Genomic DNA, 248,033 nt, shown 5'->3' with positions numbered 1-248,033 from the left:
AACATATCTCAAAGTTAGATTCTCATGAAAAGGTGATTTTTTTCTCGCTCACTTCGCTCTCATTTTCAGCCTGGAGCATCCCTTTAAGTGCCATTAACATTTCATTGTGGGACACGCTGTACTATTATATGACATCTCAAATTTTATTTTCTTTAACTTTTTTATAATTTCATATGTTTTTTTGTTGTTGTTGGGATAGACTAGCCTTCGAAATCACCCATTTAGCTGAGCTAGGGCTGTAATTTCCAGCATTGTATCAAACATAATTTTGGTAAAGGCCTCATATGTTCGAAATTTTCAAGAAATTTAATTAATGTACAATTGCTAAATTAGTATCACTTTAAAATGATAGTTTTCCACTCATTCACGTTACTTACTCGTGAATCACGAAATTGAGCTGTAGCAAATAGCACCGGCCCCGCCCCCGGGGCCCCGCCCCTTCATGAACGGGCTGTATCCCCCCCCCCTTCCCCCGGGGGGCCACTTACATTGACGAGTGGATACCATGCGCGACCAAAAAAACACGTAAAAAGGATGTCTTTTTCAAGATAGGGCACGTTACGTACGTAACGTGATAAGGGTGTCAAAAACACAAAAATATTGAAAAAAGGGTATCTATATATTTCGCTCGGAAAAATATACGTGTTTAGGGTATGCGGGGATGATAAAACAAAATCAAAATGTTTTATAAAGGATGTCCTTTTTGCCCCAACACTACGTGTTTAGAGTCCGATTTGCGCGAGGTGTGGAAGGTGGGGCCGTACTAAACCAAAATAATGGTGTCTAAAGTTAAAACCGACGACCGACGGACGCGTGACATAACAATAAAATATCTCTGTACTTGTTAAGGGGTTCATTTCAGGGAATACTTGCTAAGAGTATCGTTTTGTTTCCATTACTTGTTAAGGGGTGCATTTTGAGAATATGGAAAATACATCGCTGTACTTGTTTAGGGGCTCAGTTCTGGGAATAATTGCCAATAGTATTTGTTTCCAATACTTGTTAAGGGTAAGGTTTCACACGCCAATACTTGTTAAGGGGTGCATTTTCAGAATATGGAAAATACGTGTTTAGGGTGCTTTTCAAGACCCCGTGGTCGCGCATGGTATCCACTCGTCAATGGAAGTGCCCCCCCCCCCCACCCCCTCCGGTTGTTTGACCATACATGCAACTATGCCACTGTGGCAAAATGTATTATATATTACGTAATTCTACGTAATGCTCCGCTACCCCGATCTCTATTGACGCCGCGCTGTAACATACATATTTTCTAACGGGTTGATTGAATCGCATATACTGTGCAGGCAGGCTATATCCCCTATCCCCGGATTATCGCGAATAATACACGAAAATGGTAAGTTCAATTCTATTTTTTTTTTATACATGTAACTGTCAAATATTACACATATATGTCACCTGTGAAATAAATCGCCAGGTCACTTTTCATTGCCGTACACATTATATAGGCCTATACATTTTCCTATTACATCCACGTTCGCGTCTTCGCGTAGTGATCGCCATAATATGAACTCGGCCCGGTCCGGTATAGACACTCCCATGCATGCGTTTACACAAAGCAAGTATGAAGAGCAAAGAGGATAATTGTTTGACGCGATGCCATCATAATGGAGACACATCATGTACACATGCATGGAAAAATGAAACATTTATGATTTCATGTAAAACTAAGAAAATGGAAAGTGCCTTCTAGATCTTCTTTTAGAGAGAGAGAGAGAGGGGGGGGGGGCTGCTTCGAGGCGCACCAAACTAAGATAAACGCCTGAACGCCTCAATTGTAATCATAATGATTTTTTATCGTTTATGTTGGATGTTAGTAAGACTGCATGTGAATCCTTTGGGACTCCCCCGGCGACAGCCACATTTGAAAAATAATATTGCATTTTTTAGCTTCAGCGAGGAGGTTTAATTCGTATATATACGAGAAATTAAGCTACATATTTCAAATATTAAATAATGCAAGCGCGAAGCGCGAGCTTAATTTTTTTTTACATTCCGACCTAAAAATTAATTTTTTAATCATTAACGGTATGGCTATTATACCAATTTTTTCCGCTCGCATCAATACTTGTTTGGTTTTATACCTTATAAAACCAAACAATTATTTATGCGATCGGAAAAAATTGAGATTTCAGACCTAAAACTGGGACACTATTCACGTTTTGTAAATCATGAAAAAGGATGGAAATTTAGTATCTTCCTTAATTCATTAATAATGCGAACGCAAAGCGCGAGCAGAATTTTTTTTATATTCTGATCTGAAACTGGATAATTAGCACGTTTTGAATAAAGATCAAGCTGCGTATCTCAATAAACATGTTTGCGTGTGTTTTAGATTTAGACAGAATCTGGGCACTCTGAATACTTTACATTTTTTTATCATGATAATCAATCATGCGAGCGGAAAATACTTGATATTCCGTTATGAAAAGGGTGAATTCCCGAGTCCCGAGCGAGCGAAGCGCGCGAGAAAAGAATCAACTTTTCATGAGAATCTAACTTTGAGATTGATTTTGACAAGGCATTCAGAAAATAACATCATATCTTGCATCTTCTTTTCTCTATTTTTCTTGGCCAGTGCTATGCGGATTGGGTCTGGGGCAGTGGCGGCACCAGGATTTTTAACCTAGGGAGAGGCAAAAGAATATATATATATATTTTTTTTTTTGGGGGGGGGAGGCAACACCAACGTTTTGCCAATTTCACAAATTCGAGCGAGAAGCGTGAGCTAATTTTTTTCAATGTAGGCACTACTGACTTGACAAGGGACCTGTTAAGGGATAGCTGTTTGCATTATAGCGCGAGCTGAAAATTTTGTATTTATGAAAATATGAATACGCAGGATGTGTATCTCGCTTAAAACGAATAATGAAAACTCTAATCGCGAGAAGCATATTGATTTGAATACTGGATTTGTATTCCCTATATGAACAGATAATTTACTTATCTCAGTCAACAGTAAAAAGAAGTTTTGAATTTTATATAATGACCTGAAAGATTTATGTTGACATATATTGTTGGGAGATAACAATGAATGGATGAGAATTTTTTTCAAAATTTAAAGAACGAAAAGCTGTTTTGGAGCACTTTGCAGATTTATTAGGATACTTATGACATCAACTACACATCTTTCTTTTTTTCTTCAAAATTTCGGGGGGAGCAAGTGGGGGCAAATGCCCCGTGCCTCCATCTTGATGACGTCACTGGTCAGGGGGCGGAGCCCAAGGAACCTCGTGATATTTTTAAACATTGCAGATGGCCACTTTATCATCAAACGGCGGGTACATCACTAGCGTACCTACGGGGGGGGGGGGCAGGGGGGGCACTCTAACAACCCATACAAAAGACATATACCTGCCCCCTAAAACCTAATTTTTTTTATTGAAGACCTTTTTTATTTATTTTTTTTTTTTTTTTGCTTGTCAAATTTTTTGGCGGCCCATTTTGCCCCCCCCCCCCTGTGGAAAATCCTAGGTACGCCACTGGGGTACATACACAGCACATAACTTCAAAGCAGTTGCGGATAATAAACGAAATATTTGGAGGCAGCACAACATAGTAAATGTGGTAAAATTTGTAAAAAGTCGCCAGCGAGCGAAGCTGAAATTAAATTCTAATTATGTAATAATAGCTTTGAAAATTTGGCGAATGTAAACATTGAGAGGCTTTGTACGGTAAATCTAGCAGGCGTAAAGCTTTACTTTTAGGTTATGATCGACATGTGGGGATATAGCCCTTGGCTACGGATTTTTTTGTCCTGATTGCAACTATTATTGCATAAAATTTAGCATGCTTATAATAGACGCCATCCACCTTTCTTCCCGTTCTTTATATTCCTTTTCTTCATATTTTGATTGTTTTAATGTAGCTTTTGGCTCTACCTTCATTTCCCGTTTCTTTAAGCCTCTTTCTCCCATTTTCCCCGCCATTCTTGCCTGTGCCATTGAGTAATATCTTTTGATTTTATATCCCTCTCTTGCCAATCATGCTTATGTATTATAATTTCAGGATATTTTGTACTTTCTCAAATGTTCTTTCGTTCCTTTTCCCGCTTTCCTTCCATTTTCTCTATTTATGTTCTTTCTTCCTGTCCCTTTCTTTTCACCTTTTTCCCTTTCCCTGCCCGTTTTCCCTTTATTTCCCCTTTTTCTTTCTATTTTTCCTTTCCCTTTCTCTCTTTCTCCCTTTTCCCGTTTTTTTTATTTCCCGGTGACATCCGCCGGGGGGGGGGGGGGGGGGAGCTTGCCCCCAATGCCCCCCCCCCGCCCGTTAAGCCACTGCACTCCCTACGCCATGCGGTCATACGGCTCTCGCTGTCCAGTGGCCAAGGTCCACTGTACTTGTTCAGACTTTGTTCCACAGTGCAATGTGTCTGGTCTGAATGATACGACAACTGGATTGGTTTTACCAGGTCAGTCACTCAGCATGCACGCTTATATTCTGGTTGAAATAATGATGACAAATCCATATGAATATGGTATTCCTTTTGAATCTTATATTTTCACATTGCACAATGTTACTGATATTTATTACATGATCTTTACCCAAGAACTATATAGCAATAGCGCCTCTACAGTACAGAAGTAAGGGATAAAACTAATTACAGCTTTTAATTTAATGGTACGATCTGTGTAAAATTGCAATATGATGCCAAGATATAATGTATACGGAACAGCGGTCTTGTATATTTTGCAAATTCATTTTTCTGGGGTTGTGATATAAATTTGAAAAGAAAGAAAGAAAAAACAACAAAAAATATCGAATGGAGGTCATATTGATTACGAACAATTTGAAAGGAAAAAAATGTTTCTGTATACAAAATGAATGTATTTTTGTTACATTTTTTCAATTTTTACACATCTTCCAGAATTCCTGGCGGTGCTGCCTATGGAGAATAATACACGCAACACCCCCAATTAAATTTTTTGGGGTGCTTCAACACCCCCGCTTCCCGGAGGGCCATGCGAACATGCTGCATATGGGTGGGGGGGGGGGCGGCTTGGGCCAATTTTACGGCCAAGAAAAAAAAATGAGAAAAGAAAAGGGAAAAGGGTGAAATAATTATTTTCTGAATATTTTGTCAAACTCTATCTCCGAGATTAGATTTCTGTATTAAAAGATTAAATTTTTGCCAGCTTGCATATTCCTATTTATTTATTTATTTATTTAATTAATTAATTAATTAATTAATTAAATAATTAAATAATTAATTATTTATTTATTTATTTATTTATTTATTTATTTATTTATTTATTTATTTATTTATTTATTTATTTATTTATTTATTTATTTATTTATTTATTTATTTATTTATTTATTTATTTATTTATTTATTTATTTATTTATTAATATTTATTTATTTATTTATTTATTATTATTTTTTTTTTGGGGGGGGGGGACGATTATGCCACAAGGGGTGGGATGCGATCGGTGGATGTAACTACTAACAGCTAGATCTAGACTCGGAACTATAGGCCTACTATAGAGACTTCGTCACAAATATGACACTAGCTATAACTGTTGCAAGTACTCACGTTTGTGTTTGTACTTTGTACACCTTCCACACAGTCCGACATCAAACTCATCAGTATGTCATGATATAGGCCTATATCTTATATAATTAGTGTACAATACAATATACTGGATTATATATACGACAAATATATATAAAATTATCCCGAGTGCAGGTTTATTTCACCGAACTCGTTGATTCACAAAACTGCATGCAGACTGTCGCGAATAATTTACACGGAAATGGTAAGTTCTGTATTCTTCTTGTACATTTTCGAATAGGGCCGACATGTTATTGTCAAGGTGGTTTTATTCTTCCAATACTGTGTATGTATTGACCCTGAACTCGCCAGGTCACTTTTCATTGGCGTACTATATACATTTTCCTATTACAGCCATGACCGACGGTCGCGTCGTGTTCTCGGCTGCCGACACTCCCAAAGAAAACTACCACTTCCCTGCGTAGACCGTGTACACAAGCGAGCGAGAAGAGCAAAGAGGATACGAATTGACGATGCCTTTTAGATCTTCTTCCAGAGAGAGGATCCTCGGGGCGCCAAACGAAGATAAACACCTCACTTATAATAACTGAAACTTAATATTTCTTTACCTGTTTTCATAATTCAATTTTTTAATCGTTTATGTTAGATGTTAGTAAGAGTTTGAATTTGAATCCTTTGAGACTGCCCCGACGACAGCCGCATTTGCAAAATAAAATGCACAACTTACAATTATATATTATGTTTACTTTGCATTATTTAGCTTCAGCGAAGAGGTTTATACGTTAATGAGAAATGAATAATTTTCTGACAGATGCAATATCTTAAATATTTATTGTTCGTGTATCCCTGGCCCGAAGAAGACGAGTTTGGGTCGAAATGATAATTATGTTGCCTATGCATCTTCGCGCTAGAGATGTTTCTTCTGCATATCAGAACCAAATATTCTGTACCGACCGATATTCCCTATAATTATAAATAGAACTAAGCTATAAATTGGTATAATTCGAAACCAACTTTTACGTATCCCATTTGTTGTCCTGATGATCTGATCATCATTTTTAAGAAATTCGGTCGAAAATCGGACTCTGCCCCCCACAAAAAAATGAGGGGCCGGGGCTTAAAAATGCTGAAAATAAACAAAAAAATATTTTGAAAGTCTATCTCGCATCGTAATTATGATACAGTTCTATATCAAATTTGCAGTTGTTGATATTACCTCATTCTATTCTTGTTTTATACATCAACCATTAATATAATAGATCTTACTGGAATTATATACCATTTCATTTGTTTAGTTTTCTTCTAAATCTTTGTATGTTTTATGGAAATAAATAATTACATATTTACAACTTTCTGATATTTTGCTCGTATAGTTCGATCCGCAAACTATACGAAATTGTTTTACGATGATTGTATTGACTACAATAATGTACAATTCATCGTGAAAATCTAGATACGAATAAATCTTTGCTTTACGGGATATTGCACAAGTAAATAAAGGCAGTTGCAATGTGGCCTACTTACGTGACGGGGAGCCTATTCGCACAACCTTCTTTTTTTGGGATTGCATGTAGGGCGCGGTCATTGAGGGGCGTTGGCAACGGGGGGGGGGGGGGTGATGGGGAAGCAATACCCACATTTTCTGATGTAATGGATAATCATTACCGTCTATAAGGTTTCAAAGTAGAAAAAAAAAATAAACGGAATCCTGAATTGATTTAAACTCATCATCATAATCGTTTGTCTATTATGATCATTATTTTATATCATTATTATTACCATTATTATTATTATTATCCGATACTATGAAATTATCTAATAAGAAATTGATTTATTCGTCGTTTGCTTCACTCGCTGTGTTCTTGAAGAAAAAAAAAACACAATTATTCATAGTCACATCCGTGCATACACTTGGTGTTCTTATTGTCTCATTCTGGGGATTGCTTTTTGTATCCGTGTGGGTGTGTGTATGTGTGTGTGTGGATTTTTTTGTATGTATTTTACTTATTTCCTTTCTAGATTAGCATGGTATATATTTTTCATCACATTCTTGTTGCAATGTTCTATATAAGGGGCCCCTCTCACAACTCACAAGCTCTGCTTCTATGGGTATCCAAACCTGAAACCTATCATGTATTCTTATTTTTTTGTTACACTGTGTAATATGTATCTTGTTCGATTGCTTTAAATAAAACTTGAACTTGAACTTGACCCCCCCCCCCTGTATACGTAGGCCTGTATGGAATTAACCGGCCTTACCCTAGCCTCTTGTCGAGGCCCTGTCGGCTGCTTTCCGAGCGAACATGGCAAAGCAAGGGAGAGAGCGATTTTTTTATTATAAAGGTAAAATTTATGTTAGATAGCACCCTTTTTTTTTGGGGGGGGGGCATATATGCCCAAGTCTTAGATAAATATGGGTGGGTGCGATGAATTGATGTATACTAACAGACAGATCTAGACTCGTAACTAGATCAGACTTCTTCACAAGTGTGACAGCTAAACCCCGAGTCCGGTGACTTGGATCGGATTCCTACTGACTTAACAGGGATTTAGGATTTTGCTCACGTTTGTACACCCTCCATACAGTCACCATGTCCACAATCAGTATATAAGATTTTCTCTTTTGGTTTATTCTTTCTAGCAAGACATATCGAATCCTTTTGATGACAGTGATGCTGTCCACAAACTCGGTCCTCTTGCCGAGAGGTCCTTTAAATATAACCAATGGTTGCTAGGGGTACTACAGAGAAACAACTGTCGGAGGATTCTGGATGCCGCGTGCGGAACAGGGTGAGGGCTACATCTATTCTGATGTCGATGTTGATGAGGATGATGGTGGTGGTGATGATGATGATGATAGTGGTGATAATGATGATGGTGGTGATGATGAATGGTGATGATGATGGTGGTGGTGGTGATGATGATGATGATGGTAGTGAGATTGATGTTGGTGATGGTGATGAGGAGGAGGATGGTTATGGTGGTGGCGATGATGATGATAATGATTACGACGATGATGATAGTGAAAATGACGGTGATGTTGTTGGTGGTGATGTTGATAATAGTAATAAGGATGGTACTGATGATGGTAGTGGTAATAATACATTGTTAATGATGATGATGATGAGGTGTGATGGTGGTGATGGTGGTGATGATGATGATGACGATGGTGACGATGGTGATGACGATTATTTTAATGTTGATGATAATGAAGGTGATATTTATGATGATGGTGGTGGTGATGATGGTGATGATGATGGTGATAATGACGGTGATGATGATGATGATGAAGATGGTGAAGATGATGATGAAGAAAGGTATACGTAATGGTTCATGACGCTATTCAAGGTGACAAACAATTGGATTGTTACCACCACCACTACTTTTTTTTTTTTTTTTTTTTTTTTTTAAACAAGTGCACACCTAGTAACGAGTAATGCATATAGCATTTTAATTTATTTGAAAGCAGGATAAAAGAGCATTGTAGATTAAATGCCTTACTCACGGGCAGAGGTGCCGCGGCCGGGAATCGAACCCCGAACTTTTTCATGTATAGCCAGGCGCCGTAGACCACTCGGCCACGGCACCTCCACTGCTTGTATTTCTAATTTATTGACTACCGCCACCAACGACCCAAATCACGAACAAACCATCTTACTGTATCATTATGATTCTATTCTCTTTCCAGGGTGGACTCCTTATTCCTGCTCAAGCATGGCATGGAGGTCGTCAGTTGTGACGATGCTGAAGCGATGCTGTCTTATGCCAGATCAGAAAAGGAACGACTTGGATTAAAAGACTGGGGTAAAAACAAATCCACCTTTTTATACTGTACTTTCATTTGGATAATTTTCTTAAATAGGGTTTTATTGAAAACTTTATACTTCATTTTTATACTTTACTTTCTACCTTCTTCCTATTTCACCTGCTTTCCCATTTTCTCCCCACTATATTGAAAAAATCGGGGAGGGGGAGGTGCTCCCTGCCGCCGCCCCCTCCCCTGTGACGTCACTACTGTCAGGCATTATGTCTATTCAAATTTTTCTTCAAAATCTATTAAATATTCGAATTACCCTTTTAGTCTTTTTGCCATCCACGTTATTCCCATTTCTTATCTTTATATTCGTTTGATATGATTAGTTACAATAATTCTGAATAGCTGAATTGATTGTAGTCCAGTTAGCTACTAATCAAATTTGTGAAAACATAGTTGGCAAAAAATAGACAATTCGCAGTGTAGTATAGACCGATCTTAAAAGTGTTGTTTAATTTTCATTTCGTCCCTCGTATGAAGTTTATTAGAAGTGAAGAAAATGTTGCGATGAAACTTTACAGTTGTTACTTGTTTTTCTGATATGACTGTGTGTCACAATTGTCGTCATGATTGTCTATTTTTATTGATTGTATCTGTATGTTGGTTGATCAACTGCGCGAGCACCGAATTGCCATTTATTGGGGAAAATTATTCGATCATTCAAAATAAATGAACATCAATTATGGATAACTATATGGATTTACGCCCATTGCTCTTTCTCCATGAAAACATCTCCTATACTGTACTGCGCTGTAGTGCTACCACCACTATCACCAAATCGTATGAGGCTTATTTTTATGATGTTTGGGCCTTCGGAATTAAAAGTTCATTGAAAAATCACGGTGATCAGAATCTTAGAATCAAAGCTGTTGATTCTAAGTATGCAAGTTTATCCATATAATTTCTGTTGATAAAATCTTAAAGTCCCCTACTTCGCAAACAAAATGGGCATCTATTTTAAATGAACCGGTTAATAATTGGAACAGATTGTATATGATTCCCTTTAAATGCTGTCTTTCAACAAAACTCCGCTACTTTCAATATAAACTTTTCAATCGCATAACGGGAGTGAACAAACATCTTTACGATATTGGCTTGTCTGAATCTAATTTATGTACATTTTGTTCTTCCTCTGTTGAAATCATTTCACATCTGTTTTGGGACTGCCCTGTAACTCAACAATTCATTCAAAACTTCGAATCCTCTTATTTGAACAATGATGTGTATTTGAATAAGAATTTATTTTTGTTTGGTTGCCCTGACGCTCAATACTCTACTGTAAACCGTTATATTCTTTACGCTAAATATTTATTTTTTTCGACACGTTGTAAGGGAGATCGGTTGTGTTTTAGTTCTTTTAAGAACGTATTGAAACGCTATTGTGAAATTGGAAGGGTTCTTAGTCAAAAACATCATAATTCTGTTTTATCAATAGATAATAGTACGCATGTATACAGTTGTTGTAAACATGTTCGCTTCATGATTTTTCTGTAAATTGAATTGCTTTCGTGTTTGATTTTGAATAAAATCTTTCTATGAAAGAAAAAAAAATCAAAGCTGTTGACTATTATTCCTATTATCTAAAGTTATTGCAACTTCAGAATATCTCTTGATAGTGAATTTGCAGAAAAGAAGCATCCAATGTTTGTATATACCCGTTACGTAATCACAAGTTGATATACAAATACAATGAATTGAAGTCTGACCAGCGTCTGACATAACATGCTTAAGGTCAATGGAGGGACCTGCCCCGTTCAGATATCCCCCTAGCTCTACACAAGCAACATGACTGGTTGCCCCAATATTAAATGACTTTTCAAATTGAAATAGAAATTGAAATTGGGATATAGTAAGCAGCGCTTAGAAACATTTGTATTAAAGGGAAATCCAAACCAAATAAAAACTTGTTTTTATAAGAAAAAGAAAAATCAGACAAGTTGATAGGTGAAAGTTTGTACAATATTGGACAAACAACAAGAAAGTTATGAATTTATAAAAGTTGTAAATATTGGTAATCACTATACCCATGGAGACTTCAAATTGGCCGCATATGGGATGTCATAGTGATGTAAGGCAAGGACTACTCTTCCATGTACTCCAATACATATTATGGCTAAAATGTCATTTTTTCCAAAGGTTTTATTTCAAGTTATATCTTTCTTTCATGAGGACATAAAACAATATACTACCTGGATTATATTTAGATTACTGCCCCAAGGGAATTGGTACTTAGGAGAAAACCACAAATCCCTGATAATAAAGTACATGGCCTATGGGAAAGTTTTCCTTGCCCCTTGTCATAATTTACTTACCCAGTTGCCAATTTGAAATCTACATACTATTAGTGATCTCAATTTTAAAGCAGCTATAACTTTCTTATTGCTTGTCCGATTTCTTTCAAACTATCACCATTCTGTTTAAATTATTTTTTTCCTTCCCAACACAACATTTGATGGCCAAGACTGGATTAGGAAAAAAAAAACCTTTGTATTAAGCGCTATTATGGCACTTATTATTATTATTAAATTCAAATTCAAACCCAAATTCTAATTCTATTCCTAATGCTAATTCAAATTCAAATTCGTATTTAAAATCAAATTCACACTCAAATTCTAATCATAATACTAATTCTAATGCTTATTCACATTCATATTCAAATTCATATTGAAACTCATATTGAAATTCAAATTCAAATTCAAGTTCATATTGAAACTCAAATTGAAATTCAAACTCAAATATAATTCAAAGTCAAATTCAAACGCTTACGCAAATTCAACCCTTTTAAAATCTTTATCGTTATCCTTATCTATTTTAAATTCAAAACAATAGATCATTCCTGGTTGACTCTCGACTATTTCACCGAGGCCTATGCTTATTGACAATGAAGATATTATTTCAATATCTATCCCAATTCCAATGTTTGTTTTTAATAAGTTCAAACAATTTGCTCGCTCGCAGCTTTGTGGAAATTTCGCCCCATACGCCATGCCTATCGCCCTCGATTTTGTTATTATTGACATCATAACTATTTAATTCATTTATTGATTATTATGGCAGAGGTCAAACGGGCTAACTGGCTAACTTTGGACAAAGAACTTCCGGGTCACTGTTGACATCGTAACTATATTATTTATTGATTATTTTGGCAGAGGTAAAACGGGCTAACTGGTTGACTTTGGACAAAGACCTTCAAGGTCACGGTCAGTTTGACGCTGTTCTATGCCTTGGCAGTTCAATATTACATCTTGTCGACAGACCGCCAGAGCTCAAGCTGCATCGACAGTGCCTGAACAACTTCCAGAAGTTCCTTAAACCAGGCGGCTTGCTCTTGATCGATCACCGGAATATCGATTCCATGTTGGATCGCGGGATCGTCGTGAATAAAAACGTCTATCATAAGGTAAGTCTATGATGGGGAATAATTTTGATATTTAGTATTTGTTAATATTTTCAATTCCTTGGCATATAATTTATAAACACAATGATATATAGCAAATTAAATGTCGTCTTTTTGCAATATATTGGATACGTTGACAACTCATAAAGCACATAACGCACTAACGCTTTTTAATCTTTTCTTTATTGACGCAATGCAGTAATGATGATGATGATAATACTAATAATAATACATGAGATTTGTATAGCGCACTTTCCATCTTGATTAGATGCTCAAGGCGCTTCAGAGCAGAACAACAACAAACGCTATTTACATATAAAACATGTCGGAACAATATGTCTATCAAACAAGCACTCTTAATATGTTTTCAGGTTGCCCTTGAAGGTGGTCACTGAAGTCTGGGTTTTCAAAATCTTTTGAAGAGAATTGCACAGGTTAGGCCCTGCATGAGCAAAGGCCCGTTCCCTGCATGATTTCTCAGTAACTGGAATTTGTAAGAGAATAGATGATGAGGGTCGTAAGGTTCTTGAGGGTTGGTAATTATGCATCAAAGACTTATTGTAATTGGGGGAAGTACCATTGACTAGTATGACAAATCAAAAGAAGGATTTTAAAGACTATGCGTTCCTTGAGGGGCAAGTGAAGAGTTTTCAATATAGGGGTAATGTGGCTGCGCGTGTTAGATAAAGTTACATTTGCATTTTGCAACCTCTGCAATTTCCCAAGTTGAGAATTTGGTTAGTTGTCAAGGAGGCCATTACCAAAATTGAATCGTGAAAAAATGAGTGAATATACCATTTTCTCAATGTTGAATTTATTAAGTTGAAAATTTGAGCCTAAAACTACAAACTCACATTTACTATGGTTCAAAAGTAACGAGTTTGACTTCAACCAAGTGTCAATGTCCATTATGCATCTTTCAAGATTACACAAGGCTTGTTTGGCACTAGTTTGATTGGGTAAAAATGAAACAAAAATCTGAATATCATCTGCATATGAATGATAATGAACAGAGTGACGTTTAACAATATCTCGAAGCCCTGTTAAATAAATGGAAGAAGTAAGTGGGCCCTCCAACAGAGCCCTGGGGGACGCCGCAGACCAGTGGCCTAGATGAAGAGGTAACACCATTTAGAAGGACTGACTGTGGATGGAATAATAGATAAGATTTCAGCCATTGTAGGGCCTTGCCTTAACACCTAAACTAGTCAGAGTGTTAATAAGTAAGGTGTGGTCTACGGTGTTAAACGCGGCCGACAGATCTAGGAGTACCATTGCTGTGACTGATCCACTGTCCATATTTCATATGTCATTTAACTATATACCTTACTGTGTTTTTTTTTATTTGTTGCTCCTTTTTTTTATTCATATATTCTCTTATCAAATGATTAACAAAACCCGTCTATTTTGTTCACTTCAGAAATCCTTTTGCACTTTTATAAGTTGAATTGAATATTTCACACAACTGAGAATTTACTAAAATTAGGATTCCTCAAATCGCTTAATTTCACAATATATTTAGATAATGTGTAAATTTTGGGGTCGATTTTGTTACAGACTCTCTTTCAATACTGTACACGATCATATCCTTACTCTGTGTTTCGATACCCACAGGAGGATACATTACCGGGCGTTTCAACGAAAACCATCACCGTTGATGGCGTCCCAACCCAAGTGGATATAATCTACGACATGCTTATGAAGGATGGCGACACGGGAAACAACGACTCCAATAAAATCGAAAAGTGAGTCATTCGTTCCCGCAAATTCATTGGAAGGACTATACCCAAAGATACTAAAAGGGGAAGACTGGGCAGTCAGTAGAGCGCGCAATGAAACGTTCGGGAAGAGCGCCCTACAGCGTTGAGTAAGTAAGTCCTCGCCATCCTTCGCGTATCGCCATTTTGGGTTGTGTACAAAACATAATTATGAGGGAAATTGTGAAGGGGTGGAGGAATATCCGATTTATACATTTTAAGATTTTTTTCTTCAAATCTTTCTTTCTAAAAATAGAAATGAATACATTTTTGAGCTCTCTGGGTAATAAGATGGAATTATTGCATCGCCCATGTGCCCTCTCCCAAATCCCCTCTCTCATTTTCCCCATATGTTCTATACACAGCAGCGTGCCGATGCGCGAAGGTTTACTTACTCAACGCTAGTGGGCGCCCTTTTCCATGAGCATTTATCGAGGTGCCATGAGCCTAATTACATCAGGAGGGCTAAAGATATTCGTTCGACCCAACCCATTCAAATGTTTTCAATTTGATATTGCTGATTGACAAAAGTGTATGAATATGATTCAAAATCTAACACTGATTCTAGAAATGGTAACTACTGAACGTCCTTTGCCCAAATTGGGAAGATATATCAATGATTTGGAACTATTTTTTGACTGGCTGGGGCTATTTTACTGTTTCAGTTGATGAATTTGATCCCATCATAGTTATCTTTATAAATGGGGATTTATTTTTAAAATGAGCTGGCTACGATACCCTTCTCTGGTCAGATATATATCCTATCCAAAGGTAATAAATATTCGACCCTCTAATTTCACATTTATTTTTTATGAATTTTTCTTAAGTGCCATTTTAACACACAAGTCTATGGGGAATGTTTTACGCGCGTGACACCTCGAGCGTTAAAAAAAAAAATCGCCGAAGTGTCCGATTTTCCCCTTGTAGTATCTTTGCTATACCTCTTTTTCAGAGCGAAGTAGATACCCACATACCCTTGTGATCGATGCCAATGCTTGTGATTGACTGAATTAACGTTATGGTGTAGGCTAGCAAGATTGATTTTAATCCAAATCTGAAAGGGTTTCTCACTTAAAACGTTCCTGAATAACATCAATTTGTCTTTATTAATACGGACATCTTCTCAATAAAGTTTGAATGAGTAAGGCTGCTCGGTTTGTATATTTCAACTCCATTTTAATTTCAATATGACGCGCGGCTTGGAGGCTTGTATCGTTCAGACGAAATTCGTCTTTTCCGGAGGGGGTGGGGGAGTTTGTCTGAGCCTTGCCCACTTAGCAACATAATGGATAGGCACTCATTTCATTGCATTGCAACTTATCTCCTTCATTAACAAAAAATGAAATAAACAAAAGCCAAACAAAACAGATGTTTTAAATGAAAAATATAGAGGCCTCTAATTCGGCCTACTGACAACTGTGCACATAATATAAGGCATACAAGGTCCTTGCATGTAAATATCGTATTAATAATATCTGTTTATAATTTATTTAAGTCAATGCCCGATTTGTATTAGACTTCGTTTTCTTTTTTGTTAGTTTCGCTATGACGTTTGAGGCCGCTACCCTAGTCAAGCACTGCTTATGGTAGCGGTCTCCAGCATTTTTTTGGTCTACTCAACAAAGTACAACTTATAATATTGCAAACTAATACTATGTATATACGTTTTTGCCAATGAATTATTATTTGTATTTATTTTTGTAAAAATAAATGTATCACTATTTTTTTTATGTTGTACATTATGTTTGTAAATAATTTCTGTTGGAAAATTGCTTAAATAAAATAAAATCAAATCAGATAGCAGAGAGAGAGAGAGAGAGCGGGAGAGAGAGAGATGGAGAGACCAGAGAGGGGGGGGGGGGGGTATGAAGGATGATGACTTTTCGTGAACTCTTTACAATGCGATTACCTGTTGAGCTCTGCAATTCTTTTATTTTATTTCCCCCCCTCTCTTTTCAGGGTTACCATGCCTTTGGCTCCCGTCCATGTTCACAAATTTACCGCGCTCCTCAAAGACGTATTTGGACGAAATTGCACATACACCCTCTACGGTGATCTGGAGGAAGTCGACAACGGGAACACAGAAAACATAGCTTATTTTCAACACGTCATACATGAATAAATGTCATTGAAATTATCATTCAAGGGGAAGTTCACCCTGACAAACAGTTTATTGTAAAAATAGCAGAAATATATTTTTAAAATATTGGCGAAGTTTTGTGGAAGATCCATTAAAGAATAACAAAGTTATTAGAATTTTAGTTAATTGATTTGTGACGTCATGCAAGCAGCTTTCCTATATACCGTATGGTAAAATTCAATGAAAAGTAATTTTCTCAGAAAATTCAAAATGGGTTTTATTTTACCTTCAGTATGTCAATACACAAATGACTTCACACCCGTTTCTAAAAAGAAAAGGAAAAATAAGTTATAACGAACCATTACAAAAATGAAATTTATGCAGGTTATTATATAACATATCGGGCAGCTGCTCATTTATGACGTCCCAAAGCAAAAAATCTTGACATTGTAATAATTTTCTTAATCTTAAATGGATTTTCATCAGACCTTCACTAATATTTTTTATATTACTTTCCTGCTTTTTTTACAACAACGTTTTCGTCAGGGTGAATTTATCCTTTAAAGATCCGTTATATGTAGTCAATTTCATTTAGATGATGGTAAAAGCAATAAAAAAAGGAATAGAAAAAATATGGAAATATTTGGGAACTTTTCATCAGGAAACCAATGTTCAGTGAATTTCTCTGACAACCAATACAAGCCTTTGAAATCCATGCATCTGATTGGCTCAAAACAAAATAGTTGGTAAAAATCTCTGCTTCGTGAAATGCTTCCCTGTCTATTATGCCTTCCCAGATGCAGCTGACTACGCTAAATCATTTATCATTCCATTGTAGTGTACCCTAATGCCTAGTTCCCACTTTCACGAGCGATTCGCCCACGATTGAAACAGTGATCTTCATCGTGTAATAATCGTACCGATCGTAACAGATTTGTCGTGGCAATCGTACTGATCGCACCAAAAAATTGAGTATTTCAAAAATTCTCACTATCAGTTACGGAAGGCAAATTGTGACGTTCGTATCGGATCGCACTAAAGTGTTAACCCTAAAAGGACTGGGGCGGGTCATGATGGCCCCCCTCAACGCTTCGCGCGATATTTCCGAAATGCAAAAAGATAGCGCCGCGAAATTTTATGAATTTTTTCTTTGAAGTCTCGCGCAACTTTTGGGACCAATTTCGCAACATACGGATATAGCATCGTGACGTCACGTGACTTTTTACGATGCAATGTCATGCCGAAAATGGCTCATTTTTATACTTTGAGTACAAAGTCTATGGGAGGTGAAATTCATGAAAAAGGTGACCATTTTTCAATCTAATTGGTCCGCTGAATTAATTAAAGGGTTAATTTAGTTGTTAAATGGTCTGTAATAATTTCCATTGAAAAAAGCAATGAAAAAAAAAATACATAAGAAATTCTAAAAACAAAGAAAAACATAAAGAAAAGATTGGCTTTTACAATTTTTCTTTGTGGAAACCTTAAAATTAGATTACAAAGATGACATCTGGACAAAAAAAAGGGGGGAAAAATGAAGTGAAATTGGGTGTATGCAAATATTGTGTTTCACTAATAAATTTGCATATTTTATTCATAATGAATAAAAAACAATATTTTCAGAATTTCTTTTACACTGGCTTGTATTTTATGTGGTTAAGAATGTGCGTGCCAAATTTCAGCGCGAACGGCGGCCGAGATCAGAAGGGGGCCATCATGCCCCCCCCCCCCGTCCTCAATACATCTCAAATAGCCCAGTCCTTTTAGGTTTAACGAAGCATAATGCCTAGTTCCCAGTTTCATGATTCGCGCCACGATCAAAACGGTGATCTTAGTCGTGTAATAATCGTAATGTTCGTATCAGATCTCACCCGATCAGTCGTAGCAATCGCACTTATCACAGAAAAAAAAATAATGATTCAAAAATTCTTGCAATCAGTTACGCCCATTTCACAAGGGTAGTGCGACTGCTTACAACCGTTGCGATTGTGTGCAACATATATTGTGACCAAATGATCGCAAACGACTGTGAAAGCCCCTTTATGGAAGGCGTCCAAGGGCGTTCACAATAGAGACCTTTCGTTTTCTGTGACTAGCCATGTGAACGTACGAGATTAAGGAATTTTGGGAGCTCTGCGCATGCGCGAAGTAATCTGCGACGAGCCTTCTCGTTCACTGCCCAAATCTGTGACTCGTATTTGAGGGTTTTGACGTTCGGTGTCATAGTGCTCGAACGAGCGCTAGTTCGTACATGATGACGTCATCCAAGCTTAGCAAAAATGAATGAAGCCGCATCAACATTCGAGTTTCGTTGATTCAGCAGGGCTGGTAAACTGCAAATTACTGCTTGTTACCAGCTTTTCCATTACATTAATTTTTAGTGTGTCCTGTTTTCAGACACTACATATCCGATAGGTAATTGATGTTCTATTTCCAAACAACTGTGTTTTTTATCGGCTTTTTGCGCAAGAGTGCAAATGTTGCACCCACAGTCGCCCCACTGGTTCGTAGCGTGATGCTACGCCTGATTCTCCGGCCGAGCATCGGCCCACGGCCCGCTCGCTATCACGCTGGTATATGCTGTGGCCTGGTACGGGTATGTCGACTTAAATCGAAACTGTTTTCATCAATGTACGAACGTGATACTGAACGAGCGGTGTCACCACTTCCGGTGAACTAGGACTACGTTGCAGTCGCAGACAATCGAAAGCTCCTTAATAGCTCGTGTGACCGTTTGCGATCATTTGGTCACAATATATGTTGCACACAATCGCAACGGTTGTAAGCAGTCGCACCACCAATTGTGAAAGGGGCTTTGTAACGGATCGCATGACAGTGGGGATGAGACATTAGCTAATTTTCTGAAGCCAGATGTACACTACATGATCCGATTCGATTTTTCAAATAAATTGTAAAAAGCATATTCCACTCAATAAAATCACAATCAAAATTCAAGTCTATTCCGAGATCCCCACCTGTAGGAATAATGCAAATTGAATTCCAAATCGTAAATGACGTCATCATCGACTGCTACTTAAAGTCGATCGAGACTTTAGGCCTTCTCCGACGACAAGGAAAATTACGATTTTGTATTTTGTATTCTTAGCAGAACTTTGCGTCTATCGGATCATGAAGTATGCGACTTCACGATCCGATGTTCAAGATGTTCTGGAACGATTAGTTCAATTATTTGCTAGATACGGGTGCTTCATACAATTCAATCATTCCAATTTTGTATACTCTTTAATGTTTTTATTAAATCATTGTTTTCAATCTAAAATATTCGTTCCTTCACTTATTTGTAAATAATTTATACACAAACTTAGGAAATTAAATCTAAAGAGTTTGAGCGAAGATTATTGCATGAGTATAGTCTGTCCAACCATCAACATAATTATTATGTACCAGTAATGCAGAAAACAGAATTTCGTTGAAATAAGAATGGAACCATTGAACTAGTTGTCGGCAATATAGACCTATATGAATATGAAATCAGAGCAATAGAGCAAAGAAGGTTAAATAACAATTAAATGGATAGTAAGAAAGCTATGAGCAATTTTAAAATTGAGATCCCTAATGCAATGTCAATCATCCGGCTTATACTAATCAGGCGGATCGCGTGCGCGTGCGAAATCACTCGGGTTTTGGATTTCGATGCGATTTTGACAAAAAATCTTTTTAAAGATACCGTAGACCTTAGAAGTTCGTGTGTTTGTGACCAATTAAGTTCAGTACCTCACGATAAAAATCGAGTGTGCAGAGAGAGAAGTACATGTTGGAGTAAAGGTGAGATAATGTGGGATGTACACAACATTCTACAGAAATCAGGTCAAATATGTGAAAGGTGATTATGTTAAAACAGTAGTCAAAATTTGCTTGTTTGTTATGTTATAACAGTAGTCCAGTACATTTTTGTATAGGCACTTGCCGGCTTAAAACGAAACTCGAATTTCAATTTCATTTTATTTTCCCAGCGTGTTTGTTCCATTGAAGACACCGTTAGAAAAAATCAAAAACCCGAGTGATTTCGCATGCGACCCTACTGATTAGTATAAGCTAATCATCCTGTTGACAACGCGACCAAATCTTTGATTTCACACATGTGCAACTTCCTCATTACCTTTGTAAATATTTCACTCAACTTTTCTCTTTTATCTGGTCCATCGCAAGATATGTTGAGAGGAAATGCATTACATTTTTCTCAACATATCGTGGACGAATTGTTTATTTTCTGATGAAAGGGGAAGTTCGCCATGAAGAAAAGTTTGTTGTAAAAATAGCAGAATAAATGATTAGAAATACTGGTGAAGGTTTGAGGAAAATCCATTAAAGATTAAGAAAGTTATTAGAATTTTCAATTATGGATTTGTGACCTCATAAGCGAGCAGCTGCCCCTATGTTATGTAATATAAAATGCATACATTTCGATTTTTAAAGGTTCGTGAGGACTTATTTTCGTTTTCTTTGCAGGCACAGATGTGAAATGAGTTGTCTATTAACATCATATTGAAGGTACAGTAAAACCATTTCCATCTTTCTGAGAATATAACATTTCATTGATTTATTAACCATACGATAGGAAAGCAGGTCGCATAGGACGTCACAAATCAAATCATTAAAATTCTAATATTTTTGTTTGATTCTTTGACTCTGGATTTTTCTCAAACCTTCGGCAATATTTTTCATTATTTTTTCTGATATTTTTACAACGAACTTGTTGTCAGGGTGAATTTCCCCTTTAAGCAGAAAAAAGATGGTATGGGATAATGTTTTAAGCATTTTCAAGGTTATCTGGGAAGAGTTGTTCATGTGTGATATCACGGAGCTGCTACGCATCGACGATAGGGGGATCTCCATGTCCAATTTTACTCAATCTTCGTTGACCTTTTTCTTTAAAGGAAAATTAACCCTTTGGAACAAGATATCTTATGTGCGTGAAAACAAATGTGAAAACAGAAAAATCAAAGAAACAGATCAACGAAAGATTGAGAAAAATTGAATAAATAACATGAAAATTATGATCATTTGAACTTCAGATCATTATTGTAATGTAGATCCTCCCATTGCTAATGCGACAAAGATGTGTGATGTCCACATTACTTTTGTTTATATTTCTCTTTTATCACTATCAGTAGATCATGTATTCTTTCCATAGGAGGGCATGTAATACAGATTTTCAAAGAATACATTCTGGATAAAGAGTTTGTATCACCATGAAGATTAATTGATTCATTTATTTCCAAACTTCATAAAAAGAACAATCCAGTGTAAAGATGGTATTACAGAATACAGTACAATATATACATATGAATATTCCAATGCAAAAAGTAAACATACACTACACAAAACAATAAAGCAAAATCTGAACAATACTTAAATCAGACAAAAAGAGAAACAGTATATGTAAATGTGGGGGATCATTTAAAAAGTTAAAAACTTATGACATAATCCTAAATTTGTCAATAAAAGTTTGAGTTTTGCAAAGAAAGACTAGGGGATAAAAAAAAATTGAGGTAACTTAGTCTAGGAAATTAACGTTTTTGTAGAAGAAATGTTTTAAGTTTATATTTAAATACATTAAGGGATAATTAATTCTTTACATCTTCAGGGAGACTGTTCCAGAATACAGGACCATTACGAATTATTGACTTTCGGGATAAGGATAATTTCGCACATGAAACACGGTAATCTGATTTTTTTCTAGTATCATAATTGTGAATATCAGAATTTTTACAAAACAAAGAATCAAAATTTATCGGAAGTAATTTCTTGTAGTATAAATACATAAAGATACCAAGATCGTAACTATATAATTCATACACAGGCAATATTTTAAACTTAAGAAAGAGTGGAGCAGTGTGAGCTCTGAAACTAGAATAAGATATCATTCTGATTACTCTTTTTCTGTATTAAAAGCTAAAGTTCTATCTAACAACTATTTATTTGAAGACCCCCAAACAATAATTCCATAATTGAGATTAGATAATATTAAAGTGTTATAAAGCATTAAGAGAATACTTTGTGGGACAAATTCACATAATCTATTTAAAACACCTATATTTCTAGAAAAGAGGGAGTTTATCTTGTTAACATGACTTTTCCATTTTAAATTATCATCAATGTAAATTCCAAGAAATTTTACACGCTCCATCCTTTCTACTTCAATATCATTTAATATATAATTTAACAGATTTCTTATCTACATTGTTTCTACTGATGATCATGAAACTTTGTTTTCTGAATATTCAAAGCTAAATTATTAACAGAGAACCGTTCCTGTATTTTATTAAGTTCCATATTCATATTTTGTTGTAATTAACCTATGTCACTGTGACAAAAAAAAAATTTGTGTCGTCAGCAAAAAGAACAAATTTTAATAAATTAGAACAGAGATGAAGATCATTAATATATATAAGGAAAAGAATAGGACCGAGGATTGAACCCTGCGGTACGCCTAATGATACTTTTCTGAACTAAGAATGACATGAATTATAAAGAACATATTGCTTTCTATTACTTAAATAATTTTGTATTAATTTAAGGGCGATACCTCGTATTCCATAACAAGATAATTTACTAAGCAGTATGTCATGGTTAATACAATCGAACGCCTTTTTTAGATCAATGAACACTCCAAACGTTATTTTGTTATTTTCATAAGCATTTATAATGTCATTTAAAGAATCTATCAGGGCATGAGATGTGCAATGTTTTTCTTTAAATCCAAATTGTTTTTAATAAAGTATATGATTATTATTAAAATATTTAATTAACCTAGAATAAATACATTTCTCCAGCATTTTGGAGAAACATGATAACAAAATTGGTCTTTAATTTGAGAAACATTTTTTTTGGCCAGATTTATATACAGGAATAACTTTTATATTTTACAACTATCAGAAAATATACCTTCTTGAATACATAAATTGAAAATAAAGCATAATGGTTTACATAAAATATGAATAGTCTTTTTTACAACAAAATTTTCAACACCATCAATTCCTGGGGCTTTTCCATTCTGTAAGCAATTGGCAATGTGAATAATTTCCTTTTCAGTAATTGGTTTGAGAAATAAAGAACAAGCCAGGGTGTTTTTCAGGTAAAAACTATAATCGATATGACCTCTTGCAATGTTGTTTGTGATAGTATGTCCAATATTGATAAAATATTTGTTAAATGCATGTGCAATGTCATTTTCATTTCTGATATCTATTTCATTATTTCTAAAAACTAAGTTATTATCAGAGGTTTCAGGTCTGTTTGGTTAATAAACCATTTATAACTTTCCAGGTTTTACAAAGATTGTTTTTCACTTCATTAAATTTAGAGTAATAAAATTCTTGTTAAGTTTTTCTAACAAGACTGAAATATTTATTCTTAAAAGATTTATATTTTGCCTTTTTATTATCCGTAGGTTTCTTTATGAAGTTTGCATACAACCTGTTCTTCTGTCTATACATGCGTTTTGAGTGTTATATTAAATTAATCATTCTTTTGCTTTCGGCTTACTATTTCTTTTAATGGGAAACTAATTTCATATATTTCAAGAATAATTTTCATTAATTCATCATATAGTAAGCTAGGGTCAGCAATATTGTGACTGTCATAAATACAAGAAAAGTCAATCTCTGATGATCTTTGTAAGAACATAATGATGCCATCTTCAGTAATTTGCCGTTTATAGAATTTGTTACTTGACTTCGTTGGCAACGAATAATCAAAAATAGAAAATATTGGATAATGATCAGACACATCACAGATAACAGAACCATAATAAAGGTTACATGAGTTATTAACAAAAATAGTATCAATTAAAGTTGACGAAGTTTGAGTAATCCTGGTGGGTAGAGTAATTAGTGGGGAAAAAAAAATGATGACATAATTTTAAGAAATTCATCAACGTAATTCAATTTATCCATCTTTCTTATATCTATATTGTAATCACCCAAAAATATGCAATGTTTCTGCTCACCATTAACCTTTTCAACAGTATTGGTAAGAACATTAATAAATTCATTGATTGATTTTTCAGGGGGTCTATAAAATACTCCAATTGTGAGGTTTCTACCCAGGTTAGGAATTTCAATAAAGCAACTTTCACATGTATCACAGAAAATATTAAGATCACATCTGTTTACAAAATCAATACTATTTTTTATACCAAAGCCAACACCACCGCAATGTCTTTTATGACGCCTAATCCGACATAACTATAATCTTTAAAAATATATTCTGGAGCAGTGTTCTCTTTTATCCAGGTTTCAGAAAAAGCAATTACATCGAATTGATGATGTAATAAATACAATAAAGTCTCTATTTCAGAATAATTTCTATTCAAGCTTCTACAGTTAAGGTGCATAATAGAAAATTTATTTTGAGAAAACATAGCAAGCTCAGATCCTGAGCTGCTCAGGGGTTAATTGACACTCACACTCACTTGTCATCATTTCCATTAGAATATTACCTCAGAAGAAGAGAAAAAAAGGGGAAGTCAAGAAGGTAAAAATACATGCAAGTAATTAAATCAAAATATGATATATATTATGTACAAACATAAAAATTGCAAAAGCAATGAAAGTTCAAAAGTAGGAGCACCAATTTCCAATAGTCCAGGAACCACAATTACATTGAATTAGACCAGATCATAGTATAATTCTGCCCAATAGGCTTTGGTTGGTAAGTATGAGACGTCGTCATCTATGCCTGCATTGCCTGGGCAAGTTGGAGAGGTCACTGTCACTTGGTATGAGTTTTGTCACTTTCTTTCCATTTTGAGCTTTGATCAGAGCAATGACTTTTCCATCTGTTGTCCATGCTTGTTCTACAGCTTCACATCTGTAAATTGCTTTCAAGAGATCTAGTTTGCTTTTGATGAGGTCCTCCATGATGCTAATTTCTGTGTTTTTCAGTCGTTTTTTATTCTTCATAAGTACTTGTCGCGATCGATAGCTCGTGAACTTCACCAGAATGCGACGTGCACGAGCCTTCTTCCTATCAGGAGGCTTGTTTGTAGACTTCTGCTGTCGTTGAGTCTCCTCTTGGACCGATGGTGGTTTACCAGTACGATGAGACCGATCTATTTCATTTATGGATAGAGGTATACCCAACATGCTTTGCAACATCAAGAACAAGCTGGTCTGTGTTTTCTCCTTTGTTTTCTTTGATGCCAAATATCCGTAGACTATTCCGGCGACCATATTGATGAAGTTCCTCATATTTCATTTGATTTGCCACAGCTTGATCACTTGTTGACTCGAGTTATTTTTTTAGGCTCACAATTTCTTCATCCTTCTTTTGGAGGTTTGATTAATTACTCAAGAATTTTGCCTTCATTTTCATCTATCCTCTTTTGCAGTTGAACCAGCTTATTAGAGATTGATTCAGAAACAAAGTTTTTAATAAAGTTCAGGAATTTTCTGTCACTAATGATGCCATCCACTGTGTCCTGCACAACAAGGGAGCTCCTGGTATTAGGGCGTGCCATTTTAAACAAGTTGGATAGATCGATGCACAATAGAAGAGCAAAAAGAGACATTTTGGTGGTATTTTATAGTCCATCAAAGGGAGTTGTTCACATGTGACATCACAAATCTTTGCCGCATTGCCAATAGGAGGATCTCCATAGCATTAGTGATCGCAATATTCAAATGCTCATAACTTTCCCTGTATTTGTTAGATTTTTATCAAAATTTATTTGATCTTATTCTTTGATTTATCTCTTTCCACACAAGTTCATTTGTTCCGAATGTTTCATTCCCCTTCAATTCTCCAGCTTTCAAACGAGCCACCCTGGTGCGCGAGTTTCATTATCTTTATCCATATAAATTTACGGTGACGCGACATCTGCTCCGCCGACAGTTGTTCCGGGTCTATTTCGTCTGAGATATAGGGTTAGGCTTGCAAAAGGGTTTTATTTTTAGGTTTAAAGGATAGGGTATCGTGTTAAATCCAGGGTTGAAATGGGTCATTCCTTTAGTGTATGGAATTTACAGCGGAGCAACAATTGTCGCTGGAGCAATTGTCCTGGAACCAAAATTACGCACAGTGGAATGGTTTTGAAAGTGTATGTGTGTGTGTTTGTGTGTGAGTGTGCGCGGGGGATCAGATGGTATCTTTGTTGACATTTTTTACACGTTTATTGAATGAAAAAAAAAATGTTGGGTGGGGTTAATCCCCCTTGTTAAGATTTCAGGGGAACTTTGAATTGGCCAAGAAACCTTATAATTTGGGTTTAATCGGATGTATTCTTAGTTCTGTCCCCAGCCCATTTCATTTTACATGTTATAATAGCAAATCTGCAATAACAGCGTAAAACTACTGCGAACCATTCAATCTGATTAGCTTATAGTAGACTTGTTACAAAAATTGTGCAGTGGGGTTATCATAATGGTGTCACAACATTTGCTCCTGGGTCAATATTGCTCCGTGCTTAATTTTGTCTTGGATGTAGGGTTAGGGTTGCAATAGGGTTTTATGTTAGGTTTAGGGTAGGCCAGTGTTAAACCCAAAGATTAAGTTTGCCATTCGATTAATTTATGGAATTTAGAGCGACAGAACGAGAGAAAGGGGGAAACCGAAAAATTTCATTCAGATGATAGGCAGGACGGAGGTCGGGCAGGTTTCACTATAAAGACACACAATTAAGTATTATAGGTTCATATTCTACTCATTTAAATACTTAAGCCGGTACACCATGCTTATCTGTCTGCGATTATCAGCGGGAGCATGAGGAGGAAAACCATCGTATCGACCGCTGCGATGAACATAAATGAAGCGTTGAAAGATCCTGTTACGTCTGCCACGTAACCTGTTTAAAGAACGATAAAGAACATTTTAAATCTGTGACATATGATGTATAAATATATGTGGCAGTGTCATCATCGGATTAGGCAGTGAGTGATTGATCCCATGGGGGGGGGGGGGGTGGGATAGTCATATATATTGCTGTAGACATGCGTGACCAAAAAAGCGCGTTTGAAGGGGTGTTTTTTTTTTTCAGTTTTGGACGCGGACCGCGTGTGCACTCGTGAAGGGTATCAAAAACACAGATTTTTTTTAAAAAGGTGGTTTTGAAAGACTGGTCAATGTTCAATCGCGTGGTCAAACGTATTCAGTGTATGTTTTTTTCTAAAGTTTTTCTTAAAGACTAGCCAAACGTGTTTAGGGTAGGCCCCATGTTTTTCCCAGGGGCTTTTTTCCTCGTTTCTGAAAAGTGTTCTGGCCCGAGACAAAACTTAGGGGGCGTATTCTGGCGAAAACTTTTTTAGGGACCAAAAAGTGTAAAAAAATCCCGCGGAAAACTTGTTTAGGGGGTCTTCTTGCACACAGAGAAAAACTCGTTGGGGGGGGGGGGGGGGAGTGTTTTGAAATAATTTGGTCACGCATGTGTACAGCAATACATTTGACTTCCCGCCCTCCCCGGGATTGATTGTGGAGTTGTAGATGACGTGACTAAAATAGTGCATCGCAAATTGATGTGATATTATGCTGCTATTTGAAAATGGCGATATAATGTATAAAAACACACACAACAAAAAATAATAAAACAACAAAAACCCCGCAAAATTATCATGATAAAAGTGATTTTGTTAATGGTGTTTAATTATGGTAGAGGTATAGGTTTATGTCATGGTATAGGTTTATGTGTGTGTGTGTGTGGGGGGGGGGGCGCGTGTGGGTGTAGACTTTTTGTGTGGGCGTGTGTATATGAATATGTGGGAAGGAGTACATTTTCTTGTAAATGTAGTTCATAATAGGACGTATAAGGGACAGGAAGTCTTACCAGTTAAGGAAGATCCCAGAAAGGCTCCAACACCAAACGCAATCTCGGAAGAAGCCAGTATGACCGGAAAGTCGGAAAGAGGAGCCCGGTCCTTGCAAATGACCAATACCAGGATGTTCCTCTCGGCAATCGTCAGTGACGTAATAAACGAAGTCACGATCTTTACCGCAAAATTAGAGACATAAATATCCACAAGGAGTGACGCTATGTTGAGGAAAGTCAGGAAAAGAAACGAGGATTGCCCTGGTATGGGGATATACTTCAAAATGACCCCGCTGAAGCAGCGTCCAATAAAAGCTGCGGTTGCTGCTGCGTAAGCGAAACACAAAGCCTTGGAAGTAGGGACGCCGAGAGCGACCGCGCGTGGGATGAGGAAGGAGTACCAACCACCGTTCATTGTACCATATACCAGAGTAACTAGCATAAGAAGGATCATCCAACGATCCTGATTGTAAATGGAGTCGGTCAAGGTTTGGCATCCATCGCCGTACAGTTTGGAACAGTCTATTCGACCGATGATGGGTAAACCTGCCCCCGGCTTATCACCCATTTTCTTAATGTGTTGCCGTGAAGGGGATTCTAGCATCATAGATGTTTCCCCACGTGTGTCTTCGTTGAAATCCTCATGCGTGTTGCTTGAACTTTCATCTCGAATGTTATCACAGTCTGACCTAACGTTGGTGTAAATAGATCTTGCTGGTGCAGGCTTGCCAAATTGATGAAGCGATTCTATCTGCTTACTTGAATCCACACACGTTGATTCCTCGTCGATCGTATCCAAGAGCTCTTCCGTCATCCTATCAGGATTATGTGGGTTTCTATCACCAACCATTTCGTCCTCCACTTCCTTGAAGTCCACCATCAATGCCAAAGGTATCAGATGTGCCATGATGCCTCCGAGGATCAGTAAGGACCCTCTCCAGCCGTATATACCCATCAGGTAATCAGCAAGCAGTGGCACAAGGGCCATCCCGAATGCATATCCTGATTTGCCAATGCCGTAGAAGACTCCAAAGGCATCGCCAGACTGGCTACTCAAGGTTATCACCATACTAATAGACATTATGTTTGAACCCATTCCTGAAGCGAAAACAAAAGAATGCACACACATGAAAAAATGCTTTATTTCCTACTTAATTTTCTACAGGATCCCGAATGCAAGCTTAACACGAGACCGAAGAGTTATATTCATCCTACATTTTCTTGGTAGTGTCAGACGAGAGTTATTTATATAACAGTTCGTGAGTATTTATGAACACGAATATTAATATATGTTAACGAATTTGCATCACCTCGAGTAACTCGCCTGTGTGGCCGAAGTGGCAATGGGCCAATATCTCCATTTGCATTGTGTTAGAGATTCAACCTTCCCCCTCAAGTGTATTCTTAATCCTTTGTATTATGTAATGCACAATAGTGCTCTGGAGTGAATAGTGAGTAGTTAGGCTCAGTGGTTAGGCTCCATCGCACTTAATTGTAATTAACATACTCAGCATTTTTGAACTGGGTGGGTTGCCTGTTTTAGCAGGAGTACCTCACTATCTGCACAGCTTTCACACAGGCAGGACCTATTGGTCCTTGGGTCCAGTTGGGCGATTGGAAATGGAGAGTTAGAGTTTTAAGCCAAACACTTGTGCTGCAATAAAACTATATTCCAGAGTCAAGATTCACTAAACCAACATGGAGGCCTGTTCCTGATTTCCTGCATTTAGTCATCCCAGTCAAACTGTAAGTTTAGTTGTTTTTTTGTCTCATTTATGTCTTGGATTTTTATTATTCATTGAGAATAACAAAAGGTCAAAGAAAACCTCTAAAATGTGAGATGTGAAAGATGCTAACTATATTTTTTCATTAAAAGATTATTATATGTCAACAATAATTCCATCTGTTGAAATATTGAAAGGTCTTAAAATGATATTCTTAAAATATATAAGAAACTTTGCTTTTCCTAAGCATTAATGGATTATGGAAAGTGTTTCTCATGTCATGGAATTTCTTTGTATGAAATGTTAGATTTAAGAGAAATGATGATGCTTTCTTTTCAATGACCGAATTATGTCATTCTAGATTATACTTGAATTAAGCTAGGGAAATGATGTTTCCTTGAATATAGATAACCTATTATGTTATGGTTATTGTCCTATATGTATTCCGTAGACTTTTTAAGTTTTGGAAATTGTTTAATTGTAGATGGGTTCTTCTTCATCTACCTGGGAGTTCACCCAGTGGTTCTTCAGAAGTAAAGAAGTCTGGCAGCTCATTTTCAGCCATTGACCAGACCAGTCAAGAGTAGGAGTAAAGGTTTATTAGAGGGCACCCACCAAGAACGGACAGCACCCTCGCTGACAAGATCTGATGATGGTCGTTTATCATCGCTCGTTTTACTCATTCGTTACTCCTCATGAATTTTTAGCAGGAAGCAACAGTTGATTAAAGTGGGTTATTTTATTTATACCCTCCAGAGATTTAAAGCATTGTTTTGTAACCATATATATACTATTGTGTAACTTCCTTCGAGTTGAATATATTTTTGTTATTATTGTTTATCTTCTGTTTATTCTGGTCCACCAAAACCAGAAGATTGAATTTAAATGTTGGAAGTTGAAGCCGGAAAACGAGTAATAAAACTAAACATATTTTATTTGTTGAACTAAATAATAATTGTCTTCCATGGTCATTTATTTAGTTTTACAGTAGTGAGTTGAGAGAGTCACCATTCGACACAAGTTATGTCCATTTGAATTTATTCAGGTGTGACATTTTTGGGGGCTTGTCCGGGAGTCGAACCCGGGACCTCTCGCAGAATTAGGTTTCCTCTTATACTTCTTTATTACCAAAAGTGAAATAGATATTCTCATTTTGTGAAGTACAAATTTGGAATTTTTCTACCTAAGAATATTCATAGATTGTTCTTGGACATTATTTTTGCTTTGTATAATGGGATATATTAGATATTATCAAGTCAAAGCAGGATACTCCATAGAATGTAATTTCATGTGAATATTATTTACCGTTTTGATCGTTAATGCTACTTCTCTTTGAATGTTTTGTATTCTCTTCAATAATAGGGATAGTTGTGATTTGGTGATTAGAACGGAAATCGGATGCAAGTCTTCCAAGTCGGTTAAAGTGTTCTTGATTCTTTGGTAAGTAATCATTTTGCGTAACTTTGCGCGCGTGTTTGGAAGAAGTTATTTTCTCAGATAGAATTTTAACCTTTTGATACAATAGTTCTACCTGGTTAAGTTCTCATAATGGATTCTATTGATGAAAAATTGATTAACTTAGGTAAGGAGTTAGGATTAGTGGGTAAAGACTTGTTGGATTTCATTAAGGATAGAGAACAACAAGCAAGAGAAGAGAGAGCAACTGTAAGGGAAGATAGGAGACAGGAAATTGAGTTAAAGCAGTTAGAGGAAAATATATTAGATAAACAGTTGGCCTTAGTGCAGGCTAATAAGGGTAATGAATCCCAGTTAGGAAATAACAGGATGCGAACCCATAGTTTGACAAAAGTCCCAAAGTTACCTCACTTTGACGATAGTAGGGATAACATAGATGCATACCTAGAGCGTTTTGAAAGGTACGCAAATAGTCAGAAATGGCAAAGTGATTGTTGGGCCATTAATTTAGGTGCGCACTTCTACAGGGGAAGGCTCTAGAAGTCTACAGTAGGTTGGCACCAGATGAAGCTGCTAAGTATTCAACTCTCAAGGACGCCCTCCTTCGTAGATACCAGATGTCTGCAGATGACTTCCGGAAGAAGTTCTACAGAGCAACTCCAGAGACAGGAGAGTCTGCTGGTCAGTTTATGGCGAGGTTAGAACATTACTTCGAGAGATGGGTAGATCTGACAGATACAGCCAAATCATTTGAAGGGTTGAAAGATTTGATAATTAGACAGCAGTTCTTAGAGCAGATAAATCCAGGATTAGCTATTTACCTGAGAGAGCGTACTCCTCAGTCGACAAGGGAAATGACTGAAACTGCTCAGATTTATATTTCAGCACATGGTGGTCATTTCAAGGGTCCAAGAAAGGAAACCAAAGTAATGACACCTCATAAGTCTGAAACAAAGAGTGATGGTTTTCATAGGGAAAAGCCTAAGGGCCGAAAGCAAATTGGTCCTTGCTATCTGTGTGATCAAATGGGTCACCTTGCAAGAAATTGTAAGTCAAGTTCTAAATCAAAACCTGAGAAGGGTGGAAGTTTTGTAGATATTGGGTCCAAAACCAATAAACATAGGAAGTCTTCAGGTAAGACTAAATCTCATGATCCATGTCCTACGTGTTCTTCTTCTAAAGATTTAGGTGATGGCAGTGATACATCCCAGCTTGAGAGTGGGCTGTTTGTCATGATGTCTGCCTCAGGTATGGACCAGACAAGACCTACGAGGAAACAGAGGAAGAAACAGAAGGAGAAAATATCTGAGATGTGTGCGACTTGTAAAGGTAAGTTACGCGAACTAATGCCTGTTACTGATGGTATTGTGAATTCTCAGACAGTTTCTGTTCTTAGAGACACAGGGTGTACTTGTGTTGTGATTCGGAAGAAACTAGTCAAGAAGGATCAGATGACTGGGAAATACAAGCTGTGTATTCTCATTGATGGTACGGTACGTTGGTATCCTACGGCTACGATACATATTGATTGTCCGTTTTTTGTAGGAACCGTTGTGGCGCTTTGTGTACGAGCACCACTGTTTGATGTTATTGTAGGAAATATCCAGAATGTTCTTCCTCCAGATGCGCCGAATCCAAATTGGGGAATGCCGACATCAGGTAATGTTGTCACAGATAATGCTTTGTCTGAGGTGGGGATGGCTGTTGAGACGAGGTCACAGGTTAAAGCTGCTGAGAGAAAGCAAGCTCCTTTGAAGGTAATGTCTCCCATTCCAGAAGTTTCTCCACAGGATATACAGGAAGCACAGTTAGCAGATCCTACACTTAAGAAGGCAAGAGAACTTGCTGAGACTGAGGATGGTAGCAAAGAAGGTAAGAGAAATTATTTTTTCTTTCAGGGTGGTTTGCTGCATAGAGTTTTCCAACCAAGTAGTGTTGTGAATGGAAACCAGGTTGTGCAACTTGTTGTGCCTAAGCCCTATCGGAAGGTTGTTATGAAACTGGCACATGAAGGTATTATGGGTGGACATCAGGGTGTCAAAAAGACTTCAGATAAGATAATGTTGAGTTTCTTTTGGCCAGGATTACAAGCAGATGTGAGTAGATTCTGCCAGTCGTGTGATATCTGTCAGAGAACTATTAGCAAGGGAAGGGTCCCACGAGTTCCTCTTGGCAAGATGCAAATTATCGATGTTCCATTCAAGAGAATAGCTGTTGATTTGATAGGACCGATTCAACCTATCACTTCCAGGAAGAATAGGTATATTCTTACAGTGGTTGATTGTGCTACTAGGTACCCAGAGGCGGTAGCCTTGCCCAACATAGAGACAACTACTGTTGCAGAGGCACTTGTTCAGATTTTCTCCAGAGTCGGTGTACCACAGGAGATTTTGTCAGATCAGGGCACTCAGTTCACCTCTGATCTTATGAAGGATATTGGGAAGTTGCTTTCAATAAAGCAAATGATGACGACCCCATATCACCCTGCCTGCAATGGGCTCGTTGAACGATTCAACGGCACGTTGAAGAAGATTTTACGAAGAACTTGTTCAGACTGTCCCTCTGATTGGGATCGGTATCTCGCACCTATTTTGTTTGCTTACAGGGAGGCTCCTCAGGCTTCTATGGGTTTCTCACCTTTCGAACTCCTGTACGGACGCACTGTAAGAGGACCCTTAATGATTCTCAAGGAACTTTGGACGGGTAAGCAGCAGAATGAGGAGTTGAAATCAACCTACCAGTATGTAGTCGAGCTGAAGGAACGACTGGAATCGACGTTAGAGGTTGCACAGCAAGAGCTGAGGAAGTCGATGGAAAGAAGTTCAAAGTACTACAACTCGAAGAGTAGGGAGAGAAGATTTCAGGTAGGAGATCAAGTTTTGTTGTTGTTACCTACTAAACACAACAAATTGTTAGTACAGTGGAAAGGTCCATTCACTGTTGTGCACAAGCTCAGTGATCAGGATTATAGGTTAGACATTAATGGAAAACTTAAGACTTTCCATGCTAATTTGTTGAAACGTTATATCAGCAGAGAAGAAGACAGAGAAGAGTCTTTGACGGGTGATGAAGATCCAGCGGTTAGCGCTCAAGCTGTTGTCGTGACCGAGGATGATGACAGTGAAGCTAGTCCGATGTCAGGGAAGCTCAAGTCCATCAGTATTCATCTCCCTCCACTTGAAGCAACTGAGACGACAGAAGATGTTTCAGTGTGCAAGAACTTATCTAAGGAGCAGAAGCGTGAGGTAAAGTCTTTGTTACTTGATTACAGGGAAGTCCTTACTGATCTTCCAGGAGAGTGTAAGTTGGGCACTCATTCAATCAAGCTGACTACAGATGAGCCAGTACGTCAGAGACCATACCCCACTGCACATGCTCGCAAGAAGTCAAGAAGATGCTCGAGATGGGAGTGATTGAGCAGTCTGAGTCTCCTTATTCATCGCCAATTGTGTTAGTTGGAAAAGCTGATGGGACAAACCGTTTCTACGTAGATTTTCGTCGATTGAATCGAGTGACAGTGTTCGACGCAGAACCCATTCCCAACAGTGATGAGATTTTCGCAAGTCTATCAGGATGTAAGTACTTCTCAAAAGTAGATCTATCTAAAGGGTACTGGCAGATTCCCTAATCCGAGGATGCTAAAGAGAAGACTGCGTTCCGTAGTCCAAGTGGACTGTACCAGTTTTGCAGGATGCCTTTCGGTCTTGTTAATGCGCCGGCAACGTTCAGTCGGGTAATGAGATCACTGCTCAAAGGTATGCCTTGCGTTCATAACTACTTGGATGACATACTCATCCATACTCGTACATGGGAGGAACATCTCCATGTTCTTGGAGAAGTCTTCAACAGACTTCGTTCAGCTGGTTTGACGGCACGGCCAAGTAAGTGTCAAATAGGATGTAACCAGATTGAATATCTAGGCCACATCGTGGGAGAGGACAAGCTTCTACCGATGCAAGACAAGGTGGAAAAGATTCGCAACGCTCCACCGCCAGAGACAAAGAAGCAGATGAGATCGTTCATCGGGCTGATCAACTACTACCGCAAGTTTATCCCTGATTTTGCATCAATTGCAGCTCCTCTGACAGACAAGACCAAAGGTCGTCAGCCCAACAAGCTTGTTTGGAGTGAATCAGACAAGAAGGCTTTTCAGCAGTTGAAAGACTGTTTGTCTACAGCTCCAGTTCTTTGCTTAGCTGATGTCGCTAAGCCCTTCATCATTCGCACTGATGCCTCGTCAACAGGTATCGGAGCCGTTCTCCTTCAAGAAAAAGAAGAAGGAAAACGCCCTGTTGCTTATGCCAGCAGAAAGTTACTTCCCAGGGAGCAAGCGTACTCTGCCATTGAACGCGAATGTCTCGCAATCGTTTGGGGAATTAGTAAATTTCAGGTATACCTAGATGGACGAGAGTTCATATTGGAGACAGATCACAAACCCCTCGTCTACCTTAACCAGTCTAAGTCGACTAATAGTAGAATCATGAGGTGGGCTTTATCTCTCCAACCTTACAGGTTCCATATTGAAGCTATACCAGGTTCGGAGAATGTTGGCGCGGATTTTCTCAGCAGGGCAGTTTGAGTTTAAATTAAGTTTAAGTAAAGCAAGAGAGCTTAGATTTATTTCTATGTCAATCCACTTTTGGGGATAGATTGAATATTTAATGTAAATATGAAATATTTTCTTAAGGAGGGGGTGATGTTAGAGATTCAACCTTCCCCCTCAAGTGTATTCTTAATCCTTTGTATTATGTAATGCACAATAGTGCTCTGGAGTGAATAGTGAGTAGTTAGGCTCAGTGGTTAGGCTCCATCGCACTTAATTGTAATTAACATACTCAGCATTTTTGAACTGGGTGGGTTGCCTGTTTTAGCAGGAGTACCTCACTATCTGCACAGCTTTCACACAGGCAGGACCTATTGGTCCTTGGGTCCAGTTGGGTGATTGGAAATGGAGAGTTAGAGTTTTAAGCCAAACACTTGCGCTGCAATAAAACTATATTCCAGAGTCAAGATTCACTAAACCAACATGGAGGCCTGTTCCTGATTTCCTGCATTTAGTCATCCCAGTCAAACTGTAAGTTTAGTTGTTTTTTTGTCTCATTTATGTCTTGGATTTTTATTATTCATTGAGAATAACAAAAGGTCAAAGAAAACCTCTAAAATGTGAGATGTGAAAGATGCTAACTATATTTTTTCATTAAAAGATTATTATATGTCAACAATAATTCCATCTGTTGAAATATTGAAAGGTCTTAAAATGATATTCTTAAAATATATAAGAAACTTTGCTTTTCCTAAGCATTAATGGATTATGGAAAGTGTTTCTCATGTCATGGAATTTCTTTGTATGAAATGTTAGATTTAAGAGAAATGATGATGCTTTCTTTTCAATGACCGAATTATGTCATTCTAGATTATACTTGAATTAAGCTAGGGAAATGATGTTTCCTTGAATATAGATAACCTATTATGTTATGGTTATTGTCCTATATGTATTCCGTAGACTTTTTAAGTTTTGGAAATTGTTTAATTGTAGATGGGTTCTTCTTCATCTACCTGGGAGTTCACCCAGTGGTTCTTCAGAAGTAAAGAAGTCTGGCAGCTCATTTTCAGCCATTGACCAGACCAGTCAAGAGTAGGAGTAAAGGTTTATTAGAGGGCACCCACCAAGAACGGACAGCACCCTCGCTGACAAGATCTGATGATGGTCGTTTATCATCGCTCGTTTTACTCATTCGTTACTCCTCATGAATTTTTAGCAGGAAGCAACAGTTGATTAAAGTGGGTTATTTTATTTATACCCTCCAGAGACTTAAAGCATTGTTTTGTAACCATATATATACTATTGTGTAACTTCCTTCGAGTTGAATATATTTTTGTTATTATTGTTTATCTTCTGTTTATTCTGGTCCACCAAAACCAGAAGATTGAATTTAAATGTTGGAAGTTGAAGCCGGAAAACGAGTAATAAAACTAAACATATTTTATTTGTTGAACTAAATAATAATTGTCTTCCATGGTCATTTATTTAGTTTTACAGTAGTGAGTTGAGAGAGTCACCATTCGACACAAGTTATGTCCATTTGAATTTATTCAGGTGTGACACATTGACAAGATTGCGGGGTTTAACCCTAAGAAGACTGGGGGGAGGCTGATTCGGCCCCCTCGACATTTTTCACGTTAAATACACCGCTCGAAATTTGTTGACTGCGTCGCTCGCTGACCTTTTACTTTTAAGTCTCGCGCAACTTTTGAGACCAAAATTGTGATCCCCGGGTACGCGGTTCCGAAATTACGCAACATTTCGTAAGTGCATGCAAACCCAAATTTTCTCAAAAACGTGAATTTCGTGTACAAATCCAATGCAAATAGTTTTTTAGCCAAAATTCATAAAATGTATCATTATTTTTCCTTTACTGCTTAAAATCAATTGATTTTATCTTGTTTATGGTCAAAATAGAGTCTCCGACAATTTTCAATGAAAAAACATTAAAAAACAAAAAGTAGAAAAACAAAGAAATACATAAAAAAATAGAAAATAATAGAATACATAAGAAAATAAATGTGATGTTGAAATTTTGGAAAAATAAATTTGATCAGATGCCCATCTAAAGTGTGTGAAACAGAAATGAGCATTTTAGAGGCATTATTTTATTAATTAGAGCAAACTTATGATTTTACGCACAAATTACCATAATTAATGAGCAATGAGATTTATCGCAGAATTTGATATTATAGTTTTGTAGACAATGCCATGGGTAACGCGCGTTCCAATTTTCGTCGCGATCCGACTGACCGGCATATGTTTCCATAAACACCAGTCTTCTTAGGCGCCGAAATAGCCCAGTCTATTGAGGGTCAATAAATCCCAGTAAGTGCATTAAGTAAGAAGAAAACTCTGACAAAAAAACCCCACAAAAAACAAAGGGAAACAGTTTTTTTATTGGGGACGTCGTGTCCCCCCAAAAATGAAGGAAAAAGGAATCCTATTCTTCCCGACATGGAGTAACATTGATTTGATGATGAGAAATCTTGTACTCTGTTTCAACCACCGATCACGATAAACGTACCAGCAATTGAAAGGCATAGAGCCAGCTCAATGCCATTGGTGACCGATGATACAAGAAGGAGTCCTCCCGTTGCCAAGACTGCACCTGTCATCACCAGATATCTTCGTTGGTTTCCACCGAGTCGCTGGTACAAGTACGTCACAGCTGGGCCTGTTGATGAAAGCAAAATTGAGAATTGCCGTGAAATTCCCAATCTTAAAAGCACCCCATCCACTCTTTCTCCCCGCCCCTAACGGTTTCATCATTATGTTTGTTTTGGGGGGTCGTCGGAATCGACAAGGGTGATCGAGTCACCCTCGTGAGTGGTGTGACAATTGACAACAGCGTTAGTGTCAACAGTACAGGAGAGTGCACCGTCCATACCCGCATTTCGTTGTTGTACTGCCCATCGAGAGAAAAAAAAGGAAGATACGTAACCAATTGTTTCAACATTCAATAGAGCAGTTTGGAGAATCACATAAGCTTTCTATGTGCTAACTATGCCACCACGGTTTTCACAGACACCAGCTAGAGAGCTTATCAACTCCGTGTAGCGTGTACTGAGGCATCGGTTATTCAATAACAGAGGTCGCTGGTGAAATGATCTCACCATATTTTTTTGCTCGAAGCCTCCTGGGGTCGAAGGCGGTTTAGTACCCGGGGATGGGGGGGGGGGGGGGGGCACTTGTTCGGCTTGAAACCCCTCTAAACGTCTTGCCATCTGTTCAAAAGCACAATTTGATCCATTTTTCATTGACCGACCCGTTCTCCCTCTGCAGTTCCTATAAGCCCCTCTTTTCAGCAGTCAGTACTCAAGACTCCCATTTTATGTTAAATTCCAGTTCCCAAGGCGAAAAGGACGCCTAGATGCTAGAGGGTTAGGCCTATCTAGTTCCTTAGCCCCTCATTTCATAAGTGATTTCCGTTCTTAAGGGTATAATTTCCAACTTGGGGCCACGCACTCCTATACCATTTCCAAATACGAGTATCCCCCCCCCCCCGTGAATCGGACACCACCGACCCTTATGACTTTGCTAAATTCTTCGTCAAATGGTGGCTGAAACGAGACTAGCGGTCGAAGAAGAGAGCTTGCGAAACCCGGGTGAATGCGAGATCGAGTGACTTCAGTCGCGAGATCTTTTGGAACCTGGCTTTTGCTACTTGATATGAATTATTCATGAGCATGCCGATGCTTATCCCGACCTTTCGTTGGAGAACGTGAACGTTAAATACGACAGTAGTCAGTCAGTAGGCAGGTCCCCAAAAAGTGGCTTCGTTCATCCAAGTGATATTCATGACTTGAGAAGTTTTGCATATTTAATGAGCTTGATGCGAACCAAAACACCTCTTTTCATTCTGTCATTGCTGCTCTAATTGTGCATCGAATTTCATGATTCTGGTATCATTGTAAAGAAGAAGAGTTATTCTTTCAGGTCATGTGTTTGAATTTATTCAAAGATTTTGTAATATACGTTAAAATTGTGATCTAAAATATGCTTCAAAAAAAATATTTTCACCTGACAAAAGCTGCTATTTTCACACTTTATTTTTGTTTGAGCCCAAATGATTTTTATATCATGATAAAGCTGAATATGTATATGCTTTAAAATGGTATAGGTTTCAAAATAAGAATTGGTTTAATCGGGTCAAGATCACACTTTTCATTGTCAAAGTACATAAAGCAGCTTGAAAACAAGAATACTGCACTCTGATTGGTCAAAGGGACCACACACTGGCAAATTCCAACGGTTCCACTGCCTGGGCTCATGGGAATGTCACACTTCCCATGTGGTAATCTCCTCAAACTACCCGCGTCTGTTGTTCTGTGAACCTTATCCAGCCAATCAGAACTCTGGATTTCATGCAATTCAAAATTTCAGAAATCGCGTCTTGTACCTTGGTGGGAAAAGTGTGATCTTGACCCGATTAAAAGGTGCCGCATATCAAGAGTGGCATTGTGAGAAAGTACAAAAGACCAGCTTTATGGTGATATATATATCATTGAGGCTCAAAATAAAAAGTTTTGCACAATTTGCAAAAGAAAACAGAGGAAGAAACTTCAGTTTTGAGGCACATTTTCAGGCCAGAAATTCACTTATTTCTCAAACTATTGTATACAAAATAAATGACCAAGAATGTGAAAGAATAACATTTACTCTATCTGATGGTGCAATGATATTTCATAACTAGAGGTTAAAACAGGTAAATTATTAGAGAAAGAAAATCTCACGAATCACGAGATTTAGCAAGGAGGAGGATTCAGCCACGAGATGATTTGGATGAATCTGGCCTTTTTGCTCATTAGCATAGGGACCTGCGGTCTGACTGTAGTTGATTTTGGAAGAGACTTTTGGGCCCGTCGTCATGGTCGTAAAACTCTGTCCTGCAATGCAAATTATGTGACATGAGCTTTTTTTTTCGTTTCGCATCTGGAATGGAAACATTCAATCTGCGTTTCTTGTGCAAAATTCTGGGTGCTACTACGGTAACAGCGATATATCCGATTTAGGACGACTTTCCAGAGCCAAATTTAGTTCCTCCCAGAGCTCGAGAGGCCATCCGGGGGGGGGGGGGGGCGGGGGCCCACTTCCATTGACGAGTGGATACCAGGCGCGACTACGCGTAAAAAGGGAGAGTGGGCAAGTACGTTACGTACAGGCCTATGTAACATTATAAGGGTGTCACTGAAACGATGTTTAAAATACTGAAAAAGGGGATATACTTCCAATACTTGTAGGGTTTCACGAGCCAAATACTTGTTAAGAATTTGATAAGTTAATGTTATGGGTTGAGGGGAATGATTTAAAGTTAAATACCAGTTAGAGTAAAGTAATGTTGTTTGGTACACGTAAGAAAATTATCTCAAAACAAATTACGATCAAATATAATTTTCAAGTTATTGAGCAGGTTAATAACTTTAATTACCTTGGAATTATCTTTGATGACTTACTCAAATTTAATGAACATATTGATAAAACTTGTAAGAAAATCTCAAGGACCACTGGATTTATACGTCAAATTAAACAAAACCTGCCTGACAAAGTCCTCACTATGCTTTACAATGGGCTCATTCCCCCACATATTGAGCATGGTTTGGTAATATGGGGCAAATCTTCACAATTCTTGATAAAAAATACAACGATTACAAAATTGATATGCTCGCTTAATTCTAAATGCTGACTTTCTAACTCCTCACACTAGTCTACTTGAAAAAATAAAATGGCAGTCTATTTTTCAAAGAGTCAATTATCATTTATGTTTATATGTTTAAGGTTATAAATAAACTTGCCCCAGAATATCTTTTGAATCTTATATTATTTCGCTCTCCTCTGATACAAACCAGATACGCCTTAAACTCCCCTCTCCTTATTCCCAAACCTAAAACTGAAATCATGAAAAAGTCCTTTCAATATTATGGTCCGTTCCTCTGGAATAAGCTTCCCTCTAATCTTAGAAATTAAACATCCCTTCAAGCATTCAAAACTAAATGTAAATTCTTTCAGCTGAAGCCTTAGTTTTAGACCCCACTTGGATCCTTTTTTTTAATCTATATGTATACGTTTCCTAATGTTATTTGTTTTTTACTTTACATGTATACGATTCCTAATGTTATTTTTATTGTATGATTGTATCTTATTTATATGTCCATTGTGAAATACATGTATGTATATGTTCTTTTTAGCGTTGCAGGGCCTCTTTGTAAATCAGTTTTATAACTGAAAGGGCTACCCTGCGTAAATAAAACTGAAATAAATAAATAAAATAAATATCAACGCATGCGAAATGGTTTTTGCTGGAAAGGTGATCTGACCAATGGAATCAATTACCAGTGATCCACCAATAATCTACATTAAAGGCAATATCGATTCGATTGACTGTAATGATCTATATCTAAGCCTTAATTCAGTATTTTTTTCCTCACTCAATATGTACTCGATTTGCTTGAAAACAACTTTCTTATCCGTGTCATAATCTATTGTAGGCCCTGCATTTCGAATATCTCCAGCCAGCTGTCATAGTAGAGTCTCGCCCCCGGCTCAGGGGGCATAGACGATGATGACCATCAGTCGTACATGCATGAAATCTCGCAGCATGGTGCGGGTGTCGCGTGAAAGAATTTTGCACACGAAAAGCAGATCTATAGGGCCTGTAACAGAAAACTTAGCAATGATTGTAGAGCAGTTTTCTACGTCTGATGCTATTGACTATAATATACAATTATCGGCGGAAACCTGTCTCGAAAGGTAGGGGGGACCACAGGGGCGGATCTAGCCTTCGCCAACGGGGGGGCGAAATATTTTTCTTCAGCCATACGTTAATCCTCGATCGGCCGCTCTAAGATGATTTTTGTTTGTTTCATTGAAGGGGTAGTCCTCATGGTCACTTCTTAACTTTATTCTTATAAATCAACATAAATATATAATATCATAATCTTTATTCATATAATTTCGTGCGAGCAAATTTTATTTTTTTTGTGGAAATTTTATGCAGTTTTTCCTAAAATTTGAACATTCTAGGCAATGTTTGTTATCCTGAAAAAGATGTGTATGCAACTAAATAATTACTCTGAACGCGAATTGCGATCGAGCAGAAAACTGATGGAAATAGTATCTGTTAAAGACTGCTTGCAGTTAGCCATGAAGACGTTACATATTTCAACAATCAAAATAATGCGAGCGCGAAGCGCTAGCTGAATTTCTTTGTAAATTTTACCTAAAGAATGGAAATTCTAAGCCCTTTTTGTAACTTAAACATAATAGGTATATAACTTAACAATTCATGTGAACGCGAAGCGCGAGCGGAAAATTTTGAGATTTAGACCTAAGAACGAGACACGTACCCTATTCATGTTTTGTAAATCATGGAAAGGATGGATAATTGGGGGTCTTCCTACAAAGTAGGAAAACCCTCCTCCTATCTGTCTCCTGGTCCTGTCGATCGATCTCTGCAGTCCCTCGGGGACATGCAGACCGAAGAAATCCCAAATGGGGGCACCATTTTTCCCCCTCACTTTTCCTTCATTCTCTCGATCCCTTCCAGTGCCCTTTCTATTCTTTTTCCCCTCTCCCCTTTCCCTTTCAAAAGGGGGCAGGGCCGGTGGTGCCCCCTTGGAACCGCATCTGCGTACCCTATATATATATATATATATTAATTCACCGTGTAAAGCATCGACTGGATATGGCTTCTAAACTTCTTGATCAGGCATCAGAACTTTGTCTCACTGTGGTACTCCGTTGGTCCCACACAGAGGAAACTATACGTGGTATTTTGTATTCAATTCATATTATGCTTACCGGGGCCGAATGCTAGGGCATCAAATAACCCAAGAGCCAGCCCAGCGCTGGTTGGGGTCAGATTTAAATTCCGTTCCGCGTCTGGTAAACATACGCCAATGGCCTTGATCGTTCCAAGAAGATAGCACGTTTGCAGAAACAGAACCGGGGTGGACTTTAGGGATTTTCTATTTTGAAAAATCGAACGAATTTCCATTATAAATTTTTTACCAGTATGGCACCGTGTTAGACCAAAGATTGTGAGGACGGAAAATTACTATACATGCAGGAGCGTATTATGGCCAGGGTATCTAGCATCAAATCCTATATACAAAGGCTCTCACGTGAATGTGCCCGATTGTCTGGGGACAATGGTGACTCTATTATGAAAAGGATGGGTTATTGGGGGACTTCCTTACATTAAAGGGATGGTCCGGGCTGAAAGTATGTATAGCTTAATAACTAGAGTAGAATTCACTGAGCAAAACGCCGAAAATTTCATCAAAATCGGATAACAAATAACAAAGTTATTGCATTTTAAAGTTTAGCAATATTTTGTGAAAACAGTCGTCATGAATATTCATTAGTTGGACTGATGATGTCACATCTCCACTTGTTATTTTGTATTTTATTATATGAAATTAGGTTTATTCAAATTTTTTCCTCCAAGAACTAGAAAAATTGGATTGACAACTGAATAGTGCTTTAGATATTTATTGCTGCAACTTATTTCATTATAAGAGAGACATACTATTCACACAAGTATGAAATAATGAAAATATAATGATTTTATGTAATAACATAAGAAAACGGAAAGTGGAGATGTGACATCATCAACCCACCTAATGAATATTCATGACGACTGTTTTCACGAAATATTGCTAAACTTTAAACTTCAATAACTTTATTATTTGTTATCCGATTTTGATGAAATTTTCGGCATTTTGCTCAGTGAATTCTACTCTATGTATTAAGATATAAATATTTTTAGCCTGGACCATCCCTTTAATAATGCGAGTGCAAAGTGCAGCCAGAAAATGTTTATATACGTTTAATTTGAACTGATCGAAAAGGTACTTGTAAAGGACTGCTTGCACTTAGCCATAAAGACGTTACATATTTTAACAAACAAGTAACGCTGGCGCGAATCGCGTGCTGAAAAATTTTGACATTTCCACAAAAAGAATCGAAAATTTTTGTAATCGCGAACAGGGTAGCTATACAACTAAGCAATTGATGCAAGCGAAGCGCGAGCAGAAAAAATTTGAGACTATAGACCTAAATTATGAAAACGATGAGTAATAGGGGATCTTTCTACATTAATAATGCGAGCAGAAAATGATTGATATTGTGATCTGAAACTGGATAATTATTTAAATAGAGAACAAGTTAAATATCTGAATAAACATGCACGTGTTTCACATTTAGACCTAGAATTATTATAAGCATTCTACACATCTTTTATCATGAAAAATCAAAGCGTGCGCGAAGCGCAAGCTTAAACTTTTTGATATTCCGATCTGAAAAAAGAGTCAATTTCAGATTTTCAGCTATATATTTCAAGCACTTTGTAGGAAAATTGTGAGGTGGATATGGATCGCACTTAATAAAGAGTTGATATTTTTCATTATTATTTGAGTTTTGACATAGGACCGGGATATCCTTAGGACATGTCATATGAAAATGGTGACTATTTTCCTATTTCTCTTGCTAAGCGCGAGATGAAACAAAAGGGACAATTTGATCATTAAATCAATATATTATTTATTAATGCCTAATGAGGGCGAGAAATAGGATGATATTATGGCCTGAAAACTGGACATTTCAAGTACTTTTGTAAAAAATATGAAGAAAATACATCGGTTAAAATATTTATCAACCATTAATGCGAGCGCAAATCGCGAGCCAAAGTCTTTGATAAACTGTCATGAAAATCAATATTGAGACATAAATAACTCGCCAATCAAAATGCGAGCGAGTAGCGAAAATTTTATAGAGTGACATGAAAGATTCTTTTTATTTTCCAAGTCTTCCCCTCATCTTTTCACTCTGGAAAATTTGACAAGCAAAAAAAAAAGAAGAAAAAAATGTTTTCACCCAAAATATAAGGTCATTCAGTCCAAAATACATGTATTATTTCAAATGTGAATGATGTATTTTATATCCATCATAAAATACCAAAAATAGTAGGGGAGACATTTGATATTGTGTCCCCCTACTATTTTTGGTAGGGGGGACACGTCCCGCTGGGCTTTCCGCCCATGTGTACAATCAATCTTAAAAATCAAGTGTATGATTAATCGTTAGCTTTTGTGTGAGGGGACCCTAATGTTACCGTCCCTGAGTTTTGCGAAAGGTGGCTTATGACATAGTGCGACTTAATTGTACTTTCGCTTGTATGATACATGTTCATACGGGGTTCGTGGATGGGAAATATATTTGCTGATTCGGCGCTGCCTCTCAGGCAGCGGATTCAAGCCAGGATCATTGGTTAACATAAGAATCCAAGTCAAGTCAAGATAGGTGAAAAAAAGATAATGGAAGAAAGCCGAAGAAAGAAAAAGCTGCTTAAAGGACAAGTCCAACCCAGCAAAAAGTTGGTTTGAATAAAAAGAGAAAACTGCAACAAGCAGAACACAAAGATTTCATCAAAATCGGATGTCAATTAAGAAACTTATATTTTGAAGTTTCGCCTAATTTTCCAAAAACAGTTAGTCAGAGAATGAGGAGAATGATGACATCATCCACTCACTATTTCTTTTGTATTTTATTACATGAAATATGAAATATTCTTATGTTCTAAAAATTGTAAAATTGAAACATTGCATAATTCAATCAATAAAAAACAAAACCCAAAAAATAGTGAGGAAAGAACATCATAGATTCTCTCGTCTACAAATCAGTGAGTTGTGCGTATTACCGTTTTGTGGAAAACAAACGAAATTTTAAAATGTCATAACTTTCTTATTTTACATCCGATTTTGATGAAATTTTCTGTGTAAGTTGTACCTCTTTTAATTTACTATATTTATTCAAATCAACATTTTTCTGGGGTGGACATAACCTTTAAGGTCGTCCTGCTCCTATCGACATACCATGAAACCATCCTGCTCTCGACCCAAAGACCAAAGATTGTGAGGATGGAAAATTACTATACATGCAGGAGCGTATTATATCCAGCCCGTGTATCCAGGGGCCGATTGCACGAAAGGGTCTTTGCGAGGACCGTCTTTCGTGTCGCCCATTTTTTTATGATACGCCATGTGAAACGCATTTCAAATAAATTATCTGCCAACATATTTTATTCGTACGTTAAAATAAACAAAATATTTGTTTATAAAATGATGTGATATCTCATGAAATTGTATAAAATTTGATTTAAAAGCAAGCTAACAAATTTCATTTTTTCATCATAAATTTCAGAAACACCCCGCTTATAGCGCATCATAAAAGATGGGCGACACGATCGACGGTCCTTGGAAAGACCCTTTCGTGCAATCGGCCCCTGCATCAGATCCTATATACAAAGGATCTCACGTGCATGTGCCCAATTGTCTGGGGACAATAGTGACTCTATTCGCATACATTCGTAATTCCGAAGCTTCGTTATTCCGAAGGTACGTATTTCCGAAGGTTCGTAATTCCGAAGGTTCGTTAATCCGAAAACGAAATAAGGTTCGTTGTTCCGAAGGTTCGTTAATCCGAAAAAGAAATGATTAAATAAGGTTAGTTAATCATTTCGTTTTCGGACCAACGAACCTTCGGAACAACGAACCTTATTTCGTTTTCGGATTAACGAACCTTCGGAACATCGAACCTTATTTGGTTTTCGGATTATCGAACCTTCGGAATAACGACCCTTCGGAATAACGCCACAAATGATCGGATTAACGAACCATTTTACGTTTTCGGATTAACGAACATCGAGGTATAGGCAATTTGCATGTTTCGGAATTACGAACCTTCGGAATAAGAACCTTCGGAAATACGAAGTGTAACCGACTCTATTATGCTCGTGCACGGGCCATAGTTGATGCTGGATATGTTCAAAGCAAAATACATGCATTTTATGAACAGGCCTACGGTACATCGATCGCTGGGTCGAATGTGTTCGTCGACAATGCGTTTTGATCAGTAGTCGGATCATAAAAGCCAGTTCATGGTTAGCCGCGCTCATGATTTTTTTCTTTCAAATGACCATTTTTCATTATGATGAGCACTAACATTTCAAATGGAGATGTTAAAGCATTCACATTCTTCGAAGGAAATGCATTTTGTAGACCGTTTTTCAACACCGTCAGGGGCCCGTTTCTCAACACCGTCATAAGTCTAACCTCTTCTTTTTTCTATATTTATAAATGATATGTGCAGTTTACCGTATTTAACAAATACAAAATTATGTTTATGTGCAGATGATGCTGCTGTTTTTTGTAAAGACCGAAATATTAATACAGTATCTAAATTACTCCAAAAAGAATTTACCAAGATATGTAACTGGGTAGAATCAAATAACTAAGAATTGAATTTAGAGAAATACAAAAGTATGTTGATTGGGTCAAAAAGGAAAGTTAAAAATACTAATTTGATTATAAAGAAATTATCGAGCAGGTACATGAATTTAAATATTTAGGTGTTGTTCTAGATGATTGTTTTTCATGGAACAAACATATTGAAAAAGTATTCACGAAGATTTCAAGAATAATTGGTTGTATCAGACATATAAAGCACAATGTTCCACAAAATATATTAATCATGTTATATAATGCATTGATCTTGCCACATATTGATTACGGTATCGTTATTTGGGGCAGAACTAGTAAGTGCAATGTAAAGAAAATACAAAAACTCCAAAACAAGTATGCTCGTTTGATTTTTAATGCTGATTTTTCAATACCTTCCAATGTTCTTCGCACCCAATTAAACTGGCAAACTATTGTACAAAGACAGCAATATCATACCTACCTCATCATGTTTAAATTAATTAATGATTTAGTTCCAACATATTTAAAGGAAATTATTATTTATCGTGATATAAACTTTCAAACTCGATATGCACATTCTTGCCCATTAAAAATCAAAACACCTCGAACAGAGCATTACAAGAAATCTGTACATTTTTATGGTTCAAATCTCTGGAACAGTTTACCCCAGAGTATGTAAACTGTAACATATTTTCCAATATTTAAGAAACAATCTAGAATTTTAACTCTTAATTAACTCCGAATTTTAAAAAAAGCAGTGTTAACTTTGATTTAATGTAAATATAATATTAGTGTTATTTTAGATTTAATTTAAACTTAATATAAAAACTCTGCTTGTATGTTATTTTAGCTTTTTAATTTGAATTTAATTGTGATTTTACTTGAGTAAATTTTTGTAGTTAAGTATTAAGTTTTAAGTTTTTTGTGTGTAAATTTGTTATTTATATGTATTTGTTTTTTATTGTGCAGGGCCCCTTGGTAGAGCAGTTTTGTAACTGAAAGGGCTACCCTGCTGAAATAAAACGGAAATAATAATAAATAAATAATAAACTTCTTGACTAAATCGAAGATAGTAAGCTACTTGTCCGCTAACCGTTTCACGAAGCCCAAGATCGGGTCCAACAACCTCACTAAATATTCACACCTCCGAACCTGTCATAACTTCTTTCTTAATGACGTAGTGGCATCACGTGGGAAGACTATGGCATGCAAAAGTGCCTCGAAACTTGAAAATCATCATCTTACGTAATTAATCATAGAAGTTGAAATTACATTGCAAAACAAGTGTGATTGATCAAGCAATATTAGTTGTGATGCACAGAAACTGTTTAAAAAACTGTTTGTAAAGCCCAACAAAACTATGATCTTAAAATAGTAAAATAAGTGAATCGATACAGATTCTGTATCACGTCAGGTCATCCAAAACTTGACTCATATTCGTTGTTTTCAGACCCTTATCAACATTTTGACAAATTCTCTAATTTATGCAATGAATTCGTCAAATCGTGCATGTCTTTCGGTATCTAAACATTTTAAAAAGGTATGTTACACACAGCAAAAACTGTGGTGTTAACCGGTGTACATAGAGGACCACACCAATTATTTTACACCGGTGTTAAATTGGTGGTATTAGTTTTACACCTATATGTGTTATTACAACACCTATGGTTGTTACATTTACACTCTTTAGTGTTATGTTCAATCTCTAGGGTGTTATTTTAACACCTCAGGGTGTGGTCCCCTATCAACACTAATTGGTGTCAGTTTTAACACCACAGTTTTTACAGTGCACTATGTTTTTCATGATGTTTGTAACCATAGATTAACATATAATTATCAAATACAAAGAAACCCATTATGGTTTACTTCCGTCAACTATTAAAATTTATACTATCACGGGGGTACCCATCTAACAGTCTAAAGGTCCACATGTCATTTTTTAGTCATCCAATGAATATGCATAATTTCATTTTCTCAGCAATTGAATTGTCCCGTCTTAATGGTTTGAATATGACATCACTTCTCATACTTACGGCCCATGCTACATGTATTATGTTTTATTAGAAATGCATGATCACTTCCTCAATTTGGTTTTTATGCTATGCTATCTTATGCTATTCATAAGAATATGCTTGACTGGTCAAATATTACATAATTTTCTTTGCTCCTGAACTCCCTCTCGCTCTCTCGTTCTCTCCCTCTCTCACATTTTTCTTCCCTCTCTCTCCACCTCTCTGCTTCTCTCTCTGTTTGCTTCTGCCCCCTTTCTCTCTCTATCTCTTTCTCCCTGTCTTACCATGTCCTTTTACTTTCTCATTCTGAATCTTATTTTGATGTGTATATATGTCCTCTTTACTTATGTTTTCTTTATGTTATGAATTATATGTTTTTGGTATTAATGCAAAGCCCTGTGGAAGACCAGCGATTTTTAATGAACGTTTTAATTGTATATATATTGTGTAATTTTACATATTTGTTTGTATAAAGCTGAACAGGCTACTCTGGATAAAGATTTGAAATAAATAAAATAAAATAAATGAATAAATATGTATGGTACATTTCACCTCTGCTATTATTTTGATTAGATGTATTTCCTAGTAATTGCAGTTTTAGCATATTTTTGCTTAAACATATGCTATATTGTGACTAAGGTTACGTCTTGTCTGCTCTTTCTACCGATAGTATCGATATCAAGGGATTCTAGCTCTAGTAAACATTTCGTGAAACGGGTTCAGTAGCCTGGGGGCACTTATATTTACGAGTGGATATCATGCGCGACCCCCCCCAAAAAAAAACACGTAAAAAGGATGTCTTTTTCAAGATAGGACACGTTACGTACGTAACGTAATAAGGGTCACAAAACATTATTTTTCCCCACCGCTGTCAGTTCCGAACCCAAATATGAATATTCATAACGTTCGTGTTCGGAATAAGACTACGCATGCGCGTCGTAAGATTCTGAGCACTTAGAGACATTGTTTGTGATAAGCGCTATATAAATGATGTTAATTATTATTATTATTATAAATTGCAAACATTTCCTGTGTCCGGATTTCAGGATTGTAACTATCGTAATCATTCACCGATGTTCGACAAGAAGTAGCTGTTTTGTCAGTCACAAAGGGCTTTTCGACAATAGATTTTCTATGTGTAAGACTCCGTCCCTATCGCGTTTTGCGAAAGCACCCTATTGTGGAAAAGGCGAGAGAGAGAGAGAGAGAGAGAGAGGGGGGGGGGGGAGTTATGTATATTTATATGTAGGGGGGTGAGGAGAAAGGGGAGATGGTATCTAGCTAGTTTGTTTATGATTTTTGTTTTGTTTTGTAATAGTATTTATTAAATCATTCACTGAAAATCATAGTAGCGGTTCATTGCAAAATGTTACAATATCAACAAAAGATTGTATAAAGTCAAATAATTATCCATAATACAAATTATTGTACAAAATATAAAAGTTTCAATTTCATACAGGCGGATATTTTCGTAACAAAAAAGGAAATATTGGCCGTTTATAACCAATAGAAGTTAACCAAATCGAGGTTTGATAATTATGCAGAAAATTCATTGTTCAAAGGTTAATGAATCTTAATGAATTTTATGATTAAAAAAATCGAGTGCGCCACTTCCCAAGCATGCCCATAAACCGACACCCCCCAGACCAGACACAAAACAATGAAAGAATCAAAACAAGAATCGAATAAGAAAAATGATAGACTGTTCGGTTTTCGTTCAGTTGCATTTTATAATGGTGTAACTGCATCGGTAATGGCATCATGGTCATAATAGGCCCGCATGGAATGGAGAGAGAGCTAGAGAGAGAGAGAGAGGGAGAGAAGAGGGGGGGGGGGATATTCATGCATATCTGTTCGTGTGCTCAAAGTTCAAGTTAACAAAAGTGCAATATCTTTTCTATTATTGATGGTATTCGATGATTAACTTATTATAATAACGACCTTTAGATTGGTCATTATTATGATAATAATACGTCAAACGACTCGAGTAAACAGAACGGAGAAAATATTTCTATTGGAGCACACACAGATAGAGCTCGAAACTGCATAACATTATTCCAAGCAGGTACGTACAGAGCACCATGCAATGATTAATCGATAATATTACTGGGTTATTATACTGCTTAAGTTACACCAACGAAACCGACTCCGAACCGGCCGATGGTATGTCGTTGGAAATAATGTAATAGCTTTGGCCAGCCGGCCCAGAGTTCATTTCGCCAGTGCAACTGTAGTCAAATGTCGCTACTAGGACATTCGATAAGTAACTCTTAACCGCGTATAATCATGAATCAAAATAAATGGGAAAGAGTGTGTAGTGCATGAACTTGAAGTTTGGCTATAGGATTGGGGAAAGGGGGAGGGTAGTCTGTCACTGATTGATTTATTGTTATGATTGATTGATTGTTATGATTGATTGAATGGTTGATTGATTGGTTGATTATTATGATTGATTGATTGATTGGTTGTTATGATTGATTGATTGATTGGTTGTTATGATTGATTAATTGGTTGATTAATTGACTGATTGATTGTTTGATTGACTGACTGATTGAATGATTGATTGACTGATTTGATTGATTAATATTAAAGATAACGAATCTATTTCACTTCCAATAAACGTAACTTTGCCTTGGCAATGTATGTGTGACATACAGCACAATAAGATAATTATATAGGTGACCGACAGAAGAAGAGAGGCCGCGAGACGTAGCAAAATGTTCAATTCATTTCATTTCAAAGGCTTTCGACCAATTTTATTGGTCTTTGTCAGGGCTTTAGAATAATAATAATAATAATAACAATTTCATATACCACGAAATCGCAAAATTGCCTCTAATCGGTTAAGAGAAAGGAAAATGAAGTATAAAGGAAATAGAAATACTTTGCACAACAAAATGTATCAAAACTAATAATACAATTACATATTTCTCACCAGATTATGAATAAAGAAATACCATCAAATGGGCCACAAAAAATATGATATGATCAATTCAAGATTAAAAAAGATGAGTTTTAAGCATAATTTTTTAATGTATTAACACTGTTAGCAATAATAAAAATGATAGGCAAATAATAACGAGAATAATAGAGGCTAGCAACCGAAACGCAATCTAAACAAGCTTGCAAGAGAAACAAACCACAACTCTGTAACATAATAAAATCGTAAATAAAGATTAAAGGAAACGGTAATTTCAGGTAAAGATGTATAACGGAAAGTTAAAATACACACACACACACACACACCCACCCATACACACACAATATATATATACAGTGCGTCCCAGAATAAACGAAACCGAGATTTAGCGATGATTTATCATAACTTAATCATAAATACAATATACAAATGACCTACATGTATCAATGTAAAGCTTAAAATCTCTTCTTTCATATGATATAACTTAGATTATTTTTCATTCACTCATGAGTGAGCAAAAACAATTTGAATAAAGGATACCAAAAACTCATTTGGCGGGGGGTATCTGAATTTCAAAAAGAAAATCACATGCCTAAAAAGTTCAATATCTGCTCTTTCATTTCATACCTTAATCACAAAAAATGGTCCAGAAGTAAAAAAATGTTATGTTCCCTCGAAACAAAGCTTGTATTTCCATAATTTCATTAAATAAACTTGTTTTCACCGGTTTGCCACAGAAGCTTTCGCTCGGTTAACAAAAGACTCAATGCATGGCTGATCGTCAACAAAACGGAGTGTCGAGTGAGTTTGAACACTAGCCTGTAAAACCTCTTCATTCTATGAAATTATTGAAATTCAAGCCTTATTTCAAATAACCAGAACTTTCTTATTTCTTGACTATTTTCTGTAATTGAGGTGTCAAATTAAAGAGCAGATATTGAATTTTTAAAAAATGTGGTTGTTGTTTTGAAACCAAGATACAGCCCGCCAAATGACTTTTCGTTATCCCTCTTCAAATTTTTTTTGCTCACTCATGCGTGAATGAAAAATGATCTAAGTAATTCCAGATGAAAGAGGCGATTCTAAGTTTTACAATGGTAGGTCATTTGTCTATTGTATTTGTGATTAAGTTATGATAAATTATTGATAAATCTCGGTTTCGTTTTTTGTGGGACGCACTGTATATATGTATCCTAAGGTTTGATTGATTGATTGCATTTATTCTTTTCCATTCCAAAATTTAACAAAAGTTACAATGTATAGCAAAACACAAAAAATAAAATATACAATAAGGAATAAGCCATATGTTTTGTTTTTTTATTTTTTCATTTATTTATCTATTTATTCATTCCATTTTTTAATATTTTATTTCATTTTTTTTATTCATTCATTTATTAGCTATTTTCTCTTTTGTGAGGGGGGGGGGGGTGCTATGTTTTTGCCATTCATTCGAGGGAAAGAGATCCATATATGCATTATAGTTTACAACTACAGTCTACCTTGCATTCATATTTTGGCCTATGTGCACTGTTAAAAATAATTTAAACAACGTTCTTTACTATGTGAATCGCAAATTAGTTGTTACACAACAAAGTTTAATTTCAAATATTTAATTATAAAGTTATTATTAATGTGCTAAATGTAGTGTATATAATACTCATTTCTAGGATGGGAGGAAGCTTTGGCACTCCGCCTCGGTTACCCGACATTGACTTCGGAGGGAAGACCGTAATCGTAACCGGTGCAAATACAGGTAAGCCATTTTCAATACTAAAGGTAGGACTTATTTGCTATCGCCCCGGTTACCCGACATTTACTTCGGAGGGAAGACCGTAATCATAACCGGTGCAAATACAGGTAGGTCATTTTCAATACTAAAGGTAGGACTTATTTGCTATCGCCCCGGTTACCCGACATTGACTTCGGAGGGAAGACCGTAATCATAACCGGGGTTAAACACTGGTAAGTTATGTCTAATGTTTGAATTGAAAACTAATGATATGCTGATTAGAAGGTGATTATTGATATGATGACTTTTCAAGTTTGAACAAAGCAAAAAAGTATATATAAATTTATTATTAGTGGATTAATTTTCTGTAGTGTCAAAAGATTCGACTAATGTAAAGACGTGTTCGCCTATTTTAGCAAATTTGATCAAATTATTTTTTTTTCCACAATAAAGGAATCGGCTATGAGACTGCGAAGGCGCTTGCCCAGATGGGGTCAAAGGTCATATTAGCGTGCCGTTCTGAAGTAAAAGCAAATGAGGTATGGATTATACATTATTTATATATATTTTCTTTACTATTCAGTTTCGGAATGGCATTGTGCGCAAGAGCAGAAAAGAAAAGTGTTTGCTATTTTCACTGACACAATGATTTGTGATTTCATGATTATATTTTGTTTTCATCACAATGTAAAACTAATAATAATAACTTCTAACAATAAATAAGTAAATCCCATATTTTCTTCAAGGTGTACACAGCAAGTACTGTGGTGTTAACCGGTGTACATAGAGGACCACACCAGTTATTTTACACCGGTGTTAAATTGACAGTGTTAGTTTAACACCTATAGGTGTTATTACAACACATTTGGCTGTTGCATTTACACTCTTTGATGTTACGTTCAATCTCTGGGTGTATTTTTAACACATCAGGGTGTGGTCCTCTATTAACACCAACTGGTGTCAGTTTGAACACCACGGTTTTACAGGGTACCCAACCGTGTTATGTTATGATCGTAAGCACCATATAGGCTATTAAAGCTTCGATACAGATGGGTGCTTAGGGACAAAATATATAACGATTACTATGAGGCATTCCTCCGTTAGAAACAAACTATAAAAAAACGTATTGAAAATTGTATTGTTGCATTTATTTTTGGAAACTACTACTTGACAGCATGCATAAAATATTTATTAGTCTGTAGGATTGAGTAAATTCAGATGAATACCGAAGAGACCACACTCTCCAAAGAAAACAAATTAAAAATGAATAAACAAATATTCATAATTCATATACATTTCTTATTTGGTTCGACAGGCTTTACAACGAATGAAAGACGAGCACAGCAAAGATAAATCTTCGCAGAATGACGCTAGGATATGTATCAAGGTTGTAAACAACCAACGTAGAGGGCCTAACACACTGCCAGTGTGGCTGCCCTCTACGTTCGTTGCATTTGAATAAAGTTTGTCTTTCTTTGCCAAGTGAAGGTGAAGATGATCTTTTAATTAAATCAGAGTTAATTGTTTGTATGGGGGCACCAAAGGTTAAAGTCCGTCTTAACCTTTGCTAATAAGTCAGTAATGTTAATCTTTCAATATTTCAAGAAAAACAAATTTACCGTTAGAATTCAAATTTCTGCGGTTTTCAGTCGTTACTTAAAAGGTCAAGTCCACCTCAGAAAAATTTTAATAGGAATCAATAGAGGAAAATCAGACAAACATAATGCTAAAAATTTCATAAAATCGGATGTAAAATAAGAAAGTTATGACATTTTAAAGTATTCGCTTATTTTTACAAAATAGTTACATGCACAATTTAGTTACATGCAAATGAGAGAATCAATGACGTCACTCACTCACTATTTTTTTGTTTTTTATTGTTTGAATTATACAATATTTCAATTTTTACAGATTTGACAAAAAGGACTACTTGACCGAACCACAAAATGTTAAACAATGGTAATTCCACATGATCAGGGAAAAATAAAACTTTGTTTCACAGGATAAGGAGGAGAAAATGGGAATATTCAATATTTCATATAAATAAAATACAAAAAAAAATGATAAGTGAGTGATGTCATCAGTTCCCTCATTTGCATACTGACCGAGATGTGCATGTAACTGTTTTATGAAATTAAGCAAAATTTTAAAATGTCATTACTTTCTTATTTTACATCCGATTTTGATGAAATTTTCAGTGTCATGCTTGTTGGGTTTTTCTCTTTATATTCAGATCAACATTTTGTTTGGGTGGACTTGTCCTTTGAATATGGCATCTAACGCAGTCGATTGATAGTTTTGGTTAAAAAAATCACCCCTTCGGCATTCGTTTTACCAATTTAATAATAGGATATAGAAAGTTACAACAATCGATTACTTCCTGATTTTCCCCCGTTCTATGCTTGAGCTTATTAAGAAGGGGTCACAGGTTAACAAAAAAAAAAAAAAAAAAAACGTAGATATTTTATTTTCATTCGGCATCCGGTCGAAATAAATTTGTTCAATTTATTATTTTTTTCCCTATGAACAGGCAGAAGATCTGGATGTAGAATTCATGACCCTTGACCTCGGGTCATTAGCAAGTACTATGACGTTTGTCGAGGAGTACAAGACGAAGGGATATCCTCTCCACGTGCTAATATGCAACGCTGGAATGGGATGGGGACCAGATGGTACGTATCAATCGCCAAAATCGTCTACCCTAATAATAACTTGACTTTCTACAATGTAGTGAAGTGCAAATGGGAGATTCGATGATGCCCCAAACAGATGATTTCTCTTGTGCGTTTATGCCAATTTTATCAGATACAAATGTGATATTCAAAATGTAGTTGACGACGAGTTGAAAATAATTATCCACATTGCACAGTGTGTACGTGTTCTTTTCCTGAAGCCCCTGCATAATACTGATATAATACTTAAAACCATATTTTTTTTTTTTGAATTTCGAATCAGATTTTGCCGAAATCTTGAGCGTGTCAATTCTTGTTTTTTCTTTAAGTCCTCATCCAGAGCCGACAGCAGGCGGATTCAAAGTTTACTTCCAGGTCAACTTTCTCTCATAATTTCTCTCCTTATACTTCATTTATTTCCCTTTCAGAGCCGACAGCAGACGGATTCGAGATTCACTTCCAGGTCAACTATCTCTCACACTTCCTGCTCATACTTCATTTTCTTCTCTTTCAGAGCCGACAGCAGACGGATTCGAGATTCACTTCCAGGTCAACTATCTCACACTTCCTGCTCATACTTCATTTACTTCCCTTTCAGAGCCGACAGCAGACGGATTCGAGATTCACTTTCAGGTCAACTATCTCTCACACTTCCTGCTCATACTTCATTTACTTCCGGTTATGAAGTCAACTGGTATCGATACACGGATTGTTCTGATATCGTCTTTAATGTATCGGAATTCAAAGTGGGATCCGAAAGATTTGCAATGCTTCAATGAGAAAGATAAGATGATGATTTATGGGACAACGAAACTATACCAGGCAAGTTAATTAGAGTTTGTTTTTTAAGAAATAATTTTCGTGATATTAACAGGGTGTCGATCTATGAATTATTTTTTTGTTACATACAATAGTTGGTACGTCGTGATATAGTGGTTAAGACTCTCGTCTTTCAATCTGAGGGACGTGGGTTCGATTCCCAGCCATGACGTGTTTTCCTTCAGCAAGAAAATTACCCGCATTGTACGGCACTCAATCCAGGTGAGGTAAATGGGTACCGGCAGGATTTCTCAAAAAGTTGTGCGCACCGGAATAGGTTGACTAGCTTAGCCAGGGGTAATAAAGGAGAGCAATGAGCACCTAAAAAGGTAGATATACTTGTGCCATACAAGTTCTATATTATTATTAAATAAAGATATATAGTTCGACACAGGGCTAATTGTCGTTTGGTCTACTCTACACCTTGTATGATATCAGTTAGTCTTATATTTATTTTGTCCAGGGGCGGATCCGGGAATTTACGAAAGGGGGTTTATTTTTCCAAGGAAATTTAACGCAAAATTTAACGAGCAAAAAAGAAAAAGGTTATCACCAAATATTTTGTCCATGAAAAAATTGGCAAGCAAACAAAAATAAAGAATAAATATATGAATAGAAAATAAAAGGTAATCACTCGAACTGGTTTTAGACTATTTTTGAATAGGTTTAGACAATATGGGATGAGACAAAATGGAAACTAGACGAAGTGAGTGCTTCGGAAAGTTTCTGATCGGTTATTTATGTTTTCCCAGTAGATCATGCAGATGTTCTGTCTGGCAAGGAGACTAGAGGGGTCAAAGGTCAGCGTGTTTTCGGTACATCCGGGTATGGTTGATACAGAGTTCAACGCACGCCCAGGTCAGCCAATCACAAGAGGGAACAGAGTTTTGCTGAGGGCAACAAAGTCACTAAGTACGTAGGTTATGTAAAAATCCGTTGTTCTTGCAGCATAAAACATGAGATTAGGAGGAGAGTAGAAAGAAGTTGCAATTATAGTAGTAATAGTATATACTACTACTACTACCACTAGTAGTAGTTGTTGTTGTTGTTGTTGTAGTAGGTGCAGTAGTAGTAGTAACAGTAGTAGACGAATAAGTAGTATATATATATTTATATATATATATATATATACAGAGAGAGAGAGAGAGAGAGAGATAGTGTGCTTGTATTCAGTAAATGCGACTCATCCAGTTATTACATTACATTTTGAAATAACAATTACTTGATATAATTGCATTTTATTGTCTAATCTATTTTTCTACAGGAATGATAAGGACGCCTTTCGACGGGGCCTTGACTGGACTTCATGCCGCTGCTAACCCGGCATATGATTCTAAAACGGCGCTCTATTTTGCGAGCTCCAGGCCACGGAATCTTACAGCTTTGCCCAGGTAAAGGGTCATTTTACGTCTACTGTTCTTGACAAAAAATGCACACACACACACACGCACCTTCACACAAAACAGTTGCCGAAAAACATCAAGAGATTTCAAATGAAATGAACGTGCTTGTGTATTTCTATGCTTACTTCAGCATAATGTCTTTCAAATCTTTGGACTCTACTTGGTAGACTTATCTTAAATAACCCAGGTAACAAGCCAACTTTGGCTCCACGTTGGAAACTTGAAAGTCGTTGGACGTTGGAAAAACTTGATGGATTAACGTTGAATCGACGTTGGAAACTAGTTTGATGGAAAGATGATGGACAATCAACAATGACACGACGTTGGCAACGTTGGAAACTTGTTAGTTGGAGAGTTGTTGGACAGTCGACAATGTCACAACGTTGGAAACAAGTTTGATTGGATAGTTGTTGAACAGCCAGCAAAGGCACAACGTTGGCAACGTTGGAAACTAGTTCGCTGGAAAGTTGTTGAACAACCGACAATGGCACAACGTTGACAAAGTTGGAAACTAGTTTGTTGGAGATTTGTTGGACGGTCGGCAATGGCACAACGTTGGAGACTAGTAAGTTGGAGAGTTGTTGGACAGTCGACAATGTCACAACGTTGGAGACACGTTTGATTGGATAGTTGTTGACAGCCAGCAAAGGCACAACGTTGGCAACGTTGGAAACTAGTTCGCTGGAAAGTTGTTGAACAATCAACAATGACACGACGTTGGCAACGTTGGAAACTTGTTAGTTGGAGAGTTGTTGGACAGTCGACAATGGCACAACGATGGAAACTAGTAGGTTGGAGATTAGTCGGATAGTCGACGATGACACAAGGTTGGCAACGTTGGAAACTAGTTCGATGGAAAGTTGTTGAACAACCAACTATGGCACAACGTTGTCAAAGCTAGAAACTAGTTCGATGGAGATTTGTTGGATAGTCGACGATGGCACAACGTTGGAAACTGGTAGATTGGAGATCAGTTAGATAGTATACAATGACACAACGTTGATAAAGCTGGAAACTAGTTAGATGGGAGGTTGTTGAACAACTGACACTGGCACAACGTTGGAAACTGGTAGATTGGAGATCAGTAGGATAGTCGACGATGACACAACGTTGGAAAGTTGTTGAACAACAGACAATGGCACAACATTGGAAACTAGTGTGTTGGAGATTTGTTGGACAGCCAACAACGTCACAACGTTGGAAACGCGTGTTTGATTGGATAGGTGTTGAACAGCCAACAAAGGCACAGCGTTGACTACGTCGGAAACTAGTTCGATGGAGAGTTGCTGAACAACCGACAAAGGAACAACGTTGGAAACTATTTTCTTGGAGATTTGTTGGACAGTCGACAATGGCACAACGTTGACAAAGTTGGAAACTAGTTTGATGGAGAGTTGTTGAACAACGGACAATGGCACAACGTGGACAGCGTAATTTGAATAGTTTATTGGAGAGTTGTTGACAGTTAACATTGACACAATGTTGGAAACTATAGTTTGTTGGATATTTGTTTGACAGTCAACATAATATCCCGGCATAATATACACAGTGTTGAGAACGTTAGAAACTGGTTCATTGGAGAATTGATAATTGATAAAGTTGGCGGAGTACAGCAAGTCTGCATATGCCGACTTAACCCAAGACAAGACAAGACTACTCGCATAATTTCCAATGGGGCCAAGGGGGGGGGGGGTCGATCAAGTAAGTTTGCTTTTCTATCCATGTCACCCTTGGTATCCCCCAGCAATAAGGGGAAAAGAAATCGAGAGAGAAGGAAAATAATGGGAAGGGAAAGAGGAACTAAAACTAAGTCTAATGGGAAAACAAAAATAAAGATGGGGTAAAATAGAGAGGCTGCATGCACCGGGGGATGCAAATGTGTCGATTAATATAGAAAATAAAGGAGAAAAACAAGAAAAAAATGTAGTTCAAGACCAGAATTTCCAGAAACGCCCTCGTCCTTTGCAGCTGGCTAGGCCTTTCACAGTAAGTACGAGATATGTCATAGGCCTACCGTCACATAACTAGAAGAAATTGAAGAAGGAAATACAAGCATCAAATGTGCCTATTTAAAAATACCATACTATTCTGATGCGCAGAATTAGTCGCGACGTCGGACTCCTTCTTTCATGTCTGTGTAGTCTGCTTCCTTCAATTTTGAACTTGAAGAATCTGGCAGAATTTGGACTGGATAGTGGATATAGACAATTAAATTCCAGAATATCTAGTGATCTGGAACAGTACTTATAAGCTGCATATTTAGGACCTACAATCTACAGTGGAATTTTCTTTGCGCTTGCAGATAATCGGTAACTGCAACCATTGATCCCCTCCGAAAGATCCCGGAGTCAGCTTCTGTGCGCGTACAGTCCGACGCTAGTATATTCGTGTACTGTAAGTAGTAGTAAAGTAGTACTTAACACCAGTCACTGCACAGTATAACATACTAACTAACCTCGTAATTAGCTTGTGTGAGTGACTAATACTAACCTCGCAATACGTGTGAGTGGGAACGAGTATGCGATACCAATGGCAAGGCAACAGTCATTGGATGATTTTCAAGTACAGTGTTGAAATCTGGTGTTGGTGTAACCCAGGGAGCTCCGGCCCGCTGCGCGGGCCGGAGCCCAGGGGCTTACCGTGTAATTCACCATACCCATGGTAGTAGCGTGAAGTATGGTCTAAATAATTATCCGAATAAATAGTTAAAACAGAAATTAAGCACTTACCACGATTATATGGATGAAGGTCTAACGAGTGGCAGCTTCCTGACATCGAGGCACAGACTGCCATGGAACCTCAAAAAACGAAAAGTTCTGTTGCGGTAGCTCTCCTCTTTCAGAATTCAAAACAAAATGGCCGATTGAGACAAACAAAATGGCCGATTGAGACCGAGGCTAATAGCACTAGCGCATATAGACTTTGTCAAATTCGCGCATGCGACCTACACCCTCGGTACCGGTCTCGAACGGCCATTTTGCTATGAATTCTGAAAGAAGGAGAGCTACCGCGACAGAACTTTTCGTTTTTTGAGGTTCCAGTCTGTGCCTCGATGTCAGGAAGCTGCCACTCGTTAGACCTTCATCCATATAATCGTGGTAAGTGCTTAATTTCTGTTTTAACTATTTATTCGGATAAGTATTTAGACCATACTTCACGCTACTACCGTGGGTATGGTGAATTACACGGTAAGCCCATGGGCTCCGGCCCGCTGAGCGGGCCGGAGCTCCCTGGGTTAGTGTTGGTGTTGTGACAACACCGTACTTGAATCAGGCTGGTGTTGAGAATGACCTCGGAAAATATGGTGTATTTCCGGCAGTTTGTGTTGAAGGCTGGTGTTGATTGTCATCTGCTGAACCCAACACTGCACTGTGGCTGCATGGTGTTGATGATCTACAAGCAATTTCCCTATTCAGCAACACCGACCCCCAGGAATTGGGAGAATCGTGATTTAAAGTTCAGTGTTGGTGTTGATGAACTGTAGCTTACGAACAGGGGGCGAACACGACGAACCATCTCCGTAAAATTATCTTTTACATTTAAGATGAGAGCAAATCATTAGAGTTAGAATACATTTCAATGAAAAATAATATTACGCTTGGTGTTGGAGCTCAGTTCAGCAGCCCTTTCACGCTCTCAACACCGTACACCGTACTTGAAATCACCCAATGACTTGCTACCTGGCATTCCTGCCTTATTTATTATACGCTGCCTTGAATTGACTTGGTCGGTCCTGCCTGGCCTAGCCTGGACCGAGTGTTTTCCAACTGCAGTCAAACCTGTAGTTGCTATGTGAGGCATTCTACACTTGACGCTGAAATATCATTTAATAGTTATGGCACGAGCGAGACTAGGCCATGGCCATGCATATTGAGATATCAGTTTACTTCTATCTTAATCAAAAAGAGGCACTCTTTAGTTACAGTAGGCAGTAGCTACGTTACTCTGAGTGAGGCCAAGTTACGCGACCTCCTTTTTAGATTTTGTAAATACTGAGAGACTGCAATTACACATGTGAGTTTTTGTGATGATTACTGACGTTGCAATTGGCATTGCATACCGAGTCATTAAACAATTGTAGACAGAAACAGAGATTGCAACTCGCAAGAAAATGTAATACATCTTAATTCTTATTACATATGCATATGTTTTTTGGTATTAGTCTTGTTTGAGAAAAAGAGGATGTCAAAAAAGTTTGAATGCTACAAAGGCCTCAATAAATATCACACGTAATTCTCTTGATTCCTCTTAATTATGTGAAGAGACTTGTAACAGAAAGAATGAAAAGAAATGAATAGCTGTAATAATAGTTGTAATGTTTTTTGATAGAATCATGAACAGGTTACAGATGATGATGGCACAGTGTTGAAAACTGTTTGATGGAGATGGCGCATCGTTGGATTTGTTTAAAATTAGACCAACAAAGAATCAACGTTACAACAACATTTAACCGATATTAGACAAACATTGAATCAACGTTTACGCCAACGTTGGACTAACATTGGACTAAAGTTGAATCAACTTTCCATCAACATTGGACCAACATTATACCAACGTTGGATCAACGTCACCCAACGTTGGACCAACGCTGCCATACCTGCCTCATCTGGACAATGATTATGCACTCATGAATATTCATTACATCAGTAAATGACCAAAATTTTAGGTAATATTGCTATAATAATTAGAGTATTTATGTTTATTCAATATTTCCACCATGAAAAGTTTCAGAAAAGTATGTGGCTCCATTACCATATCATTTATAATCAAAACATATTATTCTAAGTGAAATATTCAAGGTAGAGTGTGGAAAATGATATTAACTGTATTCTGCCAAGTATAGCAAAGTTGCTCTATATATAGGAGTCAATGACAGGATACAGTGGATAGGTGTAGGATGATAGGAATAGGATATAGGATTAGGATGTAGGATTTTAGGATAGGATAAGACATGATGATAAAGATTAGAGTGTAGAGTTGTAATGGTGGACTTCACCTTGAAACCAATTAATGTTTTGTTAATTACTGCCATACGTTGGAATAACATTGGAGCAATGTTGGAGCAACGTTGTGACAACGTTGTAACAATGTTGGAGCAATGTTGCCAGACAACGTTGGAGCATTGTTGCTGGACAGCGTTGAACCAACGTTGTAAACATAGTTGGACTGACGATGTATGCAAGTGCACGTCCATCGCTGCTTCAACGTTGCCCATCAACGTTGCAGCAACGCTGTTATTGATGACTCAGCCGACATTATACCAACGTTGGAGCATTGATGGTGGACAACGTTGAACTGACGTTGGAAATGTTGTTGGTCTGACGATGTATGGACGTGCACTTCTATCGATGATGCAACGTTGCTTACCAACGTTGTAGCAATGTTGTATTTGACTATTTAGCCAACATTGGATCAACGTTGCCAGACAACGTTGAAACATTGTTGCTGGACAACGTTGAACTGACGTTGGAAATGTTGTTGGTCTGACGATGTATGCGCGTGCACTTCTATCGATGATGCAACGTTGGCAGGCCAACGTTGAGGCAACGTTGGGAAAAAATTTCCCAACGTTGATCCAACGTTGGTCCAACGCTGTATTGTTACCTGGGAAGTGTCAAATTTTGCACTCCGGGCTTCAAAACACCCTGCAAAAACGTAAAAAAGAAAACACAATTATTGTCAGGATTACGAGGCGACTGTTTTTTAGCATCCTGAAGTGTAGCCACAATTCGAAGCAAGCCCAAATTCGTTCAACTTCAGCACCCCATTTTTAAAAGTGTATTTTAAAAGTATTTAGTGGGTTTGAGCTCAATGCCCTGTGTGAAATATCCCGGCATTTTGTCCCTCATAATTTTGTGAATTGTTCATATTATTTCATTGTCTTATTCTCTATAAAGGCACACAGTTTGCTTGTTGAATATGGGGGAAGGGGAAGATGAAATTAGAGTATGTATTTCTCATTGCATTGACTCTTGGAAAGTAAGTGCTTAATAAAAAAATATAATTATTAAAGATTTTGTTGGTTTGTCTGTTCTTCGTTGAAGTAATTTCATCCATTTTTACGAGCTCAGGAAGTATAACGTACACCAAGCACAATAAAGAAAGAAAATAAAAAATGCTAACGTACAGTCTATTCATACATGCTAGTCAACCATTCTTAGAGCCCTTTTTTTCTTGTTCATTATTTTTATATTCATAAGCCCGTATTCTGAAGTCAGGTTTAACTTGGACCAGGGTTTTAATCTGTGCTAAAATCATGGGAAGCCGAAAAATGTTAAGAATGCTTTTAGTGTAAAATGAGCTGATAAATAAAACTTCTATGAGAGATGCATGTCACAAATGGCTATCCATAGTTAAACCAAAACTTGAAACCAGATTTTGAATAAAACCAAACTTCAGAATACAAGCCGCTATGTCCAGTTTGTTGTAAATCGAACTGTATATACTAATTATCTTTTGTTGTTTTTGATGGTTTCTCTTTTTATTTTAGAAGTGCTAGCCGTTTAATACTCTCATTTCCTTTTTTTTAACACAGAGACAAAGTAAAGCAGGAGCTTTTATGGGAATACTCTCTCGATTGTCTGAAGGATTACATCACAGAAGATGTGTTAAAAGAGTTGAACTGAGTAGAGAAGACCTCCACCGCGGTGTCCAATGCATGCATTATGTCATTACACTCAGAAATTATATAGAGTGAAATTCATTCATGGATTACACGTTTTTAAATAAAGGAGGCCGTTTGGGGATAATATAAATAGGCCTAGTGTGATCAAGTCCACCCCAGGAAAATGCTGACTTGAATAAATAGAGAAAAATCAAACTAGCATACAGCTGAAAATTTCATCAAAATCGGATGTAAAATAAGAAAGTTATGACATTTTAAAGTTTCGCTTATTTTTCACAAAACAGTGATATGCACAACTAGGTGACTCAGTCGATGATGTCCATCACTCACTATTTCTTTTGTTTTGTTATTGTTTGAATTATACAATATTTAATTTTTTATAGATTTCACAATAAGGACCAACTTGACTGAACCATATAGTATGAAACAATGCTAATTCCACATGTTCAGGGAGGAATTAATCGTTGTATCACTTGACAATGAGGAGAAAATTAGAATATATATAATGAAATACACAAGAAATAGTGAGTGGGTGACGTCATAGTGGAGCATTGTGGCCCAGTGGATCAGTCTCCGGACTTTGAAACAGAGGGTCGTGGGTTCGAATCCCAGCCATGGCGTAATTTCCTTCAGCAAGAAACTGATCCACAATGTGCTGCACTCAACCCAGGTGAGGTAAATGTAGGAAGGTAGGAAGTAATTCCTTAAAAAAAGCTATGTGCGCTGTGAACGCCTAGCTTAGCCGGGTAATATAGGAGCGCCATGAGCACCTAACAAGGTGGATATGTGCGCAATATAAATACCCTATAGTATTATTATAGTCTCCTCAATTGCATACCAGCCAGGATGTGCATATAACTGTTTTGTGAAATTAAGCGAAAATTTGAAATTTCATAACTTTCTTATTTTACATCCGATTTTGATGAAATTTCCAGTGTTATACTTGTTGGATTGTTCTTTTTTTATTCAAATCAACTTTGTGTTGGGGTGGACTTGTCCTTTGAAAATAGTAACTGAATATTTAGTAATACGATTTCTTGAAAATTTCTGTCATTTTGGGGTACAGGGTGCTATGATATGTATATATACATATATATATATATATATATATATATATATATATATATATATATAGATATATACAAGCTCTTCAGGAGAGAACTCGTCAAAAAACTAAGAGAGTACCTCTAGTGATGACTTACTACCCCCAGACAGTCAAACTCCTCTCCATTGTCATGAGCAATACCTCTATCCTTGAAAGAGACCCTGAAGTGAAGAGGATATTCAATGAACCACCCATTGTTACCTACACTCCAGAATGAAACCACTTGCAGTCAATCAAACCCAGCGGCAAGGAACACCATCTTGCAGGAGACGTAGGTGCAACACGTGCCGTTTTGTTTCTGATTTCTGAAGGGGCCGAATGGCACGTGGCAAATAAGGGAAGATTTTACCTGTACCTCCACCAACCTGATTTATGCCATCGTCTGCTCTCGCTGTGACTTGATCTATATAGGGGAAACCAAGCGTAGGATGGCCGACATAGCTACCGAACACCTGAGATCCATTAGACTCAACACTTAAGGTCTTCCTGTGGCCCGTCACTTCAATTTGCCAGGACACACCATAGATGATTTGAATATCTTCGGAATTCTATCTTGCAAAGGAAGTGATGACGACAGAAAGCTTTTGGAAGAGAAGATTATCCATCGCCTTGGATGTCTCCAACCCAATGGACTCAATGTTTCTTTCCACTCATTTCGTCTGACGTAGATCTTTCTTTTCTTTTTCTTTTTCTTTTACTTTCTTTTTATTTTTCTTTTAATTTCTTTTCCTTGTCTCTCATTCCTTTTCTTTCCTTTTCTCTTTCCTTTTTTTTCCCTTCTCTTTTTTTATTTCTCCCCTATCTCCCTCGATCCTTCTCTCTCTTTCTTTCTTTCTCTTACGCGCTCTCTCTCTTCATCACTTTCTCATTTTCTCTCTATCTACCTCTCCTACTGTCTTCTTTCGTTCCCCTTTATGACGTATCTTTTTCGTCATCCTTTGTGCGCTTTTGCTCACTGTTTTGGATATGCGCATCTTTATGATGCATTATTTTGACGCAATCTAATAAATTTGTCATAACTTGACAAATTCGTTAAAATATTATTGTCCACGGAGTTTTTATATTTTTCTTTGTTTGAACCTATATATATATATATATATATATACACACACACACACACATACACAGACATATCGTGCGTCCCCCCCAAAAAAAATTAATAATTTGACACCTCAAAATCCCCAATTTAAGGAAAATTATGTCATGAACACATACTTATTATATACAGCCTGTGAGAGTATGCTTTCTCAAACTATTGATACCATATTTATATGGTATGTTTCAGCCCTTGGAAAAATCAGAAAAATTCATGTATTGAAAAAAGAATAGTCATAGTATCAAACTTTTCTATCATTTCAAGCTGTAATCCTGGAACCATTCAATAATTCCTAATTAATACTACCCCCACGCCCTCATATATCGACACACACACACTCTCAACATACACACTTATACAATACACACACAATTTTAAATTTTAGATATACATTTGCACACACGCACACGTTTGCACATGCACAAACACATGCAAACACGTCAACTGTGCACACAATATCAGGCATACAAGGTCCTTGCATGTAAACATCGTATTAATAATATCTGTTTATAATTTATGTAAGTCAATGCCCGATTTGTATTTGACTTCGTTTTCTTTTTTTGTTTATTTCGCTATTACGTTTGAGGCCGCTACCTTAGTCAAGCACTGCTTATGGTAGCGGTCTCCAGCATTTTTTTTGTCTACTCAACAAAGTACAACTTATAATATTGCAAACTATGATCTATATACATTTTATGCCAATGAATTACTAATTGTATTTATTTTTGTAAAAAGAAATGTATCACTATTTCTTTTTATGTTGTACACTATGTTAATAATTTCTGTTGGGAAAATGTTGAAATAAAATCAAATCAAATCAAAATATATTACGAAACATTTTATCAGTAATTTACATTAAAATTGTGTAACAAGCACAAGTCATATTGGTATCAATTCTCAAGTTAATTTCATTGAAAAGCGATTATCAAATATGTTTACTAACTCATGTAGGATTATAACATCATTGGCATCTGGATTCATTCATTGCAGTCATGCCTTACTTTGGCGCAAATCAAAATTTACATTACTCCAAAGAATACCTATTGATTTTCCAAGCGTGAAGACATAACACATGAATATGGTATCAAATTATTTTGGAGAAGATACTCTTTCAGGTCATATATAATGATTATGCGTCCATGACATATGTTTTGTCCTTATGATTTAGGAATTTGTGAGGTGTCAATTTTTTGTTCTTACTCACACGGTATTATATATTATTATTATTAACTATGAGCAATATGTATGCTTTAACCATTCGATTGTCTTTGCTATTCTGACTATTTTCCGTTTTTATTCCCAATGATATTATTCACCATAAACGACTGATCTGAACGGCTACATAAATTTTTTTTATGATCCAATGTGTACCTTTAGTATTGATTTTTCATAATGAGAATAACAGCGTGTTTGCATATTCTTTTGGATTAAAATATTAAATGTGTCGAAGCTGTTAGGGTTTTGTATATTTGTAGGGTATTAAGAGGACTCACAAAACTTGTAATGTAGATGTTATAATGTAATATATATATATATGAATACATACATATATATATATATATATATATATATATATATATATATATATATATATATATATATATATATATATATATGTATGTATGTATTCATATATATATATATTACATTATAACATCTACATTACAAGTTATATATATATATTTCTATATATATATATATATATATATATATATATATATATATATATATATATATATATATATATATTTATATATATATATATATATATATATATACATGTATATATGTGTGTGTATGTGTGTGTGAGTGTGTGTGTATGTACATGTATATATAAACATAAATTTACATTTAGCATTGCATCTTGTCAGCAATTTCCACCGACATATTGGCCCTGAGCCTATCAGATGCAACAATTTCGATATATCTTGTAACCACCGCCTATATGGTTCATGAAATAGTCCCCCGGAGTTTAGATCACTATTAGCCAAGAGAAAATTGATATGAACTTGATAAATAAAGATAAATGACAAATAAACCAATAGAAAAAGATATTACTGACGTACTTTGGACCTTGGTAGGAAACAAAAATTCAAGTGGTATTAAAGGGACACTCGGTCTATCGTTTTTTTTTTTTTTTTTTTTTTTTTTTGGGGGGGGGGGGGGTTTAAATCAGTAAGTTGTGTACGACTTTAAACAAGACATTAAATACGACTGGAGCACGCTAATGTGAAATTTCTCAGCTTTCCAATCTCTTTTATTTCGATGAACGTTTCAGAAAGTTGAAAATATTTGTATTGTATTTGTAGATTTATTAATCGTTGTTAACAAGCATATGGAAGCACAGGTTCTTATTTCTGAAATGATAACGATAAAAATGCTAATAGTAATATGAATAATCGTACTATTAATAATGATGTTAATAGTATTAATAACAATGTTAATAATTCTAGTGATATTATCAAAAATAATAATAATAATAAAAATTGATAATGATGATAATAACAACAGTAATAATAACATCAATAATGATGATGATGATGATTATAATAATAATAATACCAATGAAAATAAGAATAAGATCGATCATGGTTATCAAAAATGTGTTTAAATAGGTAAAATAGAGGTACATGTCTCAGTCTTTGATAAAGCCAGGCGTATTTAACCATAGTCATACAAAGCTGAATACGGCTCCAAAATGGGGGAAAAGAATCACATTTTGTACGATCAAATCACTGACCGCACACCGAGTCTTTTCTGTAATACAGCAATGATTCTGCGAAACATATTCTCTCACCTTTAAAACCACGAAACGTAGTTGTAATAGTTACCGACTTAATTCTCCTCACCTCTGGTAGCGAATATGATCACATGATCAATGGATTGTAACAATAGGCCAGTAGTAGAATGAAAGAGGTATGTATACATGTATTATGATATTGCAATAGTAACATCATATTAGTTGTTTGCTATAAGAATATTAGTCATATTTCGGATATGTTTAGTAAGAAAATTAATATCTTACTTTTTTCTTCTTTTCAAGTTTACGTGGTTATAGGGCCTAAGCTCTATATGTATATCATGTCTGTATGCAGTGAACAAGAGTCGTTCTTAATTTCCTTCTCACTCGGGCTTGCGACATTATACTATTTGAATATGCGTATGTATTTTTTCATCATTACTCGTGAGCTAGGTCTAACATGTCTAGATATGGGCAATAATCGTCTAGCAAGAAAAAGACGAAATGTTATGGCTATCATACCTACATGGCCTGAGGATAAAAATCGCCCCCTTTACCAGTGTTTAAAGAAGTGATAATAATGAACTAAACCTGGAGAAGGGGTCGTTTTGAGTTTGGGCGATTCTTTGGGATCACGAGGAATTATTGTTGGCTCAACTGCTTACTTAAGGACTGCAGCGATTCCTAGATCTTTATGCCTTTTCTACTACAACACTTCTATTACTGCTATTACTTATGATTACTACTACTTACCACTGCTAGGACTACTGCTGCTGTTACTACTACTACTATTACTACTACTACTACTACTACTACTACTACTACTACTACTACTACTACTACTACTACTTCTACTACTACTACTACTACTACTAATACTACTGTACAATATCTACTACTCTTTCTCTTCTCCTCCTTCCCCTTCTGTTTTTTCCCTTCTTGTTCTGTAGCCTATACGGTAGCTATAACATTTATAATGACCTATTATTGGTGCGACTGTTTTAATACCTACATGTATAGATTACTTATACATCAATGTAGTCTATGATATCAACTACAACATTTTGCTGGTACCATGGCTATCTTGCACTAGCATGACTAGTGTAATAAAATTGTACAAATGGATTTACACTACTTGAGAATGATGAAGGGAGAACTTATGTTTAATCTTGTTTTATATATATGATGCATTGTGGAATGACCTGTAAAAGCCGGTTCGGATTACCACAGCAGTGTACAGAAAAATACACGGCCTTGGTTCTTTTTTTAAATACTAGTTGAATTCTTAATTTGTTTAGTCATAAACAAAATTGCGTATCATTCATATTGCTGAAAAAACATCTATTTCAGCTGGATTCTTCTTCTACCGTCTGTTTAGATATGCTACAATTGTCATAGATTCCTTCATTAACAAAATATATAGTTTTCGTATAAATATGCCATCTGTTATTACTTGGGTATAAACCAACACCTTTCATATTTAGTCACTGAAGTAGCAGCACTGCAAGAAGAAAGAGTACATATCCCAACACATACTCACACACACGCGCATACACACCCACCCTCACACCTACACACCCACATACACACACACACCCTCACTTTTTTTTAAACAAGTGCACACTTAATTACCAATAGTGCATATAGCATTTCAATTTATTTGAAAGCAGCAAAAAAGAGCATTGTAGATTTAAATGCCTTGCTCACGGGCATAGGCACACAAACACTCACCCTTACGCGCACACACCCCCACCTATATATATATATATATATATATATATATATATATATATAGTGTGAAAGAAATGGATGAAGAGAACAATGGTAGGCGTAGCTTAAATTAAGGTTCCCCAGAGCTATCTACCCTTTTGGAAAAATTGGTGATGCCGAAAAAATGCCTCTGCCGGGAATCGAACCCGGGCCCCCAGCTTTGAACGCCGGTGCCTTAACCACTAGACCACAGAGACGGGTTAGTGGCTAGGGCGACCCCGATCCGATTGACCGTCAGATAGACAGATTTTCGACACCATACCAATTATAATTTCCTTTGTCGGGTGAAGGTGGGTTTTGAACAATGACAATCTATATATATATATATATATATACATATATAGGTGTGTGTGTGTGTATATGTATACATGTATATTATGACTAAAATGGCCATTCTTGAAAAAAAAATACGGGAGAAACCACAACAAATTTCAGACAATGGGGGGGGGGGGTAGAGTTGTTCCCCTTTGTAGAATAAAAGGGATAATTCGATATTTGTTTTCATCTGATAACACATCTCAGGAATGGTGACGTTAACCTGACTAAAGATGGGATCCCGCCTTACCACCCAGCCAAACTTACCGGAAGTAGATCTCAGAGGAAGAGTTGCCATCGTTACTGGGGCAAATGCAGGTTTGAGCAATTACCTTACCTTACCTTACCGCTGTTCCATCTCTTAAAAGAGGTTGGATGTTATGGTTTTCCATCTGTCTCTGTCCAGTGCTATCTCGTTTATCTTTCTGCCTGTCATCTCTCCAATATTTCTTAGCCAGCTTTCCCTTTCACTTCCCCGTTCTCTTCTGCCTTCTGCATTTTTCCCTCCATGATTTTCTTTGGCAAAGATTCGTGTCTTCATGTATGGCCACAATATGAGAGTTAGCGTTCCTTTATTGATATTAAAAGTTTTTTTCCGTGTGAGATCCATTAGTTTCAGGATATCATCGTTTGATTTCTTTTCATTCCATGATATCCGGCACATTCTTCGATAGGACCACATTTCAAAGGCCTCAATTATCTTCATGTATTTTCCCATTTTTTGCCCACCATGATTTACGAGCAAAAAACCTCAATATTTGAAACACATTATTTTATTATATATAACATGTGATGAATATGAAATGGCATTTTTTAATTTCAAAGTAAAACTTACATTAATATTATTATTAGTAGTAGTTTTGTTATTATCATTATTATTAATAATGATGTTATTGACATTATCATTTTAAAATAGCGTCAATGTTATCGTTGTGTTTCTTTACCATCGTTTTGTTATCATTATTAGCAGACACAATTTTTCTATCACTGAGACGCAATAAGTATAGTAGCTATGAATGATGGAAATGATTTGAAATTATTTCATTCACATGATTTCAACAAGGATTTTTGTTTAATTAATATCCGTATGCCCAGCATAGACCTATTTAATTCTGATTTTGTTTTAAAGGTATCGGTTACGAGACGGCCAAGTCCCTGGCGCAAATGGGTGCTAGAGTCATAATGGCATGTAGGTCTGAGATGAAAGCGCTTGAAGTAAGTAAACCTTCAATAGGCTCAAGGAATCTTGTATCATTACTTTACTCGATGATAGAATTGAAGATGGGTAACGTAAACTTTTGTGTAGAATAAGATAAGATGATATACATTAACTCTATCCTAAAAACGACGTTTTATCACAAAAAAATTGTAAGGTTTCATACAACAAATACCAGTTTTCTGTAATTTTACACAATGCATGCAATATTACACTGTGCAGTGAGATTGCATGTGTTCTCGAGAATCTGCTATAGAGAACTTCTGTTATTTTATTAGAATGTTTCATCAATGTAGTCTTTGCATTCTGCTCATTTGCCATAAATGTCATTATCATTTTTTATTTCACGCAGGCAATCGATTGTATGAAAGAAGAACATAAAGATGAACGAGAACTGAATAAGAGGCTGAAAGTGAAAATACAGGTGAGACTCTATCAAGCCTTTTAAAAACCACCCTTTCCCCGATTACACACTCCCCCTCTCTCTATTTAAACAGTAATTTCGTTTTCGCCACTCCCCTCTCTCTCCCCTCCCTCAGTCTCTCTCTCTCTCTCTCTCTTTTTCTTTTGCTAGCGGGATCTCAGTGGCCGTATTCTGAACTCGAGTTAAACCCTGGCCTAAAGTTGTGGTTTAACTATATGGTTTAACTATGGAGAGCCGATTGGAGCGCAAATCCCTAACAGTACACATTCAATATTATTAACTCATATGACATCCAAATTGTTCATAGTTGTCTGGAAATAATAACTAAAGAAGGTATTTTTCTTCATTATGAAAGCGAAAGGGGAAAATAGTAAACATAAGAAATATACAATAAAAACAGATTTTTTGAACTTTTGGCTCCCCATAATTTTAGCACAGAGTTAGACCGTGGTTTAAGTTAAACCTGACTTCAGATTACGGGCCAGTAGGTCCATGCTACAACCAAAGTATAAACATTGGACGAAATTAAAACTTCAAATGATATGAGAATCTCCCTTGTTCTTACTCTTGAGACAAATATATGTATCGTTATCAAGCTTGTATGTTATTCTATTATGGCATTGACAGTTCAGGCTTTACTTTACAGAATCGAAATCAAAACAAACAGAAATGGTACAAATGTAATAGAGAATTTCTTCAACGTTCTAGCTAGTTTTTGACTTCTCCTCATCACCCGTTTAAGAGTTTGATTATCAAACATTAAATCAATTCGAGCTTACGCTTAATTAACCAGGTGGAGGAACTTGACCTTGAGTACATGAACCTTGACCTCGGGTCCCTTGCAAGTACGACGAACTTCGCAGAATCTTTCAAAGCCAGAGATATTCACCTGCATATCCTCGTGTGTAACGCCGGAATGGCATTCGGACCTGACGGTAAAGTATAAATATACAGAAAAAAAAAAGAAAACATGGGAAATAACACCAATTAACCAAACACATACACGTAGACACGAGACCACACAACACACACCCACACACACACAGAAACAGAAGCCATATGAAGTGCTAACCTATACAATACAATGCCATTATACAAATATACCAGGCTTTTAGTAAGTATAGTGGGAATCATTTTCTGAGTTTGGACTAGCATTCGCCCTAAGGGAAAAAAAGTAATTTGGCCAGTACAACCGAGGATAAATAATTCCCTCTATAATTTCGAAATAAAAGCCTGGTATATTTGCTTTATATCCTACATTTAATAAGGTAAAACGATAGTCTATATACTCTTGTACACGTAGCTCATGTTTTCTTAATCTGAACTAAAATATAGATAACGCGCTGCGCAGACTGAACTACTTTTCCCCGGGAACACGCGCTCAGCGGAACGGATTTGTGCCTGCGCCGTCCCTTCACGGGACTTGCCCGGAAGAGTCATGCAACTCGCTGACCGGTGCACCCGAGAGATTGCATGATCTGTGTCAATGATCTGTGACGTCAATGATGGAATAGTCGACTATTCCATCATCATTGACGTCACGGAATAGCACATTTCCTTCGGTGGGCGTTTCATTTTCGACACCATCGCAAAATAGTGAGAATAATTATGTTTGGTCACATGATGTTTTTAAAACCAATCAGCATACACGATTTAATTTATGTAGGATATAAACAATGATATACCTGCCAAGCGCTAGGAATGAGAAACTGCATTCAGTAATCCTCAAACTGTATTTTGAAATATAGACTAACAAATTACCTTTTCGTCTAGACACCTGAAGTAGCATTCACCCAATCACCTAAAATGTTGTATGCTTTATGAAATAATGATATTTAATAGTGACTTTTTTTAATAAGGATAAGAAAATAGAAAATCGTATTCTAAGAGGGAAAAAATGCCGTAATTTTGGTTGCGAAAAAAGGCAATAGATACGGCATACACGTAATGGTTGGCAGCCTGTGACCTTTCACCTCTCCAATCGTTTACAAAGGAAGCAAACTATCAATATAAATATAGTAATTAATATTTGATAACATTGCCTCTTCTCTTTCATTGATATTACAAGAACCAAGTGTTGACGGAATGGAGATTCACTTCCAAGTCAACTACCTGTCCCACTTCCTGTTGACCTTGCATTTACTTCCGGTGCTAAAGAGCTCCGGTCCAAACACGAGGATCGTTCTCGTCTCTTCATTGGCGTATAGTTTTGCAAGGTGGAATGAAGACGATATGCAATGTTTGAATACTGCAAATAAAACCACAGTTTATTCCAACACAAAACTTTACCAGGTATGTTTGTTATCATAAGTTTTGAGTTTTCATTGTGTAATGGCTGTATAACTTTATATACATATATATTTTTCAACTTTTTCCATGAGGCATTAATTCACTGATTATCGATGGTTGTTGGGGGAGCTAAAGCTGCACAAGCAAAAAAAAAAAGGAAAAAAAAGGAAGATATGAATGAAAGAGAGAATCAGAAAAGGGTAAAATGTGATTTAAAATGTAACACAATGATATTTATTGTATTCCAAAATTAGATTTTTATGATAAATGACCCAAATAATTGCTCACAAGCACTTTCCTAGCTTTGCCCCCTTAATTTTGTTGGATCGTTATTACACCACTACTCAGAGTAGGTTACTGGAAAGCACTGTATTTTGTTTATTTACTTTAGCTTTTGGGGATTTTACGCCTTCTAATGTTAACGAATCTACATTCTTTATGACAAATGATTCTGCATAATTCATGTTGAAATTGATATTTTCTTGAATTTGTAGAAAATGAACGTTTATTGAAATTGAGGTAAATTAAATTATTATTCTTATTAACATAAGGTTTGCTCTCAACACAAACAGAAAAAAAAAGAAAATCCGAAGAATTGCCCCGAAATTTTAGGTTGCTAACTGCAGCCTTGCTCAGCGATGACCAAAGTAACCCGATTTGAGCCTGTTGACGTATATACTTATTATTTATGAACGAATGATCTTTAAGTTTTTAAATATTTGTGTATACAGATCATGCAAATGTTTTCTCTTGAGAGACGCTTGGAAGGATCAGGAATCAGTGTGTTTTCGCTGCACCCAGGGGTTGTGGAGACGGAGCTTGTGAAGCGGGAAGGACAGCGAATTCCTTTAATGCCTCGGATGTTTGCGAGACTTGGCATGTCGACACGTAAGCTTTATTATTCGTGGTGCGAAGGGTGCAACTACACGATGTTGTCATATTCCCGGGGGAGGGGGGAGCAGTCAAATATATTGCTGTACACACGCGTGACCAGGTAATTTCCAAACACCCCCTAAACGAGTTTTTCTCTGTGTGCAAAATAACCCCCTAAACAAGTTTTTCGCGGGATTTATTTACACATTTAGGCCCCTAAACAAGTTGTCGCCAAAATATGACCTCGGGGGAAAAGCTTGGGGAAAAAACATACCCTAAACACGTTTGGCTAGTCTTAAAAAAAAGCTTTGGGGGAAAAAACCATACCCTAAATACGTTTGATCCCGCGGTTGACCATTGACCAGTCTTTCAAAACCATCATTTTTCTTGAAAATCCGTGTTTTTGATACCCTTAACGAGTCCACGCGCGGACCGCGTCCAAAACTGAAAAAACACCCCTCTAAACGCGTTTTTTTGGTCACGCGTGTGTACAGCAATATATTTGACTGGCCCCCGGGGTCATATTTTGTGTTCAAAATTCAAAGTGCGTGTTATATACAATTCTGCACAAATCCGTTAAATAAAGATTTGCAACAATTACCATGGTAACTTCGCCATTTTAAATTAAACATACATGGCATCCTTGAATTGTGATTCGCTGCTAAGTTAAGTTGCCTTAATAGTTGCCACAATGGCCGCAAAGTTACCTTAATTTCGGCTCTGTTCTACATTATGTACTATAAGGTTACATTTTGTGTGTGTATTTAAGTGTCATTATCATCATGGTTTAACACGTTTTACATTAAAAACAAACTCCAACACTTAATCATGTTTTTTATTATTTATAAAATAGTCTCACCAGTATCGTCAATATAATATAATGGGTCACGGATTGACGCTTACAATATTGTAACTATACCCTTTACCTTTTTCAATCGAAAGTAGCCCTTACACATCATTTTTGGAAACTATAAAAATATGCAAGAGAATGATTTTGATGTAGGCTTTGGAAAATTATTTTTATGATTCTGACAATGTGCTGTCATTTTATCACCAGATATGCTGCGCAGTCCATTTAAAGGCGCACTTACTACACTACACGCTGCTGTAAATCCGACCTACGATGGCAAGAGCGCCCTCTATTTTGAAAGTTCGAAACCGCATTGGCTGATGTCACAACCGCGGTAGGTTTGAAAAAAAAATAGTTTTTTTGTGTGTGTTTAATTTTTTTCATAATTATTTAATTCTAATTTATTTATTTATTCATCCATGTTTCTATTTTAATTCATTAGTATTATCATTATTATTATTTATTTTTGTTTATCTATTGATTTGTTAATTTGTCATTATTATTTTTAGAGGGGGTCCTTCTGCTATTTTCTTTGATAAATAAATGAAAATTATATTGGTAGGGGTTAGTTAGTAGGAAAATAGATGTTCGAAATACCCTAAAGGGTTTGCAAGTGTGGATATTTGCTCCATGACTTAAATTGTTTTGCACGGAAGGCTAACCGTGTACAAAATAAGAGGGGTGTTATAAAAAAGGGAGAATCTAAAACATCAGGGGGCATGGAATTAAACAAATATAGCCAATAAAATGAAATATTTTATAGTATACATATGTATATACATGTATATATATATATATATATATATACACTAATATATTACAAATAGTTTTACAATGATCTTTGATTTTGTTTTTCTAAATTCACTAGAAAGACCTCTTCTTTTTCTATTTTTGACAGCGACCGTTGGAAGCAAGAACATCTTTGGAAATATTCCCTTGAGTGTTTGAGGAACTACATGACAGAGGATATGTTGGATGTTTTTACGTCATAAGATGGACCACTTTCGACACTCTTAGAGATCATGATCTATGATATGCCATATATCTTGGACGTGTTTACGTCATTTGATGGACCTAGGCGCAAAACCTCTTACAGATCATCATCTTCATGGCGCATATTTTGGACGTTTTTACGTCACAAGGTCGTTCAAACCTCTTGAAGATCATCATCTACATGTTTATGGGGCATTATGTTGGATGTTTTTACGTCACAATATGGGCCACCTTCCAACCATGTAGACACAATCGCCAAGATGAGGCATATGTTGAAGGTTTTCATATGTCATATTATGGAACCCCTTCAAACCTCTGAGAGATCATCATCTTCATGCCATTATGTTGGACGTTTTTAGGTCAAGTTCATTCAACCCTCTTAAAGTTCATCATCTTCATGGCGCATTATGTTGGATTTTTTTATGTCATGGCATGGACGTCCTTGAAACCTCTTAGACACCATCGCCTACGTTAGGCATATATTGGAAGTTCCTACGTCATAACATGGACGTTCCTCAAACCTCTTAGTGATCATCATCTACATACATGGCGCACATGTCGAATATTATTTACGTCACAAGATGTAATTCTTCCAAACCTACGACGCATATATCGGATGTTTACGTCATAAGATGTATCTCATTCAAACTTTATAGAGATCATCTACATGACGCATATTTTGGAAGTTTTAACGTCATATCATGGACGTTCTAAAAAAACCCACAGGGATCATAATTTACATGGCGCACATGTCGAATGTTATTACGTCATTAGATGTACCTTCTTCAAATTATCATCTACAAGGCGATGTTCTTACTTCTTAATATGGACTTCCTAAAAGATAGTCTTAGAGATCATCATCTACATAATGCTTATCTTGGAAGTTTTTACGTCATAACATGGACGTTCTGCAAACCTCATAGCGATCATCATTTATATGGCGCACATATGTCATTAAGTCGCGATGACACTTATGCTGATCCCGTTTAACGTTCCAACATCAAGTGAATCAATACATCAGGCTCAAGGTGTCCCCTCTGCATTGGAAGATATCATTATGATCAAGGAGGTGTGGTCAAAACACGCCCTCTCCGATGCAAATATGGTTTGGTCCCTTTCTTTGTTTAGTCTAGATCTGGACATTAGTAGTCATTTGTTCGGAAAACATCACACTCACTCACCGCACACACCCACACACACACACACACAAACACACACCGCCTTTTCACTTAGTGGAAGGAAGTGAAGACGGTGTGCGTGGGTGTGTGTGTGTAGCTGTACGCTGTGAGTGAGTGTAGTGTTTTCCGTACAAATAACTACTAGCGTCCAGATCTAGACTACTCTGTGATGACCATCGAATTTTTTTTACAGAACTTGTATTCTGTCACAAACTCGACCTTGAAGCTACAGAAAAATCTTCCATGACACAATTCAACACAGAAAATGGGGCCATACCAACAAACCGAAGCCTTAAAGAACAATGGATATGTGTTCGAAAAGACGTGACTCTATATAATCGTGATTATTACGTCACAATAGTAAACTTAGAGCTCCTGATATGAAGAAGAGACAGGAAATGTCTATTTAAAGGGCAATGTAATGATAACAATGATATTTATGATAGGAATGATAATGATAATAACACTAATTACAATATCATTATTATCATCATCATCATTATCAATTAGATCGTTCTTTGTGTCTTTCGATTAGCCTTGCGTGGCTGATCGTGAAACAATTTGAGCCTTCCAAACAGTTTTTTTTTTCAATTAATCATTGGCATGACCTCACGATTTGATATGATCTGACACGATCACTTTACGATTAACTTACGATTTAGACCACTGTTTAAATCGTAACGCGAATCATGACAGTGGGAACTATTGGTTTTAAAGCAGATAGGAACAAATAGCGCCATCTTGAGTCCTCGACTACTCATACCTGGCCAGTTTCCTCACCCATAATGTTAGTGTAGTCTAGTAATATAGGCCCACTTGAATGATAACATGCTAATTAACTACTCGATACATTTATATTGCAATAATTATGTTACCAAGTAGCAAAACAATTACTTTTCCACTCAAAACCTTTTAGTTTTTCTATACAAATACAATTAAAGGTCAATTTATTCTCAGTAGTATGAGTAGAAATCTGAAAACTATGTATTAATAACACACAGTTCACTACCCTTTAATAATGATTGTGGTGATGATAACAATACAACACTGGCAATGGTGACGACGATGATAATGATGACGTTGATATGATGTATGATGATGATGATGAAAATGACGATCATGATGAAGAAGAAGTAGATAGTGATGTTGACGATGTTGATCTACAAGCCAATACGACATATCATCTTTCTTTTATGTTGTCACACAATAATGAAATAGATTTTATTAAAAAGAAACATGATTATTTTAGTAATTATTTGGCAACATTATGTGAAAAACGCTTGAATTTACTACTGCAAGTTCCAACTCCGATGACCTTTTAAATCACATTGGACCAATCAGGTATACATTGCAAAGAACAGGGGCCGATTGCACGAAAGGGTCTTTCCAAGGACCGTCTATCGTGTCGCCAATCTTTTATGATGCGCTATAAATTCCTGAAATTTATGATAAACAAATAAAATTCGTAAGCTTGCTCTTAATAATCAAATTTTATACAATTTCATGAGCTATACATCATTTTATAAACAAATATTTTGTTTATTTTAACGGACGAATAAAATATGTTTGCAGATAATTTATGAGAAATGCGTTTCACATGGCGCATCATAAAAAATGGGCGACACGAAAGACGGTCCTTGCAAAGACCCTTTCGTGCAATCGGCCCCAGGACGCTTCCCATTACGAAATTGTCTCATACATTTATGTAATCTATGTTATCGTTGACCTTGAAACCTATCTCATCCCATTGTATAAATCTTTTTCATTGGTAGATTAAAACGATTTTTTCAAAATCACTTCATTTAACAAGATTTGCACATTCACTGCATCCATGGACTTCCTTCCGCATAATGTTTGTGTATATTCAGGGAACTGTTAACCGTTCCCTGTTATCTCATCTCATTGTTAAAGTCTTCTTTCATTGCCCTAGATTAAAACGATTTTTTTTCGAATCACACAATAACGAGATTTGCACATTCACTGCATGCATGACTTCCTTCCGCATAATCGTTGTGTACATCCAGGGAACCGTTGACCATTCCCTGGTATCACCATTTTATAATGCTGTTTGTCCGATTCAAAGTCCAGTCAGTTAGTCCACATTTAGTAGGAACCCGAGGGGGGGGGGGTGACTTTACATGGTGGACATCATGCTCGAAAATATATAAACTCTGATTTCAAAGGATGATAACTTTAGCCCCTTTCACAATTGATGGTGCGACTGCGTACAACCGTTGCGATTGTGTGGAACATGTATTGTGACCGAATGATCGTAAACGATCGCACTAGCAATTGTGAAAGCCCCTTATATGCTTTTCACACTGCATTTCCTTAACCCCATACTATCCTTAACCCCGGACTATCCTTAACCCCATACAATCTTTTTTTCGATTCACACTGTCTTTCTTAACCCCGTACTATTTGCTTAGCCAGGGTTAACGCCTTAACCCCGGGCAATCACACAGCTCATAAATATTGATGATTTTACCATACAGAGCGCGATTAATGTGCAATTTCGACTTCTGTGATTGGCTAATGCTTAGCCCCACTTTTGCTTAGCCCTGTTTCGTTTCACACTGCATCTCTTAGCACCGCAATTGTGGTGCTAGCACCACAATAAGCCGGCTAACCCTGCTTTTTTGCAGGGCCAGATAGTACCGTACTATTTACCGTGCTAGCCCACTTTGCTAAAACGTAGTGTGAAAACGAAGTGGGCTAAGCTTATTTAACCCCGGGAAATTGGTGGGGCTAAGACCCCCCTTAGCCCCACCAATTTCCCGGGGTTAAGGGAAAAAAAGAGAAGTGTGAAAACCTTGGTCCGGGAAAGGGGGGGGGGGGGTGAGATCGGTATATAGTGACGGGAATTTCATAAAGCGAGGCGGGGGGGGGGGGCATTCAAGCCTTGTGAATTCCTTCTGCACGAAAATAACTCAAATAAATATATGTCCATATTGAAAGGGACACACCCCCACCCTCACTCCCGGGTAACTGCCTATATGCTGGTGCAGATATTCCCTGATCATCAGCGAGACATTCCAGTTGTTATCTAGCCTTTGTAGCATTTTAAATTGTCTCTTGGCTCTATGATATTTCTATGACCATGTACCACTGTAAACCGTCAAAGCAAAAACTCTGGTGTTAATTGGTGTACATATATAGGGATGGGGAGCACCAGTCATTTTACTCTGTTGATAACATTTGGTGATAACACCTATAAGGCCTTTGGGTATTATTGCAACAGATTTGATTATATAGCGAGTGGCGGGGGGGGGGGGGGGCACATCAAGCCTTGTGAATTCCTTCTGCACGAAAATAACTCAAATAAGTATATGTATATTGAGAGGGACACACCCCCACCCGCACTCCTGGATAACTGCCTATTCCAGTTATTATCTAGCCTTTGTGAATCATTTTTGCGTGGAGACATCTTCGAAAAGAGGGATTATTGGTATAACAGACATAATAGGAACATAACCCAGACGTATTCACAAGCGTGTTAATAAGGAAAGGGTAAGTCCAATATTTTGTGTTTTATTTTTGTGTGTGGGTTTGGTGTATAAGAAAAAAAACAATAACCATATATTTTCGTGAGATATAATATAAGTGACAGAATAAAACGTTTCATCTAGTATAAGTACAATTCTGTAGCATTTTAAATTGTCTCTTGGCTCTATGATATTTCTATGACCATGTACCACTGTAAACCGTCAAAGCAAAAACTCTGGTGTTAATTGGTGTACGTATATAGGGATGGGGAGCACCAGTCAATTTACTCTGTTGATAACATTTGGTGATAAAACCTGTAAGGCCTTTGGGTATTATTGCAACAGATTTGGTTGCTACCTTTACACCCTGGTGTTTATGTTAAATCTCCAGGGTGTTATTTTAACACCCAATGGTGTGGCCCACTATATAGGGACATCATCTGGTGTCAGTTCTAACACTCTAGTTTTTCATGCCCTAAAATAATATGAGTGTGACATAATTATTTTAACACCCAATGGTGTGGCCCACTAGGGACATCATCTGGTGTCAGTTCTAACACTCTAGCTTTTCATGCCCGAAAATAATATGAGTGTGACATAATTTTAATTTCTGTTGATTTGTAAGAAAGGTTAATACATCCGGTAAGAAATACTGAAATAGTCATAAAGTAGTGATATTATAATACAGACATGATGCTCCTTTAAGGACGTTCCACAGTTAAAATGAAGTCCATGTCATTTTCACCAAATTCTGCACAGAGTTACTTTGGTATCTATGCATTATGAAAATGCAAAAACTAATATAGGTTCATGTGCTTATTTTTTTTCTACGGGACTTCAAAGTTGCGGTATTTGAATGATATGAAATGTTGCGCAATCATGAGAATTATGCCTCTCTTAGACCTCACGAATTCACCAAATGAGTTTAAATCATCTTTACTCAGTGGATACCGCATCAAACTTCATCAAATTTTCAAGATATATAACTAAGTGTATTACAAAGTAAGAAAAAGTCTTTTAATTGGTATAACTATATCTATTTAGAGTCAGCAGCGCCCTCATTTGGCAAGAATGGTGCAAAAGCTAGGAAAAAACAAATCTTCAAAGACGTGAATCTACTCAAAAAAAAAAAAAAGTATTTTCGACAAAGACTTCTCAGCAGTTCATTGTAATTTGATGTAAATTTATTGTGTTTTTAGAACTGCCTCCGTTGCAATTGCGAAAACTTGCTATTACCTTGATTGATTTCTCCGTTTTGTTAGTGCTCAATTTTCTTTCGTCACAATGGGGACTACTCTGGCATCACAAAGCGCCGTTCCAGACGTCGATCTGTCCCAAAAGACTGCCATTGTAACCGGAGCCAACACGGGTGAGTCCAATATCAAAACTTATTTCTTATTAGGGAAGTTCACCCTGACAAAAAATTCAATGTAAAAAAATAGACTATATCGGTTAAAATTTGAGGTAACACATAAAAGATGAAAAAAAGTTATTAAAATTTCACTTGTTTTTATGTCATGTCATATGCAAGTACCCTCCCGATATTTTATGTAGTACAAGTTCAATGAAAAAATAAAACTATTTTTTTTTGTACAATCAATATATAAAGTGAAAAATTTCATTTCACAACCGCTCCTGAAAGGAAATAATTTTTAGTCATCATACAAATTAAAGTAACAGAAAAAAAATACAATATATCGGTTAAAAATTGAGGAAAACACATAAAAGATGAAAAAAAAGTTATTAAAATTTCATTTGCTTTTATTTGTCATGTCATATAATAATAATGTACAAAATGTATAAAGCGCTTTATACGAAAGTTTCAAGGCGCTATGAAAGAAGGGGAAAAAGAATACAAGATATCTCAGTAAAAGAACAACAAAGAAACTGAAAGTGAAAACACCGTTACGAAAAATTAATTGTGCAAGTACCTTCCTGATATCTTATGTAGCCAAAAAAATTTAATGAAAAATTGCAACTATTTTTTGTTTTACAATCACTATATCAAGTGACAAATTTCATTTCCCAACCGCTCCTGAAAGAAAAATATATTTAGTCATCATTCAAATTAAAGTAGCAGAAAAAAATTTATATTTGGGTTAAAGTTTGAGCAAAACACAAAAGATGAACAAAGGTTTATATTAAATTTTTTTTTTTTTATTTGTCATGTCATGTACAAATTACCTTCCCGATTTATTATGTAGTGAAAAAAATCAATAAGAAGTTGAAACAATTTTTATTGTACAATCACTATATCAAGATACAAATTTCATTACACAACCGCTCCTGAAAGAATTTTTTTTTTAGTCATCATGAAACTTCACGGTAATTGAAATTCATGCATCATTTATTACATGAAATAATGGAAGAGCTGCACGTGAAGAGCTGCACGTCACAAATCAAAATCTTAAAATTGTATTAAGACTAGAATGCTACATAAATATTGAAATTAAGATGTGATCAGTTGATCATCGACACACTACCGTTGTTATGTGATCATAATTGACTACTTTGAGTTACTGAGAAAAACAATTCAATGTCATATTTTGTCATCGGAATTCGAAAACAATTTCACCGTATCATTCATTTGATTTTCACCATTTATTCAAATTACCGCGACTGATTGGGGACATACTGTAGTCAGGTCCAGATTAAAAAAAAATGTGCTCAGAAAAGGTTCTTTAGGCATTTTGTGTTAATGCTGATTTATCAATCGTTTTAAGGTAATTCAGGAGAGCTAAATCCAAAAATGCTGTTTGCCAAATTTGATTCCAACGTTTTCATTGTCAAATTGGCAAAAAAATATGGCGGCATTTTTAATGCGGTTACCCCAATTAAACAATTTCTACAGGTGATTATATTTCAGAAATGTGGGTCTATGCTATATTTTTGATACCCAGGGTTGCAAACATAAAGCATCCCATTGATTATGATATAGTCAGCCATCTTTAATTCCAAGATGGCTGCCGTGATTCACAGCTGTTGACTGACAAATAAAAAGGCAAAATGTTTGATAATTTTTGGGAGATGCTGGCAAAATCACATCATAACTTTAACTCAATGTTCACCGATTTTTTCCTTGCCTGCATAGCAGAAGCAAGACATATGGACGTCGCCTTTCCGACGGCGGCAATGACTTTGGCGGCGGTGAAGTCAACATCGAATCTTTATCGAGGCTATAGTTAAAAAAATGTCCAGGGTACCTGGAAATCCAAGATGGCGTCCAAAACGGCACTTGTTGTACTATCAACTCCAAAAAATTAAAGTACATAATCTATTGCTTGCTACAGTATCAACAAATTACCTTATATTAAAAAGCTTTCAAGGCAAAATTGCATCAGGACATGTTTACAAGATAGTCAGTGAGTGTGTAAGAGACTCCAAGACGACCTTTCAACATGGCGTCAATAAAGGACATTGTAACTTTGAAATGGTCCAAAATCATATAACATTCACCTGGTAAACATAATTTTTGAGGTCTACCAAAAAGAAAAGAAAAAATAATGGTTCCACGGGAAAAAATATATATTGGAAAAGTTTCAAGGTTTGTCAGTGGTGCAGATTGCCAAAAATGCATGATGACTTCAAAAATGGCTGCTGTTTATTTTAAAAAATGGATGCAAAGTGCATATGCTGTCTACGTAAATACATTATGTAACTTTCCCATGATTTCAAGGGTCAATAATATAGGTTAAGATGAATTGCAGGGATACGCTGTTGTCCCCAAATTGAAGAAGGCTCGCATAATTTCATTCAAATTGGCCACCATTGATACAAAAATGGCAATACTTCATAGCTTATATTATCCCTTTATTTTGGTGTCTCTGCTATGTTTTTAAGGCTCATAAAAATAAGTGTTACAATGTACACAATTAGGCGGTGGTGCAACAATTGTAAAAACCCGAGAAAAAAAACTTTTAAAATGAGGTACACTTTTACCTAAAAAGTACCGTTATAAAGCTGATAAGTACTTCAAGACACGTCATTTTAGTGCTTAAAACTATTCTAAGGTTTCATTAGTAGGGAACAACAGTCATTTTTACTCAATTTTAGAAGTCACTTTGGATTTTTTTCTTGAAAAAAAAGGAAAATTGACCATCCTTGTTACCTGTCCCGATGTATAATTTGAGCATTCAAACTATAATAGCGTAGACACCAAATGTTTTTTTCCTCATACACCTGTAGCTATGACTATTTCTAACTTAATGGGACTCATTTTCGACGCATTTTTAATCCATCTTTGAGGTTTTAGGCAAAATGGACTGCTTCATACCATTGTAACTAATCCAAAAGTATTATTTAACCATTGAAACCATAGGGTAGACATCAAAATCATATCTCCCAGGTGAATTCTAAGTGAACTATGTCCATTATTAAGTAACAGCAGCCATCTTTGACTCCTTTTCTGAAGCCATCTTGGATTTCTGGACATACAGGATCACTGACTGTCCTTGTAACTTATCCTAATGTACATGATGTATTGCTTGACCCTTTAAAGAAAAGGTAATACACCATAATCATATACCCCAGGTAGATATCAAACAAAACTATGTCAGCTTTTAGGTAACAACAACCACATTAGACTCCATTTTTTGGAAACCATCTTTAATTCTTGGACACGGTGGACCACTGACTGTCCTTGCAACTTGCCCTTATGTATTACTTGACCCTTTAAACCATGGGTTAAACACCAACATCATATACCCCAGGCGGATATGAAACAATATGTCAGTTATTTGGTAACAACAGTCATTGTAAACTCCAATTTTGAAGGCCATCTTGGATTTTTTGACATACTGGGACCACTGACTGTCCTTGTAACTTGTCCCAATGTAATATTTGACCCTTCGAACCACAGGTTATACACCGAAATCATATTCTCTAGGCTGTTATTAAACAAACTGTGTCGGTTTTAAAATAACAACGGACATTTTGAGACTCCGTTTTTGGAAACCATCTTGAATTTTTGGACATACAGGACCACACTGTTAAAAAAGGTGCCAGGTAAAAATGGCAGAGGTAATAATGGCAGAGGTAAAAATGGCAGACGTGAAAATGGCAGAGGTAAAATTAGCAGAGGTAATAATGGCAGAAGTAAAAATGGCAGAAGTAAAAATGGCAGAGGTAATAATGGCAGAGGTAAAAATGGCAGGGTTAAAAATGGCAGAGGTGAAAATGGCAGAGGTAAAAATGGCAGAAGTAAAAATGGCAGAAGTAAAAATGGCAGAGGTAAAAATGGCAGAGGTAAAAATGGCAGAGGTAAAAATGGCAGAGGTCAAAATGACAGAGGTCAAAATGGCAGAGGTAATAATGGCAGAGGTAATAATGGGAGAGGTAATAATGGCAGGGGTTATAATGGGAGAGGTAAAAATGACAGCTCTAGGTAAAATATGGCCAGTCTTAAACCCCCATGCAATGAATTGTCAAAAAGCCCCCGTATGTAAAATCCTGAAGATTTTTCCACATTTTAACATTGGTACAGATCCATTTAAGCAAATGACGATATATCTGTCGAAAAATATTTCTGCTTGAGTGAGCACCACTTACTTTTGAAAAGTTAATGAAAAATGGGGTGCTGGTTTGTTAAAAAGCCGAGAAAAAAAGTTTTCACTCCAAAATGAAAGGAGATTTGGTTAAGGGGGAAAATGACACAACAAATTATTTCAACTAAATGAAGTTCTTTTAGGTCAGAAAAAGAATTACAACAAAAATAATAACAATTAGATAATAAACAATGTTTTTTCTTCTGTTTGAAAAATAACAGAGATTCGTATCAAATCTCTACATTTTAGCATACCAAGCTAATTACCAAGAGGGTGCTGCTTATGGTGTACAAAATACCCAACAGTACTTCCGCTTCCAAGAGTTATGACCATCAAGGCGTTTATATCATAATGGATGCAGTGGTAAAGTTTCATGGTCTTCTTTTATGCAAAGAATCTGAACCAAACGGTCTTCCTCGATCGACCCCAAATTGGTTTACCAGTCAACAACATTATTATTGATTTTCATAATCAGTGACATATTCAGTGCCAAGCCTGGGAACGCATGCTAACTGTCATTCAATTATTTCAAAAGAATAGTACAGACGACATTACAAATAAGGACATAATATTTAACCACAATCATTCGTGATAACTTCAACGTCTAAGCTTTCCCCGCTATGTTCTCTATGTTTTCCCCGCCCCCTAACCCTTTATGTCTCTCTACCTCTCTTATGTCTACTCTTCCTCATTTTTGCATCGGTAAACCTGGCAAAACTTTAGAAAAAAAAAAACAGCCAGACAAAAAGGAATGTTATAAAATGATGAATGAGAATAGTGCAGTTTCATTTTGCTCCTAATAAATTGAATGAAAAAATATCTGTCGTTTGATTTCTTTTTAAAAAGCGTTCACGGTACACCTCCAACGAATTCGTAAATAACCATTGTTAGGCCGATGAAGACATAAAGATGATGAAATGCCTAACCATGACATGCACTTCTTATTTAATGTATGTACATGCGGGGGCTTTTTGACAATTCTTTGCACGGGGGTTTAAGACTGGCCATATTTTACCTAGAGCTGTCATTTTTACCTCTCCCATTATAACCCCTGCCATTTTACCTCTGCCAATATTACCTCTGCCATTATTACCTCTGCTATTTTTACCTCTGCCATTTTTACCTCTGCTATTTTCACCTCTGCCATTTTTACCTCTGCCATTTTTACCTTTGCCATTTTTACCTCTGCCATTTCGACCTCTGCCATTTTTACTTCTGCCATTTTGACCTCTGCCATTTTGACCTCTGCCATTTTGATCTCTGCCATTTTGATCTCTGCCATTTTGACCTCTGCCATTTTGACCTCTGCCATTATTACCTCTGCCATTTTTACCTCTGCCATTTTTACCTCTGCCATTATTACCTCTGCCATTTTTACCTCTGCCATTTTTACACCGAGCCGTAAAAAAAAAACCTGATTTTACAGAAAAAAAAGAGAGAATATTTTGCAGAAAGCAATAACAGAATCATTCTGTAAATTCATAAAACAGGAATTTTTCTGCAATTTAACAGAACAGGTCTGTTCAAAAAGGGGAAAATAGTGTTTTCTTTAAGGAAATTTGTAAGGTTCCATACACCAAATACCAATTCCTGTAAGATTACGCAATCTGGTAAAACTACAGGTGTTCTCGAGACTTTGCTGCAGGAACTTCTTTTATTTTCTAACAGTGCACTGACTCTCTTTGTAACTTGTTCCAACGTATTACTTGACTATTTAAACCATCGATTAGACACCAATATCATATTTCCCAGGCAGATATTAACCAAACTATGTCGGTTTTTAGGGTTTTTTAGATAACAGCCTTGGCTTGGAATTTGAAAGCAATCTTGGATTTTTGGACATAGTGGATCGCTGACTCTCCTTGCAACTTGCCCCAAATTACTACTCGACCCTTAAAACCACGACTGAATAAAACCCAAATTAAAGACACTAAAATAGGTAACAGATAGGTAACAGTGAAATTTTAGGCTTATGGCAGCCACTTTGGACGCCATCTTGGATAACCAGGTACCCTGGCGTGCTTATTTTCACTCTACCTGTATCAGTAGAGCTTTTACCCCTACACCATTGAATGTGCATCAAAAATAGTTGTGTAAGGTGGATAAAGAGTTGGTTATGTTAATTTTCAGTGAATGGCGGCCATCTTAGACGCCATTTTGAAAATAACCCCTTTCCCGGATGCGAATTTTGATAAATTTCTAGTATGTTATTTCTGAGATCACACAGTACGAAGAACATTTTTGTTGCAAGTTTTTGGGGTCAAAATACAGTACTGGGTGTAGAATAGCGGCCATATTGTTTTTGCCATTTTGAGGATTTTAGCATTAAATGCAAGGTTTAGTTGGCAAACACCATATTTGGACTCAGCGCCCTCGAATTATGTGAAACCACTTGTTAATACCTTGGTCACATTTGCTCTACGGCGGCCGTACGGCGAGTCGAAAACAGCCGTTTTATTAATTTAATTCAAACCACCTATATGTAGTTGGTACAACAAATGTTGAAACGGCTGTTTTCGACTCGCCGTACGACCGCCGTAGAGCAAATGTGACCATGGTATTATTCAGCATTAACACGATTTGCCTAAGGCAGTCTACTTTTCTCAAATCTGGACCTGACTACTGTTATGTCGGGCGGGTCAAAAACATTCTTCATTTTATATATACAAACATATATATACATAAATATATATATATATAATATATCCCCAACTAAGTTTGAAATATGTGTGTGTGAGGGGGGGGGGGGGGGTATGTGCATGTGTATTTATTATTCAGGTCCTTTGAATAAAACTTGGAATAACAAAACTTACTTCCGTTAAAACGCTAATAAATCTGATGAATACCTTCCCTTATTCTTTGCAAAATCACGAAGCTTATGGTAGAAATTCAACAACAACAACAACCAAAAAAAAATGACAGCGAGTGTTTGACATTTTGCAAATTAAGAAAGGTTTTGTTTCATTCTCCATTCTCGATTTTACTTTGATTACAGGAATTGGATATGATACTGCTAAAACGTTTGCCCAACTTGGAGCCAAGGTAATTTTGGCATGTCGATCTGAAAGCAAAGCGAAAGAAGTAAGTGAATATATTATGTACCAGCAATGGCGGGTCGATTAGGGACCCATCAGACAAGAGCCGCCCCCCCCCCTGTGAGAGCCCCCCTCCAAAAAAATGAAGAAAAAAAATCAATATATACCCATATATCATTTCAAATTGTAACGGACATTAATCATTTATTTTTGTTTAAAAGAGAAGAATGTATACCCTATAAATCAATCAATTGTAATCAAATTAGTTTAAACAAAATAATTTTTCTATTAATTCTGACATCACGTTCTTTTAATGCAAAAAAATAGCGTATTTGATATATCAATTACGATGATAACCTAATTGAGCACCTATACCCAATGATGCGGAAATTTGAAGAAAAAATATATAACTGGGGTTTGTAAACTTTTGACCTCAATTGTCTTGATTATACATATGATACGAGTATTGTGGCGAAAGATAATACGATAAATGTTCACGAATGTTTATTTTCGAATGGTATTATGTAACAAATGAATTGATGAATTGATGAGCATATATGACAGTGTCTGAATACTCATGGTGTTTGATGAGCGGATTCACGCGTGTGAGTTGCTGTGAGCGACTCGAAAATGGTCGACCATTTTAATTTACAAAAATATATCCTGGGATCGTTTGATATATTTCTGAAATATACAGGGACTGATTTTGTTTTCATGGGAAGATTATTATTTTTAGCATGATCAATATTATTCATATCACTATCTTTATTATTATTGATGTCATTTTCATTGTATATGATATGCATGGTAGAAATAGCTTGTCATCGCGTATAAATATATATATATAAATATATGTATATAAGAGCTCACTTGCAAAAGGGGTTAGGTCCATTTGTCATCAAATTTGATTTTTATGCCTAAATGTATAGATTTTTAGTAGCTCTATAAGATGATACCAAAGAAAAGTTGAAATTCTTATTAAAAAGTAAACTAAAATGGCAAAGAAAAATAACTTTTTTTTCAAAAGGGGTTAGGTCCATTTCAGTTTAGTTGCAAAAGGGGTTAGGTCCACACATATTTTTTCTTTGGAAAAGAATCTCTTAAAAAATATGAAGACAGGTAGATTTCTTTTATACCCAATTTTATGTTCTCATGGTAGGGTATCATGAAAATTCAGTTTTGTATAAGAATATTGTAATATGGGAAAATCAGAAAAAATATTTTCTTGCAGTGGACCTAACCCCTTTTGCAACTAAACTCTTCTGAAGAACTCATTGGTCAAGAGGGGTTAGGTCCATATTTCATAATTTTATCGTTTTCTGTCTCTGAACCTCTAAATTTTTAGTCACTCTAATGATACCAAAGGAAATTTGAAATTCAAATGAAAACGTGAATGAAAGTGGCAAAGAAAAATCACTTTTTTAATCAAAAGAGACTGGACTTATTTCAGTTTGCTTGCAAAAGGGGTTAGGTCCACAGTGATAATTTTTTTTCAAAAATATATAGAAAAAAATTGAAGACAGGTAGATTTCTTTTATACCCAATTTTATGTTCACATGATAGGGTAGTAAGAATAAGTGAGAATAAAAAACATGGTTTTTCTCGGAATGGTCTAAATGGTCTTCATTATTATTGATGTCATTTTCATTGTATATATATATATATTGGCTTGAGTGATAACAAATCAAATCAAGACATACCCAGTTTATTGCCTCATTTTTTTTCGACGATATGTCCTTCGTCCTCCTGGAAAAAAAAACCCGAACAATATATCGTGTTGTATATACTTGTTTCATCCTTGTAATAAAAGCCTCTCTTAATGCATATCTTTCTCCTTTTTTTTTCTTTCTTTCTTTCTTTCTTTTCTTTCTCTCTCTCTCTTTTTTTTTTCTTTCTTTCTTTCTTTATTTCTTTCCTTTTCTCTCTCTCTCCTAGGCGATAGAAAGAATGCACAATGAGCACAAAGAGGAAAAGGCAAATGGGAAGAAAACCAAGTTCAAAATTAAGGTAACATAATGATACGTATGATAGTGAAGTAATGATACCAATGCTGTATATTCTAATTGCAATGACAACATTTTTCTAACGATATAGTAACAAGTAAATGATAGCTATAATGATTATTATTGATAAATGATAATTTCATTATTATCAAACAAACAAAAGTAACACATTACAATAATGATTAAAACGCAAAATCATACCTGTTAATCTAAATAAATTCAAATTTAAATTCATCACATCTCTCTAAAAATAAAAACAAGATACAGTACATCGAGATCAATCAATAAAATGATTCCATAATGAAGTAAAATAGCAATAAAATATGTAAAATCAAATTGAGAGAAAAAAATCTTGGCAACTTAAAAAAAGTAAAAACACGGTTACATTGATGTATAAGCTGCAAATTGAATTAGCATTGGCATTTGCTTTGGTGGTTGTTTTTATTAGCGATATTGTGACGTCAAATGTAAACCTTTTCAATTGTAATGAAAGCCTATAAACTTGATTCGAATTTCATCCCCCTTTATTCCTCGCTTTATTCATTGTGATACATTTCATCCAACTGGGGTCCATATCATTATGACGTCATCAAAATTCCTCTTATATCACCAACAGGCCGACGACCTTGATATTGGATTCATGGCCCTTGACCTCTCGTCTTTAGAAAGTACGATGAACTTCGTAAAGGCATTTAAAGCCAGGAAGACCCCTCTTCATATACTAGTGTGTAACGCTGGCATGGCATACGGAGGAGAAGGTAATCCGAAAGTTCATATTTCTTTAACGAATAAATATCCCCCCGCTCATATTTCGCGCGGGAGGCAGAGGTTTGAACCGGGCAATTGTTAGTCTGAAGGCACAGACCTTTGCTTTTCGCATAGTGCAGAATGCAGAGCCTGAAGTAGTTAGACTATTTAGTATTCTCTCATGATCTGCGACTGCGTCTACCTTCTTATTTGGCACAGACCCATTGCACTCAGTGACACAGACATAGAGTTTGGAGGCTAGTCTTCACTCTAGACATGGGCGGAAATCCCAGGAGGGACAGGGGGGACGCGTCACCCCTACCCAAAATAGTAGGGGTGACACAATATCAAATGTCCCCCTACTATTTTAGGTGGAAAGAAATACATCATTCAAAATCGAAATAATTTGGACGGGGTGACGAAACTTTTTGGGTGATTACCTTTTTATTTTATTTTTATTTTTTGCTTGTCAGATTTTTTAGCCCCTGGTCCCCCTACGTTTGGAGAGAGATTTCCGTCCTTGACACTAGACATGGTATAATTGATTAAAGAGTCAACATCGAGTATGTTTTTTGTAGACTAGGCATTTGTTACACCCATGTTAGAACCTCGTAACGTAACGAGAACACGAACTGACCAACACGGGGTAGGCCCTATGCCTACATTCTGAAGTAGCTATTAGTAATCCGGAGAATAGATTGCCTTGTGATTTTACATAGACGAAGCAATGTTTTTATTTTGAGAGGAACGGTATTTATTTTGCATCTGGGTAAAATCAATCAAGTGACCTGTTTTACAAGACTACACTGCTTAGAATGTTGCATTATGGGTTAGAAACCTGGCAAGACGAGGACTTAATATGGCGCAAAAAAGGCTACTGGTTCCCGTCTGCTTTAAATCTTTTTGGTAAATCCCAGGTCCGTCCCAATAATACCAAATATCAATCCATCTCTGACTTCTTTGATCATTCTAATTTTGACTTTTTTTCATTTATCATTCGCACAGTGAAGACAGTTGACGGTTTTGAGATCCACTTCCAAGTCAATTACTTGTCGCATTTTCTCATGACCCTTCATTTACTTCCGGAATTGAAGTCGGCGGGCCCTAACGCTAAGATCGTATTGGTGTCTTCAATGGCCTATCGCGGTGCACGATGGAAAGAGGATAATTTGCAGGCATTAAATAGGGACCAACTCAGCAAATATGGATTTACTAAGCTGTACCAGGTGGATTGATATGGCAATAGAGTACCAAAGCGATGACGTCAGTTGTCATGGTGTCATGGCGGCCTGAGCTGGTGGGTGTTTCATAAAGCTGTTCGTAAGTTAAGAGCGACTCTAAGAACGACTGGTGATCCTTTCTTGTGGTGAATGGTATACACCAACATATTCATTGGCGATGTTTCTACTCGTAAGAAAGGATCACCAGTCGTTCTTAAAGTCGCTCTTAACTTACGAACAGCTTTATGAAACGGCCCCCAGGTTCTAAACAAATATGAACCAGCCAAATGAAAGCGTGCGTTTCTCATAGGAGAAAATGGCTACTATCGGAATTTGATCGCTTGCAACATATTTTTTCAGACGAGCGAAAGTCATTTGCAAATACCAATGTGTACAGACGATCGTCAGCTGCGACTCTGTTTAGAACCAGGCCGCCATGACACCATGGCAACTGACGTCACACTGCAGCGCTCTATAGGGATTTTTCGCTTTTACTATGAGGACTCTCTACAACGCATCGATTCCTCTGAAAATGCAATTAAAATCACAATGGGGAGCTGAGAGGATTTTGTCGAAAGTTAATGGACTGGGACAGCATATCTTCCAAAGATTTGCCGCGGAAGAACAATTGCAATTATGTCGTTGCCCAGAGTCAAGAGATTCCGATGCTGTCCCGGTCCATCATCTTTCGACAAGAGCCTCTCAAGCTCTCCATTGTGATTTGAATTGCATTTTCAAATGAATGGGTGCGTTGTAGAGGATTTCCTCCAAGGAAATGCGAAAAGTCCGGCCAAAATAATACATCAATATGATGCAAGTTTTGTAGGCCTCATGGGAAATAAAAATTTCGTCTTGTTCATTAAAAATTCGTGCTTGCACTCAGTTAAAGAGAAAAATCAACAGAAAAAAATAATTTGAATAAAAGGAGAAAATCAAACATTAGAAATCCATCAAAGTCTGATTTGGGGTCTAAATTAAAAAAAGAAAAAAAAATTGTGCGCTTTTATTTTACAACATGATTATACACGCATCACGGTGATACGTGAATGGGAGACTCGATGATATCACGTAAACATATCTGCAAGAATCTTTATTCTTGAAGGAGGCAGATCAACCCAGAAGAAGAGGAAGAAGAAACACTACCTCTTTTGCATATTACATGTATTCTATGAATCATACAAAATTTATTTTTGTTGCCTTTGACGATGCTAACAGTTTTCATTGTGTCACGATAGGTTAGAAAAATGACATTGACAAGTTTTCTTGGAGGTATCAAAGATTGCTTCAGATTGTTCTGGGTAAAAATGAAAATGTGGATACATATTGTCTACGAAAATGCCTGTTTTCAAGTTTGAGACATAATGAGTTTGCAACAACAAAAAAACCCAGTTTGAATTTCATCTACATTGTCTACATGATAATTTTATATCAGTTTCTAGGCAACTTGCTTTACTTTTCTTAAATAAAGTATATATACAAAGTTTTGGGAAAAAGTATTAAAAAAGTAGTCTTCTACTTACAATTTCAGCCAAATTACCTTTTCATCCTTCATAAATAGTATCAAATTGCAGGACACTTATTCATTTTTCATATGACACTAATTTTGTAGCGATTGAATGTTTATGTCAAAATCGATTCGAAAGTTCTAATAAAAAAAATGGCGGCCATCTTGGATTCGGAGGTTTTTGCAACAAATGTTTTGAGGTAGACCCATTGAATGTAGTTCGCTATACTTAAAGCTTGAAAATAAGCATTTTACTTTATGAGAATGATGGAACGACCTAAAAAAAAAACAGGCGACTGTTTTTAGAATTGGCCCTCCGATTAAACCTCATATTTTTTTTCTTTATCCTTAGATTATGGAGATGTTCACACTGGCCGACAAGTTGAAAGGATCTGGGATCGATGTGTTTTCGCTGCACCCTGGTCTTGTAGATACAGATATAACAAAGAAAGATAATCAGGAGATAGCTTGGTTGATGCGAGGTTTAGTGAGCGCACTAACTTATATGGGTAAGCGAAAAAACATAGTGATCCAGAGTTTCCCCTAAGGTGTGAACAGGATATGTGAACTCCAGTGCGAAATTGATATCATAAAATTGTATGTCGTCATAAGAAAAATATACTATTTTGAATTAACCTCCCACAGAGCAATTCATGTAATCGCAGACAATGAATAAGAGTTGAATGTCACATTCCATTATCGATCTGAGTAACATGATTATGACTCCATGTGGTTGTTTCATAAAGCTGTTCGTAAGTTAAGAGCGACTTTATGAACGACTAGTGATCCTTTCTTATGGTAAATTGATATTCACCATTAATATTCATTGGTGATTATTTAACGCGTAAGAAAGGTTCACCAGTCGTTCTTAAAGTCGCTCTTAACTTACGAACAGCTTTATGAAAACGCCCCCCTGATGCATAGAGTTTAGAATCTGCTTCCCGGTTTCTATCGTCTCATAGGGCTTGCCCGAACCACTTTTGACGGAGCCTTGACAACTATCCACGCCGCAATCAACCCGGAGTTTGACGGCAAGACAGCAATTTACTTGGAAAACGCAAAGGCAGCCACTCTCCAGAATCCACTTGCGACGTAAGTAACTTTTTTTTATTCCTCGATCAATTCGTTTACCTTCGAATATTTCTCTCATTCTGTTTTCCCCTTTCCTCCTTGTACAATATACATTTTATACAACATTTGACTCCCCTTTAATTGTTTAATTTGTGATCAACCATTTTTTGCAATCATAAATAGGATGGGTGTCTAATCAAACAATGTGAGCGCGAAGCGCGAGCTGACTTTTTATATTTAGACAGGATATTCAATACTTATATTTAATCATGAAACAGGACATTAAAAGCAATGTAACCATCATGGGCGTCAATCGGTGGGGACGGGGGGGGGGGGGACGTGTCCCCCCATGATTTTTTCAGGGGGGACACAACATCAAATGTCCCCCCCCCCATGTTTTTGTCACAAAAGAAGTGTGACCATCTGGGGGGAGGGGAATATGTGCATACCTTCTCAAGGAAATGAGAGTTGATTCCCCTTAAAAAATATAAAGAAAAAAAAAACAACTGTCATGTAACTTATCGATGCAACTAACGGTGGGTAAATTCGTATTCAAAAGCAGCGCAGCTAGCCGTCTATGAGCCGTTCCTGTACGTACGACGCCGAGGTACACGCGAGCACCCACTTGGAGACCCGCACGTGGGTGGTGGGGTTTTTTTTCATGTGGGTATGCACGGCATGACAGCATAGGCGGATCCAGGGGGGAGCAAAAAAAAAGGGAAAGAAAGAAAAAAAGAGAAGAAGAAGGGAAAAGAGAGGAGAAAAAAAGAAAGGGAAACATAAAAAGAGGAAGACGAGTGAATAAGATAAGGGGAAGACTTGGGAAGTAATAATAAAAAATCTTTCATGCCGGGATATAAAACTTTTGCTCGCGCTTCGCGCTCGCATCGCCTTTTAGGTGATTTTATTACATATCTTGCTCAATATGGAGCTTAAATATCAAATCTTGATATATATTTCAGCTCGAAAATTTAACTTTCATTATTTTGTTTGATTTGCAAATTTGATTTTTAAAAAGTGTTCTGTACAATTTTTTGTTTTATGGTCTGAATATTAACATTTTCTGCTTGCGCTGCGCGCTCGCAAAATTTGATTTGTAAGGTGCCTATTATTTTCCTGTATTCCATAAAATTATCAAAATATCCCTATTCAGGTCAGATTGTGAAAACGTATCAGCTAGCGCTGCATGCTCGCATTTTGATTGGTTAGTTATGTTTATCTCAATATTAATTCTAAAACAAACTACTAAAAATCCTCATTTGATCACATGCAGTTTATCAGAAATTTCGGCTCGCGATTTCCGCTCGCATTGATTGTTGAAATATATCAACTCATGCATCTTATTCATAATTACAAAAATGCTTTAAATGTCCAGTTTTCAGGCCATAATATTAAGAGATTTCGCGCTCTCATGCTTAGGAAGAGAGATAGGAAGATAGTCATCATTTTCATATGATGACATAATGTCCCGGTCCTATGTCAAAACTCAAAGTAATAATAATGAAACTTATCAGCTCTTGTTTAACTGTGATCCATATCCACCTCACAATTTCCCCACAAAGTGCTTGAAAAACAGAGCTTAAATTGATTATTTTCAGAGCGGAATATCACATATTTTTAGCTCGCGCTTTGCGCTCGCTTTATTGATTTTCATGATAAGAAATGTATTTAAATTACCCTAATTCTACATGTTCTAGGTCGAAATCTGAAACACGCGTTTATTTAGGTACGCAGCTTGTTCTCTATTTAAATCATTATCCAGTTTCAGATCACAATATAAAAAATTGTCTGCTCGCGCTTTGCGCTCGCATTATTAATGTAGGAAAATTTCCAATTACTCATTTTCATGATTTACAAATCATGAATAGAGTGTCCAGAATTTTTCCGCTCGCGCTTCGCGCTCGCATCAATTGTTTAGTTATATACTTATCCTTTTCACGATTACAAAAAGTGCTTAGAATTTCCATTCTTGAGGTAGAAATGTCAAAATTTCCAGCTCGCGCTTCGGGCTCGCATTATTTGGTAGTTAAAATATGTAACGTCATCATGGCTAACAGCCGTTAACAGATCAGATCAAAGCGTATATCAAAAATGAATAAAACAATTTGTGCGCACGCATTATTAATGTAGGAAGCCGATTTCCAATTACTCACCATTTTCATGATTTACAAAATATGAATAGAGTGTCCAATTTTTAGGTTTGAATCTCGAATTTTTCAGCTCGCGCTTCGCGCTCGCATTAATTATTTAGTTATATACTTAACCTTTTTCATTCTTCAGGTAAAATGTCAAAATTTTTAGCTCGCGCTTCGCATTATTTGATAGTTGAAATATGTAACGTCTTCATGGCTAACAAGCTGCCGGTAACAAATCCTTTTTTATCAGATGAAAACGTATATTAAAAATTTCTGCTCGCGCTCGCCGCAATTATTAAGTTAGATACACATCTCGTTTAGGATCATAAACATTGCCCAAAATATTTGAATTTTAAAACAAAATACATAAAATAAACAAAAAGCTCACACTCTTTAAATAAGGCTTATGATATTATATATATAAATATATTACCCCTTCAAAGAAAAAAAACGAGCAGCCGATCGGGGAAAATGTGGGTGAAACAAAATTCCGCCCCCCCCCCTATTGGCGAAGGCTGGATCCGCCCCTGTGACATACGGATACGATACATATAGCGGTGGAGTATGACGAAAGTGTAATGGATCTGGAAAGTATACCTATAAAAGTGACATGCTTGCATGTTGCTATAATTGTGTCCCCCCATGCTCAAGTTTGGATTGACGCCCATGGTAACCATGAACAGGATGGGTATATATCTAGAAAAATTGACGCGAGCGTGAAGGGCGAGCTGATTTTTTTTTCAGACATAAAAACAGGACATTCTAAGTATGTTTTGCAATCATGAACAGGATGGGTATATAACTCAACAATCGATGTGAGCGCGAAGCGCATCAAGGACATTTTTTTTTTCCGGCAGCCGAAAGAGGGGGGGGGGGTGGAAATTAACCCCCACCCCCGTAGACCCGCCACTGGATTTTTTATTTTTTAGGGTGCTCAATTTCGTCCCGCGACCTACGGTTGGTTCAAGAATACAGTAAATGTATTAAATATGCCTGTCAAATGACAATGAAGAACCGAATAAATTTGGACTAAGGGCCTTTTCACACGTAAATCTTGAATCATCATTGTAATGATGATTCATATTGCAATCGTGACTGTGATTAGCGTTCGTGATTCGAATCATGTTCTAGTTTAGTTTCACACGTGCTAAATATTCGTCATTAGCCTTATTTTTCACTGGAATTATCATTGAAATTACGAAAAAAATTTACCGTGTGAAAGGGCGGTAAATTCAATTTTGGTTGACCAATTTTCGACTAAGCCACTTCTTGGTACATTTGGCAATGCATAGGCCCATTCTCTGTTCTTCAATCCTCCGTACTTCGTTTGGCGAAAACTCTCTAATAACACTACAAATCTTTTTTATAAAGGGCATGGGGGTATCCTTATGAAGAATCACATCAATTCAAGGATAAACATAATCTCTTCAACAATAATGAAGACATCATCACCCTTTTTTATCATTGCCATAGGGACAAGGAGAAGCAGGCATTTCTCTGGAAATACAGCCTGGATTGTCTGAAGGGTTACGTCACCGAAGATACGCTTAAAGAACTGACGTCACAATGAAGCTGAACCTGGATCCTCGCTGGCATGTCTGGTGGAGAAGGTCACACGGGCCTAACAACAACTGGCAGGCCAAAGATATTCATTCGAGCTAACACATTTTTAAATTTGATATTGCTGATTGACAAAAATGAATGAATATGATTGACAATCTAACACTGATTTTAGGGAGGGTAATTCTTTATTCCAAATTGGAAAGATATATCACTACTTTGGAACTATTGTTTTACTGGCGGAAGAATTGGGGCCATTTTACTCTCTCAAGTGATGAATTTGATCCTGTCAGGTGTAGTCTTCATAAATGCCGATTTATTTTTAAAATGAGCCGGTCGAGGTACCCTTTTCTGGTCAAATATGGAATGTCAGACATAAATCCTGTCCACTGGTAGTAAACATTCAACCCTCGAATTTCCTCCTTATTTGTTATGATTTTGTTAAGTGCCACTTTAACACACGAGTCTACGGGAAATGAATCAGGCCTGTGATACCAGAAAGGCCATTGTGAATGATCAACGCGCGGATGCAGGATTATCAATTACCTGTAGAAAGTTTCACATGAACTACTGAAAGAAGATCAAATCACTCCTCATTCCTGAGTTGGTAAATTGCCAATTCGTCTATTGCCAACTCGTCCACACATGTCTAATGCCATTCCGTCTAGCAACATTTCGTCTAGCAACCATTTGGGTCCAATATTCACTTCGTCTAATCATCAGTTCGTCTATGAACATTTCGTCTCATAACCAGTTGGTCTAATAAATATTTTTTTATTTTCATTCATTTCGCCCAATTAACACTTAGTCTAATTAGACCAAATGGTATATAGACCAAATATCTATTACAACAACTGGTTATTAGACGAGATGATGAGTGAACGAAATTACAATTAGACCATGGGGATAGTAAACGAACTTATGGTAGACCAAGCGATAGTATAGACGAGTTGGTAATTGGACGAATTGGCATTAGACCAATTGAAAATAAACCCCTGAGCCGATATTCAGATAATAACTTTGCAGATTAGGCCTAAATCTAATCACGATATGGTTTATTCTTGTTTCCTTTCGATAAAAATGATAAAGATGTCAACTTTAATTGTACAAGGTGCAAGTAAAATGGGTTATTAAATTGGTAATTTTATCATCATGCTTAAGATCTGACAAGAAGGAACAGAGCTTCGATGACATATTATCAGTGTATCTACAGTGTCGCAACAGTAGTACCTCGATATCTAAGAGAATTCAGTGTGCAAGGCCAACTATGCGAATTGCCCCTGTCGCGGGATAGGCAAACTGCTATTATCTATCGTCTTTAAGATGTTCTAACACATGCCAGAAATACATAGAGATCATTCCATTAAGGATTTTCTTACTTTTATAAAAATTATTTACCCCTTTAATGTTTGTTGGAGTTGTGTTATACACAACGATTTATTCCTTTCCCCTTCATTTTCATGACAAAAGGAATATAGATTCTTCCTTATCATACACTAATATATTCTTTTAATGGTATAACATGTTCTTCAGATTGAAACAATTGGTATGGAAAATAGAATGGTTCTTTAATAATGTTATTTTTTCCCCAATATTACTCGATATTTTTTATTTTGTATATGTTATATCAAATGAATAAAGAAGTGAGCATGGTCATAATTATAATGCTTCCCTGGTGTTAATATGGCTTTGTAATCGAATAAACCTTTGCCGATATATACGTACAGTTGCCCACCCCCCCCCCCTTAAAAAAAGAAACATAACAACGACGCATTAATTTTATTGACCGAATATCGAGATAGGTAAAAGAGAAGATGTCATTTGTTTATAACGATCACTGGATATTAGTAACAAATTATCACGCTAATTCTTGAGTCCCGACCTACTTATCTCTTAGTAAGAGACAAATCACAGCCTATAAATACGATAATTCGCAATCATAATTATTATTTTTCACAAAAAATATCGACATATACCCCCCCCCCCCCCCCCCCCATCGGCGGCGACAAAGGGGGAGAAATTGATAGAAGGAAAAAGGGGAGGAGAAAACATAGAAGAAAAGTTAATAGAAATGAAAGAAAGCAAAACAAATAAAACCGTGGAATTGCCATAAGGATGGCATACGGGGGGGGGGGTACTCATGAAATAAGGCATACGGGGATGTGCCGCTGTTATGGTTCGCTTTTTTGGAAGAAATCCCTTAACATGGGAAATAGTTTTATGCTGGAAAATTCCTGAACATGCACCAAATTTTCAGAAACTGGCCTTAAACATGGGTCCATGGCCCAAATTTTTAGATACTGGCCTTAAACATGGGTCCATATTCTCTTCCAATTTTAATGCTTGTCAAGTTTTAATAGATCCCTAATAATGGGTACCTTATTAGGCAAAATTACCCGTAAATATGGGTATGGGTTTTGAACCTTCAGCCGCATACCCCCGTCCAAACCAATTCTAAGTATCCCCCCCCCCCCGGGGGAGGGGGCATACCCGATACGCTGTACATTAGCCTTAATTTCGGTATCGGTTTGAGCAAAAATCCAAATCATTAGTTTCTCATGAGCTTCTGTTTCAAATGCTTATGTATGTAAGGAAAGATTTCCTCCTACAACGATTTTCCGAATTCGAGAAAAATATGAAAGAACCCCTATGTAATTTACAATAAAGTAATTTTTCTCTCCAGTCCCGTGTGTGCAATTTAATGATGGTTTGAAATCTTGGAAAATGTGTAAAAAAAAGTGTCATTTTGAAAGTCCCTGATTATGATTTCCTGAACATTTATAAAGTTAGATTATAGATACATTAACATTAACACATAAGGCATATATATATATATATATATATATATATATATATATATGACGATATTACATTCCGCGTGTTGGTCACATATGAGATAAAAGAGGCAAAGAGGTAATGCATTGTTGTAGTTCCAACAAAGTTTATTTCCAAGTCCTAATTTTCGACGCAAACCTACGTCTTCTTCAGGGATACAATAAAACTCATTTATATATATATGTATATATATATATATATATATACATATACATATAGTACAGTAATAGGGTGGAGTGAGTTGCTTAGATTGTAGTTGTACATAATATATATATATACATGTATTATACATGTATATATATATATTATGTACAACTATAATTACTGTACTATATGTATATGTATATATATATATATATATATATATGAGTTTTATTGTATCCCTGAAGAAGACGTAGGTTTGCGTCGAAAATTAGGACTTGGAAATAAACTTTGTTGGAACTAAAACAATGCATTACCTCTTTGTGATGTATATATATATATTCTTTTTTGGCATCACCATTTTTTCTAAAGGGTAGATAAATCTTGGGAACCTTGATTTAAGCTACGCCTACCATTGTTCTCTTCTTCCATTTCTTTCACAAAATGTTTAAATAAAAGAGTTGCCAAAGCTGTTGTACATGCATAATTTCTCATATTTGTATACGTTCTCGCATCCGTGTACTGTATCTAAGCAATAGCTTTGATCCAGCTGAGGCATGGCAGCTTGTCATTGTTCAAAACCCACCTACATGTACACCCGACAAAGGAAAGTACAATTGGTATAGTTTCTGAAAATCTGACGGTTAATCGGATCGGGGTCGCCCTAGCCTCTAACCCGTCTCTGTGGTCTAGTGGTTAATACCCCTTTTCCACTAGGGCAAGGCAGCGTCAGGACAACGCGCGGAATGTAATAATTGCAATCCGCGACCCTTCCGCAACCTGTCCGGACATTCCTGGGAGTGTCCGCACGCTGTCCTAAACCCTTCCTGGTGTTCGGGAAATCAAAATTTGTCCGCATCCAAATTTTGGTCGAGACCAAAATTTGGACGCGGATATTGAATTCCTGACACCTTCGGGACCCTGTCCTGACAATGTCCTGATGATGTCCTGCCCTTCCTAAACCCTTCCGCGTCTTCCGGAAACCATCCGCAATCAGGTCAACCTCAAGAAGAAAAGAAGAAGCCATGCGGAACGTTTTAGGAACGTGCGGATTGGAATAAGAAGGCAAGCGGACTGTTTCAGGAACTTTCAGACTGGAATAGGAAGGCAAGCAGAGTGATTCAGGAATGTGTTGATCCAATGCTAATATGTATGGAACGAGTACACAAGTAGCAAAAGCCATTTGTGGTCAGTGCACTAGATGGGGCAACGGGATAATACAAGACAGGAAAATTACAAAAAGGAACAAAGTACGGGGTCAAGGGGCATAATTAGTATATCACTTAACAAACCTGCGAACTTAATATTTCAAGCAGTGTTTTAAACATATTACGCGAGCGCGAAGCACGAGTTGATTTTTTTTTTTTTTTTTTTTTTTTTTTTTGGGGGGGGGGGGGGGTTACAGACTTGAAGGAGAAATATTTCAAGCATTTTCTACTGATCCGAAAAGTGGACTTTTCAAATATTTCTTGCAATAGTTAAGCTGGCAATGATGCGAGCAGATTATTTTGTTCTGTACTGAACATAAAAAGATGTTTAATGCAACGTTTGATTATGAACTAGATTATTTTAATGTACTCGACTGAAAAAAGGACCGTATAGGCAGCGCTTGACTTTACGAATAGGACATATATCATAACCAAACTAATAATACAGGTATAGATTTCAAATTGAAATTCAAGTTTATATTTCTATTGCATTTTAAGCACTTTGTTTGATCATGAATGAGATGTCATTAATAAGAAATAATATTAATAAATTATAGCAAGTTTATGAATATCGCTTTTCTCAGAACGGCTTAAAACGATTTACAGCAGGGGCAAAACGATTTACCCCAGGATTCATTTCAATCCCGCATGAAAAGTGCACAATTTCCACACCCTGGGAAGCATTCCTTGCATTCATCGCAACCTCAAAATTGTGCTGGCCAAATCCAGCGTACAATAACTTTCGCATCCAACCGGGTACCCATTTAGCACATGGGTGGAGAATGGCAAGGTGTGCAATACGTCTTGCCAAAGGACGGTTTATAGACCGCGGTGGGAATCGAACACACGACTCTCTGTTTACAAGGCGGGAGTCAGAACCACTACACCACGACTCTTTACAAGAAAATAGGCCTTCCTTAAAAAAGTCGTACACAAAACATGTTTCTCATAAACATAGAATATGAGCGCGAAGCGCGAACTTACTTCTTTCAAACATCAAGGACGAAAAAGAAAAGACGAAAAGACCTAAGTATTTTTCTTAAAAATGAACAGCGTGCACAATCTTCTTATAATTAAACTATTGAAAGTATGAAGCGTTATTTTTTACAAATTGACCTAGCCGAAACGCTGATATTCTTCTCGTCTGCAGGTCTGTCAATTTCTTCACTCTTCTTCCTTTTCCCCCTCTTCTTTGGTTATTCCATTTTTCCATTTTTTACGCAGCCAATAGGGCGTAGAGATCGCATTCGGCATCCTGGAATTGCCCATTTACATGTTCTTTCTTAGTCTATTTCAATTGGTACAAGAGGAGGCAAAGGCGATTAGACACTGGATTCACATTTTCGTCCAAAAATTAAAACTGATATTTCTAATCGTACACATTCATAATCTCGGCCAATTATTTTCTGTTCATGATCGCAATTTTTTTCCTCCTTGATTCTATTTCACCTCATTTCGTTCATCTCCTTTGTTTATTCCTATTTCTTTTGAGCTGTTTGTATATCTCTTTAATACTGGGAGGGGTAAGCCTGCAGCAGGGAGAGGAGGGCCGTTATCAGCACGGCACCCCCTTTCTTTTCCACCATATCATTTTTTAAGTTTCCCTTTCCATTTTACTTAATTTTCTTCTGTTTGTACTTTTTTAAAGGGGGAGCAAGACCACTTCGCCCCTTGAACCGCATGTGCCTGTCGAATGCAATTTGCATCCTAACTTTCTGTTTTCTTCCTCTTTTGTAATATATGTATTAATTTGTGGAAAAATTATAAGAAAATAATGTTATAAAGAGAGCCCCGACTTTGCTATGAACATATGCAGTCTTTTTAAAGTTACCATAGTTGAAAAAATCAAGATCCGAGATAATTTATTGTTATGTATAAAAATGCACAAAATCTGCTTTCAAAAAGTGAATACTACATTACACCGACAAACACACTTTCCTTTAGCCTACATATTTCAACAGTCAAATAATACGAGCGCGAGGCGCGAGCTGAAATTTTTTTTACATTCCGACCTAAATACTGGGCATTCTAAGCACCTTTTAAAAGCATGAACAGGATAGGGGTATGACTATACACTTGATGTGAGCGCGAAGCGCGAGCTGAAACGAAATTCGACGTCTCACGTTTTGTAAATCAGGAAAAGGATGGATAATTGGATAAATGGATAATATTCCTACATACTGGCACAAGATTCGTATCTAAATAAACATGCGTGCGCGTGTTTAGATTCAGACCTAGAATCTGGACATTCTAATTACATTCTTCATTATAATATCAATAATAAGAGCGCGATGAGCAAGCTAAAGATTGATTTTCCGATAAAAAGAAACAAATTTAAGCGCAGTTACGAATTAGAGATGGATCGCGCTTAATAAACGATGCGAGTGCGAAGCTCAAGTTGATATATTTATCATTAAATATATTTTAGGTTGCGACCGGGACATTTTAAGGACATTTTTTGTCTTCATATGACTATGATGACTATCTTCCGAAGCGAGAGATGAAACTTGTCGATATTCCATTCTGAAAAAATGTTTATTAGGAAATCATGAAAATATTATTATCTTACTTATTAGTCTAATAAGCCCAATGAGGGCGCGAAATTGATATTAAGGTCAGAAAACTGGACATTTTGTAATTATGAATAGGATGCATGGGTTAATATATTTGTAACAAAAATAATGCGAGCGCAAATTGCGAGCCGAAAATTTTGATAAACTGTCATGAAAGAAAAATTTAAAATAATTTGTTACAATTGATACAGGTATACATAACTCCCCAATCAAAATACAAGCGCGCAGCTTTAGCTGATACTATCAGACCAGCCTTAAAAGGGATATTTTTCAAAAAATTATGGAATACACGAAGAGAATAGTTATTTGACAAATCAAATAATGCTATCGCGCAGCGCGAGCGGAAAATGTTCATATGTAGACCATAAAATATAGTTATTTTACAGAAAACTATAAAATATATTTGTAAATCAAACAAATTGAAAACTTAATGTCCGAGAAATGCTTTGTTAATTTACTTCAAAACTTGAAGTTTTAAGCTCAATATAAGTCTATTGAGCAAGTTATGTATCTCATAGATTAGGGAATGCGAGCATTTAACACAGTGACATGAAAATCCCCCCCCCCCCCTCATCTTATTTAATTCACTCGTCTTTCTCCTCTTGTTTTTCTCTTCATTTTCTCTCCTCTTTTCCCTTCTGGTTCTTTTCCCTATCTTTCTATTTTTTTCTTTTTTGCTCGTTCCAAAAGTGGGGAGGAGGGGGGGGGGGGAATTTGTTATCAAATGCGCCCCCCTTTCCAAAAAGTGAGGGGATGCGTCGCCCCTGTCCCCCTGGGATTTCCACAAACATGACCAATGTATGCAATTTGATTTGAAATAAAAGAAAATCCTATATAGTGTTTGTGGTCGAAAAAAAACCCAAATAACACCCCTAAATTCATAAAAAAAAATGTATGAACGATAATTTTCATGGAGTATTCGCAAGTTGTCCGATTGTCCTAGTCCTTGAATTTACCACTCGTGACGTTGTCCTAAATGTTTCCGGTTCTGTCCTAATACGATCTGCATGCTGTCCGCACCGAACGCCGACAAATTTATTTAGATTATCTTGTCCTAGGACAGTCCCAAGAATGTCCTACGACAATACGCAGACAGTCCTGGTTGTGTCCTAGGACAAGATCATTTGCATAATATTTTACGGAATTTGGTTGCGGACAGCATGCCGAAATGACAAAAGTAGCTTCCGCAACACTTCCTGGTCTTGTCCGCGCTCTAGTGGAAAACCGCCTTTAGGCACCGGCGTTCAAAGCTGGGGGCCCTCGATTCCCGGCAGAGACATTTTTACGGCATCACCAATTTTTCTAAAGGGTAGATAGCTCTGGGGAACCTTGATTTAAGCTTCGTCTACCATTGTTCTCTTCATCCATTCCTTTCACAATATATATATATATGTGTGTGGGGGGGGGGGGTGTGCGTGTGTGTATACATATATATATATGAATTATATAATATATATTATAATACAATATAAACAGTCTAAACTGTTTCAGTTGGCAACCTCGATAACAGCCACATGTATATGCATGCATATATATGGTAAATCAAAAAGAAAAAGAAAAATAGATTGATAAAAAAATCCCCAGATAGATCAGTATAATTACATGTTTATATACATGTAGAGTGAGAGAGATACAAAACTAGTTGCATTTTACGGTAAAATAAATATATATCAGTGGTGAATTAACTGAATGCAACAGATTTAATTTAATTCAAATCAACGAGCGTTTACAGTATTCAATTGGTCATGTTAGTTAGCTCATGTGCCTAATGTCGACGTTCGACATTCATGATGCATTTTAAAATCAGAGACGTAATTTTGTGCATTTTAGTAAAAAATACCTTTTATGTAAATGTATATCTCCGATTGTATTTTCGGAACTGGTATGAATCCAGGAATTCAAATTCATTGTACCCTTCATTGATATCGGTCATTTCATCTCGGCCTTGGGGGGGGGGGGGGCTATCTACCCGCACCCTTGCCCAGGATCTCGCTCCTTATTCACTCACATTATTTGTTTATGTAAATGTATATATGCCGCCATTAATATTCATTAGGAGGCCTGATGATGTCGCGCCCCCACATTCCTTTTACTTGAACCCATAATCATTTGTTTTATTTTTTTATACACGTGGGTATGATATACTGCTTTGTAACAATAGAAGTTGGAGCAATTGTATATCTCATGTATCTAATCCGTTGTCAATCTTTTTGTTTTTCATTTTTGGTGGACGAAATTGCAATAAATATGAAACCATATAATGAAAAAAAAAATAAGTGGGGATACGCCATCACCAGCTAGCTCATTACATTATCGGAATGCAAGGAACCTTTTCATCGGATAATGCAAAGCGTAAGTTACAGTGACATAGCTTTAGTTGTCAGTTATTCCAAGTCCAAGTTTGACAAAATGTTTAGTTTAATATTTGTCTGATTTTACCTATATCTGTTCAAAACACATTATTTCCAGTCAAGTCTGGAGAATCCGTGAATGGTTCTATTTTCATTTGACGCCAAATCGTCCATTCACTATCATTTAGTTTATACCATCAGTTCGCCAACTGGTCTAATTACCATTTCGTCCTCTCTCTATTTCGTCAGTAATAAACAATTGGTCCAATAGCTATTTATATATAGTTCATAGGCCTAATCAATTTGGTATAAAATGGATAAGTGTTATTTGGGCGATATGAATGAAAAGAAAATGGGTAGGCCTACTACTAGACAAACTGGTTATTAGAATACATTGTTATGTACGAACTGGTAATTGACGAAATGATTATTGGAGCAAATGGTTATTAAAAATTTATAGTTGTTTATTTGATGGACGGAATGGCATGAGACTAAATTAGACCATGTGATGAGTGGACGAGAAGGCAATAGACGAATTGGCAGTTTAACGAGCATAGAGGAGACATAATTGTACCGACGAGGGGGGGGGGGGTAAGGTTTATATTTTGCCTCAAATTGATACGCCTGTACAAAGATCGATTCGTTTCGCTCGCACGCACATACTCAATCAGTCAATGCTCCCAACTTGAACATACAGTACCACCGCGCTGGAATGGCAGGGTTGTTACAGGGAAGTGGGAGTTAGATCAGTTTTCAGTGCGGTTTGCTCTGTCGTTTGTTGGTTGAGTGCTTATTTCTGCTCTGGTGAATGACATACATGTGTATGTATATATGGAGAGAGAGAGAGAGATTTCATCCATTTCCGTGCTATATGCCTTCAACGTAGTATCTACCCACGTATCTACCATATATCTCCACAAGTAGGTCCTCGATCTATACATTACTTAAAAACGTGTGGATGGGACTGGAAGCTGCAAGGTGATATATATAGAGATCGTCTGCACTCTGAAACATATCTCGCTGCGTGTTATTCGACGGTACGTATATCCATATATTGAGTTGTCATGCTTATAAGGAACATGTTCGTCTGTAATGTGCATGGATGTATACTCATTTACTCCTAGCTTTCAAATTTGTTAAAATCTACTATTTTAGTTTATTTTGTTTAATATTAAGGCATGATCTTCAACTAATACCCCGGATATACCCTTTGATGCTGTTTATATACCGCAGTCGACATGAATTATGTTATGGTATATATTTTTGGTGTGTATTTATTGGTATATAAATATGGTATATATTTTTAGGTGTATATTTATTGGTATATAAGGTATATTTTTTTATGTATATTTATTGGTATCTATGGTATATATTTTTGGGTGTATATATTTATTGGTATATATGGTATATATTTCTGGGTGTATATATGCCTACTACTGCATCACCTGTGCCATATATTATACCATGTTAAATTTGTTTTGTGTTTGTATTTGTTAAATTGGCTTTAATGCCTACTTGGTCAGTCACCACAATGACGCTGACATTTGTCTCCATTTTAAGTGTAACATTTATTTGTTTAAATTTTCAACTAGGCCTAGTATCCTAATCTCTGTGTTTTCCCTGTTTGTGTATTCAGGTCACGATGGGGTCACAATCTAGTCTTCCTGAGGTCGACCTGGCAGATAAAACGATCGTCGTGACAGGAGCTAATACAGGTAAGTAACAAGAGGAAAAAAATAATTATACTGATCGATCGGAACAGAATTTCTAAACTATCTCTTTTTATACATTTTGTTCCTTTTTTTTTGCTTTTTATTGATTTCATATATCTTTAAAAAAAGATCTTTTCTTTTTCTTAATTATTAATATTTATTTGTATAATGATCGATATATTTTTTGTCTTTATCATTATTATTATTATTACTCCTTTTTTTTTTTGGGGGGGGGATTTGAACAAATTAGTTGGCTAACATCTCGCAAAGTACCAAACCATTAAATACCCGGTCTTGTATGTATATCTGTTGATTCGGGAAAATTCAAATATCTGAATTATTTTATCATCGTCAAATCTGCAAAAAAACACACAAAAAAACACGAAATATTCTATAATTCAAACAATGATAAATAAAATGAATATTGAGTGAATGACATCACTGAACCGAGCCACTGCATGACTTGCTCATTTATAAATCATTGTTTTGTAAAAAATTAGTGATTATTTGAGATTTCATACCTTGCTTATATTTTTTCCCTCTATGATATAATTAACAGTGCTATGCCTGTTTGTTTTTCTCATTTTAAAAAGTAACTTGATTTTGGATGGGACTCGTCCTTTAATTTCGTACAGTACATGCATTTATATCAGCAGGTTATTTAATAACTGAACTGACCTTTAATGTGTTCTATCAGGAATCGGATATGAAACAGCAAAGTCGCTTGCTCAGGTGGGTGCAAAGGTCATTCTAGCATGCCGATCTGAACCTAAAGCACAGGAGGTAAGGAAATGGAATTAATGGTTTCCTGAGGTTTAATATCTTTCATATTTTGAATGAAACTGAGAATTGATATGTGTTGATAATGTCAGAGAGGCTGGTATAAAAACTGGGTAGCACTGTTAGCACCTTTGTCCTCCATCTCTTTTCTACATAATAGGGGAGGAACAATTATTAATGTTTTCCTCCAACACCCACCCCACCCCCGAAAACAATATTGTTTTAAACATCAATTAATTAATCAATAAAAAAATAATAAAATGCGTATGTACCTTGGAAGCGCCTCTGCATTAATAAAATAATAATCTGCAAAACCTGAATTCAAACGCAGTCTGCAAAGGTTTTTTTTTAAATCAACTCATTTTGGGGGCTTTATTGGTAATTAAAGGAAGTAAATCTCAAATCTGTCACAAAATATCCATTCTTTTTAAACAATCGTATAAGAATAACAATATAATCAATTAATTATAAAAGGTAGGATGGCAGAATACTAAAAAAGGCATTAAACATTTTTTTTTTAATATTGAGGTTGTAACTTTATTCCTTCCATTACTTCAGAGCCTTTATAAATGACCGTGTATCAATCTTAGAATTGGGGAAAAGGTAACAATACATGCAATGTCAGTCCTTTCCAAATTTTATTAACATTCCATGTTAAGACAATCTGAATTATAAATCATCTTAATCATGTACATAAATAGAAAAGTTTTTGAACGATTACCAGAGATGTTGATTATCTTTTATGAAAAAAAATGTACTATTCATATTTTAAGGCATAATTGTTTGGAAATGTCTATTTTCAGGCTATCGACCAGATGAAGAAAGAACATGCCGAGGAGAAAGCAGATCCTAAAAAGCAGAAAATAAAAATAAACGTAAGATATCTGTAAATCTAAACAAGTCTCTTTGTATGTTAACTTATTTTTGGTGAAAATAATGAAACATAGATCAACATAATACTTTACTCTAAGTAATATTGGGTTATAGTTGTTGGGTAAAATAACGATTTATGCCGTGTAGATTTACACGATATTCTGTAAATTGAACGTGCTCTTTGTTACCCCCAAACGATCCGTGTTCCCTTTTAACCAAAAATAGGACAAAATATTGCTTAAGATTTTAATATGGCCTGCTATGATGTGAGTTTTCCTAGAAGTTGAAGTATATAAATTATTTATATTTATTTATTTATTTATATTTTTCATTGAAATATGCTTAAATAATGATAATACATTGGATAACTAATTAATGTAATATACGCATACATATAAGACATTTTTGTGAAACAATATATAATTACACATTTTCTTATTTTCCCTGTTGATATTCTTTTTAATGTTTTAAGCAGTATAAAAAAATGGATCAAATCATCTTTTTTATTCGACTTTCTGTCCTTATTTAACGCAATGAATTTCTTTTTTCTGAAACGATTTGAATGTCAACATCCTAGGTCGATGACCTCAGCGTAGAGTTCATGGCTCTTGACCTAGGGTCACTGCAAAGCACAATGACATTCATAGAAGCCTACAAGAATACAGGGCGCCCTCTCCATGTTCTTATTTGCAACGCAGGTATTATGTGGGGACCAGAAGGTAAGTCAAAGATATATATATATATATATATTTTGCAAGCTCGGCAAATTCATGTTATGCATTGCAAAAAAATAATTCGTGTGTGCACAAGGATGACGTATATATATTTAGTCATCCTTGTGCACACACGAATTATATTTGTTTTGCAATGCATAACATGAATTTGCCGAGCTTGCAACATTTACTCACGTATTCACGCCACGGCACGCTATCGCTTTTTGGGTATTTTGTAAAATGCATCGATCCTCTGACGAAGTTTAGAGTCTATAATTTGATATTTTGCACGGCCTGCACTAAGATCGCAATGCATGTGTGCAGCAAAATAACAAATCATGCAAGTCCGAAAATATTACCTTTTTAAAACTTTCCTGTATTCATTTCAATTTCGCAAAGATGTATAATATGAAGCGGGCTTAATCTCCGATCGCAACCTGCCATTTGTGTTTCGGTAAATGTTTGCACTTTTGTAAAAACGAGAGAAAGCGGTGTTCCGTTCCATGGAACCTTTGTGGTTTTCAGATTCGATCCACAATGGACCTACTAGTAGTAGGTCCATGGATTCACAAAAGAACCTTTGCCGGCGGTCGGCTGTGACGTGATAACGTGGGTAAACGTTGCAAGCCAAGCTGTTGCCAAGACTTAGGTGAAAAAAAAACGAGAGAAAAAGGGAAGGGAAAGGAAAATGTGATATATTTTCCTCCATTCTTAATGTCAAAATCTATCACAAAATTAGCTTCTCACGTTAAAAAAGTCAAAATTATTGCTCGCTCGTTCGAAGCATTTTAGATGTTTTACTCAATAAGCTGTGTCTGGCCCCCTCATTATTATTTTTTTGAGGGAGACTCATTGTGCCGTCACGAATTATGAAATAAGTTTATCAATTGGACCAACATACCCTTCTTTATGTCCCTTCATTCAGAGCTGACTTCGGATGGATACGAGCCTCATTTTCAAATCAACTACCTGTCTCACTTTCTCCTCATCTTACACCTGTTACCCGTCTTGAAGAGCTCCGGTCCATGTGCTCGAGTCGTCTCAGTGTCGTCACTGATGTACCGCTTTGCTAGCTGGAACGCCGCCGATCTCCAGTGTCTGAAGAATAACGACAGGGGCAAACGATACGCTAACTCCAAGTTATACCAGGTACAGCTGTTATGCATAGCATTTATGATTATAGTTGCCTATTCAATGGCACACTTTAATTACCCCGGCTTTAGCTCCAGCTGCTAAAGGCGCTTGGTGCATTTAAGAAATGTATCCTGCCGGGTACCCATTCACCTCACCTGTGTTGAGTGCAACACAATGTGGACAAATTTCTTGCTGAAGGAAAGCAGGCCATGGTTGGGATTCGAACCCAGGTCCCGAGTCTGATTGAAAGACGAGAGTCGTAACCACTAGACCATGCAAGACCTCCCCACTTTGTAATGATTATACATTTTCTAAATTTCCATCAGTAATTAATTTCATGAATATAACACTCGTAGTGCCATACATTTTTTCCTATCTAAGATAAGAACAATTATTAAACACAAAACAAGTTTTTTTTTAAAGATCCCATACATTGGAATAATATCTCAATACAGCTAATAGTAAGAAACATCCATTCTTTAAAGAGTTTTTAAAAGCGAATCAAGTCCCATCTTTGAGTTTGCATAAGTTTGATAATTGGGGTTTCTCTCTCTCTCTCTTTAATATGTTATCGTTGTTAAATGTGTTTTCTTCTTCCTTTTCTCTACCTGTTTGTTATTTATTTGTTGATGCTTTTAGTTTGTAATAAGTACTATCTATTTGCTTTAATTAAGTTTTGTACATAAGGGTCAGACGTGTGTTATAAGGGTTCTGGCTATTTTTGTCTTCTCCAATGCCCATAAAAACGTTTGTTATATATTGTATGTTCTTATCTAATATTTAACTGTGTATGCCCTATAACGAAATGATATTTTCATGTACAAGTGTTGTTTTATTGTGAATGAAAAGAAAATGTGTCTGTCACATTTGGGGCTGGAGATGTATTTAAATGCAAATAATAAAAAAAAAGTAAAGTGCAAGTTCCAATAATACACGCACATTTATTGGCTTAAAGACAAGTTGGGTTTTATTTTTGGAGTTATGTTTCATTGGAACTCTTTTAATATGAAACGGGTCCCAAAATGTACGTTGTAGCCTAAATTCCCCTAGTGTGCGCTGTGATATGTGCTATGACAATTAGCCGTTATAAATTCTTAATCCCATTAATCAAGAATTGGCTTATATTGACAACACGAATGGTTCTCGCTGCCTCAAGAATTTCAATTCTGATCTTTGCGTTGTTAACGAAATGCAATTCTTGATAAATAAGTATGGATTACTTGATATCAATAAATCGGATTTAAAGAAGAAAAGGGCTGTACACTCGAAACGGCCGCTCGAGCTAAAACCGGCGTGATGATAATAAATAGTGCGTCTCCGTATATTTTATAACTTTTTTAGATAGATGGCGCTTTAGTATTTATTCATATTATTATCCTCATCAACATAACGTGTCTATGTTATAAGATAATATGATGTGATCGAGATACTCATTTTCCCCGTCTACACGATCCAGGATTTTACGAAGGGGGGAGGGGGCACATTTTCCCGAGGAAAAATTTGACAAGCAAACAAAAAAGTGTTGTAAGATATTAAATAAGGATATATCAATTCTTACCGATTTTGCCGAGCTAACTGAGGAAAGGAGTTGAAATTTTTGATTCAATCCAAAAATCAAAATCAGACTTCCGAGATACACACACGCGATGCTGAGAAATGCTTCGAAGTGGCGCGAACTTCTCGAGATTGATGCTCAACACACAAACGCGTGACGATATCGCGAACACGAACTAGCTAGCCAGAATCGCGAATCACGAAGTCCTTAGTTCAAGAAAAGATTGCACTTTCCCATTGTATATATAATTTGTGGTATGATGTAGATGAACACTGAACAAAAGATGCGAATTTCCAAAAAGCTGTACTAGGGATAACGCTCAGTAAAAGTTGATGTATAATAGCGAAAATTGTATCCAAAACATCATCCAAAAAGTGACATGACCGCGAGATGGAAAACTCAGGAGCACATGTGAAAAGTGAACGTTTTGCTAAGTTTTTCCAGTAGTAGAAGGATAACATGTGGTGTTCCCCAAGGATCAGTCCTGGGACCAACACTCTTTTTATTATATATTAATGATTTACCAAGATCAACTGATTTTTTCAGTTTAGACTTTTTGCAGATGACTCAAATATTTTCCAAGTTTTTCCATGTGCAATTAAATGTCTGTGATTGGCTCGCGAAAACAATAAGATGTTCCGTGATAAGAGTAACTATAAAGAAAAACACTGTTGTTGGCTGTCTCCACGGATGAAATAAATATGCAAAGAAGAATGGCTTAAATGTATCTACAATGTTGAAAAAAAGTTGTGACGTGATGAATGAAGAAAGAGTTAAAGTCGCTACAGTTTCAACCGAAAATTAAGGGGATTTCGTCCATGAAAAATCAGTTTCGAAGGGGGGGGGGGGGGGGTCACAGTTCTGTTTTAACGTCATTTTTACATTACAAATTTTAATTGTGTCTCTCAAGGGAGGGGGGGGGGCACGGGCCGGATGTGCCCCCTCACCCTGGATCCGCCTTACATTTCATACCAAATTAATCATTCATAAAATCACTTCAAAATTAAATTTGTTCAAAACCCATTTGCTTACATCTTCTTGCGGATGTGCTTATTTCAAATTATTATAAAAAAGGCCTATATTTTTTTATATGATATGAATACAGGTGATGCACATGTTCTCATTGGCTCAACGGTTAGAAGGGTCAGGGGTCGACGTATTTTCGCTGCATCCCGGTGTCGTCAAAACGGAACTCACAACCCGTGAGGGGCAGAGTGTTCCGGGGCTAACGAAATTGTTCGTTCGCAATGGAGGAAGTAAGTCGCTTACATTTTTTAGGAAAGCGTGTATGCGTATTTGCATGGATGCGTATGCCCTTTAAAGCAACGCTGGCAAAAATGAAATTAATATACGAGGCGAAATGAGGATGCAGGCTCGGCGTCAAGATATTTTGAGAAGAGGCAAGATGATATAATTTTGACGTCTTTTTTTTATTGAACTGATGAATTATAAGGGGTATAAAGTTATACGATGCAGTCTTCTCTTTTATACTTATCTTCAGTCAGACCGCATGTCCCTATGCTAATGAGCAAAAAGGTCAGATTTATTCAAATCATCTCGTTGCTGAATCCTGCTCCTTCTTGCAAAATCTCGTGATTCGTGAGATTTTCTTTCTCTAAGAATTTACCTGTTTTAATCTCAAGTTAAATGAAATATTATTGCACCATCAGATAGAGTAAATATTATTCTTTCATATTGGTCATTTATTTTGTATACAATATTTTGATAAATAAGTAAATTTCAGGTCTGAAAATGTGCCTCAAAACTGAATTTTCTTCCTCTGTTTTCTTTTGCCAATTGTGCAAAACTTTTTATTTTGAGCCTCAATGATATATATATCACCATAAAGCTAAACTTCTGTACTATCTCACAATGCCGCTCTTGATATACGGCACCTTTCAATCGGGTCAAGATCACACTTTTCCCACCAAGGTACAAGACGAGATTTCTAAAATTTTGTACTTGCATGAAATCCAGAGTTCTGATTGGCTGGATAAGGTTCACAGAACAGGCGCGTGTAATTTGAGGAGATTACCACATGGGAAGTGTGACCTTCCCATGAACCCAGGCACTGGAACCGTTGGAATTTGCCAGTGTGTGGTCTCTTTGACCAATCAGAGTGCAGTATTCTTGTTTTCAAGCTGCTTTATGTACTTGGCTAATGGAAAGTGTGATCTTGACCCGATTAAACCAATTCTTATTTTGAAACATTTACAATTTTTAAGCATACATATTCAGCTTTATCATAATCTAAAAATCATTTGGGCTCAATCAAAAATAAAGTGTGAAAATAGCAGCTTTTGTCAGGTGAAAATAATTATTTTGTAGCATATTTTAGATCAAAATGTTAACCTATATTAACAAAATGTTTGAATAAATTCAAACACATGACCTGAAAGAATGATTCTTCTTCTTTACAATGATACCAAAATCAAGAAATTCGATGTATAATTATAGCAGCAATGACCGAATGAAAATAGGTGTTTTGGTCCGCATCAAGCTCATTAAATATGCAAAACATCTCAAGTCATGAATATCACTTGCATGAAAGAAGCCACTTTCTTGGGACCTGCCGACTGACTGTCTTCCTTTCTTTGGTTTCCTTCTCGTTCTTCTCCACTACTTGACAAATCATAGGGGTCAGTTGTCCCCCCCCCCCCTCCCCCTCCATCCATGTAGAGTCGCCCTGATAAGGTCATCAGTTGTCTGCGAAATTTCCCAAATCATACGGGGAGTTTTTATAATTTGTTTTAAGTCCTCAATGCAGTGATATTTTGTGCCCATGGTTGAATGAAATATGAACCTTAATTGGTCAATGGCTAGCTTACCTTTTAGTCCTAGCTTAATTTGCAATGTGATGAATTATATACGGTTGTAATGTAAAATGAAATGAACAAACATGGTCATGCTGGTTGACTAGTTTCTAACTAATACGAACGTCCATGGTTATATGAACGATGGTAAATGTTGATTGACTTGTTTACAACTAATACGAAAGTAAACGATTATTTGAAATAAGAACCTTGGTCATGTAGGTTAACTTGTCTGAAAAACCTCTTTTTAAGTCCTTAATGAATGAGTGTCCACGGTTGTAATGTAGAATGAAATATATACATAGGTCAAGTTGGTTGACTTGTTTCCCAACTTCTGCGAAAGTCCTCATTTATTAAGAGGACATCTTTATAATACAAGATTGTGTGGACGGACATGAATTATGGCACACTGTATTTTTTCTGTTCTTATTCTAGTATATATAGACTATAATAGTCCATGATTTATTTTGCAACTTGTAATTATGAGTTTTATGTTGCTAATGTTGTAGTTATTGTCATCATTATTATCATCATCATCATCATTGCTATTGTTGTTATTGATTTAGAAATGATACGGACGCCGTTCGAAGGTGCTCTGACGTCACTCCACGCAGCCGCAGACCCGGCGTATGACAACAAGACCGCGCTCTATTTCGAGAGCTCAAAACCACACAGTGTCAACTCAACAGCAAGGTATAGTATAGTTATATTAGTTACTTTGTTATTTAGTTAGTTGTATGTGAAAATGTTTTATCATACCGGTAATATGTTCAGCTCACGGATTGACGTCAATGGAGATGTTCCTTTCCCAAACCATTGTGTTTAAGTTCGAAAATCAAGGGTGAGGGGAATCCTCCCCTCCTTGCATCATCGCCAATGGATGAGAATAGGATATATCTAGCTACAATCATTTGCGGATTATGTTCTTTACTGAGCTAAAACAGGGTGTAGGTGTATCATAACATTTCATGAAACATTGAATTTATGCTCCAGTGCGAAGGTAAATAAAACTTACTGAATGGTTTGGCGTATTGGTGTTCCTCAAGGGTATGATCTGGGACCTGACTTGTTCCTACCACTATACAAATCAGATCCTTATTGAAATAATTTGTTCAGTACGTAAACTGTACACGTACGCCCATACAAATATCGAGGTTTGACCTTAGAATTGATTAAATTGTGCAGTAATAATAGCACCAATAAAAATAATAGGGCCTTTACACAATCTAAAGTGCTTGATACGATTAATTTATATATATATATAATTTCATTCTTTCTTACAGAAACAAGGACAAACAAGAGATTATCTGGAAGTATTCCCTTGAATGCCTCAGCGACCATATCACAGACGAAGCAATGAAAGTATTCACATCAAAGTGATACACTTTCATTCTATTTTGTTTCATAAAGACATACATTTTCAAGACATTTTAATACCCACCAAAATGTGACACTATTGCCTCGTTTTACACAGAGTTGTGATTGATTCCATTAAACCATGAGGTATATTCATACATTCAAAGTTTTCTCGAAAATTCACTGTGCTTTTCTTTGATTACAAAGGACATTCTTTGGTTACAAAGACATTGTGCAAATTTCCTATATAAAACAAAATGATGGATTGGATTTTCATTATTATAGTTAAGGTTGTTCGGATCAATCATAATTCTTTGTACAACGGGGCGTCGCTGTTCCGAAACCAACAATAAGTCCCCAAAATGAATGATACTTTTTTTCATTAAGTTATAATCAGCACATCGTGAGCTTTAAAATGATATGTTTTGTCCAAATTGAATAACGATGACCTACCCAAGTACTTGATTGAATGTAGACGAAGTGAAAGAGGTTTGAAGAATACGGAGAAAACGATCTCTGAGGTATATACAGTGTTCACTCAAGCATGAATGGGCGCACTCTGCATTCTCGGTGAAATTTCCAAGCAGTCCGAAAAAAAAACGGGCCAAAGAAACGCTTAAAGGACAAGTCCACCCCAACTAAAACTTGATTTGAATAAAAAGAGAAAAATTCAACAAGCATAACACTGAAAATTTCATCAAAATCGAATGTAAAATAAGAAAGTTATGGCATTTTTAAAGTTTTGCTTCATATCACAAAACAGTTATTTATGCACATCTCGGTCGGTATGCAAATGAGGAACTGATGACATCACTCACTATTTTTGTATTTCATTATATGAAATATGAAATATTTTTATTTTATCGTTGTCCTGTGAAATGAAGTTTCATTCCTCCCTGAACACGTGGAATTCCATTATTTTAACATTTTATGTTTCAGGCAAGGAGGTCCTAATCGTCAAATTTGTAAAAATTGAAATAGTGTATAAATCAAACAATAAAAACAAAAGAAATAGTGAGTGAGTGACATCATCGACTCTCTCATTTGGATGTAACTGGCTCGTTCATATAACTATTTTGTTAAAAATAAGCGAAACTTTGAAATGTCATAACTTTCTTATTTTACATCCGATTTTGATGAAATTTTCAGCATTGTGCTTGTCTGATTTTTCTATATTGATTCAAATCAACATTTTTCTGAGGTGGACTTTACCTTTAAATATCCTCTTTTCTTTTCTTTTCCTTTACAATTCTAAATTTTGACGTTATAAAGAAGAACTACTCTTTCCGTCGGGCTAATTGGTATTTTACTTTTAATAACAGCAAATAACAATTTTTGCTACTTACGGAGAGCCTTGGTTTTAGGTGGCTGGTCACAAATGTTGTTTCGCGATAAGTGTGGGCCTTGAAAGAGAAATGTCAGATATATCACAAAGATGACAACCAGGGCCCCCGACTTACAAAGAGTTACGATTGATCCAATCAAACGTAACTCTATGAAAATCCATCATTGTCATAATTTCTTCTGCAGGAAATTCGCAAAATGTCCTTTGTAAACAAAGAAGATCACACCAAATTGTCAAGAAATCAATGAATTTATGGATGTACATTCATATCTAGATTTTTTTAAAAACAAACATGCATGTTATATGTTGACTTTGCTGGCTTTCCATAGTTGCGATTGATCAGATCAATCGCAACTCTTTGTAAGACGGGGGCCCAGATCCTGCCTTTTAGCAAGAGTTGTATTAAGTTATTGTATTGTTAGATATGTTTTACAATAAATTGCATGGTTTTATGCCATGCTGTATACTTATTTAATTATTTAATCCTATTGTAATATTCTTTTCAATGACAATATTGTATATTATAAGTTGAGATATTTAATTCATGTCTATGTGAAGCGCATATACTTCCTGTATTATGTGCTATATAAATGTATTTTATTATTATTATTATTAATGATGCCTTCACAATAATTACGAATGCTGATATGTGAATATGACCTGTATGTAATTAAAATGTAATCGTGATATATAAACATATTTCAATAGTGCTTAGTGTGATGTATTATCCACTAATATTCGCTGGAAGATGTACAAGATAAACCATGTGGTGGTAAATGTCTTGACAATTATTTGATAGATTATATGGCAACTCTGGGCTGAAAGAGTGATTATAGCTAAACAAATGGAGTACAAGTCACGAAACAAAATGCTGAAAAGCTCATTAAAATCTGATAAAACAAATGAAAGTTATTGAATTTTAAAGTTTTTAGAGAACAGTCATATAAATGTCGTCACGAATATTCTTTAGGTGGGCTGATGATGTCATATCCCCACTTTCCCTTTTGTTATTACACAATATAATAATCATTCCATATTTTCATACGTGTGTATATGTCTTCCAAATAATGGTTGCAGCAATAGCTAATCCATTAAACCAGTTGTTCACCTGTGTTTTTTTTTTGGAGGACAAAATTTGAATAAACTTGTTTATAATATAATGAAACACAAAAGAACAAATGGGAATATGGCATCAATTTGCTCATAAAACATTTATATCATATATTGGATGGCTTAGAATGGAATATTACAAATATTCCAAGAGTTTGGGCAAATATTCTACGAATCGCAAATGAGTATAATATTGGCCCTAACGAGTGGGATATTTCTGGTATTCCATAAAATAAACCATTGAATTACAGTGTGTAACTGGGTGTTCACAGTGTGTTACAGTGTGTAAATGGGTGTTCAGTGTGTAACCGGGTATTCAGTGTGTAACCGGGTGTTCACAGTGTGTAACCGGATGTTCACAGTGTGTTAGTGTGTAACCGGGTGTTCACAGTGTGTAAATGGGTGTTCAGAGTGTGTAACCAGGTGTTCACAGTGTGTTACATGGTGTTCAGTGTGTTACAGTTTGTGACTGGGTGTTCACAGTGTGTAACCGGGTGTTCACAGTGTGTTTATAGTGCATTCACAGTAAGCTCAGTGTGTTCACATTTTTACAATGTGTTCATTTTGTTCACAGTATGTTCACACTGTGTTGACACAAGGATTGAAAATAAATGTTTCTTCATTATACTTCTCCTTGGGATGGCTGTTGGGGGTATTGGTTGTTTTAACATTGATTCATTCAATTTTGATGCATTATAATACAGGTTATGCAGATAATGAACATTGTTATAATAATATAAGAACAATGCAGGCAAATGAGGGTATGACTGAAAAAAAATAAAAAAGATGAAACAATATAAACTTGCTTTTCATACTCGTTTAATAATAAGAACAAAAATATATTTACATCTGTTTAGAGTACTTGTACATACACAGGTTTTTACAACAGTCATAATCTGAAAATTTGTGAATTTGCAGAATTTCATGAAGAACTTGACCATTTTGAAGTATCTCTTACGTGTGCCACATCACAAGTCAACTTTCCTTAAAAGTTATTTCTCTTCTATGAAGGTGTGGGGGTTCCAGGTTGCAAAACTTTACCCAACAAATTCTAATTCTGTAAAATAATGTTTTTATGACTTCCGGTTAAGCCCCAGTCACATATAAACACGGATCCTCACGGAACAACACGGCAATGCCAGCATGATCCGGGGAGGTCCTGGATCGTTTTGCCCCGGATTGAGCGTTGATGACTGTAAACACGGCATCTACACGGTCCAACACGTCAGCTACAAGGACCAACAAGGACCAACACGTCAGCAACACGGACCAACACGTCAGCTACACGGACCGACACGTCAGCTCAAGGACCAACATGGCAGCTATATTGACCAGCACGGCAAATGAAAATCTGTTCATAATAATGAGCTGATATTTATTTATTTTTTTTCATCCTTGTCGCAACATTATATTATGTTGTTTTTAAAAAAGATATCAAAACTTAAAACTTCCTTAACCAGTAAAAACGCTGTTTTTTTATAAAACGGAGTTTACTGTTTGAACAGTAGTTGTTAAGTACTTTAAATATTGAACGACAAATCTAATTTCGATTTGATTTCATATCACTTTATTGAAATCACAGTAAAGGAAAGAAATTTACAAAGTCAATAGAAAACATAATAAAAATTAAGATAGGCCCAGGTCCTGACGCATAACTGTCGATGCAGGGAAGTGGTATAAAACTTAATGTACAATTTTGATGTAACAGGTACATAACATTTATTTTAAGAAAATGAAATGTGAAATAGTAATAACAGACAAAGTTGGGGTAAATATTTAAAAAAAAAAGAATTATTGATACATGCACTAAGTTTACAAATATTAGGTTGGGGCCAATCTCCAAAGCGTAAGAAAATATCCTGAATCGTTAAATCATCCATTTAATCATAAATAAATTAAGCATGTTTGTGTCAACTGTTTAACAACTCCTGAAAAGTTCATAAAGTAAATAGCGTTGTAAAGATTTGATGGGAAAAAAGAACACGGACTGCCAAGGATACTCCAGGCAGCCACGTGTGGCTACACGGCAGCCACACGGAACCTTCACGGACCATCCCGGATGGCTTTGCCAACCCGGCAGTCCACGGATGACGCCAGATGTTTTTGACAGTAAAAAACTGCCGTGTTGGCCTCCCGGACGTTCAAGGACCAACACGGACCACCCTGGACCTCCAAGGATGCCCAAGGCGCCAACACGGATCTCTCCCCGGACCACCCCGGATCAGATTCGGGGTCTATATGTGACTGGGGCTTTAGAAAAAAAAAATTGTAAAACAACAGGAAATTCTCTTTCATGACACAGTGGCGATTGTGATTAAATGATTAAGATCAGGGAGGCATTTCATAAAAATTTGGTTGGTAATTTTCACAGACTAATTTGCTCTCAGTCAATCAGATACTATGATTTTCAATAGTTTATAACAAGACAATGGACATCACTGACAGTAGGTGAGTTTTTGTGTCTTTTGCAGACCTCCCAAACCCATTTCTAAAAGGAATGTGTGGTAACATTTAAAACAAAGAATATCATTTTGAAACGAACTCAAAATCAAAACGGTAAAAAAATTCATACTCTTTCCTCCAAACTCAGAAAGGCTGAGAGCAGCAGAAGTGGTCTTTGAAGCAGTTCAACCTCAACGACCTTCCAGGTGCTGATAGCATCAAGGTTTATTGTTTCATATAACCTCATCATTTCGTATCGGCCGATAGCATGAAGCTTCAAATCCATTCTTTGACCTCATGTCGCACCATCCGGTGACACAACATTTGCTCCTGCGACAATTGCTTCGAGTTTTGTTTTGTTAAGATAGAGGGTTAGGGTTGCAATAGGGTTTATGTTAGGTTTAGGATAGGGCATAGTGTTAAATCCAGGGTTGAAGTTGGTCATTCCATTAATGTGTGGACTTTGTAGCGAAGCAATCGTCACCGGAGCAAATATCATGGAACCACAACAACCAGCTTTTTGATATCGATGCTTATTACAGCCTTCCTCAACAGGAATCTTGACGTTTTGTGCTGATAAGAGGTGACATCAGCAGGGTCGATAGATACCTGAAATCTGGTCCACAGTGTTCTAAATTATCACTTCCCTTCATGGAAGGTAATATGGACATTATGAGCCGCTGCTGGTAGTGCCAACCACTGATGAAGTCAAGGCTATTTCTTACAAGTCACAAGGCAGCTGGAGAATAACTTCTCCAATAGACTTTGTACATATGTGATTCAACCCAAGGCCGAGGCCGGCAAAATCTGGACCAGAAGCCGACCTTCACTACACCCCTGATGTCCAACAATCAGTCCTCCATTATAAATATTCTAGGTAGTTGACTAGGTAGTCAAGAACTATCAATTCGGGTACCTAGTTCTAATAGCTGGTTTTCTAGTTCCCATCTTCTAGGTGGCGATAGCAACAGGGTCAATCGCTTCATGCAATCTTTTCATAGCAGTTGTGACCATGGACTTCAGCTGCTTATCCTCAGACTTCACCTCCTGAAAGAAAGAATAAGGGATATAGACTGGTGAATTGCCATCTGGGGCCCGTCTTACATAGAGTTGCGATTGATCCAATCAACCTCGAATATATGCAAAGCCATCATTGTCATAATTTTTTCCGACAGAAAATTTGTACAATGTCCTTTTGTAAACAAAGAGGAAGCACGTTGAATTGTCAAGATAATGATGAATATATGAATACACATATCTACAAAATATTTGAACAAATATGCATTATAGATGTTGATGTTGCTGGCTTTTCATAGTTGCGTTTGATTGGATCAATCGTAACTCTTTGTAAGACGGAAATCCATCAGTGTCATAATTTTTTTCTACAGGAAATTTGTAAAATGTCCTTTGTAAACAAAGGAGAAAACACCAATTTGTCAAGAAATCAATGTATTTATGGATATGCATTCATATCTAGAAAATATTTGAACAAACATGCATTTTAGATGTTAATGTTGCTCGCTTTCCATAGTTGTGGTTGATCGGATCAATCGTAACTCTTTGTAAGACAGGGCCCAGGGTCCTGTCTTACAAAGAGTTACAGTCGATCCAATCAATCGTAACTCTATGGAAATCCATCAGCGTCATAATTTTGTTATACAGGAAACTTGTAAAATAACCATTGTAAACAAAGGAGAACACAGGAATTTGTCAAGAAATCAATGAATTTATGGATATGCATTCATATCTAGAAATTTTTTTGAACAAACATGCATTTTAGATGTTGATGTTGCTGGCTTTCCATAGCTGTTGTTGATTGTATCAATCACATCTCTTTGTAGGATGCTCTAATCCTTATTTGTCTACAACCAGTTGATCTACTATCCATTTAGTCTAATTACCATATAGCCCAAACACTATTTTGGCTAATTTCCAATTAGGCTACTCCCACTTTGCCTAACATCTCCTTATCCAACACCATTTGGTCTATAAGGCTACCTGAACTGGTTTATGAACCAAACAGTACATGGTCAGTAATAAATTAGTAAATTATGTGATTCCCATGACCTTTATACATGGTCCCCGAGGTTCCATAAGGCAGTAGATTAAAGATGAATTGGAGCCCAATGATGTCTAGGACACAGTGAAAGCTCAACTTCTTTCATAACATTGTGCATTTAAAGGTAAAGGAAAGTAGCTTGCAACAAGGAGCTTCCAACAAAGCTCCTTGCTTGCAACAAGCAACTATTTCATGAGAAAGTCTTTATAATCAAGACTAAATGCCACGCAATATAATGACAGATCTAGATCTGGTACTGAAATAAACTTATCTTTGTGAAATCATGAAATTTTAGCTGAAAACCAATAATTCTGATGATCACTAACACAAAAAACATGTGAGACAGTGTATTATTATTGGAAAAATATTCAACATTTTATGGAATCTGTGCTCATTTTGCTAATTTCTCTGCAATTACACACCTTTTTTCCAGAGCCATATGGCACATACATTTCAATTATACATACAAACACTTTGGTGGTCATTTTATTGGATTCTGTGCGAACTCGTTTTGAGACCGTTACCAGAACTGGTATTTATCATTAATTGACAAATGTATAAACTTTCAAGGATAATTTTCTCACCAGGGATTCGATGTTGACTTGTGCTTCTTTGCCGTCCATACAGACAAGAAGATCATCACTGTCAGCAAAGTTTGTAACAGTACTCTGACCGAACATATCCCTTAGCAGGACCATGAGACGTTCGCTGAATACCTGGCTGTCGTTTTTGGCTGGTAACTGCTTGACTGCAAGAAGAATGTTACAAGTTGAAATGAGTGTGGAGTATCAAATGAATACTTGACAGAATGGGACAAGATTCCAGTTGGTAATCGTTGCAAGGGATGAAGAATGGCCTCTGAAGGTAAAAACTTGAAACGGATGAATCAATATTCACTTTGGCACATGACTTTTCTATAGGCTAACCTCTTATTCTTCATTCCGTTCCCCACCCCCAGTTTCTTTCTCTTTTCTCACCAATATGTGTTCTCTCTCATTTTAATCCTTCTTCATATTGGTTAATTGGCAATTGGTCTTTTGCCAACTCGTCCACTCATCACATGGTCTACCTTCATTCAGTCTAATGCCATTCCATCCATCATCATTTCGCCTAACAGCCATTTGGACCAATAACCATTTGGTCCAACAGTCACTTTGTCTGATCACCTGTTCGTCTATGACCATCTCACAACCAGATGGTCTAATTCCCTTTTTCAGTCATCTCGCCCAATTTAACACTTAGTCCAACTAGACCAAATGGTATATAGACTACAACGGATATTGGACCAACTGGCAATTAGACCCTGTGGATAGTGGGCGAACTGATGGTAGACCAAATCATAGTAAATGAGTTGATGGTTGGACGTATTGGCATTAGACCAATTGAAAAAAAAATATCCTATCTACCCCTCGTTTCCTGTCTTCTCGTCTCTCCTTCAAACACACATGGCACTCCTGCTAACTCTCCGCTTAGTGGCAGGGGCCGCGGAAGCGGGGGGGGGTGGAGGGGGGGCTGGGGGTGCTTCAGCCCCCCCACTTTTTTCCTGAACCGTGTAGAAAAACGTAAAAATGACCATATGATTGTGATTTTTTGCATGATCAGCCCCCCACATTGAAAACCGTTCCGCGGCCCCTGAGTGGTACACACGTATTCTTCATATGTTGGTGTTACTTATATCATCTTGGAATAACTTTCATCATTTAATAATTATATACTAGTTTTTGTTGTTGATATATAACTGCTTATATTATTTTATGTTATATACATTCATTTGATCTTGGGCCTGTTGTACAAAGAGTTGCAATGAAATGCAGCTTGATTTCAAGTAATGAAAGACTGGACTGTATAAGGAACTTGAGCTTGATTTTTTTAAGTTGCGCTAAACTTAACTCTTTCTGTGGAGGGGCCGTGGACCCGTGGTGTAGTGGTTTTGACTCTCGCCCTGTAAACAGAGGGTCATGTGTTCGGTTCCCACCATTGTCTTGTGTCTTTTGGCAACGCGCTAATCCACACTGCCACTCTTGACCCAGGTGCTAAATGGGTACCCGGTAGGATGTGAAAGTCATTGTAGCTTGTCCAGTACTGTGTGCATCTCATCGGCAACTGACTGGAATACTCCCCAGGGAGTGGAGGATGTGCATATATTGTGTGTGGGAAAGACTGATTGAATCCGATGACCAGGGTATTATTCTGTAATCTGTAAACCCCTTAGACACGCCTTTCCGATGTATTAAGCGCTATATAAAAGTGGAATATTATTATTATCATTATTATCGGGCCCTTAGCCTATATCTTGTAAACGGGATGCTGTTCAACCCTTTTGCCCCTATTTCTGTATATTCTCTAGAAACATTGAATGAATGAATATAAGGATATACTTACATTTCTGAGCGTCTGGATCGGAAGCAACCCTCACTACTACCGTCATGACAGCATCAGCGTACATGTCATTCTCAGCATTGGCAACCCACTGGAACACAAACAATTCATACAGCATTAATGATCTCATTCCTCAAAATGGCAACCCATATTCAACATTCAGATATAATATAATTTCATTATTCCTCAAAATGGAAATTTATTCAACAAATAACCCTTGTCATTTTTCGTGCAAGTGTATGTATTATCTGTGATTGTAATAATTCATTTTCTCTTTAATGATGACAGTACAGGCTTTGCAAAATAACAATGCCTCTTGTGTTGTGTATGTGGATTAATTTCCAATTAATTACACACCAGGCAAGGCCTTTCAATATTTTCCTAAACTTCAAAAAGAAAATTCACTAGTTTTCAATCGAAATTGATGGGACATGTTAAGAGTTAAATTAGGATACATGCCAGTTACATATATTGTGTGTAGGAATGACTGATTGTATCTGATGAATGGATAACAACAACCTGTGAACATTTAGCGTTATAGTATCAACCTTAAAAAGCCTGCCCCCCCCCCCTCAAAGGTTGGCCTGATTTTTTTGGAACACACAAAGGAAGCGCTGCAAACTTTCATGATTATTTTCTTTGAAGTCCCGCACAGGTTTTGAGACACAACTAGTCACATAGGGGTACAGCTTGGGGACACCCCATTTCTTTTAAGAGGCAATGTCATGCCGAAAATGGCTCAATTTTGTACTACAGAGTCAATGGGAGATGAATTTCATGAAAGGGTGATACTTTGCATTCTAATTGCTCAAATAACATAGTTGTTCAATGACTTATAACTGACCAGACTATCATCATCATTATTTTGTAACTAATACAATGGCTTTTGAAAAGGGGGTAAATTGCCAATTTGTCCACCCACTAAATGGTCTACTTTCATTTAGTCTAATGCCATTCCGTCCATCAAAATTTTGTCTAACAACAATTTGGTCCATCATCACTTTGTCTAATCACCATTTCATCTATGACCATTTCGTCTCATAACCAGTTGGTTCAATATCCATTTCATTTTTATTCATTTTGCACAATTAACACTTTGTCCAATTAGTCCAAATAGTATATGGACTCCATCTGGTTATTAGACAAAATGGTGATTGGACAAAATGGCAATTAGACCATGTGGATAGTGGATGAACTGATAGTAGACCAAATGATAGCAGATGAGTTGACAATTGGACGAATTAGAAATAAACCAAAAAGGGGAAGAATGACTCACTTCTAATGTTATAACCCTTGCAGCTGGGTCATGGACAATGTTGATTTCACCAAAGATACGGAGAGCGGGCTTGTCGTTGAGCTCCGTATATTCCAGGTCGGTCGACAACTGGGTGAGGTAGTGCGTGAGAAGAGAGAGCGGGGCATGGTAGGCGATGCTCTGGCGCTGGGTTACGTTGCTAACAGCTAGATCCGTGTACTCTGAAAATAATTACAGAAAGAAGGGCTTTGTGAGAGAGAGAGACGGACATGGTAGGCGATGTTCTGGCGCCGAGTCATGTTTCGAACAGCTAGATCCGTGTCCTCTAAAAATAAGAATTACAGAAAGAAGGGCTTCGTGAGAGAGACTGGACATGGTAGGCAATGCTCTGACGCTGAGTAACATTGCTAACAGCTAGATCCGTGTACTCTGAAAATAAGAATTACAGAAAGAAGGGCTCCGTGAGAGAGAGAGGCGGGACATGGTACATGTAGGTGATGCTCTGACGCTAAGTCACATTTCAAACAGCTAGATCCGTGTACTCTGAAAAAAGAATTACAGAAAGAAGGGCTCCGTGAGAGAGAGGCGGGACATGGAAGGCGATGCTCTGGAGCCGAGTCATGTTTCGAACAGCTAGATCCGTGTACTCTGAAAATAAGAATTATAGAAAGAAGGGCTTTGTGATAGAAGGGGGGGGGGGGGTGGTCAGAAAAGTCTTTGCCTCGTCTTTTGACAGGAATCCTGCAATGAAGGCACTATGCATCTTTTCATAGCGGCTTTCTTGCATTGGTAATGAAAGCCCACTTGACTGATTTTCGCACGAGAGACGAGGCTCGGACTTTTGACATGGTACCCAAAATTTCACACAGTAAAATGCCAACTGGTCTTCATATCCTTCCTGTAATTTCCATTTCGCCATTTCCAACATGGTGTAAAGCTAGTTTGTCTAGGACCAGTTTATTAACTTCTAATTTTCATCGAGCTCATTTACCGTTTGATCTCATAAAACGTTGTGGCCCAGTGGATTAGTGTCCGGACTTTGAAACAGAGGGTCGTGGGTTCGATTCCCAGCCATGGCGTAATTTCCTTCGGCAAAAAATTTATCCACATTGTGCAGAACTTGACCCAGGAGAGGTAAATGGGTACCCGGTAGGAAGAAATTCCTTGAATGCTCGACCGCCTCATCAAGGTAGCCGTGCTAAAGCCAGGGTAATGATAATAGCAGGGCCCGCTGGGAGAACAGTTTTCGGAACTGAAGTGGCTACCCTGGGTAAATATGCCGTTATCATTATTATTATTATTATCTCGTTTCAAATTATAAACCCGATCCGTCTGATATCCATTTGGTATAACCTCACTTCCTCCATATGGTAAGACGAACTGCTTATGAACCAAGCTTTCATTCAACAAAGTGCAAAATAATAAGCAGACAAAGTGGATATTAAATCAATTAAATCTTTGTACAAAATTAGACCGTTTGCAGTGCTGACTAAATGGCAATTAGAACAAATGGGTTCAGCCCATATAGCAAGACTATCTGGGAAGCAGACCAAGTATTAAACTGGACTAATTACCTGATAAGTCAGACGGTGCCATGATGTGATAGTTAAAGTTTCTCTTGACAAGGATCCCCGATATCTTGCTATTGTGCCTAGGGCGCTGAGCTGCAAGGCTACCCATCACCTGAAAGAAGATCATATTCAAGGAAATATGTATTAACGAAGGATATTTCTTTAATTTTGTTTTTACGCATATCTAAAGTTCTTAGCAAATCTTATTAAAAAGAAGAATCCATCTTAACAGCCTAAAATATCGTAATTATCATCTAAGGCACTTTCACACTCCTAATCACTAATTGGCATTGTCCTACTTGTAAATATCGTCATAACGATCCTCATCATCATCACCATCATCATCGTCATCATCATCATAATTTTCACCATCATCATCTTCATCACCATTATCATCATCATCTTCATCACCATCATCATCATCATCATAATCATCATCATCATAATCATCTTTATCATCATCACCATAATCATCTTCATCACCATCATCATCATCATAATCATAATCATCATCATCATTATCACCATCATCATCATAGTCATCATCTTCATCATTATCATCATCATCACCATTATCACCATCATCATCATAATCATCATCATCATCATTATCACCATCATCATCATAGTCATCATCTTCATCATCATCATCATCATCACCATCGTCATCATCTTCATCATCGATACCTTTGCCATTTTCTCTCCCCTGAAGTAGAGTTCAACAGCTTGGGTTGTGCGAGGGTTATGGACCTGGATGTTATACTCGTCGTCATCCTCGTATTCTCTCAAAATAGCAGCTTTCAATCTACTCATCTCATTTGCTTCACCATGGACCAGAACCTACAAATGTTGAGAGAGAAGGGAAAGTCAAAAGATTGTTGACCACGTTGAAGAAAACAATTATATAATATTGACTGGCCTTGAGGGGAACGTCAAATATGTTGCCCGCAAAAGAATCATATTGGCCTGAGTCTTTAGACGAGGGCAATATGGTTCTTTTAAGGGCAATATATTTGATGTTTCCCGATAGAAGAGCCAGTCAAAATTATTATTATTACCTACAGCTGACTAATGTGTAATTCAAGCTATTATTTAGAACAATTTATATGCCAGTTTGCTTATCACTACTTCTGATATCAGAATACCCACAAACTTTGTGAATAATCCTTTGCTAAGCTTCTTCCTCCTCCCTTCTTCCTCTTCTTCCTTCAGCTTCTTCCTCCTCCTTTTTCTCCCTCCCCCTTCATCTTCTTCCTCCTCACCCTCCCTCCTCCTCCCCCCTTTGTCCTCTTTCCTCCTCTTCTTCCCCCTTCCTCCTCTTCCCCCTTCCTCCTTCCTCCTCTTCCCCCTTCCTCCTCCTTCTTCTTCTCCACCATCTCCTCCCCCTTCTCCCTGTCTCTCCCCCTCCTTTACACACATACCATCACTACCGTAATTGCCAAGTATTACTTACAATCTGAGGAGGTTTAAGAGCTCTGATAAACTCTGATGTCTGTTCATAATCAGCGTGAGCAGAGAATGAGATGTAGTCAACGGACATCTTCAGTGGAACCTTCTGACCGCTAAGAGTCTGGATCTCCTCGGGCGATGACATCACATGCTATAAATAGAACAAGGGAGAATTTCATTTACATGCTATAAATAGAACAAGAGAAAAGGACACCACATGCTATGAAAAGAACAGGAGAAAATGACATCACAGCTATAAGTAGACCAAGGGAAATGTACATATATATGACATCACATGCTATAAATAGAATAGGAAAATACATTTATATGGCATCACATGCTATAAAAAGAACAGACGAACACACATTAACTCACTTTGATATATGACATCGTATGTTCTTGATAGTAGAACAAGAGATTTTGACAATCAATTTGAAATATATGATGATGCAATCAACAACATCACCATCATCATCATCACAATCATCATCAACATCATTACCAATCACCATTACCATCACCACCACCACCATCATCATTATCACCACCACCATCACCACCACCACAATCATCATCATCACCATCATCACCACCACCAGCACCACCACCATAAACATCATCCAGTTTAAATTACCTTAGCCATAGTGCCTTCCACACTATAACCCGCGATAATGAGACCGTTGCGCCGGTCAGTGCACCAGTTCTCGAACAGCTCCCTTGACAGGCCTGACTGCATCATACCAGGGCTCGCCATGACAACGGACGGCCCAACGTCATCAAAGTGGTCCATCCCACGCAGGTTTGAAATGTGCTTGAATACAAATGGATTGCTAACATTGATCTGAAAAGGGATAAGACCATAAATAATAAACACAAGAAGAAGCTTACGCCTGGCAGCACTACACAATCTGATATGATCCAATTAAAAAAAATTGTATTTACGATTGATATCTCCTGATGACAAAGCAGTATGATAAAGGAGCATGACATATTCATTTGGTTGATATCAAATTTGTCATTATGATAATAGCACAAATATTTTATAAGATACAGTAAATTTTATGATGTTTGGCAAGTGTCAACTTTTCTTTCAATTTCCTGGGTGTATGTAAACTTCTGGCCTCAACTGTATATAGGGATATCATTCACCACAAGAAAGGATCACCAGTCATGCATTAAGTCATTCGTAACTTACAAACAACTTTATGAAACACCCACGGGACTTTTTGGGCGGGACAACTCCTTACCTGTCTTCGGATCTTCTCATTCATAGCATCTATATATGTTTGGTAGACGGCCATGCACTTCTTAGCCAGAGATGAGGCGTAGTAGATTGGAATGTCATGAAGCTCAGGGTGATTTGACCAATACTCATCTACACAACAAAACACAGAGAACAGGTCACCACTCAAACAGGATAAAATAACAGACTGGTATATCATGAAGTTCACAGTGGTTGGATCAATACTCATCTACACAACAAAACACAGAGAACAGGTTACCACTCAAAATAACAGACTGGTATATCATGAAGTTCAGTGATTGGATCAATACTTATCTACACAACAAAACACAGAGGACAGGTCACCACTCATAAAAAAAAGAAATAGTAGATTGTTATATCGTTGAGCTTGGGGTGGTTGGATCAACACTCATCTACAAAATAGTTTGGAGATAAAATGGGTTATTGCTTATGTAGTATAAATGATGAGCGGCTTTACAGAGATGAATTGGCTAAAAAATGAAACACTTTAACAGAAGATTTTGATAGGACAGTATGGGAAATATATGAAGCAAAATCATTACAAAATAGAAGCTCTGGGCCTCGTAACTAAAACAGGCTACCCCACCAAAAATAGTTCCTGATAACCTTCTTTGGTGGGTAGAGGCGAAAAACATTCACAACTCTATTTTCCAATGATCTGAAGAATTATTTGATTGTTTTTATCCAAAGGGGTATACTTTATTAATTTCAAGTCCAACGTGAAATAACAGAAACTGCAAGACTGTGTCCTAGAGAAAACCGGTTCCTCTATAGATTAATCTATAGATTAATGCATAAGTACGACGATACACCAACCCGGTGGACTATACTTTCACGAATGATGATGATGATGAATGGTCAGATTTGTTTTCAAATGCAATTCTGCAATAAAAATAGTCATGAAAAAAGAAACACAATTTGATTAAGCAACCGGAAGCATGGCTATATTTCTCCAAAAATTAATAATCATTAAAAACAGCGGTGTTCAGACCTTACCAAGAATCAGAAGAAGCTCCTGCGCTCGCCCCAAGGCAAAGACGGGTATTAAACAGCGCCCTCCTCTGTTGACTATGTCATGGACTGTGCTTGTGAATCGCGCCTCTCGGTCTTCCCGTTTCTCATGTATGTGAGTGCCGTAGGTGGATTCCTGAAAAGTAGGAAAGTAAAGAACCTCATTGACTATGTACACAAACATGGCTTACTTTGGTTATGGCGATGATGACGAAGATAATGATGATCATCATGGAATTCATTTTGATTATGTTGATGTCAATGCACTAATAGTGATGATGACAATGATGATGAAGACATTAATGATAGTGACGGTGGTGACAATGATGATAATGATGATGCTATTGATGATGATGAAGATGGTGCTGATGATGATAATGACAATGATGAGGATGATGTTGATGACAACGGAGGTGGTGATGATGATGATGATATTGATACATATACCAGTAATGATTGTGATGATGATGATGAAGATTATGGTGATCAGGAAGGCATTGTTGATAATAATCACGACTGCAATGTATGCTTTTAATGACGATGATCCAGCCTTGGATAAATACTAAAGTGAACCGCTTGTCAAGAAGAAAGAAGCGCCAGTATGCAAGGGCAAGGAGCCAAACAGGTACCGAGGAAGATTTCGAGAAATACAGAGCCCTAAAGAAAGAGTCAAGATCTGCATGTAAACAGGCATATAATGACTACATCAGGAATATCATATCTCCTGACTCGAAGAGCAACCCAAAGCGATTCTGGTCATTTATCAAGAGTAAGAAGTGTGATACAACTGGTGTTCCTCCGTTGAACTCATCAAATGGAATCATCCAATCTGACTGCACCTCGAAGTCAAACACTCTGAATCAACAGTTTGCATCAGTCTTTACGAAGGATGAGTGTCTCACCAACATCCCTGATAAAGGTGATAGTCCTCATCCATCCATGTGTGAAATTGACATTTCTCCAACTGGTGTCAATAAGCTGTTATCCGGACTTGATCCTCATAAAGCAACAGGCCCAGATGGAATTTCTGCCAGATTACTGAAAACACTTGCTAATGAGATTACCCCAGCGCTTACGATACTCTTCAAAGCATCTATCCATCAAGGCATTATCCCAGATGACTGGAGAATGGCAAATGATGCTCCCGTGTTCAAGAAAGGAGATAGGAGTAATCCAGAGAACTACAGACCCATATCTCTGACATCTATCTCGTGCAAAGTCCTAGATCATGTTCTCTGCAGCTCTATTATGGATCACCTGGATAGTAATAACATTATAACAGATGCTCAATATGGATTCCGTAAGCGACGTTCTTGTATCACCCAACTCATTTTCACCTGTGATGACCTTGCCAAAGGACTTGACAAAGGCGAACAGCACGACATGATCCTTTTAGATTTTTTGAAGGCTTTTGATAAAGTCCCCCACCACCGACTTCTATACAAACTAAAGTTCTACGGCATTCGTCTTACTACCCTGCGCTGGATTCAAGACTTCCTCCACAACAGAACTCAAAGAGTAGTCGTCAATGGATGTACTTCAAATACTATCCCAGTCTCGTCAGGCGTGCCGCAAGGCAGTGTCCTCGGCCCTCACCTGTTTCTACTCTACATCAATGATCTGCCTGATTGCATTTCATCTCAGACAACAACCAAACTGTTTGCCGATGACTGCCTACTCTACCGCAAGATCCAATCTCAGGATGATGCCAACAAACTTCAAGAGGATCTTGACTCCTTGCAGAAATGGGAGTCAGACTGGCTTATGAAATTCAATCCTCAGAAGTGTCAAACTATCTCAGTAACCAACAAGCGGAATCCACTAAACATGACATACTCCATTCATGATCGACCTTTACAAAAGGTCAGCTCTGCAAAATACCTTAGTGTTCATATTCATCAGAACATGAAGTGGAACCACCATATTAGCATGGTCACCAAGAAGGCCAACTCTACACGTGCCTTCTTGCAACGTACCCTGCACTCAAGCCCAAGAAGCGTCAAGGTTCTATGTTACAAATCTCTCCTCAGACCTGTCCTGGAATATGGATGTGAAGTGTGGGACCCCTTCACCAAGGACAACACCTGGAAGCTGGAGATGGTGCAGCGACGATATGCTAGATTCACCATGGGAGACCATCGTCGCACTAGTAGTGTCACCGATATGCTACGACAGCTACAGTGGCCCACCCTTGAAGAGAGAAGAGCCCAGTTCAAGGTGGTGATGGTTTATCGCTTGGTAAACACAATTGTTGATGTACCAAAGGTGCAGTACTTCAACCAGGCTGCTACTTCCACTTCGCTTCGTGGTCATCAGATGAGGTTACACGTCCCACATGCTCGCACTGTTACTTAACAGAAAAATTTTATTCCTGATGCCATTAGACTGTGGAATATTCTCCCTGCCATTACAGTTAACTGCACTTCAGTAGCCAGCTTCAAGGCTGAGGTGCAGAAAATCCAATTGCGCTAAGACTGCGCTGATTTTTATTTTTTTAACCGCACGTGTACGTAGAATAGATCTTCCACAGCACTGTACATACTCCTGCATAATTCTACAAGTACGATGATACACCAACCTGGTGGACTGTACTTTAACGGATGATGATGATGATGATGGGGATTAGTGCTGATACTGACAATAATTCTGAAAAGGATAACAATGAAAGGAATAAATGCACTCACCGTAATGAGAATATCTGGTTTGATATTGGGCAACTCGGCCTGCATCAGATGCCGGTCCTCTTGGCGTGAGAAGTCACCTGTATAGAGTATCTGGGAGTAAGAATACAGTAATAATAATAATTAATAATAACATTTTATTCACCCAGGGAAGACACTTCCGTTAGTAAACTGCTCTACCAGCGGGCCCTGCATATAAACACATTATTACCCCTCTCCAAGCTAAATTGCTGAGCGCCTAGCAAGAAGGCAAAAAGTCGCATTTTTGTAAGTCTTTGGTATGACTTGGCCAGGGATCAAATCCATGGCCTCTCGTTCAGGAGGCGGGCATTCTACCACTGAGCCACCATCATCATAAATCATATCACATAAATCACATTACCATAAAAAATTCATGCAAAGTACATTTAAAGAGAAAAAAAAAGGGAAAAAAAAGGAAGCCTACCCGGACCAATTAAATGCCTCAATATCTTTCATTTAAAGGTAAGGATTTTTTTCATTTCAAACTCAAGAAAATCCCTAAATGTGATGAAAAAAATGTCCCTCAAAATCACTGGTTTTACATGGTCAAATGAAAATTATACCTGTAAAGTTATTGGCTATCATTCAAGAAGAAAATGCAGCAATGAATGAACAATTTTAATGTTGCTGATATGGGAAATAATAGTAATTGATCCAATAACACTTCAAATATTAATAATGCCATTTTGAAGAAAAGCTGATCAAATAAAATTTAAAAAATATCAGTGATGACAATGATTTTTCAAAAAATAAGTAGACCAAACTAACACTACAAATATATAAATGTTGCCAATTTGAAAAAAAAAAGTGATCACATAGCACTAGAAAAATATTAATGTTGCCAACTTGAAAGAAAGCTGATCAAATAAAATGATTAAAAAATATGAATGTTGCCATAAAAAAAGAAATAAGCTGCTCGAATAACACTACAACAAATACAAATGCTTTCCAATTTAAAAGCTGACAATACCTTGACGCCAGCAATCTCTATCAGGAACATACAGGCCCCCAGGACATGACCGGCATGAAAACATGAGAAACGTATCCCATTCAGATCGACTTCCTGGTGGAAATTAACTGTTTCGATCCGGTCCATGCTCGTCTGGAGGTCTGCATCGGTATACAGCATACGCTCTGCTGATAGGTTACTGTAATAGACATGGTACAATTAAAGGTTAATACCAGTCGTGGTAACGATCTCAAAATGAGTCCGAACCGAATCCAATGAAATTACCACCAGTGTTTGAATGTATACATAAAAAATATGTGCCCAATAGCTCTGGAAGAAATGCGTAATTGCTGAGAAATGAGCAAAATAAACGCGGATTTCCATCAAATGTCAGGTATTTTTTCGAAGCAATATTAATACATGGTCCCACTTATGCTTTTCTGTGTTAGTGATCATCAGAATATCCGGTTTTCAGCTAAGATTTGATTATTTCACAAAGATAAGTCTATTTCAGTGGACCAGAACTAGATGTTAACATGGTGGCATTTGACCTTGATTTTAAAGATTAGGAAATAATTGTTTGCTGCAACTACTGTCTTTTACCTTAAAAAAAAGAAAAAATCATAAAAAATATTTTAAATTATAACTCGTGTAAAATAGGTGTATTCAGACCCCTCCAAGTAAATGAGTCAAGACGTGTGGGCAAGAAAGAACAAAAACGCCTGTGTCGAAAAGAGAGAGCAAGCATCATCACTTTGCCTGCCCCACTGCCGCCTTTTGCTTGCCCACACTACAACAAACTTTTTCCGCAAAGATTAGTTTAATCAGCCATCTTCGAAGTTCGAACCCACAGAAAGTTTTGAAGTTGTGGTTGTCTTCGCTAGCAAAGGACGAACATCATCATCATCATTAAACAGGTAAGAAAAAGTAGTAGTAGAAGTGTTACAACATGGTAGACAACTCCAAAGAACGCCATCAATAGTTCCCCAAACATCAAAACGATTATAGTACTTGCCTGACTTTGACATAATCCGAGAGATTCCATCTGTAAATAGCTTTGCTCGCATGGGTCATGAAAACTCGTCCACGAAACTGAGTGTTCTTTAGAAAATATGGCAAACCTCCACAGTGGTCTAAGTGAAAGCTGGATAAAACAAAAATATGAAATTGATTAAACAGGATATTTCAAAATAGAATATCAGACAGAAAATTGCTCAAGTCCTATCCGAACTCTTGAGATGCGGGTGTGCGCTAACAAGGGGAACTGCGCAGACTTGGGGAACCTTACCATTCATGTTTTATATATAATAATAATATGTCCATTAATACTATGTGCATATACTCAACTGCGCTTTGATACTTGGTATCATATTATTACCCCAGCTGTAGCTAAGCCACCATATTAATGTCTTAAAATCGTTCAAGGAATAAATCCTACCGGGTGCCCATTCACCTCACCTGGGTCGTGTGCAGTACAATGTGGATAAATTTCTTGCTGAAGGAAATTGCGCCATGGCTGGGATTCGAACCCACGACCCTCTGTTTCAAAGTCCGGAGACTAATCCACCGGGCCGAAACGCTTCACATAAATGTGATTCTTCTCACATACATGTATAATGTATACATATATAAATGAGGTTCATTACTTACTGGCTAACAAGAAGAAGGTCTATCTCTTCAGGGTCGATGAGATCAAAGTAAGGTAGAGAGTCCATGCCATCACGACCAGGGTGGATTCCACAATCAAGCTACAAAACAAACATGATGATTCAATTGCACTTTGAATTTGTGAAAACAGGGTATGCATGCATAGAAATGTTCTCGCATTCAAATATAAATTAAAGGAGAATGAAACCCTTGAAACCAGCTGAATCCATATCAAAGAGAAAGATCAAAGAAACATATTGTTGAAAGTTTGAGGAAGATTGAATGAATAATAAGAAAGTTATGAGCATTTGAATATTGAGATCACTAATGCCATGTAGATCCTCCCATTGGCAATGCGACCTAGATCTGTGATGTCACACACGTACAACTCCCTCATTACTTTAGTACTTATTTCACTTATATTCTCACTTTTACAGAGTCTATCACAAGGTGAGGTGTTCTCTTTATGAGAGAGTACAGAGGTTTCACAAGTACAGAGGTTTCACAACATTATATCATTGATGAATCATTTGTCATATGATTAGAATGAGCAAAAAGAGATGTTTTGGGGTATATTTTCAGTGTCCAAAAGGGGAGAGTTGTTCATCTGTGACATCATAGATCTTGGTCGCATTGCCAATGGGAGGGTCTCCATAGCATTAGTGATCTCGACATTCAAATGCTCATAACTCTTCTATTGCTAGTCCTATTTTACTCAAACTTTTGTTGATCTTATTCTTTGATTTTTCTGCTTTCACAAAAGCTAACTTGCTCCAAGAGTTTCATTCTCCTTTAAATCTAGCTGTTGAAACTGAAAAAATGTTATTACACTTTATAATATAAGTGTTGCTCTTAAATATAATTTGTGACCAGCCAACTCCAAACCAACAAAAAGTCCCCCAAAATGAATTTAAAGATTTTTATTGAGTTTAAACAAGCACATCCTAAGCTTTAAAATGATATATGAAATTTTGTCAAACTTCATCAACAATATCTCACTCAAATACTTGATTGAATGCAGAGAAAACAAAGTGAGAGCTTCAGAAAATAAGGAGAGAACAACATTTGAAGTTTGTGTTCACTCCAGCATGAGATGTGCTCAATGTGAAATTTCAATGAAACTTCCAAGCAATCCGCAAAAACATGTGTCAAAGAAACGCTTGTATCTTGTTTCCTATTCAACTTTACAACTCGAAATGTTTACAGTATAACGATGAAGAAAAACTCCTTCAGACAAGCTAAGTTTTTAATTCTGGCTTTTTGAAGACCGATTTAATATATATATATATATTTTTTTTAATGAGAACCTTCCCGTACAACTTATTGGTGGTTTTGGAGTTATAGGTCACATTTAATTGTACTTTAACATTGTGAAAATAGGGCACGCATGCATGCATGCATAGAAACATTTCTGCCTTCATTGATAAATCAAAATCACCCAAACATGTAAAATGTTTACAATGATTTCACGTCAAACTTTGGAATGTTCATCAGGGACAGACCGCAATGAGTTTATAAAATGATGTGCATTTGTGTGACTGTGTGTGCTTAAAGGGATTTAAGAAAGCCTACTCTTATTCATCTTTTTTATCATTAAGTAAAAGGGATTAATTTAATCAAAATTTATAATAAATTAGGGGAAATTTCTCTGGCTCTGATGATATAATATATAATCTTATGATGGATTATATTCTTTCAAATCTCTTACAATACTTATGATTTTTTTCTGCTTTCTAGAACCAAAATAATTATCTTGGTGAATTTCCCCATAAGTGCGATGAACTTACCATAATTTTCTTGCCCTTGAATTCGAGCATTATGCATGACCTCCCGACCTCTTGACCAGCACCCCTGTTTGAAGGAAAATAATTATTTTTTCATTCGCATCATGCTTCTACTAAGGTTAAGAAAATATAGTTTGCGTGGTTTTTAAAACCATCGGTTGAACCCATGGTTTATAAATGCAGATTTCCTGTATAAATTGCGTTAATTTACAGCGTGTATTAAAAAATGTCCAATGTTGATGCATGCGTGCTTTTGACACAGTGCGCCAAATTGACACCTTTTGCCGTGGTTATCCACACTATTTCATTCATGAGCCAACTGCTTTGAATTAATATGTCCACTCTTCAAACAGTGGACTCATGAATAGCGAATTTAACCATGGCAACAGGCATCAATATGGCGCATTGTGACAAAGGCGCGCATCAGCATTGGACATTTTTAATATAAGCGGTAAATATTAAGCGTAATTTATACAGGAAATCTGCATAAACCATGGCTTCAACCGATGGTTTTAAAAACCACCTTTGTGAAATCAGGCCTAATGGTCTACTGTTAATCATATTCATCATTTACAATATTTTACAACTGCAGCTGTCCTGTCTTACATAGTTTGATAAGCGGTGGATTTATGATTTATGTTTGGAAAAAGCAAGTCTAATAAATAAACGTCTTTTTAGATGGTTGATTTCAGAAACAGGACATACCTGTACGAGACCTCAGAGGACACCAACAAGAACATAACGTTTTGCACACAAAATTGTCTCACTGAGGTCAGAAGCCCATTTGTTTTGTGTGTGATTGACAACAAAAATCCTTGGCGCTAGTGTAATTTCGCACCTCCCCGTTTAATGGTTTTCAAACATGTACAATCTCACCCTAAATAATTCACAACCTAAAATACTTGCATCTGAGCCTCCAAAGTCCAGTAGAAGTTGAATATTTGCCGTTTTGACACTTTTTTTTACAAAGTTTTACACCTATTTCGGAATCACTCGGTCGCTTGAAGCTCAGCGCTGCACATAAGCAGTCGGTACGCGTACAGTACGTACCACCTAGTGAAGTGCAAGAAGAGCGAGTTTTTCTATGGTATCTTCAAAAAGATTTTTTTCCCCCTCTTTCAGCTTGCACCAAGTATTACGGTAGTGGTTGATGTTTGTTGTGTGAAGGTGTGTGTGGGGTGCGCGCTTGTTTGAATGAAATAAGAAATGTGAAAAATGTGAATACACGTAGATTTAGCGATGAAATAAGAAATAATAATGTAGAGCCTTGTTTTGAACTCTAGGTCAGAGAACTTTCCTTCAGTTTACAATTGTTATTTCTTATTTCATCGCTAAATCTACGTGTATTCACATTTTTCACATTTCTTATTTCATTCAAAAAATCACACACACGCACACCCCACACACATACCTTCACACAACAAACATCAACCACTCTGCACAACCACTACCGTAATACTTGGTGCAAGCTGAAAGTGGGGAAAAACTCTTTTTGAAGATACCATAGAAAAACTCGCTCTTCTTGCACTTCACTAGGTAGTACGTACTGTACGCGTACCGACTGCTTATGTGCAGCGCTGAGCTTGATCAAGCGACCGAGTGATTCCGAAATAGGTGTAAAACTTTGTAAAAAAGTGTCAAAACAGCAAATATTCAACTTCTACTGGACTTTGGAGGCTCAGATGCAAGTATTTTAGGTTGTGAATTATTTAGGGTGAGATTGTACATGTTTGAAAACCATTAAACGGGGAGGTGCGAAACTACACAAGCGCCAAATCCTTATCAAAACAAAAGTAGACGGTGAATTTTTAAAGTCTATGGTGAAAAGGGGTAATTTTTCATGAGGAATCTGCTTATCACATTTTTATTTGCCGCCAAGGTTATCCTTTTGCAGCAAATGTAAACAAAGGAAATTGATCTCCAAAACTGGAGACTGTCTCTGAAATTGGATACCCAAATTCTTTACAAAAGTCTTTGATAATTATTGGCATTTTTTATTGGAGATAATCTCCCACATTGGAGACAGTCTCCAAGTCCAATATTGCACTCTGGGGCTACACCGCTATTCCAACGCGTGTTGGAAAAGTCGACGCCAGAGTCCAGACGGGTACGTTTTGGCCTTGAATTTCCAGTAAATTAATCAAAATTACGGCCTAAATTTAGGTCTATGTTATCAATTATATACTAATTTCATAATTATAATGTAAAACGGGTACTCACGGGTTCTTTTCTTTCCAAATTTTGTGTTTTCATCGCCTCTTCTGGCCAACTCTTGCGATGGATTTTGTCGCCATAGGATCCTGTACGTGCAAATCCAGGGCGAGTTGTCACATGACGCTCGCGAGTCTCTAGGGGTAATGGCCTTTAATCAAGGCGTTCTTTTTGCTATAATTTTATAATGACGCTTAAATATCGAAATCAATGTAGACGAGTCTGTGCAGGGGCATAACAGGGGTATATAAGAGGGGGCATAGTACATGTCGCATGTGGAAGATACAAGTTACGTAATGTAAGTCCCGAGCACTAGCGTACCTAGGGGGGGGGGGCAGTCTGCCCCCCCCCCCCGATGAGTCACAAACCCATGCAAATTACATATCTCTGCCCCCCGGCCCCCCTGACGAGCTTGAAAACCTATTTTGCCCCCCCCCCCCGACGAGCTTGAATACCTATTTTGCCCCCCCTGGCGAGCTTGAAGACTTTTTTTTTGCTTGTCAAATTTTTTCTGGTACGATTGAAGACCTTTTTCATTGAAGAGCCTTTTTTTCCTTTTTTTTTGGCGGCCGATTTTGCCCCCCTGTGGAAAATCCTAGGTACGCCATGCACTGCCCGCGCTACACGTATGTTGGTAGCCCTGGGACCTCTGGATATTAACTAATCCAATTTAATTACAGATGGCAGATTTTTTTATTATCTGAGTAGCCCCCCCCCCCCCGGATTATTTGTTCTCACATTACTTTCCTTTTTAAATTTCCTTTCGTTCTTTCTTTCATTTTTCTTTCTTTCTTCCTTCCGTTGCTCCTATGTTTTTTTTTCAGGTGAAATCCACTCGGGGGATGGCCAGCCATGCCCCCATCTGTTTATGCCTCTGAGATGTAGGCTATACTCATGATCTTAATCTTCGATTTTCCAAAGTAGGGGGGGTGCTATTTCTCAAGTAAAATTTGACAACCCCCCCAAAAAGGTTATCACAGAAAAATTGTCATTTTGTCTCGCGTAAGATTTGACAAGTAAAAAGAAAAGATGGTTACTAAAAATAAAAGACTCATTTTGTCCGTGTAATATTTGGCAAGCCTCCCCCCCCCCCCAAGTTTAACATATCAGAGGCGCGATGGCTCAGTCGGTAGAGCAGGGGTTTCGGATTCCGGTGACCCGGGTTCGATTCCCAAGTGGTGCGCTAGTGCCCTTAAGGACGTTCCACAGTTAAAGTGAAATCCATGTCATTTTCACCAAACTTTGCACATAGATACTTTAGAACCTTAATATTCGAAATATGCAAAAATTAACATAGGTCCATGTGCTTGATTTTTTGCTATAGAGCTTCAAAGTTCACCCAAATTGATTTTCTTAAGAATTGCGCATTCAAAAGAATTTGGCATTTTTAGACCGCCCAAGATTACTACAATGAGTTTAAACCTCCATTACTCAGTCAAAATACATGAAAAAGTCATCAAATTTCGCAAGAGAGTTAATAATTGTATCGTTAGAATTGAGAATCTATTAATAGTGCTATTTGTTTGCAATTTTAAGTTTAACAGCACTGTCAGTTCTTAAAAATGGCGTAAAAGATAACAAAATCCCAATCTAAAAAATGTAAAATTTCAGTAACAAACTACAAACGTACAATAAATGCTGCACTTTATTCAAAATCCATGTCATTTTCACCAAAATTTGCAGAGTTGTAGAGGAAGGTATACCTAAGAGGTACAAACATTAAAAAATAGGGGTTCATGTGCTTGTTTTTAAACTATCAGCATTTTTATTAGAGCAAATGTGCCTTTTAAAACACCAAAAATGGGCCGAATGCTTAGTATCTATGTGAAGAAAAAATCAAAACCACTCTACCATTTATTCAAACTCGGGGTAATATTCGTGATTCTTGGCAGCACTGCAGAGTAAAGTATTTTGAAATTGTAGAGAATATTTTTTTGAATGGTCCATGGAATAATTCAATTTTTTAGCTTCATGAAATAACGCATCGGATCTGCAGTTAAAGTGCAGAAGATGAGAAAAATCAGCTGATACCCGCAGCTAATTAATCACCTGTTCATCCATTGTGACGTCAGCGCGCAGAGTGTAAACTATGCGCAGATCATAATGCGCACAAATATAACTGTGGAACGTCCTTAAGGCTTATCCTCATTACCAGGTCCCTCGGAGAGGACCTTAAGCCGTTGGTCCCCTGGTTGCTTGCTCACAGGCATTCGTGCTTTTTTAGCAGTCAGGTAAAAAATCTCGATATAACATAACATTAAAAAAAAGTGAAGGTCATTTTGTCCTGCGTGAAATTTTAAAAGTAATAAAAAGATGGTCACTAAAATTGAAGTTCATTTTGTTTGTGAAATATTTGGCAAGCCCCCCTCCCAAAAAAAGGTTTTAACTAAAAATGATTGAAGGCCATTTTGTTCCTCTTAAAATTTGTCAAGTATAAAAAAAAAAATCACTAAAAAATGAAGGTCATTTGTCCCACGTAAAATTTGACAAGCCCCCCCCCCCCTAAAAAAAATGAAAGGTAGCTGATAATGATTGAAGATCATTTTTTCTTGCATAACATTTTACAAAAAAAAGTGTGTCACTATTTGGCGAGCCCCCTACCCTCCAAAAAAAAGGTTTAATTAATAATGATCGAAGGTCATTTTGTCTCTCGTAAAATTTGACAAATAAAAAAAAAGTTGTCACTAAAAAAAGAAGGTCATCTTGTCGCGCGTTATATTTGGCAAGCCCCCACCCCCCTAAAAAAGTTTGTCATTAAATATAGAAAGTCATATGTTCAAAGTAAAATAAATTTGGGAAGCAAAAAAGAAAAGGACAAAAAAGAGCAAAGAATATGAACAAAATATCCCCATTACAAATATTGCTGTGATTCTCATAAGGAGGTGGGGGGGGGGGGGGAATTAACTTTGTACGAACGACATTTTTTTTTTACATCCAAAATACACTTGTTCACTGCAACCATCCTGCCTGTGGAGAATCTACAGGTAGGACTATGGCATGCCAATGCTGTACACAGCACACACTTTAAAAAATGATTAAAATATCACTTTTATGACCAAAATTACTAATTTCCATACAGTTGCAATTTATTTTTCATTAGTAACTTGGGAATAATTTTTGTATTCACTAGAGCGCTCAAAAACTTGAATTTTGGGCATATTTTTGTGTACGCCCTCTATTGATAGAAAATAATATGGCAAGAAAATTGTCATTTTTTAATCTCTATTTTTAATTAAGAAAAAATAATTTAAAGAATCAAATTTACTTAAGGGCCAAGTCGTATAACGAATAATTGTGATGGAAACTGTCAGTGTAAAAAAATCAAGCATTTTTCCCAAAGAAAAAGAGAAAATAAGCCAAACATTGCCATCCTTATTTTGCCACACATGGAGATATAACTGAGAACAAGGTTATATCATAACCTTGTTCATTGAATGAGTGCCAAAATATTGACTATGAATCTCAAAAGGTGGAACGGGCCAGAAATGCTCAACCCCCCCCCGATCTGCCATTGATTCCAATCGATAATGACTTTTCCCTGCAATACTGATGCTTGAAATCAAGATACTGAAGATTGATATATTGTAATATAAATTATGAACGTCTGACAAAAAGATAACCAACCGATCACCTGACCGATCAGCTGACCAGTACGTGAATCACATCGTAGTTGATCAGTCCCCACAGCGTTTGGAACGCTCACCAAGAATTCAAGAAAAAAGACTGAAAATGTAAGTTTAACCTCAATCCATTAAATTTCAAATGTCGTAGAAGTTTCCTTATCATGTTTAAAACTAATTAATACCTAAATTGTTACCATCCACTATGTATTAAGGCGTACATTTGCCAAAGTTCTTGGGTGCAAATAGAAACGGCAATGTCTAACCGGTTTTATCACTGATGTCGCCTATGAGGTCCATACATGTAATGTTTGGACCTCATTGGTACTAGGAGTGCAATATTGGCCGTGCGCCTCTACTGCCAGTGCCAAAGTCTTTACAGTAAAAAGATTGGACACTTTGCCGACTTCGCGTAACGCTTTGCATCGATTTACGTGTAAGATAGTTTTTGTGTCTAGTCTCTCCCTTGTAGTAGGCCTAGTGTCTTTGATATGATTATGAAGATAAATCGCGCGCCCTCTTTCGCTCGACATGTCATTAGACAATATTAGACAAAAAATTTGAGAACTCGCAAGGTTGGGCCGTATTTTGTCAACGAGAAGAAAATCAACGCTTAAATGACGCTATGTATTTGAGGGTTATTCATCATATTAGGAGAAATTGACTTCACATCGTTTGGTAAATTTCGTAGGACTTCATTCTGTAAATCCTCTTATTAGTGATGTTAGCTAACGCCAAAGTGAATAGGTGGGACATTGGAATAGCGGGCAAAAAATAGAGCCCAAGAGAAAAAAAAATTATAAATAAAAATACTTACAATGGTCGAACAATCAAACGGTCACTTTCCTCCTCTGGGATCTGCGCATCTGGCTTTCTTTTGGCAGCCATTGCTTCAAATTATAAGCGATTTTCATAAAATTTCAACGACACAAACAAATCCACACGCGCGATCATTAAGAAAATGTCGCCCTCTATAATCAGCGAGCAGGGAGCTAGCTAGAGCAACGAATTGTGAGCTAGAGGTTGACGAAAATGTTGTTGTATTTTTTTGGCTCTCACAGGAAATTATTCTAATCCCAATTCCATTAACACTTCCCCACTTCTATATCGTCCCAATATGCTCTTCATAAACTTAAATCATGAAGGGATTTACAATCCTTTTCATCAAAATAAAGGTGTTGGTTTTACAATATTCTCCCAAACCTCATTGAGCTTGCGTGTTTAAACTCTTACAGCCTTTTGACGAGTTTATTTCGTTTAATTAATTACTTGTTTTATGTTTGTTTTGTTTTTCTTGATTTGATATGATTTTCGCCACGAATGACTTTCATTCAATAAACTTTACCACTACAGGGGAATTAATTTTACAAGTACGTTATGGGTTCCCTAATTAGTTTTCCCATCTTTCCTTATTATTAGTTTTGCATTACTAGTATTACTAATAATGCAAAATAGTAATAAGGAATGATGGGGAAAACTAATTAAGAGAAACGTTTCTTTTATTTCGTCAAACCTATACTGCGATAGGCCTATGTATCTCGAAATTTTCCCACATGTTAGATGTTTTTTTGTGTTATTCTTGGTGTTGTTGTTGTTGTTGGGTTTTTTAACCACGTCTAGTACAAGCACCATTTCTTTTAGTCTGTACTGCAAGTATAATGAAAACGAAAAAAAAGGCTTGAATTTTAATTTTACAAATGTTCCCTTTTCATGCGGGTCCGCTTTATCAAGATAATTTCACCACCCTACAGTGGCGTAGCTAGGATTTTTTTCCTGGGTATGGTCCTTGCTTTTTGATTGGGGGCAAATTTTTTATTCTCTTTGTGTATATATTATGTCAAAGGGGCGGATCCGTCCCATAGGAGGCGAGGCCCAAAATTATTTTACCCATATTTTCCCCCGATCGGCCGCTTAAAGTAGATTTTTGTTTGTTCATGTTTTTTGAAGCCTTGAAGGAATAGTCCTCATATAGTCACTAATTCCTAGCTTTATTCTTATAAAACAAGTGAAATAACCTCATTAGCCATAAATAAAAGAGCAACCGCGAAGCGCGACCTAATTTGTTGTTTACTTTCATGCATTTTGTCATGAAAATGTAAGGGGCAATGTTTTTTATCCTAAACAACTAGGTAATTACTGTGAACGCCGAGCGCGAGCATGAATGTTTAATTAACGTTCTGGCCTGATCGAAAAGGGACCTGTTAAGAACTGTTTACAGTTACCCATGAAGAGCTCAGTTGCAAAAAGAATAGGTCAATTTTTCATCATTTTTTTTTTCGACTCAATGTATAGATTTTTAGTAGCTCTATAAGAAACCAAAGAAAAGATTTTCCTTTATCAAAAGGGGTTAGGTCCAATTCAGTTTGGTTGCACAAGGGTTAGGTCCATAAAGACATGGAAAAGAATATGCCTATTCAAAAAAAATATGAGAACACTCTTTTATACCCAATTTTATGTTTACATGGTATAGGGTATCATAAAAATATAGTTTTGGATAAGAATATTGCAATATGGGAGAATAAAAAAAAAATCTTGAAGTGGATCTATTCCCTTTTGCAACCAAACTCTTTTGAAGAGCTCATTTGTCAAAAGGGGTTAGGTCCATTTTTCATAAATTTTATTGTTTTCTGTCTCAAAACCTATAAATTTTTAGTCTGTCCGATGATACCAAAGAAAATTTGAAATTCACATTAAAACGTGAATAAAAGTGGCAAAGAAAAAAAAACACTTTTTTTATTCAAAAGAGATTGGATTCATTTCAATTTGCTTGCAAAAGGGGATGGGTCCAGAATGATATTAAAAAAAAAAAATATGTAGTAAAAATTTAAGACAGGTAGATTTCTTTTATACCCAATTTTACGTTCACATGCTAGGGTAGTACATCATGACAATTTAGTTTCTCACAAGAATATTGCAATAAGTGAGAATAAAAAACATGATTTTTCTCGGAATGGTCTAAAGTGGACCTAACCCCTTTTGCTACCAAACTTTTTATGTTTCAACAAATAATGCGAGCACGAAGCGCGCGAGTTGACAATTTTTGACTTTCCGACCTGAAAAAAAAAAAAAATTCTAAGCACTTTTTGTAATCATGAAAGGAATAGGTATAGATATGTGGAGCGTTATGAAGCGTTGTGGCCCAGTGGATAAGTCTCCGGACTTTGAAACAGAGGGTCGTGGGTACAATTCCCAGCCATGGCGTAGTTTCCTTCAGCAAGTAATTCATCCACATTGTGCTGCACTCAACCCAGGTGAGGTGAATGGGTACCTGGCAGGAATTTATTCCTTGAAATGCGTTTGCGCTGTAATCTTAGTAATTACGGCTGCCAAGCTACAGCTGGGGTAATAAGTCCTTTGGAAGCGCGTAAAAAACATTATTCATAATGTGATATGCGCTATACAAGAACTGTATATTATTATTATTGTTGTATGTAACTAAACAATTGATGCAAGAACTGTATATTATTTATTATTATTGTATGTAACTTAACGATCGATGCGAGCGAAAATTTAGATTTTAGACCTAAAACGAGACACTCTACAGTGAGTAAAAAAAAAACGTCTTTAAAATTTTGTTTCAAATTATAATGTCTATATATATTTTGGTGTAAATAGGTGCTCTAAGGTCTTATCTTTGAAATGCTATTAAAAAAAATTAACTTTGTTCATACTTGAGCGAACACGGGACGTTTATGTTGGGGGTTCAAAAAGAGGCTTGCGCCAGAATTGCAGAATACGAGTAATATGACGATCAGGCTTCTTGCTAATCAGGAGACTTCCTCTTGATCTTTTCATTATCTGTGCCACAATTTTCGAATTATGCTGTCAAATTTTATTTACAAATTTATTTATTTACTTGAATTATTTGTTTTTTTCATTTAAACTTCTCTTACCTTTTAATTTTCCTTCAAAAGTAAGTGAGAAAAGAAGATTTTTTGTCAACCCAAGCAAAAAGATTTGTATTATTAATTGGGAAAACTTGTGATTATTCAAATCCTTTTATTATTGTGAAACAAATTATGTTATGTACCTTTAAAAGACATGAATCTATTTTTCAAAGGGTCATTGATTCCTTGACCAAGTTTAATTGCTTGACAGGAAACACAGGAAGGGATTCATGTCTTTCAATGACAATGGTGTATCGAGTCAATTTTGAAGGAGCTAGATGTGGCAGATCGGTTAAAATGTATTTAAAAGTTGTGAGCGAGCGAAGTGAGCACGCAAATATTCCCACTTTTTTATTACAATATCAAATTTTGTGATAGATTTTGACATAATATTTAGAAAATAATATCATATTTTACTTTCTATCTTTCCTTTTATTTCCTGTCCACTTTTTTTCTTGGTCATGATTTTTTTTAAATTAAGGGGGTTGGGGAGCATCCCAAGCCCCCGCCCATCTTTGTGGCACTGTTCAAAAGGCACCATAACCTTTGTAGCACACAATGAAAGGATTTGAAAAAAAAATCCACGCTCTCCCATACTTCGTTAAAACAAAATTGTTTTAGCTTGAAGAAGGAATATTAAAAGCTAACAGAGAGCATATTAAAAAGAAACAACAACATAACAATTCAAGCAAATAAATAGATCTGAAAATGAATTTTGACCGCATGATTTGAAAAATTATGGCAAAGATAATGAATAGGTTAAGAGGAAGTCTGCTAATTAGCAAGAAGTCCGATCATCATATTTATAATTCTATGCCGTTTTGGCACAAGCCTCCATTTTAACCCCAGACAAAAACATTCCGTGTTCGCTCAAGCATGAACGAAACTAAATTTTTTTCAAAAGCATTTGAAAGATAAGACCTTAGAGCACCAAAATATAGACATTATAATTTGAAACAAAAATTTTATAGAATTTTCAAATCTGTCCCTTTTTTTTATACGCACTGTATTAATATTAAATCATGAATTGATTGATTTTATTTGGCAAATCACTACAACATATAAACAGTAGCATTAAAAACAACATGCTTGCACAGGAAAACCCACGAAAGCTCATTTCCAGTGGGTTCCTCGACATGACTATAGAATTAAGATAATAAAATGATAAATTATACTATTTACATAATGAAAGCGCAAAGGAAAAAAAAATCAGAATTTAATATTAGCAACAAGAAGAATAGAAAGACAAAATGAGAAGAAGCAGAAGAAGAAGAAGAAAAAAGAAAGAAAAAGAAATGAAGGAGAAGAAGGAGGAGAAATAGAAGAAGAAAGATGGGTTATTGGGTATCTTGCTAGTTCAAGTTTTATTTTTCATTTCCATTATCAACATTATAAGCAAATACAAATCAAAGATACATTATAAATATAAACAAATACAAATGAAATATGATAACAATGATTACAAATCAATTACAAGTTCCAAAACATTTGTAAAATAGGTTTAATAGAATCTGATATGGAAATGATGCGAGCGTGAAGCGCGAGCATAAAATTATTGATATTCTGTTCTGAAACTAGATAATTTAAACACATTTTGAATACAGAACAAGCTGCTTATCTCAATAAACATGCGTGTGCGCGTTCTAGATTTAGGCTTAGAATCTGGGCATAATTCTGAATACATTTTTTTAATCATGAAGATCAACAATGCGAGCTCGAAGCGCGAGCTGAAAACATTCGTTATTCCGATCTGATAAAAAACTCTTAATTTAAGCATCTTTTGAAGCCCTGTGTAGGAATATTTCGATGTGGATGTGGACCACACTTAATAAATGATTTGAGCGCGAAGCGCGGGCTGATATTTTTGAATTATCATTTTGATCTAGGACCGGGACATTCTAAGGACATTTTTTCTTTCTATCTTCCTATCATTCCTATTGAAGCACGATATAAAAATGTCGATGTTCCATTCTGAAAAAGGGCCAATTTAGTTATTAGGAATTCATGAAAATGATATTTTCTTATTTATTAATATGCTTAATGAGAGCGTGGACTTTGTTGATGTTAAAGCTTGAAAACTGGACATTTTAAGAATTTTGTAATCACTAATAGGACGCATGGGTTAATACATTTTTAACAATAATGCGAAGGCAAATCGCGAGCCGATTTGTTTTTATAAACTGTAATGAAAAGGGAATTTTTAGTGGCTTGTGATAGAATTAATAGGTATACATAACGCACCAATAAAATACGAGCGTGCAGCGCTAGTTGATGGCCCAACTGAAAAGGGATATTTTGAGAACTCTATGGAATACACAGACAATAGGAAATTGGTAAAGCAAATAATGCAACTGCGCAGCTTGAGCTGAAAATGTATTAAACCATAAAATGGACATTTTACAGAACACTTACAAAGTAAAAAAAAAAAATCAAGTTGTAAATAAAAAAGAATATGAAAGCTCGTCAGCTCGATGTCCGAACTGAGAAATATTGACTTCAGAACTTGATATCTAAAGGCGACCGCACACCTTACGATTGGTCTGCGACCCGATTTCAGAATAAAATGAAGTAGAATTTGATGCTAATATTGAGACTTGGAATATCTTACTGTGTTATGTTCTAAATCATCATACGAATTGCTATGTTCAAATCTGTGACTATGCTCTCATCCTTATTAGAATAAAAGCGAATTTAATATCTAGTCGTAATGACGTCATAGCAGTCGTACGATTGGCTACGATTTGAAACTAATTGGGCCTTTACTAAAAAATAAAGGCTTGCAATCTTTTAAAATTGATTTTAGTATTCTTTCAATTAATTTTAACCTCAAATAAAATTATATGTTTTATTCACGTTTTCAGAAAATGAGCAAAATGCTATTTGTTCCAAATTCGGATCGCGAACAGTCGTAAGGTGTGCGGTGGCCTTTAAGCTCCGTATCAGCCTATTGAGCAAAATATGAATCTCATCGAACAGGCAATGCGAGTGCGAAGCGCGAGAGAACATTTTATATAGTGACATAACAGATTTTTTCGCAAGTCTTCCCCTCACCTTATTTTATTCACTCGTCTCCCTCCTCTTAATTTCCTTTATTTTCCTTTTATCTTTCCCCTTCATTTTTTTATTTCTCCCCTTTTTTTTGCTCCGCCAATTTTTTTTAAGGGGGGGGGGGAGAGAGAAAAAAAATGTCCCAATCGGCTAGCCCATCCCGCCATATAATTAATAGTGGTAAAAGGTGCAGCCACCCTCCACCACTTTTTCATCATAAATGGTTATTAAATTTTGCCCAAAGAAATGCTCTTTTGCATCCTAAGGTACATTTTCACCTTTTATATAGTGATAACAATTGTCGTTAACAATTTGCATATATTACATGGTTCATCTTTTCACCCCATTATGGTACTGGGCCCGTATTCCATAAATGAGATAAGCATGCTTAAGAAAACATCTAAGCATTTTGTCTTATTTTAGCGTGGGTCTCCAAATGTCTTCCTTTTCTCTTATTTCTGCTATTAGCGTAAATTTCTCTCCTTCAGTGAAATTGGCCTTACTTTTTCTCAGCCTCCATCTTGATAAATTTTGATTGATAATTGCTTTAATTACACATAAAACGCGCAGACTTTTTACGTTCGCGACAAAAGTTGCGTGACGTTGCAATTTTCTCATGACGTCATAGAATTTGAGACTTTGGCTCAGCCATATCGTCTGACTTGAGACAAATGTCTTTATAGAATATCGTTAGGGACGATTTCTTAGACAAGCAAAATGCTAAGACAAACTGCTCAAACTGAAGCAAAAAGCTCATCTCGTTTATGGAATACGGGCCCTGGTTTGTGATAAGTATATCCATGCATGCATGTAGCAAACTAAACTAGAGTATAGGCCTAATGGTTGCGCGTAAGCACATCCATATTAAAAGCATTATGACTACTCCTTCATATACCAAACCCTTTATAGCCTAAAGCGTTCCTTAAACCGCTATATTTTAGTGAGCAAGGTTATAACACGCAAAAGGTCGTTTTCTCTTTCAAACACAAAGCAAATAAAGCCCAGCTATATGCTCCCTGAAGGTGAAAAAAGCGACCCTAATTCTTTTTTCGGATGAGTTGCTGGGACATTCAATAGAGGTCACTTTAAAATCGCAGCGTGGGACTTCAGTGGCTTGAATGGGGGTGATAACCCTTTCATCCATGTATGACTGAAGCAACCGGCCTTGTGTACTGAAGATTTTCTACAACATTTTGATGTGCAGCATACCGTATTATCCGGTTTTATCTCAACAATACGGGCGTGTCTATAGGCTTCGCCGGTATGTGAAATACAAGCTAGATCAGTTATTTCCATAGAGCTATAGATACATTGCAAGCTATTTCTTATTTTGTGAGATGGCGGGTTGCTGTGCCGTGCTGGGGTCTGCGAATTTCTCAGTGGCGCTTCTAATTTTTTTAACCACCTTCGTTGGGATTGGTAGCCGGAAAGCCCTTCTGATTTATTTCCAAGGAATTAATGGACAAACGGCGGTTTCTTCAAATGATTTGCAACTTGCGACAATCCTCTTCAATGTATTTGCATATTTACCAGGTAAAGTATAGGCATATTTCTGTGTCATCATGAATATTAATGTTAAGGTCAAGTCCACCTTAGAAAATTGTTGATTTGAATCAATGGAGCAAGATCAAAGAAGCAAAACGCTGAAAATTTCAGCAAAATCGGATGTAAAATAAGAAAATTATGACATTTTAAAGTTTCGCTTATTTTTCACGAAACAGTTATATGCACAAATCAGTGATATGCCAATGAGAGTCGATGATGTCCATCACTCACTATTTCTATCGTTTTTTATTGTTTGAATTATACAATATTTCAATTTCTACCATTGACATTAAAGGGATTGTTTCACTTTGTGAGCAATTTAAAAAATTATCATATTGCTTTTTGAAAATGGTATGAACATTTGACTAACAGCTCAAAAATACCCATGTGAAAGTTTGGGATCATAACATGTTCGGGAAGTGTTTTTAAAAACTGAAAATCTGAGGCAATGTTTGAAGAGAAAAATGCACTTCTCGACGGTTGATTCATGATTCTGTTTCCAATTTAAATCGATATTATATAGCGCCACCTTGTGATGTATGCAAGAAAGTAGGCGGAGCTTACCACGGGGAATTTCGCTTCTTGCGTGATCTGTGGGCGAAGTTAGCTTGTTTTGGGTTTTTTATGTGTCTCCGCTCGGTGTGTGCGATAAGCGATCGATGCATGTGCGTTGCTTATTGCCTGTGTGCATGTGAAAGGGTGTAGCTAGCTGTGTGTGTCGCTTGTGCATAACATTGGGGGAATATCATAGGTCCATGATCATACTGTCAAACTGTGTCGAACTCGTGAATGTCCATTCCGTCTGTGGTCTGTACATTTGAATATGCTACATGTATGCCTCATAATGAACTTTGTAGACTTACAGACCATGGGATTTTGATGAATTTATATTTTGGCGACGTAAATTAGTAGCAAATAAAACGACAACAACAGAAAAGAACGCGACAAACCGGGGCTACAAATACAATCACGGATCTACAGTGTAGAGTAGTAGTAGTTTTTATTTTCCAGAAGCTATATTGTGCCCCCCCAAAAAAAAAAAAAAAAATCCCTTCTGTTCTTTTCTTTAGTTTACCTTTACATGCACTACAAGATATCCTTGTGGTTGTTGATAATTCTCTTTTACCTGGTCCCCGGGGGGGCCACTTACATTGACGAGTGGATACCATGCGCGACCAAAAAAACACGTAAAAAGGATGTCTTTTTCACGATAGGGCACGTTACGTACGTAACGTGATAAGGGTGTCAAAAACACAAAAATAATAAAAAAAGGGTATCTATTTCGCTAGGAAAATTACGTGTTTAGGGTCGAATTCGCGGGGATGATAAAACAAAATTAAAATGTTTTATAAAGGATGTCCTTTTTGCCCCAACACTTCGTGTTTAGAGTCCGATTTGCGCGAGGTGTAGAAGGTGGGGTCGTACTAAACCAAATAAGGTAAAGCCGACGACCGAAGGACCCGTAACAATAAAACATTCCTGTACTTGTTTAGGGGTTCATTTCAGGGAACATTTGCCGAGAGTATCGTTTTGTTACCAATACTTGTTAAGGGTAGGGTTTCACACGCCAATACTTGTTAAGGGGCGCATTTTCAGAATATGGATATTACGTGTTTAGGGTGCTTTTCGAGACCCCATGGTCGCGCATGGTATCCACTCGTGAATGGAAGTGGCCCCCCCGGGACCTGGTCACGATATAGCAAACGTCCGTCGACTGGTTCGAGAAGAGAATGCAATATAGCTCCATGTAATGCAATATCATGGAGCTGTAATATGTATCCGAACTCCACTCTGGTCATGTTACGTCCACGTAGTCACAGGCCTTCGTGTGTCATGTGCATGTTTACATGCACGGGGCATAGCTGGGTAGGAACTCGGAATAAAGGCAGTGACCTCTCCTTCTCCCCCCCCCCCCCCCCCCCTGGCATGGAAATATCCACCATCGTGGTTTTTTTTGTGTGTGTGTGTGTGTTTTTACGTTCTCCACGAGCTCCCCCAACAAAGATATTCCCATCCCGGATTTCCCATCCCATCAAAATCTTCGGTAGGCCTATCTTCACGTAAGATGCTTATGAGAAACTCCCGGGGAGAAACTATATGATCAACATGATCAACGTATTGCCCCCCCCCCCCTCCGATCGATCGGGGCCTATCCGTTTTGGACTTTATTTTGGAACGTGGTAGATAGGGTATAGTTGCAAACCCAAAACATCTCAACTCCTAGACCCCGGACTATAATGACTATTAGACCTACAAATTATTATCCATAAACTTTGTTTTTTTTTTTGTTTTTTTTTTTAATGTTTTTTTTGTAAGGGGTAGGAATCGTATTTAATTTTATCCATGATTGGGGTCAATAATTTCTTTCAGTTTCTCCGCCATATAATCCGCTCATGACATCTTTCAAATTATATCACTTTTCTTTTACATTTTCCATTTCTTTCGGCCGCTCTTTTCTTTTCTTCTGCTTCCCCTCTCTCGATCCTCCTTCCGTAAATTCTTTACAGTAAAAAAGAAGTCTGATTTTTTTTTTACACATCCCTGATTACTATATGAACCTTACGTGAAAATAGTGTTTTGTGTTCTTTTCTAGCTCGTTTACCTGAAAACCTGTAAATTGGTTATTGATTTTCTTCATACAATTTATATGAAACCTCAGCGTATATGAAGCATCCTTTACCTTCGATCTGGTATTGTTTATATTGGTTGGTTGGTTTTATTCACGATTAAAAAAATGCATAAATATAAACAAAATAACATTACATAATCAAATAATTAAAAAAAACCAATATTAACAAATTAACAATATAACAGTAATGAAGCTTACAATGCATGTAATACAGAATCGTAGGGATAGACCCGTTTCAGATTGGCTATTAATAGCCAAACTGTTCTTCCCCGGGGTCCCTAAAAATAAATAAATTAAATTAGCATTACAATATGAAAATTTCTAATAAATACGAGTATAACAAATCAATATAAAACAAATGTAAAATAATATATCCTCATGATATCATTCATTTGGGGAAAATAATGAAAAATGAAATAGTGTAATTAGTCACACGTTATCAATCACGAAAGTTCCCTTTTCTGCTCGATCCAATCACTGAAACATTCAAATTCCATGGAACAATTAGTCATACATCATCACCACAACTATCACATAACAATACATTTTAAAACAAATTCTTGTGAATGAGCATAATTGTATTTCCGTCGATATTGAAAGGCCGTCTCTAACAGGGTATGACCCCCCCCCCTTCCCATGTCGGGGTAAGGGGGAGAGGGGGAAAATAGAAGTGAGGATGGGGAAGAAGAGAAAGAAGAAAAGTGGAAGAAGGAAAGAAAAAAAAATGAAAAGAAAAGAGGCTGTCGGACTGACGCCTACCGGAAAAATGATATAACTGTTGGGTCACGAAGGAATGTTCCATTACTCCGTGTATATATATGCTATACCGACAGTGATTAGAATATACTGTCACACAGGACGGTTCTAATTAATTGCTTCATGTTCCGAGAGAGATTTGAATGTATATAGGTTTTAGGTCTAAATCGCCTTACAATCAAGCCCATTCTTTTTTACGTACAGTGATTAAAATTGCCCGGCCATATGTCCCAGTCGCCAAAATTGTTAGCTCGCGCTTCGCGCTCGCATCATTCAGACTGTTCCATTATCATCTTCACAAGTTTCTTACGTGTTGGGCAGCGCTTTTAAAATATTCACTTTTATGTCAGTAAATTTAGTTCGCGCTACAAACAGCTTGTTTTTTATTGTTTTACAACGTCCAGTCATGATCAATTATATATAAAAAATATATATTGTTGAGCATGATATACCCTTCGTATTCATTATTACAAGAAGTGCAAAAGGAATGTCTAGTTTTTATGTCTACATGTAAAAAATAGCTTATTGTGCTTCGCGCTTGCAATTATTGTTTACTGAGGTACATATAATTTGATATTTACATTAAAAAAACCTGCTTAGAATGTCCAGTTGTCGGGCCATAATAATATTCAGCTCGCGCTATTCGCTCGCATTGTTTAATTTGATGTCCACCATGTCCACAGTGGCGTATCTAGAACAAACGAGGCCCGGGCAAGTGCTAAAATCGCACCCCTTTCAAAATATAGGTCTATTGTGTATATACTCTGCACTCGACCAGTCAAAATAAAACATAATATTCTAGTCCGGGGTTTTTAATCATGAAAATGATGCGTATCTAACGAAAACAACGTATGCGAGCGCTAAGCACGTGCCTATTATTTTCAGTATTAAGATCTTAAAAAGGAATATTCTAAGCACTTTTTGTAATAATTAACATGATGCATATCCAGACAATGAACGCATTCGCGAAGCGCGAGCCGAAAATTATTGATATTGAGACCTACAATCGGGACATATCGATGCTTGTCTAATTAAGCATTTCATGCAAGCACGAGGGGCGAGCTGAAAAATTAATATTGAGGGGAAATCTTAATAATAATGATGATAATGATGATAATTATAATAATAATAATAACAATAATAATAATAATATTGGTGGCTTCTTAGTACAGCGCACGCGTCCACCTTTCGGTGCTCATGGCGCTTGTAGAAAAATAAACACAACACCCAACAACAATAGAAAACGAAAAAGAATAGAATTTGAATTCTCCTGAATGTTAATGGGAGATCAAAATTTAGTTTTCACTGGGACTTGAATGTTTCTGTTGATGAAAATTTGGCGTAATTGGATAGGCAATCGATTCCATAGCTTTGGTCCTATAACAGAGAATGCATCCCCCCATTTGTGTTTGGTTCTGGGTGTCTGGAGCAATAGAGCATCAGAATGATGAGCGGAGACTGCGTGAAGGCTGATATTTTGAGATAGAGCTGCGGAGATATGTGGGGGAAGAGAGAATAAATTGAATAATAGTAAAATAATTTTGAAGGAGATTCTTTTATCAACAGGCAGCCAATGTAAGGACTGGAGGATTGGCGAGATGGAGTCATACTTTTTAGTGTATGTTAGGAGACGGGCAGCAGAGTTTTGTAGACGTTGAAGTTTTGTCCAATCTTTTTGTGGGAGGTTAAAGAACAATGAGTTTGAAAAATCTAAACGGGAGGAAATCAAAGCATGGATAATTTTAGTGGCTTTTTGTAGGAATTCATGAAAAGGATACGTATCTCATCGGGGTAGGCCCTAATGTGAGCGCGAAGCGCGAGATGATATTTTGTATATCCTCACCTAAAAATGTCTAATGGAGAGTTTTTATCTCCCTCATCAAAATCAGAGCGTGGTGAGAAGCTTTGACAAACCAGAAAATTATATTTCCGAACTGTTTGCAAGAATTAATGAAAAAAAAGGTATAAAAATAATGCAAACTCGTAGCTATAGATGAAAAGTTATGACATTTGAGTTTGAAAAACTATTTTTTTTTATAAGGAGTGTTTGTTGGAATTCATGGAGAGAATATAAGTATATCACTAATTAAAAGTTGCACGAATATTCATCCCTGGGTAAAGACATGCAAGATTATTTTTTTATGTTGAAAAGTGCATTAATGGTACAGAGAACGGGGGTATTACCGTCAGCGGTATTCCTTTTTTCAGCGTCTTAATTCCTTTGCTTTTTCTATTCATTTTTTTCCTTTCTTTCTTTGCATCTATCTCCCGTTTTTGCACCACTGAAAGTAGCACCCGGGGCACGTGCCTCCATTGCCGCCACGGCTAGATACGCCATGTAATAAAGTCCACTTTTCATGTCGGAAGAAATATCAGCTTGCGCTCCGCGCTCTAATCGATTGTTGAGTTATATATATATATATATATATATATATAGCCATTCTTTTCATGGTTCCATTGCTTTTTATGTCTTGTTTTAGGTCTAAATCCAGGGGGAAAATCACCTCGCGTCTAATTCTCTAATATGACGTTTCTTCTTTAAATAAAAAACGGACTTGAACTTTTCAGTTTTTAGATCTGAATTAAAAAAAAAATAATCAGCTCGCGCTTCGCGCTCACATTAATTGTTTGATTACATGCTCATCCTGGTTATGATTTCAAAACGTGGTTAACATGTTCAGTTCTCAATAATATTCATATTGTACATGACAGAAAAAGTGCTTAGATTGTCCGAGTTTCGGGCGGAAAATTAGAATTTCTGTTCGCGCTTCATGCACGCTCGCATCATAAAGTTATGCTTATATATCCATCCAATTTATGGTTGAAAATGTGATTCGAATATACATTTTTCAGTCCCATATATTGAAAATGTACAACTCGCTCTCGCATTTTATTGATCGGTGACATTTGTATTACATGTACATTCATGAGTCACTGCAAAACGAATACTTTTGTAGGTGAGTATATTAAAAATTACTTCTGTGTTTCGCGCTCGCACGAATCTTTTCGTTAGATACGCATCTTCTTCATGATTACAATAACTGCCCAGAATATTCAATTCTCAGTTCTAAATAAAAATATACAATAAATTTAGCTTGCCTGTGATATATTTAGACCTCATGAGATAAGGTAAGATAAGACTGTATTACAACTTCGATCTTTAGTTAGGTCAAGCCCTCTAATATATAAATGAATAAATAAATAAATAATAACGTGAATAATGCCCCCCGGCCCCCCCCCAATCGGGAAAGTGTGAATGATAATTCCCACCCCTACCTTTATCTGATGAAAGTCTGTACTGCCCTGGGTATGGTGGAAGAAAATGTGACTGAGGAGAGTGTTGAACACTTCCAAGACTCATGGTCGTATATAGCTGACGTCGGTACACGTTACCGATATACATTTGTAGAATCAAGGGCTATACCGACAAACATTTTGAACATTTACGATGGAGTGTAGCTCGTGAGCAAAAAATAAAATAATATAATCACTTTTGAAAATGAACACCACTTCTCCCCCCCCCCCTCTCCCTTGCATGGTTGTGGAAGTTCGTAGTGTTTTTCGTTTGCGCGGGGGAGGGGCTCAAATAAAGGATTATAGTAATGTTCGTTTTGATCACACGAATCAAGCAGTGATAATAATACATGGGCACCTTGAGCACCTAACAAGATGGACACGTGTGCTATATAAATATTATATTATTTTATTACTATTATTATCATTACTTAGAACTTATACGCTACTCGCCCCTTCCACTTCCCTCGTCTCCATTTTTTTTAGGGGGCCGCAGGTATAGGCATAATCTATAGCGTTCCCGCTCCCCCTTTCAATAATTTTAAATTTTTTTCATCGTCCATTCTGGAGATATATGATTTCATCTCTCCGATCCGCCTCGTCAGTGTGTAAATGCGCTAGCGTGAAGGGATGGGGTCGCTAGCAACCAACCTCCAACCTTGGACAAGACAAGAAATAGGAGAAAAAATAAAGGACATTTTAATATTAGAAACGAAAATGTCTGCTATGTTCTTGTTTGTCTTTTCCCCTGTTTATATTCCATAATGATGTAATGATTTTCATTTCAAGATTTCAAAAATCACATGTTCAGACCCCCCATTCCTCCATGTCCAGGGTTGCACTTTGTGAATAAGAGAATTCAACCTGGTCACACGTCGTTTTATTTTCGTTTTCAGATCCTTTCATTTTACTTCTCTCTCCCAATTTTCTTTCTTTAGTCATGTTCGTTGTGTTGTAGAACAATAGAGTGGACTCTTTGACGTCGAAATAAGGTTACCAGACTAACGAAGGGAATGGGAAAGGTAGCGATAAATGGAAGCGAGGGGAAGGGGCACGCCCTCCTAAATTTTAGATAAGTGGGGTAGTTACCCCCTTAAAAGGAAGAGGGAAAGAAAGAAAGAAAGAAAAAAGAAAAGAAAGGAAAAATGTGAAAATAAAAATAAGAAAAAGATGAATATCACATGTTTACTAAAACCAATAATACCAAAATAGCAGTTTTGACAAAGGAAAATACTTAAAATTTAAAGCAAAATAATCATACAATCAAAAATAAAAAGTTTGTTTTCCGCACCAAAATGAAGGTGTTTGGATCAAACCTGTACATCACCCCCATATAAATCTTGGAGGTGATTTAGCACCCCCGCTTACAAAGGCCATGTGCATCGGTGTTTCCACAGATCCAAAACAAACTTCTCGAATTTATAGACATTTCCTAGAATTTTTAGTTTGATTTTAACAAAAATTGTACAAAAATGTAGCCAGCCGAAACTTTCAGCAAACAATTTTAAAAATATAACATGAATGTTGACAGTTGCTATGTTTAATTATTGTTTACTTGTAATCTTTGGATTTCCCGAAATTTCCTGCATAGATTTGTTTCATTCGGAACCTTTCCTGGAAAAGGTAAAATTTCCCGAAATTTTCGGAATTTCGGGAGGAGTGGAAACACTGATGTGCATCACGGGAATATCTTTATATAACCCTTCATAATGCAATGTTATCAAGGGGTTATAAGTAATATCACGAACATGCTATTGAAATAAAAATGTAGGATTTTAATATAAAATCGAAAAACTTTTCAAATTCAACTCTTTGCGTTTACTCGCATTTCTCTATTTTATTCCTAAACTTTATATGCCCTGTCGCCGAACCCTGCCTGTGTCTTTCCACATTTTTTAAAATCGGATTAAAGTGACATTTTTAGATTGGTGACTTCATTTTTTTGTACAAAATACCATCTGGACGTCTCAGGATTCTGGAGTTTCTTGGGGCTTTGCTATCTATGCCTAGAGAAAGGGGAAACAGAGAGGAACGATAAGAAAGGATATAAGAAGAAGAATAGTGAATGAAATAAGAAAAGAGGAACGATTTGAAAACAGAAAAAGTAGAAATCATTATACAAAAAAAATCATTCGCGAATATACTTTTTAAAAAATCAGCTTGCGTTTTACATGCGCTCTTATCATTATTCAGGAAAATATGCAGCAATATTCCAAAACAGTTTATACAATGTTTCGTATTAAGATCTTAATTTCAACAAATATCAGCTCGCTTGGCGTATAAACTTTATACTTACCATATGACCGTATTTGATTAGAATGACCCGATTCAGCTCTTCATGTCAAAATATTAATAATTTTCAACTCGTTCTTCGTGCTCCGCGCTCGCACCATTCTGTTGTATAATCAATGCAATTTAATAAGTTTGAATCTCGGGTTTTCAGTTATTTTTTTCCAAGCAATGTGCTTATAATGACAATCCTCGATCCTGCTAATTGTTAATATCATAATATGTTGGGTGTGGATCATTTGGTGTGTGTGGGTTGAATCATATTTTTAATAAGTACACTCTATTATTCATGCCAAAATTTTAAACGATATTATGTTTCTTTTGTTATGAAAATGCTAATACGCATTTACGAGAACAATAAATCAAATCGAATTGTTTAAGATGAACATACCCTGCGTGATTACCAAAAGTGAGTAGAATGACCCGTTTAAGATGTTCATGTTCATAAAAAAGTTCGCGCTCCTATATTTCTTTTCAAGGCGAAATATAAAAATAAACATTACCTTGCGCGCTTCGCGCTCGCATCATTAATTTAGGCCATAGTAGGTCCATGATTGTAAGAATAAAGCTACGATGTACTTAAAAATTCAGACTTTAGTTGCATGGGACACCCCCCCTAAATGATAATAATTAAGCATTTATCAGCCGATGTGGAAGAAATGTGGATGGAAATATTTCTTACCCCCCCCCCCCCCCCGAAGTACGTAAAAATATACATTCTGGCACTGGCGGCGGAAGATCATGCTTCAACACCGCCGGAACACCGCCAATCCAGAATCTAATATTTTTATGCTTTCGCCGCCGGCCACAGAATAATGCAATTATTTTTATGTCCTTTTTATCCCCAGCATATACCTTTATATTTTATATATTTTATGCTGCACCAAATCTTTTTATATAATTATTATAAAAATGTTCGTTACATTGGTTGTTGGGCTGTGCAGTTATGTGTTGGAGGGGGGGGGGGGGGCAGCTTTACGTTGTGCAGGGGTGGATCCAGGTTTTTCTAAAGGGAGGAGGCACAATTCATGAGAAAATTTTGAAAAGCAAAAAAAAAAGAAAAAAAAAAAAGGTTTTCATCTAAAAATTTACAATCTAAAGGTATTTCGCCAAAAATTTGTCAAGCAAAAGAAGAAGAAGAAAGGACCTCGCGTTCAAAGGAAGGGAGTGCATACGTGAGTAAAATATGGCAGATTTACTACACAAATTTTGATTACTGCTCTCAAAAAGGTGCTCGGCCCATTAGAGAAACAGTCTTGAATAAATGAAATGTTATAATCATGTGACTGTACAATTAAAAATGAATGTCCTGTATTATGTTCATTTTTCGAGCGATATGGGAAGAGTCTTACGTAATACCAAGTAATTTGCATACCCACATAAACAACGAAACGTTCACGCATGGGATAAAGCCATCCTTCCCTCAGCTAGCCATGGTCCATGCCTCAGCTCACGACACACGCAGAGCTCGAGAGACCACATGTTCTTATTCTATTCTCAAGTAAATGTATGATGTTCTCGATCGCACATATTTTATTCTGGTGCTACACTTTCGCTTTATCTTCATGTTATATTAAAGTACATCGCCCCAAATTTGCCACGTTACTACCATCCCGGCGAAGAGTCAGTAAGTCTGCATTTTTCTTATCTTAGATGGTCTGTACATATCTTTCGTTGCGCTATCAGAATCTGTTTTTCTTCTTTCATACTACTTTCTTTGCTTCGACTAGAACCGTCAAACGAGCCAGCAGAGAACATGCGCTGCATGTAATAATGTTTACAATTCTCAGTGCATGCCGGCCGGAGCGGCCTTGCCCCCATTCCCTGTTGGTTGATTGACAGTTCTCGCTTGCGTGTCCGTTACGATCTCAACGCAGAGGGAGGCATACAATTTTATTTTCAAATCGGGATGTCACAGTAATTTGGATATCGTCTAGTAGACGAGTTCTAATATGATCACATTTTCCTACCTACTAACAACTTTTCATTCAAAATAAAGATGATTTCCAGGGTTTCTTAGAACAAGTACATAAACTCATAAACATAATTCATCTTAATTTGAGAATTTTTTAAATCAGCTTCTCACAATGTTAAACGATCCCTTTAAGGACCAACTTAATTAAATGAACCATAAAATGTATGACATGTTCAGGGAGGGATAAAGCTTCAATCAAAGGACAATGAGAAAAAATATAAATATTTTGTATTTTATAATAATAATATAGGGTATTTATATTGCGCACATATCCACCTTGTTAGGTGCTCAAGGCGCTCCTATATTACCCGGCTAAGCTAGGCATTCATAGCGCACACAGCTTTTTAAGGAATTACTTCCTACCGGTACCCATTTACCTCACCTGGGTTGAGTGCAGCACATTGTGGATCAGTTTCTTGCCGAAGGAAATTACGCCATGGCTGGGATTCGAACCCACGACCCTCTGTTTTAAAGTCCGAAGACTAATCAACTGGGCCTCAACGCTTTATTGTAATATTAAAATGTGTATATATTATATATAATGAGTGATGTCATTAGTCCCCTCATTTGCCTAACGGCCAGGATGCGCATATTTAATTGTTTTGTAAAATTAAGCGAAATTCAAGAATGCCATAACTTTCTTTTACATCCGATTTTTTGACAGTTTCAATGTTATGCTCGTTTGATATTTCTATTTGAATTCAAATCAAACGTTTTATTGGGGTGGACTTGTCCTTTGATGGCCCTGGGAGGTAGCCGCTGGGGCCCTCGGGTGCCGATGAGGCACTGTACTGCCGATATGTTTTTGTTCTTGGGGTGCTGGTGTATATTAGCACTAGTCTGCTGGCACAGACCCTGATTGAAACTTTGATCAACATGTGTGTCGCCACGCAAAGACTAGCACATACAAAACTTGCTGTTTCAAGGGCCTTCAGTACACAAGGCATGAGTAGGCTGCTATTCCGACCCTTTACTCGAGTGAAGGGTTTGCCCAGCAGAATATGTTAGCACAGCTAGGCTTTATGCACCCTGTCAAATCAGGTTGGTAAGATAAAATGTCTAATTTTGACCGAAATCTCGATCCTGCTTTGGGATCAATAACCTATTTTACTTTTTTTTTTTCATGCTTGTCACTGTTTTATTCCTGAACCCCTGGCACCCTCTATTTAAAAATCAATCTCAGGGCCCTAAATGTTTCGCCTTTTTTGTGATAAAAAAAAAAAGATTCATACTTTTTCCACTCACAAAACATCTCATGAACCAGTGGCAGATCCATAAAGGAGCCCGTAGGCGGCGGAAGCGGGGGGACAGGGGGACACGCCCCCCCCTAAATTTTGGGAGGAGGGGACGGTCCCCCCTAAAAAAGAATGGAAGGAAGAAAAGAAGGAGGAAGGAAGAAAAGAAGAAGGAAGAAAGGAAGAAAGAAAGAAAGAAAGAAGAAAGAAATAAAGAAAGAAAGAAAAAGAAAGAAAGAAGAGAGGTATAGAGGAAAAAGAACAAGCAGTTTATTGATGAAATATATTGAAACAACTTATTTATAGCAGACTTCTCTTTTAATATAGATAGGAGGTTCAGTTAAGTTAAGCATCTCTTGTTGAACTGGAGGAAAAACTTCAATGATCATTACAGAGTGAAATCCAAATCTAACTATAAAATGAAAAAATCTATTAGAACACGGTGTATTAAGTTATTAAGCAGTCAGGCAATTATTCTGATATAGAAAAGTTATCATTACATGTATTGGGTCAGAAATTATTATAAAAGTACATTGCACATGTACCCTTAAATGTACATTAGACTGCGGTTGTTTGTACTTTTAACCCTAACTAGGCCGGGCTTTTTTGGCTGTTCTGTGGCCGGGGGGGGGGGGGGGGGGGTTGATTCAACCACCCCCTGAGATCTCGGCCGCCGATCGCGCGAGCGCCGCAAAAATTTGCACGCTGGTAGTGTGCGATGTATACCGTGTTTACACTTAATCGGCAATTGGTTCTGAACCAAATGCCGATGCAGAATCGGCATTTGGATTGCGTTTACACGTTGTTACAGCTCGCGGTTCAGAACCGCGAGCCGATGCAAAAACCTGAAATTATACGCATATCTACAATATACGTCATAATAAAGACAACGCTGGATCAGTGCGCTTACAATTACGTCACAATGGTAAAGTAATTGAAATGCGCACAAATTGCCGGTGCAGAATCGGCTTTCTGTTTACACGTAGTAAAAAAGCCGATTCTGCATCGGCTCGCGGTTCAGAACCTACTACTTTGGTGGTGCAAATTGCCGGTTCTGAACCGCGAGCCGATTCAAGTTGCTCGCGTTTACACGCTATGAAAAAGCCGATGCTGAATCGGCTCGCGGTTCAGAACCGCGAGCCGATTCAAATGCCGATTAAGTGTAAACACGGTAGTAATCTACAAGGCTGTATGGTAAAATTTTCCAAAATAATGAGATTTTATTTTATTTGAATTATGCTATTTTATGCATAAATCATAATTTTTGCTCCAATTCACTAAATAAAGCTCCTAGAATGCTAATTTTTGGTAAAAATATTCTTTGTAGCATTCTTAACTATTGCAATTGAACAAAACTTCGGTTTGGAAATCAATTTCTTATGTATTTTATTGTTTTATGAATTTCTTATGTATTTCATTGTTTTTCAACCTTTTGTTTTTCTTTGTTTTTTTCACCAGATTTTTTGCACAACCTTTTTGAAGCATAATTATGCTAAAATCAATTGCTTTCAGCTGTTTAAAGTAAAAATAATCATATCTTTATGAATAAGATGAGAAAACTCAATTTGCATTGACTTTGTACACAAAATCATGTTTTGGAACAATTTTTGGTCTGACATGCACTTACAAAATGTTGCGTAAGATGCGCGAGACTTGAAAGTATAAACTCTCTGCGAGTGGCGCGGTCAGAAAATGTTGAGGGGGGCCGGGGGGGGGGGGGTGTTGCACCCACAAATGTAATAACGCCCACAAATGTAATAACGCCCACAAATGTAATAACACTTTACCCACAAATGTAATAACGCCCACAAATGTAATAACACTTTACCCACAAATGTAATAATTTCACCCACAAATGTAATAATGCACTTTACCCACAAATGTAATAATTTTTGATCGCCCACAAATGTAATAATGACTTTACCCACAAATGTAATAAATTTGAAGGGATTTTTGGCGAATCCGTTCTAAACTAAAATCCTATAGTAATGCGTTCATATAGCACAAAAGTGCAAAGACTTTTTTTCCAAACCCGGTTAATTAAACATTATAGTACAAGTCCAAAGTCTTTTTCCAGACCCGGTTGTTTCAAAATTATAATATACGTCCAAAGTCTTTTTCCAGACCCGGTTAATTCAAAAATTATAATGCAAGTCCAAAGTCTTTTTTTCAGACCCGGTTGTTTCAAAAATTATAATATAAGTCCAAAGTCTTTTTTCCAGACCCGGTTGTTTCAAAAATTATAATATACGTCCAAAGTCTTTTTTCCAGACCCGGTTGTTTATAAAATTGTAATATGAATCCAAAGTCTTGTTTCCAGACCCGGTTGTTTCAAAAATTATAATATATGTCCAAAGTATTGTTTCCAGACCCGGTTGTTTCATAAATTATAATATAAGTCCAAACTCTTTTTTTCAGACCCGGTTGTTTCAAAATTATAATATACGTCCAAAGTCTTTTTTTCAGACCCGGTTAATTCAAAAATTATAATGCAAGTCCAAAGTCTTGTTTCCAGACCCGGTTGTTTCAAAAATTATAATATAAGTCCAAAGTCTTTTTTCCAGACCCGGTTGCTTAAAAAATTATAATATAAGTCCAAAGTCTTTTTTTCAGAACCGGTTAATTAAACAATTATAATATAAGTCCAAAGTCTTTTTTCCAGACCCGGTTGCTTAAAAAATTATAATATAAGTCCAAAGTCTTTTTTTCAGACCCGGTTAATTCAAAAATTATAATGCAAGTCCAAAGTCTTTTTTTCAGACCCGGTTGTTTAAAAAATTTTCATATAAGTCCAAAGTCTTTTTCCAGACCCGTTTATTAAAAAAGATATAATATAAGTCCATACTAAGATACGATAATGATATTCCAGTGAGAAATGAGAATCGAGCTTAGTCTTTTCTCCAGACCCAGTAAATTAAAACTAGTGGAATTAATGTCTTTGTTGTTGTTTCAACTTATACGGCGTATATTATGAATATATGCGCTAAGAGAATCAAGCGTAGTATTTTCTCCAGACCCGCTTACTTAAAACTAAAAACTAAACCCTATAGGAATGCGTTCATATAGCACAAAAGTGCAAAGTCTTTTTTCCAGACCCGGATAATTAAACAATTACAATATAAGTCCAAAGTCTTTCCTCCAGACCCGGGTATTAAAAAATGAATTAAAAAACTTCAAATCTAAGACCAATTTTCCAAAGTTTCACCCAGTAAAAAATATGTCTTTACCCCACACCCAGTTTTTTTAATAATACTACGACCCCTACAAAACATTGTAAAAATGCATGGGTAAAGCAAACATCCTCTCTCCAGACTCGGTTATTATTTGAAAAAAAATAAATTAGTTTTTACAAATATTCTAAAACGAATACCCAATAATCTAATTACTGTGGAATAACATGAAGACCGATTGTCGAAGATCGACTTTCCTCCAGACGCAATTATTTCAAGAATAAAAAAATCAATAAAACCCAACCACCCAAAACGAATCTTAGAACCATTAATCCTCCAAATTAAGACCATGCATGTAGAAAAGCACATGTTTAGAGCGTTGTCTTTATTCCAGACCCAGTAGTTTAAAAATGATTTAAACAATCTTAAAAACAAAAGACTTTGTCATATTCTTATTCTTGTGGTATAACAGGAGTATTATGCTTTACCCGGTTATTTAAAAGATAAACAAATATTTAAAAAAAATCACAGCTAAGACCAATCTTCAAAATTAAACCCACTTAAAATGTTTGGGCTTAGAGTGTTGTCTTTACCCCTCACCCAGTTCTCTTTAAAATACAAATTAAGGTAAACATTAATCTTAAAACTTAGACCCCACCATCTTCCAAACTATAAAACCCTTGTGATAACGCATACTTAATTTGACCAGACCAGTTTATTTAAAAAAAAAAAAAATGAACAAAAAAATGTAACCCTCTTCCAGCCTAACATCATGTAATAAATGATGTTATTAAACATTCATTTTTTTCTTCCAGGCAAAGAAATTAATCATAAAAAACAACATCAAAACTTAGAGCCCGGGGAGCATTTCATGAAAGGAGTTGTCTGACGTTTTATCCGACACTGGTAGCACTGCTTCTTAGCCAATCAACATCAAGAGCAATTGTCAAATCTGACAACTTGTCGGATATAAATGTTGATGAAATACTCCCCCAATCATCTTATTCATGTTGAACAGGCACAAGAACATGATTGAGTCTTTAGTTATGAGGATTTCATTTATCTTATTTTTGAAATGACATGGTCTGGAATAAAGAAAACTCTCTAAACTTTTATTTATTGAAGGTTCTTAGTTTGAAGGATAGTTGGGCCTTAGATTCTGTTATTCTTTTTTCATGATTTTGGTTATTTTGAAATAATTGGGTCTGGAGGAAAGACTACATCATATTTCCATTTTATTCAATGTTGATAAGATTGCAGGGTCTTTTTTGTTGTTGTTGTGTTTTAAATGACTTTTATAACTCGGTCTGGAGGAAAGACTACGCTATATTTCCATGTTTTTCATCATAAAGAGGATCGTGGGTCTTTGTTTGCTTTTTCTAATTAATACTAATTTATTATTATTATTCATCATTTCTTATTTGAATGATCTGGGTCTGGAGGAAAGACTACGCTATATTTCCATGTTATTCAAACTAAATAGGATCGTGAGTCCTTGTTTGCTTTTTTTTAATTATTACTAATTTATTATTATTATTATTCATTTGTTATTTGAAAGATTTGGGTCTGGATGAAAGATTATGCTATATTTCCATGTTATTTAATATTTACAAGAGAGTTCGGGTCTTTGTTACTTTTCCACCAGTTTTAATTAACTGGGTCTGGAGAAAAGACTAAGCTCGATTCTCATTTTATTCCACTAGAATATCATTATCGTATCTTAGTTTGGACTTATAATAATTTTGAAACAACCGGGTCTGGAAAAAAGACTTTGGACTTGCATTATAATCTTTTAATTATCCGGGTCTGAAAAAAAGACTTTGGACGTATATTATAATTTTTTTAACAACCGGGTCTGGAAAAAAGACTTTGGACTTGCATTATAATTTTTTAATTTTCCGGGTCTGAAAAAAAGACTTTGGACGTATATTATAATTTTTTTAACAACTGGGTCTGGAAAAAAGACTTTGGACTTGCATTATAATTTTTTAATTATCCGGTTCTGAAAAAAAGACTTTGTTCATATATTATATTTCTTGAAACAACTGGGTCTGGAAAAAAGACTTTGGACTTCCATTATAATGTTTGAAACGACCGGGTCTGAAAAAAAAGACTTTGGACGTACATTATAATTTTTTAATTAACCGGGTCTGGAAAAAAGACTTTGAACGTATATTATATTTTTTTAATTAACTGGGTCTGGAAAAAAGACTTTGGACGTATATTATAATTTTTTAATTAACTGGGTCTGGAAAAAAGACTTTGGACTTCTGTTATAATGGTTGAAACGACCGGGTCTGAAAAAAAAGACTTTGGACGTATATTATATTTTTTTAATTAACTGGGTCTGGAAAAAAGACTTTGGACGTATATTATAATTTTTGAATTAACTGGGTCTGGAAAAAAGACTTTGGACGTATATTATATTTCTTTAAACAACTGGGTCTGGAAAAAAGACTTTGGACGTATATTATATTTCTTTAAACAACTGGGTCTGGAAAAAAGACTTTGGACTTCTATTATAATTTTGAAACAACCGGGTCTGGAAAAAGACTTTGGAATTGTACTATAATGTTTTATTAACCGGGTCTGGAAAAAAGACTTTGCACTTTTGTGCTATATGAACGCATTACTATAGGATTTTAGTTTAGAACAGGTTCGTCAAAAATCCCTTCAAATTTATTACATTTGTGGGTAAAGTCATTATTACATTTGTGGGCGATCAAAAATTATTACATTTGTGGGTAAAGTGCATTATTACATTTGTGGGTGAAATTATTACATTTGTGGGTAAAGTGTTATTACATTTGTGGGCGTTATTACATTTGTGGGTAAAGTGTTATTACATTTGTGGGCGTTATTACATTTGTGGGCGATTATTACATTTGTGGGTGTAACAGGGGGGGGGGGGGGGTTGATGGGGTTGATTCAACCCCCCGGCCATTTTAGGGTTAAATTAAAGGATGCCCAACCATTTACAGCGGGATGTCGAAAAGAAGTGAGAGAAAGGGGGGGGGGGTGATAAAATGAGTGAGACAAAAACAGTGGTGGGAAAAATGAGTCAGACAGACAGTGAGGAAAATCAGAGACAGACAATGGGAAAAATGAGAGACAGAGGGTAAAAATAAATTAGAGAGAGAGAGACAGACAGTGGGGAAAATGAATGAGAGAGACAGAGTGGGAAAAATGAGAGAGACAGAGGGAAAATCAGAGAGAGATGAAGAGAGAGAGATATAGAAATTATAAAGAATACACAAGAGCGAGGGAGAGAGAGAGGAAATGTTTTAGATGTTAATTGTGGCAAAAAGATAAGATTTGTATGGCTTCCATGGGCTTTTTAAATGTTTTTTTTAAGGTTTGAGATAGCTTGTTTTGGTGGATCAAATAGTTATGCATTGATCAAATAGTTATGCATTGTGGAAGCGCCGTGGTGTAGCGGTTCTGACTCTCGCCTTGTAATCAGAGGGTCGTGTGTTCGAATCCCACCATGGCCTAGCGTCCTTTGGCAAGGCGTCAATCATCCACACTTTGCCACTCTCACCCAGGTGCTAATTGGGTACCGGTAGGAAACAACCGTTATTGTGGCTGGTTTACAATGGTTTAGCGAGTGTACTGCGCCTAAAGGCGACCGCACACCTTACGACTGGTCTGCGACCCGATTTTGGAACAAATCGCATTTTGCTCATTTTTTGAAGATGTGAATGGAACATATCATTTTATTCGAGGTTAAAATTAATTGAAATAATAATATTATAACAATTTTGAAAGATTGTAAGCCCTTATTTTGGAGTAAAGTCCAAATTAGTTTCAAATCGACTGCTATGACGTCATTACGACTAGATATCAAATTCGCTTTTATTCTAAGAAGGATGATAGCATAGTCACAAATTTGATCATAGGTATTCGTACGATGATTTAGAACATTACACAGTAAGATATTCCAAGTCTTAATATTAGCATCAAATTTTACTACATTTTATTCTGAAATCGGGTCGCAGACCAGTCGTAAGGTGTGCGGTCGCCTTAACAGGCTGCTTGAAATGCTCTGAATCCAGTGACCGGGTAATGATAATTGTGAAGCACTTTGAGCAGTCGTAGATTGATAAAGCACTATATAAATGCCGATTATTATTATTATTATTATTGAAATAATTGATAAAAATCTTAGAAAGTACACTGTGTACTACTATGTATATCTTATGGAATACTTGACCGTGTCTTTTAAAAGTTATATGGGCATCTTTACTGATTATAGAATACAATATTTAATTTCATTCAAATAAATAACAATATTGATACGTGTATGTGAGGTTATGTCTTTATTAATAGAAATGTAAAACACAATGTGTGAAATATAATCATGTTCATTAAAGGCAAGGTATATGCTACGATAGTATACAGATGAAAAGATTATAATATTTGAGATGGCATGTTATAATGCATAAAAAAGGTCCTTGCATGTCTAGCTACACGATGTTGGCCCTTGAAGCGATAAACTATTTTTACTCTGTTACATTCATATCTACATTTTTAATAAACATGTATATATGTCCAACACAGTTTTGTAAAATACATGTCAAACAAAATATAAACATGTCAAACGAAGGCAAAATACTGGTACAAATAGGATCAGAATATACACTGTAAAAACTGTGGTGTTAAAACTGACACCAGTGGATGTTAATAGAGGACCACACCCTCTGGTGTTAAAATTACACCCTAGAGATTGAATATAACACCAAAGAGTGTACATGTAGCAACCAAAGGTGTTGCAATAACACCTATATGTGCTAAACTAACACTGTCAATTTAACACCGGTGTAAAATAACTGGTGTGGTCCTCTATGTACACCTGTTAACACCGCAGTTTTTGCTGTGTATGAGATGGCATGTTATGTCAAAGTTAAGGACTGAATGATTGACCATTTTTACTCAGTATGTTCATATCTGCTTTGACATAAAACTATCTATATGAAATATACAGTGCGGATAAAAAAAAATACACTTTGAAAAAGCCCTGGGAATAAAAAAGATACAACAAGTGGGTATTTTTGTTCACAAATATTCTTGGGTTTGGGTCTCATTTATCCAATGAAAGTAACAGTTTTGATAGAATGTTACACTTGAGTGAGCACTGCCCATTTTTGTAAAGCTCGCAGAAATCTGTTTGCGCAGAAATGCTTGTTTTCACACTGTGTCAAGGGGAAAGGGCGAAATCAAACTTACCCTGCGAACCCTTTCTCATTCATTTCCCTTGCATTTTTAGTCAATTGAAATAAAACGGATACATTCAAGCATTTTGTAAAAAAATTGCCAACCAAATAGAAATTTCAACACTTAGTAAAAACAACATTTACCCTTTTTTGTGCCAGCTGGATCTGAGGACATAACTGAATCTGAACCAAAAATTCTATCAGACATCTCCAGCATTTTTTAAAACTAAGTTTTTATCATTTAAAGTGGGTTTACATTTCATTTAATACTTGTTTTTCCACACTTTTCCCAAGCTTGACAATGATTAACAAAATGAAAGTCAAGCCTAAGCCATTTCATGTAAATCACAGCTCAGTGTAAAGCAAATATCGTCACGATGGCCTCGGTGTGTGGGGGAGAAGGGTGGGGCGCAATGCACTCTTCGAAGTGTTTTTGGCAAGGAAAGAAGTTAAAAAAAGGTAAAAGATATCTTCAAGTCAATTTTACCAGCTAAATACCACGTTTTCTTCATGATTAATGATTAAGGTCTACTTTTATTCGCATAACTATATCAAAGTTCTTCACAAATCATTTTTCACTACCTTTTCAAAAGTAAGTGGTGCTCACTCAAGCGGATTTTTTTCGACAGTTATATCGTCATTTGCTTAAATGGATCTGTACCAAATGTTAAAATCTGGAAAAATCTTTAGGATATTACAATTTACAATACAGATTTTTGCCCATTTCATGGATCGCCCCTGGCCCTCAAAATTGTTGGCCCAATTATGGCACTGGGTCCTATATTTTATTGTGTGTGTATAAATAAAAATTAGAAGTGAATTATAACTACTGGAATACTGGATCGAGAACACTCGGAAAATTCCAGGAACTTTCAGAGTAAATTCCAGGAAGTTCCGTTTTGAAAAGTGGAAGCACTGGTAACCCGGTCGACGGTTAGCATGGTGGCATGCATGCATAGTATTTCGCTGACCCGGTCGAGAGAGGTAAAAGGGACTGGGAACTTGGATTCTGTGCTCAGGGCTGCGAAAAGGAATGCAAAAAAGTCACGAATTAAAAAAAATAATAATAATAATGCGACCAAAATACCACAAATAACCCCCTCATGACAATCTGTGAGCAATTTAACCATGTTTAGAAAAAAAAAATCCAGCTCGATTGAGTGGAAAACCACGGAGAAAAGCGCCGTCAAACAAACGGAAGGACGCACAAGATTATTATTATTAACTATTGTAAGGATCTGGAAAGTATAATAATTATAATAACATAACAAACATAATAAAAGGTAAACTACACAATATAAATGTTTAAAAAAGTTAATTTTATCTTCTTCCGCGGTAATAATTGTTTCCAAACGTGACATCTTTATTCGCGTGAGGTCGTATAATACTCAGTACCACACGAATCTCTGCAGGGTCTTTAATTAATAATAATGACAATAATAATAATGATACGTGAAGCTTAATACAACGCTTAATATATCAAAAAAACATCTCAAAGCGCTTTACATATATCAGGCAAGTATGATAATTATAATAACATAACAACATGGACCTGGCCACAGAGGATTATCTATTGTTACTGGGGGTGCTGTGACAAAGCTCAGCACCCCCAGTAACAATAGACCAATCCTCCGTGGATAGGTCCCTGCATAACAATAACATAATGAGAGGTAAACTACAAATTATAAATGTTCAATAAAAGTTTATTTCGTGGTGAAGAAGTGGCATTTAAGTGCTTTCTTGAATGTTTCAACTGTTGTCTTGGTTCTGATGTGCAGTTGTAAAGCGTTCCAAAGTGTAGGTGCAGTGAAGGTAAATGTCCTTGCATGCTAATGGGATCCGGAGGAGTAGGTGATTTTGTAAACGAAGGGTGCGCGGAGGGTGATACCATTGATACGGAGGAGTTCTGAAATGTATGAAAATGATTGTACATTAGTTACAGTTGGCCTATCATGCATGACGTCATAACATGTCAAGCAAAGTTACGAATTCGCTTGTTATTGTTAATATTTACCCCGAATCATTATGTTCAGTATGTTTGTATTTGTCAAGAGCCATCTAAAGCAATAATCTACATGTACCTCTTTTTAAAAAATCGGCATCTATAGGAGACAAAACAATTCAATATACTGTAGTTTCTAAATAACGAGTCGCTCCACCGGAGCTGCCTTTTCTATTCGAAATGGTGCAACTAAACAAATATCTAGCATTGAGTAAGGAATGTATGTACAATAGACCAGTTTGTAGTTACTTCATGGGCAATTTTGGTCAAATGCATGACCTTTTATTTCTTTCATTATGATAGGCAGATTTCAAACAAGATATTGTATCTTTGAACACAATGTATTTGTCTGCGCTCATCAGAGGTGTTTGGTATTTGTTGGTCATCTGACCAACCTTTATCAGGGCAGTCTCTCTCTACACCTGGGGCCTGTTGCATAACACTTTTTACCTGAGAAAACTCAGGTAAAAACTGAAAACTAAGGTTAGTCTGATTTCTGCCATTGACTTTAACAAAGGGCAAAAACTCCGGTAAAAACAACCTGAGTTTTCTCAGGTAAAAAGTTTTATGCAACGGGCCCCTGATGTCAAAATGGTTTAACCATTAGTACACGTATTAAAGTAATGCTTATTCATATATAGAGGCTCATTTATATTCATTTGAAAGCCTTTTATATTCATGTACTTCTTTTTGTATACAAATTATCTTATTTGAATATTTATTGTTAAATAAATTATTCATGCAAATAACCAAGAGGTTGAGGTTGGTACACCACCTCCAGCAGGAGATCACCACAGGCAATCAAGGAGTTAAGGCGAGTCTTTGGTAAATTTGTAAGGATATACCACGCCAATATTAGATGTTATTTGGTTGCCATGGCAATGGCTTGAAATGTAATTTACACATTTAGCAACCAAAATATCTTTGTTAAGCACTGTAAAATTAGGGGAAATTAAAGATATATCATAATCTACAACTTTTTTTAATCAAAATTTTTATTTTTCTGGGGAAAAACAAGCCGTTACCATGGCAACGGACCAATTGGAACTATCTTGATGATCTTGAATATTTTTAAATTTCGTATGTTTTCAATCGGGAGCCTGAAAATTATCATTTTGGTCATCTATATCATGTTTATTTACCATTTATATGGGAATGTATGTTATTTTGGAGAAATTAATCCGTTGCCATGGCAACGGCCGAAAATGGCATTTATAAATTTACCTCCCATCTTTAAAATAAATCTTATGGCATATACTAATACTTGTGAAAGTTTTATGCTTTAGTCAAAATTTGCACAATTGTTGTGATTTTTGGAGCTAATCCGCTCTACTATAACTGGTCTATTATATAAGAATGCCTTACATAGCAGAATGAAGAAATTTAATAGACTAGGTGACTAGAATAACACACAATGAATACTCCATGAAGGTATTTGTTGCATTTCTACTTTGAATGCAATAACATGTTGTTATGAAAATGTACTTGGCCAACTGTGAAAATTCCAGTCGCTATATAGTGGACGTATATTGTTGTTTTTTGTTGATCTAATGAACTAATATACGAATAATCAAGACATCAAAGTTAGTGCTTGTATCTCATTTCTTCTGGTCATGCGCAGAACGGAATAACGAAGTGGTATATTGTGATCAACTAGTGGGATACCTGCACATGCTGGAAATCTGGTCTGGATGATCGAATATTTCTTTTTTTGGGGGGGTAATCAATGTGTAACAACGAAATTATTAATATTGTTAGTTATGTACAGAACAATAAAAACCCTGGTGGTATGAAGGTTTACCTGACTTTCTAATTAAAAGAATTGTTACAGCCATCGATGATACATTGTATGGTACATGTATGGTACAAATACAGTCTTTCATTTATCAATTACTACAGACCAAGCAGGTCTTTGCGCTCATCCACTTCTGGCTTCCTTGTTATTCCAAAAGTTTCAAAAACTTGGGGGGAAAAGCCTTGTGGAATAGCCTTCCTGAAGACATAAAAAAATGTACCTCTGTCGAAACTTTCAATTTTTTTTTTAAAACTTCTTTTATTTAACTCTTAGCTCTTTATGTGCCTTGCTTGAGCTCTCTACAGAGTGGATTTGGCGCTTTATAAGTCACATTATTATTATTATTATTATTATTATTACATGCTTTTAATTTATCTCTTTGTACTGGACGGGTCCCTAAGAATGAAAATCTCCACAGTTATTACAATATTATTTAAAAGAGGTGACAATCAACTCGTTTCCAGCTATCGTCCAATATCCTTACTTACCTCACTATCTAAAAACCTAGCAAAAACCTGCCCACCCTTGAAAAACTGATTTTTTTTCAAACAACACAACATGGAGCTGAACGATGGTCAACAGAATGATATATTGCAAAAGTAAAAAAAAAAAGAGAGTGGTGGGAGTCAAAAGAAAAATTTTGTTGAATTTTGATACCGACAGTGCAAGGATTTTGTGTAGGTACTTTTATTTGATAGGGGGAAGCACTGTCGGATCCGGGGTGAGGGGGCAAAGCCAGCCCGTGCCCCCCCCCCCCCCCTTGAGAGGCACCATTAGAATTTGTAATGTAAAAATCCCGTTAAAACCAAAGTGTGCCACCCCCCTTAAAAGTGAAAACCGATTTTTTTTTTTTTTTTTTTTTTTTTTTTTTTTGCTTGTCAAAATTTTCTCGGGATAATGTGCCCCCCACCCCTTTGAAAAATCTTGGATCCGCCCCTGGGGCCCCAGTCATGTCCCAGCCCATCTGGCACCATCCGATTGTAAAGAGTACAAAATATAGCAAATTGACAGAGGAAAAAAAATAACTTGGAAATCCAATTTAAACTTTTTCTTCAAAGACTTCAATATTCAAAATGACACCATTTTCAATTGTCCACCTAAACGCCTATTACAAATTAGATCAATACTGTTCACGTTTGGTTTGAAAGTGTCATTCAACGGGTTCAAACCTTGAATGACATTCAAACTTAGAACGGTACTCTGTGATTTGAATCATGACTGGAGTTCGTGAAAATAGGTCATGTTTTATCTCAAATATTTGCCCATTAAAATTGTTACCCATATTTCTTTTCAGGATTTGGTTCAATGAAAGAGAATGTCGATTTCGTAAGTTAAGCCGGGGCGTTGGGACGTACAGGCGGTACACTGCAAAAACTCCGGTGTTGATTTAACACCAGGCAGCGTACATCGGTCCACATCCGAGATGTGTTTAAACAACACTGGTTAAAGGTCAAGTCCACCCCTGAAAATTGTTGATTCGAATAAATAGAGAAAAATCAAACTAACTTAATGCTGAAAGTTTCATCCAAATCGGATATGAAATAAGAAAGTTAAGGCATTTTCGCTTGTCTTTCACAAAACAGTGATATGCAAAGTGAGTGACATGGAAATAAGACAGTCGATGATGTCCCTCACTCACTATTTACTTTTTTTTTTTTTTACTGTTTGATTTATACAATATTTCATTAGTTACAGATTTGACAATAAGGACCAACTTGACTGAACCATATAGTATTAAACCATGCTAATTCCACATGTTCAGGGAGAAATTGTTTTTTCACTTGGCAATGAAGAGAAAATTAGAATATTTCATATAATAAAATACAAAAGAAATAGTGGATGACGTCATCTGTCTCCTCATTTGCATACCGACTAGGAAGTGCGCCTAACTGTTTTGTGAAATTAAGCGAAACTTTAAAAGGTCATAACTTTCTTATTTACATCCTATTTTGATGAAGTTATGCTTGTTGAATTTGTCTCTTTTTATCTAAATCAACTTTTTGTTGGGGTGGATTGTCCTTTAAAGGAGAAGTTCACCCTGAAGAAAACTTTGTTGTAAAAATAGCAGAAAAAAATAGTAAAAAATATTGGTGAAGGTTTGAGGAAAATCCGTTAAAGAGTAAGAAAGTAATTAGAGTTCAAAGTTTTGGATTTGTGACGTCATAAACGAGCAGCTGCCCCATGTGTTATGTAATGTAAAATGCATGAATTTCAAATTTTGTATGGTTCCTGATGACTTAATTTTGTTTTCTATTCATGAGCGGGTGTGAAATGATTTGTCTATTGATATACAAAAGGTACAGTGAACACCATTTTCAATTTTCTAAGAAAATGACATTTCATTTATATTTTACCATTCGCTATGTAGGAATGCTGCTCGCATATGACGTCACAAATCAAATAATTGAAATCCTAATGACTTTTTAATTATTTGATTATTTTTTCTCAAACCTTCGGCAATATTTTTTTATTATTTTTCTGCTATTTTTACAATAAACTTTTTGTCACGGTGAACTTCCCCTTTAATAAATATAAATTCTGCCGAGCACATGTATCCCCCAAACCTACCGCACCATCCATCGTTGTGATATATTGAGCTCACACAGAAATTCGACAAAGAAATACAATCCTCGTGGCAACGATGACCCTGCCCCCATTTTGACTGTGGCTACCAAATTTGATGACAATAATATGACGCAGCAGCGTGACTCTGCAGAACCCAAAGTATTCTCCAGTAGCACTTGTTGGGGACTACAATTATAGAGTAATCTGGATATATTTTGTAAACCTAATCCTACAAGACCCCCCCCCCACTTAAATGATAGGCATTTTCACTTTACCTTCTAACATTGCTTCTGTGTGCCATCTGCTATGACAAACTTTCTATTTGGAAACAGCATGGTATTATGATACATGTACCTTGGAATGAAGTAATCATGATACACAGGATTGTCATAGTTATTGGTAACACTCGCTTGGATTGTTACCATGACAATAAAAACTCACCCCAACCAAAATGATAGGCATCGATCTTCGCTTTACCTTCTAATATTGCTTCTGTGTGCCATCTGTTATGACAAACTGGAAAAAAGCAGGAGTTACAAGTTTTACAAAATTTTCCACAAAAATATGGTTACCGTGGGAACCATATATCCACCCACTCTAAATTCAATATGCGGCTGTGTTTAACCATAGCGACTTTCATGACAAAATTTCAAGATGATCAGAGACGAAACGCAGCCAGTAGACCACTCGCAAGGAAATCTCTGCTATTTAAAAAACCCCAAAAAACTCTTGCTACCATGGCAACGATGTCTCCGCCCACATCAATTTTAATAGGCTGCTTTGCTTTTTCATAATGGTCCTTCATGCCAAATTTGAAGATGATCAGAGAAGAAATGCAGCTGGTAGAGCGCTCACAAGGAACTCTCTGCGGAGGCGGACAACGTCGGCGGCGCGCGGCTGCGGCGCGACGAGGCTAAATCCACAGCATCCTCCGAACTCTGTTCGTCGGGGTTATAGGAAAAAGCCAAACCGGTGTTGTTTCAACACCTCTCCGGTGTGGACCGATATACATACAAGGCTGGTGTTAAATTAACACCGGCGTTTTGCAGTGTAAAGAGGGAAATCGATGCGGGTACGGCGACCTCGCCTCGGGGAAAATTGTTTTTGAAATACTTAAGCATAAAAGGAAAGGAAAGGGAAAGCGTGAGAATTTGAAGGAAAAAAATTATATTAAAAAAAAAAGAGATGTAATACTAAAATGAAACCCAAATACAAGGAGAGAATCAATCTCATCTGAAAGAATAAACTAAGAGAAGTAATCTAAAATCTCAGCGTGTTGTGAGAGTTGGAAAGTCTTGTATGTTCTGTGGGATCCTCAAACGGGCCAACATGCTTCAAAATGGCGGAAAAAACTCTCCATTTGTTTTGCACACAAATTTTCAGATTTCCCCCTTTATTTTACATATTGCACATTATCTCTTCCTGACCTTAACATGTGTGGTGTAAATTATATTTTCCCATGATAGAATGTTATGCTCAGAAGGAGGCAAGTTGCGATTTGAAAAATAACGGGGAAAATCTGAAAATTTGTGTAAAGAACAATGGAGGGTTGCCTACAAAATCTGCGATTCTGGAGCATGTTTGCTATTTTGAGGACCCCATAGGGATAGGAAAGGGTGCTCCCTTTCCTACAATATACAAGTAGCAATATAATCTCAAATTCACTAAGATATGAAAGAACAGGAGAATGATAGAAAGTGAGTAAAACTTGGAATGGAAAGTCCCCTAAGCTATACTCAACGGGTCGTATTCCTTTTCAGATTTGATTCTTAACCTTTTCAGGACCTTGATGTAAACAGCGTTCTTATACTGATCTTATGTGTTCTCCTGAATGAATGTATTTTAATAAATATAAATAATAAAATAATTCGTCTTTTTGTACTATATTCTCTGTTCACGCAGCTCCTCTAGTGGCAGTTCTATATCAACAACGCCCTCTACGTCGCGTGATGTTGATATGTGTTTCTTGCCTGATTCCCTTCAGTATTATGATGACGTCATTTGTATCTAAAATAGGTCCTCTTCGAATATTGATGTCAATATGCGGTAAGTATTATGTTATGCATTAATCAATCTATAATTTATAAAATCGATGTAACATAACAAATTCGCCCGAAATCTGTACCATGGTGATCACATGATTGATAATTCAGTTGAATTTATTTGAATTGAATTGAATTGAATAAATGATTAGCAAATCAAGTGACTATCGTAAATCAATTCGGTGGATTCACAATATGGTGCGCCCTCTATCGGTTGCAGCGAACAGGCCAATTGTCTAACTTTGCGGTCAACATCGCGCACGGGCACAGGCAGCGCTCAGTGCTAGTGAACTGCATGTAATGTGACTTGTGATGCTTCAAAATGGAAACCCCATGGCAGAAATTCACCAAAACGGTCTAAATTTCGCACAGAAATATGCGGGTAAAGTTCTCTCCACCCCCTGGACCCTAGTAAACAGGCCCCAGAGGCCCGTTTCATAAAGAGTAAACAACTTTGCCATTATGACAACTATACCATGGCAACGGGGCTCAGCAGCCAATCAAAATCAAGATTACCATGGTAGTTGCCATAATGGCAAAGTTGCAACAATTTTAACTCCTCAAAGGCCCCAGATGTCGACTTTTTCCCATGAGGCATTGCGAATTTCGCCCTGTCCGCTGCAACCGATAGATGGCGCACCGTACTGTGAACCCACCGAATTGTCTGCCTATTACCAATTACGAGGCCTTTCAGTTTCAGTGGTGGATGATGTGGCTGGAGGAAACAGAGGACAATTTTAAAAGATATTTTTTTCACCCCGTGTCAAGTTATGTGTGATTAGAGTATTTTTTTAAAACTAAATTGTCGAATGATTTATTGTTGTGTTGAAAAATTTGAATAAGTAATGGTCCTCCCCCTTTAATTGTCAACCCGGGATCCGCCATTGCCCGATTCCTCTATGTCGGTATACCGTATTGAAGATGATGGGCCTACCAATTATACATTTATTTTAATGTGAGGGCGCCATGGTCTAGTGGTTATGACGCTCGTCTTTTAATATCTGGGGCGTGGGATCGATTCCCAGCCACGGCGTATTTTCCTATCGCAAGAAATATACCCAAATTGTGCTGCACTCAAACCAGGTGAGGTGAATGGGTATCCGGTAGGAAGAAATTCCTTGAATGCTTCAGCGCCTATATGGCAGTACAGCTAAATCTGGTGCAACTTATTATCAGGTATTGTGGGTGCGTCGGGGTTTAGTGGTTCTGACTCTCGCTTTTTAAACAGAGGGTCGTGGGTTCGAATCCTAGCCATGGCGTGTTTCCCTTCAGCAAGAGATTTATCCACACTGTGCTGCACTCGACCCAGGTGAGGTAAATGGGTACCGGCAGGAAGTAATTCCTCAAAAAGCTGTGTGCACCAGAATCGGTAGACTAGTTTAGCCGGGGTAATAAAGGAGCACCTTGAGCACCTAGCAAGGTGGATACGTGCGCTATACAAATCCTATATTATTGTTGTTATTGAAGGGATGGTGCGGGCTGAAAATATTCATCTAAATAAAGAGAGTAAAATTCGCAAAGCAAAATGCTGACAATTTCATCAAAATCGGATAACAAGTAACAAAGTTATTGAAATTTAAAGTTTATCAATATTTTGTGAAAACAGTTATATGCACATAGTCATGGATATTCATGAGGTGGGCTGATGATGTGACATCCCAACTTTCCTTTTTCTTATGTTATTACACGAAATCATAAATGTTTCATTTTTGCATAAATGTGCAAATGATGCGTCTCCATTATGATAATTGCAGCAATAAACAACTGGTGCACTTAATCGGTTTTCAATCCAATTGTTTTAGTTCTTGGTAATTAGAACAAAAATTGAGTAAACCTAATTTCATAAAAAAATAAAGAAAAGTGAGGATATGACATCATCAGCCAGGGTCGTGTGGTCCAGTGGATAAAGCATTAGACTCGTAATCGCAAGGTTGTGAGTTCGAATCCCAACTCTGTCATTGTCTCCGCTTTGATAAAAAGACCCGAGAGTGATATCTGTCGTCTATAACGTCAGCCACTATGACTGATTAACCTAGACGTAAAATATTTCATAGGTAATTGGTTATATACCAACTTGGCGTTTACCAGCAAAATGCTGTCCTGCCGAGTTCCTACGGGAGTTACCACAAACAGAAACAGAACCTAATGAATATTCATAAAAACATGCCTATAACTGTTTCACCGGAATAATGCAAATTTTTAAAATTCAATAAATTTGTTATTTGTTATGCAATTTTGATCCAATTTTCAGCATTTGGTTCTGTGAATTTTACTCTATTTACTGAGATATAGATATCTCCAGCCTGGACGCTGCCTTTAAGCCTGATTCTGAATTGACACATAGAATTCCTTCTATACTTCTTGTTTTGTAGGGCTAGGAAACTGCATCCTCTTGACAACTGCCTCAATCACACTAAGTAATCTCGCCAGCCAACACTTTAATCTCATCTATAGTATTTCGACTTGTGGAATAGGGATAGGTGTTGTGAGCCTGTCGGCCTTGACTTTATACCTTGGGGAGTGTTACGGCTGGAGGGGCGGTACTCTGATCCTTGGTGCACTTGTGGGTAACATCATACCCTGTGCTGCTGCCGTGAGATTCCCGGCAACTTCCGGTTGGAGAAGAGTGGACGATTGCAGACCCGGACAAGGAGATGTCGTGGAGGAAAGTGAAGGTTTTCCTAGTACTTCTTATAGTCGCGGTGTAGAAATGGGTGATGAAGAAGAAGAGTCCGATTCAGACAGCAGTGTGATTGACACCTCGCGGAGAGAATCGTATCCTTTAATTGATGAGGCGCCCTCATGTGGTGTAGAGGAAGGAACCACTGAGCAACTGGACAGGGATTGTGAGTTACCAAACGGATTCCTTCGCAGGATAGTGTCCGGTATTCAGGAGTCTGATTTTTACACCGATCCAGCGTTCAATTTCTTCTTTATAGCAATGTTTCTTGTGTCCCTTGGATACTGCGGCTGGCATTCCTTAATCATTCCCAACGCTTTAGAAAAGGGATTCAACGTACAAGAAAACCTTATTCTTCTATCGCTCTCTGCAGCGATCGGTGGCATCAGCGGAAGGGTTGTCGTCGGTCTCCTTTGCGACAATCGATTCAGTCCTGTCACCGTTTACCTCGTATGTACCGTTCTTGATATAGCCTCCCTACTGTGTGACGTCTTTTTATCTACTCTCTATTTGATTATTGTGACGACATGCATTCGAGCAGGAACAATTGGAGGAAGGGCAATATTGGGAACTCTAGCAGCTCGCGAGAGGGCGTCTCTCGGCAAGAAGGATGTTGTTTTCGCCGCTGGACCGTTTTCCATGGGTATAGGAACGTTGCTTGGAGACTTCTATTCAGGTATTAAAAGTCGAGCCACTTTTTTTACAGTTTAAAAAAGACCATCTTGGAACACTTTCGTTTGCCACGCTCGATTTGCAGGCTTACTATTAGACAAGTTACCTATCTTTGACTTAATGACCCGAATTCACAAAGGTGCATGGTTTTGAAAACCATCTGCTGAACCAAAGACGTAGGGTTGAACCGAGTTTGCTGTTGCAAACCCTTTACTCGAGTTAAGGGTCTGAATGTGCAGCCTACTCATGCCTTGTGTACTGAAGGCACTCTTGCTTAGGTTTGTATGTGCTAGTCTTTGCGTGGAGACACACTTGTTTATCAAAGTTTCAATCAGGATCTGTGCATGCCTGCAGACTAGGTTGAACCGATGGCTTATGCAGATTTCATGTATAAATTACGCTCAATTTACAGCGTATCTAAGAGATAAAGGACCAATACTGATAAATAATCGGATAAATAATTCCACTATGCTTTCGCAAAGCCTGATATTTGGTTTATTATACGCCGTAAATAAGCGTAAATTTATGCAGTGAACCTGCATAAACAACGAGTTCAACCGATGGCTTCCAAAACCACCTTTGTGAATTCGGGCCGATAGCGCCATTTTGTCAAGAAGCTGGGGCATTTTATTTTTACATGTCGACGTAGCCTTATTAGTTTGATGCCATGAACTATGTTATCCTGTCATGTCGTCTAATAAAAAAGTAATATGTCGTCATTTCGACCAACATTAATGTCATAGACACGGTAGTAGAAAATTATTGCAGCCGTCGGTGAGTCGTGTGGTCTAGTTGTTAGTGTTTTGGACTCTTAATCGCGAGGTTGTAAGTTCGAATCCCCGCTTCGCCATTTGGGACTCTTAACCGGAGGTTGTAAGATCGAATCCCCGCTCCGCCATTGTCTCCACTTTGATAAAAGACCCGAGATGGAAAAAAGTTATATTATCTATAAAATGATCAACCAGTAAGCCTGATATGCTTAAACCTAATTTTTTTTTATTGTTACTGGTTATACCAGTTTAGCGTTTTATCAGCCGAAAACTGTCCTGACGAGTTCCTACGGGAGTCAATTACTGCCATAACACAAACTGCTTATTTTCATTGGTCCCATGCCAATTCGTCCAATTGCCAACTCGTCTACTATCATTTAGTCTACCATCAGTTCATCCGAAATATCCACATGGTCTAATTGCTATTTTGTCCACTCACCACAATAAGTCAAATTACCATTTAATCCATAACCTTTTGGTCCAATTAGACTAAGTGTTCATTGGGCAAAGTTAATGAAAATACAACGTGCATTAGATCAACCGGTTATGAAACCAAATGGTCATAGACGAACTGGTGATAAACCGAAGTCATGATTGGATCAAATGGTTATTGGACCGAATGGTTGTTAACGAAATGTTGGACAGAATGGCACTAGACTCAATGAATTTACCACACGAACAGTGGACAATCAGAGTAACAGATGATCTTTGTAGGTTTGCATGGTGGAGTTTATAACGGAAAGAAGGTTAACGGTTCAACATGTGTAATATGAAGAAGGGAAGGAAATACAGGCAGAAAGATTGAAATGGAAAGACGAGATAGGATGAAAACGTCGAGTAACCTCTCTTCACTCTAACCTGTTACTACTCAAACCATCGCTACTCAAGCCATATTCAGCTCATCTCATCTGGTTTACAGTCCTTTTCAGGACTTCACTCACTTTCAAGAAAAGAGTACTTCTCATTTTCTCTTTTCATCCTATCTCGTCTTTCCATTTCAATCTTTCTGCCTGCATTTCCTTCCATTCTTCATATTACACATGGTGAACCGTTAATCAGAGAAACAGTTTTGAAGATGAATGATAATTATTGGAAGAATCATGCTGTAGTCTTGCATTTTCCCCTGTAACTTTCATACTATTTTTTCTTCTAAATCTCTCTTTAGATAAAATACCTCATATATCATCCTCCTATGACGTCACGTGGTGGTTAGTGGCTGGTATATTCCTGGAGATAGTCATCTTTCTTACTGTATTGGTACCCTTGCTTGTGAAGAATAGGGAGTTTTCTCACACTCACTTGACAAGAATTCCGAAACTGTTACGAAGAAAATGTATTGTCAAATGAGTATCACTTTGCATAGTTCGCTGTGTGAACGCAATTGTTAATACACTGCATACACGGCGTTATTTCCAGTAGGAAATGGTTGCTCCTAAATATTATGCATAGCAGTGTTTTATCAATTTTCAATCAATATCAAATTGTTGTGTGCTATAAATACTACCGTGTGAGTCAAAACAAAAAAAAAGAGAAAAATCAACAACTTGACACCTCACAAAGTCCCAATTCAATAAGAAAACATATTAACACGTAACCATTGTATATAGCTGGAAAGAGTATCTTCTCCCAAATACTTTAATACCATATTTATGTGGTATTTCTTCACGCCTGGATCAATAGGCATTCTTTGCAGGGATGTGAATTTTGATTTGCGCCAAAGGCATGACCGTAACAAATGTGAACCCAGATGCCAATGAAGTCATAATCCTACATGATTTAATAAACATGTTTGCAAATCCCTTTTCAATAAGGTTATCTTCAGAACTGATTTATAATGTAAATTACAGAAAAGGTGTTTTGAAATTGATTTTAATGCAACCCTTGGAAGATTTGTGAGGTGTAATTTTTTTTACACACACGGTATAATACTTTCAACTGCAAGTGTAAGACCGCTTTCCAGATAGGCCTACTGCAGAACTAAACATTGACTCCGAACTTTCAAGAGATTACTTTGGAGCAAGGCAATCACTCATGTGCCAAAGATAATTCACCTTCTCCATCATGACGGGGACATGAACCACAAGTAGCATGCAAATTGTGTTTACAAGAGTTAAATTTGGATGAAAAGGGGAAAGAGGAAAAAAATAACAAGTGGAATGACTCTGATGGTCTCACCTGCATCACGCGATTCAATATAGCAGCAGTGCTGATTTTGAAAACTACTATAACTCGCACAAGATGTTCAGTGATACTTGGTTACTCTTATTTCCACGTTTTATGATCTAGACCAATACACTTACAGAGATATGATGGTAATTAAAAAAAATACCCCCAACGTGACCAAAGTTTATTGACCTTACATGACGTTTGACCTTGATCATGTGACCTGAAACTCGCACACGATGTTCAGTGATACTTGATAACTCTTATGTCCAAGTTTCACGAGTCAGATCTATAAACTTTTAAAGTTATGATGGTACTTCAACAGATACCCCAATTGGGCCAAAGTTCATTTGACATGAAACTCAGGCAGGATGTTCAGTAAGGTTACACTTCGTAATTCCGAAGGTTCTTTATTTCGAAGGTTCGTAATTCCGAAACACGTAAATTGCCTATACCTCGATGTTCGTTAATCCGAAAACGTAAAAGGGTTCATTAATCCGAACATTTGTGGCGTTATTCCGAAGGTTCGTTATTCCGGATGTTCGATAATCCGAAAACGAAATAAGGTTCGATGTTCCGAAGGTTCGTTAGTCCGAAAACGAAATAAGGATCGTTGTTCCGAAGGTTCGTTAATCCGAAAACGAAATAAGGTTCGTTGTTCCGACGGTTCGTTAGTCCGAAAACGAAATAAGGTTCGTTAATCATTACGTTTTCGGACTAACGAACCTTCGGAATTACGAACCTCATTTCGTTTTCGGATTAACGAACCTTCGGAATTACGAACCTCACTTTGTTTTCGGACTAACGAACCTTCGGAATTACGAACCTCATTTCGCTTTCGGACTTACGAACCTTCGGAATTACGAACCTTCGGAAATACGAACCTTCGGAATAACGAACCGTCGGAATATCCAAACCTTCGGAATAACGAAGCTTCGGAATTACGAATGTATGCGGTTCAGTTATACTTGATTAACCTTATGGCCAAGTTTCATGAACTAGGTCCATATACTTTAAGTTATGCTGTCATTTCAAAAACTTAACCTCAGGTTAAGATTTGGTGTTAACGCCGCCGCCGTCGGAAAAGCGGCGCCTATAGTCTCACTCTGCTATGCAGGTGAGACAATGAAATTATTATCACGATAACTAAAACCGCCGATGCATTATTTATATATGTCATCACTGCTTCAGAATTTCTGACGAAGATATCGACCTTGTTCACGTTGTTGACATAAATTAAGATGTGCAGTATTTACATAAATATATATGTATATATATATATATACTTGGAAGACAGAATAACGACGAGTGTAGCTCCCAGATTTCTCTTTTTATTGCAATTAACCTTTTGGCCATCATCGGCCTTCGTCAGGCCTACAAAAAAGAAAATCAGATGGAACGAACATATAAATTAGGTATAATATTGCATGTTTTCATAGTACTACAGAGTTACGCTTAAGAGTTTTACAATGTGGTTAGAATATGATTAACATTTAAAATTATTCAGTTGTTACCGTAATTTTATTGCTGAACTCTCATCGACCATAGAGGGCGGTATGTTGTCCGGTGGGACGTTGACCTGTAGGGGGGCATTAATATTTGTATTATCAGTCGTAAGGTCATGATCTATCATCGTATCTTGAACAGGATTTATCGTTCAAGATATGATGTTCAAGATACAACGACTAATAATACAAATATTAATGCCCCCTACAGGTCACCGTCGCACCGTCCCAACGTTTCGATTCTAACATTTCGTGCCGAATTTAACCTAGTTTATTTTGTTCCTTGACATTTGTACGGATTTTGTATTTTGTATTTTTTTTTTTTTTGGGGGGGGGTTAAAAAAATTAAAATCTAAATAGGTGGTATCATGCACATTTTGATTTCATAAAGTATATGACCATATGTATACTCACTTGGATTGCTAGTCCTGAAGTAGACATACGAGATCACAGCCGAGTAAACTAAAGAAAACAATGAAAAATGAAAACTATTTGTATAATTTGATCTTACTGCGTAGTTAAAAAATGATTCAACACAGAAATACTGTAACCATGAGCCCTTAATCATGTATACATGGAAATACCAAGTTAACTGTACGTGAGCCAACATAAATCAAATTTTCGCCCATAGGGCTAAATTTGAATTATTTATGATGATGAAATAGAACACTGTGATTGTGTGACATAATCAGTTGGCTTATTATAATCACTCGAGTCGCGTTCGAAATCACTCGGGTTTTGGATTTTTGGCGATTTGGGGGATTTCGATGCGATTTTTTTAACGGTGTCTTCAATGGGACAAACACGCTGGGAAATTAAAATGAAATTGAAAATCGAGTTTCGTTTAAAGCCGGCAAGTGCGTTAAATAAAATGTACTCGACTACTGTTTTAATATAACAAACAAGCAAATGAGCCATGTGGCTCAACTATCTTGAAATACATCCGGACTTCTATTGTGTCTTATACGAGGACTCCGAGTCGGAACTTGCCATATCTGCCACATCAATATTACATCGTCATTCCCATATGTGGACATGCCTGCATGCAATAATGGCCCCAAGGCGGGACCCGGCCGCAGTCAGACACGACGTGCATCGGTAGCATGGAGAAAGCTAACGTGAGTCGAGCCGAGTTAGATCCCACGTTAAAGTATATATTTATGAAAAATTTTACTTCAAATTTAGATAGACATGTACCATTGGTCAGTAAATGTAATAATTATAAAAAGAGTCCAAGACTTCCTTGGATATCGAAATCAATATTACGATCAATAAATCGCAAAAATAACTTATACTATGCCGATAAAATTAATCGCTCAGAAAAGTCACATCGTAAATATACTACATATAAAAACACCCTCACTAAATTATTGCGGAGTGAAAAACGAAAATATTTCACAAATCAATTAATTCGTTTCAAACACGACATCAATAAAACATGGAAAACAATAAACACTGCCATAAATTAAAAAAAAAGCACAAAAGCACGCATAAAAACAATAAAGCACAATAATGTTGAAATTCATGATTCTTTTCGTATAGCTGATATATTTAATCAATACTTTACACAAATTGGAAAAAGTCTTGCAGACAATATACCATTAACACAACAAAAATTTACGGATTTCATTCACTAACCAAACCCTAATTCTTTATTTTTAGTACCAGTACATAGAAATGAAATAATAGATATAGTGAACAACTTAAAAAACAAAAAAAGCTGTGGTCACGATGGTATTGACAATATTTTATTAAAGAATGTTATAGAATATATTGTTGATCCATTAGTATACATATTCAACCTTTCTTTAAGTAATGGCGTCGTGCCTGACAATATGAAAATATCAAAGATAATACCAGTGCACAAAAAAGGAGAAAAGATTAATGTATGTAACTATAGACCGATAGCTTTATTACCTACTTTGTCTAAAGTTATGGAAAGGGTGATCTACACAAGATTATTACATTTTTTGAATAAATATAATATAATCTCTGATTTTCAATTTGGATTTCGCCAAAAACATAGTACATCTCATGCCACTCTCTCATTTATTGACAAAATCACAAAAGCTATTGACAACTTTGAACATACAATAGGTGTTTTTCTGGACCTCTCCAAGGCCTTTGACACTATAAATCATGAAATACTGCTCTACAAACTTGACAATTACGGAGTTCGTGGGAAGGCCTTGGAGTGGTTCAGAAACTACCTCGTAAATCGTAAACAATTCGTAAGCATAAATGAACAAAATTCTTCTCTACAAAATGTTAACTGGGGTGTTCCCCAAGGCAGCCTCCTGGACCCTCTTTTATTTATAATCTATATAAATGACATCCAGAACTCCTCTGAAATATTATCTTATGTCCTTTTTGCAGATGATTCAAATGTACAATACTCTCATCCTATCCCCGATATTTTAATAAATGTACTGAACACTGAACTGGATAAATTGGTACAATGGATTAGGGCTAACAAATTGTCAATTAATGTACAAAAAACGAAATGCATGCTTTTTAGCAATTCTTTAGAACAATTGCCATTTGATATCAAATTGGACAATAAAGACATTGAAGTTGTTACTACAACAACATTTTTAGGTCTCATAATAGACAACAAATTATCTTGGAAAACACACATCGACTTTATATGTCGTACAATTTCACGCAATATTGGTGTTATTAACAAAGTTAAGTTTTTTCTTCGCACTTCCTCCCTAAAAATGCTTTATTCAACATTAATTTTACCATATTTAAATTATGGAGCAATTGTTTGGGGAAATACACACTCAACCTACCTTGATAGAATATTACTTTTACAAAAGAAGGCATTGCGTGTTATTTTCAACTTGTCCTGGAGATCTTACACAGATGAGTTGTTTTTTTAACAATAACATTCTAAAAATAAAAACACTGTACCAATATAACTTCGGTCAATTCATGTATCAGTTAAACAATAATATGTTACCATTCATATTTAATTCTTCATTTAACAAAAACAAAACTCTTCACAAATATCCCACACGTCAATCAGATGAATTCCATTTACCACTACCCCGGACCATCCTTGCACAATCTATTTTTACTTTTGAAGCCCCTAGACTCTGGGGAACTATTAATAAAAACATCAAAGAATCACCAAGCCTTAATTCTTTCAAATATAAGTTCAAAACATTTCTCCAAGATATCCATTGAATTTAACTCTTCATCACTCAAACTCTTGTATTTTTAAAAATCAAACATGATTATCATGTCACGTACGCTTTTCCATCTCTTTCGTTTTCCTGATGATCAACGAGGTCCGTCTGTGAGTGCTGGGGCTGGATTCTGGAGACCTTTAATCTCTCTTTTTCTCATTTCCTTTTCTATTTTAATTTCCCCTATTTTCTTTTAATTTAACTGGTTCATGCTCTAGTCGTTATTTTTATTTTTATATGTTATGCAACTACAAGAATATTTATTAGGAGGCTGCACTCTACAAGCTCCGCTTTTTAGCAGCCTCCTCCATTTCCAACTTGATATGTAATAATCTTGAATATAATTTTTGTACAGGAATACTTGAAATATGTTTTGTTATTTATATGTTAAAATGTACAAAATAAACTGTAATTGTTGAAAATGAAATGAAAAATGAAATGAAAGTGCCAGTCAATCCGCAACTCGTCCGAAAGTATTTCATTGAGCGGTATGCATAGCTATCCGTGGTTTAATGCATATTTATACGTAATTAGACCCAATGCTTCGGTCTCTGTTATGTTCGTTGTTCCGCTGAACTCCGTTGGCTCCACTCACCAAATACAGAGACCGAAGTTCTAGCTCGCATTTAAACGCATTCAAATCGAAGAATTTAAAGTTGCGTAAAACAAAACTTCAAACTATTGATATTTTTCACAAACTTTTATAATGAGTAAATCGCGGTTTCATGTTTCACTGCGCTTTATGTTTGTGTGTAATATTCAAATTTTAAATGCATATTTTTGAGACTTATAATTTGAATCTCCAAATAAAAATAATTGCATATCAAGGATAATCTGAAATATGATGATAATCCGTCAAAATATCAAAACGCGTGATTTTGACATTCTTTCAGATTTTACGCTAATAATGACACTTTCACGCAAAATTACGCTTGGCATCCGGCCGTACGCTATTCCTGGGTGTTTTTGCAAGACTATTAGCTAGGATGCCAAGCATTAACAAATTTTGCCGACGAATCCTTATCTCGATCACTTTTTGACGTTTGGCCGGTCTATATGTTCCTTTGTTTGATTTTGAATATTTGATAAAGTGATGATTTAAAAAATCTTTTATTTTCATTGTTTAAAACTGGGATTTGGGAGAAATTAATGGCCAAACTCAGAGTTTCAAACTTTTTTTGGAGGGGTTTATTGCATAAAGCATTTACAAAGGGTCAAACAGAAAGATACATCACGACAGAAATCAGAGCAAAATGCTGAAAATTTCATCAAAATCGTATAATAAATAACAAAGTTATAGAATTTTAAATATTTGAATTATTCCGGTGAAACAGTTCTAGGCATGTCTTCATGAATATTCATTAGGTGGACAGATGATGTCATATTCCCACTTTCCTTTTTCTTATGTTATTACATGAAATCATAATTGTTTCACTCTTTCATAAATATGTGTCTCCATTATGACGAAATTAGTTGCAGCAAGAAATAACGAATGCACTCAGTCAGTTGTCAATCCAATTGTTTTAGTTCATTGGTATAACATGTTTGAATAAACCTAATTTCATATAATAAAATACAAAACAACAAGTGGGAATATGACATCAGCACACTTTATGAATATTCATGCAGACTTGCCTAGAACTGTTTCACCGGAATAATGCAAAACTTCGATATTTGATAACTTCGTTATTTGTTATCAGATATTGATGAAATTTGCAGAACTTTTGCTTCGTGAAATTTATTATATTTATTAATATCCTCATCCCGGAGCATCTCTTTGATTGATAACGAATTTATTCATGCCAAAATTTCAACAAGGTTACAAAGTAAATCAAAATATAATATAACATTATGAAATGAAATAGAAACCTTCTGAAAAGCAATGTTTGTTATTGAATGTTTCCTTCAATAAATAAGACACATTAATGCAAAATACAAAGTTCAATATATATATATATATATATATATATATATATACTATACAAATCATATCTTTCTTGTTGAAGTTCAAAATATATATAATACACAAGTCATTATATCTTTCTTGTAGAAATTATATGTAAATCCTTGTTAAATATATATTTTTTTTACATATTCTCCCAAGTAAAAGATAAACAAGGCTGGGTTATATTACAAGATATGGAGAAAAAGTGAAAAGGACACACAAAACAAAACGTTACAAAAACAGGACTTGACAGAACGGTACAAAAACAAGGCATGACAAAAAGTTATACCAAAATAAGACATACAAAATAGTACAAGAATAAACAAATTGGAAAAAAAGGACAAAAAACGAATAAAAGAAAACAGACAAAAAACAAATCTGCACAGGTAGAGCGAATGAAAAGAGACGGGAAAAGAAGCGAAATAAAGGCGGGGGGGGGGGGGATCCGGAAGAACAGAATATCCACAAGATATCCTAAGTAGGATGAATGATGTGAGTGTTATAGTTATTGGTTAGGTTTTTTTAAAGTGCTCTATTGAAGCTATGAATAGTTGGCTTATTTCGTAAAGTTTGCGGAAGTGAATTCCAAAGTTTGATGCCAGAAGATATGAACAGTGTGTTTGTTAATAATGTCCTCGTTCTATATAGATAAATGGAAAAGTCCAACAGATCTTGTAGGGTAGTGATGAACATTGATATTTCTTGTAAACATAGAATAAAATACGTCTGGTAGTTCATTTTTACTAAGGTTGTACATAAAAGATCCAAGATTATAATGGTAAAGATCATGTATCTTAAGAATACCATGAGTTTTAAAAAGAACGTTCGTATGTGCCCGATAATGGGAATGGCAAATAACGCGCAAAGCTTTTTCTGGAGTAGTAAAAGTCTATTCAAATGAAAATCAGGACTAACCCCCATGCGATAATACAAAAGTTCAAATGCGGGAGTATCAGCGTAGAGTATAAGTTCAATAATATACGAGTCGGGAAGTAGAATTTAACTTTATTTGAAATTGCAATATTCCGTGATGTTCTTCCTCTTTAACTCTTTGCACGCTGAATTATTTTTTTGGAAAAGAAATGACAATCGTTTCCATGTTATTTTCTTTAATTCAAGATTCCCATAGTGCACCATTTATACTTATTGTTATCCAAGAACTATTGCCTTTTATTAGTTTTTCTAATTTGAAGGCAAAGGAGAAAACTAATTATTACGATTGTTAAATTAGATTGTACGGATGTCCAACATTTCAACGTCAGCGCGCAACCAAAGAGTTAAACAAGTTTTTGATAAAGGGTACAATGAAAGCCATGGAGAAAGTGTAAACTATTAACAACAATTAAAAAACAATCGGAAAGATAAATCATTGTTTGTATAGAGGCAGCGAGTCTAGAATAACTAAACGCACATGATATGTCAGAGAATTCGCTCTTCCAAAAGAAAAACAAAACCGAATAAAACGTATTTGCACTTCTATACAACAAAAACTGAGTGAATTGATTAATTGTGATTCTCTTATTAAGGTTACCATGATGCTTTTGGTAAGGAAACCTTTGGTAAAATGCTAAAAAAAAACAAAAAAAAAAACAGACAACATATAAAGCAATATTCGTTTAGTTTGTAAAAATCTAAACAATCCCGTAATCTTTTGAATATTTGTTTTCTATCTCTCTCTCTACCATGTCTACTTTCAATTGACCCTCAATAGTGTCTATTAAATTTATTTTCAGTCAGTCTAAATCTATAAGGCACGTAGACTAGTCAAATAAGAAATATATCTTCAGAGAGAGATCACTTTATATAAAACTAACTAGATATCAATTACACCAAGGGTTAAAAAAGCAATTTAATTCTTAAAAAGTAAGAATGACGATGCAATATTATCGCATTGTCATTCGTCTTATCCCTCTCTTCCTCTTCTCTTTTGTTGGACTTATATAACAATTTTTCTCAACAAAATCAACTTAATGTTTAAGTGATAACCATGTTTTGTTTTGGGGCTTTTTGCCTGTCATTGTTTTTTTTTCTTCTAAATTTCTTTCAGTTATGGAGTAAAAAGTTTATTTTCCAGGGGGGTGGGGGTGTTAGGAAACAAACAGCACCTCTTTGACAACCTTTCCCAGCTATACAGACCCTTAATCTAAATGACTTTGTCTTTGCATTTATTTACAGTAAAGTATTAATACACAGCCACATATACAGGATGAACCCCATTAACCAATACGGGCACATCATAATACTTACCGATTAGAATTAATACAACAAAAATGGCACACACAACACATCCTGATCCCATTTCCTGTATATGGCAGTACTATTACACACAAAACGATACACAGCGGCGTTTCCAAGATTCGAATTGCTCAGTGAATTATCTTCCAGAGTCGATGTCAACTTACAGTCATTACCAAAGCTATTCAATAATCATTATGGAAATGTGATGCGTTCTTACTCCGTGGTATTCTGGTCCAAACAAAAAAAAAGGGGGAGGGGGGGGGGGGTAGGCTTGTCTTGATTTCACGAAGGATATGTTGTAATACAATGGATTGCGTAATTCGAGCGGGGATTCCCCAATGCAATGATGCAATGCGTCATCTACAGAGCTGCAGTGACGGCCAAGTCGAAGGTCCAATTACTAATAGTCAGTTTCACTATGTAATTTCGCCGGATTTTGTTTTGTTTTGAAAACTATACATTTTTTGGAACCTTTATTGTATAATGAATCAAAATAACAATGTTTTCATTTGCACCGATCCCCTATATGGCCGCCATCTTGGATTTTTCAAAATGGCCGCCGTGAACGGGGCTTTCAGCATTATCTCGGCTTCTAAATAACCTAGAATCATATTTTTTGCACCTACACCACCCTATGAGGTCAAGGAATCTAGTGGTATAAAAATAATCAACTTTTGTTTAAAAAAATTGATTTTAATGTTATTTCCTGTCTTTTCTGAGAATTACCCGAATAACATTAAAATTTAAAGTGTGTATAGGATATTATTCGACCAGACTTTTACCTTTCAGTCAGGGAAATGTTACATCAGAGTATCGTAATTTTTTTCATTAAAGGTCCCATGAAATACAGCAAAGATGCTGATTTATTCGTTAGCCTAGTGGTTACTAATTACGATTCCATCAATATTTTACCCGAAAAACATCCCACATCAGGTTCAAAGGCAGTTTTATATTGAAAATAGAGCCAAATTCGCCCCGCCCACAAGCATTCAACCCGATTTGGTTTCGTATATCACGTGACAATTATGACGTCGGGGAAAGAAGCTGATGAGCGTTGTTGACGTTTGGAGCGAGAAGTGCCTATTGTGGTTGCACGTGTGGATTCATAGTAAATAAATTGAATAGCTGGAATGATATTCAGAACCTGAATCTTCAAAGTCTAAAGAATCAGACGCAGCCGATGACGATGCTGCAGCCATGATCAAAACCTCAAAAAAATCTAAAAGGATGAGCTCGGTCGAAACAGTAACTACACGAGGAACGTGTACAATAACTTTCGATGACGTCACAATGACTGACAGGTCGATCTGTCGACTCTTTCGAAAATGTTTACTGGGCGCGTTCCCGTTGAAGTTCATTTCCATGAAATAACTTTTTCTTATGTCATTACATGAAATCATAATAGTTTCATTTTTTCATAAATATGTAAATGATGTGTCTCCATTATGAGGAAATTAGTTGCAGCAAGAAATAACGAATGCACTAAGTCAGTTGTCAATCCAACTGTTTTAGTTCATTGGTATAAAATGTTTGAATAAACCTAATTTCATATAATAAAATACAAAAGAACAAGTGGGAATATGACATCAGCACACTTTATGAATATTCATGCAGACTTGCCTAGAACTGTTTCACCGGAATAATGCAAAACTTCGATATTTGATAACTTCGTTATTTGTTATACTATACTGATGACATTTGCAGAATTGTTGCTTTGTGAAATTCATTTATTTATTAATATCTTCAGCACGGAGCATCTCTTTAACTCTTTGCACGCTTAATTATTTTTTGGGAAAAGAAATGACAATTGTTTCCATGTTATTTTCTTTAATTCAAGATTTCCATAGTCCATCATTTATACTTATTGTTATCAAAGAACTATTGCCTTTTATTAGCTTTTCTAATTTGAAGGTAGGGAGAACACTATCATTACGATTGTTGAATTAAATTGTACGAATGTGCAAAATTTCAACGTCAGCGCGCAAACAAAGAGTTAACCAAGTTTTTGATAAAGGATACAATGAAAGCCATGGAGAAAGTGTAAACTATTAACAACAATTAAAAAACAATCAGAAAGATAAATCATTATGTTGTTTGTATAGAGGCAGTAAGTCTAGAATAACTAAACGCACATGATATGTCAGAGAATTCGCTCTTTCAAAAGAAAAACAAAACCTAATAAAACGTATTTGCACTTCTATATACAACAATATTGAGTGAATTGATTAATTATGATTCTCTTATTAAGGTTACCATGACGCTTTTGGTAAGGAAACCTTTGGTAAAATGCTATACAAAAAAAGCAATATTCGTTTAGTTTGTAAAAATCAAAACAATCCCCTAATCTTTTGAATATTTGTTTTCTATGTCTCTCTCTACCATGTCTACTTTCAATTGACCCTCAACAGTGTCTATTAAATTTATTTTCAGTCAGTCTAAATCTATAAGGCACGTAGACTAGTCAAATAAGAAATATATCTTCAGAGAGAGATCACTTTATATAAAACTAACTAGATATCAATTACACCAAGGGTTAAAAAAGCAATTTAATTCTTAAAAAAGTAAGAATGACGATGCAATATTATCGCATTGTCATTCTACTTATCCCTCTCTTCCTCTTCTCTTTTGTTGGACTTATATAATAATTTTTCTCAACAAAGTCAACTTAATGTTTAAGTGATAACCATGTTTTGTTTTGGGGCTTTTTGCCTGTCATTGTTTTTTTTTCTTCTAAATTTCTTTCAGTTATGGAGTAAAAAGTTTCTTTTCCAGGGGGTTGGGGGTGTTAGGAAACAAACAGCACCTCTTTGAAAACCTTTTCCAGCTATACAGACCCTTAATCTAAATGACTTTGTCTTTGCATTTATTTACAGTAAAGTATTAATACACAGCCACATATACAGGATGAACCCCATTAACCAATACGGGCACATCATAATACTTACCGATTAGAATTGATACAACAACAATGGCACACACAACACATCCTGATCCCATTTCATGTATCTGGCAGTATTATTACACACAAAACGATACACAGCGGCGTTTCCAAGATTCGAATTGCTCAGTGAATTATCTTCCAGAGTCGATGTCAACTTACAGTCATTACCAAAGCTATTCAATAATCATTATGGAAATGTGACGCGTTGTTACTCCGTGGTATTCTGGTCCAAACAAAAAAAAGGGGGAGGGGGTAGGCTTGTCTTGATTTCACGAAGGATATGTTGCAATACAATGGATTGCGTAATTCGAGCGGGGATTCCCCAATGCAATGATGCAATGCGTCATCTACAGAGCTGCAGTGGTGGCCAAGTCGAAGGTCCAATTACTAATAGTCAGTTTCACTATGTAATTTCGCCGGATTTTTTTTTGTATTGAAAACTATACATTTTTTGGAACCTTTATTGTATAATGAATCAAAATAACAATGTTTTCATTTGCACCGACCCCCTATATGGCCGCCATCTTGGATTTTTCAAAATGGCCGCCGTGAACGGGGCTTTCAGCATTATCTCGGCTTCTAAATAACCTAGAATCATATTTTTTGCACCTACACCACCATTTATGAGGTCAAGGAATCTAGTGGTATAAAAATAATCAACTTTTGTTTAAAAAAAATGTGATTTTAATGTAATTTCCTGTCTTTTCTGAGAATTACCCGAATAACATTAAAATTTAAAGTGTGTATAGGATATTATTCGACCAGACTTTTACCTTTCAGTCAGGGAAATGTTACATCAGAGTATCGTAATTTTTTTCATTAAAGGTCCCATGAAATACAGCAAAGATGCTGATTTATTCGTTAGCCTAGTGGTTACTAATTACGATTCCATCAATATTTTACCCGAAAAACATCCCACATCAGGTTCAAAGGCAGTTTTATATTGAAAATAGAGCCAAATTCGCCCCGCCCACAAGCATTCAACCCGATTTGGTTTCGTATATCACGTGACAATTATGACGTCGGGGAAAGAAGCTGATGAGCGTTGCTGACGTTTGGAGCGAGAAGTGCCTATTGTGGTTGCACGTGTGGATTCATAGTAAATAAATTGAATAGCTGGAATGATATTCAGAACCTGAATCTTCAAAGTCTGAAGAATCAGACGCAGCTGATGACGATGCTGCAGCCATGATCAAAACCTCATCAATTTTTTTTTTTTAATCCGTTAAAGATGAGCTCGGTCGAAACAGTAACTACACGAGGAACGTGTACAATAACTTTCGATGACGTCACAATAACTGACAGGTCGATCTGTCGACTCTTTCGAAAATGTTTACTGGGCGCGTTCCCGTTGAAGTTCATTTCCATGGAATAACTCATCACCGGTTGGTCGGACACAGAAACCGATGGCAAATTCGTATTTTTCAAGTAAAACTACCTAATAATAGATATGTACCTAAAATAAGATGGAATTGGTGTCATAGGACCTTTAAGGCGCCTGGCTATACATGAAAGTCCGGGGTTCAATCCCCGGTCGCGGCACCTATGCCCCTGAGCAAGTCATTTAACCTACAGTGCTCTTTTATCCTGCTTTCAAATAAATGGAAATGCTCTATGCATTGTTGGTAACTAGTGGTGCACTTTAAAATAGTATTAATAATAATAATAATAATTAACATGTGTTTCACTGTTCACATGATCAGGGTCAAATGGTCAGTTAGGGTCAATGAACTTTGACCATGGTGTGGTATCAATTTGAAGTCTTAACCAAAGTTACATTTTTTTAAATGCATAGCCTTAAAGGTATTGATCTTCAGATTTATTTCATAAAACTTTTATATTAAAATAATCATGTATTGCTTATCATTTTGCACGGGTTTCAGTTATTATGATTAAGGTCAAATGCCAGTTAAGCTCGATAAACTTTGTCCGTGCTGTATTGCTTTGGTAATTCTATTGAATTCTTGATCAATTGAAGGTTGAGGGGGTTTTACCGTAACATAGCTCTTTAAATTTATGGGGGCTTAAGTTATGAAACTTTGACATTGTACCAATGATCATCTTGCATATAATTCAGGTAACATGATCAAGGTCAGAGATCCTTTAGGGCGATTCCATGCTAGAAAAATCAGCCATTTTCACACCATTTTTCAACCTGCTGTCCAAATGAACGAAAAACTTCAAATTGCTTTGTGGTAATATTAAAGTACTACTGGGTAGACATGCAAAGAAATGACAACCAACAAAATATGTTGTCCATAGGTGAATTAGAGCCTAAAATGTTGCGTGTCGTACGGGACATTTCTGCGTCCCGTATGACACACAACACCTCCACCTATAATTTACCCATAATCAATTTGTTTGTGTTGGTTTATTAGTTTTTCACATGACTACCCAATATAGCTTTATCATTGACTAAAAAGAATATTTTATTGCTCAAGTATTCGGCTAGGAAACTAGAAATTGTTGTCAAAATGTCCCGAATGACACGTAAGGAATCGTCCTTTAGGTCAATGAACTTTGGCCATGCCTTGTTAATTACATTGAAATCTTAAAAGGTTGAGTATGTTTAATGTATCATAGCTTTAAAAGCATACAAACCTCTACCATGAAACCTGGACATCTGGAAATTCAGGTATCACTGATCACCCCTGTATGGGTGCCAGCTAGAGCAAGACCGTGGTCAAAGGTCAGACGGGTCGATGAATTTCGACCACCCTGTGGTATCAACAATGAAAAGTCTTTACCAAAGTAAAGTTTTTTGACATATTATCATAACATTACAAGTATTAGGGCCTATATGAAACCCAGATCACATTAGGGTAATCAATAATTATTGATCAAAAGTCACAAGATTAAGGTCAAAGGTCTTGGTGGCCATAATAATAATAAAGTGTATTTATATTGCGCACATATCCACCTTGTTCGGTGCTCAAGGCGCTCCTATATTACCCAGCTAAGCTAGGCGTTCATAGCGCACACAGCTTTTAAAGAAATTACTTCCTACCGGTACCCATTTACCTCACCTGGGTTGAGTGCAGCACATTGTGGATCAGTTTCTTGCCATTGGAGTCTTAACAAACTGCGGTATCAACATTAAACCCTTAACCGAGGTCAAGATACTTAAAAAAAAACGAAAAAAAAAAAAACCTAAAAAAAAAAAAAAAAAAAAAAAAAGAACTTAATCTCGTTTGCCCCCCCCCCCGATTTTTTTTATTTTTTTTTTATTTAGGGGGGGGGGGGGGAGTGCCCCCCTGCCCCCCCCCCCCCCGCTTCCGGCGCCCTTGGTAAGCAGGAATTATTATTTATTGCAAATTAAAACGTTGTTTTTCTGATTGCTCATACAATAACCTTTCCAAAAATATATAGTTTTCAATTTCTAAAAAAATCCGGCGAAAGCTGAAATATGAACATAGTGAACCTGACTATACAGGGTACATGAGAGTAATTCATCCGCGCACAAAGCATGCCGGGTAGCGAATATTTTTTACGTACATCATGGAAATATGGTGCATGAATTATTAATAAGTTGAGCTAAAAAAACTGAAGTGCGCATGCGCATGGACTTTAACAATTTATACACGAACGAATGGACGGACAAACTTCTGTACATAAATAAATGGACTCCATCCCAATCTCCCCTCTTTCTCAAGTTTCGATTCTCCTTCTCTCTTGCAATCTCTCTCCCTTCTTTTCACTGAATGTCCTCGCCATCCCTTCCATCTAAATTTCTGTTCCTTTCTCCAGCCAAGTTCTCTTTCTCTTTGCTCTCCCCTACCCCCTTGCATGCAATCTCTCGCTCCCCCTCTGTTTCTTTATGAAACATGACTGAATGGACTTGCATAATGTCCTCGCCACCCCCCCCCCCCCTCCTCTCCATTTAGTTCACTTTCTCCCTCTCGCACTCTTATCTGTTTCTCTCAACCTCCCTCTTGCAATCTCTCCCCTTCCATCTCGCCTTTTCCCTCCAGTCTCCATCCACCCTCGCTCCCCGCTCAAATTTGCCAATCGACTCTTGACTAATTAAAGGTCAAGTCCACCCCAGAAAAATGTTGATTTTAATAAATACAGAAAAATTTAACTAGAATAACACTGAAATTTCATGAAGATCGGATGTAAAATAAGAAAGTTATGATATTTTAAAGTTTTGCTTATTTTTCACAAAACAGTGATATGCACTGTAAGTCAGTGACATGCAAATGGACAGGCGATGATGTCCCTCACTCATTATCATTTTGTTTTTTATTGTTTGAAATATACAATATTTAACTTTTTGGGCAGATTTGACCATAAGGAAAAACTTGACTGAACCATATAGTATTAACAATGCTAATGCCACATGTTCAGGGATTAATTAATTGTTGATTCACTTGGCAGCGAGGAGAAAACTAGAATATCGCATATTTCATATAATGAACTACAAAAGAAATAGTGAGTGGATGACGTCATCAGTCTTCTCATTTTCATACAGATCAGGATGTGCATATAACTATTTAGTGAAATAAAGCGAAACTTTAGAATGTAATAATTATCTTATTTTACATCCGATTTTGATGAAATTTTCAGTGTTGTGCTTGATTGATTTTGTCTCTTTTTACATTTTTAGTCGGGGTGGACCTGTCCTTTAATGGAACAGCTAAATATTCGCACAGCTGAAGTTTTCCTCAACTGTCAAGAAAACCACGGGTCTTCAAAGGCAACTTTCTCATGCACTCTGAATATCATCTTTCATCGCTTTATTGGTTTACACCAGTGGCGTATCTAGCATATTTCATCAAGGGAGGGAGGGGGGGGGGGGGGGGAGTCAAGCGACAAGGATGAGCAAGGTGTGTGTGTGTGTGGGGGGGGGGTAGGCATGGACCGTATAAAGAGAAACATTATGTATCAGGATTACTCACACGGTGGGTTAAGAATGATGAATTTTAAGTTGTTCATAAAGGCCCAACGTCTAATGTGGCTGAAACGTCTATTATACGGGGAACGCAATGCTGGGTGGAAATTGTATTTTGATTTCTGTTTTAGATCACTCGGTGGGAGACTGTTATTTCTATGCGATTTTGATATTTGCAAATTAACACAGACAATGCCACAATTTTATTCTGAAATGCTGAAGGCTTGGCAAGATATGAGAAAATATAGATATACAAAAGAGGAAGTAAACCCGATTATATTTAATAATAAGAATGTATGTGTAAGAGGTAAAATGATTTTTGATATTGATCTTTATAATAAGGGAATATACACTGTAGATCATATTTTTGATAACGGGGTTGTGAGACCTGTGGCTTATTTTCAAAATATTGGGCTAACCGCAGATGAACTGCTCCACATTATTGATATAGTACATGCTATTCCAATTACTTGGAAAAATGCCTATAGCTCTATTAAATTTACAAAGATTGACGATGAGAACTTCAATGTTAATTTGAATATCAGTAAGCTGGAAACTACTTTTGAGGTGATTAAATCAAAAATGATTTATAGTTGTTTTGTTGAAAATTTACGGGAAACTTATAATTTAACATTGAAAGATAAAAACATTAATTTGAATTTTACAGATGTTGAAATGTGTAATAGGCTTGCCCAAACCAGGAGCATAACTTTGATTAGGAAACAAAGAGAATTCCAGTTCTTACTTTTACACGGGGCGATTTATACCAAAGAACAGTTATTGAAATTTGGGTATGTTAAAGACAGTTTATGCTCTTTTTGTGGCAGAGAAACCGAATCATACATTCATATTTTTCTAAATTGTTCCAAGGTAAAACCTTTATGGGAATTTTTCATTAAATATTTCTGTATGTCTGAATTAAGAGATTTAGAATGGAGAGATATACATTTGGGATTATCTGGAAGTACGAATAGAAATAATTGTGTAAACTGTATAATCTTTTTCATCAAATATGCCATTTTCCAATCCAGAACTAATGGTCAGGTTCCTTCCTGCCATAAAATACAAAAATATATTGTTGTGTTTTGTTTTGTTTTCGTGTGTGCTTTATATACAAAATCTTTATTCAGATTATTGTATACTTTCTAAGAATAAACATAGAGACTTTTTTTTCTGTATTGTCTTACAAAAGTTGGAGGAATGAATATACATGTATAAGTCCTTTTTTTTTAATTATGGGATAACCTCTTCACTTAAAAAAGTCTGTACTTTTGATTTTTCATCATACAATACGGTATTATTATACAGTAAATACATGTGAAATTACGAGGTTTTTGTTATTGGTATTATGGGTTATGATAATATTTGTTCGAAAAATTTATATCAAGATGTATATTATTTCATATGTTATATTGCTGTATAAGTGTACTTCACTTTAATTTGCATACATGTATTTGATTTATTACCCTTGTACATGAAAAATGTAACAGTATCTGAATAAAGGCTAAAAAAGCAAGAGAGAAAAAAAAAATGGACGTATAGGCACAATATTTTCAGGGGGGGGGCTGATAATCATTGCCCAAATATCAAATTCACAGTTTTTAATTTTCGAGCGATCGAACATTTCTTTTCAATTATTATTAAGCCCTTTTACATGATGTAAAACGTGCATACAGTATATTATACATTCGGTCATAACATTGCAAATACACGAGGAACTTTGGGCACCTCGCAGTCCTCGTTGGCCTGCATTTTGCAGCCCCCCCCCCTCCCATACACGTTTGGATGTGTAGGTCTGGAAGTGGCACTGAAGGTGGGAAAGGTTACCCAGGGGGTGCCCAATAAAACAGTTGGGATCTTGCTACTACTGATATTTGCGATTGGGCGATTGCACTTTATTGTCGATATCAATTTTTTTTTGTATATCATTCCAGAAATGAAATGTACGTGTATTGGACCGTGATCGATATATTTATAATCAAATGGTTATTGCAATGTTTATATTAAAATACTTCTTTTGTTCCTCTTTGAAGGTGTTTACATTATGTTCCCACCCGATTCTACTCATTTGGAGACGTTATAAAAGAGGTACAGTTGTATTTGACATTGAAAGCAGTTGTATTCATGTTTTGATTTGCATTTTTTTTATTTCCATATACACAGTTAAAACAAAAATAAATGCATCCATTCATTCATAAAAATAAATATGAATGTGAAAATATATGCGACAGTAACATGATGTATCACTAGATATGGGGAAAATCACTCACTCACTTGGCAGAAATGTCAGAAAATTGACGGAATTGAAATTGAAAAAATAAAAATGATAATTGCGAGCGCGAAGCCTGAGTTGATTTTATTCCTAAAAATTTAGACCTAAAACGATAGTTTTGTGCACTTAATTATGAATAGCATGGGTATCTTCCTTAATGAATTATGCGAGCACGAAGCGCGAGCTAAAAATTTTGATATTCCGACTGAAGAACTGGATATTCTAATCACTTTTAGTGACCATGAACAAATTGGTTTTTCACTGAATAATTAATTGATGCGAGCGCGAAGAGCGAGTTGAAAAAATATAAATAATAATATAAATAAAAAATAAATAAAAATAAATATATATATTCCTTCCTAAAAAGTGGACATTAGGCTAAGCACCTTTTGAAAAAAAACAATTATTATTGTTATTATTATTCATTGGTATATATGCACATAAAAATGACCAGCAGCACACGGTGAAAGGGTAACAAAAAAAAAATCACGAAGTACAATAAAAGAAAATGAACAAAAACTTAATTAGTATTCTATAATTATCAAAACTTAGATCAAATTAAAAGGTGTATCTCATAAATAGAAGATTGAGGAAGAAAGAAATAAGCAAAGGGGAAGAGGGATAAAGTAGAAACGAGAATAATGTGAACACAGTGAACGTTTACACTGTGGAGGAGTCAGAGTGCATCTATCTTCACAATGATATATCTAATAGCATTTTAACAAAATCTTCAAAATCTACTATAGGAACATACCATGTGGACGCACTTTGTGCACACACTGTAACCCTTGACTGTGGACAAACTGTGTGACTCTGGAATCCTTACGTAAATCCCTGGCATGACTGCCCGGGAGGGAATAAAACAAACGTTATACCTATTACGACGTTCTGATAACACAGCGCCCTCCCTCAGAGGATATAGGAATACGCGTATAAACGAGGTTGTCAGAGGGTTTCACGGGCCTAATCACAACTGGCAGGCAAAATATATTCATTCGAGCCAACCTCAATTTTTAAATTTGATATTGCTGATTAACAAAAATGAATGAATATGACTGACAATCTAACACTGATTCTAGGCAGGGTACCTACTGAACTTCCTTTTTTTTCCAAATTGGAAAGATATGTCACCACATACTTTTACTGGCGGAAGAATTAGGGCAATTCTACGCTCTAAAGTTATGAATTTGATCCTGTCAGATGTATTCAATAAAACAAACGTTATACCTATTACGACGTTCTGATAACACAGCGCCCTCCCTCAGAGGATATAGGAATACGCGTATAAACGAGGTTGTCAGAGGGTTTCACGGGCCTAATCACAACTGGCAGGCAAAATATATTCATTCGAGCCAACCTCAATTTTTAAATTTGATATTGCTGATTAACAAAAATGAATGAATATGACTGACAATCTAACACTGATTCTAGGCAGGGTACCTACTGAACTTCCTTTTTTTTCCAAATTGGAAAGATATGTCACCACATACTTTTACTGGCGGAAGAATTAGGGCAATTCTACGCTCTAAAGTTATGAATTTGATCCTGTCAGATGTAGTCTTCATAAATGCTCATTTATTTTTAAAATGAGCCGTTCGAGGTACCCATTTCTGGTCACATATGGAATGTCAGACATTTATCCTATCCACTGGCAGTAAACATTTAACCCTCGAATTTCCTCCTTATTTTTTATGAATTCTTTTTAATTGCCACTTTAACAAACGAGTCTATGGAAAATGAATTAGGCCTGTGAACCCTGTCAGAGAAGCGCCGCCGGATGCAGATCATCAACGCATGCAAGGTAACCTCTAAGATAGCTGCATGATGGCGCCAATCCATACGATATACAGCGAAGTATATGTATTATTTGAAATGCATTTTTTGTTTAAATCAGGGAAGTGAAGGGGGCTATAACAACAAAATGTACATGGACATGAATACAAAAGATGAAATTGCATTATCTAAAAACTTTGCAGTCTTTTTTTTATTCGGGGGGGGGGGGGTTAATATACAAAACGGTTTAGAATAACACTTAATTATTCAAACCACTCATTCCGGCTTACTGTTAAACACTGCCACAAAATCAATATAATGAACATTAAAATGGATAAGTTTTTCCTATGAAAAGCAGATCCATCAACTCACAATGATATAAAGACATCATATTTCTAATTGCATTGTATCTAGTTTCCGTCAATACCAGTGATATATATTTACAATAGCAAATACATTATCTGTAAGAAAGTGAATGCCTTACTCAGCGTTGGTCATATATCAACGCCGTTTTACAAAGGGGTCCCTAACATAGACAAACGCAGGAAAGGAAATCGACTTGACTAACGATAATGTGAAACAGTTAAGAACAAAAAAACATATTTACAAAATTTAAATATTTACAGAAGATCAAAGAGTAAGTATTAGATGTCTTAACCAAAAGTTACAAAAAAGTATGGATTAAAGCTTTTAATGCCCTTTTTTAATACATCGATATTTTTCCAATAATTCCATGTAACGGGGAATGGCATTATAATGAGATGCACATCGAGATTGGATATTACGGCGAGAATATTCTGTTTTGGGATTGGGTAAAGGAAATTATGATTGGTGGTGTTAGTTTTACACCTATAGGTGTTATTACAACACATATGGTTGTTACATTTACACTCTTTGGTGTTATGTTCAATCTCTAGGGTGTTATTTTAAACCTCAGGGTGTGGTCCTCTATTAACACCATTTGGGTAAAGGAAAATTATGATATTTACGAAGTGAATATCATAATTCGAAAATGGTTTAAACATTCCGGACATTCTTAGAGACAACTCATCATGGACTGATCGATTAATAGACAAATGTATTTAAATTATTCTAACGCCTGGATTAAAGCAAAGACCATTTCAAAACTGAATGAATTAGTACAATAGTGACTTTGTAAAACACATATAAATTTGCATCATTAATAAAATAGCGGAGTCTACCCTAATATTTGACTAGCTTTACCAACTTTTCTACATAAGTATTCAACATCATTGACATCACACTTGAGTTTATTGTCAATTATAAATCCGAGACATTTAATGTTTAGTACCAGTTTTTATGTCCACCATGTAAAACATTGCCAGGTTCCGAAATATTCAATTTTGATACACAGCAAAAACTGTGGTGTTAACCGGTGTACATAGAGGACCACACCAGTTATTTTACACCGGTGTTAAATTGGTGGTGTTAGTTTTACACCTATAGGTGTTATTACAACACATATGGTTGTTACATTTACACTCTTTGGTGTTATGTTCAATCTCTAGGGTGTTATTTTAAACCTCAGGGTGTGGTCCTCTATTAACACCATTTGGGTAAAGGAAAATTATGATATTTACGAAGTGAATATCATAATTCGAAAATGGTTTAAACATTCCGGACATTGTTAGAGACAACTCATCATGGACTGATCGATTAATAGACAAATGTATTTAAATCATTCTAACGCCTGGATTAAAGCAAAGACCATTTCAAAACTGAATGAATTAGTACAATAGTGACTTTGTAAAACACATATAAATTTGCATCATTAATAATTTTTTTTTTTTTTTTTTAATTATTTTTTTTGGACCTTGGTTTCACTAGCTAGTACATCAAATTAATGTTAAGTTACTTTAACCAGTCTTCATTATAATGATCAGGGTTTTGTGCTAATTTCTGTTAGTGTAATTTGATGTGACACACGATAAAAGTTGGAGTTTTATTTGATGCTTGACTTTTTCAAATTTAATTTTAGGATAATTGGGAATAAATTATGTAACACTGTTTTTTTATTTTGAAGATTGCAAATACAGTGTAATATGTTTTGAGTATTTTGATAGTCAATCTCCATGCATGTGAATTTATGAACACTATTTGATTTGTCTTATTTTCGTTATCAAAATCGCTTTTTGTTTTTCATAATTGATTTTTTTTACTTTTGCATATGTACTGTATTGAGAGACATTTGATGCAAATATCATATTGGCAAGTTTGAGCTGCCTTTGTTTTATTTTTGTTATGACTTAGATACACCTAGCATGTATGTTTGTGTTGTTTTTAGTCACTTTCTACATGTGCATTGAACATTTCTTTTGCAATTTGCTTAAACAGCAGGTGGTTTTAGAAGTCAATGTATTGTTTTTCTGTGACAATCATGTAGTTTGCATAGAGAGACTTTGGAAGTAGCGAGCAGGATAATTGATGACAAGTTAGGTAGTGATGAAGAATAGATTATTATAATTGATGACAAGTTAGGTTATATCCAGTTGGATATGATTGGTACCTAAAGTGAGAATGATATTTGTTTTAAAGCATCGTTTTGCAATATAGTTAATTACTTATCTGTGTTCCAGACATGCTAATGATTGATAGTGTCTCTCTAAGAGATTCATGGTTTTTACGCCTGTCACATTTACAATGTGTTAATTTGCAACTTGCATTTACATGTATTTTGTATAATTGTGTTTAATGGAAGAGGAAGAAGAAATAAAAAGTGATCACGCCCATATGTTGATTGTTGTATAATGTCGCCCTCCGCGGTAAATGCTATGTAGCTTTGTCTGTTTTATTGTGTTTAATAAAATGGTCCCTGTCGCCAGCCTTAACGGCAACTAAGTTCGTCCGTTGTTCTCATTTAATGGCGCACATACTGTAAATCCTAGATGTTAAACATAAATGTATCTAAGATTATGGTGTGCTCAAAATCAGGGAGATCGAACGAAGGGGTTTCATTTGAAATTAATGGAGAAACACTATGCACTGTTAGGGAAATGAAATATCTTGGTATTTCTCTCGCCAATAATGGATCACTTAAAGTGGCCGCAAGGGATTTAGCTGATAAAGCGAGAAAAGCATTGTTCAAACTGTACAAATCCTTTGGTTCCTATACTCCTAGCACTAAAACCTTGTTGCATCTTTTCGATGCAACGATACAACCGATATTACTTTATGGATCTGAAATTTGGGGTACTAATGTTATAGACATGGAAAAAAATCTACAATTAATGGATGGGAAAACAGGGCTATATTTTAAACACGAATCTGAAAAGGTGCACATTCAATTTTGTAAATATATTCTTGGGGTAAACCGCAAATGCAGTAATTTAGCAGCGACAGCTGAAATCGGTAGATATCCAAAAGTCATCCAAATTGCCATAAATATACTTAAATATTGGATTCGAATACGTAATATGGACGGAGATTTGGTTTACAAAGCTTTTGTAGAAAACGTAAATCTATTGAATAACGGAAACGATTGCTGGCTTAAGACAATTAAGGATATTTTTAACATCCTAGATATTTGTCGGAAAAATGACACTCCCGTACTTGATCCAGTAAATATACCAATTTCCCAAAAAGATTTTATTACAACATGCAAAACATCCTTGGAAAGAAGAATTGACGAACAATTTGAATTGGATTTATTTAACGACAGGGACACTAGGAAAGGAAATAAACTGATAACTTTTAGGCAAGAAAATATCTTTGTTCAATACGCAATGTCAATTTGAGATACCACCTAACGTGAGATTTTGTGAAGATTGAAATTTGAGTTTGGTCGGGGATGAGTTACACATTATAATGAAATGTAACGAATTAAATTATTTGCGTAAAGATTTTTTGAAAAAAAAAACACCTTCGATATTAGGTTTCTTGAAATGGAATGCCAGGAAAAATGTATTTACATCATGAAATTGGAAACCGAAGCTTTTATTAAATTGTTTTGTTCTTTTATCCAAAACATAATTGCTATGAGGGGTGATTTCTGAAAACACAAACATCAGCAAGAGTACTAAAGATATCAACCTGCAATATTCGTAATATTTTGACACATTTTGTTTACTTGTAATGCCATTCTTCTCATTCTTCCTCTCTTTCCCACTCTCTCCATTCTCAAACATATTTCCTATTTATTTCCCTTTCCTCCCTCACTTTATGTTTTCTTTATCTTTTCTTGGACATCAGTCGTCATATTATAATCGTCAAAAAATCTTTCCGAATATATCCAATGTCGATTGTGTATATTTGTATATGCGTGTATATATGTATATTGTGTATATGTGTATGTATATGTGTATGTATGTATGTATAATTATGTTTATGTATATCTGTTTTTATGTATATATGTCGCTTGCATGCTTATCACCCCCTTCTATTATATATGTCATGGGCATTTACTATTTATAAGTAGACACAAGTTGTTTCTCTTTTTGACGAAATACTATTTTGTTTTTGTTTATCTGCTTATATTCCTTGAATTGTATATTTGTTTTGTATTATTTTGTACTTCTTGTTTTGAACAAAATATTGGTGAATGCCAGTGACGTTCTAATAAATTCAATTCAATTCATATTTTCATGCCCCAAGCTATACTATAAGTAAAACTTAAGATTCTAACCTTGAATATTTATCCTTGCTCAATTATGCCACAACAGTGACAGACCAAGTCCACATCCTTCGAGTCCATATCAAGCTTGGTTGATTCGCGTCAAGTATGCGGCCAGCACTGTTGTTTGCGCAGTATACGCGCACATAACCATATGTGACCGGGAAAGTTTTGGCGCTGTCAGGATAGAAAATCACGGTCTTGGCTCTGGTGTTTGCTGATGTAGTTTTGATAGGGGCACCGAAATTAAGCAGAAGAACGGTAAATACAACGTCATCCGCCATTACATAAATTAAGGAAAACCCGGACGATCTCAGGTTAGGGGTGAAGGTAGTTTATTACCGTGACCGAGTCAACCATAAAGTATGGAACGCCATACGAATCACAAACAATTAACACATAGTGGCGTGACCACTTTTTCTCCTTCCCGTGATTATTTAAGATTGTATACATTTATACAAGCAAATCCAAAAAATTCTACTGACAGCTAACTATCGAATTAAAACATAATACAGCTCTACACCTCAATGACAAAACAGGCCTTTACTTAACAACAATCATTTCAATCTTACTTTTCCTTCAACAAGTACCAACTGAACTATCATCTTTAAAATGTAAATTAAAACACCTGCTAATGGAATAGCCTCTTGTGACATAAATATCTTTCAACTGACAACTGAAAATGCACATTGATAGGCAATACATGGTAACATACCTAAACTCTATACCTGGCTAAAACTTTTACACTATTACAACTTAAACAGTTTTCAGTTCAAAATTTCAATAAGACATACTACATAAACTAATATGCCAAGTAACAAGGTGCACAAACAATATCAACAAGCATGTTATTCGTTTAACAAAATGCATATACGCCTAAATTTCAAACAAAAGATAAATACATGTATGAGCAACTCAACAATCAAAATATACTTTAAGTCACCATTTCTCTCCTTCTTCCCGAAAAGAAGAGATCTGCACACTCTACACAAGCTAGCATGTATACATGTATAAAAAGGCCTGTAGCAATACTTAAAAACATATGATAAACAATTTCCATACGATCAAATATCAATTTACTTAAAAAATAAAGGAAAAATCCAAAACAAACATACGCGTTCCAAAAAGGGGACACAAAGTAAGATAGGAAACAAACATAATTAGACCAGGCAGAAAATAACTGCAGACTTCAGGGAACTGACTGGAGAAAAGCAATTAATTTAATTATACTGTGTCTAAACGAAATTAATCACTACACTCCGCAAAGAGGGCACTTTGCTATAAAACATGTAAAATACTGCATATGAAAAGGATAACAGGCACTGTCAACACCATCAACATATAACATCATCAAAGTCATGTCATAAATGCAAGTGTATAACAAAGGCATTGGGTAATAATGGCAGAGAAAAAAGGCAATCCTATCAATTATATTCTCAGTAAAAAAAACATGATTAAAAAACACAATGGTATCATCGTTATAAAAAATACAAGAGATAGACGCAATCAACAAACAAGTGCATCCATTAAAACAAGACATCAGCAATTACACAACCTTTCATTCGCAAGTGCAACCAAGAAGTAACAAACGCACCAACCTCACAACCAAGGTAATGCAAACCCACATGAACACACACTAAATGTAACCAACAAACATCAGCAATAAGACACATATCACAAATGATCATCAAACAGAAACCAAAAATCTAGAAATAAGATAATTAATGAGCGAGACATGTAAAAGCAAAATAACTGGGAAACAAAAGTTAAAAATTCAAGGTTATAACTTGTGGAAAACAAAGTCCAAATCATCAAAGTCCAGATGACAAAGAATCAGTCCTTTTGGCTGCCTAGTATAGGCATCAATCAAGTGGGGTCAAAGTCCAGTAGAATGTGGGGAAGGGGCTCTTCAACAAGGTGAGGCCAACGATAAACATGGAAGATTCCTGAATGTCTATTGGGAACGAGATGACCTGGACCTGCATGGGGAAGGGCAGCCAGAGTTCTCTCGGACAAAGGATCCAATCCGGCTTCTAGTGAGGGCGGTCGGGGTCCACGGTTCCAAGGGGTAAGACTCCAGGTAAGGTAGGCGTCACAGCAGGTAGGACCAGGCAAGGAAGACAGGCCAAGGTCTAGCATAGAATGACCAGTGAAAGAGGCCTGCCGATGACAATCATAGGTTCTGTCATTAAGAGTGACCATGTGGCTAGTCACCGGAGAAGGCAATGAATGAACGCCCATCACAAGATCGGACTTGCCATTGTACTCAACTAAAGGCTGTCTAGTACAGTGAAGATCTGTATCTCCCGAACATGGACCAAATGGATCAAGATAGCTACCACGAATGGGGTCAGTAGTTGAAGCAGGAACATTGGCATTAGGAGGATATGTCGGCTTAAGCGTGGCATAGTTGTCATGGTAAAGAATGCCGGGAACTGAGCACACGGGCTCAACGACACGAGAGGCGTGCGAGTCGCGATCTGTGGACATCGAAACGGACCTAGTAGTGACGGGGTCACGTCGGCTATGCATCTCTGGAGATGTCCCATACGAACAGTCAATGCTAGAGTACTCTTTTCAAGTACTCAAAGCGGCTATGGAGTTGTCAGAGAGTTTACATCCGTTCGAGCTGCCATGATACGATTCAACGACAGGTGTGTTGACCGCGAAGAGACATGTTGTTCGTGTACGATCAACAACATGGTTACGACAGTACGACTCGAATGCTCGTTTGCGACGAGCATAGTAGCTGCGATATGATGTAGCACTGCGAGACGAATCGGAATCCGGAGCGTGTTTGGTACGACTGTCGCGATTCGAATCGGCTATGGTCCTATTGATATCGTATGTAGTATGCGAACGCTTAGGCGTGCAACGATCTGTTCTAAGATTGACTTGCGAGTAATTGTCAGGGAAATACATAACATCAGAGTGCTCAACACCATCGACATATGACGAACTAACAGGCACAGAGCTATGCTCAGTAATAAAGACCGGAGGACCTGGAACATTTACATGTTCCTCTTGGAACCTGCAAGCAAACCGACAATACACAGCCAAGAATCCAACCGCGAAAGGATTGCTGTAAACATCTATAACTGTATCAGGGACACTGGCGTAAATCCGTGTTGATGGGTGGGGGGGATGACTGAAATATTTTGGCATTTTTTTGCAATCATGTTTTTAGATATGCAAGGAATTGTCATTGATATGTCCACAGTGGCGTACCGTGGGTCACGGCATTGAGGGGGGGGGGGGCACCAGCAAAATTGTTGAATGACTGAGTGAGTGACCTAATAGAGACATTTTAAGGACAATGTCATTAAACGGATATGTATCTCACTGATTAAATAATGCGAGCGCGAAGCGCGAGCTGAATTTTTTTTTATTCACACCTAAAAAGGGACATTATAATCAAATTTGTGTAATCATGATAGGTACCTGTCTCGCTTAACAATGCGAGCGCGAAGCGCGAGCTGAAAACTTAGATAATTCAGACCTGAAGTGGGGCATTCTAAGGTTTCTTTGTAGGAATTAACTAGGACCATACGTATTTCATTAACCAAATGATGCGAGCGCGAAGCGCGAGCTGAAAATTTTTGATATTCAGATCAGAAGAAGGGACATTTTAAGGACTGATTTTAGGAATTCATGAAGAGCAGACATATCTCACCAATCCACTAATGCGAACGTAATCACGGACAGGAAATGTTTCATATATACGAAGACCTTAACATGGGGCAATCACTTTTGAGTCATAAAAAAGAAGCACATGTCACTACATAAAACAATGATAACTCAAGTGCTAGGAAATATATTTGGTTTATATTGACTTGAAAACGGGATGTTTTAGTACAACATGATTATATATATCGTTAAACAGACAATGCGAGCACCAGGAACAATGAAGACGTAGGCCCTGGGCAAATTATGTTTCATAAAGTTATGATAAAAATGTTTCTTATGTAATGTAACTTAACATAATTATAATATAACATTATAATGAATAATATTTTCTTCTTTCCCACTACGTTTCTCTTCCTTTCTCCCTCTTTTCTCCTTTCCCCCTTTCCCCGTTTTTTTTGGTCAGCCGATGGGGGGGGGGGGGGGGGGGTGTGCCCCCCATGTCCCCCGTAGTTACGCCACTGTATGTCCATATGGCAAATACCCCTCCAATATCATCATCTTGTTTACCCCATGATGGTTTAATGGTTTTATTAGAGATTACATTAAAAAAAAATTGTCATTCCATCTTAATCCCTTCCCAAAGACCCCAACATTGATGAATTTGAAGAAACGGGGGGTTCTCTTCCAATGTTATAATAAGGACATAAGTATTTCGTTTGGAAATGGTGAACTGGCTCTTTATTTGCATTTTATGATTCAATAATATTATTTTATTTGTTAAGCAGTATTTTGGGAAGAATTTTCACCAATAAAACAATTATCTCTTGTGATTTTTTTTTCATTTCTTTCGTAAAAAGTGGGGGGGGGGATGTTTGTACAGGCCATCCCCCCCTCCTCGAAAAGTGGGGGGGGGGGATATATCCCCCCATCCCCCCGGGATTTACGCCAGTGATCAGGGAGTTCATAGGCATGGAGCGTACTTGCAACACAATTTGGTTTGCAATAGACCTCATGATACGTGTCTGAGAGATCGTGTTCAGTGTTAGGTATGATGTCATTAGTTATACCTTGTAAGATTTTGACATTGTTGTACCCATGTTTAGACATGTTATTGAGATCAACTGATGGATCAACCTCACTTTCATCTATATTCATGGTTTCCTGAGAGATGTTGTGACTTATCATTTCACCAGCACTCTCAAGTAAGATGTTATGACATATCATGTCACTTTCACTCATGTCACCTTCATTCTCATGTAAGATGTGATTATCACTCATGTCATCTTCATTCTCCTGTAAGATGTTGTCATCAATCACTGTGACACCTTCACTCTCAGGTAAGATGTTATAATCACTCATCGTGTCACCTTCATTCTCGTGTAAGATGTTATCATCACTCACCATGTCACCTCCGAACTCATGTAAGATGTCATCATTCACTGTGTCACCTTCACTCTCGCGTAAGATGTTATCATCATTCATTGTATCACCTTCACTCTCATGTAAGATGTTATCACCACTCATCATGTTATCTTCGTTCTCATGTAAGGTGTGATCATCACTCATCATGTCACCTTCAGACTCATGTAAGCTGTTATCATCACTCATTGTGTCATCTTCATTCTTGTGTGAGATGTTATCATCACCCATCGTGTCACCTTCATTTTCATTTTCAGGTGAAATGTTATCAGTATCAGTATCACTTATCATGTCACCTTCACACTCATGACAGGTGTTTCCTTCACTCTCATATCCAGAATCATAGTAACCATGGTTACTGATACTGAGGGGTGCACCACACTCATGTTCACTCACAGTCATGTCACAATGGGAGAACACTTCGCTCACCAGGCATGCATTGGATGTACATGTATCAACAATTGCACATTTAATCTTCTTCTCAGTCTTGTCATCAAGGCAAACTGTTGGACTATCCGGCTTTCTCTCATGTGTGTGTTGTACTAAGCTACGGTATGTATGCTGTGGTTGTGTGAGATCTGTAGGCTGGTGTTCATTGAAATCATGGTAAATGAACTCAAGTCCAAAGTCACCGAATGTTATTAAACCTTTGGAAGGCCTAACAATCACATCGTTGTGCTCCATGAACGGTGCACCGACGAGGATGTCACCTCGGAGACCTAGACCTACAAATGCAATCACTAAACCATCAAACCATAGATTATAATCCTCGTAAGATAGTATACAAATAGCGAATAGGCATGAGTGCGATGGTGCGAGATTTCGAATGAGGTGAAAGAAAGATGCTCTATTCAACGAGGCGTTAGCCGAGTTGAATAGAGTGTTTCTTTCTTTCACCGAATGCGAAATTTCGCACCATTGCACGAATAAGAATATTCGCTATTTGTGTTGTACAACGCCTCGGAGTTTAGCGAATTTATGAAAAAACAAAGAGTTTTTCCTGCAGTAATCTATGAAAAGGGAGCAAAAATATGGAAAGCGAAAAGCAAAATCCCACAAGTACAAGCGAACACCTCGGGCAGCATTGCGCATTTAGCCAGCAGGCTATACGCGTATTGCACCTGCATTTTTACTGAGCGCAATGAATTGAATCGTATTGTGACGTCACCTCCTAAAGCCGTGCAACGGTACATTTTGGACGGTACATTTTGGATGGTACGTCTTTTGTGCAACGGTACGAATGTTTGACATTCAGCCTCCCATTTGCTCGCGTACAACAAGCCAAGTAGGCGTTGTACAACATAAAAGAACTACTGCCAATCACACTCGACCTGGGAATGGGGAATCCCCCCGCCGAAAGAATGTTCTCATCAGCATCAGACTCGGAAAAATCAACACTGTCATAATCAACAACATCAAATTCAATAACACAATGATCAACAACTGATTTGCTCACCATATTAATGGTACAACCACTTCGTACCTCTACTTGTACGAAGCAATCACTCTCCTGCTGCCCCTGCACGAGAGCAGGAAAATGGGGGGCTGGAGCGCGCCGCCTCTTCGACGCATCACCAAAAATGGGCCCGGTCACGGCAATGGCGCATCGCTGCGTTGATGCAAATCCATACATCTTCAGAAGTATGTGGGACTACGATTCACCTAAGAAAAAGAGCTAACCTGACATTATCACGAAAAAGTTACATTCGAGCGCCCGGTCCCACGGATTGGATAAAGTTCCCTAGGTGCCTGGAATAACACTGAGTCGAATCGTCTAGGTTCAGATCCCGACGGTGCCACCACGCCATTACATAAATAGAGGAAAACCCGGACGATCTCAGGTTAGGGGTGAAGGTAGTTTATTACCGTGACCGAGTCAACCATAAAGTATGGAACGCCATACGAATCACAAACAATTAACACATAGTGGCGATCAAACTATGCATTCTTATTGATATGCAAACTACAAAAATCATGATTACCTTTTGTTATACTTTTTTAGCAAAATACATTAAAAATATTAAAATAATAATCGCGCGGTCATAACGCGTACTATTGCGAATGCGCGCAACGCACCCCTGCCAAACAAGGAAAGGGCAACGAACGCAGAGGGCAGCAACACACGACGGCAGTGTTGCCTTTAGGAAGGCCCACCCTGCTCAGTTTTTTTACCACTTAAGCTCCGCCCTTCACTCAGCGCACTTTTTTGGTAGATTGTAGAGTTGATTTGTTTTTGGTTGTTTAATTTTACTATTTTTCATGGATACTGAAAACTCCACGAAATAATGTTAAATATTATTTCATAAATTTTCATTTATTTTTTGAAAAAAAGTAAGACAAAACCTAATCATGATTCTTGTAGTTTGCACATCAATAATAAATACATAGTCTGATGACATCGTATTACCGTTTTTCTGCTTAATTTCGCTGCCCCTACCGAGCAACACCAGCCAACACCAGAGCCAATACCTTCATCTTCTGGCATGGCCGCGCCGAAACTTCCCGGGACACATCGGTGCGCTTACTGCGCAAAGGCAGTGCTGGCTTTAGCTAGCATGACTGGCAGGATATATCGAAGCTACTCGACTTAGCCAGACATGGACTTGATCTGTCATTGATGTGGCACTAACTGCCAGTTGCAGCGATAAATGTTTAAGGTTAGAATCTTCATTTTCCCTTACAGTGTAGATCGGAGTCTGAAAATATAAAATAATTATGTGATATCCACAAATCCGACCCAAAGTTTTTGCAACTCATCAGGCAGAGATCGAATACGGCCACCAGTCAAGCTCAAGCCCAGGTAAATCCTAGTGTAAAGTTAGACCTAATTAACAGACCAAAATTGTCTGGTCCAGTATCGAGCCATGTATGTTTTGACGGGCCTTGACTTGTGAACTATCAAGGGGCGAAGGTATATGTCACAGCTACTTTTTTCATTCTATAATTTCATACAAATTTGTGTTAGCATGCACAAATACCAGCCAACCGTACCCTACCTCCGCACCGATCGGCCGGGGCGCCGGGCGGTCAGCCATGGCGCTTACACTCAAGCGATTGCACTCCCACTGGATTGTGTAGGTGCATACATGTGATGCAGCGAAATTTAGATGAAGAATGTTTAACCTCACGTATATTTGTTATCATATTGATATGCAAAAGTCATAAACTTGCTATCACCACCACGTAAATTTTTGGAAAAATACAGGAATAAATATTGTTAAGCGTGATTTTTGCTGTAAAAAATCTTTCAAGTAAAAATGTTGAAAATGAGGAAATAAACAAAAAATCAAATAATAATAATAATGTACATTTATATAGCGCTTATTACAGTAGTTTCTAAGCGCTTAACATTTATAACTTAACGTAATACATGTATACGGATTATGAAGAGCATAATAAATTTTATTGCATTACGTTGCATAATATTACATTAAATTACATTATATTACAATTACTATGCAAAACATTATAATAAGTAATTAAAGAAAACAGATGGGGTGACATGGAATCAGTGAATCGAACTACAGTCCATTGAATAGATATGTTTTGAGTCTGATTTTGAAGGTGTCTACAGAAGGAGAATCACGGATTATTGCTGGGAGATCGTTCCAAAGCTTGGGGACACACACACAGAAAGCACGGTCACCGTAGCGTGTCTTAGTACGTGGACCTGGTGCTAGCTGTAAGTGAATTGATGATGATGAACGGAGCCGGATGGAAGTGGTCTGCGTCTTGGGCTTGATGAGTTCTTTGATGTACGATGATGCGAGTCCATTGAACCCCTTGTAGGTTAGAAGAATAATCTTGAGTAATGTGCTCGTGCTTTCTAGTGCGTGTGATTAGACGTGCGGCTGTGTTCTGGATGTGCTGGAGTTTAGACAAGTGAGATGCAGGCACGTTGATCAACAGACCATTACAATAGTCAATCTGCGAAGTAACAAATGCATTGACCAGTCTCTCAGTGGAATTTTTGTCAAGGTACTTTGGGAGTTTCCCTATTCTATGGATGCCGAATGAAGCAGCTCTGCAGATCTTCTAGATATGTTGTTTCATGCAGAGTCTACCGTCCACTACAACCCCAAGGTCCTTAGAGCATTCCGATGGCTTGACTACAACCCCATCAACTTCAAACTTTGGGAGCTCTGATGACCTGCGGAATGAGGATGTGACATGGATAAGCTCAGTCTTGGCACCATTGAACTTCAGATGATTTCTAGTAGCCCAGGATTTCACAGAAGATATACACTGTTCTAGTTTTAACATCCCACTTGCAACCTCACTAGAGTTTAAGATGACATACAACTGAGTATCATCAGCGTACATGATGTGCTGAATGTCCTGGTGAGCATTGATGACATCAGTCAGAGGTCCGGTGTACAATATGAAGTCGAGTGGTCCCATGACGGACCCTTGCGGTACTCCACATGGAAGGGGAAATGGGTTCGACTGCACATTGTTGATAGCTACAACCTGCGTTCGATCTTCAAGGTAAGAACTAAGCCACTGCAGGACATTCCGTCAAACCCGTATCTGCAATGGAAACGCTGTATCATTGTGGTGTGGTCGATCGTGTCGAATGCTGCAGAAAAGTCCAACAGAATCAGACCAGCCTCATGTCCTTTATATATAGCTAACAGCAGATCATTAGTGACTTTTAGAAGGGCTGTTTCAGTGGAGTGGCATTGGCGATAAGCAGACTGCATTGCAGGAAATAGACTATTATCGTCCAGATATGACCTCAGTCGGGCAGCAACAATCCTCTCAAGGACCTTACTGATGAAAGGCATGTTCGCAATGGGACGGTAATGATTGAAGTCATTGCGATCCAGTGATGCTTTTTTTCAGGAGAGGAAAGACATGCGATTGTTTGAATGCCGCCGGTACTACTCCAGAAGACAAAGAGTGGTTTATAAGTCTGGTTATGAATGGAGCAAGCTCTTCGATGCAGTCCTTTACAAGATACGTTGGGATAGGATCTAGTAGACATGATTTTGAAGGGCTTTTGTGAATCTCCTTCCGAACTTCAGAAACCGTAACAGGTTCGAAGATGGAAAGTTTACAGGACGTTGTTTCTCCATCAATATCGGGTGAATGACAGGAGACCTCTTTAAGACTCGATATAATATTCTGGATCTTGTTGTAAAAGAAGAGTCCAAAGTCGTTGGCAAAGCCTGTATCTGATTCATGATCGGGAAGAACTTGTGCCGTTGGACAAGAAAGCCTCTGCGTGAACAGAAAAAGCTGCTTAGTGTCACACTGCGCTATATCATCGGTCAGGTACTGAGATTTTGATTGATGTAAGATAGCGTTGTAGGATTTACACTTCTCCTTGTATATTTGTCTATTGATTTCAAGACCAGACTTCTTCAATATACGTTCAGCACGGCGTTTGGCTCTTTTCGCATCGCGAACTTTATCCGTATACCAGGGAACTTTTGGCCTGAGAGAGACAAGTTTAGATTGCTTCGGTGCATGCTTGTCAAGGAGTTGTTTCAAAACATTGTTATACTGAACAGCCATATCAGAAGCATCGTTGGTTGGAGGGAGTTCAAGCAGTGCATGTTTAAGGTCATTCCTGAACTTGACAATGTCAATATCACGAAGTTTCCTACAAGTGATCAGCTTCTTTGTTGACACAGGACGTACAAAGTTCAGAGTGGTAAGCACAGCTGAATGGTCAGAAGGAAGTCCAGAAATTATGTCCATGTTCAATATTGGATGACCGAACTTCCTTGAAATGAGCAGATCCAAAATGTGCCCAGCTTGGTGTGTAGCAACCTAACGTGCTGTTGAAGATTACTTGCATCTAAGATATCCAGGAATATCTTAGCATCTCTGTCAGATTCGTCATCGACATGGATGTTAAAATCCCCTACAATCATCAGTTGATGTTGATCAATCACAAGTGATTCTAGTAGTGATGAAAATTCTGTCACAAAATTGTGTTATGACAGTTTGTTCCTCGATGATGGGGGTGGTCTGTATATGACACAAGATCTGAAAACGACCGAAGTCGAGATTCGGACCAGGACATCCATGTGCTCAAAAGAGGAGAAAATCGCGGAGGAATTCCTGGTGAGTTCCAAGGAGGAGCGATGTATGATGCATATGCCTCCACCCCTAGATTTGCGAGGTTCATGTATTACACGAAAGTCTGGCAGAGTTGAGGTAATGTCCGCAATTGTGACGTTGTCATGGGAATCACCACACAGCCATGATTCGGTCAGGAACAGCAGATCCAAGTTGTTACTAATGATCAAGTCACAAATCTCTGTAGATTTATTGTTCATGGATCGACAATTCCATTGGCCAGCTTTAAGACAGGTTGCATCATTTTGAAGTGTTGAAGGAACAAAGGGGAACAAATCCAGGCCCCTCCTGCACTGGAGTTAAGTAGACGAGATTGGAATGATGAGATGAACGAGATAAATCTCGCACTTCATGTCTGCAGGATGAGTCTGGGTTGGAGACTAGCACAGGAATTGGTTGGAGACAATTGATGCGTTTCCCACCCCTCTTCCCGCGTTTTCTCCATCGTCTGCGCTTTCCTTCTTTCCAATATCGTGAGTAAGGTGAAGATGGCGCTGTTGTTTGAACTCCATGGACACTGCATGGTTTGCGTAGCAAATGTAGACTTCTAATCCGAGAGCAGACTTCACTGTCAAGTGTGCATTCATCCTCATGAGGTCGTAGGCTTTGAAGATACAATGCTGTGTACTGAATAAGTCTTTGTTGTATCGTGGGTTCTTGAACTAATATATATGTACAGTAACTGAAAGTAAAGGCAGAGAAACTCAATAGGTCCAGTTGCAGAGAAGTTTAATGGCAGACTCCCAGAATCTCTGGATATCAAAAAGCAGGCACAGCCTAGGATTGGAATCTTTAACATTCAGAAATGACCATGCTAGGCATGTGCACAAACACAATAGAGGTGGTGAAGAATGTATTACACAAGGGTAGCTACTGAATTACCATTAATGGTTGCCATGCAATGTCTGAACACAACAGTCTTACATTCAGAGACATCTTCATGTGAATGGACTTAAAGTTTGGATCACAATAGTCCAGGTCATCACTGAAGTCCAGTCGAACAAAAGGCAGATGATGATTAGAGAGTCCAGTGAATTAGACTGGTTGAATGACCAGTCTGAAATGGCACAATGGCAGATTCATTGCATGTAGAAATCCAATGGTGATGTGAAGTACTTTGATACAGAAAAACTGCAAAAATTAGATGATAAATACTGGAAAATGCAGAATCCATGGCAGTACCCACAGCCATCATTCTATTCTATGGACTTTATCCTCTCAGCTAGTGTAAAAATCACTATGCCTAATCAACTATTTCAGGACAAACTAGAGAGTAAAGTGGGAGCCTGTGAGAGCGCTGTCCAGCGCTGCACAGCACTATCGGAGATTTAACTGTACAATTTACTAAAAAGGGCGCTGAGTGAGCGGCGGAGCTTAATAGCGGTCACAAAATTAGCTTGACTAAATCGGTGTGAAAAAGGAAAATTGGTTTATTTGATGGCAAAATTCAATCCTGTTTACTGAAGAATAAAAAAAAAAAACACTAATCTAGTAATATTTTTAATTTTATAATGTGGTACATTTTTGGTTAATTGATTTCATATCTATTATTGGAATTTAGTCTTGTCATAATCTGTTAGTTTACCTTTATTTTGCTATTAATCTCCGAATGTATTGCGTCGGTTGATGGTTTGGTGGGCATGCCTACCAAATTGTGCGCGCACTTTAATTGCATGCGTGTATCGAGTGGACCAACGAACGTAGGGGGCAGCAACACACATCAGTGTTGCTGTTAGGAAGGTTCACTCGATACGTGCATACAATTGAATAAAATTCAATGCGAAATATTATTAAAAAAACTTTCATACAATTCTCCCCCCTGTTATAGACCCATATTTGCTGACGTTTTTGTTCTTCGTAATCATCTCTTCGTAATCGTTCTCGATATCACTGCATTCAGCATAGACATTGCGTATGTTGGTTGTTGTTGGTTGCGTTGGTATGGCGGCAACGATGCACTGGCTGAGGTTATTTTCCAGAGATCCAATGCTATTATTACTTCGCCGCTTCAACTTGATGTAACTGAGAATGAAAGAAAAAAAAAATCGATTTTAATTCGTCATGCGGACGAATTAGGTGGTCTGTCGTAGAAAGATAAATACTAGTAGATAAACAGACATAATAAGTTAAACAAATGAGTTGATATTAGATTGGAAGATAAATAGACAGTCAGATAGACATATATATTTAAACAGATACACATAAGACAGATAGATAAATAGATAGATGGATGGAGAGATAAATTATAAGTGGATAGATTAATAGAAGAAAGGTAAATAAATATAGATAGATATATAGATAGATATAGAAATATATATGAACCGATAAATACGTATTAGATAGATAGATATTAGATAGATAGATGGATAGGTAGATAAACAGATAGATCGATAAATCCAGTTCTGATTTGCTTTGCAAAGTGTACATCGATAATTATTATTATTATTGTTTTTACTATTACAGTTGTATTTATGCATGTGTGTAAAATTAGGTAATGAAACTAAGTTTTGGGGCTGGCCTTACAAACAAGCATTGCTTATTTTCGGCAGCCTCTCCGTCTTACTCTTAAATACAAAACAAAATCATTTAAGGCAGTTTAATGTTCTTAATTGTGTTTATCAAATCTATAGGCCTTATTATGTTTTATAAGATGTTATGTTTTGTTATATTTTTTATTTTTATGATATGTTCATTATATATAACATTGTGAAACGGAAAACAGTAAATAAAATGAAATGATTAAAACATGTATTCAAAATGCCTAAATTCTAGGTCTAAATCTTAAAAAAACGACGACCTAAGTTAATTAAGATATGCAGCTTGTTCTATATATTTATAACGTGCTTGAATTATCCAGTTTCAGATTAGAATATCAAAAGAACTTCTGCCTGCATTATTAACATTAATGCAGGAAGATACCTAGTTACCCATCCATTTTACAATTTACAAAACATTAAAAGAGTGTCCTGGTCTTAGATCCGAAATCCTCTTTTTTCGGCTAGTGCTGCCGTCAATTGTTTAGTTATTTTACTCGTGTCTTGAAGAAAATACCAGTGATTGGACCCATGGCAACAATACCAAATAATTGTTAGCCCAAATGAGTTTAGACAAAGTGATAGCGAACCAACTGAAGTTAGACCAAATGGAACATGGACGAAATGAGAGTAGACCAAGTGGTTATTAGACCAATTGGCTATTAGGCCAAAAGGTAATAGACGTAATGATATTGGACAAAGTGGATATTGGACCAATTGAAAAAAAATACAATTAGACTAAATGATAATAAACAAAACGGCTATTAGACCGACTGGCTATTAGACGAGATGATAATTAGACGAAATGGTTATTGGACTATGTTGATAGTTGACTAACTAATGGTAGACGAAATTATATCAGACCATGCGACAGTAGGGAGAAGGCAGTAGACGAAATGGCAATAAACCGATAAATATCCATATAAAGAGTAATCCTGATTTCCAAATAACTTAATTCTCTTTCTCGTGTCTCAAAAAGTGAAAGCATATTTTATATCTTATCTGTAGCTCGAGTCCTGAAGGAAATACCGCTGTGACATTGTGCGTTGCGACATGTGACGTTAAGCGTTAGAATTTTGCTGCGACATTATGCGTTGCGACATGTGACGTTATGCGTTAGAAAAACTACGACATTATGGGTTGACTGCGACATTATGCGTCGGACGCTTTTGGCATAATGTCGCAATCTGCGACATTATGCGTTGGTGCAACATTATCGGTTGTAACAGGGCCGATAACTGAATCCTGCGGTTCTCCTGATGAGACCTCCTTCCATGATGATTGACCCCGATCAACAACGGCTGACTGTGACCTTCCAATAAAAAAAGCACGAATCCAGTTGACAGAATCCCCAAAGGTGCCATAATATCGTAGTTTGATGGAAAGACGTTCATGTGGTACCCTGTCGAAGGCTTTCTGGAAATCCAGAAAAACAGCATCAGCCTGACTACGACTTTGAAGTGTTTGAAACCACTCATGGACCACCGAGGTAAGTTGTGTTACAGTTGATTACCCTTGTCGAAACCGTGTTGTGCATCGGCAAGAATGTTATTTACTGCAATGCGCTTTGAGATGTGGCTCAGAACGCTGTGTTCCACGATTTTGCAGGAGATACAAGTCAAGGAAATTGTACTTTGATGGGTCTATTTTGTCACCTGACTTATGGATCGATGTTACAAAAGCTTGTCTCCATTGGGATGGAACCACACCATTATCATAACTTTGCTGAAAGAGGAAGGCTAATGGTGGTGCAATTTCATGAGCCACAAGCTTGAGCAGTCTTGGTGGAATCTCATCAGGCCCACTTGCCTTTGAAGGGTTTAGCTGTAAGAGTTGCTTTTCAACACCAGATATTTCAATATACAGCTGTCCTATGGCTGGATATGGAGAGGGACCTTTCTGAGGAATGAGTGGACATCTTTTTGGGTAAAAACAGATGTGAAGAACTCATTCAAGCTTTCAGCTTTGTCAATTGGCGTAACACACAACTTCGAAGCCCATCGAAGTGAGGGTATTCCAATGTTCTCTGTTCGGCAAGACTTGACATATGACCAGAATCCTTCGGGGTTTGTAAGACTAGCTCCAATGATCTCGTTTACATAGTCAGAATGTGCACGGTGAACTATCTTAGCAACTTTGTTGCGGAAATGTCTATATGTTTCCCAACCAGCAGCAGTGGAGTGCCGACGAGCTTTCTTGAATAGCCGGTCTCTCTTGCGCATATGGCGTTTGATGGTAGGTGTTATAAAAGGTAGGTGTCTTCTGCCTTTGGTAAACTTGGAAGGCACAAGTTGAGACAGACAGTTGTTGAGAAAAGTGCTTATCATGTTCTAATTTTCTTCAACACTTCTTTCCCCGGACTACTGTCTAGAAAACCTTTAGAGAAGTCTTCAGCAGCCTTTTTGAGGCATTCGGGATCTGCCTTTTGAAACTGATAGACTTTCCTTGGTGGTTAGACTTGAATCTTTGCACTTGTTGAGAGCTTGCAAACAAGGATGTTGTGGTCTGATATACCTTGGTGTACATGCACATCCTTAACAAGTGCTGGATTTGTAGTAATAATGATATCAAGTATGTTGCCTGAGACTTGCCTTGTTATGTTCCTAACATTCTGAAGCAACGAGAACTGCAGGAGGATGTCCAGTAATCGCTGATGGGATGCTGCATTTGCAGGATCAGTGGTCGACTGAGATTCCCAATCAATATTTGGATGATTAAAGTCTCCAGCAATTATAATATTGGGAAGCCGCCTATGATGTTTAGACATCAACTTCGACAGTGAATTATGAAGACCCACTAGACTTGTAGACCGGTTACTTGGAGGACAGTAATAGCTGCACAAGAAGAAGGATTTGCTGTATTCAAGTTTAATGTTCTACCACTGCAGTTCACAGTCCACATCAAAATCAGGACATGCACTAACGATCAGTGAGTTGTTAATTGCAAGGAATACTTCGCCACCATGTTTCTCCCTGTCCCTGCGGAAGACCAGATAATTGTCTGGGAAAATTGAGTAAGTTGATATATCACTGTCAAGCTTTTACTCACATCCAAAGATTAAATCTGGTTTGTGTTGTGCAATAGTAGCCTTGAAGTTTGCCTGCTTCGTCCCACTCTTCAGCCCATTGCAATTTATGACCATTGCTTTGATATCCTTTTTTGGATATCGTCGGCGCGAATTACTAAAAGAGAAATGTGATCGGTTACGGCAAGCAGGAGTGGGTTTTGGTGTAGATGTGAGAAAAGTAGGCTCAGGGCTATAATCAGAGTCCGGATCATTGTCCTCACTTTGGGAAGAGCTCAATGGGGAAAAGCTATTCGAATGTGAAAAGTCCGGTCCCTGAAGAGAAGTAGTAGAGCCGACATTTGGCGAATCACATTTGAAACAAATCCAAGGGAAGCTTGTTGATTTATTGACAGTATATTGGTATGAGCTTGGTGAAATGCACACACATGAATTGTGGCACCAGTATCCACAAGCATCACATAGTAAAGCAGCATCATCTTCAAGGACTGTGTCTTCGCAAATTGCACATGGATGATCTGGTTGCGGAGTGTTCGATGAAGGCCCAGGATTGGTCTCAACCTGGCCACTAAGTAGTAGAAGAATGGCAAAATGGCTTTGAGATCTTGAGTTGAAATTTAGTAGACGTGCAGTCATACCACTTGTGGGCTGTTTTGCAAGAGATGCAATCACTATCATCTTCAAAGTACAATCATCACCAGATATAGATGTGGTATATGTCATAGATGTGATATGTCTGACTTGAATTTCTTTGCTCAACACCAGAAGAATACATAGAGTTGCAAGGAAACAAAGCAAGAGCAGGAAAGAATGTTGAGCACTGCTCCTCAAATCCATGATGACAATAATAATCTCCCACCGTCACATTTTAGGAGAAATCAGTAATACTGTTAGACAGGCTAATGTAAACACACACAGTCACAAAATCACAAAGGCAAAGTCAAACTTTACCAATACTGTATAACAATAGCAATGGCAAAGCAAGTTAGACTAAGGGCCAAAGGCCCTATTATTTTGTAGTAAAATTTGAAAATAGAAAATTAAATCTATTTTCAGTCATATGTATCCAAAAAATTGTCCTTCTTTCTATATCTTTCCTTCTATATCTGGATCCATCAAGGAAAATCAGAAATATGTAGTTCAGTAAGAAGTTCAGAGTTAAGGCTGGTTACTCACACAGACTTGAATATATAGGACCACAATAATGATACATACAGTATACAGCATTTAGCAGTGGAAAAGTCTAGAATTGTTTCCAAAATTTCACGATGAAGGTTGACCAAAATCAGAAAAAAATCCACTGCCATGGAGCTTGAGACCCTTAGGAAACAGATTTTTAATAATTTGTTGGTTGATTTCCAAGACAAAAAGGTGGATTAAATGGATTTTTCCAGCAGAGAAAACCACACAGACACCTCCCATTCAGACATATTGCATAACTTCACCAGTCATTCCTAAAGTCACTTATAACTTACCAACAGTTTTTTTTAAACAGCGCCATCCCATGACTCTCAAAATGACGGTAACAACCAGGGACAAATGACATCACCATTTTCATTATTTTTGCAAATACAAACGTGTATAGACGATCGTGCTGCTGCGACTCAGTTTAAAACCATCCGGTTCGTTGTCATGACATCGTGACGTCACACTTTGGTACTCTATTAGGCCTACTACTGCCACTGACGTCGCTACTCTTCTTTTAAACCCTTCAATTAAAGGGCATGCGAACCAGCATTCTTAATTGCACCACCAAAGTTATTAAAATATCATATCTGGCCATGCTCATTACCCATAATGCAGTATTCTGAGAACTGGAGTGCTATAAAGCCCCACTAATGATAACACACTAATGCACTACTCAATACATTCAAATTACAATGAGTACTTTACCAAGTAGAAAAACCGGGGAAGCAAAACAGGTACACTTCCCTTCAAAGCCATATTAGTTTCTCTACATAATGTAGGACTATCGGCCAATTCATCCTCTGTATATAATGCGTATAGTTTAATCAGAATGCATAATACTTTAAGAGTAAGACTAGCCGTTTCTTGAACACACAGTCGTTGAGAGACAACACACAATTCTTGATCCATTCGCTCCCCAATAAAAGCAAAATAGTGAGCAGTGTGTGGAATCCATCCATCGAAACTTGCACGCGCACGTGGTGCGCAAGGCCGAAATAAGACTTTGAGAAACCAAGGTCTGACTGCCCGAAGCCAAATCTAAGACCTAGGACTGCAGTATTTTGGAGATTCGAGATCTGGTCTAAAAACAATATATCCAAGGCTAAGGCTAAGACTAAGGACTGCAATACTTTGGAGTTTCGATGTCAGCCTTGCAAGGACTGCAATATTTCAGAGCTACGAGATGAGGGCTAAGGACTAGACATCCGAGGCCAAGGCCATGGTGAAGGCCATCTACAGCAATTCTGTGACATCCGGTTTATACTTCTGGCGACGCGCGCTTTGAATTACAGTGGTTAATGCAGCTAGCTTATCGGCGGTGTGCGATCGCCTCCAATAAAACACGCGTGTTGCTTACCTCAAAACAAGTAGTCCTAGAAGAAAAAGGAGCGAAGGTAAAACGACACTAAAAGCCAGTTTCCAACTATGGCATTCCTCGTATACAGGCATGATGAGTGTAGTATTTTGAAGACATTCTGTACAGTTCACCTCCGATATGTTCGAGCAGGGGGACGTCACTGTTGCTGGTGGGATTTCAGTCATATCAGTTCCATCTGGTGCTGTTGAATGCAATCAAAGTAATATCGAGATGTGTAGATCGTATTTCATCTCAGTGGTAGGCTAGTAATAAATCTTTAAGACTGGACAAAGAGGCGTAGCCTCTTAGTCTAGCCTGACAAATAATGCCTGTTGCTAAATATTATCAGAAAGTGTCGGAAGAGGATGATAACAAGAGAAGATATACTAACATAACTATTATCAACCACTGTGAACCGCATAAGAACAGGATTTTGTTTAGGGTAGAGCAGGATAAGTAAGTTCGATCTATTTCTTTTTAAATTGATAAAGGGCAACGACGTAAAGCCCCATTCTCTAACATCTACCTGCTTTCTATTTTTATTTTTACCCATTTTTCCTGTTCTTATAGTTTTATTTTGTTTCTTTTTCGTATCTTATTTTTTCAGCCATTGAGCATCGCTGTAACAATATTATTTCCATCTAAATCGTCCTCATTATTTTTTTGTTGGCGTTGTGGCCCAGTGGGTGAGTCTTTTGACTTTGAAACAAGGAATTCATCCACGATGTGCTGCACTCAACCCAGGTGAGATGAATGAGCACCCGGCAGGAATTTATTCCTTGAAATGCCACCGCGCTGTAAAAGGATGCTAGGCTGAATCCAGGATAATACTATCCAAGTCTATCGGAAGCACATAGGGACGTTATGCGTTAATTGTTATCATTATTATTTCATTTCATTTTTCATTTCATTTATTTCCACAAAATTAAAATATATACAAAGCAATATAAAAATACATTTTGAAATAGTGGTGGACCAAATTAAAGCTCATCAGGCTTGTTTGGATGGCCCAAAATAAGATTCATAAGCGCATACATAATACATAAAACATAATACATACATAATCATAAAAATACATTCATATGGCATAAGACAGGACAGGAAAGAAGGAGGAAAGAAACAGAGAGGCTATGATTATTTGTCAAGAGAAAGGGGTTGGTCAGTGTAAAGTAAGTGTCGTTTGTAGTTAAAGTTGAAAAGTTTACATGTCTTAGCTGTCTGAAGATTAACAGAGAGATTGTTCCACAGTATAGGGCCCTGATAAAAAATGGTTGATTTGGCTAGCTCTGTGCGACACAGAGGAGGATGAAATTTACACCTATTTCGTGTATTATGGGAATGAATGGATCGATTCAATATAAAATAATTCAAAAGTGACGGTGGTATATTTATACCATGATAACAGTTATTCATGAATGAACCAGTTTGTAAAGAAATAATACTATGAATTGAAAGAATATTCATTTTGGAAAATAAAGGGGAAGAAGGGTGTAAATGATGAGAATGAGTTATAACTCTTAGTGCCCTTTTCTGTAGACGAAATAGACGATTAAGATTATATTTTGATGAAAAGCCCCACACTGTGGAACAATAACTTAAATGAGAAGATATTAAAGAATGATACAATAATTTAAGAACATTTCTGGGCAAAAATGATAATTTCCTAAGAATTCCAATATTTCTAGATATGGTACCACATAGATGACTTATATGATTATTCCAAGACAACTTATCATCAATAATAACACCTAAGAACTTCGTACTTGACACTCTATTAATAATACGATCATTATAATGAATATTTGGGATGTTATTACTAATTTTACGTGTACCAAATATTACATAGTTAGTTTTATCTACATTTAAAATCAACTTATTGGCACACATCCATTGATGTAATTTTATTAATTGGGTGTTCATGGTATTGATAAGTTGAGTTGGATCAGGATTGGAAAGAAAAATACTGGTGTCGTCTGCAAATAATATGTAATTTAATAAGGTTGAACATTTTGGCAAGTCATTTATGTAAATCAAAAACAGAAGGGGACCAAGTATAGAGCCTTGGGGCACTCCACATCTTACTGTATTGTATTTTGATTCCACACCATCTATAACTGTATACTGTTGTCGTTCATTCAAATAACTTCGAAACCAGTTTAAAACAATACCTCTGATCCCATAGTAATGTAATTTATGAAATAAAATTGAGTGATCTATAATGTCAAAAGCTTTTGACAAATCAATAAAAACTGTTAATGTATATTCTTTCCTTTCTATTGCTTGTGTAATTTTATGAATCAATTCCAATATTGCAGAAGATGTGGAGTGCCCACATCTAAAACCAAACTGAGTACAGAAAAGAACTTGGAGTTTATCAAAAAAAAGGGGATGGACCGGCCATTGTTTAGAATAAAAAGCCTAAGCTTGTTATATTGGAATGCGATTAAGTAGGCTTTCACTCTCAACTAATCTTGTTCAGTACAATATAAGGTGAACAATGGTTATTACATGCAGTAGTCAAATTCAAATGTAGGGAAGTGCAATGAACTTGAAGGTCACTTTCAGTGTTTATAAACAAGAAGAAGAGTTCGAGATCACTGGAACATCACTGTATCATATGCATGGGACTGTAGATCAAATTCAGACACACAGAATGTTCCACATCAACATGATTTTTCCTGGCTTATACTCCAATAATAAAGAAAAAATGTTCACATTGTTAATTAAAGTCAATCTTACAAAGGTGATACTCACAGTCCATTTGTCTATATGGTAAATCAATTCCAAGATTTAGTCGAAAAAAGGGAGAAACTCCAGCAGGATTCAACACAACACAACACAACACTCATCATTCAAAGGCGACATTATATCGCCTTTAAAAAAAAATGACCCCTGGGCTATGTTTTAAAATGGATGATTTAAAGTTAAACCTTTAATTACTGAACTCAGCGCCACACATTTATTCTGGTGAAATTGTTAATCAAATACCCGAGGTCCATTTTACCAAACTTGTAATATTAGCAAATTTTCAATGACAGTTTAAAGCTACTAACATCTTTTGATTTTAAAGGCCGATCGTATATTTGTACAGATTTTTGCAATTGTTCTTGAACATGTCTTAGTGGCATGGGGCATAGTTCTTGCACCTATTTATTATATGCCATGGTGGGTTAACATTTACCTCATCACAATTTTAGTGCTTCAACTGGACAAGTCCTCTCGCGCTGCTTGTCATACCGAAGACTTTAAGGGAGCTTAGGCCATGTTAAGGGGAAAAAACAGCACCAAGAACCTTGGCTCAAGGCTAAGCAAGATAAAACATAACGCACCTGCTGGAGAAAGCGTATGAGATGTAATTGTGACAGTCTCCGTTACAGGCGCCGTGGTTCTGAATGATAATACAGGCCGTTGTGGACCGTCCTCACCGGATAAGCAATTGATGACCGAAACAGCGACTAGATAGCCAGTATCCGCCTCAAGGTGCCCGATGTAGAACTCGAGCTCGCTGCCAACCGGTACGAACCCGACACTAAGCCACGGTTCGTTGTTATCGCCAACGTCCTTCTTGAGGTCGATATCGTAACCACAGATAGGGCCATCTCCTTGGTGGTCGCTAGTCCACTCGATCTCCGCGTGTGACGTTGAAATATTGGTCAGAACAGGTGCCACCAGCAAAGTCGGTGGTTCTATGAAGGAAAAAAAAGCAGCAGGAGTGATAGGAAAACTGTTAAAGTCCGATTTCATTACCTAATTCATTTTTATATACAAAAGTGAGAGATTATACAAAAATATATACAAGTGGAGCGCCTCTGCCAGTCTCGCCTGCATTAATACGCGATTCAATATAGCAGTAGTGGTGACTTTGAACACGATCATAGAATAATCATTTACAAAAAACACCACTCATTATTTTTTTTATGATGATAAAATGCTATGTTCACTGATCCTAATGACATTTGACCTTGATCGTGAGACCAAAGACTTGTGCAAGACGATCAGTGGTACTTGATTCCACTTATGTCAAAGATTTCATGAAATAGAAAATTTCAGATTTATGATATTTAAAAAACTTAACCTTGGTTAAGATTTCGTTTTTATTCCCCAACATATTGATCCTAAATGACCTTTGACCTTGATCATATGATCTGAAACTCTCAAAGGATGTTTGGTGATACTTGATTACTGCTATGTCCAGTTTTCCTGAACTGCACCCATCAACTTTCAAAGTTCTAATGGAAATCAACAAATACCCAAAACATGGCCAAATTTAATTGATCCTAAATGACATTTAACCTTGATCATGTGACTTGAAACTCAGAAAGAGTTTACAGTAATACTTGAATACTATTATGTTGAATTTTCATGAGCTAGGCCTATATACTCTCTAAGTTATGACATTTCAAAAATTTAATCTTCGGTTAAGATTTTGATGTTCATTCCCCGACATGGTCCAAGTTTAATGACCCTGAATGACCATTGACCTTGGTCATGGGACATCAACATCTGGCAGAATGTTAAGTAATACTTGATAACCATTATGTTTAAGTTTCATGATCTAGGCTTATATATGATGACTTTTCAAAAACTTAACCCTTGGTTAAGATTTGATGTTGACGACGCCGCCGCAGTCGGAAAAGCAGCGCCTATAATCTCGCTCTGCTATGCGGGCGAGACAAAAGTGAAAGTGTATACATTTTCAAAGTTTTAAATCATTGTCGGCTGAAATGATAGTGCATTACATCACGAAACTGATTCCCATTTTTTTTAAATGAAGATAATTGAATAAGAAGAGAAACAGTTTTCACTTGCATCTGACAGCAAACTAACCAAACAAAAAAAATTGATTTTTGTTTTGTTTTGTATTAATCATTCAGTTCAAAATCAAAGTGATGGTACAAAGCAAAACATTACAATATCAATATTAACAAAACACTGTTCACAAAAGACAAATAATAATCCATAATACAAATAATCGTACAAAATGTCATAGTACTGACATATTCATATACAGTGGATAAATTCAGTAACAAAAACTGTAAATATTAACCATTTATAACAATATGAATTCACAAAACCATACAATAGTTATGCAGAAAAATCATTGCTCAACATTAATGACACTGAATTAAATTTATAATATAAAAATGATAATGATAGCGACATTTTTACATTTACCGTGCCTTTTCTTTCCCGTTCCTCTTTCGCTTTTTGTTCTGTTGGTTTTGGAGCTTTGGGGGGGGGGGGCAGTGCCCCCTACGCTCCTATACCAGTGGTAACATATTAGATAATTAATTGACATTATTGTCTGGTCAATGTTTCACAAAGCTGTTTGTAAGTTACGAATGACTGTACTTATGACTCGCGGCCCTCTTTTGTGCTATAGGGTTAGGGTTCCCTCTGTGGTATCTAACCCTTAACCTAACATAATTATTGCAATCCTAACCCTATATCTTAGATGAAATAAAACCCTGAACAATGTCGTGTTGGCTCCCCCCCCCCCAGGTTATTAACTTAGTACTTAAGAACATAATCGATTCGTGCATTAAGTCGATTGTAACTTTACGAACAAATTTACGAAAAGCTCACCAGATGCCATAATAGTAATGTCCACCTACCAGCACCATGTTGTTCTACGGAAAATTTGGCAAAAGGAACTAATAGTTTCATAAACTCACCAATTGAGGAAGTCCTGAGAGACAATAATGGCCCTTCTCCGAGTTGAATAATCCTTGCACCGTCGCACATGATAGGTCTTACTGAGACCTGGTACCCCATAGACGGTTCTAAGCCAGTTAGGTTGAAGACACTTTGTTCCACAGACTGTGGACCCGGTTGCAATGGCACGAAACCTGCTGTCGTCCAAGGCGTGGTGTCATCCCCTAGACCCCTCCTGTCAATAGCATAGCCGCACGTAGGACCATCACCGACGTATTCATCTTGCCATAGGATAGTTGCATAGGTTGTTCCTGATGCTATTGTGCTAGGGTGCTGGTGCAAGCTGGGCAAAACTAATAAATGAAATAAGAATGAATTTTAATATTTTGTTCTTATATTATAGGCCAAACAATAATGATAATAATAACGTTTTATTTACCCATGGTAGCCACTGCAGTTATAGGAAACTGCTCTACCAACGGGCCCTGCATGACAAAATAATGGTATTGTTCCTGCCCTTCTATAAACTAAATGCTGAGCACCTAGCAAGAAGGTAGGAGGTCTCATTTCTATATTAGTCTTTGGAATTACTCGGCCGAGGACCGAACCCACGACCTCCTGTTCATGAGGCGGACACTTTACCACTGAGCAGCCATGTCCGGTTAACGGTTAACGAATAACTACAATTCAATGCCCGAGCAAAGCTACGTGTACTGCATTTGTGACCATCCACCCCAAAACCACAAATAAGTCGCCAGGGAAGGTTCTTTATTGATAGGCAAAATAGTAATTTGGTTTTCAAAAAAAAAAGACAAAAATAGCTTGTCTAATCATGGACCTACTAGCTAGTAGGTCCATGGTCTAAAGGAGTATTTCTTAATCTTTATACTTTAAAAACTTCAAGTTGTTCAGTTGTATAGAAAAAAATACAAGAGTTTCTTTGATGCAAGTTTTTGTGGACTGCTTAGAAGTTTCATTGAAATGGCACAGAGTGCACATCTTATACTTTTGTGATCTTCTGAAGCTCTGGCTTTGTTTTATCTGCATTCAATTAAGTATTTGAGTGAGTTATTGTTGATCAAGTTTGACAAATCACATATCATTTTAAAAATTGGGATTCGCTTGTTCAAACTCGATTCGTTCTGGGTGACTTGTTGGTTTTGGGGGTGGCTGGTCACATTTCATACCAAAGCTTTAACCGGTCAATAGTACAAGTCACCATGGTAATTTGTACCAGTCATTAGTATATATGCCTGTTAGCTCGAATAAATGGTTGGTCACGTGGTAGGTATCAGCCAATCAATCATGGGCGCGTTGTGGTCTAGTGGTTACGACTCTCGGAGGTGGGTCCGAATCCCAGCCATGGCGTGGTTTCCTCCAGAAAGAAATTTACCCATATTGTGCTGCACTCGACCCAGGTGAGGTGAATGGGTACCCGGAAGGATTTTTCCCCTGCATTGAACTTATATTATTAGAGATTTATGTTAAAATTGGCTATTCATAATCAAACCACAACTTTAGACCAGAGTTTGAATTATAGGTTTCACATGCCTAATTCA

General features: G+C 36.8%; 9 protein-coding genes and 1 long non-coding RNA gene across 11 annotated transcripts in view; 6 read left to right on the top strand and 4 right to left on the bottom strand.

Moving 5' to 3' along the window:
* Nucleotides 1–1,225: 1,225 nt before the first annotated feature.
* Nucleotides 1,226–19,859, top strand: LOC129263541 (glycine N-methyltransferase-like). Its single transcript, XM_064100738.1, has 6 exons — nt 1,226–1,354; nt 8,173–8,321; nt 9,220–9,335; nt 12,495–12,745; nt 14,357–14,487; nt 16,459–19,859. The coding sequence occupies exons 1-6, from the start codon at nt 1,352–1,354 to the stop codon at nt 16,619–16,621; spliced, it is 813 nt and encodes a 270-aa protein (XP_063956808.1). The 5' UTR covers nt 1,226–1,351; the 3' UTR covers nt 16,622–19,859.
* Nucleotides 19,860–25,741: 5,882 nt separating this feature from the next.
* On the bottom strand, nt 25,742–44,100 carry LOC129266260 (uncharacterized). Its single transcript, XM_064100737.1, has 4 exons — nt 43,827–44,100; nt 38,554–38,703; nt 28,362–29,441; nt 25,742–27,386 (listed from the first exon to the last, which is right to left on the bottom strand). The coding sequence occupies exons 1-4, from the start codon at nt 44,020–44,022 to the stop codon at nt 27,277–27,279; spliced, it is 1,536 nt and encodes a 511-aa protein (XP_063956807.1). The 5' UTR covers nt 44,023–44,100; the 3' UTR covers nt 25,742–27,276.
* Nucleotides 44,101–52,293: 8,193 nt separating this feature from the next.
* Nucleotides 52,294–66,686, top strand: LOC129263035 (retinol dehydrogenase 14-like). The gene is made up of 9 exons (XM_054900972.2): nt 52,294–52,363; nt 54,886–54,971; nt 55,401–55,486; nt 56,263–56,334; nt 57,478–57,619; nt 58,218–58,441; nt 59,194–59,350; nt 59,703–59,829; nt 66,377–66,686. The coding sequence occupies exons 2-9, from the start codon at nt 54,887–54,889 to the stop codon at nt 66,465–66,467; spliced, it is 984 nt and encodes a 327-aa protein (XP_054756947.2). The 5' UTR covers nt 52,294–52,363; nt 54,886; the 3' UTR covers nt 66,468–66,686.
* A 4,810-nt stretch (nt 66,687–71,496) lies between these two features.
* On the top strand, nt 71,497–82,541 carry LOC129263036 (retinol dehydrogenase 12-like). Of its 2 annotated transcripts, XR_010293789.1 has the most exons (10): nt 71,497–71,583; nt 73,700–73,810; nt 74,622–74,707; nt 75,061–75,132; nt 75,926–76,067; nt 77,201–77,424; nt 78,153–78,309; nt 79,352–79,478; nt 80,043–82,031; nt 82,285–82,541. XR_010293789.1 is itself a non-coding variant. In XM_064100528.1 (9 exons), the coding sequence occupies exons 2-9, from the start codon at nt 73,726–73,728 to the stop codon at nt 80,134–80,136; spliced, it is 987 nt and encodes a 328-aa protein (XP_063956598.1). In that variant the 5' UTR covers nt 71,497–71,583; nt 73,700–73,725; the 3' UTR covers nt 80,137–82,541. The 2 variants fall into 2 exon arrangements, 1 of the variants encoding a protein (XP_063956598.1); XM_064100528.1 differs by having other exon boundaries at nt 80,043–82,541.
* A 1,806-nt stretch (nt 82,542–84,347) lies between these two features.
* Nucleotides 84,348–105,281, top strand: LOC129263037 (dehydrogenase/reductase SDR family member on chromosome X-like). The gene is made up of 9 exons (XM_064100734.1): nt 84,348–84,825; nt 86,063–86,169; nt 93,339–93,424; nt 95,314–95,385; nt 95,998–96,139; nt 97,134–97,354; nt 99,205–99,361; nt 99,815–99,944; nt 103,532–105,281. Exons 2-9 carry the CDS (start codon nt 86,085–86,087, stop codon nt 103,626–103,628), a joined length of 990 nt encoding a protein of 329 aa, XP_063956804.1. The 5' UTR covers nt 84,348–84,825; nt 86,063–86,084; the 3' UTR covers nt 103,629–105,281.
* A 7,998-nt stretch (nt 105,282–113,279) lies between these two features.
* Nucleotides 113,280–125,915, top strand: LOC129263898 (retinol dehydrogenase 12-like). The gene is made up of 9 exons (XM_064100733.1): nt 113,280–113,763; nt 114,363–114,441; nt 115,136–115,221; nt 116,022–116,093; nt 116,669–116,810; nt 117,730–117,953; nt 120,599–120,749; nt 122,873–122,999; nt 123,590–125,915. Exons 2-9 carry the CDS (start codon nt 114,369–114,371, stop codon nt 123,684–123,686), a joined length of 972 nt encoding a protein of 323 aa, XP_063956803.1. The 5' UTR covers nt 113,280–113,763; nt 114,363–114,368; the 3' UTR covers nt 123,687–125,915.
* A 1,004-nt stretch (nt 125,916–126,919) lies between these two features.
* On the bottom strand, nt 126,920–153,434 carry LOC129263542 (cleavage and polyadenylation specificity factor subunit 3-like). The gene is made up of 16 exons (XM_064100732.1): nt 153,278–153,434; nt 146,633–146,696; nt 144,849–144,946; nt 144,214–144,342; nt 143,220–143,397; nt 142,232–142,321; nt 139,533–139,683; nt 138,520–138,647; nt 137,907–138,113; nt 137,277–137,423; nt 136,511–136,663; nt 135,827–135,935; nt 134,274–134,473; nt 133,001–133,088; nt 131,203–131,366; nt 126,920–129,606 (listed from the first exon to the last, which is right to left on the bottom strand). Exons 1-16 carry the CDS (start codon nt 153,346–153,348, stop codon nt 129,511–129,513), a joined length of 2,073 nt encoding a protein of 690 aa, XP_063956802.1. The 5' UTR covers nt 153,349–153,434; the 3' UTR covers nt 126,920–129,510.
* A 27,158-nt stretch (nt 153,435–180,592) lies between these two features.
* Nucleotides 180,593–208,317, bottom strand: LOC135154501 (uncharacterized). Its single transcript, XR_010293851.1, has 5 exons — nt 208,018–208,317; nt 198,110–198,157; nt 195,202–195,344; nt 188,305–188,379; nt 180,593–183,407 (listed from the first exon to the last, which is right to left on the bottom strand). It is a non-coding gene; the product is annotated as an uncharacterized LOC135154501 (long non-coding RNA).
* Nucleotides 189,768–195,914, top strand: LOC129263900 (uncharacterized). The gene is made up of 3 exons (XM_054901816.2): nt 189,768–189,909; nt 192,278–193,261; nt 195,193–195,914. Exons 1-3 carry the CDS (start codon nt 189,813–189,815, stop codon nt 195,372–195,374), a joined length of 1,263 nt encoding a protein of 420 aa, XP_054757791.2. The 5' UTR covers nt 189,768–189,812; the 3' UTR covers nt 195,375–195,914.
* A 26,120-nt stretch (nt 208,318–234,437) lies between the features above and the next one.
* Nucleotides 234,438–248,033, bottom strand: part of LOC129263536 (twitchin-like) — a 23,735-nt gene continuing 10,139 nt past the window's right edge. Inside the window, exons 4-7 of the mRNA XM_064100730.1 lie at nt 246,495–246,827; nt 244,149–244,505; nt 240,820–241,021; nt 234,438–234,737 (exon numbers count right to left, since the gene is read on the bottom strand). Coding sequence (XP_063956800.1) covers nt 234,518–234,737; nt 240,820–241,021; nt 244,149–244,505; nt 246,495–246,827 — 1,112 coding nt within the window. The 3' untranslated portion in view covers nt 234,438–234,517. The remainder of the gene's footprint in view (nt 234,738–240,819; nt 241,022–244,148; nt 244,506–246,494; nt 246,828–248,033) is intronic.

The sequence above is a fragment of the Lytechinus pictus genome, chromosome 6, assembly GCF_037042905.1.
Source record: "Lytechinus pictus isolate F3 Inbred chromosome 6, Lp3.0, whole genome shotgun sequence".
Taxonomy (NCBI): Eukaryota; Metazoa; Echinodermata; class Echinoidea; order Temnopleuroida; family Toxopneustidae; genus Lytechinus; species Lytechinus pictus.
Note: the sequence above shows the minus strand (reverse complement) of the source record. Positions and strands in the feature narration are given on the sequence as shown.

Excerpts from the sequence above, each read along its gene's own strand:
- LOC129266260 (XM_064100737.1), bottom strand. The coding sequence starts at position 44,022 with ATGGAAATTCGTTCGATTTTTCAAAATAGAAAATCCCTAAAGTCCACC. Across the intron at positions 38,704-43,826 it reads TGCCCTAGCATTCGGCCCCG|GCCCAGCTGTGACGTACTTG; the intron begins GTAAGCATAATA and ends TTTCATCAACAG. Across the intron at positions 27,387-28,361 it reads TCTGGGATCTTCCTTAACTG|GTTACGTGGCAGACGTAACA; the intron begins GTAAGACTTCCT and ends TTCTTTAAACAG.
- LOC129263542 (XM_064100732.1), bottom strand. The coding sequence starts at position 153,348 with ATGGCTGCCAAAAGAAAGCCAGATGCGCAGATCCCAGAGGAGGAAAGT. Across the intron at positions 143,398-144,213 it reads TCGGATTATGTCAAAGTCAG|TAACCTATCAGCAGAGCGTA; the intron begins GCAAGTACTATA and ends TGTCTATTACAG. Across the intron at positions 129,607-131,202 it reads AAGTCAACATCGAATCCCTG|GAGGTGAAGTCTGAGGATAA; the intron begins GTGAGAAAATTA and ends TCTTTCTTTCAG.
- LOC129263037 (XM_064100734.1), top strand. The coding sequence starts at position 86,085 with ATGGGGACTACTCTGGCATCACAAAGCGCCGTTCCAGACGTCGATCTG. Across the intron at positions 93,425-95,313 it reads CTGAAAGCAAAGCGAAAGAA|GCGATAGAAAGAATGCACAA; the intron begins GTAAGTGAATAT and ends TCTCTCTCCTAG. Across the intron at positions 99,362-99,814 it reads GAGCGCACTAACTTATATGG|GGCTTGCCCGAACCACTTTT; the intron begins GTAAGCGAAAAA and ends ATCGTCTCATAG.
- LOC129263035 (XM_054900972.2), top strand. The coding sequence starts at position 54,887 with ATGGGAGGAAGCTTTGGCACTCCGCCTCGGTTACCCGACATTGACTTC. Across the intron at positions 56,335-57,477 it reads ACGCTAGGATATGTATCAAG|GCAGAAGATCTGGATGTAGA; the intron begins GTTGTAAACAAC and ends CCCTATGAACAG. Across the intron at positions 59,351-59,702 it reads GAGGGCAACAAAGTCACTAA|GAATGATAAGGACGCCTTTC; the intron begins GTACGTAGGTTA and ends ATTTTTCTACAG.
- LOC129263898 (XM_064100733.1), top strand. The coding sequence starts at position 114,369 with ATGGGGTCACAATCTAGTCTTCCTGAGGTCGACCTGGCAGATAAAACG. Across the intron at positions 115,222-116,021 it reads CTGAACCTAAAGCACAGGAG|GCTATCGACCAGATGAAGAA; the intron begins GTAAGGAAATGG and ends GTCTATTTTCAG. Across the intron at positions 116,094-116,668 it reads AGCAGAAAATAAAAATAAAC|GTCGATGACCTCAGCGTAGA; the intron begins GTAAGATATCTG and ends TCAACATCCTAG.
- LOC129263900 (XM_054901816.2), top strand. The coding sequence starts at position 189,813 with ATGTTGATATGTGTTTCTTGCCTGATTCCCTTCAGTATTATGATGACG. Across the intron at positions 189,910-192,277 it reads AATATTGATGTCAATATGCG|GGCTAGGAAACTGCATCCTC; the intron begins GTAAGTATTATG and ends CTTGTTTTGTAG. Across the intron at positions 193,262-195,192 it reads GCTTGGAGACTTCTATTCAG|ATAAAATACCTCATATATCA; the intron begins GTATTAAAAGTC and ends ATCTCTCTTTAG.
- LOC129263541 (XM_064100738.1), top strand. Across the intron at positions 12,746-14,356 it reads ATAAAAACGTCTATCATAAG|GAGGATACATTACCGGGCGT; the intron begins GTAAGTCTATGA and ends CGATACCCACAG. Across the intron at positions 14,488-16,458 it reads GACTCCAATAAAATCGAAAA|GGTTACCATGCCTTTGGCTC; the intron begins GTGAGTCATTCG and ends CTCTCTTTTCAG.
- LOC129263036 (XM_064100528.1), top strand. The coding sequence starts at position 73,726 with ATGGGATCCCGCCTTACCACCCAGCCAAACTTACCGGAAGTAGATCTC. Across the intron at positions 75,133-75,925 it reads GGCTGAAAGTGAAAATACAG|GTGGAGGAACTTGACCTTGA; the intron begins GTGAGACTCTAT and ends TTAATTAACCAG. Across the intron at positions 78,310-79,351 it reads GAGACTTGGCATGTCGACAC|ATATGCTGCGCAGTCCATTT; the intron begins GTAAGCTTTATT and ends TTTTATCACCAG.